The sequence below is a fragment of the Macrotis lagotis genome, chromosome 1 (assembly GCF_037893015.1).
Source record: "Macrotis lagotis isolate mMagLag1 chromosome 1, bilby.v1.9.chrom.fasta, whole genome shotgun sequence".
Lineage (NCBI taxonomy): Eukaryota > Metazoa > Chordata > Mammalia > Peramelemorphia > Peramelidae > Macrotis > Macrotis lagotis.
Window position 1 is genome coordinate 868,120,662 of NC_133658.1, and position 243,849 is coordinate 868,364,510.

At 42.3% G+C, this 243,849-nt stretch overlaps 3 protein-coding genes across 7 annotated transcripts; all 3 read left to right on the forward strand.

The window, feature by feature from the left end:
* Positions 1-100,028: 100,028 nt before the first annotated feature.
* On the forward strand, positions 100,029-104,218 carry ID3 (inhibitor of DNA binding 3). Its single transcript, XM_074218147.1, is given in 4 exon segments — positions 100,029-100,337; positions 100,339-100,371; positions 100,874-100,946; positions 101,316-104,218. Coding segments are annotated over 3 exon segments (357 nt in total). The 5' UTR covers positions 100,029-100,070; the 3' UTR covers positions 100,931-100,946; positions 101,316-104,218.
* Positions 104,219-138,868: 34,650 nt separating this feature from the next.
* Positions 138,869-157,986, forward strand: E2F2 (E2F transcription factor 2). Of its 4 annotated transcripts, none has more exons than XM_074218148.1 (7): positions 138,869-139,138; positions 145,030-145,144; positions 150,910-151,129; positions 151,500-151,658; positions 151,987-152,101; positions 153,025-153,205; positions 156,002-157,986. In XM_074218148.1, exons 1-7 carry the CDS (start codon positions 138,869-138,871, stop codon positions 156,244-156,246), a joined length of 1,305 nt encoding a protein of 434 aa, XP_074074249.1. In that variant the 3' UTR covers positions 156,247-157,986. The 4 variants fall into 4 exon arrangements, with proteins under 4 accessions (XP_074074249.1, XP_074074252.1, XP_074074251.1 ...); XM_074218151.1 differs by lacking the exon at positions 138,869-139,138 and adding an exon at positions 142,461-142,527; XM_074218150.1 differs by lacking the exon at positions 138,869-139,138 and adding an exon at positions 144,396-144,602.
* A 12,888-nt stretch (positions 157,987-170,874) lies between these two features.
* ASAP3 (ArfGAP with SH3 domain, ankyrin repeat and PH domain 3) lies at positions 170,875-241,400 on the forward strand. Of its 2 annotated transcripts, none has more exons than XM_074218152.1 (26): positions 170,875-171,049; positions 198,706-198,778; positions 198,944-199,089; positions 202,326-202,400; positions 207,022-207,071; positions 213,860-213,971; positions 214,700-214,785; positions 215,192-215,267; positions 216,496-216,582; positions 216,814-216,923; positions 218,614-218,683; positions 219,012-219,099; positions 219,793-219,841; positions 220,082-220,275; positions 221,524-221,657; positions 221,777-221,871; positions 222,089-222,266; positions 223,576-223,661; positions 223,807-223,922; positions 224,328-224,395; positions 224,499-224,606; positions 231,914-232,124; positions 236,854-237,118; positions 238,289-238,391; positions 239,543-239,686; positions 239,975-241,400. In XM_074218152.1, the coding sequence occupies exons 1-26, from the start codon at positions 170,915-170,917 to the stop codon at positions 240,041-240,043; spliced, it is 2,928 nt and encodes a 975-aa protein (XP_074074253.1). In that variant the 5' UTR covers positions 170,875-170,914; the 3' UTR covers positions 240,044-241,400. The 2 variants fall into 2 exon arrangements, with proteins under 2 accessions (XP_074074253.1, XP_074074254.1); XM_074218153.1 differs by lacking the exon at positions 170,875-171,049 and adding an exon at positions 180,963-183,558.
* Positions 241,401-243,849: the final 2,449 nt, after the last annotated feature.

Here is a 243,849-nt window from a genome sequence, read left to right on the forward strand (position 1 = left end):
GTAGTAGTAGTTGTGGATGGTGATGAAGACCTGAGCCAGAATAATGGAGAGAAGAAGGTGGATGAGAAATAAAATTGTTGGGATTTGGCAACTGATGACAGAGGAAAGAAGCAAAGAGGACAGGGAGTACAAGGATTCTGAATGATTAGGAAGACAGTAGTGTTCAACAGAAATGAGAATGTTTGGAGATAGAATTTGAGGAGAGAGATAATGAGTTCTGACTGAGTCATGTTAAGGTTGAAGTGACTGAAGGACCACTCAAGTGGAAATGCCCAATTGGAGGTTGACATTGGAATCTAGAGTAAGGGATTAACGCTGGGTAGAACCTAGGAGTCACTTAAGTAGAGATGATAGTTGAATATGGAAGCTGATAGGATCACTGAGGAAGAGAGTGTAGAGAGAAAAGGGCTGGGCAGCTAGGTGGTGCAGTGGATAGAGCACTGGCCCTGGAGTCAGGAGTACCTGAGTTCAAATCCGGCTTCAGACACTTAATAATTACCTAGCTATGTGGTCTTGGGCAAGCCACTTAACCCCATTTGCCTTGTAAAAACCTAAAAAAAATGAAAGAATATATAGAAAAGGACCCAGGAAAGAGTTTTGGATGATGATGATGATTTTTTTCATAATAATATTTTTATAATTCTTTAAGATTTATAAAGCACTTAAATATTTTACTTCATTTTATTCTCACAACAACCCTAGGGGATATTTATCCCTCTTTTATAGATTGAGAACACTCCCCAAAGAGAACAAGATTCAGAATGAGTGGGACAGAGTCTAGGGAATGTCTTTATTTAACATATACTATGGACCAGGCACTCTTCTAAGTGTTTTACAAATATTATCTCATTGAATCCTTACGGTAACCCTGCAAGATAGGTTTTTTTAATTATCCCCAAGTCATTGTTGTTGCTGTTCAGTCCTCTCTGACTCTTCATGATTCTATTTGGCAAAGACACTAGAGTGTCATTTGCCTTCTCCAACTTATTTTACAGATGAGGAAACTGAGACAAACAGGTAAAGTGACCTGGTTACATAGCTAGTATCAGTTCTTCCTGATTCCAGCATTGTATCCACAGAGTAACCTAGATGTCTCAAAAGTAAATATTCCTACCTTCTGCTGATGTTGGATGAGCCTTCTCTTCTTTGAAACCAAAGCTGTACTCAAAAAAATCACATAAAACAGTAGGAGATTGAAAAGAAACTGTCAGATAAATAGGTGAACCAAAATAGAAAAGTGTAACAGAAAACCAAGGGAAGAGAGAATTATTCACTGAGAAAGGGAGGTCAGCAATGTTGTAAAGTCAATAAAGGGTGAGAATATTGATTCTACAACTTAGGATAGAAACATTGGAGATTATCTTGTGTGAACTTTACATTTTAAGAGGAGGCCACTAAAGCTAAGTGACTTGACCAAGAGACTCATAGGTAATTATTTGCAGCCCAGGCAGGATTCAAAGTCTGGCTCATATAAATCCCACATTGTTTATGTTTTGTTGTATTGCCTCCCCAGATCACTGTTAACCTTTGAGAGCAGCTTCAGTAGAAAGATGAGGTCAGAAGCCAGATTGAAAAGGGTTGAAGACTGAGTGGGTGGAAAGGAAGTACAGGCAGCAAGTGTTGACTTCTTTCTAGGAGTTTAGAAGTGATAAGGAGAGACACAAGATTAAAGTCTAAGGAAGTGGTGGGGTCAAGGGAAAGTTTTTTATGGATGGAGAACTAAGCATGTTTGCAAATAGCTGAGAAGATACCAGTTAGATACACAGACATTGAAAAACAGAAAGAAAATTGAGTTTGGTGGCCCAAATCTATAATCCCTGCTACTGGGCTTGAACTCAGGAGACTTGAGCTGCAACCAGATGAAAGTCAAATAGACATCTACACTAAGTCTGGTACCAATATGCTGAACTCCTGGAAGCATAGTACCCCCCAGCTACCTAATGAGAAGCAAAGAAACCCAGGTAGGAAATAGAGCTGGTCAAATTTCCCATATTTATGGACAGTGGGATTAGGCCTGAGCAAGATAGGGAGACCCAACCTCAAAAAATAAAGAAGAAAAAAGAAAATTTAAGGGGTAGGGTGAAAAAGCCAGAAAAATAGAGTGAAAGAATGATAAATGGGGACGGCTTTCTAAGAAAAACAGAAAATCTGTGATTAATGTCACAAGTCAAGAAGTTAGTCTAGACAAGAAAGTCAACAGTAGTCTCTGAGAATGGAGAAAAGGAAACAGTGAAGATGTGGAAAGATTTCAAGGTAGAGTAGAGGAGATAAGAGAACTGAGATAGACCTTGGAGTCTGATACCTGAACTCAAATTTGGCCCCAGAAACATAATAGCTATGTAAATCATATAACCACCACCTGCTTCAGTTTCCTCATCTGTAAAATGGGGATAATAATAGATAGCACCTACCTTCCAGGGTTGTTGTGTAGATAAACTGAGATAATATTTGTAAAGCATTTAGTCTATTAAGCACAGTTGGTGCTTAATAAATGTTTGTTAAAAATTAAAAAAAAATGTCTTTCATCATTTTAGTAAGGTGGAAGTAAGATCATCTGAGGAATGGATAAAGCTGGAGCCCTGAAGAGAGAGAATCAAGACTGGGATAGTTCCAATAGAGAGTGATTTGTTATTGCTGTTCAGTCATTCAGTCATGTCTGACTCTTTGTGACCTTGTGCACCATACTGTCCATGGGGTTTCCTTGGCAAGTTTGCCTTGGAGCAGTTTGCCATTTCTTTCTCCAGCTCTGAGATAAACAGGGCGAAGTGACTTGCCAAGGGTCACACAATAAGTTTCTGAGACTGGATTTGAACTCAGGCCTTCTAGACCCAAAACTCTGGTTACTGAACTATCTAGTAGTCTCTTAGGATTGGAAAACATTAGGGCTAGATGGGACCTAGAACACAGAATATTAGAATGAGTTGGAAGAGACCTGACCACATAGCTTGTTAGTTAGAACCATAAGGGACTTTAGAGATAATTTTTGGTCTATCATGTTTTAAAGATAAGGAAATTGAGACCTCCCAAAAGTTAAAGGATTGTCCCATGGTCCCAAAGTGGATATAAAACATGAACCAGAAGCCAAATGACTTGACCCCCAATCTCTAACTACTACATGATTGCATCTTAGGGCTCCTCTGAAAATGACCTCAGGATCAAGGTTCATTTTGGGCCATTTAAAAAAACCATAGTCCATGAATTCCCACCAATGTTTGTTTTACTAGACCATCCAGAGGATACTGAAGTTTAAAATAAATGATATCACATTAAATAGTCCAACAAAATAAATGCAATTTGCCTCCTCCTCTTCATTTTCTGGGACTGAAGATAGAAGTCATAGGGCAGACTAAAAGGATAAACACTCTCCATATTGCATGTTACCTTCTCACTTCCTGTCTTCTTTCCTCTACATTCTGAGAAAGGAGAAGGAGGAGAGTGACTGGTTTGATTTGAGAACAGTCTCAGGGACCAGAAGGAGCCTTAAGCACCTGAAGTTAGACAACTACTTTGACTATGACATGCCTACAGGAGACAACCAGGACAAATCAATTCAGCCTAAAGAAGCTCCAGTCCTAGAACAGAGACTATGTCTGGGAACCACAAGGGGAAAAGAAAACAACATCCAGAATTGCTGAGTCTGCTGCTAGCTGTTAGGAATCCTGTTTAGCTAGTATGATAAGGTAAACCTGACTCAATCTGGTCTGGTAGTTCAGGTTTGAGATTGGAACAAAATGAGATGCTCTGAATTCACTATTTTTCCAAATCTTTCCCTATGCATTATGACTCCTAACCTTGTTCTCTATCTTCACTGTGATCTCCATTTCCACCTTGCCCCTACTCTTCCCTAGGCTATCACCCATGCACTAGCTACATTCTCCTCCCTTCCCTGTCTTGATATATCAGTCATTTTTACATTATCCTTTACTCTTGAATCCCCCAACACTTTATCCTATTGCCTATGGGACTTGACTATAGTCTGATTCTGGATTACTCCCACTATACATTTCCTTTATGCCCATTCACATGCTACTGAATGAAACTGGAGGACATCTCCAATCCACTATAGATTTATTATGTAATGTCAGCTGAGTCCTAACTGAGAAAGGCAAGCATTCTATTCTTTCATAATCAATTTGCTATCCCTCTCCCTATAGAGGCTATTCCAACCCTTTCTTCTAATCTCAGTTCCAGTCTCCTGTGGCATACCTTCTTCTACCTTTTTATCCAAAAACCTCACTTTATACTTCCTTAAAATAAATGAGGTCATTGGCAAAGAACTTCTCCTTCTCTCCTCCTCCTCATCTCAAATTATTCAGACATCTTCCTCCCAATTTCTCCTCTTTCATTGGTTTTGAATGACTAGGTCATCCCTTTCCTTGCCAATAAAACTTGGACATCAGCAGTTCTCAAAATGTGGTTTGGGAACCCCTGAGGATCCCCAAAACCCTTTCATAGGATTCAACTCTAACAAAAGAAATTTAACTTAGCCATCGTATCAAAAGGATATTCACCGGGGATACCACACGGGCAGAAGTAGACACGGCCCCTGTTGACTCCATCCAGAAATGAGTGCCTGATCAGCAGTTCAGGGCACAGTGATTCACACAGCTGTGGGACATCCATCAAATCTAAGGGGCCCAGATTCCTGGTGGGATGAAGGCTTCTTTACCTTTTAGGGAAAAATCAGCTTGGCCTAGGAGACCCTGGTAGATATTGTTCCTATCATACCTAGTAAGCTAGAGGAAAGTTCTTTGCTGTTTTTTCTTTGAGTCTTTGTTGCTGAGCCAGGGAAGGCTGTCTTCCCCTCTAAGAGCTATGAGTTGGGTAAATTGGGATTCTTTCCTTCATCATACAAAGAACCAGGAGATAAACAGGAGGAAGGTTAGGAAGTAGTTGGAGACAAATGTTTCCAACAAGAATGTTTAATATAGTTTCCTTTCTATTTTATTCTTGGGAATAGTTATAGCTAACATTTATATAATACTTATTTGGGGCCAGCTTTATAATTACCTTCATTTGAACCTCCCACCAACCCTAGGAGGTAGGTGTTATTAACCCCTATTTACAGGAAAAGAAAACTGAGGCAAATTGGGGTTTTAGTGACTTGCCTAGGGCCACTTATCTAAATTGTCTGAGGCCAGCTTTGAACTTAAGTCTTCTTGACTACAGGTCTGGCACTCTACCACCTGGCTGTCCCATAGCTGTCCCATGCGATGTCTCTGAATTTGTTAATAAATTGACTGCTTGATAGACTGGAATTCATTACCTGAGCTAGATATACATAACAGATTTTATATTTTAATATTTTGGCCATTATCACCTGGGCTAAACAATATCAAAGGAAGGATTACCCAGAGCTGTTTTGGCATCATCACTTTGTGATCATTGGCATTTGAGGGAACACTCTAGGTTGAACATACTCTGATGGCCAGTAGAGATTATAGAACATATAGGAAAAGATCATGAGACAGAGAGTAAAATGATAAGGTCTGAACTGGTATAATTCAAGAAGAGGCCCACTTGGTGAGCAATTCAGACATGGAATTCAGTGGAACATTTTTAAAAATTATTATTTATAATTTAATAATAAAAATAATACAATTGCAGAAACTTGGATTATTTTGATCACATTCCATTTCAACTATAGAAAATTGAAAATACTTGCTGTAGTAATAATGTACCTGCATTTATCATCATATCCTTGACTTTTACTTTACCTTCAACCCCTACTCTATGTTTTTTATGATTAGTTAACATTTATTTATTTTCAAAAATATTTAGAACTTATTATTTATTTATTTTGATTATTTTTTAAATTTGAGTTCTGATCTCCCCTCCTTTCACCCACTGTGAAGACAAGAAATGTATCAATTATACATGTGAAATCATATTAACCATGTTACAAAAAAAGCAAGAAAGTTTAAAAATTATGCTTTACTCTGCATTCAGAACTCATCAGTTGTTTCTCTGGGAGTAGATAGTATTTTTCATCATAAATACTTCAGAACTGTATGGCATCATTGTATTGCTGAGAAAAGCTAAGTCATTCACAGATGAACATTGTACAATATTGTTACTGCCATTTTCAATATTTTCCTGGCTCTGATCACTTCACTTTGCATTAGTTCATATAAGACTTCTGAAGTTTTTCTGAAACCATTCTACTTGTCATTTCTTATAATGCAATTATATTCCATCACAATCATATACTACAACATGTTCAATCATTCCACAATTGATAGACATTCTCTCAAATTTCAATTTTGTTAGCCACTAGAAAAAGAGCTGCTATAAATATTTTTGTACAAATGGGTCATTCTCCCACCCCCACTCTCTTTTTTTTAAAAATTTTATTTCTTCTGGATACTGGAACAAAGGGTTTGATAGCCTTTTGGGCATAGTTACAAATTGGTCTCCAGAATGGTATATTAGGGTCCCTCTTCTAGCATTTGTCATTTTCCTTTTCTGACACATTAGTTAATCTGATAGATGTGATGATTCCTCAAAGTTGTTTGTTTGTTTTCTCGAGGCAATGGGGTTAAGTGACTTGCCCAGGGTCATAGAGCTAGGTAATTATTAAGTGTCTGAGGTCATATTTGAACTCAGGTCCTCCTGACTCCAAGTCTGGTACTCTATCCACTGCACCACCTAGTTGCCCCCCTCAAAGTTGTTTTAAACAGTATTTTTCTAATCAATAGTGATTTAGAACATTTTTTCAAAAGACTTATAGATAGCTTTGATCTCTTCTGAAAATTGCCTGTTTCTATCCTGTGATCATTTATTACTTAGGGAATGACTCATATTCTTATACTTGACTCAATTCTTTATATATTTTTGATAAATGAGGGGCCTTTATCAGAGAAAAATTGTAAAAAAATCTTTCCCAATTTTCTGTTTTTCTTCTAATCCTGACCATGTTGGTTTTGTTGTATAAACCCTTTCTAATCTGATATAATCAAAATCATGCATTTTCTATTCCTTAACAAACAATCTTCCTCTTGTTTGGTCAACAGATTCTTCCCTTATCCATAGATCTGACTGATAAAGTTTTTCAAGCTATCCCAAACTTGCTCATATTACCCTTTATGTCTAAATCATGTACTCATTTTAACCTTATCTTTATATACTCTGTGAAATGTTGGTAAATGCCTAGTTTCTGCCAAACTGCCTTCCAATTTTCCCAATAGTTTCTGTCAAATAGTGAGTTGTCTTTGCTTACTGGGATCTTTATGTTTCTCAAACACTTGGTTACTACAGTCAATTACTGTTGGGTATTGTGATCTATTCCACTGATCCATCACTTTCTTATTCAGTACCAGATTGTTCTGATTATTATCAATTTGTAATACAGTTTGAGATCTAGTACCACTAGGTCATTTTATTTCACTGTTTTCCTTGATTCCCTTGATATCCTTGACCTTTTGTTCTTCTAGGGAATTTTCTTATTCTTTCCTAGTTGTATAAAATAATTTTTTATTATTTTGATATTATTATACCAAAAAATTAATTGGCACAACACTGAATAAGTAAATAAATTTCAGTAGCATTTTATTACTGACAGCTTACCCATGAGTAATGAGTAATCAATATTTCTCCAATTGTTTAGATTTTTTTTGCATATGAAAAGTGTCTTACAATTACATTCAGATAGTTCCTGAGTTTGTCTTAACAGCAGATTCCCAATTTTTTTTTTTAGATTTTTGCAAGGCAATGGGGGTTGAGTGGCTTGCCCAAGGCCACACAGCTAGGTAATTATTAAGTGTCTGAGACTGGATTTGAACTCAGGTACTCCTGACTCCAGGGCCAGTGTTCTATTCACTGTGCCACCTAGCTGCCCCTTCCAAATATTTTATATTGTCTGTAGTTATGTTAAAACTTACCCTAGCTTTCAGGGGAAAACTAGCCTAACCTAGGGGACCCTGGTAGATTCTGCTTTTTAAAATTTTTATTTATTTTGAATTTAAACACCAAAACCATTTATATTCTGAAATTAGACACCAAAATAAGAAGCATTTCCTGCAAATTAAAGCTTTTCTGAGGTACCACCTCACACCTCTCAGACTGGCCAATATGACCAGAAAGGATAATGATCATTGTTGGAAGGGTTGTGGGAAATCTGGGACACTATTACATTGTTGATGGAGCTGTGAATTCATCCAACCTTTCTGGAGAGAAATTTGGAACTGCACCCAAAGGGCAACAAAAATGTGCATACCTTTTGATCCAGTAATACCACTACTGGGTCTATACCCTCAAGAGATTATGAAAAAGGGTAAAAACATCATTTGTACAAAAATATTCATACCTGTCCTGCTTGTGGTGGCAAAGAATTGGAAATCAAGTAAATGGCCTTCATTTGGGGAATGGCTTAGCAAACTGTGGTATATGTATGTCATGGAATACTATTGTTCTATTAGAAACCAGGAGGGCTGGGATTTCAGGGAAGCCTGGAGGGATTTGCATGGACTGATGCAGAGTGAGATGAGTAGAACCAGAAAAACACTGTACACCCTAACAGCAACATAGGGGTGATGATCATCCTTAATGGACTTGCTCATTCTTTCAGTGCAACAAAGACAATTTGGGGCTGTCTGCAATGGAGAATACCATCTGTATCCAGAGAAAGAACTGTGGAGTTTGAACAAAGATCAAGGACTATTAACTTTAATTTAGGAAAAAAACCTGATATCTTATTATCTGATCTTGCTGTCTCTTATACCTTATGTTTCTTCCATAAGGATATGATTTCTCTCTCATCACACTCAATTTGGATCAATTTATACCATGGAAACAATGTAAAGACTGGCAAATTGCCTTCTGTGGGGTGGGGTGGGGGGAGGGAAGCAAGAATGGGGGAAATATTGTAAAACTCAAAATAAAATATTTTAAAAATAAATAAATAAATAATGAGTACTTAAAAAATAAAAAATAAGAAGCATTTCCATACACATAGTAGAAAACATAGCAGAAATCATTAATCTATATTTCTTTTGATTTTAAAAAAAGCATATTGAAAAGTGAAAAGACCTACATGTGCAAAATATAGCAGCTCTTTTCATGGTGGCAAAATATTGGAAACTGAGGGAATGGCTGAACAAATTGTGGAATTTGAATGCAATGGAATACCATTGTGCAATAAGAAATGAAAAGCAGACAAATTTCAGAAAAACCTGAAAAGACTTGTATGAACTGATGCAAAGTGAAATGAGCAGAAGCAAGAAAACATTATACACAGTATACAACATTGTGTGATGATCAACTATGAATGACACAGTTCTCAGCAACCCCATGGTCCAAAACAATTATAAAGGACTCATGATGGAAAATGTTACTCACATAAAGTTAAAGAATTGGTGGACTCTGAATGCAAATCACTTATTTTATTTTTTCATGATTTTTTCCCTTTTCTTCTGCTTCTTTCACAACTGTGACTAATATGAAAATATATTTTACATGCTTGCACATATATAACCTTTATCAAATTACTTACCATTTTAGGAAAAGGGAAGGAAGGAAGGAATTCAAAATCTTATAAAAATGAATGCTAAAAATTATCTTTATATATAATTGGGAAAAATAAAATACTATTAAAAATTAAAAAGTATATGATACATTTTATACTTTCCTTTCAAAACTGTCCTGCTTGCCTTTGCTTTCTTCTGAACTTCCTTAAGTTTTCTTCTGTGGATTTCAAAACAACATTATAATCTCTTTTTTTAGCAATACTCATTGAAAACTCCTACTCCCTTTATCATCCCTCTCCCATTAAAAACTGAGAGGAAAAAAGTGGGGAAAAAACCCCTGTTAACAAATAAGTGTCTCCAAGCAAAATGAATCCACACAGTAATCACATACAAAAACTGATGTTTTTCTCTCAATAATGAACCCATTACTTCTCTGACTGGAGGTAGGTAATATTCAAAGATTTATGGGAAATATGTTCATTGGATTGGAATTGATTATTAAATTTTCAGTGTGAACATCTATACCTCAGAAATTAGCAAATGTTACAAATCAGGGTTTGATTTATTGTTGTATTGATTATCTATGAATGCATATGGTCAATTCTCCTTGGTCTTTTTCAGATAAGAGTGTGGTGTTGATGATACACTGTGGTGCCTTGATGATATGGGAAGAAACAAAATCAATTTAAGACCAAGAGACTCCTGCAGCAGCCAGACCATCTCCAATAATGCTGTTTACTATTAATCTTTTTTCGTGTTGTCTTTCCCCATGAGAAAGTAAGTTCATTGAGAGCAAGGGCTAGCTTTCTGTTTCTTGTCCAGCGTTTAGTATGATGCCTGTTTACACAATACTATGTGACCTTGAGTAAATCATTTCTCCTTTCTAGGTTTCATTTTCCTCACCTTGCTTGGACAAGATGACTTCTAAGATCTCTTCCAGGTCTAAATTATATAAATCCTAGGATCTAGTCTTGCTTCTACTATTTACCACTGCCTGTGAGATCTAGGATAAATCATCCTATTGAGCTACCTAACTGAGCCTTTCTATAAAGTGGAACTACTCTACTAGATACAAAGTTAATGCCTAGCAAGTGGAGAATGACTAAGCAAATGGTGGTACATGAATATAGCGAAATATTCCTGTATATTATAAGCCATAAAAGTGAAGAATTTAGAGAAGTATAAAAAGGCTTATATGAACTGATGCAAACCAGAGGAAACTGAATCAGCAAAACAACATGCACAACAATCACAACAACAGAAATGAAAAGAGCAACAAATCAAAATGAAACACTGTAAACAGAATGACCAAGTACCACTTGGGAAAAAAGAGATGAAAAGTATAACTCCCTCCCTATTTGAAATAGGTGAGGGGATATTATATGTACTTTTACATCAAATTCATGTGTTGGTTAGTTTTGCAAAATTGCTTTCTCTCTTTTTTCCCATTGTTACAATGAATGGCTTTCTCAGGGGTGAGTAGGAAGAAGGGAAAGGAGAAAGGGAGAAAGAGAGAGACAGAGAAAGTCAGGGGGGAGAGAGAAGAAGGTAGAAGGAAGAAGAAGAAGAAAGAAGAAGGAAGACAAAAAGAGGAGGAGGAGGATGGGAGAGAGATATTTGGAAATAAAGGTAATATTAAAACAAGCTACAAATAGAAATTATCATGCTTTTAAATAGAACTGTCTTCGCCACCTCACAGGATTGCTATGAATATCATAAATGAGATTATCATGTTCCCTCTCTGGGCCTCAGTTTCTTCATTTTGTTTTGTAATCCTTACAGGACAATAGAATTATAATTTGTGAAAAGCACTTTGTAGGCTGTAAAGAACTATACAAATGTTGACTACCATTGTTATTTAGCATTCCATGTCCTGAGGTTCCTTCCTATTGTGAAATTCTGTGTTCTAACATTTTGTATCCTTTCTCAGGACATTCTATGTACTCTAAGGCTTTTCTAAGATGTGACATCTTGTGTTCTAAAGACCCTCCCAGCTCTGATATTCCGTGTTCTAAGGATCCTCCCAGTTCTGCTATTCTCTATTTTAAGGCCCCTTCCTATTCTGACATCCTGTGTTCTAAGGACTCTCCCAGCTCTGACATTCCATGCTCTAGGAGCTCCCAGATCAGACTTCCACGATCTCCAGGCTGGTTGCAGAATAGACACCCTATCCTTGCAGATGCCTTTGAAGGCCAATGTGCTGGTGACCAATGACCATGGGTCTGCCACTGGTTGGCATTTTGGAGGCTCTGCCTTCTCTCTTGCCACAGCAGCTGCTTCTGGGCTGGGCTGGGGAGGAGGAGGGTGATAATGAAGAAACAACAGGAAGTTTGGCTCTTTTATTAGCCCCAGCGAGGCAGCTGCAGGTGAGTAATCTGATCTCTGCGGCGTCCTGTTTTCTCCTCTGCCTCCCTTTCCTCGACACCCACTCACCTGCCGCCAGGGACTGAGGGGGCCTGACCCATCACAAACTCTCACTCCTCTTCTCTCGTTCCCCCACGCCCCCACTCTCTCTGCCCTCAACCCCAGCTGCCTCAGTTGCCAGGAAGCAGGGCTGGGGCAGGGTTGGGTTCTACTATGATGTTGACGCCCACTCACAGCCAGTCTGCCCCCACTACCCACCAAGCACCAGCTGCTGGCAGAGCTTTAGCTCCCATCTGAAGCAAGTTGGCCTTTCATTGTTGGGGAGGGGCTCCCCAGGCCTGCCTTGGGGGACTCCTTACATCCCCTTGGAGAGGGAAGCCAGGAGCCAGGAGGTCCCAGCTTCATTCTGACTCTCCTGACTTTTTAGATGTGTGACCCTGGCCAAGTCACAGCCCTTCATTCTTGGCTCTCTTGTGTTAAATGGGGGTAATAATGCTTTCACTTCCCAGGGATGTTGTAAAACCTGATGATGAGGTTGTGGGGATGTGAAAGTACCTTATAAACAGGAGTGATTATTTCTCTGGGAAATCATCCAAGTGAAAGTCAACTGCAGTCTGGCTTCCACAGGACTCAACAAAGAATTCAACAATTTAAGAAACTGCTTTCCTGGCAGCAACCTTGTGGGGTAGGAAGGTGCCATGATGATTATCCCCATTTCACAGATGGAATAAGCCCAGAGAAGGGCTTGAATCACATCAGGAGTCAGTGTCAGAGAAAACATGGGCCTCAGTGACCTTGAACCTAGGTCCAGGGCTCTAATTGTTCTACTAAACTGCCCATATCTCCTCTCTTTCCTCCATACACACCTGGGTAATTCTCTGTTCCAAAGGCAGCCTCTGCTTCCCTTTCAGATCCAGACTGTCAGGGATTTCTTCCAGTCCATCTCTCTGACCTCTGGCCTCCTCTTCCTCCAATGACTCTCCTCCTCATTCTCTACCATCTGCTCCTCTTCTTCTTTCTCCAACATCTATTAAGCACCTGTTATATTCAAGGCACTATGCTATGTCCTGGAAATACAAAGAAAGGCAAAACCAGTCCCTGATCTCAGGAATCTCACTGCCTATTGGAAGAGATAACATACTAACAATATGTGTGTGTGTGTGTGGGGGGTACTTGAACACACACATATATATATATGCATATACATAACCACATATTCATGTAAATATATACAGTGTAAATAGGAGGTCATCTTGGAGGGAAGGCATTGGTCATGGGAGTGGAGAGGAATGGAGGGGCAGAGACTAGAAAAGGGCTCTTGCAGAATGGAGCCTGATTTTTGAAAGAAGAGAGAACATGGAGGAAGGGGAAAGTACACAGTCTTGAGTGTTGTTAACCAGCTGGACAACACATCATCTTCCATCCTTGACTCCCCCAAACCCTGCTCATTCCCATCCTTTATGATTGTTTGGTTCCTGGTCATGCATCACCCTCTAGCATCTGCCTCCTTATCATTCTCCTGAGTTTCTGAAGTCCAGTGGAAGACTACATGTCCCTCTCTTGACTGGGTCCACTTCTGATTTGTTAATACCTCATCTCAGCTGGGCAGGATTCTTTTATTTTTCCCTGGATCTTCCTCAATCTCATCACCAGAGTGGCTAGGCCAACCTTTCTTTCTCCTCAAATTTTCAACTTCACTCCACCCAGCTCTCTTCTCTCCAAGGGTCATCTTGGTTTTTGCTGTAATTTTGCTTTTGACGAAGAGCCTGGATGATCATTGATCTAGGATTAGAATGGGGAGGGGTGCTACAATCAACTCAAACCGTCTAGAACTAATTGTTGAGTTTTCATTGAGTATTTATGCTGCAGAATTAGACAAATACTACTAATAAGGGCTTGGTTTATTTATCTCGATTTAAGAAGGTGATGCAGAAAATGCAGATAAAACTTAAGTGTTTCATAAGCAAACTATTTCCTGCTTCAAAATCTGGTCATTAAATATTTATCAACACACCACTAGCTTAAACACCATAGAGTTCCAACCCCTTCACTTTACTGAGAAGAAACCACTGAAGTAAAGTGAGTTGACCAGGGTCATATGACTAATGTCTAGGATGAGATTAGAGCTCAATTCTAACTTCTTTCTCCTCTCACTTAAGTTCCTTCATCTCCTCTACTCTCCACTTCAAAATTTATATTTTCACCCATTCTCTTCTCCTTTGCTCCTAGATTAGACAAAAAGACGATCCTTCTTCCTTGTTCTGACGTTTCTTCCCTTAATCCCATCCCAGCGTTCTTTTTAGGCGTTTTTTTCAATGGCCATTCCCATCCTGTCATCTTCAATCTTTTGCTGGTTGCTTATATCCAGGCTCAATTCTACCCCATTCTTAGAAAAACCTTCTCTGCTAAACTAGAAAAGTGGTCTCCATTTGCTGTTTCTATTCCTTCCTTAACCCCTTGTAATATGGTGTCTGACCCTGTTATTCTTCTGAAACCATACTCTTCAAGGTTAACAATGGCCTTTTGGTTTGGTTTGGTTTAGTTTAGTTTTTTAATTGGATCTGTTGTAGGGACCTCCCAGAGAAATACTTGATGATCTAGTGTTTATCAGTATCTTAGAGAGGAGTCTGGGCCCCTAAGGGTCAAATGACCTGCCAGAGATCATACAACCAGTAGAAGGCTATAGGGGTAACTTGAACCTAAGTCCTAATGATTCTTGGGTCAACTCTCTACTCACCATACATAACATATCCAACTAATAGTGTTGTTCAGTCATATCCAACCATTTATGAACACTTTGGGATTTTCTTTTTTTGTTTTTTTTAAATAAAAGATTTTATTTATTTTGAGTTTTACAATTTTTCCCCTAATTTTGCTTCCCTCCCCCACCCCCCCCACAGAAGGCATTCTGTTAGTCTTTATATTGATTCCATGGTATACACTGTTTTAAGTTGAATGTGATGAGAAAGAAATCATATCCTTAAGGAAGAAAAATAAAATTTAAGATATTGCAAAGTTACATAATAAGATAACAATTTTCACTTCAGCTGAAGCAAAATATATTTTGCTCCAACCTTTTACCTTTATATGTATCTGCTTCAAATGAGTTTCTTGTAAGCAGCATATTGTAGGATTCTGGTTTTTAATCCACTCTGCTATTTGTTTACATTTTAAGTGAGAGTTTACCTTTGGAATTTTCTTGGCAGAGATACTGAAGTAGTTTGCCATTTCCTTATCTAGTTCATTTTACAGATGAGGAAACTGAGGCAAATAGTAAGTGTCTGAGGCTGAATTTAAACTCCTGTCTTCCTAACTCCAGGTCCAGTGTTCCACCTAGTTATCTTATCACACTGATGAAATCAAACTCAAATGGAAATGGAGACCACTAATCTTTATGTGAGATACTTTCAGGTCACTTATTAACTTAGCTTTAAAGTATAATATCTATGTTGTATTGTATTTTTATCTATTTTGTTAAATATTGCTCAATTATATTTTAATCTCATTCAACCACACTCCAGTGCCACAGGCTGCTATATGGGGCCAGCACAAAGGATAGAGCTCAACCTGAAAGACTCATCTTCCTGAGTTCAAATGGGGCCTCAGACATTTACTAGCCATGTAACTGTGAGTAAGTCACTACACCCCATTTGCCTCAGTTTCCTCATCTGAAAAATAAACTGGAGAAGGAAATGACAAACCACTCATCTTTGTCAAGAAAACCCCAGTGAGAAAACAACTAAACAATAGCAACATGTCCCAGGGGTCTGTCTCTGGGTCTCCCTCTATACAACTTTACTTGGTGTTCTCATCAGCTCCCATAGATTTAATGACCACCTCTGAGGTGATGATTCTCAAATCTACCTATCCTGCCCAATCTTTCTGCTGACCTCCAGTCTTGAATGTCCATCTGCCTTTTAGACATCTAGAACTGGCTGTCTAATGTAGAACTAACTCAGCATATCCAAAATAGAACTCATGAACTTTCCTCTTAAACTCCACTCCCCTCATAACTTAACTATTAATATAGGGCAACACCATTCGCCCAGTCCCTCAGATTTGAAACTGAGGGATCACATTGACTCCGCCCCTCCTATATGAAATGTCACCATTTCACCTTTATAACATCTCTTCCCTGACATTGCTCCACATTGGTTTAGGCCCTCATCACCTCATCTGGACTATTTTAATAGCCTATTTGTGGGTCTGCTTGCCTCAAGTCTCTACCCACTCCAATGTGTCTTTCATTCATACTTTAAAGTGATTTTCTAAAATTCAGGTCTGACCCTATCACCCCTTTCTTAATAAACTCCTGTGGTTCTCTTTCACTTCAAGTATTAAATACAAAATCTTCTGTCTGGTTATCCAAGCCCATTTATAACCCATCCCCACCTTCATCTTTCCGGTCTTTTTACAACTTAGACATGTACTTTTGGACCCAGTGACCCTGACCTCCTGGATCTTCCACTAACAAGACTCTCCATCTCTCTGGTTGTTCCCCATATCTAGAATGTTCTTCCTGCTCCTCTCTGCCTCCTGACTTGTCTGGTTTCCTTTCCTTTAAATCCCATCTAAAATCCATCCTGTCTACAGGAAGTTTTCTTCTCTTTCTTAGGTTTTTTTTTTTTTTTTTTTTTGCAAGGCAAATGGGGTTAAGTGGCTTGCCCGACGCCATACAGCTAGGTAATTATTAAGTGTCTGAGACCAGATTTGAACCCAGGTACTCCTGACTCCAGGGCCGGTGCTTTATCCACTACGCCACCTAGCCACCCAGTTTTCTTCTCTTTCTTAATTCTTCCCTTCCCTCTTAATTATTTCCCATTTATCCTGTATATATCTTATTTGTAAATATTTGTTTGCTTTGTTGTCTCTCCTATTAGACTCCCTGAGAGCAGAGTCTATCTTTTTTCTCTTTTTGTATCTTAACACGTCTAGCATATAGTAAGTGCTTAATAAATGTTTATTAAGTGGGATATATTTAGCACTATATGAACCCTAGCCATTAGTATCTTTATTAATTATAGATGATCAACAGCAGGGACACACTGGAACTTAGAAGGATGGGGAAAGTCTTCCCATAGAAAGTGAGATTATAATTGGGATTTAAATGAAGACAGCAAGATTGAGATGAGGAGAAAGAGCATGCCAAGTGTGTGTCTGGGGGACAACCATCAAAAATGCCCAGTGTTGACCTGAGTTCAAATCCAGTCTCAGATTCTTACTAGGTATGTGACCCTGGGTAAGTCACCTAACTCTAACTCCCTCCACCAAAATGTTCAGAGATGGAGTTGAAAAGTCTTGTGGAAGGAGGCCAGTGTCACTGAATTCCAGACTACATGTAGGCTGTAAGATGATTGGAAAGATAGGAGGGAGTCAAATTATGAAGGACTTTGAATGCCCCAATGAAAATTTCATATTTGATCCTGGTGATGATGGGGGAAGGGAAGTCACTTCAGCCAGCCCTATGGCCATTAGAACAAATTGCTCTCATCCACCCATACTGGAGAAAGTCTTCACAGACTTGGGAGAGGCATCCCCTTAATTCACCAACAAGTTTACAACCTTGTTGGCTAGTCTCAATCTGGTTTAGTCTGTCTATTAAAAGTACCTGCTTCAACTTCTGGGAGCCACAGGTGAGGGTTGGGTGACAGGTAGACACCGAAGATGGATGAATAGCCCTGAAAAGGACTTGGCAAGCTCTTACACCAGAGGTGTTAGACCTCACTGAACATGCCATACACCCAAGAGAAGTAAATATAAGGTAAATAGAAGGAGAAATCACTAGCAACCAGAGATATCAGGAAAGATTTCACCAAGAAAGCAGCATCTAAACCAGTAGCAGGGACATTTGGCCCATGGGCTGAAATCATTTGGTGTGGCATTGCCAAGACAACCATAGGTGGGTCTCAAAATTCACTAAATGTAGGAGCTTTTTAGGGGTGAACTAATTAAATGTTTGACCAAATAACACAGGCTAATTTTTAAGTTATGATCCTTATCAGAAAAAAAAATTCCCTACCCCTGATCTAAGCTAAGCATTGAGGGTAGACAAATTTCTGAGACACTAAGATTACGAGTGATACAGTGGTAGGGAGGGTCATCCAGGTAGAGGGAACAGCTTATACAACTATATGGAAGTGAGAAATGGGAAATTAAGTTTAGGAAACATTAAGGGAGCAGTACAGTTTGGTTGAAATATAGAGTTCTCGATGAACATGGAACGAATTGGAAAGAGTTTTACCTGTCAGACCTGTGCTCTAAGGTACCTTCCAGTTCTGAATTTCTCTGTTGAACAATAACTTTAGAAATGGAAAAGATTGTCGAGTCACTCTAAGGCTTGTGTTCCCTGATAATCCAAGGGATATTGGCAGTGGACCCATAGTGATCCTGCTTCTTCTTTAGAGCCCATTGGAGGGCAGCTAGGTGGAAGAGTGGATAGGGCTGCTGGGCTGTGGAGTCAGCAGGACCTGAGTTCAAATCCAGTCTCAGATACTTATTAGCTAAGTCACTTAACCTTGTTGGCTTCACTTTCCTCATCTGGAAAGTGAGCTGAACAAGAAAATGGCAAACTGGAACAATATCTTTGCAAAGAAAAATCCAAATAGGGTCACAAAGAGTAGATACACTAGGGAAGATTGATTGGTTTGGTTTTCTTTTTTTTTAGGTTTTTGCAAGGCATATGGGGTTAAGTGGCTTGCCCAAGGCCACACAGCTAGGTAATTATTAAGTGTCTGAGGTCAGATTTGAACTCAGGTACTCCTGACTCCAGGGCTGGTCCTCTATCCACTGCACCACCTAGCTGCCCCAACCCCAGGAGAGTTAAATTTTCATTGTGAGCATTTATACCACAGAAATCAGCAAATGTTATAATAAATCAGGGATTGACTTATTGAGTTAAGAAAGATATGAGAAAAGTGTTAATCATACAAATTAACCTTAAAAATCTGAACTTTGTGCATTTTTGTTGGTGGTGTTCAGACCTAGTAAGAGTTGGTGACAGGTAGACACCAAAGGTGGATGAGCAGCTCTGAAAAGGCCTTGGCAGGCTCTCCCACTAAATCTCCCTGAACATCCCATATACCCCAGAGAAGTAAATACGAGTAAATACAAATGAGAAATCACTAACAACCAGCAAACCTTAGGTAAATGTTAAACTTCTAGGTAGCAGAGAAGATAAAAGAAAAGTTCAGGACCTAGTGTCAGGAAGATCTGAGTTTGAATTGGACCTCAGATATTTAATAGCTATGTTATCCTGAGCAGGTCACCTTTGCCTCTGTCTACCTCAGTTTCCCTAACTGTAAAATGGAGATTATAACAGCATACACCTCCTAGGGTTATTGTGAGGATCAAATGAGATATTTGTAAAGCATTTAATAGGAGGTGCTTAATAAATGCTTATTCCCTTCCTGGAATTGTTGCGAGGATTGATTGAAAAGTTCTTTGCAAATCATAAAGAGTTATGAAAATGCTACCAGTTATTATTGCTTTTTTTTTTACTTTTCCATTTCTTTACACAAAGCTCTGTACACAATAGGTTACTCATAAAGGAAGAGGGTAGCCTTTATTAAGCACCTCCTGTAGACTCGGTACTTTTCACAAATACTATCAGATCTGAGCCTCAACCCTAAATCATAGGAATCAGAACTGGTAGGGGCCTCAGAGACAATCTAATCTAACCCCCACCAAAGGAGAAACCTGAAAAGTCAAACCCAGAGAGAAGTGACTTGTATGAGGTCAGAGGATTCTATATAAGAAATACTCCAGCCCTTTATTTTATATAGAGAGAAATATGGGTTAGAAGGTCACTAAAGGAGCTGTCCAAGAAAGGATGCCCCTGAGGCCAGGAGAGGGCAAGGATCCATGTTGGAAGAAGGATCAGCACAACAGATAAAGGGGGGAGTGATAGGAAGAAGAGGAAACTAGGGAAAGTTCTAAGATTCTAGGTTCTCTAGTCTACCTCAACTTAAACCATGTATATTCCAACATTTTATGATCTAAAGTCCCTTTTAGCCATTATCTTCTTTGTTCTAAAATGCCCCTTCCAGCATCAATATTCTAATCTCTAGAATCTACTTGTTCTATCATCCTGTGTTCTAAAGACCCTCCCAGCTTTAATATTATGGATTCTAAAGCCCTCTCAGTTCTAACATTCTAAGTTCTAAGGGTCCTCCCAGCTCTGACAATCTATTTTCTAATCTATATCTATATTCTCCTAACTCTGACATACTCTTTTCCAACATTTTGTCTTTTGTGGTATCTTATCCTTTGATTCCTACAAAACCAGGTTTCTAAGTCTCAGCCAATTAAGAAAATCATGCTAGGGTTGTCTCAGACTATTTCGAATATCCCAGATTTCATTCCACAAGAGTGTGGCCTCTTGAGGCACTCCACCCTGACCCTGATAATGAGGGTTGGCATTTCTATTTGCAGAGCCCTTTTCATACATTACTTCATTTGACTTTCATAATAACCCTGTGCTGTAGACACAAGGATACACAATAGAGAAAATCACTGTTTTAATAGAAGAGGAAACTGAAGAAGCTAAAGAGATTTAGAGACAGTCAGGGAGCTGCAAAGGGAATTTAAAATTCAAGACTTTTCTGAATTTTTCCCAGGTCAGGATTTTCCCTACCATCCCTACCATCATACTGCCCTCCCCATCCTTGGGGTCAGAACAGTTGGTGTGTCCCACTAGGAAAATGGACTGAAAAGTAGATGAGACTTAAGATGTCACTGCCCTTTCCAGAAAATTTATCTGAAAACTCAGATGCGTACCAAAATAGAATGGTTTTTAGGAAAATAAAATGTCAGAATGAGGAAAGATACAAGATGTCAAAGCAGACACTCAGAGCCTGAAGTTAGACTACATAATGTTAGACCTGGGAGGGTCCTTAGAACTGAGTATGTCAGAACTGTAGAGGCATGTCCGAGTTGGGAGGGCTCTTAAAACACAGAATTTCTGAGCTGGAAGGACCCTTAGAATACAGGATGGCAGAGCTGGGAGGGCTCTTAGGACACAGGATGTCAGAGCTGGGAGGGATATTAGAGACCATTTGTCCCAATTTCCCTAATAGAACTACCTGACAGAATAGAGTTGGAAGTCATCTTTGAGTTCAAACAGATTCAATATCCTCATTTTATTAATAAGTCAATTGAGGCAAGAGGGAAGTGACTTACCCAGGGTAACTCATTGGTAGATTGACTATTGCTATTTATAATGATCATCCTAAGGCAATTTGTATCTAGAGTAGTACTAGGCCAATGAGACCAGCCCACCTGACACACCCAGGAGCCAGTGGATTGGCCACTCCCACTAATGCAGGTAACTGAATGTGGGCTGCCTGGCACTGCAGTTGCTCAAGGCCAGGTCCACCTGCTTCCATCACCACACCCAGCGCTCTCCATCAAGGCTCAGAGGAGCCTCCTCCCTGTCAAGGCTTCCCCTTCCCCTTCTCCTTCCCCTTCAGCTTTCCCCCACAGGAGGCCTCAAGGCCAGGTGGGCCCCAGCTACAGTGACCAATTTAGAAAGTGAAGTTGCTTCTCAAACAAATAAGAAAGGAGACTGGGGAAATGGCAGCCTCATTTCCTGTCCCACTCTCTCCCTTAGCACCTGGCCTCGCAGCTGCAGGTTTGCATCGCCTGTTTATGGAGGTTGCACCAGCCCCACTCAGAGGGACTGGAGAGGAGATCCTGCCTCGAGCTGCAGGCCCAGTGCCCATCCTCCCTAGAGAGGATGACTGCGAATTGCTATTGTGCCATTCAACATCTTTAAGAGACAGAATGTCAGACATAGGGGAAATCATAGAAAGGGGAATGTTAGAGCTGAAGGGACCTTAGAACACAGGATGTCAGAGCTGGGAGGATCTTAGAATATAGAAAGTCAAAGCTGGGAGGGACTTTAGAACTTGGAATGTCAGAGCTGGGAGGGTCCTTAGAACACAGGATGTCAGAGCTGGATCTTAGAACTTGGAATGTCAGAGCTGGGAGGGTCCTTAGAACACAGGATGTCAGAACTGGGAAGAACTTTAGAATATAGATTTAGAGATGAAATGGGTCTATATAGAGCTTCTAGTTCAACTTTCTAATTTTATGGAGGGGAAGCTGAGGCTGTGGAAAGCGATTTGCAAAGAAGGTTTGTTTATTGATAGATAATTGATGTTGATAATGACGCATGTTCTAGATTGGATTCAAGAGTGTCCATGTGCCCAAAGTGGCAGACCAAGGCTAAGTTCTCTTCTCTGACAACAGGGTCAGGTGGTGTTGGTTTACTGGTCTAGGCTCTCTAGGAAAGAATCATGGCTTCTCAGATTTGGAACTGGAAGTTTCTCTCCTAAAGGCCATTTCGTTCAAACTTCTCATTGTACAGAGAGAAAGTTGAGGTCCCGAGAGGTTAAGAAACTTGCCCTAGGTCACACAGGTAGTATCAGGGATAGGATTCAAATCTAGATCATCTGAGTCTAAAATCTGTAGAGTCAGTTTTCTTTTAACCATATCACACAGCCTCTGGAGAACTGGATGGGTCATGAGCAATACTCTGAGCAGAGGAGCCATGAGCAAAATGGAGCCAAAGGAACTCTAAGACCTGAGGAAGAGAAGATCAGCCTTCAGTTGCCCAGTTAGAACTGGTCTGTCTTGGAAGGACAACTCTAGATAGTTCTGAACTCTAAGTCTCCCTCCTGGGAACTCACTTAGAGGCAGGGGCAGGAGTGGGAGGACCCAGAGAACGGAAACCTCTGAGATTGTTTTCACCTGTAACCTGCTTTGCACCAGAACAGCAATGGAAAATGTTTGTCAGAGGAAGCTGCAAACTGGGGAGCAAAGCAATGTGGGTGGGAGGGGGTGCCTTTAGTGGTGTAGGAGCTGGGATATGGGGAACTGTCCAGAGGATCAAAATGAAGTCATTTCTCAGAATCTTAGACCCTTAGAGCTGAGATGGTCCTTAGAACAGAGAATATTAGAGCTGGGAGGGTCTTTATTACTTAGAATGTCAGAGCTGGGAGGATCCTAACACTGAATATTGGAGCTAGGAGGGTCCTTATTACCTAGAATGTTAGAGTTAGAACGCAGAACACAGAATGACCAAGGTAGGAGGGATCTTAAACTTGGAAGGTTAGAAAATAGAATGCTGGAACAGAAAAGGAAGGTGAGGCTGATTAGGACAAAGGGGATATGTTTTGCTCCCATTTCAATGGTCTTTTCTAATCCTCCATATGGTCCTGTTTCTTTACTTGTGCAGAGAGGCAATCATAGCTGTAGACCCTTGAGGTGGTAGATATCCCTCTTGGATAGAGCACTAGACCTGGAAAGAGAACACCTGAGTTCTAATTCTGTCTCAGATGCATACTTAGTGACTCTGAGCAAATTTCTTCCTCTGTAAAATGTTATTAAGATAAATTGAGATAAAGTTTGGGAACCACTTTGCAAATCTTAATGGCCTAGAAACCCTACCTATGAATCTCACTGCCTACTTCATAGGATTGATAAAGAAATGTGAGCCATGATACACCAGAAATGCTGCCACCTATCTGTCTGAGAGGGGACCACAGAATCAGAGTAAAGCCACATTTCTCAAAGTCCCACCAGAGGACTTCCTGTGCTAAAATTAGGCTCAGAGGGTTAGCAGTCCCCTAAGAATCAGTACATCCTGATCATCAATTTCTCTCTACACATTAGGGAAAGACCTGAGTCACAGTTGACCACGAGTCAAGATATCTTATGGCCTAAGACTATGCTTAAGACTCTTTAGACCCATATGCTTTGAAAGACATCTGAGATAATGGAACTGAGTTACCCTAAAAGGAAGCTAGCATTTATTTAGTACTTATAGTATGCATCTAGGTGGTACAGTAGATGGTGTACTGAACCTGGAATCAGAATGAGTTATCTTCATGAATTCAATTCCAGCCTTAGACACTTACTAGTATGACCTTGGGAAGTCATTTCACCTTTTTGGGTTCAGTTTCTTCATCTGACAAATGAACCATAGAAGGGAATGCAAAGCCGCTCTAGTATCTTATCAAAAGGAGTTAACTGAGAAATGATTAAACAACAAAAAAGTTACATTACACTATATTTCTAATGTCAATTCAATATTAGAAGTATAAAAAACTCCCAATAAAATAACATTATGGGTATTCAGAGGAGGAAAAGTAATTACAGACAGGAGTTGACAATAGGATTTCAATGGGTTAAGATGGATAGAAGGGTTATAGGGCTTTTTTTTCCTAGGTTTTTTTGCAAGGGTTAAGTGGCTTGCCCAAGGCCACATAGCTAGGTAATTATTAAGTGTCTGAGGCAGGATTTGAACTCAGGTACTCCTGACTCCAGGGCTGGTGCTCTATCTACTGTGCCACCTAGCTGCCCCAGGTATAGGGCTCTTGAGGACATTTCAGAAGGAGAATATTCTGGACAAATATGATGATGATGATGATATAGGGAATGGAACCTTATCTCTCTTCATTTACACCTAGATTCATGAAGTTAGCTGTAAAGCAGAAATCATAATAGTTCCTACCCCTCAGAAATGTTGTAAGGATCAAATGAGATAATATATGAATGTAAAGGGTTGATAACAGTGCTGGGTTCAACCCGAACTTGATTTTCTCCATGGGAATCATAATCATTCATCTTTTTGCCCATCAGTCTCATCCTTCCCAACCCCACTTCCACCTGAAGAAGGGCTCTTGCTAAACTAAGCGAATGAAAACTCTCCCTTACTTTAGGAGCAAAAGCTGGGAGACCTGGGTTCTACCATTAAATTATTATTATTATCATTTGTGAAGCAATTGTGGTTAAATGACTTGCCCAGGCTCACACAGCTAGTTGGTGTTGAGTGTCTGAGGTCACATTTGAACTGAGGTTCTCCTGACTTCGGGACCAGTGCCTTATAGCTGCTCCTACCATTCCATTATTGAACAGCTTTGGGCAGTGATTACCTTAAATTTTCAGGATTGTGGTTTTCTTATCTGCAGAATGAAAACACCTGTTGGACCTACTTTACCAGACTGGTGGGAGGAGCTGATGAGATTCGTGATTAAAAAAGAAGAAGGTATGGGAACAAAGATAAGCTCCAAATGTATGCATCATTTAGACTAAAAATACTAGCTATTAGTGTTGTAAAAGGTTACATTATCTTCAAATTGGAGGAACAAGAAAGAAATTGCTTTTCTGATCTATGGATAAGGGAAGCGTTCTTGATTCCACAAAGGTTAGGGAGGATTATAGATGATGAAACAGAAACAGAAATAATTTTGATTATGTAAAATTAAGCTTTGTTTGCAGAAACAAAACCATTATAGTTTATATATTTAGAAGGAAAACAGATGACTGAGGGGGAAAATATTGGCAGCAAATTTCTCTGATAAAAGTTTTATTTCCAAAATGTGTAAGGAACTGATTCAATTTTTATAAGAACAAGAGACATTCCTTAATAAATGATCAAAAGATACAGTTTCCAATGGAAAGTGCCCAAAGGATCAGAGGAAAAACAATTATCCAAATCATTAATACTAAGAGGAAAGCAAATTATTTTACTCTGAAGCTCCATCTTATACTACAAGGTTGACAAAGAAGACAAAAGAAAATGACAATTATTGGAGGGGCAGCAGGAAAACTTATTTATGTATGAATTGGTGGAGCCATGTCTTGGTCCAGCTATTTGAAAAAGCAATTTGGAACTAAACCCCAAAGTCATGAAATTGCCCTTTGACCCAGCAGTCCATACCAAAGAGACAAAAAAAGAGGAAAAAGACCCATAGGTACAAGGATATTTATAGTAGCTCCTTTTCTGTAGTAGCAATGAATTGTACCTGAAGAGAATAGAGGACCTTTGCATTTTGCAATGGCCAAGTGTAATGGAATCTGATTACACTGTAAGAAATGAGGATTTGGATGGTTTCATAGCAAACTAGGAAACCCTGTATGAATAGAACAGAGTAAAGAAAATAGAGCTAGAAGCAATTATGCAATAATAACAACACTGTAAAGACAAACTTTAACTTGGAAACGTTCAAGAAGTCTGACCAATACAATAGCCAACCATTAGCCCATAAGACTGAAGATAAAGCAGGATGCTGACCTTCCATGAGAGAAGGAATAGGCTCAAGGGATAGAAAAAAACATATTTTTATGGATGGTCAATGTAAGAATATACTTTGCTTTATTAAGCATATTTCTCATAAAGATTTTCTTTTTCTGTTTTGTTTAATTGGAGGCAGGTAGGGAGGGAGGGAAATAGGAGAGAGACAATAAATACCTGATTGACAAATATATATATATATGTACACATATTATGTTATAATTTATTATATATATTTTAAAAGAAATATGACATATACCTAAACATATATATCATATTATATATATATGTATATATATATGTATATGTACTTTTTTTTAAGGTTTTTGCAAGGTAATGGGGTTAAGTGATTTGCCCAAGGCCATACAGCTAGGTAATTATTAAGTGTCTGAGGTTGGATTTGAACTCAGGTACTCCTGACTCCAGGGCTGGTGCTCTATCCACCATCTCACCTAGCCACCCCTATATATGTATTTTTAAAAGGGTTATTAACCTAAGATCATGGTAGAAGAATTAAACTAGAAGTAAGAACTAGCAAGCAGCAGAATTAGAACTCAAACCCAGGTCTTCTGAGTCCAAGTCTAGTCATCTGTTCATTATACCAATTAGCCTTTTCCTTTCCATTTCAAGACCCCTCCCAGTTCTGCCCTTATGGGCTCTAAGGTCCCTCACAGGTTTGACATTCTGTGCTCTAAGGTCAATCAATCAAAAAACATTTAATAAGTTCCTACTATTCCTACTATTTCAGTCACTGTACTAAACTCTGTGTGTACAAAAAGAGGCAAAAGACAGTTCCTGTCCTCAAGGAGTTTACAATCTAAACAATCAGAGAAAATGCCTAGTGCTGAGGGACAGAAAATCTTACTTATGGAAAAGCTAGGAGGTCAGTGTCAGTGGACTGAAGATCACATAGCAAAGAGTAGGGTGTAAGAAGCCTGGAAAGGTAGGAGGGAGTTAGGTTGCAAAGGAGCATTGGATGTTAACCCAGAGCATTTTGTATTTGATCCTGGAGGCAATAGAGAGCCACTGGAATTTATTGAGTAGAAGGATGATACAGTTAAACCCTTTAAGTTGATATTCTATATTCTAAGGACAATTTCAGCATTGCCATTTTGGAATTCTACAGAGATAAAGGAATTATGGGGTTTTAATTCATGATTATAATTAGCATCTATTACATGGAAAAATATATGCAAACTCTATGTAAAGCAGGGTCTGTCTGGGTGAAAGTGACACAAAATGAGTGATTTCTCTGCCTGATATTCAAGGCTCCTCATAATCTGATACCACTTTACTTCTGCTTTACCCCCTATTACTCCCCATATACTTTATTTTTATCTTTTTTTTTAGTTTTGTTTTTTTTTTTGGCAAGACAATGAGTTAAGTGGCTTGCCCAAGGCCACACAGCTAGGTAATTATTAAGTGTCTGAGGTTTGATTTGAACTCAGGGACTCCTGACTTCAGGGCTGGTGCTCTATCCACCTAGCCGCCCCTGATCTATATACTTTAAACTGGACTACCCTCTGCCTTCCAATTCAAATGCTCTATTTGGAGTCAGGGGATCTAAATTCAAATGCTCAGCTTGGGTAAATGTTTATCCTCTCTGGGTCCCTTTTTTCCCATTTGTCAATAAAAGGGTTGAACTTGATGATATTCTAGATTCCTACTAGCTTTTAATTTAAAGTCAAACAAGCATTCCTGGACCCACAGGAGTAGGAGTATTGAATTTACTCCCTTATTTTAGACTAGATTCAGTCCTAGAAAATCTGGCTTCCAGTGAGAAGTTAGCTAGACTCTTGTTCCCCATATTCTTTGGTTCATTAACTCCTTTTCAGGTACATTGGTATACATTTAATTATAGTTTCACCTCATACCTAGAATTTGCCAAAAAAAAAAAAAGAGTAAAACAAGAAAGGTATATAATATACAGTATGAAAAGTTATGGTAACATATTTCTGTGGGACAGTTAGGGAAGACAGTGGATATAGCACAGGACCTCCTAGCTATGTGACCTTGGGCAAGTACCCCATTGCCTCGCAAAAAACAAGCAAACAAAAAGATATAGCACAGGGCCTAAAGTAAGGAAGACTCATCTTCATGAGTTCAAATTCAGCCTCAGACACTAACTAGTTGTGTGACCTGGGCAAGTCACTTCACCCTGTTTGTTTCAGTTTCCACCATAAAATGACCTGGAGAGAGATAGCAAATCATTCTAGTACTTCTGCCAAGAAAACCCCAAGTAAAGACTGAAACAAAGCAATGACAACAAATTTATGCCTATACAAAACAGAAACACTATGCTTAAAAAACTCACAGCCAATATTAGCAGAATGATTTAACACAGGATTCAGGAACTTTAACTTCAAATTACTGTCGCAATCTGCTGGGAGGCAGATACTTAACTCTCATTGAAACATAGAAGAGGGCTGCCAATTGGATATTATCCATTCACCTTGATTCTATATTTTTCCAAATCATTTTTAATATATGTCTACCAAGTGGTAAAAGGTCAAGGTTTAGTCCAGTCTCTCTTGTTTTCTCTTAAAGTGGTCATTCTTTTTTTTTCTTTAAGATTTCATTCTGAGTTTTACAATTTTCCCCCTAATCTTCCTCCCCTCCCCCCCACAGAAGGCAGTCTGTTAGTCTTTACATTGTTTCCATGGTATACATTGATCTAAATTGAGTGGGATGAGAGAGAAATCATATCCTTAAGGAAGAAAAATAAAGTATAAGAGCAGAATTACATAATAAGATAATGGCTTGGGGTTTTTTTCTAAATTAAAGGTAGTAGTCTTTGGTCTTTGTTCAAACTCCATGATTCTTTCTCTGGATACAGATGGCACTCTCCTTTGCAGAGAGTACCAAATTGTCCCTGATTGTTGCACTGATGGAATGAGCAAGTCCATCAACGTTGGTCATGACCCCCATGTTGCCGTTAGGGTATACAATGTTTTTCTGGTTCTGCTTATTTTGCTCAGCATCAGTTCATGCAAATTCTTCCATGATTTCCTGAATTCCCTTCCCTCCTGATTTTTAATAGAACAATAGTGTTCTGTCACATACATATACCACAGTTTGTTAAGCCATTCCCCAACTGAAGGACATTTACCCAATTTCCAATTCTTTGCCACCACAAACAGAGCCACTATGAATATTTTTGTACAAGTGATGTTTTTACCCTTTTTCATCATCTCTTCGGGATATAGACTCAGTAGTGGTATTGCTGGATCAAAAGATATGCACATTTTTGTTGCCCTTTGGGTATAATTCCAAATTTCTCTCTAGAAAGGTTGGATGAGTTCACAGCTCCACCAATAATGTATTAGTGTCCCAGATTTCCCACATCCCTTCCAACATTGATCATTGTCCTTTCTGGTCATATTGGCCAGTCTGAGAAGTGTGAGGTGGTATCTCAGAGATGCTTTAATTTGCATTTCTCTAATAAGTAATGATTTAGAGCAATTTTTCATATGACTATGCATTGCTTTGATTTCCCCATCTGTAAATTGCCTTTGCATATCCTTTGACCATTTGTCAATTGGGGTTAAGGTGGCCATCCTTAAGAGTAATGGAGAAAATGCCGGGAACTTTCCCCCCGAAACAATTAAGTTCCAACTCAGTGAAAGCCAGGACCTGCAGACTTCTCACATTCATAAGGTTGCCCCCAAACCTGGACATTACTGATCTTGAGATAGATACTGTTCATCTAAGATGAGGAAAGAACAGACACAAAATCAGAAAAGGCAGCAAGAGACCCAAGTGTAAACTTGTCTGTTTGAGACCCACTCCATGGGGATAATCACCTTGATCCTAGAATGGAAAAAGGCTGACCTTTCCCTACTGAAGGGAAACCTTAGTGTTGATAACATGAAGGAAGAGAGACCAAGCTAAAAACAGTCTCTTCTTTGAACCAACACAGTTACCTGCTACTTTGCCATAGTCATGGAGCAGAGAGAACCAAAAGTCCATTCAAGATTTGCCAAATTATACCAAAATGCTTTCAGCACTGGGTCAAATAGATGGCCAGTACATAGTCAAAACATTGATATAGTTGGCCAGAATCAGGAAAGATAACTGGGAGCATGTTCCATGGGATGATCTTTGTTAACACTTCCCTAGCTACATGTTTGGTATCCTCAGCTGGAGTACATTTGTCATATTTGTCCATATACCTGTCCATATACCCTTTCCTGTGGTCCTAGATCAAGACTTGAGTATTGTCCTTTCAAGTGTGTCTTTCACCAAAAGTCTCAGTCTACATGTACAATTGGAAACAATCACAATCATCACCCTTCTATGCAAATTTATACAAATTCAATAACAAAAGATATTTTAAAACATATTAATTACTGCTTGCTTAGTACCTAAAACAGCTGGTACCAACTGAGTACTTGGAAAACTTGGGGAGGAGCAAAAACTGCTCTTCTTTTAGTTGCAAGATTATATAAGATGCCTGGCAGCTAGGTGATACTCTGGTCCTGGAGTCAAGAGGATTTGAGTTCAAATCTAGGTTCAGATACTTGTTATGTGATACTGGGGAAAGCCACTTAACTCCAATTGCCTCAAAAAAAACCCCCCAGAATATATTAGGAATTAAGGATTTAGGGTTGACTGTAGTCTTTCATTCCTAGGTGAAAGATTAAACTTTCCAGGGGAACATTCTTCTATAATCATACTCTATGAGATGTCTCTTGTTTAACTATGATTTTTCTCTGTGTTTTAGCTCAAGCTATAAATGACTCCTGGTTTATTTTCCATCTCTCACTTTTTGTTGTTCTTCAGTTATTTCAATGGTATTCAAGTCATTGTGACCCCATTTGGGGTTTTCTTGGCAGCGATGCTGGAGTGGTTTGTCATTTCTTTCTCCAGCTCATCTTACAGATAAGGAAACTGAGTCAGAGAGAGTAAAGTGACTTGTCTAGGGTCACACAGCTATTAAGGGTCTGAGGACTTGAACTAATATCTTCCTGAATCCAAGCACTATGGCGCCACCTAGCCATTCAATAACAACAGCAACAATAATAATAATAAATTGCTCTAGGATGATTTTGGAGGTGAGGCAGCTAGGAGGAAATCAGGAAAGTCTTCGTTTAACATGAGCTGCATGTGCTTCCTTGAAGGAAAGTAGGGATTCTGAGATGGAGAAGAGAGAATGCATTTCAGTTGGGAAACAACTGGTGGTCAGTCAATCAACAAATGCCTGCTACATACTTAACATTGTGCTGAGAACTAAGGATGCACAAAAGAAGCAAAAGATAGTTCCCTCAAGGAGACAATGGGGAAAGACAACAAAAATGTATAAACAAGGCATTATTTGGGAAAAATAGTAAATAATGAGGGTTGGAACTAAGAAGGGTTGGAAAAGGTTTCCTATAGAATATGGGATTTTAATTGGGACTTAGAGGAAGTCAAAGAAGGTAGTAGGTAGAGATTCAGAAGACCATTTCAGTCCAAGAAAAAACCTAGAACCAAGAGACTGAGGATCTTGTTCATGTAGACCCACTGACTAGAAGAGTATCCAGAAGGAAGTATGGGGCAGGAAGTAGAAACTTAGAACATAGAATATTGTAGCATGGAAAGTCCTTAGAACACAGAATATCAATGCTTAAAGCTTAAAACACAGAATAACAGAGCTTGAAGGACCCTAGAACAGAGAGTGTCAAACCTGGAAGGGCCCTTAGAACCCAGAATGTCAGAGCTGGAAGGACCCTTAGAACACAGAATGTTAGAGCTAGAAGGAGACTTAGAACATAGGTATTAGGAAATACCATTTCATGAGATCTTTAGTTATCTCGTGTAGCAGTGCTTATGATAAATAAATGCTAAAAAGCAAATTGATTGCCTCCATTGCAAAGGATGAAGAAAGGGGAAAATTCTATAGAGAATTAGTAAGACTTTCCAGGATGAAATCAAGATGACTACTCATGATTTCAATGAAATAGTGGAAACTGATGAAGGTGGGAAGAAATATGTTGGAAAATGTGGATCAAGAATAAGGAATAGGGGGCAGCTAGGTGGCATAGTGGATAAAGCACCGGCCTTGGAGTCAGGAGTACCTGGGTTCAAATCCAGCCTCAGACACTTAATAATTACCTAGCTGTGTGGCCTTGGGCAAGCCACTTAACCCCATTTGCCTTGCAAAAACCTAAAAAAAAAAGAAGGAATAAGATGGGCCAAAGATTTGGAGACTACACAGAAGCCTCACACCTGTATAGCATGAATTCCTTCTTAGAGAAAAGAACTGAGCATACTTTTGGTATCAAAGAACAATATAAAATGAAAATGGAATATATTTTAACAGACAGGAAATGATTTGTTAACTGATGTGGGAGTCATTCCTAGATAACTGTCTGTGTACTGTCAGACCATCAACTCATTAAAGTTTAAAATTAGTATAAAACTAGATTAAAATGAGAAAAAAATGGAATATAATTAAAAGAACTCAATTATAATCTATTGAAAGAAATTATTGATGATAAAAATTGGATATGCATAGAAGAAAGGACATAGATATAGAATAGAATGATTTCATACACAAATTTAACCATGTATATCAATTGCCATAACCAGGAGAACAAAAGAACTAAAAAGCAAACACTTGGCTTATGTGCCAAGCAGAGATTTGGCAGCCAAAGGCAACAGCACTTTAAAATACAAGCTTATTTTCAAAATCTTACAGAAAAGAATGATGGAAGTTTATGATCAGTATCACTTCATAAAACAGAGAAAAGGAATAAGGAGTAAAACCAATGTAAAGGAAATTTGGCTAGAGACCTAACTAAAGTCATCCCAAGGACATTTAAATATGAAAAAAATAACACAAGAAGAAAACTGGAAAAGATCTACATAAGCTTTTTACTATGTATTTTATTTATCATCAAGGACATTAGTAGCACTCTTGGGCACTAACATCACAATCCCTGAGTTACTTAGAGAAGTAGTAGAAATGGCTCTAAGGAGAAAAAAAATGGAAAAGTAGATGGCACTGAAGGATCAGTTCACGAGGAACCTTTAAAGAGAGGAAGATACCAAAGACTTGGAAAAAATAAGACCTTATTTACACTAAAAAATGACAACTTTTTCATGTGACAAATTTCTGCTTGGCACAGAAACTAGTTGAATCCCCAGTGGTGCAGCTCCCAAGACTCATGGGTTATTGTTTGGCCTTTGTTCTCTAAAAGAACCATGACCATGATGGCTCAGGGTGAATGTAAATAGCAGTTGTTTATGTTTTGGCCAAAAACCCTAAGGATCTTCCCCTCCCAAATAGAATGTTTGCTTTTTTTAAATAGGTGATGATGATGATGATGATGATGATGATATTTGTCCTTCATTCTTGAAGAGAACCATGACAACAGGGAGGTGATACCATGAGAAGCAGATGAATTGGATTTGAGTGGGGGCAATAGGCTGTGCTAAATTACCAGCCTCACCTTCTCCTCCAGAATCATATAGGTCCAGCAGTCAGATATGAATCAGAATGACTGGAAACATCCCTGGATATGAGGCAATCAGGATTAAGTGACTTGCCCAAGATGACACAGCTAGAAAGTGTCAAATGTTTGAGGCTAGATTTGAACTCAAGTTCCTTTGACTCCAGGGCTGGTGCTCTATTCACTGAGGTACCTAGCTGCCCCACTAGGGTAGAAGCAGCCTTTCTTTGCCTCATTTTCACCTAGCCATAATCACTGAATGGGTGTTGCCTCAGTCAAACTGAGACTGGGAAAAACTTGAACTTAAAAAGGTCACTGTCTCCCACTACATCCAAGGCCATCTCCATCCATCCTGATCTATAGCTTTAGCTTGCCACTGGACCCAGGTGCTCTGGAGAAGAAAGTGAGCTTGTGACTTTGTATAGTGCGCCCTCACTTAAATCAACTTACTTGCAAGTCCTTGCCTCACCTTTCTGATGTCACCATCCTCTTCAAGAACCGAAGGAGAAATAGCAGCAACATGTGGACAATAGACATTATCCATTTGAATTTTTTTTAATGAATGATTAAGCCAAAAGTTTTGAGTGATGGTGAATCTATTCCAGGAAATTCTTCACTGTACTAGATTGACTCAGCCAGTTCAATGTCATCTGGAAATAGTAACGTCTTAGAGACCTTGTCAAATTTGTAGAGTATTCCTTTTCAATTTAATCTGTTTCATGGCTTTGGCAAAAGCCTTTGGTGAGCAAATGTTTTTATGCCAGACCAGATACTGGTGATCAGAGGAGTTTGGAAATGTTATCTGTACTAGTGTAGCTTTCAAGGAATCTTGATTCATTTTGATGTATACATTGGAACCCCTTCGTTGGAAGAGAGACTCAGAGGAGGCATTTTTGTGTTGTTGAATCAAATGCTCTTTTATAATCAAGGAACAATGAGGTCAGTGAAATTTGGTATTATCTACATCTTTTTGTCAATTGTGCATTTTGGTGTGGGTAATTACATAGAAAAACCTACCTTTTTCCTACAAAGTTGCTCATCCAGGATATCCTTGTTGCATGTGTAGGTGCGTCTCTTAAAATATATGTAGAGAGAAAAGGTAGAATTATAGATTAGTTCCAATTGGACAATGAGCTTCCTTCCTTCCTCCCTTCCTTCTTCCTTCCTCCTTCCTTCCTTCCTTCCTTCCTTCCTTCCTTCCTTCCTTCCTTCCTTCCTTCCTCCCTCCCTTAACTTCTTCCCTTCCTTCCCTCCCTTCCTCCTTCCTTCTTCCTTTTCTCCCTCATCTCCTTCCCTTTCTCCCTCATCTGCTTCCTTCCTCTCTCTCTGTCTACATAGGGCATCATTACCTCCACCTGAAGATGTTCTGCCCAAGGATGGTAAATTTTGGTCACTGAAGTCTTGCAAGATATCTTGGGGATTTGGGGCTAGATTTCTTTCTTAAGAACTCTGCCTTAAAGCTGAAAGACTCTAGCTCTTGATGAAGGCTCAAGAATAGTTCCCAGTCCTAAGTCTCACTTGTTCATATGCTAACATGAGGTTAATTGAACAATCTCATTCATCCATATGTATCTGACAAAAAGATAGGTGGTCAACGAACCAGGTATACAATTAAACCAGAGTAGGTTGACTTCAGGAAACCACAGAGCTTCTCTCAGGACTTCAAATCTCCTTGAAACAAAACATTCCACTTGTCTTGTAGGGTTGCATGGCCTGGAATTCATCTCCAAAGAATTTCAAGTAAAATAAGTTTGTCACAAAAGGCAATAGAGGGAGGGGCACATGATAGGGATGAACAAGGTGCAGCAAAAAAGTAAGAGACAATAGGAATCAGAGAAAAAGGATGTATGGAAACATCTGGGCAAAATGTATGATGGGTTTGTTATGTGGCAAAGGGAGAGATGATCAATGGGCAGTTTTTGGTGTTCCATTTGGTGTTTCCATTGGAAAAGCAATAAAGGCCCCCAAGCACATGGGACAAATTCCCTATGGCAAACTTAAGTGAAGATATGGATAAGAGTCACACAAAATGGGCAAGGTATAGACAGGCTGCAATTTGACTCAAGGCAATCCTTTATCATCTTTACCATGTCATCTCTCTGTGGTTGTTGCCACAAAATAAGTGATAATAGTAAGTATAAAAATATTATACCTGGATAAATTATAGAATCTCCATCCCTGAAGGTGTGCCTTTTGGGAATCACCACTGAGAAAACTGAGGATCAGACACATTAGCTAATAATAGCTTGCATTTCTATATTTATAGTTCTTGAAGGTTTGCAAAGCTCTTTGCAAATATTTTCTCATTTGAGTCTCTCAACAACCATGGAAGGTAGGTGCTAATATTATTCTTCCCATTTACAGATGGGGAAATAGAGGCAGGAAGAGGCAAAAAGACTTGCCTCAGGTCACACAGTCAGTATGTGTCAATGTCAGGATTGAAATCTAGGTTTCCTGACTCTAAGGCCAGTCACTCTATTTACTCTGCTATATTTCCTCTTCAAACCACTGGTTTTTAGAGGTGAGAAAATAGAGATCCAGCGCAGTTGAAGGGCTAGGTATTCATATGGTTGTTGTTTGCAGTTACTGTTGAGTCATTTCAATGGTGTCTAGCTCTCTGAGGCCCGGTTTCTTGGCAAGAGTAAATTGCCATTTTCTTCTCCAACTCCTTTTACAGATGAGGAAACTGAGGCAAACAAGGTGAAGTGACTTCAGACATTACAGTTAATGTCTGAAGACAGATTTAAACTCAGGGTTTCCTGCACCACCTATATATGATCTCACTGATGTTGGTGTTCCCTCCAATTATGGGTTTTAATCTCTTTATCTGTACAATGGGGGGTTGGACAAAATGATCTAGAAAGTCCTTTCTAATTCTAAGACAATGAGCCTATGATCAAAATAACAATATTTGGTGAATTCAAAGACTCTTTGCACTAACTCCTAGGTTCATAAGTTGACTTGGATGCCTTCTGAGATCAGTCACTCTATCTTTTGTGCCATATTGCCTTTCCAGGGCAACTTTGAGCTCTGACATTTTTTTTTTTGTTTTAAGTTCCTCAAGTTCTGGCAGCCTATTATCAGTGATATAATATTTATAAACTGCTTAGCATAATATCTAGCATATAGAAGGTGCTTAATAAATAAATGCTGATTCCCTTCCCTTTTTTCTAAGGCCCTTTCCTTCTTTAACATCCTAAGATACTGTGACTTGCCCAAGCTCATAAATGGAGCAACCAATATAGTTACTGCTGTGGAATAAAGCATTATCCTAAAATATTTGGAACTAAAAGAGAGACCTTAGGGAGATCTAGTCCAACTCCTTCATTTAACAGAAGAGGAAAGTGACACCAAAAGATCAAATTGAGTGACTTAACCCAAAGTCATACAACTAGTGAGTAGCAAAACTGGGATTTAAACTCAGGGCTTCCAACTCTATTCCCTCTACCATCTTGTTTTCCTCATTGTTTGGTTCCAGATTCACTCTACAGCAGAAACCAGGGGGAGAGTAGGTCAGCCCCCAGGTGAGATGTTTTGTTTTTATTTTTGTTTTTTAAAGGCCTTTTCCTAACCCCCAGAATAACACTGCAGGTTGGTTTGGGGCCTGTGAAACCACCACAGGAAACCCCAAACTCAGACACAGATGGGAGCGGAAAACAGTGTCAGAGATGGTAGAATATTGGCTGCCACCTTAGCTAAAAATATAGCAGCTTATTAGAGGTTGATGAGTGCTGAGATAGACCAGAATTTTTCCACTGAGGTGGGTAAGGAGTCATGACCAAGTTTTTACCTCAACAGAAATAGGAGGGGAATGTCACAGGGGGTTCACTGAGTAGGTTGGACCTAAGAGAAGACCTAATAATAATCACAGCTCCCCCTTTTAGAGTTTGTTCCTCTCTCAAATTCAGATGCTTTCTTCATTTCTCTGATCTCCCTGATAGTTAATAGCTATGTGACCATAGGCAAGTGGTTCATACTCTTAGGATCCCATTTTTACCTCTGTAAAAATATATGTTTTTGTATTTTTATAAATATAAATCAGGGGTCCTTAACCTTTTTTTGTGTTATGTTTCTACCATCCCTACCCTTGGTCTTTGGCAATCTGGTGAAGCTAATGAATAATATAGGATAACAAAAGAAAACAATTATAATGGAAAACAATCATCAAAATATTTTTTAAAAACAAATTTATGGTCTACACATCAAGAACGCTTGTATTAAATGATCCCTAAATCATAGTTGGTGATGCAGGAGACAGAGCATAGGGTGGAATCTGGAAGACTGGAATTAAGATCCAGCCTCAGAAATATCCTGACTGTGTGATCCTGGGCAAGTTACTGAGTCTCTGCCTGCCTCAGTTTCTTCAACTGTAAAATAGAGATAATCATAGTACTTACCTCCCAAGATTGTTGTAAAGATAAAATAAGATGCTGATTGTAAAGAGCTTAGCAGAGTTCCTTGTATACAGTAGGCACTAGATAAATACTTGTTCTCTTCCCCAAGTTCTCCTTCATATCTAAAAACCTATGATCCTGGTGAAAGAGGTCTCTTCAGATTTCTCCTGAAACCTTACCTTAACCTCTTCTTTATTCTTGTCTGACTCTCCCTTGTATCTGAGTTACTTGGGTACATGCTGTTAAACCTCCTTTCCCCATTCTATTGTAAATTATTTGAGAGAAACTTATGGGTAAATCTATCTTTGTATCCTAAGTCAGAACAAAAGGTTTGGCATATAGTAAGAGTTTGGCAAATGTTTGCAGAAGGAAGGGAGGGAAGAAAGAAGGGAGGAATAAGGAAGGAATGGAGGGAGAGAGAGAAGAAGGAAGAGAGGGAGGAGGAAGGAAGGCAAGAGAGGAAGGGAGGGTGAGTGGGAAGAGAGGGAAGAAGGAAGGAAATAAGGAAGAGCAGAAGGAAAAAAGGAAGGAAGGAAAGAAGAAAAAGAGGAAGGAAGGGCGTCTTAGAATATATAATCTACTTTCCTCTCAGCAATCCTTTAGAGTAGGCAATGTAAGCTTTGTTGCCATTTTGCAGATGCCAGAACTGTGGTTCAGAGAAGTTGTCCATCTTCCAGATTCAGTAGCTTGATGCATCATAAAGACAGCTGTCTTTGGAGTCAAAAGATCTGAATCTTTACCTTGCCTCCCTTGGTAACCTCAACTTCTCACAGGGCTTTACCTGCCACTTCTCTGTCACTAACTCTCAGACTTTCATTTCCAGTCATAACCTCTCTCCAGAATTTCAGCTGCCTGTGAGACAGTTCTCCATCGATTTACTCCAACAACTCAAATTCAACAAATCCAACAAAGGAATCACATTATTTCATCACCTGAAAATCTTCTTGACCATCTGGCTTCACTTTTTCTGTCAATGGCATCATGAATCATGTTCAAATCCCCCTATATACAAGCAGTGACCAAGGCCTGCTTGTTCTGTCACTGCTACATCTTTCACTTCTGGACTCTGCTATTTCCAAGCCGACTACCCTAATATTGGTACTCAGCACTGCCCACCAAGCCATGTAGTCAAGGGGAGAGGACTAGATTTGGAATCCAAATACCTGGGTTGCAATGTGGTTCTGCCATTATTCCCACAGTTCCTGGGTGACTTTTAAGAAATCTTTATCTCTGGGCTTCAGATTCCTCACCTGTAAAAAGAAGAAAAGGACTGGATTATTTCTATTTAAAACTTTCAACTCTAAAACTTGTGACTTTATTTCATAAGGATAGGGATTGGATTGGATTTCATTGGCATAGGGAATTTCCGGATGAAGTTGGTTTCTCCGAATGAAGGTTAGCACATCTTCTGCATCTTAATCTTAGAGAAGTTTCCAGAGCACTAAGAGACTAGATAATTTGTTCAGAATCACACCACAATAGAAGACAGACTTGAAGTTGGGTCTTCCTGGTTTTGAGACCTGCTCTCTATTCCTCTGTTCCCCTGATACCACCTGATATCAGGATTTCTCAAATGTACATGGCTACATGGGTTTTTGCCCTTCTTTTTCCCATCCCCTCATCCCTCTCTTGGAAGTATGGAGAACAAGGAGAATTTTCTAGTGACTTTTTTTGTTTGTTTTTGTAAGGCAATGGGGTTACATGACTTGCCCAAGGTTACATAGCTAGGTAATTATTAAGTGTCTGAGGTAAAATTTGAACTCAGGTCCTCCTGACTCCAGGATCCATGCTCTATCCACTGTGCCACCTAGCTGCCTCTACTTTTTAAAGACCATCTTATGTTTGTATTTATGCCTGTGCCAAGTCATGACTTTATATGAAGAAAAAGTGCAGGCTGGTCTAGTCTCTGTTCTTTTGGAGAAGATAAAAGAGTTGGAGAAATGTTACTGCTCCACTCCCTAGGCTATCAGGGGAAATTAAACCTTCCTGGACAGAATAAAAGTATTTCAAGGTAGAAAGAAAGAAAGAAAGAAAGAAAGAAAGAAAGAAAGAAAGAAAGAAAGAAAGAAAGAAAGAAAGAAAGAAAGAAAGAAAGAAAGAAAGAAAGAAAGAAAGAAAGAAAGAAAGAAAGAAAGAAGTATGGAGATATGAAGAACAAAACAAAGAAAGAAACACAAAGAAACAGAGAAACAAAGAAACAAAGAAAGGAAGGAAGAAAAAGAAACAAAGAAAGAGAAACAGAAGCAAAGAAACAGAAACAAAAAGAAACAAAGAAAGGAAGGAAGAATAAAGAAACAGAAAAGAGACACAGAAAGAAACAAAGAGAGACAAAGAAATAAAGAAACAAAGAAAAAAGTAGAGAAACAGAAAAACAGAGAAGAAAGGAAAGAAAGAAACAAAGAAACAAAGAAACAAAGAAAGAAAGAAAGAGGAGAAACAAAGAAAGAGGAGAAAAGAAAGAAAAGAGGAGAAAAGCATCTGAAGATGTAAATCCTGGCCTGTATCAGGAGATTGGAGGGTAGAAGAATGTGACCCAGAGGAGGGGGTGGAGAACCACCAAATGCTACCAGCTGAGGCTTAGGGATAACGTTTCTTCCTATAGAGAAGGGAGCTGAGCCTTCTCTAGAGGAAGCAGCTGTTTGTTCTCCAAGGAATCAGGATGTAGGTCCAGAGGTGGCCTTAGGAAAGGTCATCCAACAAAGAGCAGAGAAAGAAGAGACAAAAAGGGATTCCCTGGGGAAGAAGGGGACCTATTTGTTGGTGTCAAGGTGTGCCTCTAAGAAGGAAGGGTGTGTCCCACCCTGACTGTACTTTATAGTGGGTGGGCACCTCTGTGGAAGTAAGTGAATCATTCTGTGTCCCCCTCAGACTTATACCCAAGACAAAGTGATACTTTCAATACTAATTGGATCGCACTACATTTAGTAAAAGAGATGAAGTCTTGAAGATGTTTGTATAGGAAGAGGTCAATAGAAACACATTGTACTTAGCCTAGGGCATAGGTTTTCTCTCTGTATACCATTTCCCCCAAAATTCATTTGTACAGACCAGTGGTTCTCAAGATGTGATGTAGGGACCAATTTTCTTTCAGAATTTATGAAAAGTCCAAACTGTTTTCATCATATATGTTTTAATTTCTAATATGGTAAAATGTTGGTAGGTGTAACCTACATTGCAAAAGCTATTTGGGGGGAATCCTCAAAAACTGAGGAAGGAGAGTATAGACCAAGGAATAGGTAAACTTTGGTCCACTGCTAATATTCTAAGGCAAGAGAATTAAGAACAGCTTTTACATTTTAAAATACTATAAAACTTGTGGGGCAGCTAGGTGAAACAGCGGATAGAGCTCTGGCCCGAGAGTCAATAGGACCTGAGTTCAAATCAGACCTCAGACACTTAGCTGTGTGACTTTGGTCAAGTCATTTAACCCCATTGCCTTAAATAAATAAAAAAATTATAAAACTTTATCCAGGATCTAGAATCCTTGCATATTTTATAATTATACTATAAACCAACATGAGAACCTAAGAACTGAATTTTTTTTTTAAAAACTGGGAAACTAGAAGTCCAGACTTGTTTGGTGATTATTGGGCAAAGGGCTTTTTTACCTGTTTATAGTCTAGTAAGAAAAGGTAAAGATGTTAAAAAATATCCTTGGTGTTCACTATATGTCAGGGTCAGGATTTGAGGTGGCAAGTCTCAAGAGTCAGCACCATAAGGATAGAAGATGCTTTTTCCATTTCAAGGTTCATGGTCTCAACTCATTATGAAAGGGCACAGGAGCACCCAAGCTAAGGATTGTAGCTGAATCTGGAGCTAAAGATGGTAATGATTACAGTTTTCCATTGAAGATCAAGACTAGCTTGAAAAAAAGAGTATATATCAACAGAAGATTATATCCTAATATGAGCAAGGCCAGCTTAGCAACCTGTCCCATCAGGTGCTACATCTTGTCATGAAGTTCATCAAAACTATAGGAAGAGAGGAAAGAAATCCAGACCTATCAGTTCCAGAGTTGTGAATTACCTTGGCCACATATGTGCCATTACCATTGTACTATATAAGTTTGTGCTCACTTCTCCACAGACATTATATGTGTTTGTGAGACAGTGCTCCCCTGGTTTATGATGGAGATGTTTTGGTAACTACTATTCTATTTTTTTAAAATTATATTTAAAGATGATTTTCAACATTCATTTTGATAGTTTTTTCACCTTCCCTTTGTCCACCTTTCCCTCCCCTCACCTACCAGATAGCAAATCATCTGATATAGTTTATATATGTAAGTACTATTCTTGCTAAATCCCTTTGCTAAGAGCTAATTTAACCTACAAGTGGATTGTTAATGGTGAACACACTGATGGGGACTCATGAATGATACTTTTAAGAGTGGTGCCACAAATAACATTCTTGATTATTGTTGCTGTTGAGTTGTTTCCTACTCTAATGACCTTGTTTGGGATTTTCTAGGCAAAGATACTGGAGTAGTTTGCCATTTCCTTTTCTAGTTTATTTTATTGATGAGGAAACTGAGACAAATTGAGTTAAGTGACTTACCCAGGGTGGCACAATTAGTAAATGTCTGAGTCTGGATTTAAACTCATTTATAGAAATAAGTCTTTCTGATTCCAATCCCAGTACTCTATCTACTACAACACCTAACTTGAATATGTCCTTACACCTTTGAACCCTGAAACTATTTACTCCTTTGGGGACTCAACTGTGAGTGCCCATATAAGTTGGAGGACCAGTCCAGAGCAGATGTTATATTGTTGATATTACAACAATAGCAGTGTTTGTTTATTTTCTTCAAGACATGTACACTGATGAAGTAATGTAAAGAAAACATGAAGACCACTACTTACTTCAGTGATTCATATAGGGACAAAGGATATTGTGAGAAAAGTCTAGAAAGCATTGATAGAATTAGTTTTTCAGAGGCAAAGAATTAGAAACTAATTTGGGAAGGACTGAGAAGATATAGTATATTAATTTATTGGAATACTATTGTGCTATATGAAATAATGAAAGGGATGGTTTCAGAAAATCCTGGAAGATTTTCATAAACTGATTATATCATGAACAGAACAGGAGAACAATTTATATAATAACTATATTGTAATGACAATCAACTTTGAAAGACTTAGGAATTCTTAGGAATTTAATTTAATTTATGGGGTGACTAGGTGTCTCAGTGGATAAAGCACGGGCCCTGGTGTCAGGAGTACCTGGGTTCAAATCCGGTCTCAGACACTTAATAATTACCTAGCTGTGTGGCCTTGGGCAAGCCACTTAACCCCATTGCCTTGCAAAAAAAAAAAAAACAACCCTAAAATAAAAAGAGAAGGGTACAACTGAGGAGTTAAGAACAGAGTAAGAAGATAATATCTGAAAAGAGAATATATAGACTATTATCCCATGATTTAAAATAAAGAAATAATAGACTTTTGGTCAGAGATGGCGTGAACTTAATGAGGACTGGTAAAAAATATATTTGCCTAGATAGATGCAAATTTAGATAAGGAGGCTTTAAACTGAAAAGGAAGGAGGACATTGAGGGGAGAAAGTGAACTAGATTTATCTTCCAAAAATAGATATAGAGAATAGAATAGAAAAAGATTATCAGTAGAGACTACTAATTAATAGAGAAATATATCCAACAAAGTAAACTAACAAAAACAACAAAACCACCTATGGCCTCAGATATCTGCATAAATGTAATCTGATCCTCAAAATGCAGAGGTATGGGATTCTCTCTTCATTGGTGGAGAATGATTGTTTAGTGCTCTCCATTTACATGAAGGGCAGAACTGATGAAAGCTTAAGAGAAGAAAGATCCTGATCTCTTGGCTTCCAACTCTGAAAAAGAAAATATGCTATTCTATCCTCTCTTCGGGTCCCTAGAGGGGGAGAAAGACTCTGGGAAAAAACCAACATGTAGACGAGACAGCCCTTCAATCAAGTCTTCCTTAGTCCAAGATAACTACACTAGATACTTTGAGGAATTTCCCCTTGGGTGAGTTCTTGGACTCTATCTCTCAGCTGAGCTGAATTATCTCATTCCCAATGGAAGAGTTCATTCCTTTTTTGGGTATTATCTGATATATATATTCTCCAATGTATATTTTCTCTGATTTATGTTTGCTATCTGTGTGAATAAATAGGTTTATTTGCTATTTGCTACCTGTATTCACTGTGGAACTGATGGAAGGGGGAAGGAAATCAAACCTGGCTATGTAGCTCGGGACGCTCCTTCCCCATGAAGCGTAGTGATCTACAGTACAACTTGAACAATAATATGGTTTACTTTAAACTAACAGTATTAAAGGAAGCAGATAGATGTAATTCTAACTCGTTGTCCCTCTCTATAAGAAGAGCCAAGTGGCCAGCATCTGGCCTTGACCTCCCTTTCCTGGAAGAAACCAAAGTCTGCCTTGGAGAAGGGTGGGAGAACGAAGCTATCTAGAGGAGTCTATTTGCTTCCCGAGAGTCACTTCTATACAGACCCATATGGATGTGCATAACTTAGATGAACACCCACCCATAATGTTTTAAATGCACAAAATATGGGAAATAAATAGAATAATCCTAACACAGTGAAGTAAATTTGACTGCAAAGCTCCCACAAAGACTTGGTGGGATGACATGAATAATCAGAATAAAAACTCAAATTGTTTGCTTCCGTCAACAGAAAACAGAATATGTAGATAAAAGCAGAGGTACCTTGTATATCAGAAAAGATAAATTCTTGAGAGGAAATCCAAAAATCTGAGAGGGGAAGCATGGTGGAAAGCATTTGAGTGAGGGTCAACAGAGGGAAAAACAGAAGCAATATTGTTGCAGAAGTATACTATAGACCACCTGGACAGAAAAGGAAATAGAAGAGGAGTTCAGGAAACACATCTCCAAACTGGCAGGCAGAAGACATAATGTAGGAGAGATAGGGGTGTGGGGGGAGGACTTCATTATTTGGACATCTGCTAGAGTGCTTTCTCTGCCAAAAGCAGAGCAGCTGATAAATTCCTAATGAAAATTGTGTTCTTCAAAATGCAGAGGAAGCAACAAGGGGAACTGCTATTCTAGATCTCATTCTGACCAACAAGGAGGAAGGGGTTGCTGAAGTAGAAATGATGCTATGTTTTGCCTCTATCTTAGAACCTGTGACAGAGATGAGATGTAAAGTTGACCTCAGTTGGACAAACAACCAGTTTTTAGAATAGTGGGTTTCAAAGGGTTTGGGGAAAGGATAGGTAGGATCTCAAAAATTAAAATTCTGTGATGCCTCAGAGTCATCAAACTGTATATAACCTTTGACCCAGTTGTACCACAAGAAGTTTATTCCCAAAAGAAACTGAAGAAAGAGGAAAAAGGACTCATATGTACAACAATGTTTGTAGTGTCAACGAACGGGAAACTAAGGAGGTGCCCATCTGTTGGAAAAACAGCTGAATAAATTAAGCTATGTGAATGTGGAATGCTATCATGTCATAAGAAGTGATGAAAGAGATGATTTCAGAAAAACCTGGGAAGACTTGTGATAACTGATGCAGAATAAAGTGAGATCTGGAAAAAAAAGACAATTTTTAAAGTCAAGTGAGCAGATGTGAAAAAAGACTAACAATTTTAAAAGACTTAAAATTGTGATCAATGCAAATGACAAAATATGATTCCAGAGAATTTATGATAAAGTTTACTATTGATCTCCTGATTGAGAAGTAAGTGATCTACTCTTGGGGCAGGAGACATATCTTTTGGACATGACCAAAATGAAAATTTGTTTTGTTTGACTAGGCATATTTTGTTAAAAGGATTTGCTTTTGCTTTTTTCCCCTTTGGATGAGTGAAAGAGTGGAAGGGAAACAAAATAAATATTTGTCCAATGAAAAAATTAAATTAAAATTTTACAAATTCCATAAAAGAAATTAGTTCAAGAAAGTTAGGGAGTTCTCACCAATGAAACTCATCAAACATTAATTATCTGCCACATGCAAAGTGAATGAGGATTTGCACTACATAAAAAGATTAAAAGAAAAACAGTGTAGGGGAAAAAATGAGTTTAAAACAAGCTTGGTATGGGACCCAGCTAAGCAAAGTCATTCCAAAGGCATTTATGGATGAAATTTAGGAAGGAGAATAACAAACAGATGAAAAATTCAATAAAGATTTTATAACAAACTCTTCTTACCATCGAGATTGATGGGGCCACCACATTTGGACTCTAACACTACAGATCCAGATGTGTAGCAGGAGGAAGTGGAAATGCCACTGAAGAATACAAAAATGTAAAAACCACTAAAGAAGACCAAGAATAAACAAAAGTCTGAGAAGGCGATCAGTCAGTCAATTATCAATCAGCTAGGTATTTGTTAAGTATCTATGATGTCCCCAGCACTCTTCCAAGAAAGACAACCAGTCCCTGCTCTCAAGGAGTCACAATCTAATGGGAGACAATAGGCAAACAAAATATAAACAACATAAATAGAAAATAATGAACCAGAGAGAAGAGCAGCAAGATTAAGGAAGTCGAAGAAAGACTTCTAGCAGAAAACAGGACTTCAACTGAAACTTGAAGGAAGTCAGAGAATCCAGGAGACAGAGATGAGAAAGAGAGAGTTTCAGGCATGAAGTATATAACCCATGAAAATTCATGGAGCTGGGAGATAGAAGTCTTCTTTGAGAGGAACGATGAAGTGATCAGTATAGAGACAGAGTGTGTAGTGAGTAAGTGAAGTATATTTTTTAAAAAAGCTGGAAGGGTTGGAGGGAACCAAGTTATAAAGGACTTTGAATACCCAATAAAAGATTCCATATTTGATCATGGAAGTAATAGGGAGTCACTGATGTTTAAATAGAGAGGGAGAGTGATATCTTCAAATCTGTGCTTTAGGAAGATTAATATGACTGGTGAGTGGAGGATGGGTTAAAGTGAGTTGAAACTTGAAGTCAAGAGAATTAACCAGAAGGCTATTGTCATAAAATAGGCAGGATTTGGATTCCAGTGGTAGCATTGTCAGGGGGAAGATGGAAGGCTATACATGAGATGGTTTGAAGGAATAAAAAAACAATAGAACTTGGCAACTGATTGGATATGGTGAGTGAGAGAGACTCTCCCAACACCAAGGGTTGGAAGTCTGACACAATCACAAGAGTGTTGATGCCTCAATTCTCAAGGTGGCTGAAAAAAAAGATTGATTTCAAAGGCATAGAGAAAAAAGTGTTGGATCTTATGATTTTGCAAAACAGGTAATTAAGAGAATATCCATAACTACTGACATAAGCCTATTTTATAAAAACTGTAAAATTTTTATGGAAATAATCATCAAAGTTATCTTTAAAGAAAGAATTAGATTTTCAGAAATGATCTTTTACCACAAATCTTTTTTTTTTTTAGTGTTTTGCAAGGCAATGGGGTTAATTGGCTTGCCCAAGGCCACACAGCTAGGTAATTATTAAGTGTCTGAGGCTAGATTTGAACTCAGGTACTCCTGACTCCAGGGCTGGTGCTCTATCCACTGCACCACCTAGCTGCCCCCACAAATCTTATTTTTCCAAGTATACAATTGCCTGGAAGATATAGAGAATATAAGATACTATTGTGTTTATTGTTTATTGACCATTGTAAAAATGATTCCCTTAGAGTCAAATGCTGCCTTAAATGCTCTTCTCTGACAAAGTGCTGCAAAAGCCCAAATCACACAAGACTCCTTAAAAATGGTAACAAAGATGTCACAAAGAGGACCTTCCCCTGTGTCAATCAAGCAAGCTAATACAGCAGTTCAATATGTAGTCCTCAGAGGTGTTTACCATAGTCACAGAAGAGACACAATGCATAGACTAAGGGAACAGAGATTCCCAAGAGATAGAGATGGACTACCCAGTTTGTAATTGATACTCTGCTCCTTGGGTCAAGCCCTCAAAAACCCCAGAGTTTCCCAAATGAGCTCCATGACAACTCAGAAGAATTCAGTCCAAACATCCATGTGAAGTGAAAAACAAATAGATGAAGAAGGGCTTAAGACCAGAATAGGAGACACAGTTAGATGGGCATCCCAAAGAGTTGGTCCATCCAAAGTTGTATACACACATATGTATATGTAAATATATGCATATATGTTGCATAATTTAAAGTATGTAGTACCTAAAATTACATTAAGACTTTTGAGATACTTTCTGTAAGAATGTATATGAATATATATATATATATATATATATGCATAATACATACACTGAACTGGGGGTCATCTTGTGTCCCAGGTCCAGTACTCTATCCATTTCTCCACCAAGGGCAGCAACTATCTACAGATCACTGATTCATCTCTCTTCTGATCTTCAGCACCATGCTTCAGCTGCCCTTTCATTCTGGAAAATCTATCTTCTCCAGCTTCTTCATCCTGGAACATCCCTCTGTCATGCTGACCTTCTCATTGTTATTGGGAGACTTTCCCAGAGTCTCCCTATTGGGCAGGAGTCCAAGCCAACCAATCTTCATGCTCCTTCCAGATGTACTTTGGACTTTTTAGATTTTTAGGCCATGACTCCTAGAAGGTATCTTCTCCCCTCTCCTTTTCTTGCTCCATCTTCCCCCCTCCCCTTAGATTGTAAGATCCTCAAGGATAAAAATCATTTAGGACAGCTCTTAGGACACTGGCCCACACATAGAAAATAATAAATGTTTACTGCTTTGTTAACTGATCAGCACAGGAGCTTTGACCTGTTTTACTGCCTACATGGGCCAGTTTGACCTTTTCTAGACAGATCCCTGCCTCCTTACCCTCTGCCATATTAGATCGGGGATCTAGGATACTCCATATACTTAGGATACTCCAGAGCTCAAGTGTTCCACTAGCCTCTGCCTCCCCAGAAGCAGTAATCACTAGTATAGAACCCCACACTCAGCCAGATGGATATATTGATATCAAGAGTTGATGTTTTGGAAACAAAGACTGACAAATTGCTTTCTGTGGGGGTGGGGGGGAGGGGGAGGGAAGTAAGATTTTGGGAAAAATTGTAAAACTGAAATAAAATCTTTAATAAAAGAAAAAAGCAAAAAAAGAGTTGATTTTTTCATTCAATTCTGATCAATGTATAACATGGAAACAATGTAAAGATTATCAGACTGCCTTCTGTGAGGGGTGGGGGAGGGAAAATTGTAGCATTCAAAACCTTACAAAAAATGATGGGTAGAAACACTGTTTATATAATTGGAGAAAAATAAAATATTTATTAAAAAAAAAGAAAAAACAAAACAAAAAAAAGAGTTGATTTTTTTGTCCTTTGTTTTCCAAGAAGATGGTGACATCAGGGAGGAGATGCTGATATGCAAGTGAATTGAATCTGAATGAGAGGGTACTATGCTTAGTCACCAGCCTCACTTTCTCCTCCAGAGTCATCTGGGTTCAGTGGCCAGATATGGATCAGGACTGTAATTTGAAACAGACAGAGTTAAGTGATTTACCCAACCTATTCAGTGTCTGAGATTAAATTTGAACTCGGGTCCTCTAGACCTCAGGGTTGGTGAAATGATGATAATGGAAGATGGAGAGAAGAAAATCTTGCTTCTTATCTTGCTTTTCTTTTCCTCAATCAATGAAAATCTATTGGGAGGAATGAATGGCTAATTGATGAGTGACGAAGGAAATAAGCATTTATTAAGTACCAACTTGTGCCAGACGTAATAATTGCATCAATGGATCCTCACAATAATCTTCTAAGATAGGTGTTGTTGTAATTGTTGAGTCATTTTCAGTCACACCAGACCCTTCTTGACACCATTTGGGATTTTCTTGGCAAAGATACCAGAGTAGTTAGCCATTCCCTTCTCTAACTCATTTTACAGATGAGGAAACTGAGGTAAACTGGGTTAAGGACTTCCCTGGGGTCACATAGCCAGTAACTTCCTGAAATTGAATTCAGACTTAGGTCTTCCTGACCCCTGCTCTTAATTCAGGTGAGGTAAATGATAAGGTAACCCCCAGCTATTCCTAATAGTTTCAGGTCACTAGACCCAGAATAGCTACATTTCAAGGTATTAACTGAACTGGTTGTCAATGTGCTGTCAGTGGCTCATCTTTAAAAGATGGTGGAAAAATGGGAGAGGTGCCACAAGACTAAAGAAGGGAACATACTGTCCAGTTTTCAAAAAAAAGAAAGAGGTCAGAATTTGCAGACTACATACTATAGGACAATGTGATTGATTATGCTTCCTGGCAAAATTCTAGAATGCATTATTCAAAGAATCATTTATGAATATTTAGAAAGAGAACAGTGATCACAAAGATGGCTTTATTGGGAACAAGCCATACCAGACTAACCTCATTTTCTTTTGTGACTGAGTAACTAGACTAATAGGGGTAGTTAGGTGGCTCAGTGGATAGAGCAGTGGACCAGGGATCAGGAAGACCTGACTTCAAATTCAGCCTCATGGCTGTGTAACCTGGGCAAGGCATTTAACCCTGTTTCTCTCAGTTTTCTCATCTGTCAAATGAGTGGGAGAAGAAAATAGCAAACCACTCCAATATCTTTGTCAAGAAAACCCCAAATGGGACCACAAAGAGTCAGACCTGACTGAAAGAACTGAACAATTAGCCTGATAAATCAGATGCAATAGACTTCCCTCAATGCAAAATGCTATCATTTCAGTAAAACATTTAATGAAGTCCTTTATGCTCCCCTCTGAAAAGATGGAAAGATAAGGGCTAGAACATGCTAGCAGAATTAGAAAGATTCAAAGCCAATTGAAAAACTAGACTCTGTGTGTTATTATTAGTGGGTTGATTTCAGTTTTGAGTTTAGACTGAATTTCCTAAGGGATGTTTTCTTATTATTTCATTAATAGTTGTATCAGCGACTTGGATGAAGGTATGGACAGCATGTTTATCAAGCTTACATATAATCTGGTCCCTAGGACGAGAGAGTCAAGATTGAAAAAAAAATATTTACAGAGTAGTTGAATGGACACAAATCTAATTGCATCCAATTGAATTCTGTGGTCAGTGAAACTTCACACACTGCTTCAAAACTCAGCTTCTTAAGTAAAAAATGGCAAGTGTGTCTACACAACAGCATGTCTGAAGAAAATCAAGGAGTTTTGTTCGGTACATTCAAATCCAGCTTTAGCCACTGACTGTCACTTTCACAGGCAACTTGGTGATTCAGAGGGCATATCCTGGACCTGAAGTGAGGAAGACTTGAGTTCAAATCCAGTCTCAGATACTATCTGTGGGTGGATGGGCAAGTCACTTAATCTACTGCCTCAGTTTCCTTAATTGCCAAATAAGGACAATAAAAGCACCTAAATCAAGTACAGAATCTGGTATACTGTAGATGAAACATAAATTCTTATTCCCTTGGATAATCTTAGGATTCTGGGGAAATCTTAATCTTTCGATTCCTCTATTTCTTCACATATACATCTGAGAGCACTTTGTATTACATAAGCATTACATAAACATGTATGGTTATTACAAGATGAAGTTCACTGTCTTCTCCTGAATCATTCTTATACTTGCACTCTAGAATACAAGATAAACTAGATTCTTTTATCTCTGAGCTGGCCCATGCTTTTCTCTGGGCCTAATTCCTTCCCTCTTCCTCTTCACTGTATTTTGTTTTTGTTTTTGTTTTTAGTTTTTTGCTAGGCAATGGGGTTAAGTGGCTTGCCCAAGGCCACACAGCTAGGTAATTATTAAGTGTCTGAGACTGGATTTGAACCCAGGTACTCCTGACTCCAGGGCCGGTGCTTTATCCACTGAGCCACCTAGCCACCCCTCTTCACTGTATTTTAAAGGGCAACTAAAGTGCCATCTCCTCCATACAACCTTCCTTTATCCCCTAAGTCAATAAAGAACTCACACAATAAGATGACCCTGGTCTCCTAGCTGTTCCCAAAACAAGATCCTCCATTTCTTGGCTTCAGAATTTTTTCTGACTCCTATATCTAGAATCTCTCCTTCCTCATTTCTACTTCCTGGTATCACTGGCTGTCTTCAAGTCCCAGATAAAATTTCAACTCCTACAAGACTTCCCAGACTCTTCTTCATTTCAGTGCCTTTTCTCTGTTAATTATTTCTTGCTTATCCTGTATATAATTTAAAAAAATACAACTGTTTGTTATCTCTCCCATTAGATTATGAGTTCCATGAGAGCAAGGACTGTTTTTTACCTTTCTTTTTAAAGTCTTTTAAAAAAAATATTCATTTATTTAAGACAATAGGGTTAAGTGACTTGCCCAAGGTCACACAGCTAGGCAATTATTAAATGTCTGGGGTAGGATTTGAACTCAGGTCCTCCTGACTCCACGACTGGTGCTCTAACCCCAGTGCCACCTAGCTTCCCCTTCCTTTCTTTTAAAAAATTATTCAGAGAGCTTAATTATTCATAGAGTGTCTGGCACACATTAGACACTTCATAAATGCTTATTGCTTGACTGACTTCATGTGCTGGAAATTTAGAGTTCTCTCTTTGAGAAGAGGGACTGTCTGGTGCTTGGCAGATAGTAAACAGTTAATGCTTCATTCATTCATTCTCAATTATAAAACATCATTGTAATTAACTTAGAATCCTGGAATTCTAAGCTTAGAAGATGTTTATCAGTCAACGAATCCAATGAATATAATATTACTCATTTAAGTGGTCATTCAAACTCTTCTTAAACACTACCAATGATGGGGAACTTGAAACTCTGGGAAGCTGGCTTGGGTAGTTTTCCTGGTTCCTTATTTTGAGCCGAAATCTTCATCATTAAAACGTTCACTCATTAATCCTAGTTCTAAAAACAATAAGAAATCTCATTTTTTATGCTCTTATCTAATCTAATCTCCACCTTTTATGTTCTAATATGGAAGAGATCATGACTTCAGTGATGTGAAGATAGTGATCTTGTCCCACCTAAATCATTTCTTCCCCAGGTTAAAATATTTCCACTTTTCTCCGTTGGTCCTTTTTTTCCCCCTAGGTCTGGCATTTATTAGATATTTAATAGATGTTTATTGACTGACTGACTAGAAAGACAGTTTGAGGGATTGGTAAAACCATCAGGTCTAGAGCCAGAGATTATGGATCCAAATCCCAATGGCTTCTTACTACCAGTTCAACTCTTGGGAAGTTCCTTCTTTAGGTTTGTTTCCTCATCTGTAAATTGAGGAGGTTGTTTTACAATCTAGGAGTCAGAAGTTCTGTGGTTTTAAGTGAGTGAGCCTTCCTTCCCTCATCTGAAAAATGGGACAGAAAGGCAGTGAAGCCCTTTGGTTTTGTTCTAGGAATTCAAGTTGCTATTATTATAATCTCCAATCCCTCCCCAAGGCATCTGTATCCTCTCCAGTTCTCCACCCCCATCCTCACATGTTCAATGTAAATGCCTGTTTATATATGTAAATCATAATGGCCCCTCCAGCCTCCTAGAGATTGATGGGCCGGAAACGCTGACAAAGGATGAAAGACTGGTTGTACCCAGGTGTGCAGGGGGAAGGGATAAGTCAATCCTGAAGAGAAAACCCAGGACTTAAGGAGCTGGGCTGAATCATAGGCTGGGGGAAGAATCATGTAGATGACAGGACTCTATTGTTGAAGTTGAAAGAGACCTCCAGAGCTTTTCTCATCCAACCTCTTTTTGTTTTACTGATGAAGAAACTGAAATTGGAAATGATCTAGCTTGCTGAACTTAAAGCTGGAGAAGGGACCTCAGAAGCCCTCCATTCATTCCCCATTTTACTGAGGTGCAGAGGGTTGAAATGACTTTCTTTGAGTCAACAGGCACCATACCAGCAGATCTGAGACTTGAACTCAGGTCTCCGAATTCTCCATCCAATGACCTCACTATAAAATCATCAAATGATGGAATTCAACTTAATAAACATTTATGAAGCACCCATGTTCAGGGTACTGTAGCAGAAGCTGGGGATACAAAGACTAGAGGAAACTCAGTCCTTGCCCTCAGGAAGCTTACATTCAACCAAATGCATACAACAATTACATATCTGTGCAAATTTGAGGAATTTGAGGAAAGAAAGAATGCTAGACAGCTAGATGGTGCAGTGGATAGAGTCCAACCCTGGAGTCAGGAGGACCTGAGTTCAAATATGACCTCAGAAGCTAAGTAGCTGTGTGTCCTATGCAAGTTACTTAATGTCTATGATGATGATGATGATGATGAAGAAGAAGAAGAAGAAGAAGAAGAAGAAGAAGAAGAAGAAGAAGAAAGAAAGAAAAAGAAAAATGAAAAAAGGGGAAAAGAAATTAAGGATTCTAGGAGGCAAGGAAAGACTGTAATCTGGGCAGAGGGAACAGTCTTGCATAGTGGAGGGAAATGGACTGCTAAATCTGAAGAACATCTAATAGGCTAGATTAGAAGGGACCTTAAAAATCATCTACTTTAATCCATTCATTTGGAAGGGAATGAATGAAATGAAGAATTCCAGAGCCTTAGATGGACTAGTGTCTCCAGGACTCCTTCTCACCAGAACAAATTCACCTGATGCCCAAGATTTAAGGGACCTCAGAGATCAGCATGCACAAGAATAATGCATTCTAAAACCTTCCTGTCAAATGGTTGTCCAGCTTCCTCTTGAGACCCCAGCCAACTCCACTGGTAAGTTTTTTTCCTTTATAACAAACAAAAAACTGGCTCTCTTGCAGCTCTCTCCACCTAGTGCCCCTTGTTCTGCCCCACAGGGTCACACAGAAATAATCTAATCTCTCTTGCACAAAGTGACCCTTTAGAAAAAGTCCTGTTGAAGAATTTATGACCAAATAAGAGAGAACTTTATTCTGATTAAATAAAATTAAAAAGGTTTTGCATAAACAAAAGCAATGCAGGGAAGATTAGAAGGGAAGCAGGAAACTGGGGGAAAATTTTTTTGCAGTAAATTTCTCTGATAAAGGCCTCATTTCTCAAACATATATACATATATATATATAGTGAATTGAGCTAAATTTATAAAAATATGATTCATTTTTCAATTGATAAATAGTTAAAGGAAATGAACAGGCAGTTTTCAAAAGAGAAAAAATCAAACTACAATTATATGGAGGAAATGCTCTAACATCACTATAGATTGAAGAAATGCAAATTAAGACAACTCTGAGATACCACCTCGCACCTCTCAGATTAACTATTATGGCAGAATTGGAAAATGACAGGTGTTGGAGAGGATAGCCCAAAAATTGGGACAGTAATGTGTTGTTGGTGGAGTTTTGAATTGATTCAACTGTTCTGTAGAGTGCTTTGAACCTAAAAGGTTATAAAGATGTACAAACCTTTTCTTTATTTTTAATAAATACTTTATTTTTCCAGCTACATACAGTGGTAAAGATGTGTATATCTTTTGAACCAAAGAGATCTCCCCCTCAAAAAGGAAAACAACCTATGAATACAAATACATTTATAGCAGGCTTTTTGGGCGTCTTTTTTTTGGCAAAAAATTGAAATTGAGAGAATACCTATCAATTGGAGAACACTGAACAGGTTGTAGTATTTGAATGTAATGGAAAATTATTGTTCTATTAGAAATGGTGAGCAGGTAAACTTTGGGAAAACCTAGAAAGGGGCAACTAGGTGGTGCAATGGATAGAGTTAGGAGGACCTGAGTTCAACTCTGACCTCAGACATTTAATAATTGCCTAGCTGTGTGACCTTGGGCAAGTCACTTAATCCTATTGCCTTAAATAAATCAAAAAAAAAATTTTAAACAATTGCAAAAAAAAAAAAAAGAAAGAAAAACCTGGAAAGACTTATATGAACTGATGAAACCCAGGAGAGTGTTTTGCACAATAACAGCAACATTGTGCAATGATCAGCTATGGTTGTCTTGGCTATTCACAGTGATACAATGACCTAAGACAATGTTTTGCATGACTTCACATTTTTAACCTATACAACTTACTTGCCTTCTCAATAAGGGAAAGTAAGGGAAGAATTTGGAACTCAAAGCTTAAAAATTAATGTTAAAACTTGTTTTTAAATGTAACCAGGGGAAAATTAAATTAAAAATTTAAAAATAGAATGATCCAAGACAATGCTACAGAACTTGTGATAAAACAATGCTATCTACCTCCAGAGCAAGAACTGATAGAGTCTGAAAGCAGATGGAAGTACACTTCTTTTTACTTTCTTTCTTATTCTTGGATTTGTTCAGTTTGGGTTCTGTTTTATTTTTGTCTTCAATTTCTTTTGTAATATGGCTGCTATGGAAATCTTTTGCACAATGGTATGTGTATAATCTATATCAAATTGCTTGCCTTCTCAGTGAGGGGACAGAGAAAGAGAGAATTTGAAACTCAAAATTTTAAAAAACAAATGTTAAAATTTTGTCACCATGCAATTGAGAAAAAAAATTAAAGGAAAAAAAAGGCCTTGTTCTCTCTAACATAAACATCTTAAGTCCTCAATCTCTTTACTTAAGTGACCATCTTCCTTTGGACCAGGAGTTCTTAACCTTGGGGTCCATGATGCCTAAAGAGTTTGTGGGTAGATTTAGGGGGTCTGTAAATATTTTAAAAGTAACTCAATTTTTAGGGGGCAGCTAGGTGGTGCAGTGGATAGAGCACCAGCCTTGGAGTCAGGAGTACCTGGGTTTAAGTCCAACCTCACACACTTAATAATTACCTAGCTGTGTGGCCTTGAGCAAGCCACTTAACCCCATTGCCTTGAAAAAATCTAAAAAAAAAAGTAACTCAATTTTCTTTGTAATCCTATAGATTTTATTTTATACATTTAAAAACATCCTGAGAAGGGGTCCAAGACAAACAAAAAGGTTGAGAACATTTTCTCTTGGTAGAACTTTGTGGTTAATCTATATTGTTCAAGAGACTGGTGTTGAAGGATCTCTTGAATTCTAGAATTCTGAGCTACAATAAGGATAAAGTTGATTGGGTTTTCACCCTAAGACTGGCACCATCAGTATGAGCTTCCTGGAACAAGAGGCCATTCCCCCCCCCCCCACCTAAGGAGAAGCAAATCTACCCAGGTTATTAATCTCCTTCTCTGTGTGAAGCACTGGGCTAAACTCTGGGGTTACAAAAAGAGGCAAAAGATTGTGACTGGCCACTGCATTTCCAGCCCAGGAAAGTTAGGAAAACTCAGTCTCCAAAAAAAAAAAAATGAGAGAAAGAAATAAAAGGGAGGGAGAAAGATCTATTCTGAATATTTTTCAGTGTATCGTTATCCTTCCTAGAATAGTGGACCCAAAATTGAAAGGAAAATAAGATAACCAAAATTGAATACTATGCAATTATAATGATCATGATTTACTCCCATAGAGGGGAATGAGACAGCACCTCCCCCTTCTTCTTTACAGAAGTGGGGGACAATGGGTGTGGTATCCTAAATAGATGTCAGACTCCTTTGATTTGTTGGTTTTTAGTTCTACATTCCAAGGAATGATGGGTCTTAAACACTGGTAAACATAGATCACATAAACACTAAAGATATTAATATAACTTATTTTTAAACAAAATTATATTTTTTTAAAATATCAGAATAATTTCCCAGCATATAACCCCAATCAAATCCTGTTGGTAATAAAAATTTGAGAAAAAAATGACAGTGGTCATAATTGATGAAAGATACAACATTCCACGTCCATACCCATAACCTCCCATCTCTACTATAGGCAGAAAGGAGGAAAATGTGCTTCCTCCTCATTTCTTTGAGACCAGGATTGGTCATTGAAATGAATCTGAGTAAAACAGGAATTTAGGATTGTCTTATTTATGTTACTGTAGCCATGGCACATATTGTTCTCTTGGTTCCAGGCTCTTAACTCTGCATCATTTGATGGAAGTCTTTCCATGTATCTCCGAACTCATGGGCAGATTTTTAAGGGAATTTGGTTTCAATTAAATGAACATTTCTGATGAGTTAAGTTTTGGACATGTTGAAATTGAGGCATTAGAGAAGTTCATGTGACAGTTTGGAAACCAAGGGCCTGGAGCACAGTAAAGAAGCCAGATGTATAGATCTGTGAGTCATGTGTATAGGGGTGATAAGTGAAGCCGTGGGATTAGCTGACATGCCTAAGGGCAAGAGAGAGATTCACACATACACACACACACACATACACACAAACACACACAAACACACACACTCTCAGGGAAGTGAGGCAAAAGAGACAGAAGAGAGACAGACACACATAGAAACAGAAAGAAGAGAGACTAAAGAGAAACAGAGAAAAACAGAGACAAGAGACACAAAAGAGAGAGAAACAGAGAGACAGAGACAGAGAAAAGAGACAAAAGAGAAAGGGAAGAGAGAAGAGAATGAGACAGAGACAAAAACAGAGTCAAAGACAGAAACAGAGAGAAGAGAGACAAAGGAGAGTGTTAGAGAAGGAGAGAACCAGAGATAGATAGAGAGAAGAGAGAAACAGACAGAAGGGAGAGACAAAAGAGAGGATAGAGAAGAGTGAGAAAAACAACGACAGAGACAGAGAGAAGAGAGAGAAGAAAGAAAGACAAAAGAGAGGGAGAGAGAAGTGAGAAAGACAGAAACAGAGAGAAGAGAGAGAGAAAAGAGAGGAGAGAGGAGTGAGAAAGAGAAAGACAGAGACAGAGATAGGGACAGAGACAGAAACAAAGAAGAGAGAGGAGATAAAAGACATGAAGAGAGATCAATATAGAGAGAGAGGAGAAGGAGAGAGCTAGAGAGACAGTGAGAGTGAGAGGAAGAGGAGAAAAAGGATGATGAGGAGGAGGGGAAAGATTGAAGACACCCACACTTAAAAACTGAAGATAGTTTAAAAAACTGGACCTGGAGAGTTGAAAAGAACTGAAATCCAAGAGAGTTCTGGGATCCCCAGACTCATTTCCCCTTGATAGTAGTGCGAGTCAGATGCTCTGCTGGTAAATTGACCTGAAGAGATCTCTTACTTCCTTTGGGTCTGTTGCCTCATCTCATGAAGGAGTTGGGTTCTGTGGTCTCCAAAGTCCCTTTAAGTTTTGCCAGTTTAGGTTTCAAGCTTTAACATTATATATTCTCAGGTTCTCTTCAATTCTATGCTCTAAGTGTCAAGTCCCACTGCCCCACCCTGAGTTCTGCTCTGTAAACTCTTAACCTCTCTTCTCCTGGCCCCTCAGGGAGATAATATCCTAACCTAACTGATATCCACAGCAGGTGCCATCTGAAACATTCTAGCCTCTCTCTTTAACCTCCCCCCCCCAACCTCATCACTCCACGGTTGTGACAAGTATCCCTCAGGAGATGGGCTCTTTGCTTGTGGGCACTGATGGGTGAACAAGCACCCTATCTCCCCCACTTTTCATTTTGGGTGGCACAGAGTGAGTCACACAAGAACAGGCATGGATGAACTGTGATCTAAATGGAAGACCTTATCACATGAATTTTTCCTCCCCTGAACCCACCCATCTTCCAGGCTTCCCTATCACTGGAACTTCTATCCTTCTAAAAAGCCAATTTATTATAACGTGGCACTGTTACCTTTGACTCTTCACTCTTTCTCACCCCTTATCCACATATCTAATTAGTTTCAAAGTTTTATCAATTCTACTTCTACTTTTCTCACATCTGTCACCTTCTCTCCACTTACACTGCCATGGTCCTAGCTGAGAACTTCATGACCTCTGGCCTGAGTTATTGCAATCACTTCCTAATTGGTGTCACTTCTCTCTAATCTCTCCTTCACACCGACATAACTGCTGAAACCATCTTCTTAAGTGCAGGTCTCACTGGATCACTCTCCTCCTCTATAAACTCCATTGCTCCCTAGTGATTCTAGGATCAAATATTAGTTCATCTTTATCTTATCTTTTTTAAATGAAACTTTTGCAATTTCTATATTATTCATAATTATTAGTACAACACAGGGGAATGATCAACCCTCACCAGCACTCTCCCAAAAAAAGTACTCCTGGGGCAGCTAGGTGACACAGTGAATAGAGCACCAGCCCCAGAGTCAGGAGGACCTGACTTCAAGTTGTGTGACTTTGGGCAAGTCACCTGAGCAAGCCCCCTGCCTTGCCAGCTAACAAAAAAGTACTCTTTTTCACACTTTTAAATTTAATCAATATTATTAACATTTTCTCCATTACTAACTTAAATCTAGACAAGCAACGAATAGTACAATAAATACAAATAAAAATGCAAACAATTTTTGAGGTGTAAATACTCCCAAAGAAAATTTACAGTAACATTTAACTCATAAGCTAGTTCCTAGCACTGTGCTGACAACATAGGGAAGAAGATAAAGACTTGAAATTGGGTCTGTAGTTTCATTGGTTTAGGATAGTTTCTGGGGTGGAAATTCATTCCACTGATGCAGGTCACCCCCATCTCTGCAACTTTGTCTTGGAGTTCTGAGAGATTATAGGATTTTTCTAGTTTCACAGTATATGTCAGAGAGGAGGACTGGAACCCAGGGCTTATTGCCTCTGAGGCCAACTCTCTCTCTCTCTCTCTCTCTCTCTCTCTCTAACTCTCTAATTTGCATATAACATTTAAAGATTTATGATATATTCAAGGGAGACTAGCCCTCTGGTATGAGGACTTGCTGAGCACTTTTTGAGGGTTGCTCATCCACTTTTGCTGTCCAACTTCAACCATCTCTCACCATTGACTCCAAAAAACTGTAGCTTAGACAGCAGACACACTCCAGTAAACCATCTCAGATTAAACCAGGTTGAAGGGAATCAACAGGCCTCAACCTATTGGTGAGTTTGAGGGGCAGGAGGTGTCTACTCAAAGCATGTGAAGTCTTCCCCCAGCAGAATGGGTGGATGAGTACAATTTGCTCCAATAGCCACGAAGAAAGCTGAAGCTGATGCTGTGGTATGCTTAGATTAGAGCTTGGTTAGACATCAAAGTCCTAAAGATATTATACTGCATCCTGGGCCATCACCAGTCATACCAACTTTTAGCTTCTCATCAATGACTCTGGAAGAAGTAATAAGACTGATGACTTTGTGCAACTCTGCCTCATTTAGATCTAATTTACAGTACAGCTAGGTGACTCAATGGATTGAAAACTAGTTCTGGAGTCAAGAGGACCTGAGTTCAAATCCAGCCCTAGGCACTTAATATTTACTTAGCTATGTGACCTTAGGCAAGTCACTTGACCCCATTGCCTTGCAAAAATTAATCAATCAATCCAATTCATGAGTCAAGCTATCATTCATTATGTCATTGGTCTTCTTCAAAAAATGAAGATTGTTAGGACTGAGCATAGAGGTACCCTTTCTAATTTGTAAGTAGGTGAGTCTAAACATATAGGACGGGGTGGCTAAGTGGATAGAGCACCAGCCCTGGAGTCAGGAGTATCTGAGTTCAAATGCGACCTCAGACATTTAATAATTACCTAGCTGTGCGGCCTTGGGCAAGCTACTTAACCCCATTACCTTGCAAAAACCTAGAAAATAAAAAATAAAAAATAAAAGAATAAACATATAGGATATATATTCTAAAAACTGTTGTTTTACTAATATGGATGAACAATCCAAAAAGTTTGTAGGTCACAGAAATAAAGGATGAGGAACAAAGGAGAAGATATTGGAGAGGGAGGAAGAAAATCAGAAAAGTAAGGTTTCTCTAGAAGGGTAGAGACAAGAAGAGTAACTAGGAGCTGAGTGTGAACAATAATGTAATGTAATGTACTTTTTTGGTCTAGACCTGAGACTTCAATACTCTGGCAACTCTTCAGGCCCCCACCTTGCCTCCAAGGGAGCTCTGCATCTATTCTGAAATATTATAAAACATTCCTGAAAACTATTGTTTAAATATTTATAAGTAATAATAATATTTAATAATTAAATAATTGCTTTAATAGCTTATAATTGTAAACTTTTTTGACTTTTTTCATGACTTTTATCATTGTGATTTTTGGGAGCCACTGTATAGTCTTGGAACTTATGAGTTACAAGGTCAGAGACAAGACTTGACTATAAGGCTGGTTCTCTACCTATTATTCTGTGAGGTCTCTAGTTAATATGAATATTAAATAGCATAATTACATACTATTTTAATGCTTATGAAGCACTTTTCCCACAAGTATGCCAAGTCAGGGAACTTAAACAGCATTATGTCCATTTGTAGATTAGAAGGTAAAGGGTAGGGGGCAGTTAGGTGATGCAATAGATAGAATACCAGTCCTGGAATCAGTATGAGCTGAATTCAAATCCAACCTTAATACTTACTAAGATTATTAGTGTGACCCTAGGCAAGTCTCCCCCCCCCCCACCAAAAAAACCCAAAAGTAGGTGAAGGACTGCATCCACATCCAAGTTAGTAAATGATAGAGCATGGATTTGAATCTCCTGACTCCAGTATCTGTGGTACCACACCATCAACAGCACCTCAGATACCCCAGGAAGGACCCAGAGGATGAGAGGTGAGCAAAGGACCCCTGAATACATAAGATGAGGAGCTAGACTAGATACCATTTCAATGTAAGATGCTGTGATTCTGGGCATCTTGGGTCATTGGTCCCTGGCAGGGAATAGCTTCAGTAGAAAAGCCAGCACACACTGGCAAGGACAGGAGACAGTTTCAAGAAGGGGATGGAAGTCAGAGCTGGAGATGATTGCAGAGTTATTCAGTTCCCTTTGGCTGTGTCCTTGGGGAGATGGAGAACAGCTGTCCCAGAATCCCTTTGAAGATGAGCCCAGTCATTCAGCACCACCCTCTCTCCCTTCTCTCCTTCATTTCTTTCCAGAAGGTGGTCTAGGGAGGTGGACTCTGAAGGGAAGTTGAGGAAGGCAATGCTGGTCTCCGCCCTGATTGCCCCATCTCTTCTTCTCAATTACTTTTCTGCTCCTCAACCCACCCCATCCCCCTCCTCCCACTGGCCAGAACCGCCTTTTTTCTGCCTATTTTGTGAGTCACCCACCCCACACCTGTGCCTGACCTCAGGCTTCAGAGCTGCAAATAGACACATGAGGCCCTGAGCATGAGAAGCCAACACCTGCAGCTTGGGCTGAAGCTCCCATCCAGGAGGAGAAGGCAGTTTCTTAGTCTAAAAGTGACTCACGTAGTCAGCCCTTTAGCTGAAAAACCGGGCTTGTGGAAACTGCTCTTGGGGAATGATGGGGACTCTGGAAACACTATGTCACCCCCTCCCAAGGCTACTCATCTCTCTCAGTCTCATATCACACATCCCGCTGTTCTCCCACACCTGAATATGCACAGGGACTCTATCTGATAATGGTCTTAATTAAAAACACTAGACTGGCTATCAGGAGATTGGAGATCTGGTCTTAATTCTTTCATTAGCTTTCTGCTAATCAAAGTATAAAGTGACCTGGGACCAGTTTTTTCTCTCTGGACTTTACTCCACTGTACATAATGAAGAGGTTAGTCTAGGCAGGTTTCTTGGATTGCTTCTAGCTTCTATAATCTGCTTGCTATATTCCCTCCAAATTATTATAGCATTGTGTGATCTGATATACTCTTTGACATCCTCTGTTTCTTGTCTCTTCTAGCTCTGGCATTCTATGTTCTAACATTTAGTGTTGTAAAGCTCCCTTCTCAATTTTCTCATTCTAAAAAACTCCTTTCTGCTTTGACATTCTGTATTTCAAGGTCTCTTCTAAGCAACATCCTGTATTCTAAAATTCTAGCATTCTAATGTTCCTTCCTATCTCTGACATTCTGTGTTCTAAAATTCTATCATTCTAACATCCCCTCTCAGCTCTGACATCCTGTATTCTAAGGGCTCTTTGGTCTCAGATATTATTTTCCCCAATATCCTTTCCAGATCCAAGAATTTAATATTTAACATCCTTTTTACAAATGACATCAAGGATGCTATGATTCCATGATTTTGAGGAGAAATACCTGGGAAAGAGAAGTCCTCATGCTTGTCCTGACTTTCTCAGTCTTATCAGGGAACAAGTAACACTATCACACATGATGAAGTCCTAATTGGTGTGGGGAGTGGATTGTAGAGGCTGTAGGAAATCAGGGAGGACTGGAGTGGTGGTCAGGGGAGAATTTTTCATGGAGTCAGGCCTTAAAGGAGAGTGATATTCTTCTTATAGAGGAACTTAGGGGAACAGTAGGTCACATGTAGGAGACAGTTTGGGTGAAACTTTGGACAATGGAATGATCTGAGACAGGAGACTGGCCCAACTAGAGTAGATTCTTGGTGGCGTATTCTCCAAGAGTAGGATAGTCTGTGGCAGGCCTTGAATGAAAGGCTAAGGAATGTCGATGTGACCCAGTGTGCAATGAAGCTATGACATTGACATAATCATTGTGGTTGCTGGCCAGTCTTGTCCAACTCTTAATGACCCTCCTTTGGGGTTTTTCTTGGCAAAGATCTTGGAATGATAAGCCATTTCTTTCTCCAGCTCAATTTTCAGATGAGGAAACTAAGGCAAACAGGATGAAGTGACTTGTCCAGGGTTACCCAGCTAGTAAGTGTCTGAGGACAGATTTGAACTACTTATTTTCATGCTCTAATACTCTCGTTTCCAAATTCTATACCCACATTATTTCATTTTAATCTCAAAACAGTCTGTGAAGTAGATGCTGCTATCTCCATTTTTTTTTTTTTTACAGATGAGAAAACTCAGTTTCTCAAGAATAAATTGATCTGCCCATGGCAGAATGAGGTAAGAAGGGAGATTTGAACCTACTTCTTTCTAACTGTAACTCTGTTTTACCTCACGAGGGGTAGGCAGAAAGACAAAGGCCAGGCTCCCAACCCTGAGTCAAAGGTCTCTCTGTCCATCCTCACAGGCCAAGCCCATGGCAGGTCATGGAGGGCCTGAGTCAGTCCTGAGCCAGCTGTGGGGGCCCCAGGCCCGTTCCTCTGGCCTCCAGCCTCCAGGCTTAGGGCGGAGATGAAGAGCATCCCAGCTGTGATGTCAACAGGCCCTTCCTTCCTCACACATCTGTTTGCAAAGGTCACCTATTTTAAACTCTGTCTCACCCCACCCCACAAAAGAGCGCATTTTTTTAAAGTGTGTCAGTAGCTGAGTTCAGCCTAGCTGAATAGTTCTCCATGCAAGCACTGATAAACTCTCCAAGTCTCCCCAGTTCCTCAGCATAGCCTCCCCAACTCTCAGCCCTCTCATCTCCTTTTCCCAGATTCACTTCCCAGTCTCTCATCCCACCCCACTTGCACATGCCTACAAAAATCTCTCTAGTCCCACCTCACTTCTGAGCCCTTCAGCCGAAGCCCGAATCCCTTGTTCCCCCTGCCCTGGCTGATAGACCATTAGCATCCTCATACCTTTCTTCTCCTCCTTTTCCCTTATCCACTCATCTTCCTAATCCTAACACACTTTTCAGTTCTTCATCACTCTATTGGTCCCATCCAACACCATATCCAACCCCTCAGTTCTCTGTGTCCTTCAGTACCTTAAAGTTTCTACCCCTCTGGTCCTTCAGGTCCCCATCTCCTCAGGTCCTCAGTATTCCCCAATCTTTCACTTCACTCCATGTTCCTAGTTCTCCCACTCCCAGATCATCTAACATTCTACAATTCACCCAATCCTCTATCCTCAGCCCCCCATACTCCCTATTGTCCCACAGTTCCCACCCCAGCCTTAATCCCATCTAACTTCCAAACCCCTTATCACCTACAGTTTTCCAGTCTTACCCAACTTCACATACCAATATGTACCCATTTTCCCAGTCCCAGCCACATCTGACCAATCAATTCATCAATTTTCAAAGTCCTCCAGGGCACTTCAGCCTACTCTAGGCAGACTCCAACCCCCACAGAAGAAAAAGCCTCTGATAGAGAGACCAGCTAGAAGGTTATTCCAGAAATGCAGGACTTCAATTAGGATAATGACTTCTGTGAGTGGAGACAAAAGTATAATAGAAATAAAATGTTTAAGATTTAGTAACTGATGAGAATAAGGGACTAGAAGCAATAAAAATGATTCTGCAGTTTCCAAACTGGATGGTGCCATCAATAGAAATTGAGAAATTGGGAAAAGGGCCAGGTTTGGGTGGCTAAGATGATAAACCCTCCCTTGTAAACAGTTAAGAAAAATAGTTAAGAAAAAAATAAATGGATATAGATAGACACTTAGCCGGAAATTACATGTCACTTACTACATCCATAGCTTCCTTCTCTCTGCTGAAAGAGATAAGTGTTTTCTCATCTCTCCTCTGAAATTGATGGTCATTATAATCCCTCTATTAGGCTCCATTTTTGCATCCTTTTCATTAACATTATTGTTAAATTATTCTTCTGGACCTGATATGCAATAAGAGATTAGTAAAAGTCTTCCCTTTCATTCACTTACAGCATCACTTTGTCTTCCCATTATTCTCCAAATTCCTCTTTATTATTCCTTACAACAATAATATTCTATTTCATCTATATGTCACAAATTATTCTACCATTCCCTCAGCAATGGGCAGCTTCCTTGTTTCTAGGCCTCTGCTTCTACAAAAAGTATTTCTTTGAATAGTTTTGCCGTATCTGGGGCCTTTCTTTTTATCATTGACCTCCCTTGCATTCCCTCAATGGATAGGAACAATTTAGTCACTTTTCTTATATAATTCCAAATTCTTTCCAGAACAGTTGGCCCAATTCACAACTCCACCATTACACTGCATTACAGTTCAGTACATTAGGGTGCCTCTCTTCCCACACCCCCTCCAACACTATTTCTGTCTTTTGTCGTCTTTGCCAATTTGCTTCAACCCCCTTATTTTACAGTTGAGAAAACTGAGGCCCAGAGAGGGGAAGGGATTTACTCAAGGTCACACAGGAAACATCTTGCAAGGAACTACTGAAGGATGGGAGGCCTGCTTCATCTGTCTCCCTGAATTGTAGGTTGGATTGCATCTCCAACTTCCGAGATACAGCTGCCTCTCCATCGGGTCATGAGAAAGGAGGCAAGGGCAGGCTCTGGGCACAGGAAACAGGGCCAGCCGTGAAGCGGTGTTAGCCTCTGGTACCCACAGACTCCAGGATGAGCTAGTGAGATCACAGCTCCAGGAAGCAGCTGCTGGAGAGGCCCTGGGTCCGACTCTGGGAAAATCAGGCCCCAGCTGGCTGGATCTGCATCTCATTCTCTGCCTGTTGGATTTCCCTGTTGCTGCTCCTTCTGTCTCCAATCCACAATTGAACTCAGAGAAGCCTTTTGGGAGTGTTTGTCACAGAGAAAGGTCTAGTGGGCTATTTATTATAGGATTGAAATTTCATTTTTGAAACTGAATTGTAGCTACTTCTTTGTGTCCCTTTCTCTCGATAAGCCTCAGTTTCCTCATTTGTATAATCAAGGGGTTGGATCAGATTTGGTCTTATTCAGTGTAGAGAGAAAAAAGCTTGAGAGGAAGCCTAGAACTGACCATAGGCAAATCACCTCAACCTCTCTGGACCTCAGTTCCTTCTTCTGTAAAATGAAGAGTTAGATTCTCCAGAGGACCTGTGATGAAGTATATCACCCACCTCCTGACAGAATGGACACAATGTAAGAAAGCAACTCATAACGACATGGTCACTGGGTAGATTTGTCTTGCTTGACTAGATTTAGTTGTATTTTTTTTTTTTTAGTTTTTTTTGCAAGGCAATGGGGTTAAGTGGCTTGCCCAAGGCCACACAGCTAGGTAATTATTAAGTGTCTGAGGTCGGATTTGAACTGAAGTACTCCTGACTCCAGGGCTGATGCTCTATCCACTGCACCACCTAGCTGCCCCATATAAAGTTCAGAATTTTTTAAAGGACAAAAATGATCCTTTAATGCTACTGTGTGGCATTAAGTCACTTCCCCTCTCTCTGCCTCACTTTTCTCATTTCTAGGGGTATCATTTGCACAATGCTAATTGTTAAAATTTCAATATGAGTATTTATAGAAATAAGCTACAAATCGAGCTTGATTTATTGTTTTGTTAATTGTCTAAATTAAAAAGTATATCAGTAATTATATATGTAGATTAGACTTAGAAGTGTGGATTACTTATCCCCCCAATGTCCCAAAGCATTTCAGTACACACTTGGGATCAGTCAATGCCTAAGGTTGCTTTCAGTTCTAAATTCTAGAATCTATTGATTTAGCTTAGTTCAATGAGTATTTCTCAAGTGTTAACTCTACGTAGAGTCCTAGGCTCAGTTGTAGCAGATATAAAGGTAAAAGAAGACACAGTCCTCCAGAAGTTTACAAGTTTACAAAGGACAGGCATGAGGAAGGACTTTCTCATAGTGAGAGTGATGATACTGGAAGAGGTGGCTGAGGGTAGACTTTGATTTACCTTTATGGTACTCCAAGTGCTTAAGAGAGGAAGTGATCTTATCCCCTGAGAAGGAACTAAGAAGCAACTTGTCTATTCTAGTTGAAAAGACAACACAAAAATGCATTAGAAGTTTAATGAAAGGGGCGGCTAGGTGGTGCAGTGGATAGAGCACCGGCCCTGGAGTCAGGAGTACCTGGGTTCAAATCCAGTCTCAGACACTTAATAATTACCTAGCTGTGTGGCCTTGGGCAAGCCACTTAACCCCACTTGCCTTGCAAAAAAAAAAAAGAGGGGAAAAAAATCAGAAGTTTAATGAAAACAGGAGGTAACAAGGCAGTGCATGATTTAAATCTACAGACATTAGTTAGTTAAGCAACTGAAGTGCCAGACACTGTCCAAGGTCCTTTGCAAAGGACAGAAAAGTCACTGCCTTCAAGAAGCTTACGTCCTATAGTAGGAAAACATAGATCCAGATAAGGAAATTAAAATTCTCACTTTCCCTGACAAAATTCATATACTCACTCTCACAGTTATGAATGAGACATTTATCATATGTTTTAGTATTAAGTTTTTAACTCAGTAAAGTGTAGGCTCTCTTTAAGGCTCTTCTCCAACAAAACTCTTCTCCCATGCCTATGGTAAATTCAAACAAGATTACTCAATAGAAACCAACTATAGTTCACTTAGGAGCACATGTTTAGAGCTGGAGAGAACTTGGAGACTGGCCTCTCCAACATCTTAATGGGAAGAGGAGGAGCCTGAAATCTGGAGATGTAAATTATCTTGCCCATGATCTCATAGGTAGTATCACAATTGACTCATCTTTTCCACCTTCTTGCTAGTAGCCTTATCACCAAAAGAAGTCTACATCCTAGAGACCATCATTTATGAGGTTCTCAGCCCACCATCTTCACCTCTGCCTTTACTTCTCATACTCCCAGACGTTTCCATCGCCTTGTCTTAACATGGGTACATATAACAGATAGATCACACAAACTTGGGTTTACCAGACATTCAGGAGTCAAATTCATTCATTCATTTTATTACTGGTTTAAAAAGGACCCTAGCCATAATTAACTTCACTCATTTCTGGATTCTCTTCCCAAATTACCTTCTTCTCCTTACATGGTGCATCACACCCAAGAGAACCCTTGAGAACCTACTCTTGTGATTAGCAATTTCCTCTTCAGAACTACCATTTAAGGATAGACCTTAGCCAGGGTTCATCTCACTCATTCCCAGATTCCCCTTTCTTCTTTCCTGCCCTATTGCCCCTATATGAGTACTGTTCCTCCCACCCTTCCCACCTCTTTCTCTTGCCCCATTAAAATATAAGCTCCTTGAAGGTAGGGACTGTCTTTTTTTTGCTTGCATCTGTATTTCCACAGTTTACACAATAACTGGTATATAATAAATTTAACTCTCTATAAATTATTTATCTAATCTATGTAACAGAACAATCAACAAGCTTTTCTCAAATGACTACTATATGATAGGTCTTATGTACAACTGGAATGCTGCTCTCAAACCTATACCAACAGCATGACCTGAGACTTAGAATTATGGATCATTTTAGAAGTTGAAGAGATTTCCTAATCCAATACCTTTATTTTGTAGACGAACAGCTGTAGGATATATGCAAACCAAATATATCATATTAATTTCCAATAAGTGACATCTTCTCATGTTTTTATTTTCTTTATTTTGACTTTTACAATTTTCCCCCCAACCTCACTCCCCCCCCCACAGAAAGCAATTTGATAGTCTTTACATTGTTTCCGTGTTGTACATTGATCCAAATTGAGTGTGATGAGAGAGAAATCCTATCCTTAAAGAAGAAGCGTAAAGTATAAGAGATAAGATCAGACAATAAGAAATCAGTTTTTTTTTCTAAATTAAAGGTAATGGTCCTTGGTCTTTGTTCAAATTCCACAGCTCCTTATCTGGATACAGATGGCACTCTCCTTTGCAGACAGCCCAAAATTGTTCCCCATTGTTGCACTGATGGAATGAGCGAGTCCTTCAAGGATGATCATCACTCCCATGTTGCTGTTAGGATATACAGTGTTTTTCTGGTTCTGCTCATCTCACTCTGCATCAGTTCATGAAAATCCCTCCAGGCTTCCCTGAAATCCCATCCCTCCTGGTTTCTAATAGAACAATAGTATTCCATGACATACCTATACCACAGTTTGCTAAGCCATTCCCCAAGTGAAGGACATTTACTTGATTTCCAATTTGCCACCACAAACAGGGCTGCTATGAATATTTTTGTACAAGTGATGTTTTTGCTCTTTTTCATCAGCTCTTCAGGGTATAGACCCAGTTAGTGGTATTGCTGGTTCAAAGGGTATGCACATTTTTGTTGCCCTTTGGGCATAGTTCCAAATTTCTCATTGGTTTTTAAAGTTTTTTCCTAACCTTAATTCCTTCTGTACTCCTAGACTTTTTGAATGCTCCTGGGGCCAGTGATACTGCCTGCATCACAAACAAGATATTTGAGCTCTCTGCTCCAGGACTTTTAAAGACTCTCCCCCATCATCTCTGCTTCCTTCAAGTCTCAGCTGAAATCTCACCTTCTACAAGAAACCTTTTCTGATTCCCATAATGCTAGGACCTTCCCTCCAGTGATTTTCTCCAATTGACCATGTCTATATCTTTTTTTTTTGTTTTTTTAGGTTTTTTTCAAGGCAAATGGGGTTAAGTGGCTTGCCCAAGGCCACACAGCTAGGTAATTATTAAGTGTCTGAGACCAGATTTGAACCCAGGTACTCCTGACTCCAAGGCCGGTGCTTTATCCACTACACCACCTAGCCGCCCCTTATGTCTATATCTTGAACATATCTAACTGTTAACATGGTGGTTCCTTCTAAACTGTGAGATCTTTAGGGGCAAGGACTGTCTTTTGCCTTTCTTTGAAACCACAGACACTCAGCACAGTGTCTGGCATACAATAAGCACTTAAGAAATTTTTTTGACTGACTGACCTGTCTTTATCCCCATACCTGATCCATAGGGTTGCTAAGAGAAGAAAAGAAGAAAAAGAAGGAGAAGGAGGAGGAGGAGAAGGAGAAGGAGAAGAAAGAAAGAGAAAGAGAAGGAGGAGAAGGAGAAGGAGAAAAAAGAAAAAGAAAAAAGGAGAGGAAAGAGAGACAGAGAACATAAATTAAAAGAGGGTTGGATATGTTTCCTTTGAAATTTTTTTTTCAAATACCAGTTTTTTATCCTTATACTTTAAGAATATTTGCAAATGGAGATCAGATAATAGTTATTGAATTTTCCATATGATTCTTGGGAACCCCAGATCTGAAGGTGGCTCTGATTTGAATGAATGAAAACAAAGTATGGAATAGCAATGCTGATCTCTCTGTCAAATCAAGCACTTGGGTGGTTTTCAATAAGCACCACAGGAAGGAGAATTCAGAAGGTGAAGAATATGGATCCACAAAAATTATCCTTACACAGGAAGAGTCAAGACTATATATGCCCTTTCATCCAGCAGGAGGTACCAAAATTGGAGGCAGAGGGTCTACAATCAATCTTTATTAGAAACTCCTCAGTTCATTTTCATTTTCCAAAGGAAGGGACCATCAGGCACACAAACCTTGTGTTTTATATTGAGAGGTTGTGACTTGTCTAAAGTCTCACAGGTTCAACCCTTTACATAAGGGTCAGCCCATCACAGAATTTGAGAATAAGGCAAATCAACGATTATAACCAAAAGGATTCCTCAATACAATATGTCCAAGAAGTGGTCTCCCAACCTCTACTTGGGACTTTCATGTACAAAGAACCCCCTATCCCTGGAGTCAGAGAGAAGCAGGGTCTTGAAACCTTGACCTCTGACTATAAAAACTAGAATTGGGTTGGAAAATATAATCTTGTAAAGTTACAATTCATAGTGAGGCTCAGCTCCATTACTAACATGGCAGCAGACAAAAAAGACTTCATAACAGCAAATGACTGGCTTTGAAAATTGTGGAGAAAACCAAAGGGTGAGTCACGATAATGATGAGAATTCACATTTAGGCATCTTTTTAAAAGCTTTTATTCAGTAGTTTTTCAGTTGTATACAACTCTTCATGCCCCAGTTTGGGATATTCTTGGCAGAGATACAGGAATGGTTTGCCATTTCCTTCTCCAGTTCATTCTACAAATGAGGAAATTAAGGAAAACAGGGCAAAGTGGTTTGCTTGAGGTTATTCAACTAGTATGTGTCTGAAGTCAGACTTGAACTCAGGAAGATGAGTCTGCCTTATTTCAAGCCCAGCACATTGTCTACTGTATCACCAAAGTACTAACTTCACCAAAGCACAAGCATTACTGGAAAGGCCTAGATGTAGTCTCATGTGGTACACAGAGTGCTAGATTTAGAATCAGGAAGACCTGGGTTCAAGTATTACATTAGACACTCACTGCTCTGTAACCCTGGGAAAGTCATCAACCTTTCTGACCTGTTTTTCCTCATGGGGAAACTGGCTAAAGATACCAACTTCAAAAAATTGTTATGAGACTCTAAGGAGATGATAGATATAAACTACTTCATAAACTTTCAAATGCTTTATGATAGCAGCAGTTAAGTGGTACAATATATTAGAATACCAGTCTTGGAGTCAGGAGGGTTTGAGTTCAAATGTGACCTCAGACACTTAACAGTTATGTGAACTTGGGCAAGTCACTTAATGAGAATTGCCTCAAAAAAATAAATGAATGAATAAATAATAAATAAAATGTTATATAATCCCTAACATCTACCTAGCACTTTATGGTTTTCCAAGTTCTTTACATACTTTGTTTCATTTGATCCTGGCAATGACCCTGGCAATGACTATTATTTCCCATTTTATAGATGTTTACAGAAGTGTCTCACAGGTAAAATCTGAGGTAGAAACTGATGAACTCCAAGGTCACTGACTCAATCCCCAAGATCATCTTTACATAAGGGTCAGTCAATCAACAACTATTTATTAAAAGATTACTATATACTATATATGATTTATAACCTTTTATTTATGTATGTATATATTTACACACACACACACACACACACACACACACACACACACACACACACATGCACCAAACACTATGCTAAGGACTGGGGCTACAAAGGAGGGCTAATTAACTTGTTCTCTTTTGAATCCTGTCCTTTTAATACCAAGGTGGTAGAGTGTGATTCCTGCAGTCAGGAAGACTTGAGTACAAACCCTGCCAAGATACTTCCTAACTTTGTGATCTTAGGCAACTCACTTGACCTCTGTCTGTCTCAATTTTCTCAACTGTATAATGGTATCCTAATGGCACCTTCCTTCCAGAATTGTGGTGAGGATCAAATGAGATGAGATTTGTGAAGCCTGTCACATAGCAAGTGCTTAATAAATGCTTGTTTCTTTCCTTCCTTCCTTCCTTCCTTCCTCCCTTCCTTCCTTCCTCCCTTCCTTCCTTCCTCCCTTCCTTCTTTCCTTCCTTACACAACATTTGTTGGCAATTGGTATTCGTTCATTGGTATTCATTCAATAAGCATTAATCTTCATTATTTATTTATTACCCTTAATTTGATAGTCATTAATTAAGTGCTAATTATATGCCTGCTTCTATCTGGGAAGCAAAGGTATGGAGATAAAAAAGAAAGACAATCCCTGTCTTCATAGAGCTCTCTCATTTTCCTGAGCCCTTATTCTACTAGTCAATATTTGCTCTTCCTGCTGCTGTAGGCCCCAGCCCTCTGATCCTTAGTTCAAACCACCATGGAAGACCAGCAGACCTATCAACTTTCTTGGCTAGGCCACCAAACTGGTAACTGCAGCTCTGTTAACAATTTCCCCCCTTTCAGAGCCACAAGTTCCAGTGGGTGGATCAGACCCTGAAATAGAGTCTTGGAAGATTCTATGACTCATCTCCCAACACCAGCTCCCTGTTTTATATCCTGTTTTACTGCTTACCTTGGTGTATGCATTGTTTTGTCTTATTTGCTTGGAATTTTAGTTGTGAAATTTTTACTTTCTATTAATAGCTTTGTAGGGTAGAGGTGGGGTTTTTTTTTGTTTTCCTGGAAGAATAAGAAAAAAATGGTAGACCAGAATGAAAACTAACTCTGAGATGGTTCATTCCTTTGGATAACTTTTATTTGGCTATGGGAAATTTGTTTTTATTTGGTATGAATCATAGACTCATAGGGTGTTAGAATTGGAAGAAGTGCTGGGACTAGAGTCCATTAAGGTGGGCAGTGGTTAGTGGACAGTAACTGAAGTGTAGTGGATTTGGGGGAATTTTTTTGTTTATTTTGGTTGGGTTTCTTCCCCCAGAAACTGGGGCATCATTTATTGGAGCTAATTAGTCAAAATGAGAAAATTGAACCGATCTACTCAATTTGGGAACATGATATTTAAACCTTGATGGGGATGCAGAGAGGCCTGGTTTTGAAGGCTGTGGTGGGAAGAATAGAATACAGGCTATCAGAGCTGGAATAAATCTCAGGACACTGACATGAAAGCTGGAAAAGAATTTTGAAAAAGAAATAAAATTAGAAAAGATCAAGGCTTCCCCTGAGTAGTGACCCTGGAGTCTGACGAGTTGTGTTCAAAAATCTTGTGCTTACTATTGGTGTGGTCTTGATCAAGTCATTAGACTTGGGTGGAAAATGAGGATAATCAGAATAAACCAGAATAAGAAATCATAATCAAAACATAAAAAGTTAGTTTTGAAAACAACCCTAGAACCTAGAGCAGAGCCAAAGTTGGAAAAGATCTTAGAAAATAGAATATGAGAACACAGGCTGTTCATGATACAAATTAATTGGAAAGGACCTTGAAACATAAACTGTCAGAACATAAACTTATAAAAGACTCTAGGACCTAGAATGTTATAAGAAAGTTAGAACTACCAGGAAAATTGAAGGATATTTGTTCCATCCCCCTTATTTTACGTAAGAGAAAATGGAGTTCTAGAAAATGGAGGTGACTTGCCTAAGGTTACCACAGTAAGGGATGGCAATGTAAAAGTTGAAAGTTTCAAAACACTCTTTATTGGGAAAATCCAGAGGAAAAATACAAAATCATAGACAGTGAGGGATTTAAAGAACCCAAGATTTTTCACTAATCTTTTTTTTGGGGGGTGGGGGGTTAGATGACTTGCCCAGGGCCACCCAGCTGGCAAGTTTCAGGGAGCCATATTTTAACTTGGGTCTTCCTTACTTCCCAGCCAGTACTCTATCCACTACCTAGATCCAGCCAGTAACTCAAGTTTCCCACCTCATTTGCTAATTTACCATATGACCTTGGGCAAGCCAATGTTCACTTGCTTAGTTTCCTCATCAAGAAGATGAGGAATGAAAGCAGATTAGTTTTATCTCTAAGGACTGATAATCCTGTTTCTTTGACCAAGTTGTTGGCATGGGTTTGAGGTTTTCCAGGTGCTAGATAATCTCATCCATTTAGTGAGGGACCTGGGAAAGGGGCCTTCATTGGCCTGTAAAGTTCGTTCTTGTCCCCACAAAACAGAAGCTCACAGTCCACCAAGGTTCCCCTTGAGTCTCCAGCTCTAAGGCAATGCTAACCCTCCCAGTGCTCCAGGTCCCTCCCCCTTCCCACATTAAAGTTGCTCTCAGGGAAAAAAGTATAGTGGGTGATAGAGGGGCCTCATTTCCCACAAGAGAGCAGACTCCACCATCACATCTGGTCTCCAGCCAGGAATCCCTGGTAGAGACGAAATTAGCTTGAGATGAAAATAAAGTCTCCAGGCTTGGAGGACACCGGGAGTTCCCACTCCCTCTCCTTTGGAGACTGGTCTGGCCTTCAGAAGACCCCTCCAAACTCTATTTCTGGCTTCTCCTGCGGCTTTCCCCTGCCTCACTCCCATGTTGAGGCAGTAATGGAGGAGAAGAGAGAAGGGGTTACTTAGCCTGACTCCAAACCCAGGTTTCCTCTCCCTCCAGAGATTAAGAAAACAGAAGTTACAGCATCTCAGTTCAAGTTTTGGTCTGATTGTTATTTCTCGTGTGACCTTGGGCAAATCACTTCACCTCACTGCTTTCTGAGTCACAGTTTCCTCATCTGTAAGATAGGGATAACACTAAGCACTTCAAAACTAGAAAGAACTTCCAACCGCAAATTGCAAGAATGGCAGAGCTGTAGGAGGGTCTTAGAACACAAATTGTCCCAGCGGGAAAATGCATTAAAATGCAGGTCAGAACTGGGAACAATCTTAGAACATCAAATGTTAGAGTCAGGATGTAGTTTAGAACATAAAAATGTTACTTCTGGAAGGCCTTTAGAATACAAAATGTCAAACCAGGAAAGGGCATAAAACAGATCATGTAAACTGAAGCGGACCTCAGGGACAGTGTCAGAGTTGGGAGGGTTCTTAGAACAAGGAATGGCTTAACAGTGAGGACCTTGGAACAGAGAATGTCAGAGTTGGGAGGGCCCTTAGAACATGCAATATGCTAACAGGGAGGACCTTGGAACAGAGAATGTCAGAACTGGGAAGATGTCAGAACGAAAAGGGGCCTTGGAAGCAGAGAATGTGAGAGGTGGAAGGGCCCTTAGCCTGTGTGTTCTTGGAACAGAGACTGGCAGAACTGGAAGTTTGAACCCAGGCTATCAGAGCCCAGGAGGACTGGAAGCTAAAGAATGCCTGGAACCTTAAGAGGGTTGCACCCAAATAACAAAGCCCAGATGAGGAAACTGAGTCTCAGAGAGGCTAAGGCTGTCGGGAGCCCCAGACTTCAGCACCGTAGGAGGGGAGCGGGGAGCAGGCCCAAGGGGAGGGAGGCTGCAGGGCAGCCTGGGATCCCCTCTGGCCTCCCAGCCAGCTCTCTCTCGTCCTCCTCTCCCCCCCTCCCGGCGCCTGGCTGCCAGGGTGGTTTGACTAACTACATTCCTTTGGTTTTCCCACACACTCACAATCAAAGAGTCCCCAAACCACTCCAGATCTCCCCCTCCCCTCCCCTCCTCGGCCTCCCTCCCCCCTCAGGCATTTAGCCTGCAGAAGCTCTTTTCCACCACCATCACCCCCCGCCCCCCTTTAATCTGTTGTTACCGAAGAAAGCGGCTTTTGTTGGGCCGGGGGTTCCAGGGGCCGGCGGGCGGGGGGAGCCGAGCCCTGTGAAAGGCGCCCCCCTCCCCAGGGCTAATTATGCACGGTGGCTGCGGCCGGCCGGCCGATTGTGTGTCCTGCAGCTGCGAGGGCGGCCGGGGAGCGGGGAGGGGACCGAGAAAAAGGCAGCCGGCCTGGCGCCGCCCCGAAACTCTGCCCCCCGCCCCGGCCGCTCGCATTGTCTGGGGCGCCCGGCCCCTGCACCTGGCAGCCCCCTGGGGGGGCCCTAAACGGCCCCGGGTTCGAGTCAGCCTCCGCGCGGCCACAGCGCGTGATCGTGGGCCAGTCACTGCCCCCTCTCTGGGAATCCGGTTTGGGTTCTCGCTGTTTTTTCTTTTAATTTGTGAAATGAATTGATGGGGGCATAAGGGTGTGTCGCTGACATTCTAGGTTCTAAGGGCCCTGTCAGCTCTGACATTCCATGTTCTAGGTCCCTCCCAGTCCTGACAGGCTGGGTTCTAAAGCTCCCCCCAACTCTGACATTCCAGGTTCTAAGGATCTTCTCAGTTCGGACTTCCTATGTTCTAAAACCCCTCCCAGCTCTGAGCTCCCGGGTTCTAAGGAGCCCTCCCAGTTCTAACGTTCTATAATTCCGAGTCCCTGAATAGATCCCGACTCGGAAAATGACTCTGGGGTCTGGATTCAGAATCCAAACCTCCCTCCTGAGTGTCTGTGTGACCTTGGATAAGGCAATTCTACTGTCCGGTCCTTAGGCCCCTCTCTGTAAAATGAGGGCAAGGACCTAGATGACTTCTGAGTTCCCCGTATAAATCCAGGATTCTAGTACCCTGTAACCCACGGGGGGGGGGGGGCTTCGAAAGAACTCAGATCGAAAGCTGGAGAGGCAGAATGTCAGATCCCACCCATTCAGTGAGCAAACCTTTATTAAATACCCACTGTCTGCCAGTCACTGCAATAAGAGCTGGGAATACAGAGGAAAGTAAAAACCAGTCCCAACTTCCAAGGGGCTTACAGTCCAGAGGGGATGGCCACATGCCGGTCCCTTTGTACAAATAATCTACATGCGGGATTAAACTGGACACAATCATCAGAAGTGAGGCAGCTCATTGTACAGTTAAGGAACTAGAAGGAAGTTAAGTGACTCCTCCAGGGTCACACAGAAAGTAAGCATCAGAAACAGTATTTGAACTCAGATTTATGGTCCCATCTTATTAACAAGAAAACTGAAGATCAGAGAGGTGATTTGCCCGTCATCCCACAATTAGTATTTGAGGAGATATTGGAAGCAGGCTCTCCTGACTCCCAACCCACCACAATGCCTCTGTTACAGGGTTGACTACCAGGTGACAATTTTTGTTTTCCTCACAAAAACTGTGAAGACCATCTGCTCAAACATTAAGGGCTTTGAATCACTGGAAGAAATTTCACCCACCCATTCTGGAAAGACCTGGTCATAGAGACTTTTCAAGAATTATAGAGTCTGGGATGGCTAGGTGGCGCAGTGGGTAAAGCACTGGCCCTGGAGTCAGAAGTACCTGGGTTCAAATCCGGTCTCAGACACTTAATAATTACCTAGCTGTGTGGCCTTGGGCAAGCCACTTAACCCCATTGCCTTGCAAAAAAAACAAAAACCTTTAGGGCAGCTAGGTGATGCCAAGGACAGAGCATATAGTAGGCATTAAATAAATGATTAGTCCCTCAGAGTGCTAAAGCGTAAATTTTATGCAAGCCAGACTTTTTTGGTGAGGGAGAATCATGACTATATGTACCATATTTAAAGGAGGAAAGGAATTCCCAGAGTGGCAACTTATCTTGTTTAAAGGAGAGAGCACCAATGTTGCCATAAGTTTAGTTCAAGATTTGTCTTTGACAACCCACCCTAATTGTGTAATCTCACACCCTTCCCTACTTCTCCCCTATTTACAGTACCACGAAAGCAACTTGAAGACAAAGCAGACCTTTTTTTTTGGGGGGGGGTGTTTGTGTCTAAGAACCTATCAATAATAAGTGCCTGTTAATCCAAATAGAAGCAAAATGGGCAATTTACCCCCGTTACTCCCTCCAGGTCACTATTCTAGATTATACAGACACGTTTATCTGCTACATCTTTAGAGAGGGTTTGTTTCCCTGTACAAGGTGACCAGAAAACCTAAAAACTGGAAGAGGAAATTCAGCAAGGGCTTCTAGAAACACCTGAGCTAAAGCCTTACAAGGAACTAGAGGAAGAGGGGAAGAAGGAGAGCATGGAGGACACAGCATGAGCAAAGCCCCAGAGGCAGGAAATGAATTTTCTTGTTAGAGGTATAGCAAATAGGACAGTTTGACTGGATGGAATTTAGGAACCTACTTATCAGCTAAACAACAGCAGGAAAATCATTTCACCAGATGCATTGTTGTTGAGGAAGCAATGTTTGGCGTTAAAGGACTTGAGTTCAAATCCAGACTCTGTTTCTTATGCCCTCTGTAATCTAGGGCAGGTCACTAAGGTCTAGGCTTCCTCATATGTAAAAATAAGGCAATTGACCTTCACTGACCTCTGGGCTCTTTTTTGCTTCTAATTCTTAGGATCCTGGGACTGCTCAGAACCTCTGTAAAATGAAAATGATGATACTACTGCTCTCTTCCAAAAACACTTAGAATTTTTGACCATTCATTGGGTTTACATAGTTAAAATATGGTTATCAATTTTACTTTCTTTAGGTCATGGTAAACAGCACACAGTGGAAAAAATTCTGTCTTTATTAAGTACCTACTATGTGAGCATGATGTTAAACTTCAGGGTGAGCCCCTGAAATCTGACCTAAATGAGTGAGCTAGAAACTGGAGATAGGAGAGAATTAACCTTTTAAGCAATAAATCAGCCTCCAATCATTCTTACTCCAATCCAGCACAGTTCTAATCAAGTTGCTTCCCAGCTCAAGAACTTTCAATGACTCCCTATTGTTTTTAGAGTAAAGTTCAAATTCCTTAAGTGACTACTATGTTTTAGGTATGGGGAATACAAAAAGAGGCACAAAATTGGCCCTGCCCTCGAGGAGCTTACAATCTGATGGGGGAGACCACATGCAAACAATTATATACAAAGCAAGCCATGTGCAGGATAGATAGATAAGAAATAAGTAAAACAGAGGGAAGGCCTTGGAAGGAAGACCAATTGGGAAAGACTTCCAGTAAAAGTTGGGATTTTAATGAGGTCTTAAGGAGGTCAATGGGAATGGAAGTGGGAAATCAATCCAAGTATGGAGGAAAGGTGGAGAACGTGCCCGGATCAAGGTTTGAATTCCAGTTCTTCCTTTTCCTATCCATATGACTGGTTAAGCCACTTGAAATGGATGGTCTTTAAGACCTCTTTTCTGGCTGGAAGAACAGATCCTAGGCTCTAGCTACAGCAGAAGCCAGATGAACATTCCAGAGGTCAAAGATGTGACCCAGAACTGTTTCAGGATCTTTAATGATATTCCCATCATGAGCTCCAGAAGGGTGAGTTGCCTTGGGGACAAGAACTCAACACAGGAGTGCCAATAGTTTACAGGAGGCCTCTCCTAGCTGGATCCTGGCTTTTCTCATCTCTCCACCAACCTCCACTTCTTGCACACCTCTGTTGGCCCTGTGCCCCCAGAACTCTGGCAGGGGGCACTCTTGGCCAGCCCTAGCTGTTTCCTGTTTGGCTGGTAAATTATATTCTCTGGCAGGCTCACTTTCCCTGAGTCCTCCCCCACCCGACAGGACCCTGGGAGTCTGGAGCCAAGGCAGAATCCAGTCCAAGCCCAGGGAGACGCCAAGCATTGTCTCAGAAGGCCTTTTCTTCCCTTCCCCTGGCTCTGGCTCATCATCACTTGAAGGTTTCCAAAGCATTTGTCTCATAGCAACCCAGAATGATAGGGTGGTGTACAAGTATTATTTTTAATATTTTATAGAAGGGGAAATTGAGGCTCAAAGTCAAAATGATCAAATGATCTCTAGGGCTCCTTCTAATGCTAAATCTTATAATGTACATAAATGGACTTTAAAATGGTTTTGTGAAATTTATTTTTCAACCCCTTTAGGCCCTAGGGATCTGCCAGGTAGGCCTGCTGTGGGCCCTTCTAGACCAGAGACCATACCCTGGGGGGACTTACCCAGTTCAGTTGGAACTCCCTCAATGGAATCATACTGTTCCTATTGGGGAATGTCTCATAAGGTCTACTATATTTAGCCAGCCCAGCCATGCTTCATTTTATGCCCCGGTCATCTTCTAGCCTGCCATTGCTCTGGCCCTTCCTGACCCCACTCCATTCCCCTTTCCAGCTCTGGAACCATAAGCAAGTGAATTCTTCCATTCCCACTGGAAAAGATGTGTCAGCCTACTCCCCTGTGGCCCACTCATTTTCCATACCAAAATACCCCACCCTGACCACCATTACCCTTTATGTGTTGTCTCTCCCTATTAGAATGACCTTCTTAAGGTCAGAGACTATCTTGCTTTTGTCTTTTTATTCCCAGGGTACAGCATATAATAAATACTTAAGAAATACTTTTTTATTTATTCACTCATTCATCTACATTGACATCTATCTATCTATATTTATATCTTTATATTCCTTCCCTATCCAGAGATCTTCCCCTTATTATAAAGTTTAAAATGGCCAGTCAGTCAGCAAATATTTATTAAGCAATTATTGTATGCTGTCATTTACTCTGGAGATAAAAAGAAAGAGAAAAACATCACCCCTGCCCTTAAGAGGCCCATAGTCAAATGGAACAAATAACTACATACATGCAAAAAATATAGACAGAATATATTGGCCATAATCTCAGAGAGAAGACAAGAGATAGAAAAGTAGGGCAGAAAAGTCCTAAGGCAAAAATGAGTTGTCTTAAAGGAGTATGGGAGGAAGTAGAGTATTCTAGACATGGGGTACAGCCAGTGAAAACACTTGATGTTGGAAGATGGAGATCATTTGTGAGGAACTCAAGAAGGCCAGGCTTGTTGGATCACAGTGGAGGGGAGTAAAGTATAAGAAGACTGGAAAGATAGAAAAAGCCTAGACCATGATGACCTTTAAAAGCCAAATGTTTGATCTGGCAGAAATAGGGAGCCACTGAAGGTTTCTGAATGAGAAGGTAGGGTGACGTGGTTAGATTTTTTACCCCCCTTTGGAAAAATCAGTGTGGCAGCTGAGTGGAGGATGGATCAATATAGATACAGACTTTGAGGGAGGAAGACCAACTAGAAGACTTTTGCAATAATTCAGGAGTAAGGTGATGAGTCTTCTCACCAAGATGGCAGCTATGAGTCATGAGTAGTTTTATACAAGAAATGCTCTCAGTCAACAGCTATAATTTATTAAGTTCTTAATGGTTTAAGGTATTGTGCTATGAAGGTAGAAATGACCAGACTTGGTAAGATTGAACACAAGAGGTGAAGAAGAGTTGAGGGTGACATGTAGATTATTATTAGCCTGGGTGTTTGGGAGAAGGTTGGTTCACTCAACAGTAATGGGAAAGCAGGGAAGAAGGAAGGGTTTAAGGCAAAAGATGATAAATGGACATGTTGAGTTTGAGATGCCTATGGGACATCTAGTTCAAGATATCTAAGAAGCAGTTGGTAAGGGGGAGAGAGACTATTACTGCATAAATAGATTTGGAAATCATCAACATAGACATAATAATTGAATCCACGGGAATTGGATTGCTGAGATTCCAGTAATGTTTTATCCTTCGTTTTGAAAAAGACCATGACATCAAGGAGGTGATGCCATGACAAGCACATGAATTGGATTTGAGGGGAGGGGGGCACTGTGCTAAGTTACCGGCCTCACTTTCTCTTCCAGAGTCATCTGGGTCCCACGGCCAGATATGAATCAGGATGACTGGAGATGATCCTGGATGTGAGGCATTCAGGGTGAACAGCTAGTAAATGGCAAGTGTCTGAGGCCAGATTCAAACTTCCATCCTCCTGAATCTAAGACCTTTGAGAGATAATATAGAGGGAGAAGAGCCAGGAAAAGAAAAGCCCTGGAAGATATTCACTTTTGTGGACCAAACCTGAATGACGATCAAGCAAAAGAGACTGGGAAAGAGCAATCTTTCTTATGAAAATTCAAGTCAACAAGTTAACAAAAAGTTATTGTCATCTCCTATGGACCAGGCACTGTGGTAAGTTAAGGTCTGTGGCTACAAAGGGAGGCAAAACAACCAAATAAATAAAACCTGCTTCCTGCTCCCATAATCTCATCAGGGAGACAAGATGTAAGCAACTACATAAAATAAGAAATAGAAAAACTAAATTGTAGATGATCTTAAGAGGGAAGGAATTAATGTTGAGAGAGATCCAAAAAAAAGATGCGATTTTAGCTGGGAACTGCAGGAGACCAGGGAAGCCAGGAGGCAAGAGAGATAAAGTGGGTCAGTGTTCCAGGGATGAAGGAGTCACTGAAAATTCCAAGAGCAGGCCAGGAGATGGTGCATCCTTCAAAGATAGCAAGGAAGCCAGAATCACTTAAAGTAGGTAGAACACAGAAAGGTCAGAAGACTGGAAAGGTAGGAAGGCACCAGGTTAAAAAGGACTTTTCTCCATCTTAAAGATTCATCAAAGAGTAGTATAGCTTAGAAAGGAGAGCATATTCAGGAGGAGTGATTGACAGTGTCAAAGGATGAAGATTAAGAAAAGGCTATGACATTTTGCAGCTAAGATCACTGGTAACACTGAAGAGAGCAATAGTTACAGCAAAATGACTCAATATATCAATCAAGATTGACATTTATAGGTAATTTTCTACATTTGTATTCTTCGCAAAGGATAGATGGTTTTTGAATTTCCCTTTTTTTCTTCTTCTGGGTCATGCTTGGTCATCACACTTAAACACTAAATAGTCTTTATTTCACATCCTTTATTTCTTGAACTTCTCACATAAGCTTAGACCAGAGATGGGATAAGGATTTTTCCACTCCATTTTTTGCAGATGAGGAAACTGAGACTCTGAGAGGAAAAATGACTCCCCACAGGGTGGGGGAAAACACTTAAAATACTTGTTGGACTGAATGGATTGAAAAGTGCTTAACAGCTTCAGTTCTCCTGACCTCCTGTCTGGAGAGCTTGCCTAATACTTTTTATTTTTATTTTTTTTTAGGCTTTTGCAAGGTAAATGGGGTTAAGTGGCTTGCCCAAGGCCAATTATTAAGTGTCTGAGGCTGGATTTGAGCTCAGATACTCCTGACTCCAGGGCCGGTGCTCTATCCACTGTGTCACCTAACAGCGCCCCCAATGCTTCTTTAGATTAAAGTAGGTGCTGCTTTACCTTGCCAATGAGAGGGATGACAGCAACAATCATGAGACTTTCCCAAGGGCCTTTAATCCTTCATTCCATTAGATTCTTTCCTGATATCCCTGAGGGAAAGGCAAATTGATCAATCAACAAACATTTATAAAGTGCTTACAGGGTTACAGTAATGATAGTAATAGTAGTAGTAGGTTGTAGTAGGTCATAGTAGTAGTAGTAGTAGTAGCAGTAGTAGTAGTAGCAGTAGTAGTAGTAGTAGCAGTAGTAGCAGTAGTAGCAGTAGCAGTAATAGTAGTAGTAGTAGTAATAGTAGTAGTAGTAGTAGCAGTAGTAGCAGTAGTAGTAGTAGTAGTAGTAGTAATAGGTTGTAGTAGTAGGAGGAGTAGCAGTAGTAGGTTGTAGTAGTAGTTGCTGTTGTTCAACACTATTTGGGGTTTTCACGGAGGAGGTGCTGGAGCCGTTTGCCATTTCCTTCTCCAGTTCATTTTATATATGAGGAAACTGAGGTAAACAGGGTTAAGTAGCTTGCCCAAAGTCACAGAACTAAGTATCTGAGACTGGATTTGAACTTGGGTCTTCCTAATTCTAGGCTCAGTAGATTCTGTCTATGGAACCACCAAACTGCCCCTAATAACAATAGTAATAATAATAGCAGCTAACATTTATGTAGTCCCTCAAGGTTGTTGTAAAAAACCCCTTCACTAATAATTTCTTATGATCCTCAACAATCTGGGGAAGTAGATGTTATTGTTATCCCCATTGTATAGAGGAGGAAACTGAGGCAGGCTGAGGTTGAGGAAACTGAGGCAAACAGGATTAAGTGACCTGCCCAGGGTCATAGAGCTAGTAAGTATCTGAGATTGGATTTGATACTCAGCAAACTTGGGAAGTTATTGTTATTATCATCCCCATTGCATAGATGAGGAAACTGAGGCAAGCTGAAGTTAAATGACTTTCTCTAGGGTCACACAAGTTTCTGGGGTTAGATTTGAACTCAGGACTTTCTGACTCTATCTACCAGGTAGGCTAATTGAGTTGGGAATAGAAAGATAGGGAAAGACAGGTCCTGCCCACCAGAATCTTACAGTCTAATGGGACAGACAACATGTAAATAGGTACATATAATTAGACACTCAGAGAGAAGAGAGAAGGCAGCTTAGGAGGGGTCATGTTAAAGAAAACCCAGGAGGCAGGTGTTTATCTACTTCATTCCTTTTAGAACCAGACCTTTGATTTCATTGGTAAGGGTGTAGACTCTAATTATTCCACTACATAAAGTCTTAGACCTTAGCCTGGGGTCACCCTGAGAGGTTATGTAAACTACCCATGATAATCCAGTCAGTATAAACCAGAACCTGAACAGAAACCTGACCTAGCTTCCTGGCTCCTGGCTGGCTCCCCAAACTATACCATTGTGCAGATGAGGTAACTGATCAACTACTCAATCAACAGGCATTGATCCTTAAATTACATTATGTTTTCTTCCCAGATATACATTCTTTTCTTTCTCCTCCTCCCCAGTTCCAATGAGAAAGCAAGAAAAACATAACAAACATAGAGAGTCAAGAAAAAAAATTCCCATATTGATCATCATGCCAAATGCAGTCCATCAGGACTTGATTTGCCTTCTGAGGTCATCCAAGCCTCATAAGGAGGTGAGAAACATATTTGAAACTCCAGAATTGTGGTTTCTAACTGTTTATAAACCTCCTACTATGTCTGGCATTATGCTAGGCACTGGAGATACTAAGAGAAAAATGGAATAGTTCCTTTTCTAAAGGAACTTATATTTGATGTTATAGATAAATAATTATAAAATTATTAGGGTTAAATAAACAAATATAAACTATATAAACAAAATAAATAGGTTTAGATCAAACATATACATTTAGATAAATAGGTATAAATTATATAGATTTAGATAAATAAGAAAAAATAAAAATAAAATAGTATTGATTTAGATAAATAAATATAAAATATATTAAAAATAGATATATTTTGCTAAATATAAATATATAAATAATATATATTTAGACAAATAAATAAAAAATGTATTTTAAAATAGTTTTGATAAATATAAATAATAAATATTTAGATAAATAAATATAAAATATACATGTAGTAAATGCAGAGTGATTGGGATGAAGTTAGGAACAAGTACCTTCCAGGTTTCAAGAAAGGCATCAGGAAGAAGTGATGAGTGGACTGAGCTTTCATTTATTTATTTGTTTATTTGTTTGTTTGTTTGTTTATTTAGGTTGGACTGAGCTTTTAAAAGATGCTATATTGATCAACCTTGATGGACTTGCTCATCCCTTCAATGCAACAACCAGAGACAATTCTGAGCTATCTTCAATGGAGAATACCATCTGTATCCAGAGAAAGAATTATGGACTTTGAACAAAGACCAAAGACTATTACCGTCAAATTAGAAAAAAAAAAGCATTATATCATTATGTAATTTTACTATCTCATACTTTATTTTTCTTCCTTAAGGATATGATTTCTCTGTCATCACATTCAATTTAGATCAATGTATAACATGGAGCCAATGTAAAACACTAACAGAATGCCTTCTGTGGGGGGTTGGGGGAGGAAAGCAAGAATGGAAGAAAAATTGTAAAACTGAAAATAAATAAAATCTTTCTTTAAAAAAATAAAAATAAAAGATGCTATATTTCAAGCCTGAGGAACACTCATGTAAAAATATGGGAATCGTGGATGGAAGGCCAGGGATAAGGAAGGGTAAGGTGACCAGCTTGTCTGGATCATAGAGCACAAAAGGAAAAAACTATATAAAACAGATGTGAGAAGGGCTTTAAATGTCAAACACACTGGTTTTTGTATCTTAATCTAGATTAGACAAGAGGGAGCCACAGAAGCTTCTTGAGCATTGCATCTGGAGAATTCTAAGATTTCTTCTAGGTGTGACATTCGTGGTTCTAAGATCTTTCCCAACAGGCCAAAGTTCACACTCCCTACCCCAGCTCTATTACCCATTTGAAGGTCTCTTTCAGTTCTGACATTCTAGGCTCTAAGATTATTTATAGTTTTAATACTTTGTGATTCTGTGATTTCAAGAAGGAATCCAAAATAATCCACTTTGGAACCAGAGAAGATGCAGACTACAGCATACTTATTTTAAGTTTTTAAAATTTGTTTTATGCTTTGTTTTATTGCCCCTCTCAAGCTTCCCCCCCTCTTTTGTTCTAATTCTTCTTTCACAACATGACTAATATAGAAATATGTTTAACCTAGTTATACATGTGTAATCTATATCATATCACTATCAAGGGGAGGGGAGGAAGAAAGGGAGAGAGGAGGAAGAAAAATATGGAATGCAAAACCTTACAAAAGAATCAATGCTGAAAACCATCTTTGAATGTAGTTGGAAAAATAAATCAATAAATTCATTTTTTGCTTTATCATTTATTCCTGATCATATGCAAAGATAGTTTGCAACATTTATCCATTTGCAAGTTTATGGGTTCCACATTTTCCTACCACCCTCCCTTCCCTCCTCCAACCCATGATTTTGAAAAATCTGGTAACAGTTGTTCATGTACAATCGTGTTTAATATATTTCTATATTAGTCATGTTGTGAAAGATGAATTAGAACTAAAGGGAAAAAACAAAAGAAAAAAGAAAGAAAATATTTTTAAAATATAAATTTATTTTAAAAAAATGATTGAATTCACCTGTCTAAATGAACAGAGGAAAGAAGGTTGTGTGAAATACACAAAGAGATGAGAGGGAGAGATGGAAAGGAGGATCATAGAAGAGTTTCTTTAGATATGAAAACAATATCTAAATCAAACCCATGGCATCCTGTTTAATGGGAGAGATTTCTGTCTTTCCTGACCTTCTCTCCATTGGTTAGTTCTCCAAAACTCAGTTTCTTTCAATGGATGTTCAGTGAGAAAAAGGGATTAGGTTATGGCACTCCAAAGATGTTTGAAGATAATATTCTGGACCATCCAAATGGCCTATTTGTAATTCTCACCTTTCCCAAGACTATTTTGAGAATATTTGTGCTGTTAGTCATGAAAAGCTTCCTGCTTACTCTATTTCCAGATCCTTCTCTGATTTAGCAAACACTCTATTACAGGCAAGTCCTCATCATCTCCATTCGTCCTGATTCATATTTAGCCATTAGACCCAGATACCTCCAAAGGAAAAAATGAGGCTAGTGACTTAGCATGCCCTCCCCACTCAAGTCATTTGCTTGCCATGGTCTTTAAGAATGAAGGACAAACATCATCATCATAATCTTAGGCAGGCCTTTGTCACTTCAAGTCTGAACTATCGCAATGGTCTGCTAATTGGTTTGCCTGCTACAAGTCTCTCCATCCTCCATTCAACCATTAAGTGATCTTGCTAAAATGTAGGTCTCACCATATCACCCCTATTCAATGAATAACACGAGTTCCCTGTCACCTCCTAGATCAAATCTAAAATCCTCCATTTGGCATTCAAAACCCTTTCTCATCTAGTTCCCTCCTCCCTTTCCAGTTTTTACACCTTATTCTCCCACATAGACTCTATGATGCAGTGACACTGGCTTCCTGGCTGATGTTCTTCCTACAAGATGTTCCATCTCCCAATGGAATTAAAACTTTTCACTTGCTGACTCCTATGCCTGGAATTTGTTTCCTTCTCTCCACCTCCAGACTTCTCTGACTTCCTTCAAGTCTCCCCTAAAGTCCCATCTTCAACAGGAAGACTTTCTCAATATCCCTCAATGCTAGGGCTTTTCCTTTGTTGATCATCTGCTTATCCTGTTTATATCTTGTCTGTACATAGCTGTTTGCATGTTGTCTCCTTCAGTTGACTTTCTTTGCATCCCAGTGTCCTCCACAAAATAGATTATGAATACTAAGGGACTGACCAAATGACTTAAAGGAATGACTTAACTGTGATTTCAGAAGCCACTTAGCCAAACCTGGGGCTGAATCTTGTCTTCTACACAGACAATGGGAGAGGCATTGTGGCTCAGTAGACTCAACATCTAGGAACTAGAGTCGGATAGATAGAGTTCCAATCTGAACTTAGATATTTATTAGTGTTGGGATTCTGGCTGAATTCCCTAATCTCTCTGAGTCTCAGTTTCATCATCTATAAAATGAATGGGGGTGGGCTTAATGACCTCCTCAATTCTGACTAACTCCAAATCTATGGGTATTCACCTTAGTCTGAAACTTTCTAGTAAAGGACCAACTACCAGCACATTTCGTTTCTGGACAGCTCTAATTTGAGGCAGTTATTTCGTTACAAGAAGCCCAACCCTACTTTTGTACAGTTTCCACTGACCTTGGAGTTTTTTGCCCTTTTTTTGGTGGCCCCAATATTTAACAGTGGGCCTGGTCCAAAGCAAGAACTTTTGAAATGCTTATTGCCTTGACTTTGGGATCATCTTTGACATGATGGGTCTTCATATACCTAAAGATGATTAACATGTCCTACCAATTCAAAATACCCCCCCCCAATACACACCCAGTCAAAATAAGCCCACTGATCCTTGGGGGACTGGTGTCTCCAATTTTGCCTGGGTTAGAGAAATCATTCTCTTCTCCTTTGATCACCAAATATCCCCAGCATGAAATTTCTAACCCTCCGGAAAGTACCTACATTGTTCCATCTGGCAAAGGTTTGAAACCTCACATTTTTTTCATACAGTACATTTAAGTCATATCAGAAACTTTAAAGCACTAAATAAATGTCCAATAGAACTCTAGAACACACGTTGACAGAGCTGGGACGGTCCCTTAATAATTAGGAATAAAGTATTAAAGCCAAAAAGAGCCTTGGAACACAGGATGTAAGAATTGGGGGGGGGGGCTTAGAACATAGAATGTCAGAGCTGAGAGGAACCTTAGAATATGGAATGCCAGGACTGAAAGGGATCTTAAAAATATAGATCATTAGAGTTAGAAAAGATGGGAGAAGTTATGGAATTCAGATTCCTCATTTTATATGAGTTGAAGATTATGAAGATTAGAGGAAAGTCCTGATAATAGAAATAGAATCTAGATCTCCAAGCCTCTGCTCATTCTGTCTTATCAGATGCCTCTCTCAAGCAAAGAAGAAATAATATTTTTAAGCCTACTGTGTGTTTTTGTTGAATTGTTAAGCCATTAACAAGTTCCCAAGAGGGGCAACATTTTTCTGAGTACACTTCATTTGTGTATTCATGGAATAGGATTGTATAGTATGTGATTCTTCTGGAGAAGAACTCTAAGTGCTTCTCTACCCCCAAACTCTGCTCTCTCCAGGCCAATTGTTCCTGTCTGTTCTTTGCACAGTGAATTGGATAGGTCATTTACCTTCTTTGTAGCTAATGTGATAATTCTTCAGGTTTGACCAAATAGTTTCTCACAGTCTAAGGTTCTTTCTAGCTTTAGGCATTCTAGATTCTAAGATCTGTTCATTCTAAGGTCCTCCACAACTCTAACATTCTATGTTTTAACCTTCTACGTTCTAAAGTCCATTCTATAGTCTATGTTCTGCAAACAGTTCTCTAAAGAAGAGCTGCCAACTATTAATAACATACAAAAGAATGCCTCCAAATCAGCAATAAGAAAAATTCAAGTCAAAACAACCTTGAGATTTTTTTGTCTCAAAAATGGCCAATAATAAAGATGACATAATATTGGAATAATTCATGTGGGAGAAGTTGAGAAAGCTTAGCACAACACCTAGCTTGAGTAGAGGCTTCATGAGTGCTAGCCAACTGAAACCAAAACTTTGTGAATAGAGCTGTGAATTCATACAACTATTCTAGAATATTACTTGCAATTATGCAACTTCAGGGGCTAAAATAATCAGACCATTTGACACAGAGGCTCCACTGCTAGGTGGATGCCCCATTTAGCTCAATGACACACACAAAAAAAATCTCCATCTGCACCAAAATATTTCCAGTAGCACTTTTTGTAGTTGCAAAGAACTGGAAACAAAAAAGATACCCATAGCCTGGGGAATGAATAAACAAACTGTGGAACATGAACATAATAGACTAGATATGATGACGTTGTAAGAAACAATCAATGTAATGACTACAGAGAAGCATGAGAAGATTTACATTAACTGATACAGAATGAAGGAAACAGAGATAGGAAAACAATAAACATAATGGCTACAAAGAACAATCACAAAACAATTGAAAGTGATAGGGCAGCTCGGTGGCCCAGTGGATAGAGTCAGGAGTCAGAGTACCTGGGTTCAAATCCAGTCTCAGACACTTAATAATTGCCTAGCTGTGCGGCCTTGGGCAAGCCACTTAACCCTGTTTGTCTTGCAAAAACCTAAAAAAAAAGTGATTATCATAAAATTATAAGCTTGGCCCCCCCAAAAGAAATAGAAGAAAACCTTCCCCACCTCTCCCAGTCCTTTGCAGAAGTGAAAGCATCCCTAAGTGTGAAAATTTGAATAAAATGTTATAATTTTTCAAAGTGTTGAATGTTTTTGCTACATTTTTTCTTTTCTTCCTTTAACAGTCCTTTTGCAAGGGACGGCTTTCTAAGAGGAAAAAGGAAGAGGGATACAGTAGAAAAAAATGTGACATGAAAACAAAAGCTATCAGTAAAAATATGGTACTTAAATTATTTCATTTCAAACTATCTGTCTTCTTAAGGTTCTGACTACAATTCTATAAATATCTGCATCATTGGCCCCTGGCTCATCAAATGGATCCAAGATTTAGAAGTGAAGGTGTCTTATCAATCATTTAGTCTAACCCTCTCATTTTGCAGATTAGGAAACTGAAGCCCAGAGAGGGCACCAGTTTACCTAAGGTCCCATATATAAGTGTCGAAAGTCAGGACTTAAATTCAGGTCCTCTGAAGATAAGTCCAACACTCTTTTTTTTTTTTTTTTTTTGCAAGGCAAACGGGGTTAAGTGGCTTGCCCAAGGCCGCACAGCTAGGTAATTATTAAGTGTCTGAGACTGGATTTGAACCCAGGTACTCCTGACTCCAAGGCTGGTGCTTTATCCACTCTGCCACCTAGCCGCCCCCAACACTCTTTCCACTACTTTGTGCTGTATGTTCAGTGGATAAGGGTCACTATATTGAGGTAAATTGCAATAAAACTATAGTCTGAATAATATTCAATAGGCATTCTTGAGTTTTCTGGTATAGATAGTCAACATGGGAAAAATGAACTCAATTTATTAGTCAGAAATCTAGGTGTGTTTAGTTGAATATGTTTATTAGGTGACTATTTCCACCTTTGAGGAGAATAGGAAGTAGACTATGATTGGATAATCATCCTCTAATGCTCCCCCATCTTCTGGAGAGATAGTTCAAAAGGTGTTATTTGTCCTTCATTCTCAAAGAAGATCAGGACATCAGGGAGGTGATGCCATGAAATGCACATGAATTAGATTTAAGTATTGGGGGGAGTGCTGTCCAAAGTTACCATACTAACTTTCTCCTCTGGAGCCATGTGGGTTCAGTGACCAGATATGGATCAGGACTGGAGATGGATCTGGATGTTAGGCAATTGGAGTTAAGTGACTTGTCCAAGGTCACACAGCTAGCAAGTAGCAAGTATCTGAAGGTCACATTTGAATTCAGATCCTTCTGACTCTAGGAAAGGTGTTTTATTCACTATGCCACCTTAGCTGCCTTGCCAAAATTATACAGACATACCTATACATACACACACACATAAAATATATATGTGTGTGTATATATATATATATGTGTGTATATATATATATATATATGTATATATATATATATATATATATATATATATATATATATATATATATTCAATCCTTTCAGCTTAAGGGTATGATATTCTTCTGAGGTCCAGAATGAAAGCTACTTTCCCTGGTAATTTCCCAAGCGGTTGTTTTGCCCCAGACCAAAAGAGTAGCAATTACCTTAATCTCTGTGGTTGTATTTCCCTTCCCACGATACACTTGTACAAAAGACAATCACAGATGCTGAGCAAACATATTTATCAAAACAAGCAATAAAACAGTAACTGAGGGAGTTGTGGAGAATAGTTTAGGAATTAGAATATACAAGAATTAGGGACTCTATGACTTGAAGGCAAGATGAAATCTCAGTTCAACTAAGGGAGAATGGTCTCTCATCCACTCTTAGCAGTCACTTCAGTATAGGTATTGGGAATCAATAAGTCTATTGGAGGATCTGCTCCTTACTCCAAACCAGTAGCTTTGGACTCTATCCTCTTCCATTCAACGTCTGTGCTATATCTTCATCTCTTCTCTGTCTCTTTGCCTCTATCTCTGTATGTGTCTGTCTGTATGTGTCTCTCTGTCTCTGTCTCTCTGTGTCTTGTCTCCATCTCTCTTTACCAAACAGAGAGTTATACTTCACTCCCTCATGGAGTGAGATGCGACATTTATCACATAAAAGAATATTTGAGCTGGAGTTTAAGATCCTACTAGGTGCCAGGAAAGAGCTAGCCATTTGACAAATGTTGTCTCATTGGATCTCTACAATTCTGGGAGGTAGGTGCTATTGTTATTCCCATTTTATAGTTGAGAAAACAGAGATAGAGAGGTTAAATAACTTGCCCAGGGTCACATAGATACCAAGTGTCTGAGGCAGGATTTGAATACAGGTTTTCCTGACTCCAGGCCTAGGCTTCTAAATCCACTGAACTTCCACTCCAGATATTTTTGGGGGGTATGATTTTGGATAATTTACTTACCCTCAATTTCCTCATCTATACAGAGTGTTAATAAGGGTACCCAACTCACAGGGATTCTGGGAAGATCAAGTGAGATAACAGGTTTGGTTTTTTTTGCAAATGTAGAGCATTATGGTTGCAGATTAATATTGTTATTAGGACCCCAGAACTAGAAGTAACAAGCAGAAACTGTAGAGAAGCAGATTTAGATCTGATATCAAGGAAAACTGCTTAACAATTGAAGCTATCTAAAAGTAGCTTGAGTTGCCTTGGGAAGTGAAAAGTTTTCTCTCACTAGAAAAATAAAAGTAGGTATATTTATATAGTACCTACTATGTGACAGAGGTTTTACAAATATTATTTCATTTGATCTCACAACAGCTCTGGGAGGCAAGTGTCTTTATTATCCCCCTTTTACAGTTGAGGAAAGAGAAGCAGACAGGGGTTAAGTGACTTGCTCAGGAGTCTGAGGCTGGATTTGAACCAGGTCTTCCTAACTTCTGACTGAGGGTTCTCTCTATTGTTGTCTAAAAATTAGAGGTCTTCAAGAAGGAATTCTTGTTCTAGTACGATACTGAAAGTCATGGCCTCCAAGGTGCCTTCAAAGTTCAGCTCAAGGGTCACCTCATACTTAAGACCTTTTCTGATGCTCCCCAGCTTCTAGAGTTTTCCATTCAAAACTTATCTTGAGCAAATCACTTAATGCCATTGTCCTACAAAAACAAACAACTTATCTTGCATTTATGTATTTGGAAGCAATTAGGTAGCCCAATGGATAGAGAGTTGGGTCAGGGAGACCTGAGTTGAAATCCAGCCTCAGACAATTACTAATTGTGTGTCCCTGGGCAAGTCACTTAGCCTTCCTTTGCCTTAATCCATTGGAGAAGGAAATGGCAAACCATTCCAGTATCTTTGCCAAGAAAATCCTATAGACAGGAGGATTCAAACACAATCTAACAGCTACTACCACTGCCTCCCCAATAAAATAAACTCACTCAGGGCAGGAACTGTTTATCTTTTGTCTCTATTTCCCCCCCTCCCCATGCCTAGGCACAGGGTAACTACTTAATAAAAACTTGATTGATTGATTCTAATTCTGCCCAGTCTGTCAGATGACCATCACTATCTGGCTCAGAACTATTTAAGCAAAATCATTTCATTTGAGATTTAAGAGCTGAAAGGAAGCTCAAAGATCATCACTCCAACACTCTCATTTTATAGCTGGAGAGGTTGAGACCTAAAGAAGAAAGGTCACTTACATAAAAACATAGAGACAATAAATTTAAAAGTCCAAATTTGAACCTAGTTCTTCTTTCTTCAAACCTGGTGCTTTTTTTCCTACCCCACTAAGACAGGACGAGCGGGTAGGAGTGGGGGGTGGTGGTGCAAGTGAAGAATGGTAAGTAGAGATCACTTAAGTCATTTTGCTTAATGGTTTTGTCCCTTACCCCTCCCATAGCCAGTGAGTCAGTCTTCTTAAGTGATTTTAAATTTTTGGCAAAGTCAATTCCTTTCCCGGAAAGGCATCCAAAATGATTACTTACAATGCTATGAGATAACAAACCCAACAGCAATTGGGTCTGGGTTGTATTTTTTTTTAATTTTGGAGAAAGTGAGAAAGATTAAAAACAGAGAAAGTGAGAAAGAAAAAAGAAAGTGAGAGAAGGGAAGAGAAAAGTGAGAAAGATAGAAAGAGAAAGTGAGAGGAAGAAAGAAAATGAGAAAGTGAGAGAAAAAGAAAGTGAGAGAAGGAAAAAGAGAAAGTAAGAGAGAAAAGAAAGGGGAAAGAAAAGGGAAAGAGAGAAAGTAAAGAAAGAGATAAAGAGGGAAAGGAAAGAGGAAGAAAGAAGGAATGAAAGAAGGATATAAAGAAAGGGGGGGAAAGAAAGAATGAAGAAAGGGAAAGGAAGGACAAGAGAACAAAAGGGATGAAAGATATAGAAAGAAGAAATGAAAGAGAGAAAGGAAGAAGGAAGGAAAGAAAGATATAAAGAAAGAGGGAAAGGAAAGAAAAAATGGAAAGGAAGGGAAAAAGAACAAAAGAAAGAGAAAGAACGGTATAGAAAGAAAGGAAAGAAAGAAAAAGAAGAAAAGCGATAAAAGAGGGAAAGGAAAAAAGAAAGGATGAAAGAAAGAGGGAAAGGACGAATGAATAAAAGAAAACGAGAGGAAAAGGAAAGCAAGAGGAGAAAGAACTAGGAAAAGAAAAAAGAATGAAAGAAAAAAAGGGGGAAGAGATAAAGAGATTTAGAAAGAGGGAAAGAAGAAAGAAAGAAAGAAAGAAAGAAAGAAAGAAAGAAAGAAAGAAAGAAAGAAAGAAAGGAAGGAAGGAAGGAAGGAAAGAAAGAAAGGAAGAAAGAAAGAAAGAAAGAAAGAAAGAAAGAAAGAAAGAAAGAAAGAAAGAAAGAAAGAAAGAAAGAAAGAAAGAAAGAAAGAAAGAAAGAAAGAAAGAAAAGAGAAAAAACAGCCACTTGGAAGAAATGTTATCAAGTTCTCAGCATCTGCAATTTACAAGGCAGTCCCCCAGTTTCCGCGGCCTCCCAGGCCCCGCCCCCTGCTCGGGCTGTCGAGCTCTCATTGGTGGGGGGCGGCATTTCCAAGCCGGTGCCTGCGCCCGAGGAAAGGTTGCCTCGGACACGCATCCCTGTGTGAATGCATGACGTCCCAGGCTGGCGCCAGGCTGTCTGGAGCTGAGAGTTAGATCAACACAGCTGTGGGACAGGGACACACAGCTGGGCAAAGGAGCGGATTCCTCAACAAAAAATAGGATTGTGAGAAAAGTTCTGAAACAAAAACAGCGCAGACAAAGGCCTTAATGACATCCTTTCATAAAAATAAAAAATGCAAGAGGGAAAAAGCCTGGTAAAAGGAGCAGAACTGGGAACAGAAAGTTCAGAGAAGGGGGTCGTCGGATGCTGTGGGCCTGCAGCAAAAAGGAGCCGCAGAAGGAAGACATTTGCATCCTTCAGCTGTTTGTGAAAACCTCTAGCTAGGCCCCAATTCCAATCTCAGGGACTTCCCTTAACCTGCCTCTGTCCTGGGCAGTGGAAGGACTGGGAATGAGGAGACCTGGTTTCTAGCTTTGGATTTCCTTTTAATTCGTAGGGCAGCTCATTCCCCACTTTCTGGGCACACCAGCCTGGGAATTTAAGATCCTTCAAGATGAGACACTCTAATATCCCTTCCATTTCTAGAGTTCTTTGTTTTCCAAGGCAGCCTGCATTCTCCAAGATTCCTCTGATTCCTCCCCGGCCAGTGGTGTTCCCTCTCCCTCCTCCAAACTGTATCTCTTCTGACACCAATCTGAGTGCCAGCCCACCATACTTGGCTAGTTTAAGCTCCTTTAGCTGAACATCTGAGTTCTCATCTTTGTATTCTTCACTGTAAGAGCAGAGGATAAAGGGTTTTTGAACTGAATTCAGTTTGAGCCCCGATGATAACCAAGTATAGAAAGAGGCTTTGAAAAAGTCAAAAACAGATAGGAGGTGGAATTGTGATCAGATTCATCCTCACCATTCATTTCATTAAGCATTTATTAAACCCTAAGATGTATTAGGCTCCAAGTTGGGGAACGGATTGGGGAAAGTAACAGACATCATCATTATAAGAAAATGATTATGGTTTTTAACTAAGAAAAATATTGATCTTTAAAGTTATTCTTAAAATGGGAGGGTTCCTTCACCTTAGAAGGGATACCACACTCTTCAGACTACACTCTTCAGACTTTAGAATATGAAATAGCGGAAGTGGAAGAGCTCTTAGATCAGAGAATATTAGAGCTAGAAGGAACTTTAGAACTTAGCATATTCATTAGAGTTGAAAAGGACAAAAATTGATTCAAAAGGAAATCTAGATTTGATTATTTGATGATGAAACCTAAGTAAGGCTATATGGATAAAATGAAATTTTAACTAATCTTTCACCAGGGTAGATACAATAATTAATTGTGATGGTTTGTCACCCAATGGGGCTTAACTCTGATCTTCTGATCAAATCTCCCCCCCACACACACACACACAAAGAACTGATTGTGTCTTCCTAATGGACTAAAATAATTAAGATCTCAGCTCTTAAAAGAGAATAGAAAAGTAAGGAAATCTAATGACTGATAACTTTTTGTGTCATCTATCTCTGGAGGTGTGGTAGGAAAACAGGGTTAAAGAGAGATGCATCTATCACCAGATTTCAAGAGATTTGTTTCATGGTACTGGGTTCATTCTGAGGGTTAGTGCTCACCAGGAACCAGAATCTGAACTGGCTCTGAGCATGGATTCCCTTGCCACTTGGAATTCTAAGATCCTATCTCTTTAGATGAAAGAGATCTCAGAAGCTATCTAATCTAGTCATTTTTCAGATGGGGAAACTGAGGCTACCAATTTTAATGTTCCAAAGGGATAATGTTTCCTATGCCTTGAATGTCCTCATTTACTATTTTATTCTATTAAATTCAATAAACATATATTAAGCATCCATTATATGTTACGAGCCCCACTTTGTGGAGCTTTTGGGGAGGAGGTGAGGGAGATAACATGTGTACATACATAAAGATATAATCTTCTCTTGTTGAATCCCTACCCATCGTTCAAAGCCCAATTCAGATGTTACCTCTTTCATCCCAAGTCCCCTTGGTCATTCCTTTTCAGTCCCTATTCATTATGTGTTTGTACCTGGCTAATGTTTTTATGTTATAACTATCATTTTGTGCCTTATCCTCTCAACAAAACTCATTTTTTATTGGATTAATGAACCATTTGTTGAGCCCTTCTGTTATAAAGAGACCTAGTTGGCCTAGAGGTGTCCCAGGTGACCTTTAAGTCTGGAAGACTGTGTTCCCATCTTTTCTCTTCTAGATACTGAACGGTGTTACCCTAGACAAGTCACTTAGCCTCTCACGTCCCTAGGCAATCCACCGTCTAAAACGAAGTAGCAGAGATGTCGTTTTATACTTGGAGGAGGGAGTCTCCACAAATGGTGTGTTCCCTCCAAATGGATGAAATCATCCGTCTGGACCCAAGGGGCAGAAGGAAGGGGGAGGGGAGATGTACAAAGCACATCATCCCTCCAATGCTTCTGGACATTGTGGACATTTAGTAAAGATCTGTTAAACTGCAGTTTTTGCTGGGGTAGAATTAAATTTCACAAATGGAGAAACTGAGACCCAGAGAAAAAAAAGTGACTTGCCTAAGTTAGAAAAAGGTAGAATGAGAGCCAAGTCTCTTGACTCTTGAGTTCATAGAAAGGTACAGGGAGAAAAACACTGGATTTATGGGCAAAGGAGCCTGCAGCCGTCACTTCAGCTTCGGACCTCAATTTCCTTATCTGTTAAAAACAAAAGGACAAGATGACCTCTGAGGTCTCGTTGCTCCATCTCCGGCAAGTCCTGCTTTCCCAGCTCCCAGTGTTCTCCCTGTCCTGGTGGGACTGCCACAAAACTGTACCCCTTTCTCCAAACCACCCCCAACTCCACGCCCCCCCCCAGTGACCAACCGAAGTCTGTTTTCTCCATTGTAACCTCAGCTCACCGCCATTCATTTTTTTTTCCCTCTGGTCACAAGATAATTCCTGACGCCAGAAAGTCTGGAGGTCAGATGAACAACAAATTGAGGAACAAGGCGGCACTAATTCCTTACAAGATTCCCTTGAAAATCTTTTGCCTTTTTCAAAAAAAAAGTTTCCTCCTCGCTGTTTGGGGATTTATGACCTCGGACGGGCCTCCGTCCGAACCAAGGTTGAATGGTGGGGGCTGGGGGGGACCAGACGCGGGTCCCAGTCGTTTCTCCAGCCGCCTGAGAAGCAATCTAGAGAAAGGGGCATTTTCCATGTAAATTATTGTAATTGAGTTTTTAAAGAGCCGGGGCCCGCCCCCCTCGTTCTCGGAATCCGCCGCTTTGGCAGGGGAGCCAAGCCCAGCAAACCTGTTTTGCAATTAAACAGCTCGTAAAGGCTCCATCCAACCCCCCCCCCGACCCCCCCCAGGTCCGCCGGGGCTGGGCCGGAGTCTGGGGGCGGGGTTCATTTGCATGGGTGGGCGGGGCGACGCGGAGGATTCCCTAATAAGAGCGCGGGGCGGGCGGGGCCGGGGCGGGGCCCGCGCGGCGGGCGGGGCCCGGGCCGGGCGGCGCTATAAGAGCGCCGGGCGGCCGGTGGGCGCGCAGCTGCCAGTTCTTCTCCTCCGGCGCTCGCTCCCTCTGCCCCCAGCCGGCCACCATGAAGGCTCTGAGCCCCGCGCGAGGCTGCTACGAAGCCGTGTGCTGCCTGTCGGAGCGCAGCCTGGCCATCGCGCGCGGCCGCGGGAAGAGCCCGGCGGCCGAGGAGCCGCTGAGCCTGCTCTACGACATGAACGACTGCTATTCGCGCCTGCGGGAGCTGGTGCCGGGCGTCCCCCGCGGGACGGAGCTCAGCCAGGTGGAGATCCTGCAGCGGGTCATCGACTACATCCTGGACCTGCAGGTGGTGCTGGCCCAGCCCGCCCCGGGGGCCCCCCGACGGGCCCCATCTCGGCATCCAGGTGGGCGCGCTCTGGGGACCGCACCGGACGGGAAGGGGTGGCGGCCTCTCCGCTTGAGAGGAGCCTGAGAACCGGGCTCGAGGGGGTGTGCAGGGAGGGAGTGAAGGATGTGGGGTGGGCGGAGTCTGAGACTTGCACCCCCCCACTAGCCAAGGACCAGGTCGACATCCCCCCCCACCCGTCGAGGGCCATATCAGCATCCCCTTCCCCTGCACCCCGGACCCGCCAAGGGCCAAGTCGGCATCAGGGAGGGTGGGTGACTTGTGGAGGAGTCCTGACACCCAGAGAGAGGAATGAGTTACGTCTGGGTTATGATCAACCCGAGGTGGAGGGGCTGAAAGCCTGGGATGCGCCCAAGTTGGGTTAGTCATGATGAAATGGGGGGAGAGATAGCCTCGGGACCCCAGAACAGAAGCCGGGCGGGGGCCGACTTTCTTGGGGTGGAGTCAGGCAGGAGATGGCGAGACTAACCGAGCTCCGCTCTACTCTCTTCCCCATCCAGACGGCCGAACTGACGTCGGAACTCTACTCAAAAGATGAGCGAAGTCTTTGCCACTGACCCCAGCCACCCCTAGGTGAGCATCCCCTCCTTTCCCCTGAAACCTAGAGGCGGGTTTAGGCAGTGACTATTCTGGGAACGTGTTAGGAAAGTCGGGGTGCAGAAGTGGTCCCAAATCCCTGGTTTCCAATTGCCCCCATCCCCAATTCTCCCCCCCCCCATCAGAACCCAATCCCTGGGTCTGACTCCTTCCGTGAGCCGGTGACTTGCAGCCAATGGAGATGGGTGGGGGGAGAAGTGGGGAACCTCTAGGCACAGATTCCTTATCAGCTGGAGGGAACAAAGTTTCCTCCCTGGCGCCGACCAGTCTGCAGACCTGCCCCTGCCTGTGATCTGGGAGGAAACTGACCCGTCGCCCTCTCTCCCTCCCCCTTCCCCCTTCCAGTTCTGTATGCAGGTGTTGTGATCCCGCTGGGACCCCGAGGATCAGGCTTTGACCAGAGCCCCAGGAATGGCCGGTTCCATACTGGCTCCAGCATCTGTTTTTATCACTGTCTCCACCTTGCCGGGTTTAAGACTGAAAGGATCTCTCGGCTGAGCCCCCTCTTCCCGGGAGCTAGGAGAACTGAACTGTGGGGCTCCTGTAGAAGAAAGAGAAGACAAGTTTCCTAGCGGTTTCTCCCAAATCTCTAAAAGGATTGGTTTGTGAAGCAGGTTGTTTTTTTGTTTTGTTCTTTGAGGGGACATTTTGTTATTGCTCTTTCCCACCCACCCCCTGCCAATTTTGTTGAGGCAGCTGGAGACCTTAGATTGTGGTGTCCCTGGAGGGGGGAGACCCTTCAGGAAAAAGACCTGCTTGTTCCTGCCCCCTCCTCAAGACCTCACTGTGATTATGAACTCTATAATAGAGTATGTATAGCTTATGTACCTTTGTGCAGGAAGGTGACTTTCTGTAATCATTCATTGTACTTTATAAACTTTTTATAAAAGTTAAAACTTTTTGCATAATAAAAGTGTTTTTTTTTAAAAAAGAAAAACTTAGTAGTGTATTCCTATGTTCTCTACCATCTTCTCCCAAACCATAAAACTTTCTTCAAAAACATCTCTTAGTAGAAGGGATCTAAAATGCCCTTAGAAAAAGGTAAACGAATGACTCCCAGAGAAGCTCCCTCCCCCCAGGGGGTTGATGGGATAGGACAAAATCTACTCAGCTAAGAAATCTGGCCTTGGCCAGCCAAGGGGTGGAGTGGGATGATGTTAGACCAAGGCCTTTAAACCCCAATTGCTTTTCCCAGAAGTTATCTGAACAAGAAGCACAAAATGATAAGGACTAGACAGAGTTCTTGGAGATAAGCCTCCCCAACCACTGAATTTTTTCACAGAAACTGGCCAAGAGAGCAGGGGAAGTGATTTGTCTGAGGCCAAATAGACCTAGAATCAAACCCCAAGTCTCCAAGTCTGCCCTCTATCCTTTATTACTGTACTGGATTATCTCATTTGAGAATAACTAAAGTTGGGGGAGGCTTGGCAGCTCAGTGGATAGAGCACCGGGCCCTGGAGTCAGGAGGACCTGAGTTCAAATCCGAATTCAGACACGGCAATTAACCCCATTGCCTTGCAAAAACTTTTAAAAAAAAGTAACTAATTGGTCTGGTTAGGGCATTACTATTTGTCTTTGAAAAGGGTCAAGGTTGTAGGGGCTGGGAAAAGGAGTCTGAAGCAGCCTCTAGTCCTGGCCAGATGTTTCCCATTCTGTCACCTTTTGATAGGTAAATGTCTTGGATGAGTAAACATTTTCCCTAGAGACTTGGATGGAGCCAAACTTAGATGGAATTTAGCTTGTTAAAGAGTTCTTGGAAGAAGAGTATGCTGCTGTTCTCAATCTGAAAATCAGTTTTTATTTCCACTTCAAACTGTACATTAGTCCCTGTTGCTCCCATCATCCCATCTGAGAAAGAGGAGTTAGACAGCTTCAGCAGGGAACTGGGGTGACATTCACCACATAGAGAGAGACTATATAGTCTCAGCTTTGAGGTGAGGAGGGCTAGAAAAATGAATGAGATCAGCCTGAAAAATGACAAGAAATGTTATCTTTTTCCTGTCTGTAAGAAGAGAACACTTTTACAACCCTCCCAGGTCTTATATTAAGGATAAAAGATTTAGAGATAGAACTTTAGAGATCCTTTTATTTTATAAATAAGAACCTGAGGACCAGAGAGATAAGTGCCCAAAGTTACTCAGGTAATAAACAGTCAAGTTGGAATCCAAAATCCTCTTGACTTCAAATCTATTTTTTCAATATAGTATACTATATTTCTACGCCGTTCTGAAGGTCCTCCAAGATTTGGCATTCCATGTTCTAAGGATCTTCCCAGCTCTGACATTCTGTATTCCAGGTCCCTCCTAACCTTGGCATTCTATGTTCTAAAGATCCTCCCAGCTCTGACATTCTTATTTTATATCACTTTTTTTTTTTTTTTTTTTTTTTGGTATTTGCAAGGCAGTGGGATTAAGTGACTTGCCCAAGCACACAGCTAGGTAATTACTATGTGTCTGAGTCTGAATTTGAACTCAGGTCATCCTGACTTCCAAGCCAATACTCTATCCATGGCGCCACCTAGCTGCCCCCCCCCAAATCTGACATTCTAAGGTCCATTCCACCCCTAAACCATTTCAGGTAAACAGTAATACAATAAATAAAGAGAGGAAAAGGGACCACTGTAGGTAGATGAGCAGCTTCCTAAAAGAAGCTTAGAAATAGGGGCCCCTAGTGGCTCAGGATAATCTCTTCTAAAGTCATCCCTGTAAAGAAGAAAAGGCAAGCAATACTCTTTCCCCGGTTTAACAGGTAAAAATGTTCCTAATTTAAAATCATAGAGATCATAGCAAACCTGAAACCAGAACCAGGACTCCAGATACCCATTGTCAAACCCTCAATCATGCAGTAAACCTTAAGGATAATTTATTATTTAATATGATTAATAAATGTTTGTAAAGTGCTTTGGAAATCTTAGAGAGTGATATAAATGCTGGCTATTTACCAGGCAATGGGGATGCCAGGTCAAAAATGAACCAATCTCTGCCTTAAGGATATTCTCTTTCTATCACTGGAAATAAAGTGTGTAGTTAAAAGTAAAAATTTCAGGAGAAAGGAGACACTAGCAACTGGGGAAATCAGAAAGGTTTTATAAGTTGATATTGTTGTTGCTGTTGGTTAGTCGTTTGGGAATCTTTTTTGAGTGACCTCCCTCTTGGGATTTCTTGGCAGAGATACTGGAGTGATTTGCCGCTTCCTCTTCTGGGTTATTTTACAAATGAGGAAACTGAGGCCAACTGGGTTAAGGGACTTGCCCAGGATGACCCTGGACAGATTTTAATTCAAATTTTCCTGATTGCAAATCTGCTTCTCTCTCTCTCTCTCTCTCTCTATCTATATATATATATATATATATATATATATATATATATATATATATATATATATAAAGGCTATAGATAGTGCCTTTCTGATTCCTCCAACTTCTAGTGCTTCATTTCCCCTGAAATGATTTACTTAGATGTGATGCTCAAGCTGAGCCTTGAGGCAGAAATGATAAGGGAAGTCCTGAAGCACAGCATGTGCAAAGGAATAAAGATGGGGGAAAAATAGCAGGAAGGGTTAATAAGCCCTTATGGATAGAGTATCCCAGATAGGTTAAAGGATACAGGAACGTCTTCCAATCATGCAGATCTAAGATGGCGACCATTTAGAGTTGCCTGCCACTCAAAAAAATTAAATGATTTGCCCATGGATATACAGTTAATAAATATTAGAGGCAAGATTTCAATCCAGTTCTTCATGACTCCAAAATTAGCATTGAATCCACTATTTCACTATTTCCCATGGCCTCATATGGGATGTAGAGAACAGTGAATTATGCAGTAGCTCCATTTCATTCATGCAAAAGCATCCAGATTTCAGTTAACCCAAAGGGCAATGGAAAGCTTTGTGGTGGACTTAAGCAGATCATAGCAAATTATCAGAGGTGAGTGACTAGTCAGAAATGGACCAAAAGGCCATGAGATGGTAGATTAAGCCATGAAAAGATTGCAATGTGTTATTATGGATGGTTTTCTGACAGATCAAATCACAGCTTCTTTTCCTTCTCCCCCTCCTCCCTTTCCTCCTCCTCTTTCTCTTTCTTCATCTCCATTATCATCCTTAGCACCTATTGCCTCCACACTTTCATCGCCTGTTCCCCATTCACACCTGGAAAGCTGTCCCTCCTCTCCTCTTTAGTTCTAGCTTCCTTCAAAGCACAGTTTAGTTGCTATTTCCTTTAGGGAGCCCTTTCCTGATTCTCCCAGCTCCTACTGCCTTTCCCCAAATTAGCTTGAATTTACCCTCTTTATATTTGCACATCATAATAAAAATGCCTCATCGTTTGTTGTCTTTCATCCTCCAACATTGTCTATGTTAGAGTCAAGTCACAGTGTTTCCCACTGTGACTGTTCAACACTGATTTGAGCTTGAATGACTCTTCCAGTGGTAGGGCACAAATAGTCCATGTGAATATTTGGATGGAAATGTCTCTAAATGTCAATTATATACCTATGTCCATATATATATATATATATAATATATATATATATATATTATATATATATTATATATATATATATATATATATATAGAGAGAGAGAGAGAGAGAGAGAGAGAGAGAATGTCTTAAATGGGCCCATCAATCACAAGTGTTGCATCCATAGGATCAATCCCAGGACCAAGGAGAAGACCTTTCTTTCCTTCCTCCCTCTATAAAAGGCCCCTGAAGAATCTCCTAATGAGCCTCTCTCTGCTTCCCAACACTTCCCTCAAAATCTGTCCTCACCAATCTCTCTCACATCATCTTCCCCACATCTCCCTGCCCATCTTCACTCTTGCCAAATCTCTTCCAGATGCTGGATAATATTGTCTCTCTGATGAGACTCTGCAGCCTGCTTTTCCTTCAGAGGTAGATGGGGGAAAGAAGGGACCTGGGGCAACCTTCCCCTCTCACTCCAGCCCTTCCCCACAGAGGTCCTTGGAGCTCAGGGACTGAGGGCAAAGAATAATAATGGCTGTTAGCTAGTGTTTATAGAGGGTATGAAGTTTTGCAAACTGCTTTCTCTCTGTTCCTTTATTTGATCCTCAAAACAAACCTGAGAGGTAGAAGCTATGAAAGTCAAACTAAGAGAAATTAGGAAATTGCTTGGGGTCACATAGCTAGTAAATGTATGATGTAAGTTTTGAATTCAAGTTTTCCTGACTTCCATGTTATATGCTCTACCCATTGCACTACCTAGCTTCCAAAGAGAAATGTTCTGTTCATCTGCTCTTCTCCAATCTTCCCTTTGGGGGGTAATTCGGATCTAAATGGGGAACCTTGGATCCTCAAATTAAAGGTCCTTATTAGCCAGTTTTGGAGGTGTAACCTGAGGAGGCCCCCATAAATCAATAAGTAAGGGGCAGCTAGGTAGCCCAGTCCTTGAATCAAGGAGAACTTGAGTTCAAATCAAACCTTAGACACTTAGCTGTGTGAGCTGGATAAGTCACTTGACCCCAATTGCCTCCAAAGAAGGAAACTAAGCCATTATTAATTGCCTACAAGATTCTGGGCTGAATCCTGGAGATAATCTCCCAGAACTACTACCAGGACCACAAAAATTGTGGTTTTAGGTATGTTTTCAGAAGATCATGGGGAAGGAAGGGTGTGGGGGTGGGGTGGGGGAGGCTAATGGTGGCCATGGAATCTAATATTTCCACAATTTACAGATGAAGTCTTGCCCAAGGTCACTCAGCTCTGGGTTTCAAACCCAAGTCTTTAGATTTCAAAACCAGTGCCTTGAGGCCTGTCCCTGGCCGTGTTCTGCCTCTCCCTAGCCCCTGATTAGGAGCAAACTCCTTTAGGAGTTTGGTCTTTGGCAACCCAGGAGAATGATGGGGGGTGGGGAGAGATTCTAATGTGTCCCAGGGCTCCCTGTATCTGCTGTCCAACTATGTACGGCCGTACAGGCTACAAACTGGAGGACTTCACAGATTTGCCTCAACCTCTGATGCCACATTAAGGAAGGGAAAGTATTCCCCTTCCCACCACCAACCCCCACCCCCAGCCCTTGGATATCTTTCCCCCTTTCCAAGGAACACAGGGTTAAGTCAGGATTGGACGAGGTTATAGGGAAAAGGAGAGAGGCCTAAGGCAAAGCTAGGAGGGCCTGAGGCCACCCCCCCCCCATCTCCAGGGTCGATGGGTGATATCTAAGAAAGGTGGAGAGGGGTGAAGAGGACAGCCCCCCTTTCTTCTCCTGGCTCAGGGCCTAGGGTGAAGGGTATTCTCCAGGTGGGGCCTCCAGGGGGGCCTCTGATATGTATTTATACTATGACATCATCCATGTTTGGTTCCTGGCAGGAATTACTACAATATTTAATAACAAACAGACATCAAATTAGTCCCCTTCTCCCCTTTTAGTCCTGATAAGGTTTCCTGCAGTAAGTGGAGGCAGCTAGGTTCAAAGGGTCCTTCTCTATCCTGACCATCTCATTCCTCTTCTTACTCAGGTACCATCTCTTCCAGGGGCCTTCCAGGATTTCCCTTCCCTTCCCTCAGTAGAAAATGATCTCATCTTCAATTCTCTTAGTGCATTCTATCACATCCCACCTTTTATCACACAGGCCTGGGAGGCCTTGTTTTAACTATAAGCTTCTCAAGAGCTAGGAATGTCTTGTAATCTCTGCATTCATCACTAGTGTGAAGCACTGTCTACACAACAGATTCTTAAATGTTTGTTGAAATTAGGACTCCGAATTTCAGAGTGAATTTTTTCCTCGAAAAGCTGCCCCTCTTCCTCTAGTCCCCACAATTTACACACTTTTCCTGGACCCTTTACTTGCTCTAACCTCTCCCCCAATTTAGTCTGAAAGCTTTGCTAATACACACACACACACAAAACCATATTTTGCATACTTCTATTTTTTCTTTCTCTGGAGGTAGATAGCACGTTCCTTTATAGGTCCTTTGAAGTTGATTTAAATATTTATAATACTTAGAATAGCTTAGTTGTTCACAGTTATTCTTCAAATAGTATTGCTGTTACTGTATATACAATGTTCTCTTGATTCCACTCCTTGCACTATTTTTTCATGCAAGTCTTTTTGTTGTCGTTGTTGTTTGGTTTTTGCAAGGCAATGGGGTTAAGTGGCTTGTCCAAGGCCACACAGCCAGGTAATTATTAAGTGTCTGAGACCGGATTTGAACTCAGGTCCTCCTGACTCCAGGGCTGGTGCTCTATCCACTTCGCCACCTAGCCGCCCCTTTGCAAGTCTTTCTAAAAACCAATCTGCTCACCATTTCTTATACAACAGTAATATTCCAGTACAATCATATATCACAACTTGTATAGATATTTCTCAATTGTTGGGCATCTCCTCAGTTTCCATTTTTTTTGCCACCACAGATAAAACCTCTATAACTATTTTAGAACATGTTTTCTCTCCCCTTCCCCCATCACTTTGGAAATCAGACCTAATGGTGGCATTGCTGGGTCAAAGTTTTATAATTCTTTGGGCATAATCCCAGATTGCTCTCCAAAATGGTTGGATCATTTGACAGTTCCACCAACTGTCTATTAGTGACCAAATTTTTCCACATTCCCATGGCATTTGTCCTTTTCTCTTTCTATCATTTTAGCACTCTGATAGGAGTAAGTGGATTTCTCAAAGTTGATTTAATTTTCATAACTCTAATAATAATGAATGATTTAGAACATCTTTTTGTATGTTTCTATATAACTTTGATCTCTTCATTCAAAGTTACCTGTTCATATTCTTTCACCATTAATCCTTAAAATTTATTTATTATTCCAACTACAAGCAAAGATTTTTCAACATTTACCTTTTTATAAGATTTTGAGTTCCATGTTTTTCTCCTCCCTCCCTTTTTCTTTCCCTTCCCCCTTGAGAGTAAGCAATCTGACATAGGTTAATACATGTATAACTCTGTTAAACATATTTCCATATTAATCATTTTGTCCTTTCACCGTTTATTACAACTCAGATCCCCTTGCTCAAGAAACCCCAGGGGCCCCCTTATTGCTTCTAAGATAAAATACAAACTGCTTTGTTTGATACAAAAAAAAAAGTCTCCCTTTGCCATCTGGCTCCAGGATGCCTCTCTTGGCCTTCTTGTACCTCATTCTACTTCATACAATGCCCATTCCAGTCAAACTGCCCTGCCTGCTTCTCTTGTTCAGCTCAAAATGTTCCAACTGGTGTCTTGCTGACTTTGTACAGTCAACAAGGCCCTCCCATCTCCTCCACCTCCTCCACTTGGCAGCCCTAATTGCTTTCAAGGCTCAGGCCAAGAGCCACCGGCTATGTCCTTCCTGATCAGCTAATTGTCAAGGTCCTCCCCCTCCACCACTACCACATTATTTTGCATAAATTTTGCATAGATTGACTTACCTGGTACATGTTCACACCCCCACCCCCTTCCAGTAGAACTTTGACTTCTGAAAAGCAGAGACAATTTGGAGTTTTGTTTTTCTGTCCCTGAACTTTAGCACAAAGTCTAGCACCTACTTTGTTGTTGCTCAGTTGTTTTGGTCATGTCTGACTCCTGATGACCCCATTTGGAGTTTTCTTGGCAAAAACTTGTCTGCCATTTCCTTCTTCACTGATACATACAAGAAACTGGATAAATCTTTTGCTGAATGAATGAATGAACAATGATGATGCATACTTCTATTTTTTCTTTCTCTGGTGGTAGATAGTACATTCCTTTATAGGTCCTTTGAAGTTGATTTGATAATGATGATGATCATGGTTGTCCTTTTTTCTCAGAAATCACAACATCAGGGAGGTGATGCCATGACAAGCACGTGAACTGGATTTGAGTGAGGGACTGCTCTGCTAAGTCTCCGGCCTCACTTTCTCCTCCAGATCTATCTGGGTCCAAGGACCAGATATGAATCAGGATGACTGGAAATGACCCCGGATATGAGGCAAATAAGGTGAAGTAAATTGTCCAGGGTCACATAGCTAATAAGCGTCTGAGGTCCAATTTGAACTCAGATCCTCCTGACTTCAGGCTCAACACTCTACCCACTATGCCATCTAGCTTCCAATGGATGAATGAATGAACCTGGAGGCAATTCAATAGCAATCTGGTAACATAAACCTGAAAAACAATGGCCACTAAAACGCTGACAAGTGGTCATCCTGCTTTTGTGATCTCAGTCAATAAACATTATTAAGGAAGCAAGGTAAGAGAGTCTCTGCCCTCAAGGAGGGGCAGTGAGGTGGCAGAGTGGTTAGAGCAGTAGCTTAAAGTCAGTAAGGCTTCATGAATTCAAATCTGGCCTTAGACACTTACTAGCTGGGTGATCCTGGACAAGTCACTTCACCCTTTTTGCCTCAGTCTCCTCATCTGACAGATGAGTTGGAGAAGGAAATGCCAAAGCATTCCATTATCTCTGCCAAGAGAACACCAAATGGGGTCACAAAGAGTTGACCAGGATTGAATAAGAACAACAAAGATTGCAAGGGGCTCACAACATATTTCCAAACAAGTTATAGACAGCATAAAAAGAAAATAACTAACAAAAGGAAGGTATTAGAGTTAAGAAGAATTAAGAAAGACTTTCTCTATCTAGAAAGTAAGATTTTAGTTGGGACTTGAAGGAAGCTAGGGGAGCACGAAGGTGGCCATGAGGAAGGAGAGCAAGGGGGAAAGCCAGGGAAAATACCCAAAGTTGAGAGATGGGATAATTATTTATGGAATCAGCAGAGAGGCCAGTGTCACTGGATAAGAGCATTGGGAGGTATAAAGGTATAAGAACCAGGAAGGCTGAGGGAGGCGGACCCTAGGTTATGAAGGACTTCAGATGCTAAGTAAGGGATTTAATATTTGATACTTGAAGTGATAGGGAGTCACTGAAATCTATTGAGTACTAAGGTTGACATGGTTAGACTTGAGCTTTAGGAAAATCACTTTCAAGGCTGAGTAGAGGATGGACTGGAGGTGGAAGGGACTTGTGGTTGGTAGCCCCACCAGGAAGTTATTGCAACAGTTCAGGTAGAAGGAGATGGGGAGCTGCACCAAGATGGTAGCAGTATCAGAGCAAAGAAGGGGGCATATTAAAGAAAATTCTATTTCCTAAGGCAGCACAATCTTTTTTATGGTGCTGTTCATTGTTCTCACATGAATAGAACTGAGATTAAAAGGTGCTAGAATCAGAAGGGTCCTTGAAGATCATCTAATCTCTATTTTTGCCTCTTTGTAACTTCCTTCTGTACTTGCAGTTCTGGCCCTTGGGCTCAAATACAATCAATCTCATGCCTCTTCCACCTATCATTCTTTTTCTCTTTCCAATCTCCCACCCCACCCTATTTTTCTTCTTCTAGCTAAGGACACTCAGTCCTTTCAATTGATCCTCATACAGTATGAGGCCCTTCCCCTTCTGGACACCTTCCAATTTATCAAGGTCCTCCCTAAAACATTGGACCCAGAACTGAGTACAATCCCATGGACGCCATCTGTCCAGGGTACAGTCCAGTGGGGGTTGACTGTCTCTTTGTCTTAATGTAGCCCAAGGTCATATCACCTTCTGTGGCTGCCATATCACATTCACTGTTGACTCATACTTGATTTGTCCTCTACCAAAACTCCCAGAACTTTTTTCAGGAAAATTCAAAAAGTAAGCATTTATTGAGCTTTAGAATACAAATTACTTCTCTTGGTATTGACTACCCTTCATCAGCTGCCAATCTACATTGCCAGGGTACCAGGACATGCTTCCCATCATAAGCTATGTTTCAGACCTTCTTGTTGTTCTAAAAGGGTCCCACTCCACCTCTCTGCCTTCAGAACAGTCAATATTCTGGATCTGGAATATTTTTTTTTCTCAATTCCTACTTCCTACTTTTCTTTAAGACTCAAACTGGTCATTTTTTCCTTCCTGAAGCCTTAATGATCTCTTAGACCTCAAAATTATCTCATCCAATCAATCAATCAACACTGATTAAGCTCCTAACACTAGGTATTAGGCACTGTGTCGAGTGCTTCGGAGTACACAAAGAGGCAAAAGACAAGCCCTACCCTCAGGGAGCTTGAAATCTAATGAGGAGGTCTTTACTAATTTGCTTAAGTGTAGAATCTCCCTGGGGTCAGCTAGGTAGTGAGTGGGGTTGATAGAGGACTGGGTCTGGGATCCGGAAGACTCATCCTGAATTTAGATCTGGCTTCAGATACTTAACTGTGTGACCCTAGAGAAGTCACTTCACCCTGTTTACCTCAGTTTCCTCACCTGTAAAATGGACTAGAGAAGGAAATGGCAAACATTCCAGTATCTGTGCCAAAAAATTCCAAATGGGGTCAGGAGAAACTGAATAAGACTGAACAAAGAATCCTCCAGTAAAGTGTCAGTTCTCTGAGACCAAGAATTATCTTTCTTAATTTTTTATTTTATCTTTTCTGGAGTAATAAATGAATCTACGGTTTACAGTGCAGGAAGAAGGGGAAGGAGTGGAAAAGGACAACATAAAACCAGAAATTTTTTACAGATTGGGAAATTAAAGCCAGGAGAAAGGAAGAGATTTGCCAAAGCTAATGAATACCATGGTTCAAGCAACCACACTTAGGTCTCTAAGTTCTAAACTTAGAGCTATTTCCAGTACAGTACCCTGACATGAGACAATTAGAAGGGATTGGGAAGGGGGCTGAGGTTTGGCAAAAATTCGAAGTAGATGGAATTTCTTCCACCCTTTCCCCTTCTCCTCCTAAGGGCAGAGGTCAAACCTCAGATAAATTTATTCAGGAAGGTGTTAAGAGATTTCCTAATGTACTCACCCTAGGATATCTGCATCTTAATAGAGGACCCAGAGAGAAGGCAGCAGCAATGTTAAACTCTAATGGAATAACTGATTCATGGCAAAATTGCAGGCTCTGGTGACAGACCCTGAGGGAGATTAGCCAAATGGGCAGGTATGGATAAAGAGGTGCCACTTCTGGGGCCAGAGAGCCTGGGGAGAGGAAATGGCTAAGAGAGGTCAGGACTAGGAGTCAGAAAACCTGGGTTTGAGGCCTGGCTATGTGAACAAATCTCTTCTTTCTGGAGACTCAGTTTCCTCTTTTGAAAAAGGAATGATGAGACCTGGACTTCTTTTTTAATGTCATGAACCCTTTTACTAATTCAGTGACCAGGGCAGCTGGGTGGCACAGTGGATAGAGCACCAGCCCTGGAGTCAGGAGTACCTGAATTCAAATCCGGCCTCAGACACTTAATAATTACCTAGATGTGTGGCCTTGGGCAAGTCACTTGACCCCATTTGCCTGGCAAAATCCTAAACAATAATAATAATAAATAATAATAATAATAATAATAATAATAATAATAATAATAATTCAATGACCCCAGAAATCTGTTCTCCAAAGTAGAGCAGAATTGAAGCAAATACTACAGTCAGAAGTCGTATCTCGGTTGAACATTTTTTTCCAATACAATTTTGTCCTCTTCTTCCACTGTTCCCACCATTCCTTCTCTCCTCCCATCGACCTTTAGTATGATCATAAGGAAAGTAACTTGTTCAAGGTCATTTAGAACATAAATAGCAAAACTAGTAGAATGATGTCAAACCCAAGGCTTTTTCTATCTTGCTGCTTACAGTTGAGGCCTGGAGACCAGCTGTTTCCTTGGCTCCCCAGGCTTCTCCTTTCATGATAATTTTGTAAAATTTTATTTATTTAAAGCAATGGGTTTAAGTGACTTGCCCAAGGTCACACGGCTAGGCAATTATCAAGTGTCTGAGGTCAATTTGAATTCAGGTCCTGCTGACTCCAGCTGTCCCCCCTTAAAGGTTTTCTCCAGAAGCTCTCCTGCACTCACTCAGTCTAGTCTTCATTGCCATCCATAAGGTTGGGTGTCCCAAGTCCAAACCTCACTAGATAATTGTTGGGAGATCCTTTGTCTCATTTTTAGCCTGGCAGTAAAAGACTGCTAGCTGTGTCAACCTGGGTTGCCTCTCTGAGGCTCCGTTTGTTCATCTTTGAAATGGGGCTAATACTATTGTTATCAACACTTAGGTGTAGAGACTGAGCTGAAAAGGGTCTTAGAGGATGAGATCAACCTTCTCATGTTAGAGATGTGCCCCCCCCCAAGAGGTGAGGTGACTCGCTTGGGGTCAGATGACTCATAAATATCAGAGAAGGGATCCAGATGCAACTGGGAGCCAGCAAAGCTCGGAGGCCCCCCTCTCTCTCTCAGACCTCCCAGGATTGTGAGGGGGGCAGGACTTTGCAAGCCCCGAGAAATGTGAGTTGTTCTAATGAGGGCTCAAAATGATGAAGAAGAGGTGCCAGTTGCCTGCAGATCCCCGAGTTCAAGCCGGCAGCAGCACCCCCCCGGGTGCCGGCCGGCCCTCGCAGCCTCCCCCCCGCCCCGCAGGCGCTGTGTGTGTCTGCGCTGGGCACGGCCGGCCCGGGAGCTGCTCACAGGTGTTTGCTGGCGCCCCGATGTCTGAGCGCGGGCCTCCCCCCGCAGCCCCCGCCTCCCCCTCCGCAGACAGCCGCGGCTCCCTGGCCCGGATCCGCCGGCCCTCCCGCCACCGCCACCCCGAGCGGCCCGGAGCAGCCCGGCAGCTGCCCACAGCTGGCCGGGGGCCCACCGCGCCGGGAGCCGGGCTGGGGGCGGGGCGGGAGGGGCCTTCCTCCCCGGACCCTGGGGAGGGGCGCCCGCCCACAGCCGGGGTCCAGGGCCGGAGGCACGGAGGGGCAGGCCCGGGCCTCAGTTGCCTTCTCATTTACATGAGGCAATTAGATGATGAGGGTCCCTAACCCTTACCTCCTTGGGCCGACCCTCCCTCGCCAAAACCCAGCTCGGATGTTTTATCCCGAAACGTTCGGTACTGGGGGCAGGCGCAGTGCCAGCCGGCGGAGTGTGGGTCTGCGGGCAGGAAGGCTCATCTTCCTGAGTTCAAATCTGGCCTCCCGCGCACTGGTTAGGTGACCCTGGGCAAGTCACTTGATTCAGTTTGTCTCACTTTCCCCACTCTGTCTCACTTTCCCCAACTCTGACTCAGTGTCTACCACTCTGCCTCAGTTTCTAACATTTTCCCTCAGTCTCTTCCACTCTGCCTCAGTTTCTACTATTCACCCTCAATTTCTACTACTCTGCCTCAGTTTCTCTAATTCTGCCTCAGTTTCTCCAACTCTGCCTAACATTCTCCCTCAGTTTCTACCATTCTGCCTCAGTTTCCTCAACTCTACCTCATTTTCTATCACTCCACCTTACCACTCCACCACTTTGTCTCAGTTCTTTCAAATCTGCCTGTTTCCCCCACTCTGCCTCAGTTTTCCCAACTCTGCCTCAGTTTCTGGCACTCTACCTCAGTTTCCTCAACTCTTCTTGCCTTGGTTTCTTCCACTCTGCCATAATTTCTTCAACTCTGCCTCAGTTTCCCCAATTCTGCCTCAGTTTCTACCACTCTTCCTCAATCTCCTCAACTCTGCCTCAGTCTCCTCAACTCTGCCTGTTTCCTCAATTCTGCTTGCCTCAGTTTCCTCATTTGTAAAAATGAACTGGAGAAGGAACTGGCAAACAACTCTTGAATCTTTGCCAAGAAAACCCCAAATGGGGTCACAGAGTCAAACATGACTGAACAACAACATTCTCTGTTCTAAGATCCCCTCTGCCCTGACATTCTGTTTTCCATGATCCCTTAGAACTCTGACATTTTATGTCCTGAGGCTGTTCTAAGGCCCCTTCTTGTTCGACTGCTAGGTACATGGTGTTTGGCCTTCGTTCACTAAAAAGACCACAGTCAGGGAGGTGATGCCATGACAGGCACATGAAGTGGATTTGAGTGAGTGGGGCTGTGCTGGGTCACGAGCCTTACCTTTTCCTCTGGAGCCATCTGGGTTCTGGGGCCAGATAGGAATCAGGATGACTGGAACTTGCTCTGGATGCGAGTTCATCAGGATTAAGTGACTTGCCCAAGGTCACACAGCTAGTAAATGTCTGAGATCAAGTTTGAACTCGGGTCCTCCGGAGTCCAGGACTGCTGCTCCATTATCTAGTTGTTAGGTACATAATGGATAGAACCCTGAACATTGACCAGTTGACTGACCCTGGGCAAATCACTCTGATTGCTTCAGTTTCTCCATTGTAAAATGGGGATAATGATAATACTGACCTCAAAAAATTGTGAGGATCAAATGAGACGTTGGAAAAGCACTTAAGGCTGGATCTGATCCATAGTAGTTACTTCATAAATGCTTATTCCTTTCCAGCTCTACTATTCTTAATCCCGAGATTTCTTAGATTCTACAATTCTATATTCTAAGATCCTATGTTTTAAGTTCCCTTCCTGGCTCTGACATTCTGTGTTCTAAGGATCCTCCCAGCTCTGACATTCCCTGTCCTAAGGGCCCTTCCACCTCTGATATCCTGTGTTCTAAGATCCCTTTTCAGCCCCTGTGTACTATGTTCTAACATCCTTTTCAATCCTTGTCAGTGTTCTGAGGTACCTTGCAGTTTATCCTTGATTTCGTGACCTAGAAGACTTTTACTTGTCAAACACCATGTAATTATCCATAGTTCCTCCTCCATCCTTCCACTTCTTCTTTAGAAAGGCTTAGTAAGGAGAACCTTCTCTCTCCTACCCTCTGGCCACAGTGAGATTTCTCAGTTCCTCTGGCACCCTATCCATCATATGATTCCTAGGATGAAGGTACTGGAAGTGACTTGGGGACCAGAACCTTTCAGAGCTGGGTCTGCAGCAGAGAGGGGCAGTCTGGGGCTCTTTGGGCAAGTTCCCTTGTAGGGACTGCAGATCAAAGAGCCAGCTGTGGAGGAGGCTGATTGTATGAGTCTGGGGCAGGGTTAACCCAGGCAAGCCAATTCCTGGCCCTTGCAAAGCCCTCCCCTGTGCAGCTGGGACCACTGCAGCTGTGAATCCTGTGAGCCAAGGAGGAATTCCTTGTAATCACAGGCCTCAGCATGGGCACTGACACAGCTGGCAGAGCTGAGGGCATGGGGGAGGGAGGTTTCTATCTGCACTGAAACAGGAAGGTGGTCCCAAGGAAGACAATCCCAAGTCTCTAAGGAGTTTTTGTTTCTTCATGAATATGGAGTCAATTTGTGGAGGGGAAAATGGGGACAACCCACTACTAAAAAGATGGAGGAAAGACCCTTCTGAAGGAAAGCATCTGGCCTCTTTGGTGGTCAGGACTATAGGTCCCTGAGGCCTAGGAAATCACAGGATCACAGGTTCATGAGATTTTTAAGCTGGAAGGGTTGATATATTGGAGTATTTTAGAGGCAATGTGGTATGATGGAAAGGGGCCTATTTTGGAGCCTAGGAGGCCCTATGGAATCAATTCGGTGCTTGTGTGACTCTAGGAGAATCTCTTAACCTTTATAAACAGTGATTTCTTCCATCTGTGAGATGAGGCTATATTGATTTCCTAGATGAGGCTTGTGGATGTGATAGAATGTTACTGGACGATGAGAAACAGTGAAGAGAATTCAGAGAAACACTAGAAGATTTCTACAAACCGCAGCAGGGTAAAATGAGCAGAACCAGGAAAACAATTTACACAATGACTCCAATGTGAACAGAAAATCCAAAGTTGGATGCCTTTTGGCTATGATGCTCAAGCTTGGGGTCAGAGAAGGGTGGAGAATAATAAGAGCTACGATACTAGCTAAAATGTATATGGTGCTTGCAACAGATTGAACTAACAAGTATCTCATTTGATCCTCACAATAACCCTTTGAAGTAGATACTATTTTATGGAAATATATTTAATATAGTTATACATGCATTACCTACATCAGATTACTCATTGCAAAAGGAAGGAGGAAGTGAAGGGAAGAAGAGGAAAAAATATGGAACTCAAAATCTTACCAAAAATGTATATAGAAAACTTTCTTTGTATGTAGTTGGAATAATAAAAGTAATTATTTAAAAAAAAGAAGTAGGCACTACTTTGATCCCCTTTTTACAGATGAGGAAACTGAGGCAAACAGTATTAAATAACTTGTCCAGGGTCACACAGTTAGTAAATATGAGTCTGAATTTGAATTCAGATCTTACTAACCATACCAGAGCATTTTTTCAACTGTGTCAGTTAGCTTCCTACCTTTCTTTACAAAGGTAGGATACTAGGAGTTATGGAATATTTTATATCTTGTCAAATATTGTTGATATGTAATATATAGGACCCCTCCTTTATGTCACATTCTGGCAGTGTGACCCTGGACAAGTCACAACCTCTGTGTCCCCAAGGCAAGGCGCTCACTGACCTACACTGGAAAAGGGAGTTTCCTTCCTAAGAACTCCAGACAATGGTGAGATCACAGATTTAAAAAACCAATAAAAATCCTATTAAAATTATGAGCTATTATTATTATGCACTCCAGAGTAGTTTAACTTCTAGAGGGCTCTTTTTGTACTTATCTTATTTAGGGACAGGCCTAGATAACTGGCCTGGAGTTGCAAAGACCTGAGTTCAGTCCCACGCACTCACTACTTACTTAACCTCTGTTTGCCTCAGTTTTCTCATCTGTAAAATGAAGCTAATAACAGAATTGACCTCCCATGGTCATTCTGAGGATCAAATGAGATAATTATTAAGTATGTAGGACAGTGCACTATGTAAATATTAGATATTATTATTATTATCCTTTGTATTCACAGCAACTTTTTTTTTAGTTTTTTTTGCAAGGCAAGCATGGTTAAGTGGCTTGCCCAAGGCCACACAGCTAGGTAATTATTAAGTGTCTGAGACCGGATTTGAAACTGGGTACTCCTGACTCCAGGGCCAGTGCTTTATCCACTGTGCCACCTAGTCGCCCCCTAACAGCAACCCTTTGAAGGAGATCCTACAGGTATCATTCACCAGGTTACGGATGAGAAAACAGGCAAAAAAAAGCTAAAGGAGGAATATAGCTAGTAAGTGTCAGAGACATTTGAACCTAGGATTTTCTGAGTCAGTCTCCCATATTGATTTCTCCTCACGTTGCTGAGTCCTTTTTCAGTCATGTCTGACTCTTCATGACCTCATTTGGGGCTTTCTTGGCAAAAGATATTAAAGCATTTTGCCAGTTCCTTCTTCAGATCATTTTAAATGAAGCTTTACTGAAGTAAACAGGATTAAGTGACTTGCCCAGGGTCATACAGCTAGTGTCTAGGGCCAAATTCGAACTGAGGAAGATGAGTTTTCCTGATTTCAGGTCTGGCACTCTATACACTATGGTACACTCTAGTAGCTTCTAGGTGTTGATACAGGTCCAGTAATAAAATTCAGGATTTTTGTCTCCTCCTAAAGATCAAATCTGAATTAGGAGAATTCCAGATTCTTCCTTAAAATTGTGTAAGTGGAGAGCAGGTGGGGGAGTTATAGGGGTTTGGGGGGGGGAGATTAACCTCTAATCCAAATTCACCTCTTCTAGGAAAGCTGAGGATTGCTTAGTAATTCCTAGTATATCCTATCCAATCCAATCCATTAAACATTTATTAAGAGCCAAGTACTGGGGATAAAAGTAATAAAAAGAAACAATCTCTGCCCTCAAGGAGCTTACAATCTAATGGGGAAAGATAACACACTAGAGGCAGAAAAGATAGAAACACCAAGGGTACCCCACTGGGGGCATCTCCTTCAGGTAGAGCTATAGATGAAGAATGGATCCATTTTCCATCTTGGTAGATTGACATTGATATGACTATAGAACTTACAAAGCACTTTTGTATCCATTATTGCATTTCTTATTCACAGCAACCCAGTGAGGTAGGCAGAGATTACTATAACACCCCCCCCCCCCAGTTTACAGATGAGGGAAATGTGTCTCAGAGAGGGTAGATGATACATTCATATATGTACCATTTATTTTTTAAGATTCTTTTGCATTTATAGTATCTAAATTTCCCAAAGAACTCCTTTCCCTTTCAGGAAAAAACATTTATTCTAATGAGGAATAAAAAATAGGGGGAAAACGGTCCAGCAAAATTAACCACCATGTTACACATGTGTTCCACACCTATAGGCTTCCATCTCTGCAAAGAAGTGAGGGAAATTGATTCTCCTTTCTCTTCTTTGGGGCCAAACTTGATCATTATGATGTCAGAGCCTATGGGTTCAAGTGTTTTGTTTTTTGCTGTTTCTTATTTTTTAAAGTTTTATCAGCATCTTTAGTTTTTATATTATCTCCCCAATCCCAGTGTTTTTTCTTATCCCTTATACAGAAAATAAAAACAAGAGAAACAAACAAGTAAAACCAACTAATGCAAGGAAAGTTTGACATTATAAGAAGTGTTCACACCCACAGTCCACCAACTCTTCAAATAAATGTGTGTGCATGGGGAAGGAGGATGGTTTTCATATCTCTCCGGTCCAGCTTGGTCATTATAAATGTATAGCTCTCAGTGACCATCATTTTGTGGTTATTCTTTCCATTTACATTTCTAGAGTTATTGTTTATATTATTTTCCTGTTCTGCTGATTTCACTTTGTCTAAGTTCATAGTAATCTTCCCGCACTTCTCTGCTATGCTTATAGTTATTTGTCCTTTGTTTTCAAAGTGGACCAATGACATCACAGGATGCTGTCTTGACTCATAGGTGAATTGGATTTAAGGGAGGTAGAGATGCACAATGTCATCAGTCTCATTTTCCCTTGAGTCATCAAAGTCCAGTGGCAAGATAAAAATCAGGATGACTGATAATGATTTGGGATACAGATGACCTTGGCATCTTCAATGTGTCAGCAAGCTCTAAGGTTCCACAGTACTTGCTTCAGTCATTTTTCAGAACTGTTGGAATTGTTTTCATATGCCCCTTCTGCTGGGGGGAGTTTGAAGTAGATACCCCTTAACTTACAGGTGTGAGGCCTGTTGGTTATCCTCAACCTGATTTAACCCATTAGCTGAGACAGTTTTACTGGGGTTCGACTGTTGATTGTGCTACAGCTTATTGGAGCTACAGGTAAGAGGTAACAAGTGGATGGACATCAAACATGGATGATCAACCCTGGAAATGGCTCAGCCGGCTCTCACATCAGAGACGCTAATCCTCCCTGAACATCCCACACACTCATCTCTGCTATGCACTCATTTCCAAAGCAGCCATTGTGGGCAAAACCATTAGAGGCAGCAAAATCTCCCTAAAGAACAACTTCCTAAAAAAGACAGCTTCTGCTCTCAAGGACCTTAAGATCTAATGAAACCAACTTCCGGATGAGAACTTTTACAAGGTCAGAAATAATAAGAGCCGAGACAAACCAAAGATATTGGGGAAAACTAAGGGAGAGATCACCTTTCCATGGGAAGAAAAGATAAGGCAAGATAAGACTTCATCGATGTGGCTCCGGAGGAAAGTCTTGAGGGAAGAGAGTATAAATGAAAAAGGTGGGACGCAGGAGGGAATATTCACAAGAGGTAAGGTAATGGATTTAGGTAAACAGATTATGATGAGATTGAGGAACTAGAAGACCAGTTTGATTGGAAGAGCAGCATGATACAAAATTATGATCCAAGGCAGGGGAGATATCTTGAAGTCAAATTGCAAATTTGTTTATATAGCATGTGGGAGAGCCAAAAGTAGGAATTCTTGGGGTTCAGGGCAAAGGTGGAACTAGAGTCATAAGAGTGATGTGGGGCAGAAACTGATGCTGGATGAATTCAGAGACAGAGAGTCTGCTTACCTGGATGAATTTAAGTCTCTCTGAGCTTTCTGAATTTTGGTTTCCTTGTCCATACAATGAGATGGATTAGACTAGATGACCTATGAGACCCTCTCAGCTTTAATCTTATTATTCTACATGGTCCATGGCTCCAAAGACAATGGTAGGGGTGTGTGAATGTATGCTGGGGAGGACAGGCTCTGGGGAAAGGTGGCCCCAAGTCTAGTTGTTTTGCACAGTCTCACAAAATTGGGGAAGACTTGGGGTTGATGGATAGGGATGGCAGTTACTTTGGGAAGAAAGCACATGGCCACCCCCCATGTTGGTACCATGGACCAAAGTCTCAGGCACCTCTTGGTAGGTATGGTGACAGAGCCAGGTCAAGAACCTGTATCTTCTGACTCCAAGTCAGGTATTCCTTACATTATATCACACTGCATCATTACTCCATAGCCAACAGTGTCCAATATACCATTCTGAAGTCCCCCAGACATGTGGGGTCATGGGAAGAAGAGTAATACTCCTCATTATTACATATGGTCCCTCACCACATAAATAACTAAGTGATTGATGGTGAGATTTATTTTTTAATTCAAGTCTATGTTGTCTTTCTCTACTACTTATTAAAAAAGCAAGAAAAAACAAACCCCTTCACAATCATATGTAGTCAAGCAAAGCAAATTCTTGCATTAGTGATGTCCAAAAAAAACCCCCTTTGAGTCTAACCCCTATCTCTTTAAAGGGACCATAGTAAATTTTAAGAGTCCTGTGGAATTGTGGTTGGCCAGTGGGTGGATCATCGCCCTTGAGTCCTTCTAGATGGCTTGTTTTTACAGTAGTGTTATTAATTGTGTAAGTTGTTCTCTTGATTCTGCTCACTTCACTCCTTGTCACTTCACAGAAACCTTCAGAGTTCAATTAATTCAATCCTCTCATTTTACAAATGAAGAAACTGAGACAAGAAAGAGCAAAGTGACTTGCCCAGTCACAATGATAGACGGTAAGCTGCAGAATTTGATTCTCTGATTCCAAATTCCCTGGCCTTCCTCCTTTCTCCACTCCAAACTAAATCTCACTCTGGTCTTCCCATCTAGACTATGAGTTCTGAGAGAGTATGGACCATTTCTTCTAATTCCTGCACAGCAGGATGATCCTTAAATGCATAGATTCAATTCAAGGTCCATAGTTGGACTATTATTCTAGGAATCAGCCTATGACTGCCCTCTGGTGACGAGGCAATGCGCTACAATTCTTAATTTTAAATGGATTAAACATTGGACTTTGTTCCAAGGCACTCCCATAAGGGAAAGGCAGGCAAAGATACGGGATCCTAAGAGTGCAAACTGTTAGCCTCAAAAGTCACTCTGTATGTGTGTGTGTGTGTGTGTGTGTGTGTGTGTGTGTGTGTGTGTGGGAAGAGGTGGGTGGTGGGTGGGAGATGTTAAAAAAAATAGAATGTTTGAACATCATCATTTCTTCTCTGGAACTACTGCAAAATACCCCAGGACTCTGTCTTTTGTCTCTACAAGTCATCCTCCACACAAGTCCCCAAATGGGGCAGCTAGGTGGTTCAGTGGATAGAGCACCGGCTCTGGAGTCAGGAGGACCTGAGTTCAAATCCAGCCTCAGATACTAGCTGTGTGACCTTGGGCAAGTCGTTTAACCCTACTGCTTTGCAAACAAAACAAAACAAGTCCCCAAATAATCTTTTTAAAATGCAGATCTGACTGTGCCACTCTCTTGCTCAAAAATGATCAATGGTTCCCTATTGACATCAGCATAAAATACAAATTGGCATTTCAAGCCCTCCACAATCATCCAGTCTATCCCCTTTTATTACTTACTGAGTTACTCTCCTTCATGTTCCCTATGTACAAGTCAAATTGATCTATTAGCTGTTCCTAGAATTTAAAATTCTGTCTTCTGTCTTGGTACATCAGACTCCCTTCCCTACCCAAGAGGGATATACTCTGCAACTTCAACAACCACCACCAAATTCCATTGTTTTAAGGCTCCAACAGAAAGTCTTTGCTGATTTCCATGGTTGTTAGTTTTCTTTCCTGTCTTAAATTATCTTGTACTTATTTATCTGTTTAATTTCTAGCACTGAGAACCTGGCCTTGCAAACAGTGGGTACTTAAAGAAATACTTATTGCATAACTGAATGGACCAAAGAACTCAGATTGCTGTCACTGGAAAGAATCTTAACGATCATTTATTTGGTCTAACTCCCTGATCTAAGCCAATGGAAGCCCAGAGAAGAAAGGTAACTTACTTGTCTAAGACCTCCAAGTTAATATTTGATCTAGGACTAGAGCCCAGGGCTCTTGATTCATGCTCTCCTCTGCCTTTGAAAAGAACATCAATGACTAAAAAGACTAAAGAACATAACAAGGCCTTAACATCATAAGAAACTTCAAGTAACCTTGAGAAAACATAAGGGAGCTTGGAAGGTGTCCAGGGCCTCCTTCATCTCTCATTCTGGCGGCCCATGGTCTGCTCTTCACTCTTACCAGTTCCAAGCTCCTAGAGATGAATAGCATCAACTCTTATATTGGTTCAGAGCACCAGGTTTAAATTTAGCATTAAAAGAAGCTTGGTCTTTCTTTCAGTTGGCTTCATATGTGTTTTACAGTTTAGAGAATGGGGGAAAGAAAAAAGATAAAAATTTGGGAAAGATAGGAAGAGAAAATAAATACATGGATTTCCAAACACCTGTTCCAGCTTCAGACATTTATTAGCTTTGCAACCCTGGAGTGTGAGTGTGTTCAAGGAAGACTAGTACCTCTGGTGTGAGGGCTGCTGTGCTCTTTCAGAGTTACTTTCTGTCACCGATGACCACCTGATCCACCTGACTCTCAGAAGCTATAGCATCTACAGCAGCTGCACCCTGGTGGACCATTTTGGTGGATGGGATAAACTTGGTGGAGGATAATTGAGGCAGTCTCAAACCTGTCAATGACTTAAGAGGTGCTACCCCAAGCATGTGAAGACTTCCTCTGGTGGAATGGGCAGATGAGAACAGTTTGTTCCAACAGCCATGAGTTGAAGCAGGCATTAGAGTTTTTCCATAGTATTCCCCATAGAGCATCATCAATCAATGCTAATGCCACTGACCATTATCTCAGGGTCAAGTCAATTCCTCCCTAGTAGAAGAACAAAAGAAGAGGTTTTTGAATGCCTTTCAATTCTCTCATGTGGCAAAGTACCTGGTGTCAATCCCATTCCAGCTGAGATTTTAAGGTGTGTGTGTGTGAGGGACAGGGTCCATTGCTCTTACAAAAGCTAATTGAAATTTTCCAGGTTATATGGCAAGAGGAGATAATCCCCAAAGAGTTCATGGATACCCCCATTGTCCATCTCTATAAAGGTGGCAAGTTTCTCGCCAGAGTCTTTCTTAATAGATTGATCCTTCAGATGGTTATTTACAATGTGTCTTCAGAAAGGACTGAGATGTGAAAATTTAGAGAATTCACCCCAAATGTTCACATGATCCATTTGTGTCTGACCTGTGGTAGAACATTCCAAGCTCCTATTGGTCTCATCAGCCATAGTCAATGTTTTCCCTCTGTTGATTATTTCCTATATATTATATGTAGTTTGTTGGTACATTGTTGTCCACCTGTTGTCTCACCCCTTAGCTCTGAACTTCTTGAGAGCAGGAAGTGTCTTTTTCATCTTTCTGTATCCCTAAGGCTGGGCACTTAAATTCGTATTGACTGGTTCTAGTTGCTCTGGGTTATTGACTGCAACTTTGACCAAGGAATCACGTTGTTAGAAGGACTTCAGAAGTCATTTAGTCCCATCCTCTTATTTAGTTGACTCTTAGCATGGTGGTGTCATTTTGGTCCTTTTCAAGAACAAAAGACAACAACCAACCCTAGGCAAGTCACTTAACTTCAATTGCCTCCAAAGCAAAAAATAAAAAATTTTAAAAGCACCTGCTATTGGGGAGGCTGCATAGAGAATTAAATTGACTATGTATTATAGGGAAGAGAACACTGGACTGGACTGTCAAGCCCCAACTTGGCCATTTATTTATGGGATCTTTATATATTGTCTTTCTCCCATTAGAATGGAAGCTCCTTGAAGGCAGGAACTATCTTCTTTATTACTATGTACTCTCTGTGCTTAGCTCATAAAGTTTGGCTGAATCTATTAATCCATTTCTAGCCATTCACTTCCCTTGCTGGCCCACATTTTTCCCCCCCTGGAAAATAAGGATGAAGGTACTCTGAGGTTCTTCTACCAATGTGATTCCTTGATCAGAGTCACAGTCAGTAACACAGAGCAACTAAGTATCCAACCTTAGTGATACAAAAAGATGAAAAAGACAATTCCTACTTTCAAGGAGCTCACAGATAAGAGGTGAGACAACAGGCAACAAATATGTACGGACAAGTGACATATGATATAAATAGGAAATAATCAACAGAGGGAAAACAGAATTAAGAAGGATTGGAGGAGCAGCTAGGTGGCACACAATGGATAGAGCACCGGCCCTAGAGTCAGGAGGACCTGCATTCAAATTCAATCTCATACATTTAATAATTGCCTAGCTGTGGGATCTTGGGTAAGTCACTTAACCCTATTGCCTTAAATAAATTAAATTTAAAAAAAAAGAAGCATTGGGAAAGGCTTACTGTGGAAAGTATTTTAGTTGAAGTCAAGGTGTGGAAAAGAGGAGGAAGAGAGTTTCAAGCATGGGGGAGAACCAGGGAGAATCCCCCAATTCAACAGATGGTGTGTTTTGGTCCTGGAACTGTAAGGGGGTCAGTGTCAGGATTTCTAGAAGAGAATAAAGGTTATGAAGATTAAAAGGTGTGTGTGTGTGTGTGTGTGTGTGTGTTGGCAGGTGGGTAAGTCATGAACACCAAAAAGAGAATTTAATGTTTGATCCTGGAGATGATGATGATCCTGAAAACAGATAGGATAAGGAGCCACTGGAGTCTTAATGGATAGGAGTGACATGGTCACATTCACACTAGGAAAATCATTTTGGCAGCTGAATAGAAGATGGACTAGAGCAGGGGGGAGACTACTGTGATAGTCCAGGCCTGAGGTGATGAGGACCTGCATCAGGGTGGGGGCTGTATCAGAGGAGGAAAAGGAGTTTAGTAGGCAGATATTGCAAAGGAAAAATCCATAAGCCTTGACAACAAATTGGAAATGGGGGACAGGATAACATCTAGGTTGTGAGTCTGGTGTCTGAGAGGATGGTAGCCATGGTAATAGAGATTTTCAGTGAAGGGAGGGAGGGTTTAGGGGCAAAGATAATGAATTCCATTTTAGACATGTTGAATTTAAAAATGTTTTGTAGGACATTCAGTTCAAGATGCCTCACAGGCAACTGGAGGTCAGAAGAGAGATTGAGGCCGGATAGGCAGATTTGGGAATTATTATCTTTGAATTTTTTTTTTAGGTTTTTGCAAGGCAAACAGGGTTAAGTGGCTTGCCCAAGGGCACGTGGCTAGGTAATTATTAAGTGTCTGAGGTCGGATTTGAACCCAGGTACTCCTGACTCCAGGGCCAGTGCTTTATCCACTATGCCACCTAGCCACCCCTGGGAATCATTATCACCCATAGTTAGTTGATGTGACTTAAATGAGCAGGAGTCAGATAGGCAGGAGGAGAACCAGGAGATACTGGGGTACCCAAAACCTAGGAAGCAGAGAGGATCAACATAATGTTTTTCTTTGTCACAATGAAAGTTTCAAACTTCAAAATGAGACAAGTTAGGGATGAGGGTCTTTTTTCTCATAAATGATGTCTTGGGCAAAGAGTATAAACAAAATATTGCTATTTTGGTCAAAAAAAGTATCAAGAAGGTGATGTTTGTCCTTCATTCTTTTTTTTTAGGTTTTTGCAAGGCAAGTAGGACTAAGTGGCTTGCCCAAGGCCACACAGCTAGGTAATTATTATCTGAGGCTGGATTTGAACCCAGGTACTCCTGACTCCAGGGCCAGTGCTCTATCCACCGTACCACCTAGCCACCCCTGTCCTTCATTCTTGAAGAAAACCATAACATCAGGTAGGTGATACCATGATAAGGTCATGAATTGGAATTTGAGTGATGGGTACTGTGCTAAGTCACCAGCCTCACTTTCTCCTCCAGAGCCATCTGGATCCAATGGCCAGATGTGAATCAGTCAACTGGAAATGACCCTGTATGAGAGGCAATGGAGGGGATTGGGGGAGGGCACCTAATTGACACAGTAGGTAGAGTGCCAGCCCTGAAGTCAGGAGTACCTGTGTTCAAATCCATCCTCAGACAGTTACTAGCTGGGTGATCAAGGAGGAAGCAGTGACCCACAGTATCAAAGACTGCAGAGAGACTAAGGAAAATGAGAATGAAGAAAAGGTCATTGGATTTGGTAACTAAGAGATTATTGGTGACTTTTGTTGAACAATGAGAAGTCAGATTACAAAGAGTTAAGAAAGGAGTGAGAGGAGGCACCCAGTATCAATGACTCTCTCAAGGAATTTAGCCACAAAGGACAAAAGAGATATAGGATGGATGGGAAAGAGAAGAGAAGAATGATGCACTTCTCTATGGCCTATTCTATACTATGCTAAACACTTTCCAAATATCTCATTTGAACTTCAAAGTAATTTAACCTTGTTTAGAGTCAGTCTCCCAACTAGGAAGTATGTAAGGCAGGATTTAAGTCAAAGTCCTTCCTGAGTCCAAACTTCAGGCTCTAACCAGCGTACCACCAGATGCCTCAACTGGACTGTAGGAAACAAGGCCATGTTTGTGGGTAGTAGTAATATAGCTGGAAGATAGGGAGAGGTGGAAAGTGAGAGAGGAGGGATGATAGAGGGGCACATTAGCTGGAGGAGACTGGGGTTGGCCTTGGCAAAGAGAAGGGTCATTTCTTCTTTCATGTAAGATGGAGTGAAGGAGGAAAGGGTGGTCAAAGACCCCAGAGTTATAGGACATGAGGACAGGGACTCATTCTTATTTATTAGTCACCTTCAGGGCTAGATGAGGATGGTGATCTTGGACATAGTTTCACATTAGCCATGTTGTAAAAGGAATTAGAACTAAGGAGAGGAAAAATCATGAATAAGAAAGAAAAAAACAAAAGAAGTTTTTAAAAAGTGGACACAGTATGACTGCATTCAGACTTCATAGTTTTTTCTCTGGATGTGGATAGCATTGTCCATAGCAGGTCTCTCAGGATTGTCCTTGATCACTGAACTACTGAGAGCTACATCCATCATAGTTGATCATCCCACAATGTTGTAGTTAATGTGTTCAATGTTCTCTTGGTTCTGCTCCCTTCACTCAGCATCAATTCATGCAAGTCTTTCCATGCTTTCCTAAAGTCCTACCTTATATTACTTACAGAACTACTATCTTTAACGTAATTGTACATGTACAACTTTTACCAGATTGATCACCACCTTGAGGAGGGGGCAGGGAAGGGAGAATAAAAATGTTGAAGTCATAATCTTTCAAATGGACAAATGTTGAAAACTATCTTTGCATGTAATTAGAAAAATTAAGGAAAATTTCAATTAAAAAATATAACTGGCCAAGTTCTCAATTGAGAGGGTAGACTTAGGGAGCCCTGGGTTGAGGAGGTGAAAAGTAAGTTGGTGATTTAATTAAGGAGGTGTGAAAGGTTTGTTAGTGACAGAGGTGTCAAACTCAAATAAAAATTGAGGAGGGTAGAGATAAACTGTTTGAAAGAACTAAATATTGACAGAAAACCACAAATTACTCTTGTCTGTGTTTTATTGTATTTTTATTTATTTTGTTAAATATTCCCACTTATATTTAATCTAGTTGAGACTGCACTTGGGAGTATTAAGGGTCTTAAATGAGTCCCGCTGTGAATTTGACACCTCTGGCTTAAAAGACTATTCAGGGGGGCGGCTAGGTGTCGTAGTGGATAAAGCACTAGCCCTGGAGTCAGGAGTACCTGGGTTCAAATCCGATCTCAGACACTTAATAATTACCTAGCTGTGTGGCCTCAGGCAAGCCATTTAACCCCCATTGCCTTGCAAAAACCTTAAAAAAAAAAGACTATTCAAATCTCATTTAATCAGGACAGTAAGAATTTAAAAGCTCTCTGGACTTGTTTCTTCTAAAGCTCAACCTGAAATAAGATCGAGACTGGAAAATAATGACTGGAAACTTTCTGTTCTGGGAGTCCAAAGACCTGGGTTCCAGAGACCTGACTTTGCCTCTAATTCACTGGGTGATTTTTTTGGGCAAGTCATAAAATGAGAGTGTTCTGATAGCTGGTCTAGTGACTTTTCAATTCTCTTAGCTTATGTTTTAAGGTCCTTTTTAGTCCCAGAATCTAAGATGCCAAATATTCTGGTTGTTTTCTTGGCCACCTTTAGGATTTATTGCCCATATCATACATCTCTGCACTTATACTGCCAATAATATTTACTGAGCTAAGGATATTTGATGATGATGGTAGTGGTGGTGGTGAAAATGATGTTTGAGCAGGGAGGAACTTTAGAACATTAGACAGAGCTTGAAGAAATACTAGAGAATATCGACCCCTCTTGTTACAGATAAAGAAATTGAGGACCAGAGAAAGCAAGTGATTTAATTTCTATGGCAAGTTGGTGGTTGATCTCCAATTTGAATTATTTTTTTCTTATCCTCTTTTGGGGATTCATTGTAGGATTTAAAGGGTATTTGTAAAAAAACAAACAGTTGTCAGCCAAAGCTGAAAGCAACAGACTTTTATTTGATCTATTTAAGGGAAAGTCATATAGTTTATCTGGATACAATCAAAGGAATATGAAGAGGAAGGCAGGGAAAGAAGGGAAAAGTTTGTTCTTGTTATTCTTGTTAAGTTATTTCAGTCTTGTCTGATTCTTTGTGACTTCATCTGGGGTTTTCTTGGCAAGAGTATTGGAGTGGTTTGCCTTCCTTCTCCCACCTATTTTACAAGTGAGGAACTGAAGCAAACAGGGTTAAGTGATTTGCCCATAGTCATCCAGCTAGGCTCTGAAGTCACATTTGAACTCGTGAAGATTAATGATCCTGATTCCTGATTTACTCTAGCCACTTCACCAGCTACTTGCCCTAAGGGAAAGGTATTAGGTCATTATCCACCAAACAAGGGCAGCAGTTGATTCCTCCAAATCTAGGAAGACGATGATTTCCCTTCTGCCCTTCCCTCTCCCTCCTCCATGGAGGATAGTTCCTAATAGTACCTTTCCTCTGGAGCAGCCAGGTGGAGAAGAGGCTAGAGTACTGGGTTTGGATTTAGGATAACTAATATTCATGAATTCAAATCTGACCTCAGACACTTACTAGCTAGATTCCTTCAGAGGGTAACTGGGAAAGACCAGTCAGGAATACATAGCAGGATCCCATCAGAAATCTGCAGGAACTATGGTCTTCATTACATCGAAAGAAAAGGGCATCCAAGGGTGCTCTTGACCTTGATGAATGAATGAAGGAAGGAATGAATGAAGGAATGATTGAATATGCATACCAACTTCTCATTGGGGCATCTTTGAAGGGCTGCTCCATTTCACCCATCTAATATGGAGTGGTGGAATCTTACTTTGGTGGTTCCAGCCTTTGAGGTCACAGACAGGCTAGGAAAGTAATCAACCAAAAACCTGGAAGTCTCTAGTTTAGAAGACTTTGTGTATAAAAGATTTCAGCTATGAAAGGCCCTTGTGAAAAGTGGCAAGGCAGAAAGGAGGGAGCATGGCTATACTTTAGACATTAGACATTTAGACATTTTGTAGCCTGAAGTCAAGATCTGAGTGCAAAGCTGATCTCAGTCACTTACTAGCTGTGTGAATCTGGGCAAGTCACTTCACCTCTGTTTGCCTCAGTTATCTCAACTGTAAAATGGAGATTATAATAGAAAATATCCACCTAGGTAGTTGTAAAGATAAAATATTTGTTGAGTACTTAGCATAGTGTCTAATATACAGTAGGTGCTTGATAAATGCTTGTTTTCTTCCTGTCACATTGTTTCTCAGATAAATCCTACTAGTATTGATTCCCATTTAATCAGTATCTATTAGAAAGTCGATCACAGTATTGCCCAAAGAACTTAGTTTAACTAGGGAACATCTTGAATAGAAGCTGATTCAAGGGTTCAATCACTGTTATTTGTGGAAGAAAACGTCCTAATTGGGAATCAGGAACATCTGGGAAGAACCCTAGCCAACTTGGGAGAGACTTAGCTATGAGTTCCATTTGGCCAATGGGCCATAATTTCTATTTGCCTACCCCACCCTGCAGGAATCTCAGCGAGTTTATTTTTTCTCTTTTAAAAAAATATTTTTATTGATGCCTGATGTTACCTCACATTCATTTCTGAATATATTCCTCTCCCTACCCTCCCTCTGGGGATGAATCAGAAGTACAGTAATGGAAGGAAATGGTAGAAAGGCAACTTAAGGTTGATGTCAGGAAAATTTTCCAAACAATTAGATCTGCCCCAAAGTCTTTAAGAATGAATTATGGAATAAAAACTCTCTTTGAGCAGTATCTAGCTAAAGTCTGTCCCAGGAAATTTTATTATTTTCTAAGTGAAGCAGCCTCATGGATGGCCTCATGGATGGGGTATCCCTACAGGATAACCCTGAGGACATGGGTTTCTAGTTTAGTTCAATCATTTTGTGATTATGTCTGGCTCCTCTTGACCCCATTTGGATTTTCCTTGGCAGAGATACTGGCGAGTTTGCCAATTCTTTCCCCAACTCATTCTACAGATGAGAAAATTGAGGAAAATAGGGTGAATGACTTGCCTAGTGTCACACAACCAGTAAGATCTTCCTGACTTCAGGTCTGGTGCTCTATCCACTGCTCTGTAGACTTACATGTAGTGAATATATTTGGCTCCCTCTCAAATTATGTTTTTTTGTGGGGGAGGTTGTTTTGTTTTTACTTTGTAGAGTCATCAGTGAATTCTCCTTGGATAGAGACTACTAATGGACACTCATCCCAAATGGGTTTTGTGGCTTTCTGCCTCTGTTGAACCTCTTGCTGATATTCTTCCCTATGTGAGGGTTCCTCCTGAAAGCTGCCTCCATTTTCAGATTGTTGTCTTTCCTTACCTGTAACAGGCACTTCCACACCTGCTGCTCAGGTTCACTTGAGACTGTCTCAAAGATCTCCCTTGACAACTGAACCTTCCAAAAATCATGAGGTAGAGATCTGAACATTCCCATAACAGGAAATTCATTCACTAAAGGTGGGTGAAAGAACATAGCCAAAAGAAACAGAGGCAGTCACTTACAGCCTTCGGCCAGGTAAATTTGACCCTCCAGATAGTTCAGAACCATCCTCATGTTTCAAAGTTGGATAGAAGAGAGAGAAGGGGCAAGTTGCCATATATATATATATATATATATATATATATATATATATATATACATACATATACACACACTAATAGAATTCTTCATCATTATAGAGTACACCTCCCCCCAATCATCATCCCTGTTATCCAGAGTGAGAGCCAGTCTCCTGGTTCCCCCGGCTCAAAACCTAGGTGTCATCCTTGACTCCTTACTGTTCCACATCACTCATATCCCATTGGTTATCAAGGTCTCTAATTTTTCCTTCCTAACACCTCTCCTCTGATCCTGCCACCACCCTAGTGTAGTATCTCCTCACCATTGCAGTAACTGCTAATTGGTCTTCCTGCCTCAAGTCCCTCCCCATCCCAATCTACCCTCCACCCAGCTGTCAAACTGATCTTCCTCATGTACAAGTCTGATCATGTCACGCCCTCACTCAATAAACTCCAGTCATTCCCTATTACTTCCAAATATAAAATTCTAAACCTTTTAAAGCCCTTTATAATCTGGTCCCTTTCTATCTTTCCTGTCTGTCCTCTTACACTTTACCCCTCTCCATATATTTTATAATCCAGTGGTGCTGGCCTCCTTGTTATTCCACTCACATGATAATTATCTCTCTCCCACTGCCTTGCATTTTCACCAGCTGTCCCCCATACCTGGAATGTTCTTCCTCCTCCTCGGGGCTTCTTGATTTACCTGACTTCCTTCAAATCCCAACAAAAAGCTCACCTTTAGCCAGAAATCTTTCCCCTCAATACTAGTTCCTTCTCTAGGTGTATGAGGACTAATCCCTTTGGTCTTTTCTCAGGGCTGCTGACCTACTTGTGGTGTCCACCTGATTCACCCAGTGCTCACTTGTAGCTCCCAGAAGCTGTTGAATGTGCAGCAGCCACACCCAGTAAAAACTATCAGCAGCTATACTAAGCCAGTTGCGTCTAACTGAGAGACCTCAAACCCATTGGTGAATTAGGGGAAAATGTCTACTCTGAGCATGTGGAAACTTCCTGGCAGAATGGGCAGATGAGAACAATTTGTTCTAAGGGCCAGGAAGGCAACTGAAGCAGATGTTATAGACAGAGCCTTAGAGTGGGGTCAGATATTAAAGATGCCAAGGTCATCCACTGCTTGCTGGGTCATCACCAATCATTCTGACCTCTGTTTTGTCCCTAGATTTTGATGACTCAGGAAGAGAGAGTGAGGCTGAGAAATTTGTGCAACCCTGCCTCACTTGAATTCAATTCACCCATGAGCCAAGACCTCATGATGTCCTTAGTCCTCTTCAAAAACAAAGGACAAACAAGTTCTTTCCCTCTGCTGATTATTTCCAATTTACCTGGGTATAGTCTGCCCATAGTTGTGGGCACATTTCTCCCTTTTAGACTGTGAGCCTCATTCTGTCTCTGATGCTTAGCATAGTGTCCAGCACATTGTAAATGCTCGTTGTTGAATTGACTTGATATAGAGATGTGGGAATCATGTTCATAGAGATGGTACCTGGATCAATGAGAGGAAATGAGATCACCAAGAATGATCATATAAAGAGAAAGGAGAAGAGGGGCCAGGACAGAACCTTCAGAGACCCTCACAGTCTGTAGATGTAATCTGGATGAAGAACCAACAAAAGAAACTGAAGAGGAATCAGACAGGTAGGAGGAGACCCAGGAGAGAGCAGTGTTTGGAAAACCTCTGAAGGAGAGAGTATTTAGGAAGAAAAGGTGAGACTGAGAAAGGTCAGGCAGAATGAAGATTAATATATATATATATATATATATATATATATAAAATACATACATATATATACACATATATATTGTTATTAGCAATTAGTAGCTCACTGGTATCTTTGGAGAGAACTATTTCAGCTGAGTGATGCAGTCAGAAGCCAGACAGAAGAAAATTTAGAAGAAAATCTGAAGAGTGGGAGTGTGGGCATTGAGTGTAGATGACTTTCTCAAGGGATTTGACTATGAAGGGTAAGAAAGACATGAATGATAGCTAGAGGAAGATAGTAGGATCAAGAAAAGGATGGTAGAGATGGGTATTTTATGGATAGTACAGAAGGAACCAATAGATTGAGGGAAAATAAAAAAATGTGTGTGTGAGGAGAATAGTGGGACCAATTTGCTAGCAAAATTGGGAAGGGGTGTGATCAAGGGTGCATATTTTCTCTTTGGTAAGGACAAGGACCACCCCAAAAGCTTAAGGAATCTCACCCAAGGTTTTACATTGTTTGGTCAAGATCTAGGCAAGGATATCTTTACATTTTGGTAACAATCCTCATAGGTCAATCTACCTCTAATACACAAGCAATTGCTTGGGGAAAGAGTTCACCAACAGAATTTCCCTGCCATTTAAAGATTTTGAGTTAAGTATGTATATATATTCATGCATGTATATGTATGTGTTTGTATGTATACTCATATTTATAGACTGTGAAAAAAAGAAGCAGAAATTTGCAGCAATGAAAAGAAAAAGGTAATTTCCAGTTACAGTTTTGCATAATTTGAAAAGTGAACACACCCCTGAAATGATTGAGTCCTACTTCTGACCTCTTAGTGATCATACATACTCCCAAATCCTAACTTGGTCACTGATCCTTAACAGAGATGACTTTTATAAAATTTATACTTAATTTTTCCAAACTTGATGGTACAGGCTTCTACTATTGTCCATCTGAAATGAGAGAAGCTGGACACATTTTGTCCACTCTTCATTTAGGACAAATTTGGACAATATGATTAATGTTTTTTCCTTTTTATTGCCCTTTCTGGTCAAGCTGTAGTCATTATGTGCATTGTTTTCTTGTTTCTTTTGACTGTTCATATAAATCTTCCTGTGCTTCTCATAATTCTTCATATTCATCTTTTCTTACAATGTAATAACATTCTATTAAATTCATGTGCCTCAATTTATTTAGCCATCCCTCAGCTGATGGGCACTTATTTTGTTTCCAACTCTTTGTTATCATCCCCCTCCCAAAAAATCCCCCACCAAAAGCACTTTTGCTTATATACTTTGGAACATATGAGGTTTTTTTGCCTGACCTTCTTTGGGTCTAGACCAAGGTCAAGGAACATCTGGTCCAGGGGCAGTCTAAGACCTGGGAAATCATTTGATTTTACGGTGCCACAACAATTGCAGGCCGGACTCAAAATTTAATAAATCTAGGAGCTTTTAGGGGTGAATTAATTAAATGTTTGATCACATAAAGCTGGTTTATTTTTAAGTTGATAATGTTGTATGGCCTGCAAAAACTCCTGGTCTAGACCTTGTAGTTGGATTGTTGGATCAAAGAGAGCAGACATTTTCCAAAAATAAAATTTAAAGGTAGATTACATTTTCCAATATATCTCCCCCTCCCATCCCTTCTTAGAGAGCCATTTCATAACAACAACCACCACACAAGACAATTCAATAAAGCTAACTTTATGGATCGACTCTCCCAAAGTATTCTCTAAGGTCCTTCATGATTCTCCCAGGAGGAGCCACAGCCTCTTCCACAAAAGGAATTGGATAAGCATAGCAAATTGTTACACTGTATGTGTGTCAGTCACCCATTATCTTACATTATCCTCTCCTCTTCGAGGAAGGGAGATAGGTGTCTTCTGTTGGGGTTGACCTTGCTCAATATACGGTCTGTTCATTTTAGTTACTTTTTAGCCTTAGTTCATAGCTTCATCAACTATGTATTTATGTCTTTCTACAGTCCCTCCAACATGGAAGATTCTCAGTTTTTGTCATCTTTGCCCTCTGGATGTATGATGAAACCTCAGATTATTTAGATTAGCTTTTCCCTTAGTATTAGTGACCTGGAACAACCTTTCATAAGTCTGTTAATCGTTTAAAATGCTTTGAGAACCTGTTTGTTCATGTCCTTTAACTTCATATTTCCTGGAAAATGACTTTTAAATCTTATTTAAATATTTATGTTAATTCTTTCTATATATTTTGGATAAGGGATATTTACCAGAAACTTTTTCCCTATCGAGTTTCCCTTCTTACTGTAGTCACAGTTTTCCAATTCTAATAATCTAGTCAGTCCTTTTTGATTCTTCTCCTTTCTTTGGTTAAAAATTCTCCTTTGAGCCAGTTGTGAAAGGTACCTGATCTAGTTCTCTTTTCATTTTTTTAATGGTATGATCTTTGCTATTCAGGATGAATATTCATTTGAGCAATTCAGTGTATGGGATACAGTGGGAAGAGCACTGTGTCTGGATTCAGGACCCCTGCTCCTGATCCTCCTTGACCTTGGAAAGCTAAGTGGTAAGGTGAATAGGAGGCCAAGCAATATAGTCAGGAAGATGTGAGTTCACATCCAGCCTCTGATACTTACAGACTATGTGACCCTGGCCAAGTCCTCTGTTTGCCTCAGTTTTCTCATCTGTAAATGGGGGTGGGTAATAATACTATCTCCACCCCAGATTTGTTGTGAAGATCAAATAAAATAACATTGGAAGAGCCTCTGGCACAGAGGCGGCCTTATGTAAATGTTAGCTTTTATTACTATTTAATCTTTTTGAATTTCTATTTATAAAAGGAGAGGGTTGGGATGGCCTCCCGGGTCCCTTTCACCTCCGGATCTCTTTTTCCTTTGTTGGTGGAAGGCTATTTCAGCTTTTCCAATTTCCCAAACAACCCTTACCCGATAGGGAAGTTTTCTTCAATTAATTTATATTTCCTCCTTTAATGAATTTCAGGATTTCTGATTTCTTGCCTAGCTAGTCTCTTTCACTGCTCTGCTTTTCTCTAGTTTTCACTATCTGCCAAACGGTTCTGCTGATTCTGGCTTCCAATGCAGTTGTGTTCCAAGAGGGGCCATCCCCGCAAGGACAGACGGCACCTGCCCCGGCGCCAGAGCCGGCTGTCTGCGCTGGACTGTGGGATGTCCCACTTGTCACCTCGCGATGGCGCGCTCGCCTCGAGGCCGCTGACTGCTCTAGGACTTCTCCGGGGGGGACACTCGATGCTCTTCTGGCTTGAGTCAGCCTAGGATGCTTTGCCACCTGTTCAATGGATCATAAAGTCAGCTCTTATTAATTCCCTTCCATTTATTTGGTGCCAGAGACTGTGGGCACAAAACCAAAACGGACAAAAAGTGTAGAACGTGGATAATAATCATCCCACTATTTTAAGCATTTTCTGTCTGAATGCAGATTTATTTTTTAGCTTTTTGCAAGGCAACGGGGTTAGGTGGCTTGGCCAAGGCCACACAGCTAGGCCGTTATTGTCTGAGGTCGGATTTGAACTCAGGTACTCCTGCTTCCAGGGTCGGGTTTTTATCCACTGCCCTGAATACAGATTTTTTTAAAAAAAAATGGTTGGGAAGAAAAGACACAGTTGCACGAGGATCCCCCGGGTGAGGCGGACAAAGATGCTCTCCCCGTCCCGCGTCCCGCGTCCCGCGTCCCGCCCGGGCTCTAATCTGCATCACGCCGTCATTTGCTTGGGAACCCAAGACCCCCACACTATCCGCCTGCCCCGAGGGAGGAGCACAGACCCCAGCCAAACGGGAGGCTGTGGGTGCGGCCCCTTTAAGGGAAGAACCCCTCGGCACAGGCAGAATGTATCTTTCCGGGGGCGGGGCCAGTGCCCGTAGCCCCGGCCAATCGGAGGCCGTTGTTTTCCGCGGGAGATCCGAATTTCGCGGCACGCAGTTTGGCGCTAAAAAAAAAAAAGGAGAAAAAAAAGGATCCCCGGACAGAAAGAGAAGTGAGGGGCGCCCGGAGCGCGGCGCGGCCTCTCCGGCGAGTGAGCCTCCAGCCCCCCAGGGCCCCGCCAGGGCCTCGCGCCCCCTCGGGTCCTGGCGCTCAGCCGGGCCTCGGCCGCGGGGCTGCCTGGAGGCGGCGGCTGGGGCCCCTCCTCCCCTCCCCGCCCTCCTGGGCCCGGCTCGGACCCGGGCCGGCCATGCCCCGCGCAGCCTAGCCCCCGCCGGCTTCCCCGCTCCCGGCCCCGCGCTCCCCCGCCTCCTCCGCCAAGGCTGCGGATCGCCGCCGCGGGCCCCATGTTGAGGATCCCCCGGGGGGTCTCCCCGGCTCCGGGGGGCTCCGTCGCCGCCGCCGCAGCGCAGAAACCTCCGCAGCCGCCGCCCGGCAAGAAGGCCCTGCCGGCGGCGAGCCCGGGCTGGGCGGCCGAGGCGCGCAGCCCGCGGGGGGGCCCGGCGCCGGCCGCCCAGCTGACGCCGCTCTACCCGCGGGCCGCGGTGCCCGCCGCCCCGGGCAGCTGCCTGGACGCCACCCCGCAGGGAGGCCGCGCCCCCGCCGGCCGGCTGCCGGTAAGCCGCATCCCCTCCCGCTGCCCCCGCGGGCTGCGACCCAGGCCCAGCCGGGGGGCCAGGCGGCGCCCCGGCCTCTTGACTGGCCCCGCGGGCCCGGCCGGGCAGCCGTCTCGGGGCACCCCGGGGACACCCCGGGGCTGGGGAGTCGGGAGCCCCCTCCCTGGGCCTTCCTTATTCTCATTCTGGGGGCGGGGGGGGGCAGGTGGTGACTTCCAGCTCTCACAGAGCAACGCTTGAACTTGACCCGGCCTGGGGAGACCCGCGGAGGAGGGGCCCCGCGGGGCCACGGTGGGATCCGGGCTCTCATTCCCCTCCCCCCCAAGCCCTTCACCTCCGGCTTCCTCACGGTAAAAGGGTGTGACCTGGAGCTTTTCCAGCCCAAACCACCGGCTGCGCCTTGATTTGGGGGTGACCTCGGAGCTGACTTTTCGCGGCGGATTCTTCTTTTTTTTCCTCAATTTTATTTATTAAGGCAATGAATGGGGTCAGATGACCTGCCCAAGGTCACGCGTCCGGGCCTGAGGCCGAGCTGGAATAGACGAGTGAAACAGACACGAGTGAAACAGATGAGTGAAACAGACACGATTGAAACAGACGAGAGAAACAGACACGAGTGAAACAGACACGAGTGAAACAGATGAGTGAAATAGATGAGTGAAATAGACACGAGTGAAACAGACGAGAGAAACAGATGAGTGAAATAGACGAGTGAAACAGACACGAGTGAAACAGATGAGTGAAATAGACACGATTGAAACAGACGAGAGAAACAGACACGAGTGAAACAGATGAGTGAAATAGACACGATTGAAACAGATGAGTGAAATAGACACGAGTGAAACAGATGAGTGAAATAGACGAGTGAAATAGACACGAGTGAAACATGAGTGAAATAGACACGATTGAAACAGACACGAGTGAAACAGATGAGTGAAATAGACGAGTGAAATAGACACGATTGAAACAGACACGAGTGAAACAGATGAGTGAAATAGACGAGTGAAACAGACACGAGTGAAACATGAGTGAAATAGAGGAGTGAAATAGACACGATTGAAACAGACAGAGAAATTATCACCTGACACTTCCCCGCCCAGGGCCGGGCCGGGCTCCCTTGGACTTTGTAAAGACGGGGGACCAGACCCGAGCCCGGGTCACCCCGCGCCCCACCGAGGCTTCCCAGAAAGGGAGGATTTCAACACCGCGCCTTCCCGTAATCAGCCTAACTTTGGGAAGCAAATCTTAGTACACTGAGAGGAAAGCGAGAAATTAAGCCCCGTCCTCAGCGAGCTTGCACTTTAATGGGGATAGGAACGCTGGGGTTTTCACTTTTTGGTGCTGTTTGCCCTTCTTTCTGAAACAAAACTAGAGCATGGGACCCGAGTTCAAATCCAGATCAAATACTTACTAAGCTCATGACCCTGGAAAGGATTTCTCTGTAATAGAATCTATTTAACTATCTAGTTGAGTCTTTTTCTTAATTTAAATTTATTTATTTTTCCAACGACATGCAAAGATGGTTTCCAATATTCAACAAAGATGTTTTTCAGTATTTAAGTTTGATTTTTATTTTTATTTTTCTAACTATGTGCAAAGATAATTTTCAACATTTTTTGGTAAGATTTTTCTTCTTCCCTCCTTTCCCTCCCCTTGACAGTCAGTAATCTGATATAGGTTTTATGTTATACAGGTATAACTATGCTAAACATATTTCTATATTAGGCGTGTCCAATTTAGTCTCGGAGAGTGGAAGTGATTTAAGGCCTTGTCTTGGGTCCCACAGCCAGATTGGCATCTTCCTCTCCCAGAGGCCAGCTCTGGATCCACAAAGCTGCCTCTCCAAGAGCTCTATACAAGACTAGATGGATCAGTGAATAGAGGTTGGAGGACCTGAGTTCAAATCTGCCCTCAGTAGCAGTGTGACCTTAGGCAAATCACTTGCCCCTGATTGTCACCAGGGCTGTCTCCACTCATCCTGATTCACATCTGGCCACTGGATCCAGATGACTCTGGAGCAGAAAGTGAGGCTGGGGACTTAGCACAGCCTCCTCCCCTTTCATGAAATCAATTCACATGCTTGTCCTGGCATCACCAAGTGAAAGACAATCAACAGCATCATCATCACAGCGCTAGACAAGATTGCACATGCCCAATCTCCCTTTGTTTTCTTGACAACTGTGAGAATTGGGTCCCTTAAGGATGCCCATTTTACAGATGGGACAAAAGAAGTCCAACGTGTTGAAATGGCTCATCTAGAATTCTGCAGTTGCTTAGATTTAGTTACTCAGACTTCCAAGGCTGGGTCTCTTTCCATGCCCCTGGGTTCTTTCTTCAGTGCCCCTTCCATTGTCCTCTCACCCGGGGCCTCTATGCTGCTATCTGTCTTTTGTTGCTTTCCACCAGTTCAGAGTTCTGGAATCTGTGCCCTAGCACAGGTCATTCTGTAAGGGTCAAGTCATCTCCTAAACACTAAGGTGCTAATGGATGTTTAATGAAATGACCTAACCATGAATATGTATGATCTGGGTTTTCAATTCAGTGAGTCTGTGACTGAGGATAATGAGGTCATAGAACAAGGAAATTGGGGGAAGCCTAGCTGGAAAGGGTCTGGAGGGCTGGTTGACGGCCCCAAGGCCCCAAAGAGAAGCTTGGCGGTGGAATTCAGTAGAAACTGGCACCGGATTCAGAGCTAGGGCACCTGAGGCCGTCTGCAACTTTTCAGTTTGCCACCTGCAGGGACTTGGGGCAAGCCACTTAACCTCAATGGGCTCCTGTTTCCTCCGTCTGTAAAATGGAGCTAGAATTAGACTTTGGGTCATCCAAGGATCGAGGTTAGAGGGTGGAAAAAGCGCTTTGAGCTCATTCCAGTCTGGTGGTTGGTGATCTAACTGGGACCAGCTCCTTCCTTCATTGAGTCAAAGATCGAATCTGAGGATTCTGGCTTCCTAGGTCTGGAGGCTGGGCTTTAACTGGCGATGAACCTTTTTGTGAATCAAAAGGGCTTCTGTCATGCAAATGCTCGACCTTCTTTTATCGGTTGGGGATGTGAAAGCCCTTCGGGGCCTCTGAAGGCCCAGCTCCCTGAACTGCTGCAGCTGCGGGGGGCTGAGCCAGGGCAGCTGGGCTGACTGAGGTATGGGGGAGGGAAGGAGGGATGCCGGGAAGGGTGGGGGCTGGTACCGTGCCAGTAGTGGGGGGGGTGGTGACGGATGGTGGACTGCAGGGATGGGCCTTCAGGGTGCTGGAAGGGGGTTGTCAATCCCTGCTCCCGGCTGACTTCTAACTCACCTGGGGCTTCTAGAGCAGCCCTCTTCTGGGGCTGGGGCAATAGAGCTGACCTGGAGTGGTGGGGAGACCTTGCTCCTGGGGAGCCAGATGAGCTGGTGGTACAGGCAGTCACAGGATGTCAGGAGTGAAGGGCCCTTAGAACAGGGAATGTCTATGTGGGGCAACCCTTAGAACACAGAATGTGTGAGCTGGGGCGGGGGGGCTTAGGACACAAGATGTCAGAGCTGGGAGGGTCCTTAGAACATAGGATGTCAGAACTTGCAGGGGTCTTAGAACACAGAATATCAAAATTGGGAAGGACATTAAAAAATGTAATTAGTCTGGGATTTCTTTTAACCTGGGGTAGATTTTAAGGGCGATGATGTTTGTGAACTTTTTTTTTTTAATTTTTTAACATGTATTTTAATGACTTCATCTTAATAGAATTTGTTTCCTTTTTTAAAGTCCTATAGATTTTTATTCATTCGTTCAAAAACATCATTCATGGAAGGGGGTGCATGGGCTTCACCAACCTGCCTTAGGGGTTCATGACCCCCAAAAGGTTAAGAACTCCTAATTCTGTCCACTCTTTATCCCAGATACTAGATGGCTAAGAAAGGTCTGGTCATACTTGCTGGCCCAAGACCCTCTCTTTGTTCTGCTGTGGAATCACATAACATTCCACTGCCCCATTTTGAAGATGAGAAAACTGAGGCCCACTCTGCCTACTCTTTCGATTATTGCAAGAAACAGGGATGAGACCCAGGTGTCCTTCACTCAGAAGGGCCTGGACCTTTGCCCTTCCTGCCCCATCCTTGCCTCCTCCTCTTATCCTTGAACTTTCTTTACTCTGTCTCCTAGGCCCCAGGGCATTTTCTCTGCCTTCCTCCTCCCTTGGCATTTTTTTTTTTTAATTCAGTCTGCCATTCCTTGTATGTGGGAGTTGAGAGCCTCTGGCTAACCCGGGGCACCAGGGATGAGCTGCTAAAGGGAGTTAGATTTATTTTTAGTTTTAGAGAAAAAGAAGTGGTGGGGGGAGTCTTGGAGACAGAAATTTGAAGCTCTGCTCTGAGGAGTTCTACCCACCCGACTAGTCATTTCCACTCTCTAGGCTCAGCTTCCTCATCTGTAAAAGGGGCTGAATATTTGCTCACCTTCCCTTGTTGCCATATGAATGGGATGGGGTACTAGATTGGTTTAAGTTTAGATCTGTGATTTCACTGAAAAACTGTTCTGTAACATGAGTCTTCTGGGTGGGGGGAGCATGCAAAGGTTTAAATTTCTTGTATCCGGGGTAGGGGCAGGGGCAGGACTGAACCCCCCTCCCCATGTGCTCTGTGTTGTTTATTACTTAATATTTATCTTTGCCCCAAAGCTCAGGCTCCCCATCCCCCCCCCCCCCCCCAGCAGAAGACTCCCCTGGCCCTGTGATTGGCTGTGGTTTCTGGGGCCTCAGGGCTGGGCCCAGCAGAGCAGATGTGGCCGTGGTCTGATTTCCCCAGCAGGTGTTTCCCAAGCCTGGGGAGGATGGGTGGAGGAAGGAAACTGGGGTAGGGGATTCCTTGCAGCTTGTCCTAAAGGCCTGGCATGGAGGGAGGGAAGGAGAGAGGGACTGACCCTCGGAGATCCTTTTGGGCTGTTGTGATAGCCCCCACTCCTCAGTAAGCTCTGGCTCCTGGTGTCCTGTGGGTGCCTGGCTTTCTGGGTGGAGGCTTGGGCTCTGGATGGGTGGCACCATGCCAGGAAGCCCTGCTCAAGGGGAGGGGCTGCAGGGGGGGAAGCTTTACCCCCGATAAGGGCCAGCTGGGAGGCTGCTCTCCAGCCCACCCCACCCTGCCCAGCCCTACCCTTCTGGCCCCTGGAGATAGGCACTGGGCCCAGTGGGTCCCAGGCTGCACATGCCACAAACAATTATAAACTCCGATGCTCCTCCCCTGCCCTTCCCCCAGCCCTGGTAGGGGGCACAGAGACAAATAACAGCCCTATTTCAGTTTACACACAGTAAACAGTTTGTTCAAAAAGGAAAAAAAAAAGAATTATGTGTCTGCTGCGGCAGCCACTTGGGTTAGGCTATGGGGATAACCACAGTCTAAATCTAACCCCTGTCCTAATTCTGTACTGTATGACCTTGGGCAAGTCACTTGCCTGCTCTGGATTTCTGCTTCTATGTGTCTAGGAAGAGATGATTTCAAAGGTTAAGTCCAATAACTGCCTCGATTGGTTTTAACATTGTATGATGGATTATATGGTTGTTAGGAAAGCCTTCTCCATACCACCCCCACCCCACCCTGTTCTTCAGCCCTTTCCCAAACGCTGGCTTCTCTCCCTAGATCAGAGGCCACAGTTAGGGCTCCTTAGGGGGCAAGCAGGAGATCCTGGGCTGGATCTGAGCCAGGTCAGAGCTAGGCAGATGAAGGTGCCCTCTCTGGGAATTTGGGGCTGTCTGGCAAGGCTTATCTCGGAGGTTCCCTGTTAGGCACAACTTCTCTGGCACAGCTAGGGAAACCGAGGCACTGATTGGGCTTCAGTGTTTAGACGCCAGAATAGAGGGTATGGGGGCTGGGGTGGGGGGAGACTGGATCTGTTTCTAGGTTTATTGATTTCCCTCTTTTGCTTTTCAGGGTTTCAAGGCCAAGAGAAAATTGGATCTGGAGGGAATGGGGCGGCAGGGGCTCTCTGAGTTCCGTACACCCAAGGGGAAGTGTGGTGGAGGAGATGGACTCCCGAGTCCCAAGAGTGAGTGAATGGGCAGGACAGGAAGGGGGTGGGCTGGGGGCTGGGAAAGCAAGATGTATGAAGAAGCATGTCTTGCCTAAAGCTCTGCTTTGAGCCTAGCTCATTTTGGTCAAGGGCATACAAAGATGTAAAAACCACCAGTCCTTGCTCTCAGGGTTCACAGTTTAGCTGGGGGGACAAAGCAAAGAACACAGGATGTCAGAGCTGGGAGGGTCCTTAGAACACAGGATGTCAGAGCTGGGAGGGTCCTTAGAACACAGGATGTCAGAGCTGGGAAGGCCCTTAGAACACAGGATGTCAGAACTGGGAGGGGTCTTAGAATACAGGATGTCAGAACACAGGATATCAGAGCTGGAAGGACCCTTAGAATACAGGATGTCAGAGCTAGGAGGGCTGTTAGAACACAGACTGCCAGAACTGGGACAGGTCTTAGAACATGGAATTGTCAGAGCTGGGAAGGCCCTTGAAACACAGGATGTCAGAACTGGAAAGGTCCTTAGAACATGGGATGTCAGAGCCAGGGGGACCATTAGAACACAGAATATCAGAACTGGGAGGGTCCTTAGAACACAGGATGTCAGAGCTGGGAGGGGGTCTTAGATACAGAAGGTCAGAGCTGGGACAGTCTTTAGACCATAAGATGTCAGAGCTGGGAGGACCCTTAGAGCTCATTGCCTTAGCTGTTCCATGGAGGTGACCTTGGCTCCTTATGCTGGTAGTTCCTATTAAGCCAGAAGGAAAGTTCTGGTTTGGGCCCAGTAATAGGCTACTCTCTTTTTTTTTTCTTTTTTTTTTTTTAGTTTTTTTCAAGGCAATGGAGTTAAGTGGCTTGCCCAAGGTCACATATCTAGGCAATTATTAAGTGTCTGAGTCCGGATTTGAACTCAGGGACTCCTGACTCCAGGGCCGGTGCTCTAGCCACTGTACTACCTAGCCACCCCCTGAAAAGCTACTCTTGAGACCCATGATATCTGTCCTCCAAGCACTAAATGAGAGGAAGGCTCATTATCCTGTGTTAGATGCCAGGGCATCATCTTCTTGGGCCACTGCAAGTGTCAAAGAGCATCAGCCAAGGTGCAGAGATAACTTGTGATTCAGCTTGATGTGGATTAGAATATTGCCTTCGGGCCAAGGAAGTCCTGGGCCCTGACCCTTCCTAGATCTATGACCATAGATAAGTCATGTAGCTTCTCCCAGACTCAGTTTCTTCATCTGAAAAATGTGTGAATTAACACTTATATAATCTTCTTCAGAGGGTACAAATGAGGAAAGTATTTTACAAATGAGGAGCTATACAATTGAGCATTATTCTTACCCACATTGGTGAAGTCATCAATCCTTGATGTGTTGAAGTACAAGTAGCTTATTCTGACTCCTGACTGGTTTTACTTCTTTAAAAATGTCCCACGATCCATCATTCTCCTTATTCATTCAACATACTCCCAGATCCCATAATTCTAAATTCCTGAGAATTGACTGGCCATGGTCACCACTGAGTGGCTTCCCTGAGCCTAGTGGAGGCTAGGTCACAATATGATCTTCCCTGAGATTTCAGGTGGTATTGTGGAAAGAATGGTGGGCATCCAGTCAAAAGTCCAGTCTGTTTGAACTGCTCGCTTCAGTTCAACTGCCATTAATCTACTCAAAAATGGGTAAGATTCCAACCCTACAAAGAACCTGACTGCAAAGGAAAAACCAGATGAATTCACCTACAGTACTCTCAGTTTTAGATTTGGGTCTGCCAGGAACAATTTTATTCATTTTAACATTAAATCCATTTTTAACTTGGAGAGAGATGTTTCCGACTGGCATAGAACCTTGTGCCCTCAGAAATGACTCTATTCCACAATCACTTACATTGGTAGGAATCTTTGATCTTAAATCTCAAAATACAAGTCAGGTTACCCTTCCGGAAGTGAGCAACAGAATCCCTGTTCCATTCCTGCTGTACCACTCCTCTCATTCCACTTTCAATCTACCAATACTTTAATCTTTTTTTTTTTTTAATGGATAGGTTAGGTGTCCAGTACCAATCCTTTCTGGCAGGGGAAGGAAATGGACTGGACTTACTCTTAACTCCTACTCTGTCTTTAAAGTAGTTTATCAGATATTGAGCCTGGGTTATCCTGTCTTGAAGTATCCTTAAACCATTCCCCTACAAAAAACCTTTTATCCTTCCATCAACCACCTTTTCAATTTTTTTGTTTAGGTTTTTGCAAGGCATTGGGATCAAGGTGGAACATCTAGGTAATTAGTAAGTGTCTGAGATTGGATTTGAAATCAGGATCTCCTGATCCAGGGTTGGTGCTCTATTCACTGGTTCACCTAGCTGCCTCCAAAACTCCATCAACCACCTTTTCAAAGAATTTTTTTCTGGAGTCTGGAAAGGACTTTGGAGAAAAATATCATTTATCTAGGTCTTTTCCATATTTTAACTCCTTTTGAATTTCACAACAATCTTGAGGGATAGATGAGATGACTATCCTCTGTTAGAGATGCAGAAACTGTGCTGATGGAGGTTTGCTGACTTGCCCAAAATCCCACAGCTAGTAAGTGAGGCAGGATTCAAATTCTTTTCAGTTTTATTTTTAAAAGTAGATTTTAAAAATGCATACTCAATCACAGAATTTTTACCACAGAAAGGACCATCTTGTCTAACTTAGATCCTCTCCCCATAAAAATATTTTATGTAACATATGAATGAGTCTTTGAAGATGCCACCATCTGCCATTCTACTTTTGGATCCCTCTGATTGTTGGTACCTCTTTCCCGACATTGGCCAACTGTCCTCATCTCTCTCTGAGGAGACTCTGCCCAACATGCCCCATCCCATCTACTGCTCTTTCTCAGTGATGTGGACTCACAGTTCCTCATCATCCTAGGTGGCCTCCTGGATACTCTCCAGCTTATCTGTGTCTAAACAGTGGTACGCAGATCTGAATGATGACCAGAGCCTGCTGATTGGTCTATCTCCCAGATACTCTAGGTCCATCCTCCATAAGATACCCAAGTCATCTTCCTTCAACCCTCTCCTATTTCATAAACTCTGCCCACTCCCTATTACTTCTATCCTCTGTCTTTTAAAAACCTTTACAAACTGGTCCCTTCTAACTTTCCCAGTATTCCCATGTTCATTTTAAAAATAAAACTAAAAAAAAATTTGAAATTCTTCCTCCTGTTTTTCTAATCCCATGATGTTGGCATCATTGCTGTCCCATCTCCAGAGCCTGGGCATTTTCCCTGGCTGTGCCTCATGCTTGGAATGTCCTTCCTTCAAGTCTTCCCTAAACATGAAGCTTTTTCTTGGTCCCCCGCAAGGCTCATGTTTTCCCTGTGTTATTATCTCTGTTTTATCCTGTTCATATCCTGCTTGTGCGGAGTTAATAATAACTAATACTCAGCTTTACAAGTATCTCATCTGATGCTCCCAACAATCCTGGAAGGAGACAGGTGCTGTTATTATTTTCATTTTATGGATGAGGAAACTGAGGCTGATAGGGGTTAAAATGACTTGCCCAGCTAATTAAGTATGTGGGACTGGTCTTGAACTTGTGTCTTGTGGCCCCTTATTAATCTCTTAGAGCCTGGAGGGCCAGGGCCTGCTTTATTAAACCCATTTCTTGGGCAGCTGGGGATGCCATAGAGGGCTGGGCTTGGACTTATCTTCCTGAGTTCAAATCCTACCTCAGACACTAGCTGTATGACCCTGATCAAGTCACTTCTCCCTATTTGCCTCAGTTTCCTCATCAGTCAGTGAAATGGAGAAGGACATGGCAAAGCACTTTGGTATTTTTGCTAAGAAAACCCCAAATGGAGTCATGAAGGTCATGAAGAGTACTTACTCATGAAGAGTGAGTTAGGGTGGATTCAAATTCTTTTCCGTTTTATTTTTAAAAGGTTTTTAAAGAGGCGCACTCAGAATCACAGAATTTCTGTCACCAGAAGGGACTGTCTCATCAAATTCATGACTGAACAATAGCAAAAAATATCTAATCTTTATCAGAATGTTTGACCCATAGTAGATATTTAATAAATGTGATTCAGGGGCCGACTAGGTGGCTCAGTGGATAGAGCACCAGCCCTGGAGTCAGGAGGACCTGGGTTCAAATCCGGCCTCAGACACTTAATAATTACCTAGCTGTGTGGCCTTGGGCAAACCACTTAACCCCATTTGCCTTGCAAAACCCCCCCAAAATGTGATCCAGAAGAGCTCTCCTCCTTATTCCTGGAAACTAAATCTTTAGTAATGCAGCACCAGCTGCTGAACCGTAGCTAAGGTTGTGTTCCACTAGGACCTCTAGATCTTTGGCTCCTTCCCATCTTGTACTTGTGGGATCAATTTGTAGAATTCATGTTTCTTCCTCTATAAATTAGGGGTAATACTAGACTATTTCCCCCTCAGGGTCATTGTGACACAAGTATTTTGTAAAACTTAAAACCTATAGATTTATTTCAGTTCAGTAAGTCAATACCTCTTAAGCATCTATTCTGTGCCAGGCACCATGCTAAAGCCCTAGAGATGAGACGAAAGAAGGAAGGTAGACCCTGCCCTTGAGACGCTCCCATGCAAGACAACCGTGAATGAACAAGTTACAGACCAAAGATGATGGAACTTGTCTAAGAGGGGCTACGCTAGAATGGAGGGGGATGGGAATGACAGCAGAACCAGGAAAACAATATAAAATGACTACAACAATGCAAATGAGGGGCAGCTAGGTGGTGTAGTGGATAAAGCACAGGCCCTGGAGTCAGGAGTACCTGGGTTCAAATCTGGTCTCAGACACTTAATAATTACCTAGCTATGTGGCAAAAAAAAAAAAAAAAAGAACAATGCAAATGAAAAGAACAAAAAACAAATGAGAACAAGCTGGCACCTCTTATTTTCTTTGCAGAGATGGAAGACTTTAGGTATGGAACATTGTATCCATTGTTATTTTTACTGACATTTTTTCTTTATTCTTCATTACAAGGGATAGCTTGTGTCAGGGGCAGTGCATATATTTATTTGGAGGCAAAGAGGATTAAAAAAATCAAGAAAGAAGAGAGTACGTGTTTTTAAAGCCAAGGCACTTTATAGTTATTCTCTGGAGAAGGAAATGGTAAACCACTTCAGGATCTTTGCTGAGGAAAACCCCAAAGAGAGTCAGACACAACTGTACTAATGAACAGCGACAATATGAATACCCGCTATTCTTTTTTATTTATAGGCCAGCTAGGTGGCACAGTGGATAGGGCACCAGCCCTGGAGTCAGGAGGACCTGAGTTCAAATGCAGCCTCAGATACTTGATATTTACTACATGTGACTTTGGGCAAGTCATTTAACCCTGACAGCCTTCCATCCAGGGTCATCTCCAGTTGTCCTAAAGCCTATCTGTCCACTAGACCCAGATGGCTCTGGAGGAGAAAGTGAGTTTGGTGACTTGTCACAGCACCCCCTCACTCAAATCTAATTCATGTGCTTGTCATGGGATCACCTTGGTCTTCTTCCAGAAGGTAGGACACATAGGACCAAAAACATCTATATTATTACAATTGTTATCTCCTTTGATCCTCACAACCACCCTGGGAGGTTGGCCCCCATTTTACAGATTAGGAAACTGAGGCAGGCAGAGGTTAAGTGACTCACCCAGGGTCACATAGCTAGGAAGTGGCTGGGTAAGGTTTTTAATAAAATTTGTTAAAAAAAAAAAAAAAGAAAAGAAAAGAAATCAGAACTAGAATTCCTTAAACCAGGTCTTTGCCTTTTTTCCCCCCTCCTCAACAGCCCCCAAGTCCCCAGGTGAGAAAACAAGGTACGACACATCCCTGGGGCTGCTCACCAAGAAGTTCATTTACCTGCTGAGCGAGTCAGAGGATGGAGTCCTGGACCTGAACTGGGCAGCTGAGGTGTTGGAAGTCCAGAAACGACGCATCTATGACATCACCAATGTGCTGGAGGGCATCCAACTCATCCGGAAGAAAGCCAAGAACAACATTCAATGGGTGTAAGTGGGAGGGAGGTCGGGGGACCCTCCAGAAGGGAGGAGGAGGATGAGGAGGGGCCTGCCTTGGCTCAGATGGGAGGTGAGGAGGATCTGTCCTAGATCATCTAGGAGTAAATACTGATGGATGAACCCTTGGAATCCCAGCCCCTTAGGGGCCGCTAAATGGTGTAGTGGATAAAGCACCAGCCCTGGAGTCAGGAGTACCTGGGTTCAAATCCGGTCTCAGACACTTAATAATTACCTAGCTGTGTGGCCTTGGGCAAGCCATTTAACTCCATTTGCCTTGCAAAAACCTAAAAACAAAACAAAAAAAAGCCAAAAAAAAAAGCCAACAACAAAGAGTAAGAGTGTAGGGCCTTTCTATTCCCAGAGGTAGGGGAATGTTTGAAGACCCAGCTGGGCCTGGGAAGCGGCAGAGCCTAGGGCAAGAGTTGAAGGAACTGAGCAACACAGAACAGACCCTGGACCAACTAATTCAGAATTGCACCTTGGACTTAAAGAACCTGACAGAGGATGAGACCAACCAGAGATATCCTTCTTTTGAGAAGGGGGGTCTGGGATATGGGCTGGGGCAGGGAAATCCTGCTGGGAGGGAGACTGATCTCAGCCAAGGGCGATGGTCCTGGAAGCCTCCAGAATTTCAGTAGATGAGGTTACCAAGAGAGAAGGTGTTCTAGGCAGAGGAATGTTGTGAGCAAAGGAGTGGAGGTGGGAAAGTACATATGGTGCTGGGGTGGGGGGTGGACTAAATCCACTGAGTCCTTGGCAAGGGGTAATATATAGGGAAGGGGCCTTGAAAACCGACTGAGTGACTTGGAGCTGACAAAACTCATTTTCCTTAATCCTTTGGTTTCCACATTGGCATATGTCACCTACCAGGACATCCGAGCTATAGGAAACTTCAAGGACCAGACGGTGATTGCCGTCAAGGCTCCTCCTGAGACTCGTCTGGAGGTCCCGGACCTGAGGGAGGTGAGGGATGGTTGTATTGTTCTAGTAGAGATCCAGGGTTCAGGAAAATGTACCCCCAGGGGGGCAGCACCCAAGGACTCAGCTAGGCTCCCCAGGCACCCCTATATGTACTGTGGTCATGAGCAAGCCAGGGAGCTCTCATGATGCTGGAGAACATCCTGGCAAGGTCCGAGTTGGAGCAGTCTGAATGTGGAACTTCAGACCTGAGGCCTGAGGAGATAGGATGGGGGTATGAGACTTTGAGAACATGAATGTCATCTGAAAAGGACTTTAGGACCCAGACTGTCAGAGCTAGGAGGCTAGAACACAGTATGTCCGAGCTGGGAGGACTCTTAGACTACAAAATGTTTAAACTAGAAGGGTCTTTAGAATTTTTCTAATTCAACATAGCAAAGTGTTGCTGCTGCTTGACCTTTTTTCTCAAAGAAGACCATGACATCAGAAAGACTTGGATCTGGGGGGTTTCTGTGCTAAGGTACCAGCTTCACTTTCTCCTCTGTAGCCAGCTGGGTCCAGTTGGATGATTAGAGATGGCCCACATGGCAAAACTGATAAGTACGAGACCCTTGAAATCAGAAAGACCTAGATTTAGATTCTACATCATAAGTTTTTCATCTATGACTCCCAGCAACTTCCTGCCTCAGTTTCCTCTGTAGAATGAGGATAATAGCCCCTACTCCATCTATTATTGTTAGAATCAAATGAGATCATGTATCTAAGGCACACTGCTTACCTTACAGACCCACAGAAATGTGAACTATTGCATAAGAAATGATTTTCCCGTGGCTCCATAACCAACCAACGGCAGATTCCTGAACGTGCCTATGTGTGAATATGCATCAGACAAGGCCTTCCCACAGCCCCCCAGCTTCCCACATAGCAGCAAACCTGTTCTGATGATGTCTCCTCTTCTTGTCTCCCAGGACAACCTGCAGATTTACCTAAAGAGCATCAATGGACCCATCGAAGTGTACCTTTGTCCAGAGGAAAATCGAGAGGCGGCTGAATCTTCCCAGGAGGCTCCCCCTTCTGGCCTAGGTCCCTTCACTGGCCCTCCCAGCAGCCCCAGCAACTCTTGTGGCCTGGATCTCAGTGTACCCCCAGGTAGGTACTGGGTCAAGATGGTGGTCTCTTTACTCTCATTCTGGGAGCAGAGGATGATGCAATTCCATTACCCCACCCTGGGACTCCAGCCCCTTGAAGCTCCCCAAAACGTTCCTTTAGCTCGGACTGTCTTTAATTTTACTCTGATGATAATCATCAAAGAGGATTCATTGATTGCATGCTTTGTGTAGGACATTGCTAGCCCCAGGAAGGGATGTGGAGAAGCTTAGGCTGAGAGCAGTCACTGAATCATAGATAAGTCTTGAACCCAGAGGTTCCCTTAGAACACAGGATGTCAGAGCTGGGAGGGTCCCTAGAACCCTGGATGTCAGAGTTGGGAGGACCCCTAGAACCTGGATGTCAGGAATTGGGAGGGCCCTTAGAACACAGGATGTCAGAGCTGGGAGGGCCCCTGGAGCCCTGGATGTCAGAGCTGGAGGGAACTTAGAACCCAGAAGGCCAGTCTCCATGCTCCCTCCTCATGTTCCAGAGTGAACACAAAGGCCGAGTGAGTGATTTTCCCCAGGTTATGCAGCCCCTTGGTGACAGAGCCAGTTCTTGGACCCTAGCCCAGTGGTCCTCGTACCCAAACTACCTCTTCTGTACATGTAAAGATAACTTGTCCTGCCTGTTTCATTAAATGAGCACTGTTTGCCTGCCATACTTAACAATAATAATAAGCAACAACTGGAATCTTCTAGCACTTTGAAGTTTACAAAGTGATTTACACGCATCATCTCATTTTGTCCTCACACCATCCTGGGAGAGAGGTGCTATGATTGCTTCCATCCCAAAGAGGAGGATACCGGGGCTACAGGTGCTTAAATCTCTGTTCAGGTTCCTGCAGCCAGCCTGGAAGTGTCTGTCCTGAACCTGGACCTGGAACCGGACCTGGGCCTGAGCTCAGGTCTCAGCCGGCCCCTAGCCCATCTCTATTCAGTAGGGCGCCGCTGCTTACCTGTCTCTAATCTAGGAGCCTTTCCATAGAGTACTCTCTCTGGGAGTGACAAGGAAGGAGGGACAGGTGGTCAGCGCAGTCTTCCTGAAGGAGGTAGGGGTTTGAATATGACCTTGAAAGCCTGGGAGTTTTTCTCAGCTTCTGCCTCCCATGGGCTCTTGATGCTGAGGTCTAGACAGGTGAAGAGATTTGCCATCTCTCTTCACTAGGTGACTGTGTCTTTTGTCCATCTAAGGACAGCCCCTCCCTACAGATTCTAACCCCTCCAAGTGATAAGACTGAAGTAAAGTGACAACCCCCAGGCCTTGATACTGGGAGGATGATAACTACAGTATTTTGAGTCAGACTTGATGACTCCTAATGGACTTTCATATTCATTATCTCATTGGCTCCTGGAAACCCACTCCTTGGGAGGTAGGTAGGTCAGGGTCAACTTTATTATCCTCATTTTTACAGATAAGGTGACTGAGGTTCTCAGAGGTGCCATAAAACAAAAACTAGGTCCTGGAGTTTTACCCCAGATCCCAAGCAAGACTTAGAATCCCCTGATAATGTATGGGAGAGGCATCCCCATTCCCTTGCTTAATTGACCTGGCCTCCCGCCCAGTTCCCTATCTCTTTGGCCTAGGCCTTGGACCTCACCCCACTCTCTTCCTCCTCCTCCTCCTCCTGTACCTTAGCCAAGGGTGGGGTGGAGCCTTCACCTTCTGAGCTCCCTGTTGGGGGGGGGGGGTGGAACTGTGAGTTGGAGCAGGAAGGTGAAGCTTACCTGGGAGAGAGTTTCGTATATTAAAGCAATAGGATATGATCCAGGATACAAGATTAGGGCATCTGATTTCTGATTGGAGGAAAGATTAGGGACTTCCAAGTCGGGAAAGGATGAGCAGAATCAGGTACAATTCCATGAAATCAGAAAAAGAGGTTTCCTGCAGTCCCCCCAGCTCCACCCCATGTCCGTAGTCAATCAAAGGAACAAGGAAGCGTACCTAATTGACCAGTATGGGGTCAGGTTTTAGATGAGACGTGAGTTAGATAAATTCTTCTCCTGGGGGGGGGCGTTTTTTGGGGGAGGAGGGACAGTCCTTCCCTCATATCCCCTTCATTTTTTCACATACAGAGTGAGGCACAGTAGAGAGAACATTACAACCCTTCCCCCCTTATCCCCCCCCAAAAAAGAGTAGCTTATCTGTTGTGTGACATCAGCCATAACGCCATAATTCACAGTCAAGAAAAAAGGGAGTTCAACTATGACCTCAGATTGTTTTAGGACCTTGGACAAGTCACTTAACTTGTCTTCAGTTTTCTTAGATATAAAATGAGGTCTAGATAGGTGGCAGTTAGATGGCACAGTGGGTAGAGCACTGGTCCAGTGGTCAGGAGGACCTGAGTTCAAATGTGACATCAGATACTTACTAGCTGTGTGAATCTTGGGCAAGTCACTTCCTGATTACCTAGCATCCAGGGCCATCTTCAGTCATACTGATTTCATAAATGGTCATTGGACCAAGATTCAATTCTCATGCATGTCATGACATCACCTCCCTGATGTCATGATCTTCGAGAAGGGAGGACAAACATTATCATCATCATCAGAGGTCATTAATATGGGAAGATCACTGCCTTTGTAATGATCCTGGCTCTTACTATCTAGGAGATTTTGAGTAAGCCATTCTAACTTCTTGTGGGCCTCAGTTTCCTCATTTGTAAAATTCAGGAGCTAAACTTATTCCTCTGGGGTCCCTCCTAGGGGCATTCAAAGATTTTAGCAGCCAGTCTTTTTGTAGGGCTGCCCCTCCTTGTGTGGAGTGGAAGTGCGATGAACTGATCTCTCTCTTTAGCTTCGGCTTTGAAGTCCCAGCTGTCCCAGGCTCTGCTAGAGGTGAATGAAGGCCTCCTGGACCTGCCCCATCCACTCCTGCAGCAGACCGAGGACCAGCTCCTGTCCTCGTCCTTGAGCGGCTCTCCTCTGGTCAACTTCTCCCCACCTCTGGATGAGGAGGACTACCTGTGGGGCCTGGATGGTGGGGAGGGAGTCAGTGACCTCTTTGAATCCTATGACTTGGGAGATCTACTGAGGAACTAAGTCACCTCAGCTCTCCTCCTCCTCTTCTCAGCACTGGGTGCTCAGAGTGGCCATTATGGGCCTGGGGAGGTGGGTGAGAGGTTGGGGTCAAGGGAGCACCCTTCCCCTTAAGCCCTCCTTAGCTCCCTAGTACCCTCTGGTTTTACTTCCCTTCCTCAAGGAGTCAGACTCCAGTAGCAGCAAAGTTGGGTGGCGGCTGTGTGTGGGGTGGTGTTTAGGGATGGATGAAGTAGGGTGGGGGTGGCAGGCTCCGGGATTGCTTCCCTCCATGTCCTGCCCTATTGGAAGCTGACCCAACAGGCTTTCCTTCTGATCCCCATTCCTGATTAATTCCCAGGTAACACTTCTCTCCCTGGCTCCCAGGCTGGGCTGAGGGGTTCCTTCCTGGTGGGTACCCACTTACTCCTCAGAGGGGTTTAGACCCAAGTTAATGGTGCTTTGCTGTGCCTCAGGGTCTTGGAGCCCACGATGCACTTAGTCATTATTGTATTTATTTGGGATTTTCAGGTTTGAATTGCTTCAATGTTTTGCCCAGATTTCCTGGGGTTGGTTCAGCAGGAAAAAACTATTTGTTTTCCTGTATTTTTTTTTCAAAGGAAGATATGCTTTCTCCTGCCATGGCCAGTCCCCACCTTCAAACCCATTCCCCAACTCAACCAAGACCTAAAGGTCTGTCCAATCTTCCTGAATAGCTCTAATATCTTCCTCAGTCCTGTGGGGAAGGTTGTGTGTTTGTGTGTGTGTATGTCTACCTGTCCGTCTTTATGTCAATGGGAGAAGCTTGGCAGAGCATTAGCCGGACCAGCTATCCCAGTGACTGGCCTTCCTTATGTCCATGGGGTGAGCTTGGCAGGACACAGTGACCGGCGGCCATCCAGTCCTTCCCCTCCCCATTCTAGGGAGACCAGAACCCTCTAGGCAGCTGAACAGATCTTAGATCCCTTGATAAATGGGGTTTGTCTAATTTCCAGGGCCTGCTGGGAGTTGTTCCTTGCCATGAAAATTTGCCAACCCTGCAGCCCCAACCAGTCACAGGCTCCAAGTCCAGGAGACCTGCCTTCTCTGCCTTGCCACTGATTATCCAGACACCTAATGATGTGATTGATGGGAAGGTGACTGGTATTCCCTCCCAAAAGGCACTTGAGAGTGGCAGGAGATATGCCTGGGATACCCACTAGTCTGAAGGTCCCAATTTGCTGGGATAGGTTGGTGGGCATCCCTTCTGGCCCACTTACTACTTATGGGCCATCTCCTGCCCTTCCCTTGAATTTCCCCTCCCCATTCTTTGATTTGAACCTTTCTGACAGAATAGCACTACCTGGAGAGGGAAGGAGAAGGTGGTACCGCCCAGTAGGAGATCCCACTTCACTCCACCTTCCCTCTACCCCCCTTTACTAACCACCTTGGTAAAAAACTGCTCACATCCTTCAGCCAGGTTCTACCAGCCAAGTGTGTAGGCCCTCATATCCTACCTGGGTGATAGGAGTAATGCTGACATTCACTGCCCTTGGGGGCTGTCTGTGACCCGGTCCCTTGGGCTCTGAGATAACTCTCCCTTCCCATCACTTTCCGCAGTTGGATCAGAGGCCACCAGGAGCCTTTTGTCTGCCAGCAAAGATGTGGATTTGGGGAGGAATGGGGTGGGGGTGGACCCCAGCCCTCCTGGACTGGGAAGCACTTTTATTATTTTTTTTTAAGTTGAAATTTGTGGCATTAAATTGGTTTGCAATGTGAAGTGAACCCAGTTGCTATGGAGTGCAATTTCTTGGTACTGGTGGAACTGGAGATGGAGGGATTTTACTGACTGGCTGGAGAGATGGAAATACTTGATATTTGGAGCCAGGCTCAAAGGCGCCCTTTTAGTAGCTTCTGGAATGGACGTGCCCTGCCACATGTTTAGAGAGACCTGCCATGATGTCACCCCACTTGGATTGTCATGAAAACAGCCCCATATTGGGGGGAGGAAAGGCTGAGGTCAGTTGGATCCCCCTACCCCTCCCTACCTCCCAACCTGACACCATAATATTGCCTACCTCAGGAAGCACTCTGCAAACCTTAAAACACCGTAAATAATGGCTGGTCCTTCTAGGGGAATAAACCCTTGAGACTGTGGACAGTGGCACCATCTTTCTAATCAATCAACAGGCATTTTTGGAGCAGTGACCCTCTTCATCCCAGCCCCACAGGCTGTAGAGACTTTGACCATCAATAAAATTCATTGCAGCCTTGGGATGATACATGGTTCTACTGAACAACACTCCCCTAGAGGGAGGTCGGAGGAGCAGCCCATGTCCCAGCTGGAGTCTTCTCTGGGTTGGGTCTTCAACCTAGGGAACTTAAAGCTTCTGGGCTACTGAGGCAAGAGCAACTTTAGGGGAGGCCAATGAAGCTGGCCTTTCTCTGTTGCCATTATCTTCCCCATCCAGAGGTGTTCTTGGGCTTCTTTTCCCCAGTCTCTCCTGGCAGGACGTTGGCCAGTGACTGGGGGAGAGAATGCACTGGCCAAGCCAAGGCCCAGCTGGCAGGAGAGCTTTTCTTAGGATGCAGAATTGAAAGGTTCCTTTGAAGTACACTAAAACTAGCTCTTCTGCTGCCACAAGGGGGTGAGCTATCTGCTTAGGCTCCATCCATCCATCCATCTCGATTCAGATCTGTTAGGGCTGTGGACCCAGCCTCAGGCACATGGGGAGGAGCTCCAGGGAAGGACCCCCTCCGTCCTCCGTCCTCCCTCCCCACTTCCTCTCTGTCTCCGTCTCTCATCTCTTCTATCTCTCTCTCTTCTGAGCCTCTTGTCTCTCTCTGGATGTCTCTATGTCCCTCTGCTTTTGTCTGTCTGTCTCTCTATCTCTGCCTCTATCTCCTCTGTTTCTGTCTCCCCCCCCCCCCATTCCCTCCTTCCTTTGCTTCTTTCCCCTCCCTCCCTTACTCTGCCCCCCTTGTGGCAGCAGAGGAAACCACATGTTGGTGTAAAATGCATAGCAAAGAACAGAAAAAAGCCTCCACGTATTAACCTCCATATGGAATGTCTACATGGGGGAGGAGCCTTCGAGCACAGAATGTGTGTGTGTGTGTGTGTAAAAGTAAATAGACTCGTATGTATACATAGATATCTCTCACACATACACTTGACTGTCTTGAGGTTCAGCCTTTTTTCTCCCAAAGTGGTTTCCAGGTTCAGTTCTACACAATTGGTGATTTCAGCAACATAGCATTACGACTTTTAGTGCCAGAAAGCTATAGATGATACAATATATGTGTTTAAGTGAAAGACATTAAAAAGAAAAAATCCCTATTAAAAAAATTCTTTATTATGAAGTAGACAAGCATGCATACTTCCCCATACAAACAGAACAAAAAGGCTTACATGTCAGGGAAGCTACTAATGTGATATGATGGGAAAAGTGAAGAATTTGGAGTCAGAGATCCTGGGTTTGAATCCATCTCTTAACCTGTATGATCTTGGGTCAGTCACCTACCCTCTCTGGGCATCAGTTTGCTCATTGGTAAAATGATAAAGGTAGAATACATGAACTCTGAGGTTCCATTTGCTTCTAAATCTCTGATCCTGGGTTTTTAGGTAGAGTTTCAAATTTAATCTCGGAGTTGCCCCACTGCCTACATGACCATTCCCTCTTGAGAACTTTCCGGCTGATTATTTGTGAGGATTTTGAAATGATTCATTGTTCTTATTCTTTGGTATCCTCTCACTAGTCTTCCAAAATTATAAAAGCCCTTCCTCATAACATATGAGTCCAATCTAGCAAAATAAATCCTTAACTTGGCTGTTTCTGCAGGTGTATGTCTCATTCTGTAATTCCACCTGGAGCCATTTAGATTCAGCCACTATGAGATTCCCATGTGTCCTGAACTTTGATCCAACACCGCTGACTATAGGACCCTTAACTAACAAATCAGGAAGGTCCATCAGCTCTTTGGAGGCAGGTTGAAGGAAGGTTGCCTGAATGTATATTGGAAGGTCTCATTGTTCTCGCTCTTAAGAGTCCTATTTTTTTCTTCTGAATATTTCACTTTGGACCTGGTCTCTGTCTTTCACAGGACCTGTTCTGGTGAGTATGCTGGAGAAATGGAAAGCCTGTGTCACATTTCTGGCAGGCTGCTAAGGCATCATAATACAGAGAGAGCTTGCCTCAGTCTCCTCATCTGTAAAAAAAGGACCTACCTTCCAGGGTTGTTGTGAAGCTAATATTTACAAAGCGCTTTATAAAACCTAAAGCACTATATAAATGTTAAAGTAATTACAGTAAATAATTATTATCTAGTTATAATAATAGTATTTTAATACTTTATACCAACTAGTCCCTAGAACTGTGATAAGCACATTGGATATTTGATCCTTACAACAAGCCCAGTATTAAATGGGGGGCTCTGTGGCTTTGGATTCCTGATATCCCTCAAGAGGAACCCTTAGAAACACCCTCCTTGGTCCTAAAAGGTAAAGCAAGGGCAGCTCAGGGTGACAGGAGCCCTTCAGGAGAGGATGGAATCAAAGAGAGAGAGCTGGAGGAGATCTCAGACACCACTCAGTCTGGACTCTTCATGGTGCAAAAGAGGGGAAGGGCTTTACAAATGGAAGCTCACACACTGGGATTCAAACCAAGGTCTTCTGGTCTTCATCACACCCACCTCCACCTATTTATACAAACACACAGACAATCAAATTATACCATTTGTGATTCATTTCTTTGGCTTCCTCCCCCAGTGAGTCTCAGTCAAAACATATGTCTTTTGGTAATGGGATCTGCTGGAATTGAGGGAGGAGCAGATGGGAGGGAATGTGATGACCTGTGGGGGCTGGGCAGCCTCTTTTCACAACAGAGTTCATATTCTGGACCAAGTTGAGATACCTTGTTGGCAGGAGCTCAACACTGAGTGTTACACTTGTAGGCTTCTTTCCCATGTGGGTCCAGTTAAATTTTGGTGAAGGGGAAAGTCCAGCTGTGATAGTACTGCATCCCAGCCCTCTCTCCAGTTAGCCACCTGAAAATGTCTACCATGGATCATAAAGGGAAAGAAGAAAATAACTCAGATTTACTGACCTGTTTATCCTTGTTAGAAACAGTCAGGCTTTATTAATGGACATCATAAAATATCTAAGGAGGGGCCTTAGAATACAGAATGTCAGAGTTGAAAGGGCCTTTAGGACACAGCATGTCAGAACAGGGAGGGCCCTTAGAATACAAAATATCAGAGCTGGGAGGACCCTTAGAACACAGGATACCAGAGCTGGGAGGGTCTTCCAAATACAGGATGTCAGAGCTGGGAGGACCCTTAGAACATGGGATAACAGAGCTAGGAGGGTCTTTTGAATACAAAATATCAGAGCTGGGAGGACCCTTAGAACATGGGATAACAGAGCTAGGAGGGTCTTTAGAATACAGGATGTCAGAGCTGGGAGGACCCTTAGAACACAGGATGTCAGAGCTGGGAGGACCCTTAGAACACAGGATGTCAGAGCTGGGAGGACCCTTAGAACACAGGATGTCAGAGCTGGGAGGACCCTTAAAATAGAAAATGTAAATGACTGATCTGTAAAAGATCTTAAAACAGAGAATATTGGAGCTAGAAAGGAGTGTAGGATATAGGATCATAGAGCTGGATGTGATCTTAGAATCTAGTACAGTTTTGAGATCCCCAAGGCCTAACATCCTTTTGTAACCCCGTGAGGAAACAGGCCTAGAGAGCTGAAAATGAGGCCCAATGATATATTGTAAATACTAATTACATGACAGCATCACGAGCTGTGACTGACCCTGCTCTCCTGTGACAGCCCATGATTGAACTTGACCAAGGACCACCATTGATCACTGATCACAACTGACTGAATGGCCACTCTAGATGTTTCTGTAATAAACCCTGCTTTCATTGAACCAGAGCTCAGTTGACTTGAGATCCTGACACTGCCATTCTCGGGCATGGGGTGACATAAGAGCACCAGGTTGCTGTCCTCAGACTCCTCCCTTCCACCCCCCCACCCCCCAAATCTAGCCAGGACCAAGGCCAGGGGTTGTGTGGCTCCAGATTGTGGAGATCACTGCCCTCTGGTGGCCAGAGCTTAATAGTGTTGAGCAAGGTTACCTTCCACTTTTTAAATTGTCAGTAGAATGCCTCTTCTGCTGCCCATTCATACCAATAAGAAAGGAGGACATGCAGAGTATTTATTCCCTGTTACACTCAGATCTAAGTTGCCATCCAGCTGGTGCAAAGTGGTGAACACCACTGTGCAGAAAGGTTACTGGGCTGCGTGTTTACTCACCAGAACACAAAGGAATACAACTAATAATAGCTAGCTTTTAAACACAGCTCTAAAGCTCACAAGATGCTTTACACTTATGATCTCATGGTCTGTTCATGGCAAGCCTTGGAGGTAGACACTATTAATAGCCCCAAGGGCAGAGGACAGAGCATGACTGAACTGAGTCTAGGATGAAGATCCCTGAGAGAGGAATGGGAAGCTGGAGAAGGGAGGTTTGGTTTGGGAAGTATAGGAAGTGACATCATAAAAAGTGAGGATAGGAAGTCATGGTCAAGGAGTTTCTGGTACACCACTTGAAGGTCGTCCTCAATTTCTCTCTTTTATCCACCTCATATATCCCCATGAATAACCAAATCTTGTCTTTTTTTCCCTATGGCATTCCCTTATATATCCTCTCTTCTCCATTCATCAGGGCTCCCAAGTTCAGGTCCTCATCACTTCTCAGGTAGACTACTGCCACAATCAATCAATGAATCAATATTATTATGTAACTCTTATGTGACCAGTCACTACTGGGGATACAAAAAAGGGAAAAAGACAGTCCTTGTTTTCCAGAAGCTCACAATCTAATGGGAGAGACAACATGCAAACAAATAGTACAAAACAAGATAGGCATAAGAGACAGGAAATAATTATCAGAGGGAATGTACTGGAGTTAATAGCATCTGGAGAAGGCTTCCTGTAGAATACGGGCAGGAATATTCAGCCCTGGCATCATTCTGTCTGGCACTGCCACAGCAATCTCAGGAGGGACTTGAAATTCAATAAATCTAGGAGCTTTTTAGCAGTGAATTAATTAAACATTGACCAAATATAGCAGGCGAATGATGTTATAAATATTCAAATGGCCCTTGGAAGAAAAAAGATTTTCCACCCCTGCTATACAAGGTGAGATTTTAGTTGGAACTTAAAGTAGTCAAAGCAGAGGAGAGGGTTCCAGCAATAGGGAAGACAGTGTCATTAGATGTAAGAGGATGAGTAGGGGAGTCAAGGGAGGAACAGGCTAGATTAGGAAGGATTTTGAATGCCAGAGCATTTGGTATTCGATTCTGGAGGCAATAGGGAGTTATAGCAGTTTGTTAAATGGGATTCTGAAAAACACCTGGCAGGAGAAGATACCAGACAATGGAGATCCTTTCTTGAGCTAAACTGCTTAGCATTCCAACATTACTACCAAGAGTGCAACTACAATGGGCTGGACACATTGTTAGAATGCCAGATGTATGTTTGCCAAAAACCCTATTCTATGGAGAACTCACATGGGGCAAGCACTTACAAGGGGGTCAGAAGTAATGATACTGAGACACCCTGAAGGTTTCATTGAAGAACTTTAGAATTGATTATACAGCATGGGAGCCACTGGCGCAGGACTGGCCAGCATGGTATGCCCTCATCAGTGAGGGTGCTACAAGGAGGGCAAGAATGGAAGCAGCTCAAAGGAAATGGAACATCCATAAGTTTAGAGTACCCACCCCAGGTGGGTACTACTTGTGCCCAACTTGTAGTAGAGCATTCTGAGCTCACACTGATCTGATCAGTCACAGTCGGATACCCTGTGATTTTTCTCAAACATGGTGATGTCATTTTGGTCTTCTTTGATAACAAAGGACAAGAACCAAATGGGAGGTGAGGGTGACATGATCATATTTGTATTTTTAAAAAATCATTTAGCATTTTATTGTTCCCAGTTACATGTAAAAACAATTTTTTAACATACGTTTTAAAATTTTTAAGTTCCAAATTCTCTCCCTTCCTCCTGACTCAACCCCTTCATTGAGAAAGCAAGCAATTTGATATAGATTATAAAGGTGTAGTCATGCAAAACATTTCCACAATAGTTATGTTATGAAAGAAAACATAGCTCCCCCTCCAAAAGAAACTCAAGAAAAATAAAAGTTTAAAAAAGTATGCTTCAATCTGTATTCAAACACCATCAGTTCTCTCTGGGGATATCCTTTATCCAAAGTCCTTCAGAGTTGTCTTGGGTCACAGTATTGCTGAGAAAAGCTAAGTCAGACCTGTACTTTTTAAAAAAAAAACTCCTTTTGCTGCTTGGATAGAGGGTGGAAGTTGGACTGGATTGGGGAGAAACCTGAGGCAGACCCACCAGTTATTGCAAATTGTCCTGGTTTGAAGTGATAGAGATCTACCCTAGAGTTGGGGCAGGAGCCTCCTAATTAGTCTCTCTGCCTGAAGTTCCTTCCCACTCAATCCACCCTCCTTTGCCTTGCAAAAACAATTTTCCTAAAGCGCAGAAGTGCCCACATCATTCTCTTGCTCAATAAATCCCAACAGTTCCCTATTGCCACTGGGATCAAATGAGATTTTTTCTTTATTTGGCATTTAAAGCTTTTGACACTCTAATCCTTTCCTATCTTTCTAAACTTCTTACATTCTGCCCTTTTTGACGTACTCTTCCTCACAATGATATTTGATCTCCTGCCTTGGTTCTTATCCTTGTAATGATGCTTTCCCTCTGACTCTTAGAAGTCCTTTTAAGTGAACCTCCTGGCTCCCTTTAAGATTCATTTCAAAAGCCTACAAAAGCTAGCTTTTTCTAGTGTAAGGTTATGAAGAGTGGAGGTGGGAAGATTGTGGATGATGAGATCAGGGACATATGATCATCTTTGTGTGTGGCCAAAGTGGAGTAAAGATGAAGGTCATGAGAACTAAGGAGACTGATGAACCTGAAAGGCAGGATATTTGAGGAAACATTGCCATGTAAACTGAAGTCTAAGGAGAGGAATTGGGATATAGATGAGACCTGTGAGACAGGAACGGATCATCTCAGGCAGACATCAGAATCTGGATAGGGGAATAGATGTGGTTGGAGTGAACTTTAAAGGAGAAGAGGTTGTTCACTGAGCGTGGCAGAGGAAGGTATCCGAAGTGCAGTGAGGAGGAGGAGGCCTAGTTCTCTTCCTTGACCATGTGTTGGGGGTGGGGTGGGAGAGGGGGCAGGGCCGATGGGGCTTGAGAAGATGGCCAAAGACACAGTCAGTCTTCTAGGGGGAGCCATGACTGTAAAGAGTCTGAGAAGAACAACTCTAATAGCAAGAGCAATGTATTGTTATTGAAACAGGAATCCAGAGGCGCAATAGAAAGCAGGGTCAGGAGAGGGGAACACAAGAGGGATGGGATTGATATGGTTGGGTATGAGGAAGTAGGGAGTAGTAGGCGAGTTTGGGTCTGGACAGTCTGTGACTTCTAGGGCAGGGACTTCTAGGACAACAGGTGTTGTGCTTTTTGTCGAATTGGCAATCATTTCATGAAAAAAAGGCCAAGGGGGCAAGATGGCAGTGTATGGTACCTGATCTGGAGTGCGGAACAAGGGCAAAGTTGTTCAGTGATTGAATGTGTCTGAGATCTTTCTTGTATTTTTAAAAAATCATCTAATAATTTATTTTTCCTAGTTACACGTCAAAACAATTTTTAACATATGTTTTAAAAATTTTAAGTTTGAAGGGGTAAAGTATGTTGACTTCCAGTCACCAACCAGGTCAACAATGGCAAGATTTTTTCTCCATGTTTAGGGAACTCTGAGAGGCTCCTGAGCTGGTGGCTGGACATAAAATCATAGATTTGGAACCTGAATGGACTTGAAAGGTCACTTGGATTGCATAGTTCTGAGGTGTATGTGAATCCTGAGACTTATAACTCCTTCAATTAATTGATTTGTTGTTATTATTATCATTCATCCTTTGTTCTCAAAGATGACTATATCTCCAAAATAACGAGCAAACATTTGCTGGGGGTCAACTACTAAGATCTGGAAATGATTTGCATGGAGATGATTGAATCCATCTGAGCAAATGCAGAGCCCTGTGTTGAACCCTGAGGAGGAAGCAGAAAATGAGACACAAGCCCTGATCTCAATGAGCCTCTAGAGGTGAAGCAAGGCACATATTGTGACATCCCGTGATTCTAGACCTTGGGAGAAGTGCCCTAAACTCCCTAATTTCAGAGGTTGGGAAGGCAGCTTCCTAGAAGAGACAGCATTTGAGCCACCCAAGGTTGGGTAAGGTTTAAGGATTTGCCCCAAAGGATAGACAAGATGGAGCATGGTCCACTCCTCTCAAACCTAACTCCTCACAACCTAAGTGGGGGAATAGAGTCAAGGTTGAATGGAAGAAATGGTAATAGTCTTGAATCACAAGTATTTATTAAATATTATGTAGGTTTAATAGGGCCTCTGGGCACTTCCTAAGTACTGGGAACATACAGACAAAAACGAAACCGAACCTGCCATCAAGGAATTTGCATATTACTAGATAAGATAAGCTGTACATATAAAGAAAAAGAAATACAACATTTATGATAAGGAGTCAGTGAATGATAAGGAGAGAGATGTGGTCAGACCTGTGTAACTAAATTTAATCTGGTCCTGTGCCCTGGATGGATTGGAGAGGAGAGAAGGAATTCAAGGAGGTCAGTTAAGCGGTCATACAAAACCCAAGTGACATGGGATCCAATGATGTGCCCTTGGGTTTCAGCTCTCCCACCTTAAAACAAACAAAACCCAAACCCTCCTTGATGCTCCTTTATCTATCAGCCACCACTCTATACCTCTCCTTCCCTTCATGACTAAACTCCTCCAGAAAGCCGTCTATATTTAAGTACCTCTATTTTCTGTCTTCCAACCATCCATTCTTGATTTATGTCTTGCTACTGGACTGGGGTGACTCTAGAGAAGAGAGTGAGGCTGATGATTTTGCACAGCCCTACCTCACTTAAATCTGATTCACTTGCAAGTCAAGACATCACCCTCCTGATGCCAATGGTCCTCTTTGGAAACAAAGGACAAACAACAACAAACCCTTTGTAATCTGGCATCTGACCTCATATTTCCTCTGGACCAGCTCTCTCCAAAGTTACCAGTGGTCTTTCACTTGCCAAATTCAGTGACTTTTTCTCAGCTCCCTTTCTTCTTGACCTTGCAACCTTGGACATTGCTAATCACCCTCTCCTCTTGGATACTCCGTCTCTAGCTTTCCTTATGCTTCTCTCTCCTGGTTCTCCTCCTATTTCTCTGTCCATTCCTTCTTCATCTCCTTTGCAGGCAATCTCATCTGCTCATTTGGGTTCAATTATTATTGCTATGCAGATGATTCCCAGATCTCATTACTGATTTCTGTGAATTTGGCCTTAAAATTAGTAATTAAACATGTGTTAACCTTCACAGTTTGTCATAAGAAGTGACAAATGTTAACCTTCAGGGTTTGGCTTCAATTAAGAACAAAACAGAATTAAGTTAACATATACATTTATCAATATTTGTCTAAGTTCACTGATTCACAAGTGTGCATGGGGAGCCTGGTTAGAGAATTGGACCTCCTGAATGGAGTTTTACAAAAAGCTTCTTAGACCTTTTCACAATGAGAAGGCAGTATCTAAAAAGCTATTTCTGACTTTGTCATCTTAGAAGGAGACCGGATATCGGATACATCTTTTATGAGACGTGTCCAGGAAGGCACGCTCCTCTCAAACCCAGGATCAGTTATGCCAAGACCTCCTCAAATGGGAATCTTCCCCCTCCAGGATGCTGGCACCACCCAGGAATCATTAATGGGGATTAGAAGTCATCCATATGACCAAATGCCTCCAAAAACCATCTCCCTTCATTTTTTTTTCTTTTTCTGTCAACAGCACCCCAATCCAATTGCCTGATTTGCTACTTTGGCATCATTCTCAAGTTTCTGATTCATGCTCACCCCACTTTACCAAATTTTGTTTTGATATTTACATTTCTGGTATCTGTCCCCTTTCTTCTATGAGCCTTCACCAGCTCTCAGTGGGACTACTGTAAATAACACTGAGTCCCCTACCTCAAGTCTCTTCCCACACGAATCCATTCTCCCCACTCAGCTGCCAAAGTGGTTTTTCCCTAAATGGAAGATCTGACCATGGCCCACCGTCATTCAGTAAACTCTGGTGTCTTCTTATTACCTCCAGAATCACATATAAAATCTTATTGGGTTTTTCCCCATTATTTCCCTCCATATACTCCGATCCAACTGCATTTGCCTACATCCTGCTCTGAAGGCACAAAAATCCATCTCCAGATTCAGGGCTTTTGTACTGACTGTAATAATGTTTGTCCTTCGTTTTCAAAGAAGACCATGAGGTGATGCCATAACAAGCATGTGAACTGGTTTTAAGTGAGGAGGTGCTGTACTAAGTCACTGGCCTCACTGTCTCCTCTGGTGCCATCTTGGACCAGTGGCCAGACAGGAATCAGGACACCTGTTGCCAGGTGGCCAATGGATAGAGCCTTGGATTCAGGAACACAGGAGTTCGAATTCAACCTCGGACACTCACCACTTGCTAGCTGTGTGACTTTGGGCAAGTCACTTTACCCTGATTGCCCCATGCATCCAGGGTCATCTGCACTGACTGTAACTCATGCCTGGACACTCTCCCTTCTCACCTCCAATTCCCGGTTTCTTTGACTCCCCCACTCTGATTTTAGACAACTACCTGCACCTGTCAGGTTTCCTTCTCTGAAGAGCAGTTAGGTGGTGCAGGATAGAGCACTGGTCCTGGAGTCAGGAGAACCTGAGTTCAAGTCCAGCCTCAGACACTATTAGCTGTGTGACCTTGTGCAAGTCACTTCACCCTGACTGCCTCCCATCCAGGGCCATCTCCAGTCGTCCTGATTCCTATCTAACCACGGGCCCCAGATGGCTCTGGAGGAGAAGGTGAAGCTGGTGACTTAGTTCATCCCCCTCCTCACTCAAATCCAATTCATGTGCTTGTCCTGGCAGCTCCTCTCTGAGGTCATGCTCTTCTTGGAGAGCAGAGTTTTACCAAAAGCTTCTTAGACCTTTTCACAATCAGAAGGCAGGATCAAAAAAGCGATTTCGGGGGCGGCTGGATGGGCAGTGGATAGAGCACCGGCCCCGGAGTCAGGAGGACCTGAGTTCAAATCTGACCTCGGACACCCTTGGGCAGGCCACTGAACCCCATTGCCTTGCAAAAAACCCTAAAGATAAGCAAAATAAAAAGCTCTGACTTTGCCATCTTAGAATGAGGCTGGATATCTGCAGAGTAAGGAGTCGGATGCGCTGGTAGCAAGTCCCACCTAGTTCCGAATCCGTCCTGTGACCCAATAGGGAAGGAAGTCGGACTGCCTGTGGGTTGGGTAACTGCGGGCAGGGAGGAGCCCCACGTTACCGAGTCGGGTGACTGGGGATCGGTGGGGCCTTGGGCAAAAACGGGGGAAGGCCGCCCCCGGAGCCAGAGGCTGGTTTTGGTTTGCGGGGGCTCGGGGAGGACTCCTCCGCGCCGGATCGGTAGTGAAAGTGAAATCCAGGAGGTCTGGGTTCATAGCTTTGCTTACCCTATTGAAGAGCGCTGAGTCCCTGAGATAAGGTCGCCCCTCTGGACCTCAGTTTCCTCATCTGTAAAGCGAGGATAGTAGCTAACACTCCACAACCGGCTTGGAATATGTTCTGTGAAAGGCGCTTTGTAAATTGTAAAAGTTCTGGAAATGAGAGGGGCCGGAGGGGGGAACCTCCCTACGTCCTGAAGGAGACCGGCCACGCAGTGGGGGGGATGGGGCAAGGCTCCTGGGCCCGGGGCCAAAGTCGGGGCGGGGCAGGAGCCCGAGAAGCTGGGACTGGAGGGGGCAGGGGGAAAACAGGCCGAGTCCACATGACTGCGGGGAGCCCCGGGCGGGGAGACGAAGGGCGGGGCCGCGACGCTCCGGCCCAGGTGGGAAGCTAAAGAAGGGGGAGGAGCTGGACTGGACGTGGGGGCCGGGCTAGGCCGAATGGGGTGGGGGGAGCGTCCGGGGGGTGGAGCCAAGGGCCTGCCAGAGTCCAGAGGGGCATGGGCGGGATGAGATGGGGGCACAGATCTGGGAGAATGGGGATGGGGCCCGGAGGGGGAGGGACTAGAAGGGGAGGGGGACTTGGGGGTGGGGGTGGGAGGGGCTGGGGGGGATGGAGGGGTTGGAGGAGGAATGGGGGAACTTGAGGGAGGGAGAGGGAGGGACAAGCAGGGATGGGACTGCAGGAGGAATGGGGGTTCTTGGGGGCGGGGGATGGGGGGTGAAGAAGGAATGGGGACGGGAGAGAAGAGACGGGGTGGGGGCTGAAAGAGGAATGGGGGGACTTCGGGGGCGGAGATGGAGGAGACTACCGGAGAAATGGGGAGCCCGGGGCGGGAGCGGGAGGGCCTCGGAGGGGGTGGAGCCGGAGGAGAAAGTGGGCGTCTCGGGGCGGGGGCCCCGGGCGGCGGGGGCTGGCGGGGGCGGGCCCCGGGCCTCGCTCGGACTGTGCCCAGGCCGCCGGGCGCTGCTGCCGTCTCCCCGCTCCTCGGCCCCGCTCGGCTCCTCGGCCCCGGCCCGCGCCCCCCAGTCTCGCGGCCCCGGGCCGAGCCCCCCGCCCCGCCATGCCCGAGCAGCTCAGCGTCGCCGAGTTCCTAGCGGTCACCGCGGACGACCTCGGCTCCCAGGGCGGCCCCGCCGCGCCGGCCTTCGCCGCCAAGATGCCCCGGTGCCGGGGGGCGGCGCTGGCCCGGGAGGAGGTGAGGGGGAGCCGCTGGGACTGGGGGGGCCGGGGTGGAGGGGAGAGCCTGAGCCGGACCCCTCCCGGGGGGTGCCCACGGCCCGCGCATCTGAGAGCAGGTAAGGTCGTCCGGAGTGGGGCCGCCCAGGGCCCCAGGCTGTGTCTCGGGCCGGGGGGCAGCGGTGAGGGAGGAGACGTTAGGGACCATCCGGACCACTTCCCAGTCCAGAAAAGAAGCCCAGTGACCGACCCAAGGTCATCCAGTACCGAGTGGCACAACCGGGATGGCCAAACGCTCGGCTTCCGGCCCTGCCAGCTCTCTTTTCACTAACCCCAGCGGGGTCTTGGCCACGGAAGCCCTGAAGCCTGTCTGGATTAACTCCAGCCTAGGGCCGTCTTTCTGAATTCCCCTCCCACTGACTTCTATGTCACTGGAGTGGACAGAGCCCTGGAGCTGAGTTTGAATCCTGCCTTCGACGCTTCGAAGCCATAGGACCCTGGACAAGTCCCTTAATTTCTCCTAACTCTTCCTTGGTAAGACGAGGATGATCGATAGCATCCTGTACATGAGATAAGGTTCTTTGCCAGCCTCCAGGAAGCTTTCTGACTGCTCAGTCGGATTCTTTTTATTCATCATGTTTTATTTCACTGTTTTAGTTATTTATGTATTTTATTAGAATGTCAGTGACTTGAGGGCAGGAGCCATGCCTTTTCTCAACTCTCTTTTCTCCACCCCTCCAGTCGGCCCAGGCCCACCCAACAAATTGATTTGTAGGGAGTCTCTCTTAATACTTAGCTTGCCCCAGGACTGTGACTAAATAGTGGATCCTCCTCCCTCCCATCCCCTCCAAGTTCCTTCTATTCCCACCCCCAAATCCCCCATTCCTCCTGTTGCCCCATCCCCTCCAAGTCTTTTATTGGTGCTTTTTATTTATAAATTCCATTCATTTCTGAACATCTCCCTCTTCCCAATCCCTCCTTTTATCCAACAAACCTTCCTTTGTAACGAAGATTTTAAAAGAAAAAGCAAACCAGCCAAATTAACCTGATCTGACAGAATTTGCAATTTTTTTCACTCACCCCATCCTACCTCCTCAATCCAGAGAGAAAGATACATTTTTGGGGGGCTAGAAATCTGCTGTGTGACTTCTCTAGCTATCAGTTCCCTGGGGCAGTTGTTTGAAGACTTTGACAGTGGGAAACTTCAAGACCAAGCTTGGTCAATCTTTTTCCCCTTTAAAAATTATTTATTTATTTAAGGCAATGGGGTTAAGTGACTTGCCCAAGGTCACACAGCTAGGCAAGTATTAAGTGTCTGAGACCTGATCTGAACTCAGGTACTCTGACTCCAGGGCTGGTGCTCTATCCACTATGCCACCTAGCTGCCCCGCTACCACCGCCACCTAGCTGCCCAGATCAATCTTGATTACAAGAGTTTAGTTTTGCTTCATTGTTCTTTTTATCAGCATTGTTGTTGTTTTATTTGCACATTCTGTTTTACTGGTTCCCCTTACCTCATTTTACATTATTTCATAAAAACAGAAGAGATCACCAATGAATGAATACTTCATTGTCCACTTAGCAGTCTCTGGGGGAATGCCACAGGGATCTGTGCTCAACCCTCAGAAGTTTAACATATTTGTCCATGGCTTGGAGAAAAATATGCATGCACACACTCCAGATTTGCAGGTGACACTAAACTGGGAACATTTTGTTTAACTCCCTGAATGGTAGCGTTGGGAAACAAAAAGAAGGATCCATTTATATTTATTTATAATGATCCAATTACTATATATGTCATAATATATTTATTATATACTTTATATTTATTATATTCATGTATAAGGTCTAGCCTATGTTGTGGGCCTTTCCCCACTGTGTATTGGGGAGGGGAGGGGAAAGAGGCAATCCTTAGAATGAACTCCAGAGAAGGGTTAGCAGGTTAGGTCAGAACACTGGGCTGAATCTAACAAAATGAAATTAAATAGGACGACATAGAATCATAGTTTAGATTTATCACTGGAGAATACCTTACAGGTTATCTTGTCTAACTCCATCATTTTAGAGTTGAGGAAAATGGAGAACTAGGGAAATTAAGTGGCATGCTAAAGATCACACAGGTGACCTCAGTATTTCTAAATCCGTCATTTCCCACTATGCCACGAGGCATCCTCAGTACATTTCACCACCTTTGCCTTGTGATCACTGCCTACTTTTCTGCACCACCTCACACAGTGACCTTCCTCAAGAATCCTGCCTTTGGAGGTGGTGAGCTCCTCATCACCTTCAAACAGCCTCCCAAAGAACTGATAGAAAAGTTATGTGGCAGATTTTTACTCTTGATTGCCTCACATCTAGGGCCATCTCCTGTCGTCCTGATCCATATCTGGCCACTGAACCCAGATAGCTCTGGAGGAGAAAGTGAGGCTGGTGACTTAGCACAGCTTCCCCCTCCCCCCCAGTCTAATTCACATGTATGTCATGTTATCACCCTCCTGATGTCATGGTCTTTGAGAATGAAGGACAAAAATTATTATTATTATTATTATTATTATTATTATTATTATTGCTCTGGTTTTGTTCTATTAGATGTCTAGATTAAAATCTATTTTCCCCCAACCCCAAATGAGAGGGCCTAAAATTCTTGCTCTCCATCCCCAAGAAAGATGAAATTCATCACTAGAGCCTGAGGACCCCAGAGATTTCACTGGGTACTCCCTCTGCCAGATCATTTGTTAAAATATTAAATAAGCTTCATTCCAACCCCCATCCCTGGGAGGCCACCCTATGAATACTGCTCTGTAGACAGAAGTGTCCATTTATCCTCACTCATAAGGCCTACCCTATGCGTGTGGGCCTTTCCCTCTGTGTACTGGGGGAGGGGAGGGGAAAGAGGCAGCCCTTAGAATGGGCTACAGAGAAGGGCAGCAGTATCGGCAGGTTATCTATGCCCTGGTTCAGTCCAGGCCAAGCTGGTACCCGCCTCCCCCTTTTGGCTTGGGAACTTGGCAACTTTTCAATGAATATTGTCTCTACCTCCTCTCTTCTGACAAAAACTGGGAACACCGGTCCTATATAACCATCTGCACTGGGGTGGGGTAGGGGGGCTATCCCAGCTCTTCCCATTGCCTGATAGGAGGCCAAGAGAGGGGTTAGGATTGTGCTTTTTGCCCCAGTGATACTTTTAGAAAATCCCTCTCCTGCTATCCTTCTATGATCTTGATGACTCAAAGCCATCCAAGCATTTCTACCCCCTTTTCCTTCCCCCTACTGATATCATTTGCCCAAATTTAACACTCCCAAAATATTTGCTCAGCTTGCTCCACAAAATTAGCTCCTGGCTGATGCTCTCGCCTTCCATTACACTCTCTCCCTCATCCTCTATACTTGGAACTTCATTATTTATATTGACAATCTCTCTATCAGTCTGACCTCCAATGACCTACCTCAGTTATACTCAAAGTATGATAGATTTAATTATCCATTCCATCTACAAACATCAAGGACCTAACATTGTGTTAAGCATCCATCTTAATGGAGAAATCTTAAAGGAAATGTCAGAGGTCATCTAGGCTGATCCTTTCATTTTACAGATGAGAAAAATAAGATCCTGGGTGCCTCATTGACTTATCCAGGGTCTCACAGATTTCCAAGAAGTCAAATCAGAATGTGAACAAATTTGAAAACATAAACCTGGCCACCTCTTAGCTCTTTCTATCTCAGGATTGCCCTATTTCCATGACCCAGAACTTTAAAATACCACTCCTCACTGACCACTTCCAATCTTTCCATCTTTCTCCCTCTTTTGCTCATATACAATCCAATTCAGTCATTATTTATGATTATGTTTCTTGGTTTTCAACATTCATTTTTTGTAAGATTTGAGTTCCACATTTTTCTTCTTCTCTGTCTCCCTCCCTTTCCTTCCCCTTCTCTTGACAAGTAATCTGATATAGGTTTCATATATATATATATATATATATATATATATATATATATATATATATGTTTCCATATTAGTGTAAAAGAAGAATCAGAACAAAAGGGAACCAAAAAACCACAAGAGGGAAAAAACATAAGGCAGAAATAAAATTTTTTATCATTTCAAAAATGATATACTTTGGTATGCATTTAGATTTCACAGTTCTTTCTCTGGATGTGGATATTTTCCATCACAAGTCCTTTAGAATTTTTGCTTATTGCACTTACAAGGAGAGCTAAATCTTTCTTAGTTGATCATCAGAAAATCAACCATCTCTTATTAAATACCTACTCTGTGCTGTTCTGAGAGTACCAAAACAAAGCAAAAACAACCATTCCCCTATAGGAAGGAGAGGGAAATCTTGTAGACTTTCATTATTATCATTATTATTATCCCACTTTTCCTGGTCCAGCCTCCCAATGTTGGCATCATTCTTCTCCTTGAGTACATAGTAGGTCCACATACATGTATCCCAGCCACTAAGCTGTGCATTACTCCTGACCTTGTAATCCTCATCTCTGGGTAACCCTTTGCTCCAACCCCTGATTTCTCTGTTCCCATTCTCAGGCAGTTGAGCGTCACTGGAGGAGATCATGAAATCAAACTGGTTTCACCCACCACCAATTCATGGGACCTCACTCTCAGCTGAGCCCTGGCTTCTGCTCAAAAATCTGTCTTCCTTTATCCTTCTTGGTTCCTTATCTCCTTCTCTTCTCTAGAGATTTGTTCCCAGTCTTTTCTTCTCTCCTCTAGTCACAGACCCCACCTCCATCCCCAGCCCACCTACCCACAAAAGATTGAGGCCATCTGATGGGAGTTTCCTCCACTTCTCACCTCCCTCCCATCCCCCCCCCCCCACCATCTCATTTCTTGAGCCTTGGAGTCATCTCCCCTTTTAGTCCTAGAAAAAGAAACAGTCCAGTTCTTTATGAAGGTTCATACTTCTACTTGGAGCCTTGTTCTTAGGGCCCCTTCTGATTCTCCCAGACCCTTGTTCCAATACTTTGTCATCTCAGGCCCCTTCAGGTTCTCCCTGGATCCTGAGTTTTTCTAGTCTGACAAAAGAGGTTCTGAGCCTCAGTTTCCTCAACTATAAAATGGAGCTAGTAAGACCTCCCCGACTGCCTCAAAGGCTTGTGATCTCAAGTGAAGATTCTTCTGTGACCCTTAGAAAGTGCTTTAATATCTGTATCTTAGTTTCTTCATCTGTAACATATATCTAATAAGACCTACTCTGACTCTCTTAAAAGGTTGTGATTCCAAGTAGAGATTCCTTTAGAAAGTCCCTTATTGTCTCTGAGATTCAGTTTCCTTTTCTGTAAAATGAAAATAATAATCTGTACCCTTAGTGAAGGTGGGGCTGAGAGGCCTTCCTCTTATTCTTATAGGTTATTCAAGGATGCTGAGGTGCTTCTTGGGCTATCTATCAATATTTTGTTTCATTTTTTTTTGAGGCAATGGATATTAAGTGACTTTTCCAGGGTCACCCTGCTAGTAAGCATCTCAGGCCAGATTTGAACTCAGGTCCTCCTGATTCCAGGCCTGGTGCTTTATCCGTTGTATTATCTATCTACCCTTTGTCTCTCATTTTCAAACACAGGCATTGTCCATATAATAGAGATAGTTATCAAAATTGACATTGATCCAAATTTATATGAGGGCCATTTTTAATAGATGTCATCAGAGCATATACTCCCGTTTTCAAGGTATGTAGGAGAAAAGCTTTCACAATAGAGTATCTAGCAGGAGAAAATGAAAACCACACAGAAACATGATGAGACACATAATACCTTTATCATCCTTATTTATGCTAGACCTGTATCGAGGATGTTTTCAAAGGATTAACTCATATTCTAATTCTTAATTATTCAACCCCTGAAAGTAGCCATTTTCTCTACCCGCTCAATGGTCTGCTGAATATTGAATTTAGATTCAATGGGTGGATTCCAAAAGCTCTTCTGATCACAAACAAATTCTAGACTGTATATGTAGCCCTTGACACATTTTTATTGGGCGAGGCAACCCAGAAGAGCCAAAAAGCTGGACCTCTCTGGGTTAGGAGAATCATAGCAGGAAAAATCATAGCAGGAAAATGACTTGTCCTATTTATCCATTGAAAAGGGTGAGGCTATTATTTCTATAACAATAATACTTTAAATGTTTTGTTATAAGAAATGACTCTGGAAGGGAGGAGAGGAGAAGCAGGGTGAAATTTGGAGGATGAAAAAACAGACATTGTTGAAATGTAAACAAAGATCTTTTATGAAGATCTTTATGGTTTACAAGAATGTATTCCTTACAACAACCCTGCAAGATAGGTACTTGGAATTGTATTAACCCTCTTTTTTTGGATAGGAACACTGAGGTTCAGGGAGATAAAGGAAAGGGCTGGCTATAATTAGGCAGGACCCAGGACCCAGGATCTTTGGATTAAAAGCTTAAAGAGAATTTTGTTCAACCTCCTGAGCTGAGGGGAAAACAGAGACCCAGAGAGAAATGATTTGACCAAAGTCACATAGCACTGGTGAGTTTTGCACTCATTTCATCTGCAACCCTGCCTCTCCCCCAACACACCAGGGCCCCTTCCCCCATGAGATCCTATTTGTAAAGCTTTCATCACAGAGTAGACTCTTAATAAATTCATATTCAGAGCAGCTAGGTAATGCAGTGGATAGAGCACCAGCCCTGGAGTCAGAAGGACCTGAGTTCAAATGTGATCTCAAAAACTCACTAGCTATGTGACCCTGGTTAAGTCACTTAATCAAAGTTGCCTCCAAAACAAACAACAAACTAAAAAAAAATGCTCATTTCTCCCCTTCCTTTCCCTCTTCTTTCCCATGATGCTGTCTGCAATCTCAGGAAATTATGGGGTTCCTTTCAGCTCAGGATGCAGAATTTTCTTACCCTCTCACCTCTACCCAGTCCTGCTGAGGATACCCACCCCACCCACCACATGGGAAGAATGTTGTATCTAGGTCAAGTCCCAACTCAGATATCTCCTAGCTGTGTGATTTTGGGTTGGTGAACTCACCTCTCTGTGCCTGCTCTGTAATAAGAACAATAACTAAGGTTTACAAGTGCTATACATACATTATTTCATTTTATCCTTAAAACCACCCTGTGAGGAAGGTGGTAATCACAGTAATAACAGCTAATATTTATATAAGGCTTCAAAGTTTATGAAGCTCTCCACAATTAAAATTTCATTTAATTTTCACAGCAATCTGAGAGGCAAGTCCTATTATTGGACCCATCATTCAGATAAGGAAATTGATGCTCCAAGAGGTTAAATAACTTGCTGCACTGTTGTGTTCATTCATCTTTCATTTTTAAAGAGGACCAGTGATATTCTAAGGTGATATCCTGACTTGGATATGAATTGGATTTAAGTGAGGCAGAGTTGCATGATTTATCAGTCTCAGTCTCTTCCAGAATCATTGAAATCTAGTGGCAGGAAAGAAGTCAACCCGACTGGTGATGGCCTTGGATGACAGTGATGACTTTGGTGTCTTCGATGTCAGGTGCCCAGGCACTGTAGGAAGGGTTGGGGATACAAAAGACAGTCTCTGCCCTCAAGGAGCTGACAATGTAATGGTGGAGTCAACATGTAAACCAAAATATACAGATAAGTTGTTTGCAGGTAATATGGATAATAATTAACAGAGGGAAAGCACTATCATTAAGAAGGGTTAGGTGTTTGAGGCAGGATTTGAATTCAGGTTCTTGATTACATATTCAACTTTGTATCAATTTCCCTATCATGTTGTTTGATGGCTAGAATTCATACTCGAAGTCAGGAAAACAGGAGCTATAATTATAACCCAATTTACAGATGAGAAAACTGATCGAGAGAGAGAGAGAGAGAGAGAGAGAGAGAGAGAGAGAGAGAGGCCACGTTGCTTGACCAAGGCCACTCAGCTAATAAGTCCAGTGCTCTCCATCATCTTGATGTCCATCTCATGTGAATCAAGAGAGCCAAATAGCCCCTGACTTCTCAAGCTGTGACTTCTCATCTTAGTCTTTTCAGATGAATCATCAAAAAGTGGGGAAGCTGTGGTGGGTTGTCAGCCTCATCTTTCCCCTGGCCTTCCAGAGACAACATAGTGTAGGGAAAACCCCAGACCCAGCCTGGATGGTTACTTCTCCTGCCAAGCTCCCTAAAGATAGTTTATAGAAAGCACCCTCTAGTCCTGAAAGCCTTTGGCAGATGTGAGGTCTCCTTTTCTTCTTTCTCCTTGGCTTCCTGGTCTTGGGTAAATTCCTCTACCTCTCAGTTTTCTCATCTGTACATTGAAGATAAGAATCTGTGGTAATGACTTCACAATTCTGTTGTAAAAGTAAAATGAGGAAATGTATTAATTTGGTTTGCACTGGTGATTACTTCTCTGAGAGGTCCCTCCAGTATGGAAATTCCCTTCCCAGATCAGCACTGTCTCTGAGGGGAGAACTTGAGCCCTTCAGAAAACATAGGCTGGCCTTCTCTCCATTATTCCAGAGGGAGCTACTCTTTCATTTATTTATTTTTATTTATTTAACTAGTTTTTGCAAAGCATTGGGATTAAGTGACTTGCCCAAGTGTCTGCATCTGAATTTGAACTCAGGTCCTCTGCCTCCAGGGCTGGCTCTCTATCCACCAAACAAACTGCCCTGGGCATTATTCCTTTAAAAATTCATTATATTTATTTTTCAATTTTTTATTGATAGCTTTTGTTTTTACATCACCTTCAGTTAGTCAACCAACATTTTTTGTACTGGTAGACATTGTACCTTTAAGTATAGAGGGAACCAAAAAAGAGCAAAAAGATGTCTTTAGAAAGTTTACATTCTAATAGGAGAATTGACATACAAACAATTGAACAGATATAGGGTATACATGGTGTAAATGGTAGATAAACTATCCAGGGAGCCAATCTCTGTAATGGACCTTCTTTCCTTTTTTTCTTTTGAATACACTGAAAAAAATGAGTGTATCAAGAACCAGTCCCAAACACTTTACCCCTTTATGCTTTTTTTTTAGGTTTTTGCAAGGCAAATGGGGTTAAGTGGCTTGCCCAAGGCCACACAGCCAGGTCATTATTAAGTGTCTGAGACCGGATTTGAACCCAGGTACTCCTGACTCCAGGGCCTGTGCTTTATCCACTATGCCACTATGCCACTACGCCACCCTGCCTTTATACTTCTTAAACATATTTAGTCATCTTTTCTTTAGGGTTCCAGGCAACCCTCAGAACAAGGAATGTCATCTGAGCTTGTCTCAAGAGAGGCAAGGGAGAAAGAAATGACTCCTGTTATTTAAATTTTAAAGTGATGTCACTATCATAGTCATTTCTGGATGTACCTTCTTCCTTCTCCATCCACTGAGAAGTAAAATAAAAACAGATAAAACAGAATACTGCCATGATAATCCCTACCTGTCTTCTGAGATGTTATCTGTTGTCTGGGACTATTACTGGTTTTCTCAGTTACTTAGAGTTTTGACTTCCTTCCAGCAAGCTCTCCATTATTTTGTTGTAATGTTTGTGTACATTGTTCACCTGGATCTGTTTCTCAGTTCTGCCTCAGTTCATAGAGATCTTTCCACTTTCTCTGCAGTCTTCATAATTGTCCTTTCTTCCAGTCTCAGCACTATAACAATCCATTCCCTTCTTGTACCATAACTCATTCTACTATTCCTCAGTTGATAAGGACCCATTTTGTTTCCATTCTTGTTTTTGGTATTTTAAAAAATGTTGATTCTTCCAGAGGTAAACTCAACCTGGAAAGGTCTTGGAAGACTTTCATAGGTGAAGGGTGTGCTGGCAGTTTGAGTCCTACATCTAGATTGAAAGAGGAGCTTCTCTGGTTGGCAAGATAATTAATAAGAACTGATTAAATAGGGTGGCTAGGTGGCGTAGTGGATAAAGCACCGGCCCTGGAGTCAGGAGTACCTGGGTTCAAATCCGGTCTCAGATACTTAATAATGACCTGGCTGTGTGACCTTGGGCAAGCTACTTAACCCCATTTGCCTTGCAAAAACATAAAAAAAAAGAATTGATTAAATACTCCCATGTCCCAAGCATGGTAACTAGGTGCCAGGAATATAAGGACCCAAATAAAATTATCCCTGGTCTCAGATTGAATTTGAACCCCATTCTATTATATCCAGGACTTTCTTCACCATACCAAGGTTTCTCTCACACAGTACATACATACCTGCCCATATGTAGAAAACCACAATGATTAATTCACATTATCAATTGTTTTGCATGACCATAAATTGGACTAGGAAAAAAAGGAATGGCAGTCATTCAATTTGCTGACTATTGAAAGAAAAGTGTGTATCTCTAGCCATCCCTCCATATTTGTGGGAGTCACTTCATGGAAATAGCATAAGTATATCATCTGTTGATTTTAATGCTTAATACAGGTTAAGAAAAACTGGGCTTTCTGAGCAAGACCAGAACAGGGCTGGGGAGAAGAAAACACTTTGCATATATTACCTTACTGGAGTCTTACTGTGAGATAAATAGTATTTTCTTCACTTTACAGATGAGGGAACTCAGAGAGGTTGTGATATGTCTGAGGACCTGAGGTCACACAGCCAAAAACTGTCTGAAAGTGAGATTTGAATTCAGATCTTCCTGACTTTAAATCCAACATTCCAGTATTATGCCAGGCTGTTGGCATTAGTAATGGCTGTTCTGCCAACTTCCAAGGGGTTTATGAGGGGCTAGATAAGTAGGATTGCTATTATTAGTTGTTATTATGATGGTTCTGTGAATATAAATGTATTAGTTTTTATTAGTCATTATTCTAATGGTTCTGTGGTGCATTGGTACATGGGCCAGGTCCTTTTCCTTCCTTCAACCTCTCAGTGAACTTGACTTGGAGACTGGGCTGTGGTCTGGCCCCCAATATTTGAGACAGGAGAGTAACAGGTTTTTCTGGAATGGATTGCTCTATCTAGATCTACAGATTGGTCAAGTCAGATCAAGGCAATAATTTATTAGCTTTTTTATTTACCAGCACCATGCTAAGGGATGGAGAGAAAAATAAAGATAAAGAAACCAGTCTCTTCTCTTAAGGAATTCATGCTGTGATGGGGGAGACAACATTTACCTTAGGGATCATAGGATTTAGAACCAGAAGGAGTTATAGCATAGTACTAATTACTAAGCTGTAAGGGACCTTAAAACAAAACTGAGATTGTGGGATCACAGGTTTGGAGCTGGGACCATGGGCCTGAGGGATCATCTTGTCTGACCTCGTGGAAACCCAGGGAAGTGAAATGGTTCAGTAAGGCTCCACAGGAATTGGATATGGAAAAGCTAGGATTTGAACCAAGGATCCTGGATCATAATTCTAGAGCTGAAAGGAATCTTGAACCAGCCCCTAATGAGACAATATCCAAAGTCAGCCAGTAAGAAATGAACCCAGGACCTCTTAACTCAACATACAGTGTTTTTCCACTCTACCAGAACAGGAAGGACCTTAAAACATGGAATGTCAGAGATAGGAGAGGCTTAGAACATGGAGTGTCCTAGCTGGGAGGGTCCTTAGAACATAGAATGTCAGGGCAACTAGGTGGCACCGTGGATAGAGCCACCATGGAGTCAGAAGGACCTGAGTTCAAATCCAACCTCAGACACTTAATAATTACCTAGAAGTATGACTTTGGGCAAGTCACTTAACCCCACTGCCTTGCACAAATAAATAAATTTTCAAAAGAACATAGAAAGTCAGAGCTGGAAGAATACAAGGAGTAGTCAGAGCTGGGAAGAATCCGAGAACACAGCCCACATACATTAGCAGAGGATGTTAGGACTGGAAAGAGGAAGTTCTGGTTGAAAGAAAAGTGTCTTTAGTATCCAGGCCCCTTCGTTTCAATCCTGGTTCTGCTACTGTGTAAACTTGCACAAATGACTTCCTCTTTCTGAGCCTCAGTTGTTTTACTTTTGGGTGTTTTTTTTTTAGAGAAAAATAGGTTTATTTTTGCCTTTTGTTTTTGCATCACAGTCATTTATGAATATACTTGATTCTCTCTTTCCCTCCTCCCCTACTCAGTAAGTCTTCCCCTGTAAGCACCCTGAGCAGCAGATCTCTCAAAGGAAAGAAAAAAGAGGAATTTCTTCATCTGATGGCTCAACAATTGGCCCCATCCCCTTCAGGAAGGGCCACCAGGCTAGGGAAGGAAGAAGGGGCATGTTTGCTTCCGTGACATTCCTGCAGCCCTTGTGCACTTCACTCTTTGTCATTTACCATGGGTCTTCCTCCCTGCTTTTCTGAATTCCTTCCATTTGTCCTTTCTTAAGGCATAATAATAATATTCCATTTCATTCATTAGCCATTCATGCTGCAAATACTCATTAAGCACCTACTCAGTGTCAGATACTCATTTAACCTGCTCATTCCCCACTGGTTAGACACTTCTTTTCTTTTCAATTTTTTGCTACAGCTTCCATGAATATGGTGGTGGAGAGGGAGGCTTTCTCTTCGGTCCTTGGTAGAGGAGGCAGGATTTTATGAGCATACTGGCTCACCTTAGTTTGCTCATCAATAAAATGATGGTAAGTGTCAGAAGAATAAGGTTTCTAAGATCCTTTCCAGTTTTAGACTTTATGGTCCAATGAATGAGGAAAAGAGAAAGTTCATCACTGTTACTATTAATTCTTTCCCCTATTTCCAAAGTATGTTAAATTTTACAAGGTGCTTTCCTTAACAAGAGCACTATGAGAGAAGTGCAGATTTTTGCAGATGGGGAAATCGCCACTTAAGAGAATTTTGACTTGTCTAAGCTCACACGGTTTGCAAGTACCAATATTGTGATTTAGAACCAGGTTTTGAAACCTTTACTTCCTCACTGAGCTTAAGGGGAGAGAGGCTGTCAGTTTGGTTTAACCTAGTGACCATTTATTGGGGCTCTTTCTGAGCCTGGAACATTAAGACAGCACATTTAATAAATGTGTGTTGGCTAACTGGCAGCCACCACGGTGGGTGCAAGGGATATGAAGACAAAATAGTTTCTGACCTCAAGGAGCTTCCATTCTTGTGTGTGTGGAGGGTAGAGAGGAGGAAGATGAAGAAATATGAGAAGAGATAGGATCATAGGAAGAGGTTCAGAATAAATGCAGAGTGTCTCCAAAGCCTTAGTGCACTTTTAAGTTAGTAAAGAAGTTAAAACTGCATTAAACTTTGGGAATGCCTTATAAAAAAGTGAAAAACAGCTAAACAATATGAGAGAAGTGGAGCATTCCTTCTGCTCTGGCACACTCAGGACTATTGTAACAAGCCCTTTTGTGGTTCAGTTGTGTCTGATTTTTCATGACCCCATCTAGGGTTTTCTTGGCAGAGATATTAGAGCAGTTTGCCATTTCCTTCAACTCATTTTACAGATGAAGAAACTGAGGTAAATAGGATAAAATGACTTGCCCAGGGTCACACAAAGTGTCTGAGGCCAGATTTAAATGAGTCTTCCAGGCCCAGGGTTCTATGCACCATGGGGCCCCCTAGCTGCCCATAGTATATGGTGGTATTGCTTGGCATATTTGCCAAGCAGTGATGGACTTCTAAAACTGGAAGGGGCTTTTCTCCCAGTCTTCCTATTTTTACAGAAAAAGAGATTAAGGCCCAGAGGCAGGAATAATTTGCTCTATGCCACTAGTTAGGAGCAGAGCCAGGCCTAATCATAACAATAGCTAGCAGCTATTATAATATATTGCAGCAGTCCTAGGACTATTATTACTGCCAGAGGTTAAGTGACTTACCCAGGGTGAAACAGTTAATGAGGGTTGGAGCCTCACTAGATCAAATCTTTACAAATCTTTACAAGATTTACAAATTGCAAGACCCTCATTCTATCTCCTATATCACCCTACCTGAGCCTCTCCTACCTCTCAGGCCCATGTTCTTGGTCTGGGGGTGGAGAGAGCATCTGGCCCAGGTGATCTATCTATCTGTCCTCTTTCTCCTCCTCCTGTCCTGGTGCCCACATAGTAAGAGTCTCTCTCTCTCTCTCTCTCTCTCTCTCTCTCTCTCTCTCTCTCTCTCTCTCTCATCTCTCTCTGTCCTCTCTGTTTCTCTCTGTGCCTGTTTGTCTGCCTTTCTTCCGCCCCTGTCTCTCTTTATACCTATTTCTTCCTTCCCACTTCCTTCAACCACTATACTAGTCCAGGCTCCAATTCCAGACTGTCCTCCCTCCTCCCCTTTGCCTGAAGCTGCCAACTGCGCTACAGGTTTACCTGCCCAGCCTCCTCCTGCCTTTCCTGATGCCCTCTACCAAAATAAATTTGGGTTTATTTTGGGGGAATTTCATATGTGTTCATACCCCCCACCCCCCCAGTAGACTATAAGCTCCTTGAGAGGAAAGACAGTTTTCATCTTCCTACCCATAGGACCTAGCACAGTGCTTGGCATATACCAGGTACTTAATAAATGCTTACTGACTTGAATAAATCAAATTCCTTCTGCTTCTCGTAATGGCCTCTTAATTGATCCTCCTGCCTCCTATCCTCTCTTTAGGCCACCCTCCACAGCACTGCCCAAGTATCTCACACACATTCATGCATGTGCATGCCCATGCATGCACACACATGCACAGATACACACAGTGACTCCTCAGGGCCTACTTCCTTGGAGCCTTTCACCATCAGCCTCTACCCGACCTGACCTGTCTTACCCCATCAGAGTGACCCCCCCTTGTGTCTTCTCTGTTTCAACCCACTGAAACACTGGCTCTTGCCCTCAGCTTCCACCTTGACTTACACCTGGACTCAATCCCTGCCTCAAATCACACAAGCCACTGCCTCCAGGAGGCTTGTCCTGATTACTCCAAGGAAGTCCTGATCAGCCCCCAGGAAGCCTGTCCTGACTGCCCCAGGAGAAGCTCCCTCCTCCCCTGCCCATTGCTCCTAGATCTTGGCCTTGACTCTTCTCTCTCCTCTGTCACATTCTTCCCTGTGATGTAGTTATGGAGAAAACCTGACCTCAGTAGGTTGTAAATTTGGTAAGAGTGAGGTCTGGGCCCTAGATACATATGTTGGTGTGTGTGTGTGTGTGTATGTATGTGTGTATGCCTCAACACATTACACACCGCTTTAGACACTGAGGACACAAGGACATATATGTACACATATATATGGCAGATGGGTATCTCCAGGTATCTATATATGCATGTGTATAAATGTATGCATGTATATTTAAACATGCATGCATGCATTTATCTATATACACATCTGCATTTCTATACATATGTCTATCTATAACACATTTCTATCTATATATATCTACACACATACATGCATATACATATCTATGCACATATCTCTATGTACATATGTGTATATAGAGATACATATATGCATACAAATGGATCCATAGACAGACAATACATAAATACATGTGTGTATATACATATTATATTCGTGCATATACATATACACAGAAACCAAGAGACATCTCTATGTAAATATACACAAGCTATATCATACATGCATGCACACTACATGTGCATTTTTCATGTGCATACACACAAACATACACATATACACACCTAGTTGTGAATGTGTATATGTTTGCACTGCAGACATGTATACACACAATGCATGTACAGCACAATCTACATGCTATGTTCACACCTGTACACAGGCACACCTACCATGTTGGGCCCTAGGGTGGTTGTGGTTTGATCCTTCAGCTGCGTCTAACTCTTTGTGGCCTTGTAGATCAGTACTGTACACAGGGTTTCCTTGATGCTGGAGCAGTTTGCCATTTCCCTCTCCAGTGTATCCCCATTTTACAGATGCGGAACTGAGACAAATAGAACTAAAGTGACTTGTCCAGGGTCACACAGCTAGTGGGTATTCAGACCTAGACACTGGGGGCGTAAGAGTATTTATACATGAATGCAAACACCTGCATGCATATGTATGCACAAACATACATGTGTGTTTACACATGATTAGCCATAGCCACATTTATGTACAAATATTATGCTAGGCACTCAGGGGTCCAAGGTCATATATACATATTACAAGAGGCAGAAGAAATTCAATGGATTTCTTTCAATTCAATAAGTACACACTATTGCAAGTACTGGGGGGTATGTGGCATAGATAACTGCATGCACATACATGTAAATATAACAATGAAAAAAGCTATGGATATTTGTATGATTCTAGATACCAGAGGTATAAAGGACGTGTGTATAGGTATGTGTCTACCTCCAGTCCCTAACACAGTATAGAAATATTGTGCATGTGTATATACATATATGGACATAGAGCCTCACACACACCACACCCATGTATCATAGTATATAGACACTATGTATTAGTGTTCATATATGTCCAGGTGTATGTGACCTTGTAATCCTAGTGCCCAACACAGTATACATGCACACATTCTACATGAACACACAAACATGTGTGTGCAGATGCATATACATCCACTTGAAGTCACAATATGTTCTCATTCCCCACTGTTAGCACAGCGTACACTACTTCATGCACATTACAAACATGTGTATGCATATATGCATAATTACATATGTGTAATTATGCAACTGCCTAGCACAACAATATACAACACACACATGCACAGAACAACATGTGTTCATGCACTCATGTCCTGGCACCTCCACTGCTAGGACCACATATATAAATACAAAAACATGTATATGCATGCACAGGTGTCCTTGTGTCCCACATTCCTTGTGTCCTACATGCCTAGCACAGCACATGTATGCACACATATAATATGTATACATATTGTACAAATTCAAACAATGTGTCCTTGTGTTGCACTGCCTCACACAGCACAATATATGTATACACACAACCAACATGTGTGTGCATGCACTCATGTCTTTGCATTCTGCTAACTTGTTCTTGTTCTTCCTCATTGAAGAAGACCAAAATGACTTTCTCCATATATGAGACAAATTGCAGTGTGTCTGACTGTGACTGATCAGACCAATACAAGCTTAGAATGCCCTACCACAGGTTGGGCACAAATAGACCTAGGGTGGGTCCTCTAAGTTAGCCAAGGTACACTTTCTGGTTTCCTGGAGATGACAGTCTTATGGAAAGATAAGGCAAAACTATAATATTAATTATTAGTTAAAGATAAATGTAGTATTTATAAGTGTAATCATCTACACTCTTAGTGCACTGGTAGCTGCAGAGAAGATGCCATCTTGCTAAAGGGCTTCCTAAAGGGCTTTTTCTCACCTTGGAGTTCCCCTGTACCAGTACAATCTCCGGTCCAGTCCTGGCCCCCATTCATGTCTCTATCCCTGGTCCCCAGGCAGTGCTTTGTGAGCTGGGGAGGTGGTGTTGTGTTTGGAAGTGAGCCACCTCCACCAGCCTTGGCTTGATACTGAGCTGTTCTCAAGGAGAGAGAGAGAGAGAGAGAGAGAGAGAGAGAGAGAGAGAGAGAGAGAGAGAGAGAGAGAGAGAGAGAGAGAGTATGGGGCCCCACTTTTCCCTTTCTCCTTCCCCCATCTTCCCCCCTATTCTCTATTCTGTCTTCTTCCTCTGCCAAGGCCCAGAACCGGGGCTAGGGGAAGAGGGGCCTCAGGCCAGCCCACAGAGCAGGACTCTGCTCTTCATCAGCACATGGTTGGAGGGGCTTAGCCCAGGCGGGGCCTTCCCTAGGGTCCCAAGGAATGCTAGGCTAACTCAAGTGAGCCAGCCTTTCTCTCTAGTTTCTCAGAGCTTTTGCTTTGGATGTTTCCAGAACACATATCTCATACCCTACCTCATTCTTAGAGAATTTGAGTTCAGGGACCAATTCTGCCTTACCATGGGAATCGAATCTCTTTAAACCTCCATTTTAGCAGTAGCAGTAGCAGTCATGCTGCCTACCCCATGGAGTGATTGTCAGCAAAATGCTATGGAGACCTTAAGAAATATGTCTTGTTCCTCTTATGCTTGCATATTTTATCTTGTCCCCATTCTAGATTGATTCTAAGCTCCTTGAAAGCAGAGCACCTGTGATTCTCTCTTTGACCCCTTATCAATCAAAAGCCCAATAGATACTTCTGTAGATGTTCATTAACTTTGAATTTATCAAAACATCATGGAATTTAGAGAGAGAAGAGATCATCTCATCCAAGTTCCTCATTTTTCAAATGAGGAAACTAAGGCATAGCATGGTGTTTTGAACCTACAGCATGTATGAGTGGGTTTTTCATCAAGATTAAATAACCTCATTTAGTATATAGGATGGTTGTCTGGGATAGGACGATGGTGCAGCAGAAACAGAGCTGGGCCTAGAGTCCGGAAGTTCAAATCAGGCCTCAGACACTTATTAGTTATGTGATCTTGACCAAGTCACTTAACTTCTGTCGCCTCAGTCCCCCCCATCTATAAAATGGCGACAATAGTAACCCAGGATTGTCGTGAAGATCAAATGAGAAATATTTTAAGCTTTTAGTAGCTAGTTTTTATTCTTATTCAAGGAGAGGGAAAGAGATACAAGGGGAAATATAGGGAATGGATAAATAAAAAGGATCACCAAAAAATAATTTGGTTTTTTGGTTTTTGCAAGGCAATGTGCAATTTTGCAAGGCAAGTGATTTCCTCAAGATCACATAGCTAGGGAATTATTAAGTGTCTGAGGTCACATTTGAACTCAGGTCCTCCTGACTCCAGGGCAAGTGCTCTATCCACTGTACCACCTAGCCACCCCACTAAAAATTAATTTAAAAAAAATACTAAGTGACCATAGATTTTGGAGCTGGAAGGTACTTTGGAAACCTTCTTGTCATAAGGACTGGAAAAAATGTCAGAGACTGTCTGTCTAGTCATTTTACTTTACAAATAAGGAAACTGAGACTTGGAAAATTAAATGACCTTTTTGAAGTCACTTCTGACTCCAGGGCCAGCATTTGTTCCACTGTGCTTTGCTGTTCCCTTCATTTTACAAATGAGGAAACCAAGGCCCAAGGTCACCCAGATGAAGATAAAAAGAGTTGCGTTTTGGATCATAACAACAACAAAAAATCCCCTGCCCTGGGAAAGTCCCCACCCGGAGACGTTGGTCTCCTACTGTCCTTCTGCCAATATTTGTAACATCGCTGTGTGTGTCTTGAAAAATCCCCTTGAAATTCCCGTCTCTCTTTCTTTCTCTCCTTGATGTTTTCTAGAGGATAGCCTGGGTTCCCTGGGGAAGGCCAGAGGGGAGAGGCTGGCCTTGTGGTTCTTATCTTTGGACTCCTGCTTGAAATGTGAGAGGGGCTGGGGGTCGGGGGCCTGGCTCCAGAATTCAGACCATCCTGCTCTTATTGCCCTGGTTCCTGGCAGGACGGAGAGTTGGGAGCCACAGGAAACTGCAGCCAGGATGCTGGGTGGGGTCCTGGCTCCAAGAGAATTTAGTTCTTAACTCCAGATGGGCCGGGTGGGTTTGGGATGTTTGGGGGGGGGGGGCTGAGGGAGAGTGTCTGGGAAGGGGTCTGAGTCTCCCTCGAAACCAACCAACTTTTAAGGCCCTGACTTCCCTGCCTCACTAGAGGGTGAAAGGGGAAATGTATCCAAATGAAAAACTATTTGGCTGTTCCTGAAAACTTCTATTTTTGTTGTTTTTGCCTTTGTGTGGGAGAGTAGATTCTTGTGAAAACAGTTAAGGACTTGATACGACTGATGATGATGATGATGATGATGATGATGTTTGTTCTTCATTCTTGAGGAAGACCATGGCATCAGGGAGATGATGTCATGACACACAAATGAACTGGATTTGAGTGGGGGGGGGTAACTGTGCTAAGCCACCAGTCTCACTTTCTCCTCCAGAGCCATCTGAGTCCAGTGGCTGGATATGAATTAGGATGACTGGAGATAGCCCTGGATTTGAGGCAGTCAGGGTTGGGTGACTTGCCCAAGGTCACACAGCTGGTTAGTGTTAAATGTCTGAGGCTGAATTTGAACTCCTATCCTTCTGACTACAGGGCCAGTACTCTATCCACAGCTAGAGAGATATTTGGAACTAGAGGATTCCATAGATAATAGTATGGTCCTTAAATGGTTCTTAAAACACAGAATGGGGGCAGCTAGGTGGCACAGTGAGTGGAGTCAGGAGTACCTGGGTTCAAATCCGACCTCAGACACTTGATAATTACCTGTGTGGCCTTGGGCAAGCCACTTAACCCCATTACCTTGAAAAATCTAAAAAAACCAAAAAAACAAAACACAAAATGTCAGAGTTAGAAGGGACCTTAGAACAGAGGATGTCAGAGCTAGAAGGGCCTTTAGAACCCAGAATGTCAGAATTGGGAGAAACCTTGGCTCCCAGGACATCAGAGCTGGGAGGAACCTTAGGACAGAGAATTTCAGACCTGGGAAGATCTTAGAACAGAGAATTCTAGAATTAGAAGAACATTAGAATGTTAGAGCTAGAAGGAAGATTAAACCTTTGAACCTGAGAAACCTCAAAACACTGTGTGGAACGAGCCTTCGACAAATGTAGGGTCAGTATCAGAAAAGGCCCTTTAGAAAAGACTGCATCTGCCCCAGAATTCCCTCTGCTACCGTCCTAAGTCAGGAGCCCCAGGTTTAAATTCCAATTTTGACCGCTTACTCTGTGACCCTGGGCCATTCACCTTGAGACTAGGTTTCCTCATCTATCTGATGAAGACCACAATATTTTCATGAGGTACCCCACAGAGCTGCCTCAGAAAAAGTGCTTTGTAAACCCTCAAGTGCCATCCATATTTGAATTAGTGAAATGTTAGTGGGAAGGTTCTATTAGCAGCAGACTCATTTACAGAGAAGAAAAGGTGACTTGGAGAGAAGAGAAGGGACTTGGTCAAAAGTCAGGGGCAGGACAGATCAACCTCTGGCTCCTGGACATTTTCTTACATGATACAGTTTGGATTAGCCCTTCCAGACAATGAAATCATCTCTTTAAAAAGAAAAATGGCCTTTTAAATCAATATAGTTTGTTTTTACATCAACTTCATTTGCAAACATATTCCTCTCATCTCTTCTGCTTAGTGAGACAGTCCTTGTAATGCTCTCTCTCTCTCTCTCTTTTTCTTTTTGCAAGGCAATGGGGTTAAGTGACTTGCCCAAGGTCACACAGCTATGAAAAATTAAGTGTCTGAGGTCAAATTTGAACTCAGGTCCTCCTGACTTCCAGGCTGGTGCTCTATTCACTGCATCACCTAGTTCCCCCCCCCCCCCAATCTCTTTTTAAAAGAGAAAAAAATCAAGTCAGGAAAATGAATACACTAATTTTGACAATAGATGCCACACTTCACACCCATAGTCCCCCACCTCTCCAAAGCAGGGAGGGAGGTTATCTTTTCTTTTCTCTCTATGAACAAGAGGAAGCATACATACAATATTGGAGTAGAGAGGATCTTTTCAGCATCTGACAGAGCTTGGCTGTGACTGTGGGCAATTGACTTAACTTTTGAATCTCAGGCAATTTACTAGCATTAATAGGCATCGTCCTAGGACTGAAATAGTTCCAATCTGGCCTCAGACCTCATTAATTAGACAAATTAGATGTGTAACCTTGGGCAAGTCACTTAAACTGTTTGCCTCAGTTTCCTCAACTGCCAAAAGGGAGATAATAATATCACCTACTTCCTAGGGATGTTGTGAAGATAAAAATGACATATTTGTTAAGTTTCTGAAATTTAGTAGATGCTATGCAAATAATAATAATTATTATTATTAATTTACTAACCTGACTCGGTAGAGTTTTTTCCACCTGGGAATTCTTATGCCAGTGAAATCACAGATCCAGACCCAATGCTTTCTCTGGGAAAGCAGTGTAACCTTGAAATGTTCGATTCATTTCTGTCATGTTTTTCCCCCTCAGCTCACCCACCCTCCCTGGCCCAGGGTAAGTAGGGGAGATCTGCAGGCTCCTTTGTGGGTGGCCAAGGAAAGAAAAAGGTGGGGAATGGGGAATGCATCGTCTTCCACCCTAATGACTTGGCAGCTTTCACCAAGCCAGGCCAGGCCCATTGTCTGCTCACTCACCCTCAGGAGAAAAGTATGAATGATGAAGGCTCCCAAGAAAGCTTTCCTTCTCCAGCTCCAAAGTTCTCCTTCTATCCACATGGGACAAGGCTCCCCTCTTGCCCAGAGCTGCCTCTTCTCTTCGGCTCCCCCAAAGGGGAAGAATGAGGGAGGCATTCATTCATCAGAATATGCAGAATGACATTGTAAAATGAAACCTAGATTTTGAATCAGAAAATCTAGATTTGAGTTTCAGGGATGCCGCTTATTAGCTGTGTGATCTCAGGAAAGCTAGTCCACCTCTCTGACCCTCAATTTTTCTAACTTTAAATGGAAATAATTGTACTGGCACCGCCTACTTTATAGGGTTATTGTAAGGAAAAGTCCTTTACAAATCCTAAGGCTTGCTATCAATGTAAGCCATTTACTGTTATGACTGAGTTAAGGCTTTAGCTCTTCAAGCCTCCATTAGGAAAAAAATCTATTTTTATGCATTTTTATGACCTCTGATAGGGATCATGGATCATGGATCTGGAGTGAGAATGAATCTTTAAGGTCCTCTCATCCAAACTCATTTTATAGATGAGGAAACCAAGGTCCAGCACAGATTTTCCCAAGGTCACACAGGGAGTAAGGATTTGAATCCAGGACCTCTGAATCCACATTCATCATATTATGCCATTTAAAGTTATTTCTCAGATAACTTTTCCCTTGGACATACCTAAGGGCAGGGCCCAAATCTTCCCTCATCTACAGCATCCAGGACCTTCCCATAACCTGGCATTCATTCATAATCATACAATCATAAGATTTAGAATTGGATGAGAATTTATAATCTCTTCCAACTTCCCTTTATTTTACAGATGGGGAAACTGGGGCCCATAGTTGGCTGCCTCTTGGGTCTTGTGTGTGTGTGTGTCTGTACCTTTACTCTTAATAAATGTTCACCTTGTTGTGTTGTACAGTGGGTTATCTAAGTTCCTGATGGCATATTCAGGGGCAGAATTTCTAGCCTCTAGTCCAGGTTCCCAACTCCTAGTTCTGTGTTCTTTTCCTAAGCAAAGCCATTCACCACACTCTCTGTTGCTTTCCGGGGACTCTTTGCAGTCATAAGGCTGCTGAAAGAAACCCAGGTCTTCTCTCCTGCAGGGCTCAAAAGTAGGGAAAGATCCTTGGGGGTAGTACCAGGGGCAGGAATGCAGCCTGAGGCCTGATGGAGTGAGGCTGCCCAAAGGGCACTGTCTGGCCAAGTTTGAACAAGCCCTGGCCCCAATGAGAAGAGTAACTGAGTGGGGTCATGATCCTTCCCTAGGGGAGAGAGGACAGGTGGGGAGTGGGGATGTACTGACCCACACATTCTTTCCCTTCCACTGACCTATTTCTAGACTCTGGGCAGAGTAGGCCCCTTGGGGCACACACTTATCCTAAAGGGCCCCACCTTCCTTTGCTGGCAGCCTTCCAAGGAATAGCCACAGAGCTCTGAAGGTGTCCAGACTGATAGGGCTCAGCCTCTGGTTCACTTCCTTTGCTATCTGACCTTAGGCTCTATCTAGGGGCTCTCTTGGGCTCTTGCCTAGGTTTTTTGGTTCTCTGACTCTCTTTATTCTAATATTATGTTCTCAGGGTCTTCCCAACTCTGACATCTTGTGTTCTAAGGTCCTTCCCAGCTCTGACATTCTGTGTTCTAAGGTTCTTCCCAATTTTCATATTCTGGGTTCCAAAACCTCTCCTAGCTTTGATATTCTGTGTTCTAAGGTCCTTCCAAGCTCTGACATTGTCTGTTCTAAGGTCCTTCCAAGCTCTGACATTCTCTGTTCTAAGGTCCCTCCCAGCTCTGACATTGTCTGTTCTAAGGGTCTTCTCAGTTCTCACATGCTGGATTCTAAAACCTCTCCTAGCTTTGACATTCTGTGTTCTAAGGTCCCTTCCATCTCCAACAATCTGTGTTCTAAAGACCCTCCCATCTCTGACATTCCGTGTTCTAAAGCCTTTGCAAAAGAGCACTAGTCTTGTCCTCAAGGAGCTTCCAATCCAATGTAGGAGAACACATGTACAGATACAAGGAAATGCAGAGTATATACATATACATTCAAAGTGTTTGGGGGAGGGAGAGCATTAGTAAATATAGGGATCAAGAAATACTTTATGCTGATGGTGAGGAGTTAGAGATTGAGGGGACGCCCAGAGGCTGGGGGAATGGCTGAACAAATTGTGGTAGGTGATTGACATGAAATGATGTTCTGTTATGGGAAATGATGAACAGGATGCTCTCATAAAAAAAGTTACATGATAACACACTAACAGAATGCCTTCTGTGGGGGGTGGGGGGAGGGAAGCAAGAATGGGAGGGAATTGTAAAACTCAAAATAAATAAAATCTTTCTTTAAAAAAATACAAGGTAATTTGAGGAGAAAGCACTATCAAGAATTCTTTTTTTAAAAAAGGATTCCAGAGGAAATGTTACCTGTTGTATGAGCAGTATCTACTTTACATAAACTAGTACAGTTTTGTTTGTTTGTTTTAGTTTTTGCAAGGCAATGGGGTTGAGTGGCTTGAGTATAGTTTCTTTTAAGAAGGCCAGGTAGTCATTCTCAAGATGTTACTTGGTTCAGAGGAGTGGGGGCACAAACCTCAGACTATAATGCATGTTGGATTCTTGAAGTCTATTAGAATTACCACTGTTCTGTTGGATATCTTTTTCATCAAGTATTGCAGTCCTGATTAATGCAAAGGTAGCAAGGAGCAGTGTCTATTTTAGCAATTATGTGCTTTTAATCTTTCGTGAAAAATAAAGCTATTTATTGCAAAAAAAAACCTTACATGAGTAGATAGATGCAATAGGAAATGATACCTTATACAAAGTAACAGCAGTATTGCAGAATGATCAACTATGAATGATCTACCTTTTCTTAGCAATGTTGTGGACCCAAGAGAACTCTGAAGGACTTATGATAAATAATGCTATTGATCCCAAAAATAGAGCAGATGGTATCTGAACACAGACTGAAGCACACATTTTTTTTCTCACTTTATTTTTCTTGAGGTTTCTCTTTTTTAATGTGTGTGGGTGTTTACTTTTACAACATGACTTTTGCAGTGTTGTTAAAAAATTATTCATTTGTAAAACAAGTACTGCTACTTGGCTGTTGTACTAATTCTGTAAAAATTGTTCTTGATTGCCTACAAAATAAAGCACACATTCATCTTCTAGGCAAAAAAAAAAAAGAAAAAGAAAAAGAAACATTTTTTGTTGGAGGTGTTCCTTGAGCTGAATTTGGGAGGAAACCAGAGATATGGAAAAGATTGAATCTACAGTCACAAATTTCACCACTGATGCTTAGTAGCTCTGTGATGTTAGACAAATTATTTAATCTTCCTGCGTCTCAGTTTCCTCATCTATCAAATGAGTTGGATTTCAGTTTCTTCCAGTTCTAAATATTTAATTCTATGAACCTTCATTTTCTTTTTTAAAATATATTTTTATTTACTTTGTTATCTTCCAATTACATGTTAAGAAATTTTTTAGCATTGGTTTTTTTAAACTTGTTTTTGTTTTTTGTTTTTTAGGTTTTTGCAAGGCAAATGGGGTTAAGTGGCTTTCCCCAGGCCACACAGCTAGGTAATTATTAAGTGGCTGAGGCAGGATTTGAACTCAGGTCCTCCTGACTCCAGGGCCCATGCTCTATCCACTGCGCCACCTAGCTGCCCCCCTTTTTTTACATTTTTAAGGTCTAGATTCTCTTTTTTTAATATTCATTTAAAAAAATTTTTGAGTTCTATATTCCCTCCCTTCTTCCCTTTCTTTCCTTCCCTACTTCTTAAGAAGGCATTGATACTGATTTTACATGTGAAGTCTTTTTTGTTTGCTTGTTTTTGCAAGTCCAGCGAGTTTAAGTCAGGCCCTCTTGACTCCAGGGCTTGTGCTCTATCTACTATGCCACCCAACTGCCCCTACCTATTAAGTCTTGCAAAACACATTTCCATATTAATTATTTTGAAACAGAAAGCACACACCCAAGCCCCCAAGAAAAATAAAGAAAATATTAAAAAATTATTCTTCAATAAGCACTCAGAGTTTTTCAGTTCATCATGGGGCCTTTGCATTTGAATTGGATCATCATTTTGATCAGAGTAGCCAAGTCCTTCCCAGTTGATCATCATATTGATGTTACTATGTATAATTGAGCCTTTTTCTTCCCTAAGAGGTCTCTTCCAGCTCTAACATTTTATGATCATATCTGAGAATGACTTCTTCTGAAATACAACTAAGGAAGAACTTTAAACACATCTCCAAAGCCAGGATAGGGCTGTTGCTATCTAGGTAGAGTTTCCATCTAAAAAAAGTAGCTGCTCACTCATTTACCTTGTGGAGATCCCTTTTGTGATCTTACTCCAAGTCACCATCTCCTGGTCTGACAACACTTAGGTGTTTATATCTATCGATCTTTTTTTTCCCTCCTGATTCTCTCTTTAGGCACACATAGATGACTAGAAAGGAGGGATCTTCAACCTGTGATCAAATCATGGACATGGATATCTAGATGCCACCTGCTCCCCCTGCACTTGACCCTGACCCAGACTTCTATGACTGATTTTTGTCATTTTGGGGGGAAATATCCAAATTTTACATGAAATCATAAGATTATACACCTAGAACTACCTCAGAGCCAGCTACACCTTCTCCATCATTTTAATGTTGAAGAAATGGAGGGAGAGGTGAAGACACCAGCCCCAAATATAGGAAGTAGTAATCACACTCATTTAATATCAAGGGGCGGGGCAGCTAGGTGGTGTAGTGGATAAAGCACCGGCCTTGGAGTCAGGAGTACCTGAGTTCAAATCCAGTCTTAGACACTTAGTAATTACCTAACTGTGTGGCCTTGCGCAAGCCACTTAACACCGTTTGCCTTGCAAAAACCTAAAAAAAAAAGATCAAGAGGGAAAATTTGTGCCCTTAGTGGCCTCAGGTAGAGTGGAAGCCAGGATGCTCTGGTAAATGTTGATTAGCTGAGTTTCTGGAACAAAGAATATGCTCATGACACATTTTAAAAATTAATCTGTATCATTAACATTTTCTCCATTACTTGTTAAGTATAGACAATCAACAAAATAATATTCATCGAGCTCTGATTGTAGTATTTGACTTTTTGGGGATGAAAATACTCACTCTGAAAATTTAACTATTGTCTCCCAAGCTGGCTCCAACATAGCCCTGAGTGGATGCTCTGTGATCTCCTAAGTGTGGGAGGTTATTGTCTAATATTGTCTGATTAAATGATCTCCAGGGATATCTTACTGTAAGCTTCTTGAAATCAAGGATTTTATTTTCTAATCTAAACTGTATTTTTCTCAGAGACAAGTGTAGGGCTCTTCATACAGTAGGCAATTAATGTATACTTTTTGTATTGTTCTGAGGTAGAAAGGATTTGTTACCTTGATAGACTCAGGAAGAGTGTAATGAGCTACTTAGAAATATAATGAACCGTCATAACTTCGTGGTCTTTAAATGGAAACTATGTGACCACATGCTTGTAGCATAGAGGATTTCTAAGTTATATTTTGAAACAAATGTTTCCTGAGTTTTCTTCTAGCTCTGAGATCCTGAGATTCTATGAGGAGAGTGAAAAGGGTAGAGGAGAAGGTCTGTCTGTGGTCTCCGTTTGGCTCTGTCTAGGGGACCTGAGTCCTAATTTTGAAAGAAAACTCCCCTGTTAGTCTCTTATAGAACCCTCTCTCTTTTCTTTCTAGACTCTTGAAGGGGACCAGATCATCCTACAGCGAATAAAGAAATCGGTGCGGACAATTCATAGCTCTGGTCTTGGTAGGTGAAGGGGTAGCTTCAGCGGTGGTGATGGAGGTGGTGGTGGGCTACCCAAAGCCCTCCTTGCTCTTTCCCACCCCCAATCCCCCAGCTAACGCAGTTGAACAACCCCCCCCTTCCTAAGACACAGTCCAGCTGACAACTAACCCATGGACTTGCTCTCAGCCCATGTAGAGAATGAGGAACAGTACAGCGAGGCCCTGGAGACTTTTGGTAACAGCCACCTTTCACAGAACAACCATGAACTGTCCACAGGCTTCCTGAACCTGGCTGTGTTCACCCGTGAGGTGGCTGCTCTCTTCAAAAACCTGGTAAGGATGAAGAAGATGGACCACTTGCCATCCCACTCACTTCCTCCCCTCCAGATCTCAAAGTCCAGTTGAACCAAAGGAGATCTTTAATTTTTTAAGCTTCAAGGCTTAGGGTCACCTAGGTGAGGGCCTGGATGTGGAGATGACCTGAGTTAAAATCTTTCCTCACACTACTAAAAGCGACCCTGAATAAGTCACAAGATCACAGATTTAGATTTGGAAAGGTTTGCCCAACCCCTTCACAGAAAAGGAAATTGAGATTCTGACTAGTTATATGACCCCTGATGAAGATAAAGGATTTAGCTAGGGTCCCACAGTTAGTATCTACTTAGGACATCCCCTCTCAGGCTCATTTTCCTCACCTGTACAAACAGGACAGTTCTATCCTGTTGCTGTGAAACTCAAGAAGGATAACTAAAGTGTTTTGCAAACCTCAAAGCACTATTATTGTTATTAAAACAAGCCCATCCTCTTATGCATCAGGAAACTGATGCCCTGGGAGGGGAAGATCATTAGAGCAGCAAGTAGCTGCGATTAGAACTCATAAGGTTTATCAAGTCCTTTTTTATGCTGTGACCTTGGGAGTGATGTAGTGAAAGTCTCATGACAATTGAGGAAGTTGAGGCTTAGAGAGAGGAAATGTTTCAACCATAGCCATGAATCTGGGAAATGTTAGCAACAAGATTAGAACGTGGCCTTCCTTTTCTGCACACGGGACATTACCCAATGACACAAGGATTCAGTGCTAGATTGTATGGTCACCAGGGCAAGGAGGGCCTAGGAAGGCTTTGGAGATAAGCCTGAGTATGACTTGAGCCTTGAAAGATGAGTAGGAAGAAGGCTATCCAGGCTGGGGAGCAACATATACTGAAATGTAGAGGCAGGGAGGGGGTCCAGTGCCTGGAGATGGCAGCCTCTTGGTGAAGTCCAAAGGACAATTCTAGTCCTAAGGTCCAGCCTCCAAGCTCAGCTCTGCCATGTTATGCATATGTGATCTTGAAAAAATCATGTCCCCTCTCTGGGTCTCAGCTTTCCCATCTACAAAAGGGGAAGTTAGGATTAACAATTCAACTCAGTTCATTTATCTAACTTTTATTGACCACCTATTTGTGCCAGTGTACTCTGTTAAGTGTTAGAAATACAGAGACAAAAATGAAATGGTGTTTACCCTCAGGGAGCTTACATTTTATCAAGTGAGATGACATCTACACTGATAAGTAAATACAAGGTAATAAATAGCTGGATGGATTATTGATGATGATGAGGAGGAGGAGGAGTAGAAGGAAGAAGAAGAAAATAATGATCCCTTGCCTGGATGGGTGAAAGTGAGAGTCAGGGAGAGTTTGTGTGATGGACTGCTTTGGGTGATGGACTGCTTTGCCTTAGGACTCCTAGGCTCCATAATGCCTCAACAAACCATGAACAGAGGCATTTGGCCTGCCCAAAACCTAACTCTACTTATAGGTTAGGCTTGTCATGGGGCCCTGGCCTTTGAATCCTGGTTCTAATGCTTATTCAGTACATGCCATCATCCCTGTGCACCTCAGTTTCCTTTTCTATTAAATAGACAAGGTGATAGAGAGTAGAGAAGGATAAATTATGAGGAACTTAATGATGAACTGCATGCATTCCTGCAGCAAAAAATGATACTGATAATACTCATATGAACTTTCTCATTTAATAGAGCAAGTAGAAGGAGCTTTTATAGATGAAGCGCAGGAGAGACTTGAATTTGAAGATATAATATAGTGTAAAAATAGAGTCATTGGCTAAAAGGGAAATGCACTGGGAGTAAGAGAAAGGAGAGGTGATATAGGCTAAGATATTTCTTATAAAAGATGGTGTTTTTTTTTTGCAATGATATGGAAGGGGGAAGGTGAGGGGGAATGAGGGAACCTTCACTCTCATCAGAAATGGCTCAGAGGGGGTGGCTAGGTGGCACAGTGGGTAGAGCACCAGCCCTGAAGGCAGGATGACCTGAGTTCAAATCTGGCCTCAGACACTTAATGATTACCTAGCAGTGTGGCCTCAGGCAAGCCACTTAACCCCATTTGCCTTGAAAAACCCTAAAAAAAAAAAAGAAATGGCTCAGAGAGGCAACAGCATACATACTCAATAGGGTATAGACATCTAGAGTAAAAAGGAGAGAAGGGGGACAGGGAGAGGGGGATGTGGGTGATAGAGAAGAGGGTAGATCATAGGAGAGAATAGTCAGATGTAACACTTTTTTTAACTTTTTGAAAGATGCTGGGATTGGGTGACACAGGCCCAGGTGGTTGCTGGGTCTCTGGGGTGGTATGTGGTCTCTGGGCCTCTTGGCCCCAGGGCTGGTGCTCTGTCCGCTGTGTCATTCAGCTACCCTACAGCACATTTTTGAAGAGAGACAGAGTGAAAGGAGAAAGAAAATATAATAGATGGTAGTGGGGAGGAATGGATAGAGGGGAATTGCAATCAGCAACAGCAGCTGTGGAAAAATATGGAAGTAACTTCTGTGATGGATTTATGATAAAGAATATAATCCAACTGAGTCAGAGCTGATGGTATCAGAACATAGACTGAAACACATTTTTTTCTCTTTCTTTTACTTTATATCTCAGGTTCTAAATTTTTGTGGGGAAGGGGATATTATGTTTACTCTTAAACAAGAATATTTTAGTAATGTATAAATAAAGTCACATTAACCAAAAAAAAGAAAAGAAACCAGGAGGGATGGGAATTCAGGGAAGCCTGGAAGGATTTGCATGAACTGATGCTGAGTGAGATGAGCAGAACTAGGAAAACACTATATACCTTAACAGCAATAGGGGGGGTGATCATCATCCTTGATGGACTCGCTCATTCCATCAGTTCAGCAATGAGGGACAATTTGGGGCTGTCTACGATGGAGAATACCATCTGTATCCAGAGAAAGAACTGTGGAGTTTGAACAAAAAATCAAAGACTATTACCTTCAATTTAGAAAAAAAAAAACATTATCTTAGGTAATTTTGCTATCTCTTATACTTTATTTTTCTTCTTTAAGGATATGATTTCTCTCTTGTCACATTCAACTTAGATCAATGTATACCATGGAAACAATGTAAAGACTAACAGACTGCCTTCTAGGCGGGGGACGGAAGCAAGAATGGGAGGAAATTTATAAAACTCAAAATAAATAACATCTTTCATTGAAAAAAATAAATAAAGGTGCTTCTAAATCTATAATCATATGGTTCCTCCTATTCTGTTTCTTCCAGGTGCAGAACCTGAATAATATTGTTTCTTTCCCCCTGGACAGCCTGCTGAAGGGGCAACTGAGGGATGGTCGACAGGTGAGTTTTTTGGGGAAAAAGGAGATATGAGACTCTTTGCCACTGGTTGGGTTTGCCTCAGGAACAGAGGGAAGGACTTCCAGTGAAAGGTCACCAAGGTGCCTCAGATCCCTCAAATCACCTCCTAGGACAAGTTTGGGGAAATGGTAAAATCCATCTGAGGTAAGTTTGGGCCTTGAAAGATGCTCTCAACTCAATCATTAAGTCCAATGAAAAAGGAACTCTCAGAGAAACTCTCTTCCCACTTTGATGAAGGTAAAAATGCAACAAGAAGAGACCAGAAGAGAATGGGAAACTGAGGACTATTGTGACACACAAAAAAGAAGAAAGTGGCAAGAGAAGGGTTGGGGGCATATGAGGAACAGGACTGACATGACTGGGAAAGAGGGAAGAACATTAAGACCAGAGAGAAGGGTGGGTAGTGTAATAGAAAGAACACTAGATTGGATTTTCCAAGACCTGGGATCCAGCCTGGTTCTGTCTCTAATCACCTGTGTAATTTTGGCCTAGACATTTGTCATTTCTAAGCCTTCAGTTTATCATAAGAAAATGGGGAGGTTAGACTAGATGGTCTCTAAGACTCCTCCCACCTCTGACATTCTATGTTCTAAAGACCCTCCAGCTCTGACATTCTGTGTTCTAAGAACTCTCACTCAGACATTCTGTATTCTAAGGATCCTTCTAGCTCTGACATCCTGTGTTCTAAGGATCCTCCCAGCTCTGACATCCTAGGTTCTAAGGGGCCTCCTAGCTCTGAATCCTGGGTTCTAAGGATCCTCCCAGCTCTGACATTCTGTATTCTAAGGGCCCTTCCAGCTCTGCCATCTTATATTCTAAAGTCTTTCCCAGCTCTGAAGTTCTATGTTCAAAGGTCTTCCTGCACATTTCAGAATTACGTGAAACAGAGTCCAGTGTTATTAGAGAAGAAGAAGGGAGGAGCTTGGAGGCAAGGGTGAGACCTGGACAATAGGGGAAAAGCTTTCCCAGCCCCATTATTCCCTGAACTGTGAGGTAGCCACTAAAGTTATCCTGACATGATGATGCTGAAGAAGGAGGGAAGACTCAGAGCGTGGATGCTAAATTGTGTTCAAAAACCCTCAGGGAGGAAGCTCCCTCAGTAAAGGATTCTCCTGTCAGCTCTAGAGACTGGGTGTGTGTGTGTGTATCTCCCTATGGGCTTTCTCCCAGTGCAGGGTCAGTCTTTCCCCAGTCAGTGGGAACAGCCCAAACCAGACAGACAACTTCTTTAAAGTAGGTGGGGTTGGGAATGAGGGAGAATTGGGGGTGGGGAGGGCCTCCCCTTTGGGCTCTTGGGCTTGGCTCTGCCTCAGCAGTGCCAGAAGTGAAGGGAATTGGACTGGGGGACCAGGGAAGGATCTTAGCCCCTCATCAGAGGCTGAAATAGCCCCAGAGGACCTTGGCCAGGGAGTCATTTAGATTATATTAGACTCCAAGAAGTCAGAGACTTGGGAGACAGTGGAAGGATCTCTGACTAGACATTCTAGATTCAGATCTTCTCTTTATTCATTCTTCTCTGTTTTGCTTTGAGAGAATTGAGCCTGTATGTTCTCTTCCATTTTTAAATCTTTGACATCATGATCCAATCCATCCATTTTACAGAAGAGAAAACAGAATCTTTGAGGAGTTAAGTGACTTGGGAGTCAAGCCCAGGTGCCCTCTTAGGACAGGATAGAGACCCCAGACCACTTGAGAACTTCCCTTGGTGCCTCCCTCCCACCCCCCAACCCAGTCAGGGCACTTAATATCTCAGTTTGGTATGACACTGAGGTGTCAATTAATTAATCAAAGCTAGATGAAAAATTGATCAAAGCTAGATGAAAAGACTTGGAATTTTGAGAGTAGAGGAATCATAAAAAGTGGACCCACCCTTGCAGTCAGGAGGACCTGAGTTCAAATCCGAACTCAAACACTTAATAATTGCCTTGCTGTGTGACCTTGAGCAAGTCACTTAACCCTGTTGCCTTGCAAACAAACAAAGTGGGCCCACCTGGTTTGAAATCAGAAAACTTCCACTTCAGGTTCTGGTGAGCCTGGATAAATTTGAATAGGGATCTCTAGGAATCAGTTTCCCCACTCTGTAAACTGATGAGGTTATATGTGGATAATCTCTAAGGTCCCTTCTTATTCCAAGCATCTGCCCCCAACTCAAACCCAGATGTAGCATTGCAAAAGGTGCTAAAAACAGCACCCTTTTCACCTTCCAGGCAGGAATTGATGCTTCAGTGGTGCTTTATAGTTTTCAAATCACTCTCCTTTCCATAGGCCCATGAGGTCAAATTGGGCAAGAACTCTGGTCCCAGGTAAGGTCAAAACATTTGACTTTTCTGGGCCTTAATTTCCTCATCTGTAAAAGGAGAGCTTGCCTATGATCCTATGGTGATTATTCTTCTTGTATAGAGGAGGAAACTGAGGCCCAGGGAAGGAAAGCAAGTTATTCCAGGTCATAAGGCTTAGAAAGTATGTCTCCTGAATCTTAAGTCATTGCTGTTTGCCCAAACCCTGGCAGCCTCTCACTCTGTCCTCTCTGCTCCAAGGTTGCCTGATCAAGGAAGACTGCTGCCTGTGGACAGAGCCGGGGTATCCACAGGGATGGTGGCCTCATCTAATTCAGTAATCCATTGTGTTATAAATGTTAGGGGGATGTTGGCCAAGCTTCCAGTCTCTGCCCCCCTCTTTCATTGGCTCTGCCCATTTCCAAGGTTTAAATGCTCTTGATGAAAATCTAACAATCAGTTCTTGTACACTAGTTTGATCTGATTCTACTACACATTTCCCCTTGCCTGCAGTTTGGTGAAGAATAGGGAATCTTCTCAGATTGATGTTTTTTAAATGTGTAAAACAAGAAGCCTAAGATGGTAAGGAAAACTGGTTATATTGGAATACACTTATGAAAAATGTTTTAAAATATATAGCCCCCAGATCAAGATCATTCACCTAAGATCTCTTCCAACTCTGAATGCTGTGTGGGAAGCTCAATCACACCTCCAGCTTTTTGGGTTCTAAGGATCCTCCCAGTTCTGACTTTCTGTGTTCTAAGGCCCCTTCCAGCTTCTCTGATGTTCTATATTGTAGTTCTTGACAAGCTCTGACAAGCTCTGCTCTAAAGGATCTTCCAGCTCTGACATTCCATGTTCTAAGAACCTTCCTAGTTCTAACACCCTGTGTTCTAAGGCCCCTTTTAGTTTTAAAATTCTCTGTTCTAAGGCCTCTTTAAACTCCCCTGATGGTGTATATTATAGGTCTCACCCAGCTCCAACATTGTGTTCTAATTGTTCTCCCAGATCTAACATTCTCTGTTCTAAGGCCCCTTCCAGTTCTTCTGATGTTCTATATTGTAGTTCTTGCCCAGCTCTGGCGTTCTCTGTTCTAAAGAATCTTCTAGCTCTGATGTTCCATGTTCTAAGAGCCCTCCCAACTCTGACACCCTGTATTCTAAGACCTCTCTCAGCTTTAACATTCTCTGTTTGAAGATCCTTTCCAGCTCCTCTGATGTTCTTTATTATAGGTCTTGCCCAGCTCTGACAGTCTGTGTTCTAATTTTCTCTCCCAGATCTGACATTCTGTGTTCTACAGACCCTCCTAACACTAACATTGTTCTAAGGCCCCTCTCAGTTTTGACATTTTCTATTCAGCTTTTCTGATGTTCTATATTATAAGTCTTGCCCAACTCTGGCATTCTGTGTTCTAAAGTTCCTTCTAGCTCTTATACTTCTATGATTCTCTTTTCTTAGACAGAGAGATGGCAAACTTCAACCTATAATAACAAAATGGGGGAAGGGTTGCAGAGTCTGAGTCCACCAGGAGGAAGGGCAAGAGCAAGATGATGGGAAGGATGAGTCCAGAGTAGATTCAGTTGGAGGGATGAATTTTATGGGCATCAGTTTCAGGACTTGGGGAATGAGTGCAGACAACAGGGTCAAGACTGGGGAAGTGGTGCATTTGGACAGTCAGTCAATAAATATTAATTAAGCAGCTCCTGTGGGCCAAGCAATGTGTTTAAACCATTGGGATACATAGAAAGGCAAATGACAATCCTTGAGGAGTCCCAGTCTAATGGAAGAGACAAGCCACAAAGAACTCCATATAGACAAGCTCTAGATAGGATAAATTGGAACTATTCAATCAATAGAGAGAAGGCTTCTTGTAGGAGGTGGAGAAAGGTAGAGATGAGTGAGAGCATTCCAGGCCTGGGGAGCAGTCCACACAGATATGTAGACTCACATAGATTGTAAAAGCAAATATTTAGAGCTAGAAGCCAGTCATTACAAATCTCTCATTTTACAGATGAGGAAACTCAGGGCTTGTTTGTAGTGGTGAGAGCACAGGCTTTGGGGTCAGAGGATTCCAGAGTGTCAGACATGGGAGGGTCCTTAGAACCCAGAATGTCAGAGGGCCTTAGAACATACAAAGTCATAATATGGAAGGCCCTTAGAACATAGAATGTTCTAGGGTGGAGAATGGGATTTCTTTGGGGAAATGAGACCCAGGGTAGAGGGATAGTCCCATAAAGGGAGCAGTCCCATAAAGCCACAGGGAGACAGGAGTTGTTCTGGAGTCCTGCACTGAGCCCCTTTCTGATCCTCTTTTCTTTGAACCATAGGATTCCAGGAAGCAGGTGGAGAAGGCATGGAAAGACTATGAGGCCAAAATGTGAGTGTTCTCCTGGGAGATGATGGGGCTGCCCCAAGAATCTATGGCTTTCTTCAACATAGTAATAATAATAGCAATAATAATAATGATGGTAGCCTTCCTTTGAGGTTTACAGGTCAGTCCTTACACCATCCCTCTGGCCTTAGTTATCCCTCTCTTAACAGTTGGATACACTAAGGCTGAGAGAGCTTGGCAAGGGCTTGAACCTTAGGACTCTTCTCTGATGTCACGAAGCCTTTCCCCGTCTTAGCTTCTGAAGCTAGAGAAAACTTCTGTTGTAGCAGGAGGCATTTAGGTGAAAGATCTTAAAAGATAAAATGTCAAAACCAAACTTCCTGATTTTAAGAGCTGAGTCACCTGGCATGGTCAGACATCCTTTCCTTCTCTGAGAAGGAGTAGTGGGGCCAGGCCTCCTCTGTAGAGGAGAGTCTGTCACAATGCTCAGCCCAGAGGGAACTAAACAAAAGTAGGCTGAAATTCTGATATTGCTACTTGCATCTTCTCTGGATTCAGAGCCCAGATTCTCATTCTTGGCCCCTGCACCTCCATAGTGTGCACATGCTAGGGCTGTTCTGGGGTCCAGCTAGGAGCCTGTCCATGGGAAGTCCTGGACTCACATAGATTGTAAGAGCAAATATTTAAAGCTAGAAGCCAGCCATTACAAAAATCTCATTTTACAGATGAGGAAACTCAGGGCCTCTTGTTGCTGGTGGTGAGAGCACAGGCTTTGGGGTCAGAGGATTCCAGAGTGTCAGACATAGGAAGGTCCTTAGAACCCAGAATGTCAGAGGACTTAGAATATACAAGATCAGAACATGGAAGGCCCTTAGAACACAGAATGTTGGGGGCAGCTAGGTGGAGCAGTAGATAGAGCACTGTCCCCTGGAGTCAGGAGGACCTGAGTTCAAAGTTGGCCTCAGACATTTAATAATTTCCTAGCTGTGTGACCTTGGACAAGCTACTTAACCCCATTGCCTTAAATAAACATAATATTAAAAAAAAAACCACAGTATGTCAGAACTGAGAGTGCCCTTAGAACACAGATTGTCAGAGCTGGGAAGGCCCTTAGAACACAGAATGTCAGAATTGGGATGGTCCTTAGAACACAGAATGTCAGAACTGGGAGGGCCTTTAGAACACAGGATGTCAGAACTGGCAGTGACTATAGAACAGAGAATGTTAGAACCGGACAGATCTCAAAGTACTTAAGGTTAGAACTGGAAGGGCCCTTTGAACCCAGAATGTCAAGTCACAGTTTTAGTCTATAGGGTGTCTATAGTCTATAGTTTATAGGATGGGTGAACCTCAGCAATCAAAGTCCAGTCCCCCTGATTTTAGCTTTCAGGATTCTGAAGCCCATAGAGAGGTAGTGACGGATTCATCCTCGTTGTTGGCAGGCCTTTCTGTGCAGGGCCAGGCCCCAGGTCTTTCCCCAGCCATTCTCTAGAATCTTCTGTGAAGTGACCATACGGGTCTCCGTGGACATTCCCCCTGCATTTCTAGAGTGAATTTGCTCAGCCATTACAGGATCAGCCCGCCCCACTTGGGGCCTCCGGGTTTCAGAAGGAAGCCACCAGCTGGGGGCGTAGGGGAGGGAACCATGTTGAGTCAAATTCAACAGACTCATTTATGAAACATGTCTGTGTAAAGCCGTGTGATGGGCACTTGGGGGAGACAAAAATAAGTGAGACTGTCCTAACCCTCATGCCTGGAGCCATCTAGTATGGAAGAAAAGACGTGGCCTTGGCATCTATAGGAGTTAGAGCTGGAGAAGGTGTGAAACACCATGCAGATCAGTGTCTTTATTTTACAGATGAAAAAACTCAGGGAGGTGCTCTTACTACTTTAATTACAGGGCTAGGAATGGGTTTAGATTCAGAATTGCAGGGATACAGGGAACTCCAATGGGAGGAAAGCCCCTCTCCTCATGCTGGGTCAGCACCTCCTCTGCAACTTCAGAACCTGGGCTTAGACAATTGCATGGGAGTCATACACAAACAGAAGATGACCTCAGGTCTCCAGGATTCAAAAATAAGTACTCCATCCACCATACCCCAGCAGCCTCACATTTTAAAATTCTGCTTTAATTCTAATGCAGATCACCATAGATTATTAAAGTAGTCCAAAGAGAGAGTGCTAGTCAAGAGTCCAGAGAGAGCATTTCCAGTGGGGTTGGGGGAGGGTTTCTGGAGCAGCGGTGACCAAGCTGAGCCTCCAAGAGGGAGAGTGATTGCACCAGGTGGCTGGAGTGGAGTGGAGTGGCCAGCTGCAAGGACCAGCAGGAGGGTGGGGCCGGATTGGGTTGGGGGGAGGCCCAGACAGTAGGACCAGAACTGGAGAACAGTGCCTCATAGCCAGGCTGTAATGGGCGGGGTCCATTTTCAAAAACTTGTCTTCTCTAACATGAATTTAGCAATCATCAACAAATCAATCAGCAAGGATTTCTTAAGTGTCTGTTATGCTGAGGCCTGCACTGGGGGACACACTGAGAGAAATGGTGCATGGAGCAATCCATGTGTTCCAGGAGCTTTGGTTCTTTAATGGGGGAAACCCATGAATCAATTAGTCTATACAGAATAAATTAAAAGACAATAATACAATCATAGGCCAAGCAATTAAATACATGAGTGTTTGGGAAGGAAGGAAGGAGGGAGGAAGAAAGGAAGGAAGGATGTAAGGAAAGAAAGAAGAGAGGGAGAGAAAATGGAGAGGGGAAGGAAAAAGGGGAGTGAGAAATGAAAGGAGGAAAGAAAGGAAGAAGAGAGGGAGGAGGGAAGGAGGAAAGTATGAAGGGAGGGAGAAAGGAAGAAAAGAAGGAAGTGAGAAATGAAGGGAAGAAGAGAGAGGAAGGAAAAAGGAAAGAAGAAAGAGAGGAAGCAAAGAAGGGAGTAAGAAATTAAAGGAAATAAGGGGAGAGGAGAGGGAAAGAGGAAAGAACAAAGAGAGAGAGAGAAGAAGGCAAGAAGGGAGAGGGGAGGAAGGAAGGAAAGAGAGTGAGGAAAGAAGGAGTGAGAAATGAAGGAAAAAAGGAAGAGAGGAAGGAAAGGAGGGACTTAGGGAGGAAAGAAGGAAGCAAGGAAGAGAGGGAGAGAAGGGAAAGAAAAAGGAAAGAAGGGACTGAGAAGTGAAAGGAAAGAAAGAAAGAAAAGGGGGAAGAAGGGAGAGAGGGGAAAAAGAAAGAATGTAGGGAGGAAGGAAGTAAAGGAAGGAACATTAAGATCTTTTTATGAGTCAGACATCATACTAAGCTCTAAGAAAAGCAAAAAATAATCCTCAAGGAGCTTAATAATATTATGGAAAGATAGCACATCAAAAGAAGCTATAAAGGAAAGTGGAGCTTGAAAGTACTAGAAGAAATGGAAAGGAACATAATTTTGAAATCCAAGAAGTCAGGATCAGGGTCAGGAGGGAAAGATGCAAAACAAAGAACAAGGAAGGATACTGTATAAGAAACTCTGAACATCTGTTATATGCAATGATTTGGTTTGTTTATGTTTTGGGGGGTTTGGGGAGTTGTTTTTTTTAGGGAAAAAAGCATAAAAAACTGGGTTCAAGTTCTATTTCTGATCTTGGACAATCCTTATAGCATTTCAGGAAACTCTCTAAAACCATAGGTTATGAAGAAGGTGTCAACCTGCACTGTCTAAAGGGACTGTCCTGATCTGAGATTGTTTAACAAGGTAGTAACAGGGATGGCTAGGTGGTGCAGTGGATAGAGCACTGGCCCTGGAGTCAGGAGTACCTGAGTTCAAATGTGGCCTCAGACACTTAATAATGACCTAACTGTGTGGCCTTGGGCTACTTAACCCCACTGCATTGCAAAAACCCAAAAACAAAAGAAAACAAAAAAAAACCAAAAAAAACAAAACAAAAAAAACAAGGTAGTAACAAAATGACTCCTGTGGGACCATAGTGTCTTGGAATTTCCCTTTGGCTCTTGGAATCTAGAGTGAGACATGTTGTCCGCATCGGTAGAGGGTCCCCATTCTGTCTGCAGTGAGAGGACTGTCCTTGTTCATCAGTTCAGGATCCTGTGAAGAGGGAACAAAGTTTTCTGTGCTCAAGCATTGGGGTCCTAGGTCTCACTATGTGGTCTTGGCAAGCATCAGGTCATCATGGATAGAGTGATACACTTGGAAGCAAAAATCTACCTTGATACTTACCAGTTTGGGCACCCTGGTCAAATGTCTAGCTCTCTCTGAGCCTCTGGTCTGAAAAAGAGATAATAATACCTGTAAAACTTCATGAAGCAGTTAGGTAGGACAGTGGATAAAGCCTAGGTGTGGAGTCAGGAGACCTGAGTTGAAATTTGGCCTCAGACACTTACTAGCTTGAAGAAGTCACTGAACTCTGCTTGCCTTAGTTTCCTTATCTGTAAAATGAACTGGAGAAGGAAATGGCAAACCAGTCCAGTGTCTCCGCCAAGAAACCGAAATGAAGTCATGAAGAGTCAGGTATGACTGAAATGACAGAGCAACAAGAACAATCAAGGTTTATTTCAAGGTTTATATATGATAATGAATGGTAAGCTCTATATGAATGTTGGTTATTCTCTTTGACTAACCACTCAGGGACCCAGTTTTTTCAAATTTGTGGAATGATTGTGTGAATTAGATTTCCTGATTTGACCAGGGGTCTTTAACTTGTTCTGTGGGTCCTGGGCCTCTCCTTTGGCAGTTTAGGAAAGCTCAAGACCCCATCTTGGAATGATGTTTTTAGATGCATAGAACAAATATGTAGTGTTAGGAAGGAAGCCAATTATGTGAAAATACAATTATCAAACTTACAAACAAACAAAAAATCCAGTTTCTAGACTCTAGGTTAAGAACACCTGGAGATGATGATGATGATGATGATGATAATTATGATGATAATCATAATTACATTTATAGAAGTGCTTTTTTATATAAGCTATTGTTTAATTCCCACATTTCTGTTAAGGGAGCCTTTTGTGGGTGATATTATCCCTTCTCTACAGGTGAAGATATTAAGGTTCAGGGTAGTTAAGGGCTTATTAAGGGTTCACACAATTAGGAAGTAGCAAAGGTAGAATTAGTCTCATTCTGGGTTCTCTGGGCCCTCCCAGCTCTGTTATTCAGAGTTCCAAGACCTTTCTTTTTTTTAATTTATTTTTATTAAAGATATTATTTGAGTTTTACAATCTTACTTCCCTCCCCCCACCCCCACCCCCCACGGAAAGCAATCTGTCAGTCTTTACTTTGTTTCCACGTTGTACCTTGATCCAAATTGGGTGTGATGAGAGAGAAATCATATCCTTAAAGAAGAGACAAGAAGTCTAAGAGGTAACAAGATCAGACAATAAGATATCTGTTTTTTTCTAAATTAAAGGGAATAGTCCTTGAACTTTGTTCAAACTCCACATCTCCTTATCTGGATACAGATGGCACTCTCCTTTGCAGACAGCCAAAAATTGTTCCCAATTGTTGAGCAGATGGAATGAGCAAGTCCTTCAAGGTTGAACATCACTCCCATGTTGCTGTTAGGGTGTACAGTGTTTTTCTGGTTCTGCTCATCTCACTCAGTATCAGTTCATGCAAGTCCCTCCAGGTTTCCCTGAAATCCCGTCCCTCCTGATTTCTAATAGAACAATAGTATTCCATGACATACATATACCACAGTTTGCTAAACCATTCCCCAATTGAAGGACCTTTACTGGATTTCCAATTCTTTGCCACCACAAACAGGGCTGCTATAAATATTTTTGTACAAGTAATGTTTTTACCCTTTTTCCTCATCTCTTCAGGGTATAGACCCAGTAGTGGTATTGCTGGGTCAAAGGGTATGCACATTTTTGTTGCTCTTTGGGTGTAGTTCCAAATAGCTCTCCAGAAAGGTTGGATGTGTTCACAGCTCCACCAACAGTGTAAGTGTCCTAGATTTCTCACAACCCTTCCAACAATGATCATTATCCTTTCTGGTCATATTAGCCAACCCGAGAAGTGTGAGGTGGTACCTCAGAGAAGCTTTAATTTGCATTTCTCTAATAATTAATGATTTAGAGCAAGTTTTCATATGGCTATGGATTGCTTTGATCTCATCTGTAAATTGCCTTTGCATATCCTTTGACCATTTGTCAATTGGGGAATGGCTTTTTGTTTTAAAAATATGACTCAGTTCTCTGTATATTTTAGAAATGAGTCCTTTGTCAGAATCATTAGTTGTATAGATTGTTTCCCAATTTACTAAATTTCTTTTGATCTTGGTTACATTGGTTTTATCTGTGCAAAAGCTTTTTAATTTAATGTAATCAAAATCATCTAATTGGCTTTTGGTGATGTTCTCCAACTCTTCCTTAGTCATAAACTGTTCCCCTTTCCATAGATCTGACAGGTAGACTAGTCCTTGATCTTCTAATTTGCTTATAGTATTGTTTTTTTTATGTCTATGTCCTATAACCATTTGGATCTTATCTTGGTAAAGGGTATGAGGTGTTGGTCTAATCTAAGTTTCTTCCATACTAACTTCCAATTATCCCAGCAGTTTTTTTTTATCAAAGAGGGAGTTTTTATCCCAATAGCTGGACTCTTTGGGTTTATTGAACAGCAGATTACTATAATCATCTCCTGCTTTTGCACCTAGTCTATTCCACTGGTTCCAAGACCTTTCTAGCTCTGACATTCTGCATTCTAAAGTCCCCCACCCCCAACTCTGACATTTTAAGATTTTGTTGACTTAGTGCATCATTAAAGAAGTGATAAGCCCTAGAGATAATGAGAGCTGAGACTAGATGGGCTCTTACAAGCTTGTTCTCTGTGTGTGGTCTCCAGGGCCAGGCTGGAAAAGGAGAAGGAACGGTCCAGAATGCCTGGAGGAGGTCCTGGAGAGATAGCTCAGGACACCCAAAGAGAGCGACGAATCTTCCAGCTGCACATGTGTGAGGTAGGATGGTGGGTGTATGACAGTGCTCTCTAGGCATGGCAAGGGGCCCATCTGGGATCTTGGGGTGGACCTGAGAGGACAGTGGCCTAGAATCCAGGCCCAAAGCTCTGCTGGGCTCTGACCTCGAAGATCCTCGAGTAGGAATGTCCCTGTCTCAGTGTCAGATGATATGGGGCCAGAGAAGGGTGATGTCTCCCTGGCACCGGGGCAAGGAAAGGGGCTAATAGGCAGGAATAGGATGGAAGCAGAGATAGTGGCCTTAGGGAGCCTCTTGTTCCAAGGTCCTGGCCTCTGTCTTAGGATGACTTTTCTGCAGTCTCTTGTCCCCAGGAATGATCAGAGTGATACATGATTATCTATGCTTGCTTCATAACAATCCAGCAAAAATAGTTTAAAAAAACAAAGAAAAAATAATAACAATTCAGGAAAGTAGGTCATGCAAATATTATTATCCTCATTTTAGAGATGAAGAAATTGTAGTTCCTAAAGAAAGCCAAGATCCAACCCCCAGTGTCCTGACCCCAAAAGCAGGGGGCTCTTTCCATTGGTCCATCTCTCCAGATGGTAGCTGCTCCTCCCATCCAACATGACCCTAGTTCTCAGGCCTACCCTTCTAGCCAGTTCCTGGACCCAGGCCGGGTAGAAATGGAAAGGGGGCAAAGGTGAGGGGACCAAAGAGTTCTGGTTAATGTCTCCCTGATGCCTTCTCCCCATCCCCCCCCACTTAGTACCTGCTAAAAGCCAGTGAGAGCCAGATGAAACAAGGTCCTGACTTCCTGCAGAGCCTCATTAAATTCTTCCATGCTCAGCACAAGTAGGTGTTTGGAATGAATCCCCCTTCTTCCCTCTCCCCATTTTGGGATCTCATACTCTAGGGCCTGAAATCTGAAGAGCCTTTTGATTGGGTCATGATCCAGCAACTGTGTTCTGGATATCTTTAGTCAGCCAGCAGCTCTGACTGGTGATGGGAGTGGGGACCAAGGCTGGGGGAGGAGGTATCCTTTAACAGTCCTCAACTTTCCCTTTAGGTAAGGGGATCTATGCTCCTTGCTTTCCATCTCTGCCCTGATGGGGATGGCAGGGTAAAGTGACCCCATGTCCCTGGGTACTCTTTGATCCTTCCTTTTTTCTCTCTCTCTGATTTATGTCTCTCATTTTGTCCATCCATCCATCCATCCATCCATTCATCCATCCATCCATCCATCCATCCAAACCCTTAGCTTTTTCCAAGATGGCTGGAAGGCAGCTCAAAGCCTATCTCCCTTCATTGAAAAATTGGCAGCCTCCGTGCATTCGGTAAGTTACAACCACTGGAAGTATGGTCATCTGCCATTGTCAAATGACTAGTTGGATGGATGGGATGGATGTATATATGTATGTATGGATGTATGGATGGATGGGTGGATGAATGGATGGATGGGTGGGTGGATAGATGGATGGGTGGGTGCATAGATGGATGGATAGACAGACAGATGGATGGGTGAATGGATGGATGGATGGATGGATGGATGGATGGATGGATGGATGGATGAATAGATAGATTTCTCAAGCATTTGTTATGTGCTAAACACTGCAGTAAGGGCTGGCAATACAAATATGAGCAAACATTATAGACCTTCTTCACAAGAAGCTAATACTCTAATGGGGGAAAACAAGTCAATAAACATTTATGAAGTGTTTAGTATGCTAGGCATTGTTCTAAGCACAGAAAATACAAATACCAAAAGACAATTCCTAAGCACACAGAAACCAGGGAGTGGGAGAAGAAGAATCCTCAAACTGGGGCAATGCTTCAGGCAAGAAGAAGGAGAAAAAGTCTGACTTGAGAATCTAGAATGAGGGAGGAAAAGCATGACTGTGGTCTTTCCTAAAAAGGTGGTCTTGGAATTAGAGTCACCAGTCAAAAGAGGAGGACAGGGTAAATGGTTCTCCAAGATAGCAAAATGGTGGCCAAGGAGAAGGAGAAAGAATATGGAGATAGAGTCAGGGCATGAGCAAGGTGAAGCATGATTGGGATTCTTTTTTTAAAATGGTGAAATGAGTAGATGGGTGAGGGAGGGAGAGAGGAATGGATAGATAGATGGAAACCTGGATAGATAGAGGGAGAGAGAATTAGCTGGAAAGATGGGTGAATGGATGGAGGAAGCAAGGAAGGGAAAACAGGATGGAGGATTAGAAGAAAAGAGGGAGAGACATATGAATGGAAGGATGGATGGATAGAGAGAGAAATGAAGGGAGACAGAGAGGAAGGAAAAAATGGATGAATCTAGCTCCTATGTCTGGAAAACTATACAATATACAAAGTATGTGATGTCTGGCCCATGTGCACATGATGGATCTCTCCCACCCCAATATCTATGGTGTATCCCCTGAAAGCACATTAAATACAGTCCTTGTCCAAAGGGGAGATCCTTCCCACAGTCACATGGGGACCAGCCCTTGTGCAGGCTCCAGGCAGCAGCTGCCAGGGTTGTGGGAGCAGGGGCTGGGTTGGCAGCTGCTGCCTGGTTTCTTCCTTCCCCAGCTGCACCATGCCCATGAGGAGGACATTCAGAAGCTCACACAGATCCGGGACTCTCTCCGGGGTGCCCTGCAGCTGGAGAGCAGAGAGGTCAGGTCCCTGAGCTGAGAACTCTTGAGCCCCCCCCCCACTCCACCCCAGGCACCCCCTCCCCAGGATAGCCAGAGTTCTCCTGAAAGAGCTAGTGTCCAAGTGAATAGCTAGTTGCAAATGAGACTCCCTCCCTATCCCCAAGGAGGCCCCCTCCCCTTCCCTCCATCCCAAGGATGATCCCCCATCAAACCAGACCCTCTAACATTTGGCCTTTGGGTGACGGAGCAGGAAAACTCAAGCCGAAAGAACTCTGGGAGTGGCTACAGCATCCACCAGCACCAAGGGAATAAGCAGTTTGGTACTGAGAAGTCGGGCTTTCTGTACAAGAAGAGTGATGGGTGAGTTTGGATGAGAGGACAACTCTGGGTCTAACTCTGCTGGTGTATTTGTATTGACTGTCCCAGAGCCAATGGTCAATGAAGTTACAAAGTGTAGGGGCAAGAGGACTTGGCTGAGCAACAACAGGCCTGTGGTGTGGGAATCCTGGCTTTGACTACTAGTGATTCAGTGATGTCATAGGTGTAGGAAAGATCCAGTGTGAAGCTTCCCCTACTGATGTTTTTAACTCAATTCATAGTCTTGGGGAGTTTCCTTGGATACAGAAGAGGGGAGTGATTGGCCCAAAGTCACACAACAAGTCCGAGTCAGAGAAAGCTGCAACCTGGACTCCGAGGCTATGCTATGCTGAATCTCACGAGGTTATAATCCTTATCACGGGTTTGATAGTTCCTATGGACCTCAGAGAACAGCAAACTCAGAGAGGAGGCCACATGGTATGGTGGATAGAGTGAGGAGAACCTGACTCCAAACCCTGCCTCTGATCACAACTTGGGTGCCCGGGGACAAATTACATGACCTCTCTGAACCTCAGGCTCCTCATCTGGAAAAATAAAAAGAAAAATCTCTGTAGGGTCTACCTCACAGAGTAGAAAGTATTCTGTGAAACTTTAAACACTGTTTTGGGAATGGGGATTGGATCTGGGATTTCACTGGTGTATGCAAATGTCTGAAACAGAGAATTGCCTAGAGCACCATGAGTGAGGCCTGGGGCCACTCAGGGATTATGGGACAGAAGCAGGATTTGGCTTTCTGGTTTTGAGGTCAGTTCTCTGACCAAATTGTATCGAAAAAGCATATTAACTGCCTACGATTTGTCAGATTTTCTTTTATTAATGAAAGGCAAAAACTAGTCTCTGCCCTCAAGGAACTCACAATCTCTAGGGAGACAATATGCAAACACTATATGAAACCAGATATGTACAGAATTAGAAAATAATCCACGGGGAAGGCACCAGAATTGGGGGAGGGGTGGGGAGAGCTTCCTGTCTAACAGGAGATATAACGTGGGCCTTTAGGAATCATTACTAACGAGCCAGACTACCCAGGGGATGAGTTAGTATAATGAGGTTTTATCCAGTCTTCCCCTAAGGGAAGTTTAGTGGGTATTGGCACACCTTTGTTCTGTCCTAAAAGAAAGGATGCTACTTATTTTTCCTTTTTTTCTGATGTGAAATTCAAGGCTGGCATTCAACACACCAGTCACATGGAAACCTTTTTTACTCTTCAGCTGTAAACGGGCAGTTATTCTATTAAGCAATGGACCCTTAGTTTCAACAAAAGAAATATAACTATAACCAAGGTTCCAGAGTTTGTCACTTGTCCTTCTGGATTCTAGGTGTTTTTCTGATGCGTCCCTAATTTGTAACACACATCTGATGTCTGTGTGTAGCCTCCCTTTCCGAACTGAGACTCCTAAGGGAAGGGGTTGGATCTTCCCCCATCTATTCAGGATTCCCTGAGGCAGGCTTCCTTAGGACAAGATTAGTGTGGTCTCCCTTAGTCTGGAGGTTCTGTGAGGATTAGGACTGTGCCTGCACTCCCCATCCCAAGAAGAGAGCATCTGGAGATATAAGTGTATGGATCTCTAACAGGAACAAGTACAGGCCTCACATGGGCTCCATCTTCCCTGGAGAAAGGTCCTTCAACTCTAATCCTGAGCTTTTCTTTTTTCTCTTTTTTGGACCCTAGAATTCGAAAAGTTTGGCAGAAGAGGAAGTGTGGAGTAAAGTATGGCTGCTTGACCATCTCTCATAGCACGGTGAGAGGCCAAGGGGACTGGGGTCAAGATGGTCACTTTCCTGGGGAAGGTGAATGGCCATTGTCAACATGAAGGGTGGGAGGGTCTAAACAGACAAAATGGACTAAGCAGCAAGCCCTCATCTTCCCAGGTCAAGTCTAATTGGAGTCCAGAGGTGGGAAGCTCATTGTAACCAGGCCTGGGAGGAGGTTTTTATAGCTGGAGGAACTGAGGACCTACAGAAACTTGAGAAAGAAGTGACTGCCCCTAGAGAAGCCAAGCATATTCACACCAATGAATTCTGTCACTTCATTTATTTCTCTTCTTTCCCTTTTGCCCAATTTTATAGATAAATCGGCCACCAGTGAAGCTGACATTGCTGACTTGCCAAGTGAGGCCAAGCATGGAAGAAAAAAAATGTTTTGACCTAGTGACCCGTGAGTAGTTGCTGCCTTCCTCTTCCTCCCTGACTTCCATGCCTCCTTCCTAAGGAAGCTCAGTCAAGGATATACAGAGCTCTGGTCATAGGGCCCCAGAGAAGTTCCTGAAGAGTCTGACTTTATTCAGCAAGGATTTAGGGAAGATCCTTCTGCCCAACCCTGGGAGGTGGGTTCAGGAATAAATAAGATATAGTCTTGACCTGCAGAGAGTTTCTTGTCCAATAGAGCAAATTGTCTTGTGGCAAAATGTAATGTAAGTGAAGGTGAATTTTAAAAAAAATGCTAAGTGACTATAATAAGGTAAAGAGGATCATAAAGGGTAAGAGAAGATTGGGGTGGGGAGGCCACTTATATCCACAGAATCAATGAAGGCAGATATGGGATAATTTTAGAACTAATAGGACCTGTAGAACACTAAGTGAGAAAGCTGAAAGGAATCTGAGAACAGGGAACATCAGAACTGGGAGAGGCCTGTGACAGGATGTCAGATCTGGGACGGGATCTTAGAGTATCAGAGCTGGGAAGGGTCTTAGAACACAGAATGTCAGAGCTGGGAGAGGTCTGTGAACTCAGGATGTTAGAGCTGGAAGGGTCCTGAGGACACAGAATGTCGGAGCTAGGGGTTTGATCATTTCCCCTGGTGCTCCAGGTGGCCCCCTTCCTTCCTCTCCCTCTTTCCTCAAACTGTAGATAACCGGACGTACCACTTTCAGGCTGAGGATGAGCACGAATGTGAAGCGTAAGTGTCCTTGGGTCCCTCTGACTTATTGATTTCTTCCCCATTCCATCCTATTTATTCAGGGCAGGTCCTGGTGTCCCCTGGGTTTCCCCTGTGCTCAGGGAAGGGGGCTGTTGGTTGACTCTTCATCCCCATAACAGAGTCATGGCCACCTTGGACCATCCCTCCCAGGTGCATCACTATCTTGGAAATGATTACCCTCCCCTCAGGTATAGCCACTGCCTCAGTTTCCCTCTCCAGGTGGGTGTCCGTGTTGCAGAACAGCAAAGACGAGGCCCTGAGCAGTGCCTTCCATGGGGAGTCAGGGGGTGGACTTCAAGGGAGCCCAGTGGCAGCTGGAATGGATGGGGACCTTCGGGACCTCACCAGGCTGGTTATTGCAGAGATCAAAAGCAGGCCTGGAAATGGCCAATGCTGTGACTGTGGAGCATCAGGTAGGCGGGCAGGGAACTTGTAATATTGAAGTACCTGTTATGCTGGGGAAGAGATCACATTGGGATGAGATCTCTGCCCTCACAGAGCTCAGAGTCCAATAGAGATATGAGGCAAAACAAAACAAAAAAATCCACACACAGATCACTGTAATGGTCATGACCAGTCCATTGGAGAGAATCAACCTTACCACCATGGTGCCTGCTGCAGGAAGGACATTGCTAACATAATGGAAGACTTCCTGTAGGAAACCATATTGGAATGGGACTTTAATGGGAAAGAGTTTATTGTTCAAGACAGAAAGGATGACTCTTCTGTTTGACATTGGAACCCCCTTTGGGCTTTCCTGGTTTCTTACATACCAGGCAGCTAGGTGGCATCCTAGAGCATAGAGCACTTACTAGCTGTGTGACTCTAGGCAACTCACTTTACCCTATTTGCCTCAGTTTCTTCATCTGTAAAATGAGCTGAAGAAGGAAATGATAAACTACTCTAGTATCTTTGCCTAGAAACTGACCCAAATGAAGTCACACACTTTTTAGTTCAGCCAAACTGACTTTCTCACAGTTTCTTCCAATTTGATGGTCCATGCCTTTCCATGGACTTTACACCACTTCTAGAATGCATTCCCTTCTCACATCTACCTCTTAGAACCCTTAAATTCCTCCATAGCTCAACTCAGGCTCCAGCTTCCCCATGAGGCCTTTTCTGATCCCCTTGGCTACCGGGGACTCCCACTCAAATTACTTCGATTTTTTTTTTGGTCAGGATTTTGCCCATGTGTATGGGTTATCTTCCCACTAGAATGTAAGCTTCTTGAAGACAGGGACAGCTTCATTTTTGTATTTGTGTCTCCATCCCCTTGCATAGTGCTAGCATAGTTTCATATCTATCTATCTATCTATCTATCTATCTATCTATCTATCTATCTGTGTGTTTACACTTAATATATTTACACTTACTATATTTACATTTACACTTAATATATTTATGTTGGTCCATTGATTGGTTGATCAAAGATAATCTCCAGGTAGGAAACAGGGAGAGAAAAGACACTGAGAGCACTGAAGTAAAAAAAAACCAAAAAGACCAGGTTAATTGGTGTATGTAGAGGGGAGTATATGAACCTAAAAAGAGAGGGTAGTGCCAGAAAGGCCAGCCTTTCCAGAGAGGGACCAAGGAGGCCCCATAATAGGTAGGTTATGGGGTGCCATTTCCACCTCTTGAGCAGAGGTCACTCTTCCTTCCAGACCCCACATGGCTTAGTACCAACTTGGGTATCCTCACCTGCATCCAGTGTTCCGGTGTCCATCGGGAGCTGGGTGTGCGCTTCTCCCGAATCCAGTCACTCACCCTGGATGTATTGGGGCCCGCAGAGTTACTGGTGAGTGGTGGTAATAGGGTGGGAGATCCTGGGGGAGATAGGCAAAACCTGGTGGGTGGTAAAGAGGCCCTACCCCACAGACCTTGACGTGACAAAGCCCAATCTTCCCTCACTTACAGCTGGCTGTTGGCATTGGAAATACACAGTTCAATGAGATTATGGAAGCTCAGCTCACTTTGACTGGTGCCACCAAACCCTCAAGTGAGAGTGACATGTGAGTGGTCCTACAATGCATATGGGGCAATGGGGTCCATCCTGGAGGGGCATCTCTTTGAGGGGGGAAGATTTCAGGTTTGAGGGTCTTCAAAGCAGTACTTGTTGCAGTCCTAGTCATGGTTCCCCAGGAAGGTCTGGAGACAGTGGGGATATATGGGAAGGGGATCAGATGGCCCAGGTCTAAAATTCCTGGGGTGGGGAATTGTCTCTTGCAGGAGCACCCGAAGAAACTATATTGTTGCCAAGTATGTAGAACATAGATTTGCTCGCCGAGGTGGGTTTGAGCCCCACAGACTTTGGACTGCGATCTGCAACCGGGACCTTCCAACTGTACTGGAAGCATTTGCCAATGGCCTGGATTTTGGGCAGCCACTGCCTCGGCCAGATGGGCAGGTAAGACCCTCTTCCTACTTCTAGCTTTCCCCTTTGGTCCAGGGATCATCCAGTGACCATCCCTAATTCTTTCTCACCCCAAGATATGACCTCATTCCATGTCTGAGAAAACAGATGAATAGTGAAGTGACCCAAGTCATCATTATTTAGATAGCCCGGTACAGAGGAAGGTCTGGAGTAGTCTTAGAAGGTTTGGGGGAGGAAACAGGATTTGGACTGAACCTTGGAGGATGGAGAAAACTTTGAGATGCAGGAACAACCTGTATGGAAGTAAAAAGGAAAGGGATGATTCTCAGGATATTGAGAAAACCAGTATAACCTGAGTGGAGAGTTTGTGGGAGAGATTGTAGCCATCTGGATATCGGGAAAAGAAACAGTTCATCCAGCCTGGGCCAATGCGATGAGGAGGCTACTATTCACTGAAATGAGGAAGTCAGAATTTAAGATCTGGGTTCTGATCGTCATTGATGAGGGTAGTTTCGGACAGGCTGAGTTTGAGGTATAGGTAGGAGTTTCAGGTGGTTACCTTTACAAAAGGGGTGAAAATTCAGGACATTTGGGAAGAGATTATCACTGAAAATATGGATTCAAGTTTCATATATATATATATATATATATATATATATATATATATATATATATATATATATATATATATATAAATGCTAAGTGAACCCCAAGCTTGGAGATCTTCCAGAGGAAGGAAAAAGAGAATGGAGAAGAGGGCTGAGAACTGAGTATGAGGAAATATTGAATAGATAGCAGTTTGAACATAGGATACTACTGTTCCCAGGATACTGGAAACTAAGGAGGGTGCTTAGAACAGGTAATGTCAGACATAGAACATAGAGGGTCAGAATTGGGAGGGGCTCTAGAACACAGGATATCAGAACTGGGAGGACCCTTAGAACACAGGATGTCAGAGCTGAAGGAACCTTAGAAAAATGAATGGCAGAGCTGGGAGGACCCTTTGAAAACAGAATGTCAGTGCTTAGAGCTAGAAAGTCTAAGCTTAGAATGTTAGAATATAGCTTTCCAGAGATGGGAGAAGCCTTAGATTATAGAATAGTAGAGCTGGAAGAAATCTTAAACAGAATATTAATGCTTTGGAGAGGTAGAAGAGCTGAACCTGATAGCTGGGACTCCCTTTTTCAATCCCAGGGAAATGCTGCCCCCTTCCCAACAGAAACCTACATTTGACTTTTCAAACTTGACCCCAAAGGTCAGCATTTCCCAACAACTAGATGGGGCTGGAGGAGGTGGGAGGAGTTGAGGTAAGAGGGCTCACAGGTGTGAATGGTGTCTTTAGATTTCTGGGGAGCTGGCCTTGCACTTGGCCATCCGCCTTGCTGACCAGACCTCCCTGCCCCTGGTGGATTTCATCATCCAGAATGGGTGAGAAGTGATCCCTTCCCTCCTCCTTAACTCTTCCCACTTTTGATCCTCCCTCCTGCCTTTCTTCAGTAATCTTCCTTCCTCCCCTCCCTCCTCTTCTTGGTACTTACCCCCTTCCTCACTCTTACCCACCTTCCCCTCTCAGAGGCCATGTGGATGCCAAGGCCCTGGACGGGAACACAGCTCTGCACCTTGGGGCCCTGCACAACCAACCTGACTGCCTCAAGCTGCTGCTCAAAGGGAGAGCCTCTGTGGGTGTAGGTGAGGCTTCGGCCACTAGGTGTGGAGTAGAAGTCCGGCCTCCATGCATTCCCCCTCATCCTTTGGGAGGAGACAGAAGGGAAGTAGAGGATGGTTCCCTGGGGCTCTCTGCCCTCTCAAGACTTGTTATTAAAGATTTGGGGTTAAAGTCCCAGCTTTGACCCTTACTGTGTGATGTCAAACAAGTTACTTAACCTTTGTGAGTCGCTGGTTCCTCATGTGGAAAATGGGGCCCACAAGGCATCATGATATAATAGATAAAAGTCTGACCTTGTGGGAAAGAATGAGATCAAGCCTTGCCTTTGATACCTTAAGAAAATTACAGGTTGTAAATAAATAAATTAATTAAACCTTAAATAGGCAGTTGTGGTGGTAGTGGTATAATGGTCTGTGACCTTCCCACAGTGAATGACACTGGTGACACTGCCCTAGAAGTGGCTCGGAAGAACAAACACAAGGAGTGTGAGGACCTGGTGAGCGAGGGCTTCAAGAGTCTGGGACTGGTGGGGGTGGTCCAGGACCATTCCTGGCTTTATCACTGACTACCCACCTCTTTCTCTTCTGTTCTGGTGGCAGTTGGAACAAGCCCAGACTGGGACTCTCATCCTTCCGTTCCACATAGACTATCCCTGGGGAGTTTCCACAGACCCTGGATCTGAGAGTGAGGAGGAAGATGAAGATAAGGTGAGCCTGTTCCCCACCAATGACTTTCTGAGCCCCTTGTATCACTGGGTCTTGGAAATTACAAAAGGAATGGGTTTGGATGAATTCATCTTGTTCAGCCTTCTGCCTCCAGTTGGTCAATATTAAGAGAAAGGAGGCTTTGGCTTACAGCTACCTGGACAAGACAGTCAAGTTGGGACAGGGTCCCAACCAGAGAACTGTGCAACAGACCTGCTCTCTTGCTGTGTTTTTTTTTTTTCATAGTTATCCTTTTAATCTTGGCAAAAGCAGACTCCTTCTCTATGAGAAGACTTCATGGGTCTGGCTAGTTGACTCGAGACCTCAGATTTTTTTCCTCTTCCCATTGATGGTCTCCATGCCTTCTTCTCTTCTCCCAAAGCTTCTCCTCACTCCCCCCCCCCCAATCTCCAAAGTCATCTTTCTTTGTGCCTTATTTCCTCCTTCTTCTCTACCCTCCTTTCCGTTTCTCCTGACCTTCAGTCAAAGATGAGGGGTTCAGAAATCATCCCCCCAAGCCAGGAAGCAGCAGAGGGTTGGGGTCACAGTGTTAAAGAGAATGGAGGACAGATCTCACCAAGTCTGGAGGGTGCAGCCAGATGGCGGAGGGCTTTAAATGCCAGGGCGTGGACTTTTTATTTTTAGCATCCATGCAAAAGGAACTGTGGAAGTTTTTGGAGCCATCGATGGTAGGTGCTTTAGAAATGTTATTTTTGTAGTTATATGAAGGATAGACTAGAAGGGAAAACTCAGGAATCATGGAGATCACTTAGAAAACTCTCAAAAATGGGCCCAGAATACTCCTAGGGGCAACCTAAATCACATTAAAATGAAGTTAAAATTAAAATTAACCACATTAAAATTTTAATATGTTGGTATATTAATTTTAAAAAAGAATTCTTATTACAGATTAGTGGCCCCCTTCACTATTAGAGTTTGACATTCTCATGTATGCAAGAGAGGACAAGGAAGGGCAGCTAGGGGGCCCAGTGTATACAGCACCAGCCCTAGAGTCAGGAGGACCCAAGTTCAAATCCAGATTCAGACACTTAATATTTACTTAGCTGTGTGATCCTGGGCAAGTCATTTAACCCCATTCCCTTGCAAAAAAAAAAAACCCAAAAACAACAAAAAGAGAGAGAGAGAGAGCAGACAAGGAAATCTGAGAGGTAGTAGCTGTGAAAAGAGAGAAGGGGAAGAAGGAAAGATCTCTGGCCCAGGTAGAACTGACAGGATTTGCCAACTGATTAGATAGTAGGAATCAGGGAAAGTCATTATCTTGGAGATGCTTAAATCCATCAGATACTATGCCTTCATCAGAGCATATCTGGAGTCTTTTAAGACCTAGACACTATAGTTTAAAAAAATTTTTTTTTATCTAAGGCAATGGGGTTAAGTGACTTGCCAAAGGTCACACAGCTAGGTAATTATAAAGTGTCTGAGGCTGAATTTGAATTCAGGTCCTCCTGACTCCAGGGCCGGCACTCTATCTACTACTGCGCTACCTAACTGCCCAACACTATAGTTTTAAGCTGGAGAGAAGGACAGTCAGGATTCCAAGGGACCATAGGAGAATCTGTAGAAACTTCACCTGAATAATGAGGCATTTCCCCAGGATTACTGATTGTTATTGTTTAGTTGATAAGTCATGTCTGACTCTTTGTGATCCCATTTGGGGTTTTCCTGACAAAGATATCAGAGTGGTTTGCTCATTTTACAGATGAAGAAACTGAGGGAATTGGGGTTAAGCAATTTGTCCAGGATCACACGGTTAGAAAGAGTTTGAGGCCAAATTTGAATTCAGTTTGTCCTGACTCCATGGTCATGATTCTAACCACTATACCACCCAATTGCCCTCATTTAGGAATGCTATTCCCAGAAAACCTCATTGAAACAATATGACTGGGGCAATTAGGTGGCACAGTGGACAGAGTACCAACCCTAGAGTCAGGAGGACTTGAGTTCAAATTCAACCTCAGACACTTAATAATTACCTAGCTATGTGACCCTGCGCAAGTCATTTAACCCCATTGCCTTGCAAAAAAACAATATGACTAGGTAGGCATTTTATATTTCATTTTGGCTCTTCACTCTCCCTTTCTTGGTATGTGTCTTCTAACAAGCCAGTCAGAATTTGGGCTCATCCTCTTCTTGGGATTCTGCCCCAAAAGCACCAAAGAAGTTGCCAGAGATTCCTAATTTTGCCTCCTCCAAACATAGTACTCAGTATCTTGACATTTTTTTGAATTCACAAGACCATGCCAAATTTTGTAACATCTTGGAATTGATCCTGAGGTTCATTTGAGATTAGGAAAGAAGTAATATAGAAGAAACACCCCCCGCCCCCAGCCTTCAAACCCAGACTCAAGCTTGACTTGGCAACTGATGGACTTTAGCCACCACGTGCTCAGCAGTTGGCTATTTCTGCTGCTGAAGGGGGAGGGGAGAGAAACGCAGCCCCTCCTCCCACCCCTCATGGGAGAGGTATTTGTCACATGGTGAGTCCAAGGAAGAAGAGCAACAGGGTGAAGTCATTCCTTTTTTAAAGGTCCACTGAATCATTGGCTTTTTATGGCAGCTTGGTGGCATAGTGTGGAGAGATCTCAAATTAAAGTCAGGAAGAGGGGTTGAAATCTGGCCTTTGCCATTTATTAGAAAGGGACCCTGGACAGGTCACCCCTCTCTGCCCAAGTTCCCTCATCTGTAAAATAAGGAGGTTGGACTCAATGATTTCTAAGGTCCTTCCAGTTCTAGAGTTTCCTGTTCCGTAACTAGTAAGGAGATGCTTCCTTATGTCTAAACTCTATGGCAGCCCACTCAGAGTTCTCCTTATGACCAACTAGAAGCAACCAGGAGTCTCCTTATCCCAAAGGGGCAAAGCAGCCAGGATTAGGGAGGAGAGTTTTGTGAATCCCCTCTTTAATTCCTGTTACTTTTGCCTATACAGTAAAATACCAAATAAACACAAGGTTTTCTGTTGGACTCATATCTGGAGTGTCCCCAAAGAGGAGGGAGATGAGATAAGAATAAGAGATCAGAGAAAGCTTTATGGGCAAAATACTTAAGCTGAACCTGGAAGGAAGTGAGAGGTTCTACAAGGAAGATGTAAGGAGGAAATACATTCCTGATGAGAGGGATAACCAGTAAAAAATCATGGGAAAAAGAGATGGAATGCTGTGTGTGAGGAACAAAGAGAATTGTGGAATATCGGAAGGCAAGTAATGTACAGTAAAACTGATGAGATAAGTTGGAGCTTTAGAAGATGAACAGAGTAATATTTATTGGATCCTAGAGGCAATAGGAAGACATTGGTATTTATTGAATGAGGGAGTGACATGGTCTGTTTGCCCTTTTGGAAAAATCACTTTGGCACCTCAACTGGAGGAGACCAATTATGAAGCAAGAGATAATGTAAACCTTAACTACAGTGATAACTATGTGAGTAAGAGGGGGAAAATGTTGTGGATATAGAAAAGGCAAGATTTGGTAATTGATTGGATATATGAGATGAGGAACCTTCAGAAGTTGAGGAGGATAATAATGAGATTACAAATCTAGGAAGCCAAAAGAAAGGTGGTACCTTCAAGAAAAATAGGAAAATTTAGTAGAAGATGGAATTGAGGGGAAAGAGAATGACTTTTCTTTTGAACATGTTGGATTGAGATGTCTCAGAGACATCCAGTTTGAAATAGTTAATAGGCAACTGGGGATGCAGACTTGAAACTCCAGGACAAGATCAGAGCTAAATATATTGATCCGTAAATCATCTGTATAGAGATTATAATAGAATAAATGCATGAGAACTAATGAGATCCCTGAGTCTGACTGTAAATAGGAGAGAGGAGGACCCAGGATGGAACTTTTTGGAAAACTCACAATTAAGGAGTTGTGATAGAGACCATGAGCCAACAAAGGTGATAGAGAAGTAATGGTCAGACAGATAAGGGCAGAATAGCATCACAAAAATTCAGAGAGAAGAGTAGACAGGCAGAAAGAGTGATCAATAGTTTTAAATATGACAGAGAGCTTATGAAAATTAAAAATTGAGGCCGCAAATAGATTTAGGAGGAAATGAAGCTAATGAAGAGACAAAATTACAGTTATCCATTCTACATCTCAATTTTCCTCATCTTCGTTTTGACATATTGCCAATCAGCATGAGAAAGTAAATGGAAATTTTGGAGAACATTTGCAGAAATTTCAGACAATAATAACCTTAAAGGTCAGCAGATGACATTGAACCTTTGACCAAATACATAACTCAAAATTTACCATAAGGCATTGTAACTCCCCCATAAAATAAAAGAAAAAATTCATACTCCTTTTCTTGTACAAAGTAAGACCCAAAATTTTTTACTTGAATTTTCTAGATCACTGGGGTACCCCTGATGTGAAAGGGATAATTGAACTCCTAATATGAGGGGGAAACTTCTTAAATTAAGCTATCCCAAAGTAGAATGGGCTTTTTTAAATTTAGTGTTTTATTTTTCCCCAGTTACATGTAAAAAACAATTTTTAGCATTCATTTTTAAAACTTTGATTTTCACATTCTCTCCCTCCCTCCCCACCCCACTCCTTATTGAGAAAGAAGCAATTTGTTATAGATTATAAATGTGTAGTTATGCAAAACATTTCTCTCATAGTCATGTTATGAAAGAAAACATAGACCCCCCCAAAAAAAAGAAACCTCAAGAAAAAGAAAATCTACTTAAATCTATATGCAGACACCATCAACTTTCTCTGGGATGGATATAGCATTCTTTGTCATAAATCCTTCAGAGTTGTCATAGCTCACTGTATAGAATAGACTTTCTTGAGGAAGGAACTCCCTCTCATTAGAGGTTTTCCAGGAGAGTCCAAATAACCACTAGAAAAAGATGTTTTAGTAGGAATTCTTTTTTGATTTGGGTTGGCCTTTGTGGCCAATGATATCCCTTCCAATTCTTGGATTTTGTGGTTCTTTGATTCTGAAGCAGATGAGATCACTGAGGGAGAGAACTGAATGAGAGAAAAGAAGAACAAGGATGAGGGGTGGAAGATAGATAATGATCCAATTAAAAAAAATAGCAAAGGAGTTATCAGATGAGTAGATGAAGAGCCCTGTCCTAGAATCAAAAGAATAAGATAACCAGAAGGAAGGGGTTAACCATCTCAAAAGCTCCAGAGAGGCTAAGGAAGATGAGGACTAAGTAAAGTCCACTTTGTTTAACAGATGAAAGATCAATTCACTGCTCCAGTTCAAGTCCAGTGATGGGATCAAAGCCAGAATGTAAAGGGTCAAAGAGGAAATGGACAGTGTATATAGGCAGCTATTCCTAAGAATTTAGCATCCAAATGAAGATAAGATATAGGATGATAGCCCAGGGGTATCATAGAATTATGTGAAAGTTTTTCAAGGATTGGTGGGAACAGAAGAGGGAGCCTCAGAATGTTTTTCAGCCATGCCAAAGGAATTATAGATAAAGAAGAGAGGTCATCAATGAGTTTTTCATGAATATGGATATTATATTGTTGATATGATATCTAAATATATTTGGTTTAGTATATATTCAAGAGGATTTGGACAAATGGAGCACATGCAGAAAAAGGAGAGCTGGAATGGGGATAGAGCTGAAAAAATGGCCCATTCAGCGGGGTCAGGGAACCTCCAGCCCATGGGCTGTTATAAGGCCATGGTCTGGTTCTGCCACAGCAACCACAGGCAGGACTTCAAATTCAATAAATCTAGGAGTTTTTTAAGGGTGAATTAAATGTATGATCAAATATAGCATCAAATGATGATATAAAGATTCAAATAGCCTTTGACAGAAAAAAGAGTTCCCTACCCCTGACACAGGGATCTACTGAGGAAACTGATAGGGAGGGGAATGGCTTATGTGTACAAGGGGAAGGATTAATCTTGGTGAAGGAGCAGGAGAGAGGTGCAGACTTGGCAGAGATTCTGAGGTCTGGAATAGGGGAGGGGAGAGGGTGCACACAATGAATCACCTTAATTTTCTGAGTTAAGAGAAAGGTAAGGTCAACCTCCAAGAGGGGTGGTTGAGAATGCTTCTAGAGGGAAGGTTAGAAGCAGTTGATATGTGTGATAGTCAACTGGGGAAGAATAAAAAGATTGTTATATTAACAGTAAGGACCCAAATGAGACTAGCTCTTGAGAATTTGCTGTGGCCTGGTTGTGTGATTTCCTCCAGTTGTGACCAGTTGTTTGGGAACAGAAATGGAGGAGGCAGGTGGCCAGACTGGCCCTGGATTGAGCTGTTGGCAGAAGGACAAAGGGTAAAAGGATTCAAGGGTAGAAGGGCCTTGCGTGGTAGAATTGGTTAACTAGGTCAGCACTGGCAGGGTGAGGGGAGGGAGGCAGGAGGCAAATGGGAGGGGTGGAGGGCAAGGGATTCGGTGAGAATGAGAACAGTTTGAAGAGTGAAGCAGTAGGATTCAGGGAGGTTAAGGCAGGAGACTATGTTCAGAGGGGAAGGGTAGAGTTCAAAATTATGGAGAATGAACAGTTTTCCAAGACAATCTGTATTCTAAGGGTCCTCCCAGCTTTGAAATTCTGTGTTCTAATGACTTTCCCAGCTTTGACATTCTGGAGTCCAAAGCCTCTCCAGCTCTAACATCCTGTGTTCTAAGCCCCCTCCACCTCTTACATCCTGTGTTCTAAGCCCCCTCCACCTCTTACATCCTGTGTTCTAAGACCCCTCCAGCTCTAATATCCTGTGCTCTAAGGTTCCTCCTAGTTCTACCATTCTAGGTTCCAAGGACCCTCCCATCTCTGACATCCAGTGTTATAAAGACCCTCCCAGCTCTGACATCCTGGGTTCTAAGGATCCTCCCAGCTCTGACATCCTATGTTTTAAGGACTGTCCCAGCTCTGACATCCCATGTTCTAAGGATCCCCCCAGCTCTGACACCCTGTGTTCTAAGGGCCCTCCTAGCTCTGACATCCTATGTTCTAAGGACCCTCCCAACTCTGAAACCGTGTTCTAAGGACCCTCCCAGCTCTGACATTCTGTGTTCTAAGGGCCCTCCCAGCTCTGACATTCCATGTTCTAAGCCCCCCCCCCAGCTCTGACATCCTATGTTCTACGGACCCTCCCAACTCTGACACCGTGTTCTAAGGACCCTCCCAGCTCTGATATCCTGTGTTCTAAGGACCCTCCCAACTCTGACACCATGTTCTAAGGGCCCTCCCAGCTCTGACATTCTATACTCTGATATCCTGTCTTCTAAGGCACTATCCCTGACAATCCATACTCTAACATCAGCTCTAACTTCGTCATTCTGTGGGTCACTGATTTTTTTCTTTACAGCGCTGCCCTATCAAGCTCCCGGCCCCAGCTAGGCCCCGATGGGGATGTACAGGACTGGACATAAGCAACAAGACCTATGAGACCATCGTTAGCCTGGGCCCTACCCAAGCCAGCAACAGAAGAGGCCACTCAGAAGAGCTCCCTCCCCCTCTCCCTATCAAAAGCCCTTCCCGGGCCACTTCCCAAGGTCGGATAGGATATGCAAGTGGAGGTAAGACCTCTTTCTTGCTCCCAAAACACTGCTCTTCTGAATGCCTGGGAAGGGATTGGTAATTTCTTGACTTTGAGCAATTCTGGATTTTTCCCCCTTGTTAATAAGTATTTTCTGACCATCCTGTGTACCTATCTGTGAGGTTAATAAGAAAATGAGATATTTTAAGTTTTTTGTTATTTTCATTTTCTTGTCCTCAATATATGTTTGTTGAACTGAAGTAAGAAGACATAGTCTCTGCTCTCTAATCTCCATCTTTGAAAAGACCAATACAAATCCAACAAACATATATTTGGTGCCTGCTGTATACAGAGCTACCCCCACCCCCAACAGATTCGTTCGGGGAAGGGGAATGCCAAGTCTTGATAAGTTCTAGTCCTAGCCCCTGTGTAAACCACCCTCCAACCAGGAGAAAAGTGACTTCATTGATAGGAGCCAGTCATTACAAAATACATCTCTGCAGTATCACCAATGTTCTGGCATAATGAACAAAATCTAAAAGTTAACAAATTTAAAATCTGAGAAGAGACTTCATTCTAACCCACACCCTCTCCAGCATCCTTGATGAGGGCTGTCATTTTTGCTCAAAGACCTTCCAAGAATCAGGAACTCACAGCTTATGTAGGTAGCCCTTTTCACTGAAATTTTTCTTGCACCAAACCTTCCTCTACCTCTTGGCAGTGTCCCTCGTTTCTCCTGGTTCTACTCTTTGGACCCAAACAGAACAAGTGTAATTCTTCTTCTCCATATAAAAGCCCTGCAGATAACATGAACATGGATAGCTGTCATATTCCCTGAACCTTCTCCAAGACGACCATTCCCTGTTTCCTACAGCCAGTCCTCACATGGCTTGTTTTCATCCTGGTTGGCCTCTTCAGGATATATTCCAACTTATCCATGTCCTTCCTCTAATTTCCTCATGGAAATGGACTGAGTGAGACAGCTCAAGGACACAGTTTACATGATAAAGATATCAGAATTTTTCCTCCAAAAGTACTTGGTTAAATGTTTGAGTATACACATAAAAAATGAAGCAATTATCAGGAGTTATAGAACCAGAGATAACCCCAGGACCAGATAAGCCATCAAGTACTAGCATGCCTGGACAGTACTGCTATAAAAGGCAAAATCAGAATTGCCCCTGCCCTCAAGGAGCTTTCATTCTAACTAGTGAGAAAAGATGTTCCTGTACAGGTATAAATACAAAAATAGATATGAGATATGTTTACCCTAGTTATTATACCTGTATAATCTATATTAGATCACTCTCTGTCTAGAGGAGGCAGAAGAGAAGGGAAGGAGGGGAAAAAATGTGGAATTCAAAACCATAGCATAAAAAAATGTTGAAAACTATCTTTTCATATAGTTGGAAAAATAAATAAATAAGTTTATTAAAATAAAAAAGTTGAACATGTTGGAAAAAATGGATATGAGGTAACCTTCAAGAAGGAATTTTTAACTTGGGAGGCTCATGAATGGTTTTCAGAGAATATGTGAAATTGGATTGGAGAGGCAGCTAAGTGGTGTAGTGGATAGAACACTGGCCTTAGAGTCAAGGAGAACCTGAGTTCCAATTCTACCTCAGACTTAACATTTACTAGTTCTGATTCTCTGGCCAAAAAAAAAAATTGGATTGAAACAAAATTATATCTTTTTTGATTAACCTGTAACTGAAATCTATTTTTCCCATTGAAATTTTATTTTTTTTCCTATTACATGCTATGGTAGTTTTTCAATATTCATCCATTTGCAAATGTATGAGCTACATGTTTTCTTTTTTTTTTTCTTACAATAAGATTCTTTATTTTGAGTTTTACAATTTTTCCCCTAACCTCACTTCCCTCCCCCACACCCCATAGAAGGCAATTTGTCAGTCTTGACATTGTTTCCATGGTATACATTGATCCAAATTGAATGTGATGAGAGAGAAATCATATCCTTAAGGAAGAAACATAAAGTAAAAGAGATAGCAAGATCAGATAATAAGATATCAGATTTTTTTTTTTCTAAATTAAAGGTAATAGTCCTTGGTCTTTGTTCAAACTCCACAGCTCTTTCTCTGGATACAGATGGTATTCTCCATTGCAGACAGCCCCAAATTGACCCTGATTGTTGCACTGATGGAATGAGTGAGTCCATCAAGGTTGATCATCACCCCCATGGTGCTGTTAGGGTGTACAGTGTTTTTCTGGTTCTGCTCATCTCACTCAGCATCAGTTCATGCCAATCCCTCCAGGCTTCCCTGAATTCCCGTCCTTCCTGGTTTCTAATAGAATAATAGTGTTCCATGACATCCATATATCACAGTTTGCTAAGCCATTCCCCAGTTGAAGGTCATTTACTTGATTTCCACTTCTTTGCCACCACAAACAGGGCTGCTATGAATATTTTTGCACAAGTGATGTTTTTACCCTTTTTCAGGGTATAGACCCATTAGGAGTTCTACCACTCTCCCTTTCGTCCCCTCTCCCCATGATGGTGAGCAGTCTGGTAAAAGTTGTGCATGTATTTTTGTGTTTAAGATATTTACATATTAATCACTTTGTCTAACTGGAATCTCCTTCAATTGTGAATAGAAGCAACAAATGTCTCCTGAGAAAGGGACCATACATATCATCAGATTACCAAGGGGATCCTTGAGAAAAAAGGGGAGGGAATAGGAAGAAACATGTGTTAAGCATCTACTATTTAGGCCACTTTTAAGCCAATGTTAAGCACTTAAAAATATTCTTATTTAATCCTCCTAACAACCTTGAGAGGCAGATGCTATTACTATTCCCATTTTATTGCTGAGGAAACTGAGGTAGACAGCAGTGAAGTCCCTTGCTCAGGGTCACACAACTATTGTGTCTGAGGCTAGATTTAAATTCTGTTTTTTCTGACCCCAGACCCATTCCACCATGCTTCATCCAGCACAAAAAAACTGTTAAGAACCCCTGTCTTAGGGCAGTTAAGTGGTGCAATGCTTGAATGCTAAGTGGTGCACTAGCCTAGAGTCAGTGACCTGAGTTTAAATCCCACCTCAGATACTTGATACTTAGCCAACAGTGTGACCTTAGACAAGTCACTTAACCCCATTGACCCACATACAAAAAAGCAAAACCCATAACTTGGAGGGAAAAGGCCCTAACAGATGAGGAGGACCAGGAGAGACCTCCACCAGAAAGATGCCCTAAATCTAACCTTTAAAGAAAACTGGGAATTTTAAGAAGTGAAGGTCAGCATAAGAATGGGATAAACATAGGCGACAGTTGAGGATAGACCTGTAGATAGGAGACAAAAGTAGACTGATAGGTCTGTCCTTAGAGCATGTAGAGGATAGTCATAGGTTAAAATATTGGAAAGATAAGAAGAGCTTTAAATGTCAAATCAATAGGAAACCATTGAGTAGGGGAGTGACATGTACTGTGGCAGTTAGAGTAGGGAAAGACTTGAAGCACGGGCATCGGTCAATGGGCTATTGCAACAATTCAATCAAGAAGTGATACAGTGGCAAATGAGGGTGGGGGCCATATGAATAGAAAGAAGGGGCTATCCACATGAGATATAGAAGGCAGAAATGGCAGATTTTGGTAACTGCATATGAGAATGACTGGGAATGAAACTGAAAAGCTGGATGATGAAGAGATGGTGACTTTGTCAGAGCAGGAATGGGAGAAAGTTGTTTTCCACATGTGGAGTCAAAAGCTTCTGGGACATCCAAGTGAAAGTATCCAATTGGCAATTCATGATGTAGGCCTGAAGCTCAGGAGAGAGAGAGAGAGAGAAAGAGAGAGAGAGACAGAGACAGAAACAGAGACAGACAGAGGGAGAGACAGAGAGGGGGAGAGACAAAGAGACAGAGACACAGTGAGGGAGAGACATACAGAGAGAGAGAGAGAGAGAGAGAGAGAGAGAGAGAGAGAGAGAGAGAGAGAGACTAGAATTGGATAGATGAATTGATCCAAGCAAGAAAGGTTTTAAGGACTAGGCAGGACAAGGCAATAAGCATTCATTAAGTGTTTACTACATACAAGGCACTGTGGTAAGCCCCTGGAAATACAAACAAGCAAAAAGAAAGACAATACCTACTTTCAAAGAGCTTCCATTCTAAGTCAGAAGAAAACACACACAAAGGAAGCTGAAAAGAGTCAGAAGGTAGAAGAGGGGAAAGGTACCCACTTGGGAGGATGCGGTGAAAATCTAGAGTCAGAAGTCTGTCTCCCAGTTTTGAAACTTCACTGTCATATTTGAACCTCATGCTCATTCATTCCATTTATCCAAAGGGACCCTGTTCTTGAGGAGCTCAAATAATGAGAGACAAAAGGAAGGAGGTTCCAAATGAAAGGCTCCATGTTCTTAGGGTGCAGCAGCAAAGCAGAGGGTGATAGTGTCTCTTCCTTAGTTCCACTTCCTAGATAATATTGTACCAGGTTCTGATGTTGATCCATGTGACAGGGTCAAGGACTTTAGTGGTGGGAATTGTCTTTTGTAAGTCTTCAGTAGCCATGGATGCAGCATCCTTAGAAGCAGTTGCCAGGTTGCATCTGGATCTGGGGCTGGGCTGAAAATAAGACTGGGGTCTATACTACTGCCAGTTTAATCTTTTCCAACATTTGGTGTTGTGATAGCCAAGAAAAGAAGTAGGGCATTGGGGGGGGGTGATACTCTACTATTGAGTCACAGTATTCTGTTTGTTGAAGGATATATAACATCATCCTCATCCTCTTCTTCATCATTATTATTGCAGATAGTACTGAAGTTCTCAGCCCAGTTTCTGAGCCACCTGGATCCCTGGAATCTCCATCTGTGTTCGGTTCACCCACCTCCAGCATCCCTAGCCCCACAGAAAACATTCTTGCCCGGCCAACCAGCGGTAGCTCCTCAGGTTCTCGAGTCCCAAGCCAGACTGAGGCCTCCTCAGAAGAAAGCCTCTGGGAACCCTCAGGGACAACTCATCCTCTCTCACCCTCAGGGGTCACCTCTCCTGAGCAGCTCCCCCCAGTCAGGTTCAGGTAGGTGAGAACCCACTAACTTACAGTGTAACCTTGGGCATTTAATTTCACTGGACTTCCATTACAAAATCTGAAAAATATTTCTCTAATTTACCTAATCATCCCTGCCTAGAGGGAAGACTAGAGGACAAGTCTAGATGTCCAGCTCCAAGGAGACACCAGTGTCCAAACCCCTGGATGGAAGGAAGTCCTTAACTTTCTCTCCTTCTTAACTGGTGGTTAATAGTCAATACAGTTCCAGAGAAACTAAGGTCCAAGGGGAACACCAAAGATTGATCTTTGGTATTCATACAGTGTTTTGAGGTTTCCAATGACCTCCTTTGAACCTTATACCGGGGAAGGGGAAAACTACCAGTATTAGAGATTCAGAGATTGGAGCAATTAGATAGCTCAGTGAATAGAGCACAGACCCTGAGGTCAGAAGGACCTGAGTTCAAATCCAGTCCCAGATGCTTTCTCTCTGAGCAAGTCACATAACCCTGCTTGCCAAAACGGGGGGAAAAAAGAAAGGAAGGAAGGCAAGAAAAAGAAATTCCAAGAAGTCAAAGATAGGAATCAGAGGCTGGATTTGAATTCAGGTTTCCCTTCACTCTACATTATACTACATTACCTCATGAGGAGATGATAGGAAAGAGACTGGAGGGGGTTTAAATGGGTGATGAGAAAAAGAGACCATGGGTTGTATTGGGAAAAACTTTTGGAGTCAGGAGACCCAAAGATTTGAATTCTATCTCTACTATTTATGCTTTTTATATTTTGGACACATTCACTTCATTTCTCTGGGCCTCAGCTTCCTCTTCTGCAAAATAAGTGCATTAGATTAGATAACCTCTAAAGCCCCTTCTAACTGTAAAGCCAGTGACCCTAGAGAAGAGGAGTGGAGGGCTATGTGTAGCCTCCTTCTCCTGTTTCCACGGATCAGATGTCACAGGACAACCGTAGCTCCTCCCTTCTCATGAGGACTTGTCTCCTTCTCTGCCTTTGCCAGGAATTCCTAGCTAAAGGCTATGTTCACTCTAGTCACTAGAGACTGTTCACTCCAAGCTATGACCCAGGCTTCTCTCATGAACCCCAACCCCTACCCTTCAACTGTTCCTCTGTTTCCCTTGATCCCCATATTGTGACTCTATGGGATCTGGTCTTGCATTTCTGCCCCTTCTCATCTGTTAGCTCAGAGAGCACTCGGTCCTATCGCCGAAGCGGTCGAGGTTTGGAAGACACCCCTGCAGGCAGGCAGCTGCCCCCTGGGCCTGCGGCCAGAAGAGCCGTATCGGTATGATTCCTAGATAAATTTTTTTTGGGGGGGGAGCAAGGTAGAGGGGATGAGCATGGGAGGGACAGAAATTGAAATGAGCCAGGGAGTGTTGTCCAGTTGTTGGGGGTGTGAAGTCAGGAATCAGAGTGAAAATTTGGTATTTGAGGCTAAACTGTTTGTTGTTTTAGGTCCAAGTACCACAGTTTAGGAAGGGCAGTGGTAGAGTGGTGAGCTTCCTCAAGTAAATTGAGATGGCAAAGGGCTCTGATTCTCCATCAAGTGAGAGGATCTCTTGAAGAGATATGGGGTAGAGAAGATACCCTCAGGAGCAAAGAATAGGATTGACCCAAGGAAAGACTTCATACAATGAGGACTATCCCTATGTGGACTGGGCTGCTGTGGGAGGGAGGGCATCTCTTGTGGGTGTTGCAGTGGGGATTCTTTGGGGGCTGAGGGTTGGACTAGGTGAACAATGAGATCTGTTCCATGAGAGGCACCTTAATAAAATGTATCAAGCCCTGGATCTGCCTCAGACAATTTCCTGGGCAAGCTAACTACGCTGAGTCTCAGTTTCCCCATGAGTAAAACAAGGCTATCATAAGCACATACTTCACAATGAGGATGAAACGCAAGCCTTAAAGGGGTAGAGAAATGTTAGCTGTTAATGTTTTTCCAAATCTAAAATTCTGTCATTTTGTTTCTGGACTAAGGATAGAATGATGGAAGTAGGACTTACAGTTTTAAGAGATTGGGGGGGGCAGCTAGGTGGCGCAGTGGATACAGCACCAGCTCGAGAGTCAGGAGTACCTGAGTTCAAATCTGGTCTCAGACATTTAATAATTACCTAGCTGTGTGGTAATTAGGCAAGTCACTTAACCCCATTGCCTTGCAAAAAAAAAAAAAAGAGAGAGAGAGAAAAAACAGGGGAGGGCATGGGTGTGATGGAGGAACAAGCATTTTTAGAGTTGGGCCCGAGGTCTTAAAGAGTGTTGGGGATGTGGGATTCAGGTTCTGGCATGGCTATTGATGATAGTGATGTCGGGCTGGGAATCGGAGGGTGGGAAAGACCTGGTTTCTTCCATCCCCAAGCTTCACACTTCTCCCTCATCAATAAGGATAGGATCTGCTCTGGGAACTCTTACCAACCCCGTCTTTCCTCACATATACAGATCCCCCTTCCCAGTCAGCCCCAGGGGAAATCAAAAAGAACCAAGTCTCTGACAGACGGCCGAATTGAGGACACTCGATCCCCTCCCACCTTTTCCCAGGGGGAAGTGAATGTGGCTCCATATGCGGAAGATGAACAGAGCTGGGTAAGCCATGTTTAATGACCTGGGAACAGAGAGAAGGGGAGTGAGCCAGAACCTCAGAACACCCCAAGTTGGAGCTCCAAGGGAGCTTTACAGGCTGAAAAGGGATTCTCCCAGAACTCTGGGAGAGATTCCTGGTTCTGTATGTGAACTAGAGAGAGCAGGGGTGGCTGGGGGGGCCAGTTTACTCTCCTGGCTTCTGGATCCACAGTGACTATCAGAAACCACTGAGCTTGGGAGGTGGGCGGCAGGGAGCTGTAGCCTTGGTTCATCAACATTGCCTCTTCCCAGGATGGCGTTACTGAAGTCGATGGCACCAAAGTTGGATTCCTCTTGGCCAGTTCCATGAAACAAGACTGACCCTACCCCCGATACCCTGCGTGGGTTGGGCCTGTGTCATCCCATCAAAGTAGGGTGAACTAGAGCATGACTTCAGAGGGTCGGGGATCCAGGGGCTGGCTTGCTCACCATATTCTGGCACAGGACTCACTTAACCTTGGGGGTCATTCTGAGGCAGTGGCAAGTGGGGAGGGGATATTGGGAAGGATTGGGTTGACTTTCCAACTGTGTCCTGGACCCTCCCATCCTTGAGTCACTATTTCTGTTTCAACATTTTCCCCAGTGTGGCAGTCCCAGCTGAGAGGCTAGTCTTGGCTATTTTTTTTTGCCCACCTTGACTCTGGAGGTGAATTCAAGGATAGGCCTTGGAACTTGCTATGCTGGATACTCACCTAATGGACTAAAAACTGATTTTCTACCCCAGTCCCCTTCCCCCAAGACAAGGACCACATCTACCCCCATCAAATGGGAGGGTGCTTTTCTAAGGACTGGGCTACATTTTCCCCATCATTTATTCATGTAACAAACATTTCCCTATCCCTTTATTTGTGCCAGACTTTACATAGGAATCAATCTTTGCTCTCGTTTTACCTAGGAAAACTTACAGTGTCCAGAAAGTAAGGATTGTCTTTTCCATCAGGCCCAAGGGAGAAACCTCTGGGCTCAGAGATTATTCATGCTGGGCTGTCTCAGGGGCTGGTCCTCAAACCCTAGCCATGGGACAGGGCAACTGAAGGGGAGAAAAAGGAACAGGATTGGGTTTACCAGATAGGAGGACTGTCCTTCAAAGTAGAAAACTGGAAGATGTTCTCCCAGTGTCAGGTCAAGGAAAAGAAGAAAGGGGAAGAGGGAAAGGGGAAGTAGGGAAATGTGGGTAGCCCTTCTCTGACTCCCCTCTTCTCCCTCTTCTGATTTCCCCAATGGGAGGAGGGAAAAAAGGAAAGGAGTATACTGTGACCCTGAGGGTAGTAAGACAATGAATTCAGAAGCATCTTGGCAGGGTTTTGTCCCCCCACACACAAATAAAATTTAAAAAAAAAAGACTTCTCCTTAAGGTCTATCCCAGAGTCCAGTAATTCTATACCATGAGAATTCCTCTGTGATCTTAAAAGGCTTCTCCCAGAGCTCTCAATGCACATTCAGATACTCCCAAAAAGGGGGAACAAAAGATAGAAGGGAATCTTGTTTGGGATGGCACCCTTCTGTTAGGGGAGAGTGAATGCTATGTAGGGGCCTAGGTCATTGTACCAGTTTCTCTTGCAGATGTGTCTGGCTCCTTGGTTCTGGGAAGATTGGGGTACTCTCTTATGTTGTTCATCTCAGTCTTTTTGTTTTACCGATTTTGAATAAAGGATTTATCATTATTATTTTTAGTAAATTGTGGTAATTTCATTTGTTATCACTGATATCTATAGTGAGCTATCTGTGCTTGTGGATGTTGGAAACCCCTTTTCTAACAATGATGGAGAGAGGGGGGGAAGAGGCATTGGTGTGTGGAGACACAAGCTCAGAGATTCCTAGACCCTGACTTTACCTGGGTGTGTGACTTAGGACAAAAGACTTTTTTCTGGAATTTATTTAGAGATGAGGAAATTTACAGTAGAGGAAATTATAAACTGGATGGTCTGTAAAGTCACCTCTACCTCTAACATTGTGTGATCTAAAATGATTTTCAGTTCTGATAGTTTATTGCCTAAGGAAGTGGTTCTCAAATTTTTTGTCTAAAGACACCCCCTTTACAACTCTTAAAAATAAGACCCCAAAGTGCTTTTGTTTATGCTCTAAGACCCCTTCCAGCTCCAAACATCCTGTGTTCCAAGGACCCTCCCAGTTCTAACATTGTCTTCTAGGGCCATCCCAGTTCTGACATGCTATGTTCTAAGTTTTTTCTTAGTTCTGACATTCTTTGTTCTAATGCTCCTTCTAATTCTATATTCTAAGGACCCTCCCAGCTCTGACATCTTATGTTCTAAGGCTCCTCCCAGTTCTGACGTTCTGTGTTCTAAGGACCCTCCCAGCTCTTACTTTCTATATTCTAAGTACCCTCCCAGCTCTGACATGGGTTCTAAGGTTCTTCCCAGCTCTTGACATTCTAGGTCCTAACTTCCTTTCCATCTCTTAATATTTTGTGTTCTAAGATCCTTCCCAGTTCTGTCTTTTCTTATTCTAAGCTCCAAAATCTGTGTTGGCTATCATAATCTAGATTCTGAGCCCTTCTAGTTCTAACATTTTATTGTAGTTCTGTGTAGGAGGAGTCTAAGTTAAGTATAGAGAAAGACCTAAATAAAGGAAAACACGGTGCTTTTGTTCCCTTTAGAAATCTTGAACAACCACTCCTAAAATGGATCTCCTCAGGGTCTACCAGGATGCCTCTTCTAGATCAACTTATAATTAAGGGATGTAACAAGAGACAGCAAAGAAGTGGGCCTTTCTGGAGTCCCTCTATTCACTCTCACTAGGGCATGTCTCCCCAAAGGGTGGAGCTAGCCCCAGTTCCTTTGACATCATTCACCCATTTCCATAGAGATCATCAGGTCTAATGGTCTGTTTAACTAAAGCCAGGGAGGTGATTAGCCTAAGGTCCTACAAATAACATGGTGCAAAGTTAGTGAACCCATTTTCCTGATTCCCATCCTAGCCCTCTCTCACATTAACCTCCTACCCCTCCTTAGGCCAAAGTTTGGGAAAGTGACTTCCAATTCCACAAGTCCTCTGCCCAGAGTGGTAGATAGCCTGGCGGAATTGGATCTACCTTGGGGTGGCTAGGTGGCTCAGTGGATAGAGCACCAGCCCTGGAGTCAGGAGTACCTGAGTTCAAATCCAGCCTCAGACACTTAATAATTTCCTAGCTGTGTGGCCTTGGGCAAGCCACTTAACCTGGTTTGACTTGCAAAAACCTAAACAAAAGCAAACCTAAAAAACAGAATTGGATCTCCCATGATCAATAATGATATGACCTAGGGTATAGCTTGTGGTGCCTAATATCTTAAAATGGAGGAAGGGCATGTAGACTAGATCCACAGGTTATCTAAGCTCTACAAAAAGTTCACAGTCAGTGGAATACCCAGTTCACAGGATGATTGTGCAAAAAGTTTAAAAAATGAAAGATGAACAATTGTAATTCCCATAGTGCTGGGGAGGGGGGTCCCTGGTGCATTAGGAAAGAGAGGTACATTTAGAGTGGAGAATCTGGGTTCTAATCCTCCTTCCTCCACTAGACCTCATTTTTTTCTTTCTTTTTTTTATTTTTTTTCCCCAATTACAAGATAGTCCTCTGCTTGCCAGCATTTAAGTTCCATATTTTTCCTAACACCCTCTATTGCCTCCTCCTCATGGCAGTGAACAATCTGATATAGTTTGTGCAAGTACAATTGTGTTTAATATGTTTTCATATTAGTCATGTTGTGAAAGAAGAATCAGAATGAGGGGGGGTCATTAAAAAGAAAAAATCATTAAAGAAGTCTTCAAAAGTGAATACAGTGTGCTTTGCTCTGGATGTAAGCAGCATTTCCGAAACGGTGGGCTCATTTTCAACTGGAAAAATAGTGTTAGATTAGAATAAGAGTGATGTGTCTGTGTGCCTGTGTGTATCCTGGACCCTAGAATCAGTGTTGTGTGCGTGTGTGTGTGTGTATGTCTATACTGGACTCCTAGAATCAGGGGTAAGAAGATATTCTGGACCCTAGAATCAGTGGGGTGTCTTTGTATCCTAGACCCCTAGAATCAGGAGAGAGAGAGAGAGAGAGAGAGAGAGAGAGAGAGAGAGAGAGTGTGTGTGTGTGTGTGTGTGTGTGTGTGTGTGTGTGTGGTGTGTGTATATGTGTGGT

What these genes read in the sequence shown, in the direction of transcription:
- E2F2 (XM_074218148.1), top strand. Translation starts at nt 138,869, where the DNA reads ATGTTGAGGATCCCCCGGGGGGTCTCCCCGGCTCCGGGGGGCTCCGTC. An exon ending in CCCCCGCCGGCCGGCTGCCG is followed by an intron (nt 139,139 to 145,029) that starts GTAAGCCGCATC and finishes TTTGCTTTTCAG; the next exon opens with GGTTTCAAGGCCAAGAGAAA. An exon ending in AGGTCCCGGACCTGAGGGAG is followed by an intron (nt 152,102 to 153,024) that starts GTGAGGGATGGT and finishes CTTGTCTCCCAG; the next exon opens with GACAACCTGCAGATTTACCT.
- ASAP3 (XM_074218152.1), top strand. Translation starts at nt 170,915, where the DNA reads ATGCCCGAGCAGCTCAGCGTCGCCGAGTTCCTAGCGGTCACCGCGGAC. An exon ending in AACTGAGGGATGGTCGACAG is followed by an intron (nt 202,401 to 207,021) that starts GTGAGTTTTTTG and finishes TTTGAACCATAG; the next exon opens with GATTCCAGGAAGCAGGTGGA. An exon ending in AAAGACTATGAGGCCAAAAT is followed by an intron (nt 207,072 to 213,859) that starts GTGAGTGTTCTC and finishes TGTGGTCTCCAG; the next exon opens with GGCCAGGCTGGAAAAGGAGA.